We start from the raw sequence: 288,358 nt of genomic DNA on the forward strand, positions 1-288,358 counted from the left end.
CAAAAATAGTCTAATCTTTAATTAAAATCTTTCATGAAAGCAAACCAAATATTTTACAGCCAAAAGTCTTGAGCTGGTCAGTCCGTCTGAAAATATTTCCATTTTCCAAATAGTTGTTTTGCACAAAATCTTACCAGTAGAAAGCTATTTTTCTTCCTTTATTGTTCGTAATGAGCAAACAGAGGACTTTGAGAGCTACATAAAGTTTTATATTCCATCTGGGAAGCTCATCAGCCATCCACAGAAATGAAGTTATTTAAAGTAACAGTAAATAGAGATGTGAACATTTGGAATATGGAAAGCTGAATCCACTGGAAAGGAGTTATTTTTCAAAGTCCTTTTCAGTATGGCTTTTGCCAATAATACATTGAATCTGTTACATATTGGATGAATCAATAAAATTCCTATATGTTTGATCTCCCAAATAATCAGGCAAACAGGAGGAGAAGAAGAGGGCACTTCCAAAAAGGAGGAGGGAGGAAAAGAGATAAGAAATCAATTTTAAAAATTAGTATTTTTTAACGAAGGAAGTGCTAATTTTTTTTAATTCCTTGTGTTTAAACATTTACATTCATCTAGCTCAGAAATGCTTCCTTTCCATAAAATGCTTTACACAGGATTATTTGCAAAATCAAGTATGAAGAGGCATTTCCTTTCGTGAGCTTGACATAGTAAATTAAAGTCTGGAGAACTGTTAAGTTCGCAGATCTGTTAATTGTAATATGCTTGAATATGTGCTTCACGTGGCAATTGTCCGCATAGGCCATAGTTTATTTTGATTTCTCCAAGAAGTTCTGCAGCTGTTGATGGAAACAGTGCTAGATGTGGCTCTTGGAGGATCTGAGGGAAGGCAAAAGAAGAAAAATCAAAACTACAACTGAAGCTGCACTGAGTCTACCTTACTGAATGTCTTATGAGCCCAGTTTCCTGGCCTGATGCAAAACCCCTGTTATGTACCAGGCATGGGTAGAGAGCTTAACTTCTCTTACTCTTGACTGACTCAGGTAGAACTCTGAAGAAATTCTTTGATTTATATTAGAATGAAAATAAAATTAAAAGAAAATGGAGGGGGGGCATGTATATTTCTGTATGCTGTGCAGAATAGATGCAGTCATACCTTTGTTAATTCCTAAACCAATTTTTTTTAACTTTTTTAGTTTGGGAGCTGAACAAATGGTGTGAGTGCAGCTCAGTGCACAGCCAAAAGCTTGAGCAGGTAGTGCTGCTCGAAGGAAAGAGAGAAAGAAGCAGACCAAAGCCTAAGGTTGTCACGCAGGGCAGAACGCTGAAACAGAGCAGCCTGAGATAAGGAGGAGAGGATCTATAATCTGCATTACCGTCTTTTGTTTGACCTTTAGCACTTCTCAAATAAGCTTCTCTTCTTTTTCTTTTTTCTTTTTTTTCCTTTTTTCTTTTTATCCTCACTTTAATTTGGAAAAAGTGGGTCAGGTTTTTAAAGGTTGATTTCATTGGGAATTAAGCATTTGAACACCTCTAAAAATCTGACCCAGAAAGATCGCCTCCAGTGACATTGCAAGCACACCAAAATAGCTGAGCTATCCTGCTGAAGCTTTCGTGAAGAGATGAGTTTGAACTTTGAGAAGGGAATTGCTATTTCTGTATCAAAATGTTATGTAAAATGATATAACCATTTTATGAGACACTATTTGATGAGGATAATTTTATTAGTTTTAAGGTAATTTGACTGAATATATTCATTGAGATAGGATTTAAACATTTTCATTCCACGTTTCAGGTTATCTACAGAAATAAAGGGATGAATGATCATCACTTGGAATAGGGACACTTGTCCTAGAATAAGGGTCCGATCCTGCCAGTTCATCCCAGGTTAAAAACTAAGAACAACTGTCTGAGTCTGATTCTGGCCTTGGTATCAAAAAATAAAAAAACCTGACTGGAACAAGAGAGAGCTACACCTGCGCTTGTCAGTAAGAACTTTCTTCAGAGGAATTAGGCGAGCATGTGGCACAGACACTACTGCATGTAATTTCTAATTTCCTGAGAACCAGTTTACTTTTGACCACCAGCAGGGTTTCTTTGTTTTTCATTATGCATTTTATTAGCACATGGCTAGATCTCTCTATGTAACCATATCCAGATTGCTAATGAAAAAAATACTGTCTGGAATCACATATGTAATCTGGAGACTAGGGGTGTAGTGAAGGTAGAGGCGATGTATCGACCTGCGCATGTATTTATGGACTGAGCTTATTTGTTACCTGTATCGCTGCCATAACTCAACCTGTATTGTGCTACCTCCCTTTCTTTCTCAACTTTCCTTTTTTTTTTTTTTTTTTTTTTGGCAGATGTGTGTGAAAATCTGCCTCTAGGTGGAGTTTCCATAAACTAATGTTTTTGCAGGCTTTATTTAGGCGTTTCATCTTTTTTTGACTCAGTGCCCTGTCCTAACTACTGAAAGTTTAACTGGGTTCTGACTAACTTAGTGGGAATAACACAGATCCTCACGTTCCTTGAAATGTGATTCATGACAATCAAATTTCCCCCATTTTTAATATCTTGCACCAATCGCAAACGGTGGTCGTTCGTGCGCTGTAATATTTTTGATGAGGACTCTCAGATTCTTTGACATGGTTCTACGCAGGAAAAGCTCTTTTATAAGCCAGGCTGGGCTGGGGATAGTAACAGATCTTCTATCACTGCATATACAGCTGCAACAGCACAGTGTGCCACACAGCTACCAAACCAGTATGGTGCAAACATAGGAATATCCTCCTGAAACCAGAATGATGGTGATTCTGATTATCCGAGGCCCTCTGAATTCACTGTCTTACTATGAAAACCAAAGAGGCTGTTTCTGCTGTGAGATACGCCATGTGCTTTCAGAATGCTATCCTGTCATCTTTTTGCTCTCTGTTCTCCTACACGTTTCAGTTGAGGTTATATCCACAAATGCCTCCTTGCAGATCAGACTACACCTCATTTTTACGGTGGTGTGAGGTTGATGCTTGGGGCACAGGAGAGGAGGAGTGGAAGAGGGAAGCAGTTATTCTCTCCATACGTACACACTTCCTCCTTCTCTTCCACCCCTTAGAAGCACAGGGAGCTCATCCTCAAACCATATGGTACCTCGGGCTACGCTGTGCTTCTTGGGGGAATGCCAGCAGTACCCCCTGGGGCCGGGGCCCTTTGCCTCACCTCCTCTCCCCTGCCTACCCCAGCTCGCCGTGGCACTGTTTCCTTCGCAGGCTTCCTTATCGCACTTCTGCCACTGCGTCTCCTTCCTGGTCTGCAACACCTACACTGCATTACAGTGCAGAAAACCCTTCTCGCCCTGAGACAGGCAAAGTGTGTTTCATCTGTCAGCCTCACTCTGTTGCAGAAAAGCCACTGGAGTTAATCCACTATGCAGCCTTTGATAATCTGTCACTGAAAGGTTGGGTGGAGGTACTGGGGGCACTCCAGGAAAGGTTACCTCAAGGACTTTATATCTAGACTTGAATGCACCAAACTATGTTTGAACTGAGCATCAGAAATTGTTGCATTATTGTGATGAGCTGTTTCTAGCTCTCCACTGGCAGTGATGTAATCAAAGTCACTTGACTCAGAATTGGCGGACACACAATGGTTTGTCTGCTTTGGCATTTGTGATCCACTTTGTTAGGAGGACCTGCTTATAATTTAAAATATATGATTTCCTTCAAAGTGGCATAGTTTCGAAAAATACCATGTGATACACTAATAAATTATTCAGCCTTCTGAGCAGGCTACATGAAAAGCACATTTTTCCGTCTGCATCTGGCTAGGCATTTGCAACTGTTTCTCTTGGATCTGGACTGCAGCACACTTATCCATGATTTTGTGACCTCCAGAAAGGATTAATGCAATATGTTGTGCATGGGGCTGCTGGTGAAGGTCACTTGGAAGCATAGGCTAGTGCAACATGTGGCTGCCCACCTGCTCGGTGCTGTTAGCTGCAGAGAGCGTATTATTCTGTGTCTCCAAACTGTAGTGAACTTATGCGCTGCAAACAACAGGCACAGGGCCCAGTTCCCTTCTACCTTATTCCAGCTAAGTGCTGCACTGCTCAGTGCTGTGGGGTGCTGGGGTTATTTCTCACTGGACCAATAATAGAGTCTTCAATAGAGAATAGATTTACAGCTATTGCTATGCAAGTTGTGAAAATGAGAAGCTGGGACTGGACCCTTAAAACCTCTTCCTGTGGAGGAAAAGGAGAACCTGCTGTAACCACTGGCAACAGGAAGGTCATTTATCACCCCTGTCAGTTTATACATGAGGCTGGTACCACTCGCCTGGTAATACAAACTCATCCTTCTCACTTTGATTCACTCTGAAAAAGTCAGTTTGGATGAGACACTGCATCTTTCTGTGGCGGAAAGATGACATCAGCTGTAGGGTGCAGGACCCCAGTCTAAACCCAAGATATTCTTAGAGCAGAGGCACCAGGATGGTGCTAGCCCAAGGGAACTGAAACCTGTTAGCAGCTCAAGGCTCACCTTTTTGCTGGCAATTTTACCTGGGAAGTGGGGCTGTGCAGTTAAGATTTGAGGTAGGAAGAGTTATGATGCACATCTTTCTTTTTAGAGGTTTTTTTAAATTATTTTGTTCATTGTGTACCTCCCTCACTGCATTCACAGGTGTATTTCTTCAGTCAAACAAGAAGTAGCATTTTCTCATGAAATGCATGCTTGAGTAGTTTGCAACCACTTGCAAAAGGTTGAAACCCTCTCTGCACCCTTAAGCATACTGAATTTCATAGGTAGGCATACTCTGTTGTTAGTCACTAGCTAAACAACAGTGATACAGTTGGAAATCAGAGCCATGCAAAAAGTCTGTATTTGTGTGATTTGTAGCTCAGTGTGGCAGAAGTATAACCATGGTCACATTCATCTAAAATCCATCGGATTTTGAATACCATAGGCCTTAATTCTGATAAAAGACTTTTGCATACCACCAAAAGGAGAAATAATAAGTACTGCTTAGAGTCTGGCATCAGTCAGGCTCAAGATTGGTTTTTTTTGCCAAGGTAAACACATCCTTCATATCTGGGGATAGGCTGAATGTCTAATGTGTCTGTACTAGAAGAGAATGAAAATTGGGCATGTTTAGACTAACATCAGAAGTCTGAGTCCTAAATGACAAGAAAAATGTGCATATTTCTGTTAAATCTGACAAATCTAGGAAGTCAGAATTCTCATTACATTTAAGAATAAAGAGAAAAAAAATATTTAGCCAGATTATGCCCTCCTAGTAATTTTAATGTGAGATTTGGTAGAAGAGAGAGTAGTAACACAGGCATGAATGAATATGATGCAATGCACCTTGGCTGGACTACATCAGGTGGAGGTCTGAATGGAGAATGCACTGTCTCGGTACAGGTCTCACCTCTCTCTCCCCACCACACTGGGGGAAATGCAGACAGCATGATCAAGACTATGCAGTCATCTGCCAGCTCAGCACGGGCTGGGGACTAGGTGTCTCTCCTGCAGCCCTCATCTCCCTCCTTCACAGCACTCCCCTGCCAAGTGCCTCCAGCTCCAGGCTCCACGTCCATGGTACAAGAGGCTCTGCCACCCCCTGCTTCCCAAGGGGCACCTCTTTTTCAAGGAAGCTGCATGGAAAGGCATAATTCCTAAGATGCAGCTAGTACTAGTGTCCTCCTCTGTTACAGGGCCTGCCTCTTGATGGATCCATATCCAAGATCTCACGCATGGGGAGAGAGCAACATGAGCTGCCCAGTCGTATGCTCTTCCAGACTCTTCTGCCACTTCCGCTGGGTTGCACCCATCCATGCACAAGACAGTCCGTATAGAGAGAAGGTCTTAGTCCTGCTCACACACCCAAGGGGCATGCATTTGAGGTAGAGGTGACTGAAGCCAGGGGGACTTGGGAGTGAAAGCAACTTATGGGATCAAGACCAAAAAGGGTCTTACCAGTCAGAAACAGTTACTGCCTCTGTAATTTGGAGGGTGGGGAACACGACTTTTATTAATCCGATGTCATCTCCTGAGCAATGAAGCTTGCTTTGTCCATATCGCATAACTCGGCCCATGACTGTGTGTCAGCAGATAGCCAAAGGATGATATTTCACAGCTCCGCAGTAGCTAGGCTGACCTTCTGAAGGCTCTTAACCTTGAGCTAGTAAGTATTGTCCTTCAAGGGGTAAAGCTCTGAACTGCAGCTGTTTACTGTTTACATGAAGGGACTGGCACGTGGACCTTCCCGCCATGCAGTTTTGCCCGTTTGAGCTTCATTCCAAAAGGAAAGAGGGAAGAACCTCAGCTTCTATTACGTTTGCAACTTCCAGAGGGCAGACTGTCCTCAGCTGTCGCCAGCTAGCTCTTTCTTGAGCTTTGCTTATTGTCAGAGGCAATATTAGTTATTTCAGTCATTTTCTTTTCCATTTATTGTTCAACACCAAACATGAAAAATGAACACTGACGTAATGATTGATCATGAAGCTGGGGGTTGGAAGTGAAGGCTAGAATTGTTGAGCTATATATGAAAAGGGGTGGGGGGGGTTGGGATTTTTTTTTCCTGGATGATAATATATTGTTTGTGAATGGGTTATTTATTAGAGCCATGTGTAGCCTAAAAGGTTTGTAAAGATGATTACTAAAGCATATCCATATGTGGAATGTGTGTGCATATTTGTAAACTTGGCAATTTGTCCAGATATTTTTTTAAGGTTTACGGAAAAAAAGTCTCTGAAATTGTGTAGGGTTATTCTCTTCCTTAATGCTAAGCAGTATATTTTCAAAGCTATTGTGCTTTGCATAACTTATGCTTTCGTTCTGACATCAGATGCATATGTACTGTTATACATCTCTAAAATGATGAATAATCTACACGTTTGATGGTCTGGCATCAGTCTTAGCAGAAAATTGCTTTTGTATTCAGCAAATATTGTATTAGATCAGACACGGATTTCTAATGCATCTGTGTTTGAAGGTAACAAAAACAGGGCATGACTGAACTACTGTAGGAGGTCAGAGTGCTTTATCCATAACAATGAAAATGTTCATAGTTTTGTTAAATTTGGGAATCCTGGATGACAGATTTTTCTTGAAGATAGTTTTGGCCAGATCACGCTCTCCTGTGAGTTTTGGAAGTAGAAACAGTGAAGGCTCATACGATAAACAAATACTCTTGTTTCCTGTTCTCAGCTAGCGGGTCTAAATCCAGAGTCGTTTTGCTACTGTATGCAGAGAGATTCGGCAATAGCAGCGGCAGGGTCGAGAACAGGGCTTATCCTGTCGTATCTTCCAAGAGACTATAAATGTTAACGGGAATGGGTTCTGTTGGGGCTGACGGCATTAAATCAGGCTTTTGCAAGAGCTAAGCACTGTACCAAGAGGAACATCCTGCAAGGCACCTCAGAGGCAGGCTGGTGTTCATTAGTCTCGGTTTAGAGGAAACGAGGATAGCGGCAGAGACGGGTGCTCCCTAGCAAGTCAGCACAAACAGAAAAGGAAGTCCCTGAGCTGATGCTGCAGGGGGGAAAAGGGCTTGTAACACAGTGTTGGTGATAATCAACCAGTGGAAAAAAATTCAAGTACTTGTGTATTCAGCTGAATTCAGGTCCAGAGCTTAGTTACTACTCCCCATGCTGTGGAGATGAACAGTTATTTACGATAGTCTCCCCTAACTGCTGTTCAGAGATGTGCAGGTGTACTAGGCTTTTCTCCTCAAGGTGTCCCTGCTAGCCCTACGCTGTCACCCTGTGAATCACCCACCCTGTGTAGTCTGTGTGCTGAGATTTTTCATGAACATTTTCCAGTATGTTCAGAAACATCAAAGTAACAAAAGAAACAGGGAAGAGCTACTTGGCAAAACAGCCTCAGATCCCTGCCATATAATTCAGGGTTTATTTTCAGGAAATAGAGATGTGCTTAAAATTAAGCGTATGGTTAAGTGCCTTGTTTTATCAAGGCATAAATATTCTCAATATTCAGACATAAATGAAGGCAGGGATCATTTTAATTCATTTTGAAGTTGCCAGAATGCCTCACTGGTTTGGACTGGAGTTAAGAAAGGTCAGATAGCCATGTCACAAATGCAGCAAATATATAAAATGCTATTATTTTATGGAACTCCCAGAAAGACAGGTTTACTAGAGAAAAAGAGCTAGTAAACAGACTAATCCGAGACTCAATGAAGAACTTAAAAGGGATTTGGGAAGTCAAACACTAGAAGCTATGATTTGCCTCTAATGTTAAAAATAGCACCTCCTCCTTCTTAGGATCAGGCTTATTTCAAACAATTCTAGCTTATAGGGACTGTTCTATGGAAAACTATTTAATATATTAATTTTCCTTTAGGCAGATACTTCAACTGCAATAATAAACCATACCTAAATTTTATGAACTAACTAATTTTCCATCAAAGCTATGGTTCGTTCCCATATAGAGTTTGTGTTATAGCTCAATATGGAAAAATATTTAGAAACAGGGAAGCATTTATTTCCTAAAATATGCAATAAATGTCATTCAGAAAGGTATACAGTGTCTTGTCAGTGATATCATTATTTACCTTTAGGTAATTGTTATTTTGAAGAGTAATTTAAATATTTAAAATGAGTAACAGCAGTGTGTGGGTAAGTGGAATAATTACAGTATTTCATAGCTGAAAGTTATGAAAACATATAATTAGGTCCTGATTTTCTAGCTTAGTTTTAATGCATCCCTAATTTTGTATCAACAATTTTATGGAGGAGTTTTTCTTTTTCTTTGCAGTAACTGTGGGCATGATTGATGCCAGTTTAAAAGTCTTCAGAGCTGGCTTATTTCATTTTAGACAAAGATCAGCAATGGTTACATAGGGTTTAAACCATTGCTGAGTACTTAAAAATTTCTCTCCAGATGTCTCTATGATTATATTTTCTAGCCAGATGCTTAATTGGGCATCTAAGCAGTATCGATGGCCCTATGATTCTTTGTGTTCACAGAAATGAAAAGTAAATCCTTACTAAATTCATCAAATATACAGGTCTTATTTTAAATCCTTGATATATCCCATTGCTCAGTATCTTGCAATGTGGAAAATTTACCATTCTGTTGTTTCTGTCTTAGGTTATTTTTTCATCCATCATCATTTACTTTCATAACATTTTGCTTTGTTACTGTCTGGGACTTCATTAAATTCTTTAAAAGAGTTTGGGCTCCTTCCCATTAAATTATTTTGGCTGGTCCTTTGTACACTGTGATGTGGACATGCGCAAGAAATATTGGTAGCTACTACACTCTAGTACTTGATCAACTGTTCCTCCTCCAGGGCATCTGTACCTTCTGACTGAACTTTTATTACTGCCCATTAAATTATAGCAATCCTTTTAAATGCTAACAAACGTCTTCGTTCTCCTGGAATTCTCACTATATGTTGGTCTTCTCCCAGCTTCTAGTTAGACAGCTCCCAACCTTTGCCAGTTATCTCAGATAGAGGTCTGGCTTTACTTTGGTTAGATGGAGCACCAAAAATTCTCCAGCCCTGTATCAACCAAACCTCTCCGCCTGCCAGTATCTTCTAGGCCACACGTTAAGCCCCCATTTTTTCTTTTCTCTAGCTGGCCTCATATCCTGGAGAAGTGTAACAAAGAAGGTTACCTTAGAAATGTTTTCACAAATTCTATCATCAGCTGTGCACCTGTATTTACCATTGTTTCCAATATGGACTATAATCACTATACCCATTTTTCCTTTAAATACCACTCTTCCAACACAAATGTATTGTTTATTTTATTTGCTTTGCTGACAGTCAAAGGTTCTTGGCATTTGAAAAAGTAAGTGCTGGCATTCCCAGTTCAGAGATCTTCATGTGCAGGTAAATATTCCCCCGCAGAACTTTAAGGAGAGTTATGTTCCTCACTATCTGAGCTGTTAGGGTTGCAAATATGAATGCAATACAAATACAGGTTTTGAAAGCAAGAAGGAGCAGTTTCTTCCCTTTTTGCTTTCAAATTGAATCTGACCATGTCTGTCCTTTTGCAGGTACTTCTTGTGTAGCAAAGATCACCAGGAATTTTTCAGACAGAAATGATATATCATTTGGTTATAGCTGTCTCTACTAAAAGATGGTATCAGGTAAGAAATAACTTTGGGTAGTGTCATAATCACAGAGTGACTGCATAAGCATCATATTAGGTATATCTCAGAAAACATGACATGGTTGGTAGGTTGCCTTTGGACGTCTGCTACGTTACTGGCAGCCACCTGTCGTCTCTGTGTATCAGTAGGGATTCCCTTTTTACAGAACTGCATCTTCAGCAAGGAGTGACAAGCACCAAAACCAATGAAACCTGTTAAAACATGAGATATGAAGGCAAAGGTCTTCCCAGTGGATTTCTTTGCTCTCTGGAGCTATATTCTGTGCTGCAGGTTTGGACCAAAGTTGTGTGTCCAAGCTCTGCTCTCCTGGACTGTTGAGGACTGAGACCATTGTAGAAGCTAAAAAGATTGGGATATTTGGTTTCTGGAGAAGTTACTGCATTACGATTATTTGCTCTGGCAGGTTTTGTAATGGTCTTTGCAGTCAGTATAGGGCTTGCTTGGGTGAGTGTTAATGGCTGAATTTTAGGGCCACTTGGAAAGCTGGAGATAAGAGGGAGTGAGACAGGGGAAAGGAAGAATCATCCTAAGTCTGTGAGAGATGTATAGTCAACAACAAGCTGAGGAGAAAGGAATGAACAGTTATTTGATAATAACTAAGAAGCAGCATTTGGTTGAAAGCAGAGCAGGGAGGAAGTTTCTAACTGCTCTCCTGAAAGCATTTCCATGAGATCACACCAATGATTTGATAAACGCTATTCTCCATCTTTAGTGGTCCACTGCTTCATAGTTGCCTTCTAAATAACCACTGAGTGTGAACTGGTACTCGGGCTGCAACACACTAAGCTAGACGCCAAGAAAGGGGACACATAATGAGGGATTTGCTTGCTGGAATGGCTTAGTACTCCGACTGCATATATATAGACCAACTGGACTGAGAAACAATTGTTTACAGAATAAATGACTAATAAGCACAAGATATTGCTGATGAACAAAAATAATTTAATTGTGTTTAGTAATTCAGTAACAGTTCCAAAAGTGCTTTTGAAACAGGGTGCAAACAGGTATGGCTTTACCTTGTACCAATGAAGAACAGAAGTATCATCTTCTTTCCATAACAAATAGCATCCTTTTCACAGAATCACAGAATAATTTACATTGCGGGGGACCTCTAGAGGTCACCTAGTCCAATCCACCATTCAGAATAAATCAAAATAGCTCAGGTTACTCAGGGCCTTTTCCAGTTGAGGTTTCCTCGTACTTCTTTCCACACAGTGTTCCATGTCGCACCGTGGCACCAACTGATCTGCTTCTCACATGCCTGTTTTGCTCCTGCATAGCTCCATCCATGGCAGTCAAGTTATTCCTCTTCTACTTTGCTCTGAGAAGAGAATCACCTTGAGTGGTTTGCCATAACAGTGCACAGTCCCTCAGAGAAAACAAGGCTTGATGAAACTCTCACATCTCAGGGAACTTTAACTTGCTTTTCTACAACTTCTTCAGTTGAATGCTTATCCTGAGTAACAGAGTGTTTCATAAGCCCATAGGAGCCAGCTGCTTTGACTGTGATACGCCATAATTAGACCAGTTTCTTGTCTGTGTTGGATGTGGATTAAAGAAAATAAGGGTACAAGATACATTTATTAGGTAGGAGGAAGATGCAAAAGAAAGGAACAGCTTTGGTCTGTGAGTGATCTGCATTTGCCTCCATGCCATCCTTAGCTTAGCTCTGACTTGTACCCATGGTACCTGGCAGCCGGATGTTTCTCAGGAAAAATGATGATCTTTCTAATAGACTGAATCTCTGATGTCAGTGCTCAACACAGAGAAACACCACCAGTGTTTATTGTAACAAGTGGATACAGTGCTGTCAGCCTTCCTGGCAAGCAAAGTATTAATCATCCCTCCAATTTTGTTTCACATATTCTAGTGCTAGTCCAAACATCTCTTCTCCTCGGCTTCCATAGCAATAATTATCAAATCTTAGATAGGGCAAGAGTGTATCAGGCCCAAGCACAGTGCAAATGCTGCAGGGGAGAACTGGAGAACACCTGCATAACAGTTTTATCACTGAACAGGGCTCCTTGTCTAACCTGTTAATGACCCTGCTGGGAATCTCTCATTTTGACACAACAACGAGAGAACTAGTTTCACAAACGAATGTTCAGATGCTGAAAAAAAGCAAGCCCCAACTCATACACTCTGTATGTCACCTTTCCATTTAATGAGGTGTAATTTAGATGCCAGTTCAGTGGAAGTTGGCAGACATACCTTTGCCTCAGCAGGGAAGGGACCCTTGTCAGCATTTGCACACAGCCTGTGGCTGTCTGCAGCACATAGTTTCATTATCCGAGATCTCTTTTTGGTTTCAAAGCTGACCTTTATTCAGGTTTATTCTTGTCTCTTTACTTTTATTCCTCATTCTTCCACTGGCCTGCTGGTTGATATAGGGCAGTTTTTTTCACCTGCATATCTCAGTTTCCACACCTGTACAATAAGGATAATAGAACTTATCTAAGGATGCTGTGTCAAACAATGAACTTAGAAGAGGAAAGAAAAAAGAAAAGACCAGTTCTATTGAATTGCCCTTTAAAAAATCAAAATCTTCTTATAATGCACTTCTCTTCCATTTGAAGTGCATCTTAACAAGTGTTACCTAGAAATCATTATATGTGACTCGTCTCTTATCTACCTTATTTTATTTTTTTGCTTTATTTGAATGCAGAACAATTTGAATAGAATCCAGAGAATGCCAGACATTTGTTTCATCTGTCTCTGATATTGAACAGCCACATCATGGGAGTTGTGCTAGCCAACTATGAGATGTCTGTAATGATGACAGGTCCTGAATCTTTCTGAAAAGCAAGGTTCGCTTGTCTGAAACTAAAATCTCTGGCATCTGGCACCCAAAATTGAGAAACACATTGCATGTCTGCAAAACATATGTTCCAAATGAACAATCTTTAAGTGACCGGGCAAATGCATGGACTAACATAGACATTCTTCACACGTTTCAAATGCATAGACACTTTCTTTTATTTTTAATTTTTTCCTTTACACTCATGTTCATGTGGAAACGTCTCCAAAAGCTATATAATGCTGTGATACACAATGGGGAAATAGCACTGGCAGTGATTGATTACAAAAAATGGAAGATGTATTGTGTAATCATATTCTGGGAGAAGGAGCAGGCAACATGGCTTGGTTTCCATTTCAAATAAATAGACAGTGGAACAATCAAGAAACTGCCAAAGTAAATGAGTTCAGCATGGTTGGAACACCAACACATCGCAGCTTCAGAGAAGGTTTCTGTCACAAGTTACAGCATCAATGGTGAAAGACACAGGTCTTCTGTTTTATTTTTCACTTCCTGAACCACACTCTGCTATTATTCTCACTGACATCTGGAGGAATGCCAGCGAGTTCACTGAAATTAGTCTGCTTTTATATTATTGTAACATAGATCAGATTCCCGCCCACTGTCCTTGAACCCCTGAGATATGCAAAATGTGTGATGGACTCTTTCTCATGGGGATTTATAAACTGATTTAACAGTTCCTGACAGCTTCTTTACCACATTAAGAGCTTTAGGGGGAAAGCATGTGGCCGGGGGGAACCTTTAACTATGAATAAGTGACAGAAACAAAGAAAAATAAGTTACTATCCGTGGAAATTGTAAGACGTCCTAAGGCCATATTGGAACACATTATTTATATTCTTTTAGCTATCATCAGCAGTGCAGAACTTCTCTTCCATGATGTCCAAATTTGCATTAGATCTGGTGATTTCAGATATGTTTAATTAGAGGTTATCATACTCCTTTACTTTGAAATCTGTCACAGGGCTTCTTGTCAAAGGCTTTGATTTTTTATATGCTGAATATAAAGATTACACCATGCGCACCCTCTATTTCAAGACAAAATTCAACAGCAATGCATGTGTGTATGAGCAAAGAGTTACCAACATACTAGGCCATGCACAGCTTCTATCAGAAGCTCTCAAAGTGCATCATGATCTAATATCTGACATGCTTTATATGAAAGCAGGGCGCTCCTTCACTAGCTGAAGGTCATAGATTGTAATAATACTTGGCACTTACAATCTTGAAGATGTTTTACTCCATCTAATTAAATTTTGCAGATTGTAGACTTTTATAGATAGGAAAAGTAAGGTAGAGATTTCCCTAAAGGCAAGGATAGGAGAGGAAAGAAGACATAGGCACAGAATCGTAATTCTAGTTCAGTTCCTGAGCACAAGTCCCTTGCTGAGATTGCTGACCACGCTTCCTAATATTAAGGCAAGAAGGGAAATTTCATCCAAACAAGAAAAAAAATGAGCAATGAGTAATAAGTCTATGGTTCATGGTAAAACATGGCACAGTTTTTTTGTACAGTAAAGCATTTTTTTGGACATATTGGCAGAGAACAAAAATGCAACACCCACAGGTTTTAGAATTTACAGGATTATTACAACCCCAAGGTTATCCCTTATTTCTCTTGCTAATTCATTACTTCTTTCCCAGAGGAAAATCAAGGAGTAAATTCTAGTAAGAATACTCACTCTTTGGTATATGAGAATGTGTTACATTCATCTCATACAGACTTTGCATGTCAGTGCATTTCTTAAGCTAAAAGCCATAACATCAGTGTTTAGCTTACATTAACCAGGGAGGTAGAAGGGAATCCAAATCTGACCACTTCCATTTTTCTATTGAAGGAATTTTTACTCTCTTTCTACTGAATTCTACTAATATATGTATACTCAATAATGAAATATTTAGTGCTTCTGAAACTGCGTGAAAATACCTTCATTGGCCGTTGTGTGAAGTTCATTTCAACTTGGAGACAGCCGTCTGTCATTCTTTGCACTAGACTATGCGATGCAACTCTGAGAGGCGCTCCCAAAGGCCAGCTTCCTTGGGTCTGCCCGTGCTCGTTTGAGATTGGCCATGGTCATGTCCCAGTATTGAGATGCCAGCTGAAGAGACGCATCTCCTTTGCTCAGAAAATTCCCTGACATCTGAAAAATTAAAGAAAAATTGGATTTATTTTCAGGAGCACTTTGGAAGGGTTCTGCCGGTGTAGACAGACTCAGCTCTGCGTGGCTGGGTAGCTCCACTGATGCTCAGCAAGGAGCAATGCCCCAGGATTAGTGCTCTCAGCATTTGGGATACAACCCTACAGTGTATTTTCAGGCAAATCCCATGGAACTTGGCTTAAGAATGTAGGTTAAGGCCTATGTATCTTACTGATCAGTAAAGGGAGAGGCTGTAAATTGCAGAGTACCTGCAGTTGCTTGGCTGTAGCTTGCAGTTTATAAAGTCTCTCTATTGTTATAAAGTTATTATAAGGTCTCTTATTCAGTAAGGCAACATGATTAACTAGAAATACATAAATAATCACATATTTTAGTGTGTCTACTCTGCTTTTAAAATTGAACATATGCACAACTGTTTCAAAGAGTCTCTCCGTTTCTTTGTATACTGGTTTAAAGGAGGTCTTAGCATTTCGTAAAATTATCAACTTTTTAAACTATGCTTTAAACTCTTAAAGCACTGTGCAAGCATTAACTAGGGACATCTGAAAAGTACACAGAGATCAATGTTCAATAAAGTGCATTACATATGGCTTTTCTGCCCTTATTCAGTGGCTATAACTTCAGTTCTTGAGCTAAGGAAGAGGCAGAGCAGTCTGCCACCATCTCTGTGGTATTTTGTGGCTGCCATCTTGACTTCTTATGTCAAACTGGAGACGTCAGCAAGGTCATTCTTAATAAAAGCGACAACTATGGACAAGGTAAGTTGTATCAAAGAATTCATTTTTCAAGAAAGCAGACTGTTCTCACTGCCTCCTGTATTCCTCCTTGTGTTTTGAAACAGAGCAATACACTAGAATAACTTTTCTTGATAGGTTACATTTGCTCTTGATAAATTGAAAACAGTAAAAATGATAGTACAAAAGTGAAGTAGTTCTTTTCCCCAAAGCACTAGCTAGAGAAGATTTCATGTAACAGTGTGGAAGACATTTTCAGAAGATGAATAAACAAGTTCATTTATTTATACTGAAAAATTCCAAAGATTAGGTTTCTGCTTTTTAAAGTCTATGCCCTAAAAGGTATGTGATATATGTGTTCGGTTTGTTCTTTTTACATTTAACCTTTAAGTGCAGAGTGATAGCCATTTAGAAGGCACCTAGGACTTGAGTGCCATGTGTTTTAGCAAAGTTAATGAGCGAGAGATTTTAGATATAAGGACTAGTGTTTAAAACACACTTGTGAAATTGCTGGTTTCTATACACTGTTGGGAATCATCCTGGAATAAGGGAGGGGTAGAGCTGCAATACCACAGGGAAACTTCAGGAGTCTGCTCTCTGAAGCACACATCATGCCCACTTGCCTGATCTTTTTCCCCAGGTGGGGCCTACTCCAGGTGCAGAGAGAGGAACACACCTCTGGTTAGCTGCCGCATTCACCCAAGTCCAGGGATTGCGAAGGTGGCCAGGTCTTAAGGTACATTTGTGGCAAGAGCCAGAAAAGTCTCTTCCTGTCAGCCCAGCTAAGGGCGAAGCGCAGTTCAGCCCTGCCACTGTGATGTCTGGCAGAAGTGAGCCTCGCAGAAATAGGGTTAAGTCAGGGCCTTTCCAGCACTCATCAGGTCTCTGGAACTTTTTTCTTACTGGCTCTGAAGCAGTTGGATTTTGCTTGGCCTATCAGGCTCTTTGCAAGAGGCACCTTTTGGAAAGAGTTGTGTAAAACGTGAGAGTTTCTGGAGATGAGTGCACTGTGTCTGATTTGATCCCTTGCTGAGGTTTGACTGCAGTATTCATGGTGTTTGAGGATGCCTGAAGAAGTGGTCATCTTCTGTGTTATCATGTGGACTGGACTGGACTGGCACAGTTATGAAATTGAGGTGTGATGCAGTGAGGCTGGCTCGGGCCTCTGTGAGCCGCTGCGGACTCAGTGGGAACTGGTGGATCCTGATGCTTCTCAGGATCAGACTTGCATTTCTTTAGGAATAACTATTGCCCACTGAGTGATACAGCCTGCTCAAATTTCAAATGTATTTGCTCATAGTTTTGTTTTTTTTAAACCTGAGGTACAGCGAGAGCCTTGGCCCGGGGCACTTCCTTGCCATCAATAGGAAGTTGGCAAGAACTGGTGGTCTAGGGCACAAATTTGAAATATTAACCTCTGACTCTCATTAGTTCCCAAGAAATGCCTGGTGATCAGTGTTGCTTAATTAATCTGTAATGAACTGACAGGAAGATGTGGACCTCTTTTCTCCTAATTGTGTTTCTTTATAAATATGTCCTTTAAAAACCTCCTTCATGTTATTCTTTAGACTTTTGACCTCCCATTCATCTTTCTTATGCCATACAACAGATGGACTTGACTCTCACATGAATGATGTCAAGTCTTCATCTAGCAGTAGCTCTCGCCAATATTCATCCTAGCTGCTCTGGCTTGTAAATACTATGTTTCATATAGAAATGAGAAAAATGCCTTTATCCTCATGTCTCTGTGAAATACAATATATTTGGAAGATAAGCCTACACCTTCATGTTAAACATAAATCAATTATGTTTATCCTTAACCTAAAAAGCATGAAAATTCTTTCTTTCCTTATTGCAAAATCCAGTAGGATATTCACAGTAATTATGCCACTTTTTATATGAATCATAAGCTCATACTGTAATCATTAGAGCTACAGCTGAGTCGTCATCTACCTTAGAATATTTGAAATGTCCATTTCAATTGCACTGGAGATTTGGGAATTTATTTATTTTTAATAGATGAAGTAAATCCTTTTGTTAACCAGATTTCCCTTTTTTATCCCTCATGTAGCCTTTTGAGTTTACTCATTTTACACCATAGAATTCTGCATGCAGAAAGTGAGAAGGGAACTAGGAGGTTAAGCATGTAAAATATTATCTATGCCCAGTACCTTTGGCCATTGATTTGACAGATAAGCATTCTGCAAGATTGCTCCTTACACCTTTAGCCTATAAATAGATCATGTCAGTAAAGCTCTCCCCACTGTTTGTTATTACTATTACTTGCATCATCCAACATGCTTATGAAATTGAGCCCTCCTCTGTGTTGTGGGATGTACAAACACAGAGTAAAAGACCGTCTCTGCCCCTGACAACCAACCATCCCGACAGACTAGTCTGACAAAAAGTGGGATGAAGGAAGGATTCTTAATCCTGCTATATACATAGACAGTTGGGATACAGAGAAAATAAAGATACTTCACCATCTTCTTGCTCCCAGTTTTGGGGGATTTTTAGTTTTTTGTATTTACAGTGCTGTTCCTATATGAAACATAGAGGTTCCAGGTTACAGGAGAATGGGGAAAATGAGTTAATCCACCATCTGTAGCTTGCACATATTATTCTATTCCCAGCCATGTCTAAAAGCTGGCTAAGTTCATCATGGGCTCTCAACTCTCTTAAACCAAATTACCCCATGTGATACTGAAGTTCTGGTTTTGGCTCACATTGTGACTAGCAGTGCCAGAAAAATAAATCCACTGCATCTTGCCTCACAATTTAGTTGGCAAGATATCAAATAAACACACTTCTTTTTCTGAGAGATCACATTTAATTGTCAATGTCTAGAACTCAAGCACCTGAAATATCCCATTATTCTGTGTGGGTTATGAAATAGGTGTCAGGGACTCATTTCTCCTGTTTGTCTCAGACTCTGTGGAATGTAAGCATGATCTTACGGTCAGGCCCTGCTGCCCTTTCCACATTAAGTACTAAACTGTCAGAATGAGTGGAAACAGGTGTATGCAGAAAAAGAAAGATGGCTATATCTGAAAGAGTTTGATTCTGATTGCTGCAGCCCTGGGTGAAATTAAATCTGGCTGAGAAATGCAACCAACATTTTTCAGGCTCATTTGTTCACCATCCTGAATAGTGACCTATGCGCAGATGAGCAAGCAAGTAAAAGTCACTTCACAGATTTTCCCCTCACGGCAGTACCCACTTATGAAGCAAATCATTTCAGTTGCACATTTATCACTTCTTGAAAAGTTCTCTAGAATATTTTTGGCTTTGTTATCTCCAACTTTACACCTTTCTGTCCTCAGTCTATAGTCTCTCATTTCTGCATTGCTCCCTTAACGCTCAGAAAGCATTTTTCTTAAGAGCAGGAAGCCCATTCTATGCTAGCAAAGGGATCAAGTGGGAACAGCACCTAATTTGTCATGTTCAGTATTGCAGTAAATGCTTAAACGTGCCCTGTGATTAATTTGCCATGTAACGAATGATAACAGTGAATCAAAATAAATATTCCATGCAGTATTCCCGTGAAGTATCAAAGATGCTAAATCTGTCACTGAGAATTCATTTCTTATTTCTTGTTTAGCTTTTTAATAGTATGTATATATGTATGAGCTCAGTCCACTTTTTGGCTGCTTTTCTATCTGCCTTTCTGTGCGGAAATCCACACTTCCAAATAAGTAACAAGTAGGCCCAAAAACTTATATGCACTCTTCCCTTTTCCTTTCACTCCCCTAAAAATATGTAACTGTCAGTCCCAGTCAGTTTGCATTCAGTTGTCGGTGCTGGAAATCAGGCACCTGAGGTGTCCCATCATTTCGCCGTGCTCTGTGAGATAGGCAGGGAGACATCTGCTCTGCTTGGCTCAGGCTCTCTGAATGTAGAGCATGCTCAGATCACATACGCTTCCTTTGGGGCTGAGGCTATTGCTACATCATGCATAAAAGCAGCTATCTATGTCAAAGTGGAAGTATAGCAACTATTTTTACAGGATATATAGAGTTATGAAGCACTGAACTACTACAGAGGGGCTTAAATTGCCAGTTAAGTAGTCTTTTGTCATCATTTTGGAGGGACAAGGGGGACATCTGGTGGGTCTTTGTAAAAATTCAACAAGGCAGTTTTCTACTTGAAGCAGTAAGATGCAAATTCCTGTGGAAGTCGTATATTTTGAATATCCATTAGATTTTGCTTAATTTCTAACCTGGGGTGTTGATTAAGTAAGGCATATCAAACCCACACAGCAGAACATTTTGCTGTAGTGCATGCTTTAAAACCCTAACTACCCTTTTATCAAGTTTGCAAAGAAGTATAGCTAAGCCTGGATGAATGCCCAGTACCCTCTTGTAAAGAGATTTTCACAAAAGGTCTCAAGGACAAGGAGTGAGAGGAAGATGGATCCAGAAGAAGCACTTAATACTTTTTGCTGGTGGATAGAAGATAAATATTAGAAATCTGCAAGCATTGCATGAATACATAAGCAAGAAAGGAGTTGTGACAGCCCTGAGTGGGCATCTTCTGAAGAACTGTAACCCTTTTCATCAAGCTTTGGAAATGTAATGAGGCAGGAGGCAAAGTACAGCAGTACTTAAGCATGACTCTTCAAAATTAAACTGCAGCAGGTCAAAAGAAGACGATGTAAGAACGTGGCACACATAGGGTACAATGCCCAGTATGCTTTGGACTATCATATGAATAATAAGTACTAATTGCATTAATTGATGGGGAGGAGGAAAGCTACAAGTCTTTGTTGTTTTCATCTTCTCTGATCCTCTGCTAGCAATAATCAATGAGCTGCGTTTCGTAGCCTCTCTCTCATGTTGCAAACAGTCTACTTTGGAAAGCATCCTGCAAGGAGGCAGCCCTCCGGTGCCAGAAGTCACAGCATGAGAGCTTCGCTCTCACTGTGGAAGCAGAAATGCTGCGAGACCGCCGCCTCTGCCTGCACGGCTGCACCGGGCTGCGAGGAGAAGATAGCCAGCGTGATGTGAGACGGTGCCACGGCTGCTCTCCCCATCACGACTTCTCGTATTGCAGCTGTGCTTTCTCATGCCCAAAAAATGCCAGCGTGCTTCGACCCTCTCCCTCTCCCACAGTGGGGAGCCGGGAGCCCATGGGTCCCCAGCTGCTGCAGCGCTCCTGGCATCACTGCCGGGAAGGGCCATGGAGGAGATGGGCACGGCAGCAGCAACGCAGAGCCCCCAGCGGCAACGGGGTCCTTCACACCCGCTAGCTGCCTCGTGCCACCTCCATCACAAACCCCAACAGCTCCAGGGAACTGCACAAAAGGGAAGCTCTCACGTTACCCTCGCTCCAGGGAAGCTGATATTAGTTAAGACAAAAGTCCTGGGTGATACTTAAAAGAGGGGAAGAGGTTAATTACTTCACAAGGAGAAGAAAATTCAGTAATTTCTTTCTATTTTTTCATCTCACAAATTCTTGGTGTCCCTTCCCCCTCTTTTTTTTGGCTCAGACCCAGGCCACAAGCATTTATTTTCCAGAGGAAGAAATAAAAACTTGTGAGGAAAATTAGAATCACACCAAAGCGAGTGATGACAACACAGGAGTGTTCACAGCACAACCCAGCAGCAGTCCCGCTGTTGGAGGGCTTCTGAGCGAAGAGGCAAAGGGAGGAGCTGAGGGTTTACAGGGGCTCACAGGAAGGTCCTTGGGAATATGGGTTGTGCCAGGCATCTGAGAATAAATGAGTGGAGCAACCATTTGAAAAGAAGTCTGTGGAAAACAGTTGAACATCAGAAGACAGCCATTAATCCCAGTAATAATGAAAAGAATAACCTTATCATCATAATGTCATGAAAACTGGCTAGCACTGATTCAGAATATAGCAAGCATCCTTTATGCATCTGACAGCAGAGCCAGCTTCATCAAATCAATAGATGTCCAGGTTGACATTACCTGGATGTTTGAAAGGGAATTGCACAAAAGCATAATCTATAAGGTTAAAGATATGAAAAGATTCGTTTTAATCAATTAAGTATAAAAAGGATATTTTCAGGCTAATGCATGGGTTGTTGCTGTTGCCTTTTTTAATTCCCATATTCAGGATACGCCTTTTCATCAGAAGGATTTTCTCTTGTATACTGTGATGACTGAATTAGTGGTGAGAAATGTTATTCAAGTTAGGTTAAGCTGAGAGGAAGAGTCTCTATAGAGAGAAGTAAAAAGATAACTGTAAGGTGTACAAAGGCAAGGTGCATTTTGCCTGCTAAACCTGAAAAGTTTTCCAAAAGATCTGAAGAACACCCAGAGCTCCCACTGCCTTTGCCTGGTTTATGGCTATTCACCAGCTCTGAAAATCAAACCCCACTGTTCTTATGGCACATGCTTGCACATAGATTTTGGTTCAGAAAGGCTGTTAGGCACAGTGCTTACCTTTAACAGTGTGATTGAGTCTTACTGATTTCTTCATTGGCTCTTTTGGGATGCGCGTTTGTACGTTCTCAGATAAGCACCACAGTAGAGAAATCAAAACCAGCAGATACGTTTGACAGTATGTGCCTAAATCGCTAAACCTCTCATTTCCATGAAACTCTGTTTCAAACGAACACTTAAATATCTTTGCAGTTCTGATCCAAAGAATGCACGAGAGATCTGTTGCACGCTGGGAAATGAAGTGAGTGTACTTAATTCTTTTTCCTCTGCTGTAACTCTGTGCCATATTTCACTTCTTTGTCTAAAACATCTTACATTGTGTCCCAGGGCAGCATAATACAATTTTAGCCCATTGCTGTTACAAACTTAAATATTTTTTCATATTTTTCAGTTCTCATTAAAACATTCTGTCTGAGCACATTCCAGATTTATATGCAGTCTTTAAAATGCAGTAAAGGACTATCAATGCAGATAATTTATGCTTGCATTTGCATTTAAGTTATCATTAGCATAAGGTCTTAAATCAGATTATGGTTAGCTTGCTTTTGCAAAACTAAAGCAGAACTTTTTAAGATAAACTGTAGCTTGCCACTATCCAAGAAAATATTTCCATATAAAGTATGTTTATTAAATGTGCTGAACTGTTATATTGTTCCTTAAATTTATTAAAAGACTAAGAAACTGCTTGGCAAGAATACCTGAAATGACAATATATATCATAAATGCCTTTCATACTAAATAAAGTACAGCATGCAAAAAGAACAACTAAAAGAGTTCAGCATGTTCATTTATACTCCGAGTATAACGTAAGCCAAGCTGACCTCATTTTATATGAGGCCATCCTCTACTCAAATACACCACTAAGCTTCATTTTATCTGTTGTATTTTCATTATTTTTGGCCAAATCTGAAATGAGGGCATTCAGGCTTCTGAGCTGTCTGATAGAGAGGAATTTAAAAATGGAACAAGGTTCGGAACCGACTCCTCCAATGGATACATAATTTATTTTATAAGATACGCTTCTAAGCTAGCTCAAATAAGCGAGGCTAATGCTGGTGTCCTTTCTGGAATGTACATTTTAATTGTCTGAACTTTTACTGCAAGCAGAGTATCAATTCACTCTTAAAAAGTGGAAGTTCTCATAGTTTGTTAATTTTGGCAATTGCTGCCTGGTTAGTTTAGTTTTGTAATGCTTAACTAATGCAAGTTAAGCCATTAGGAAAATTATTAGAGCCAACTGCCCTTTTACTGTCAAACAATGAAGAATAAAATTTCTTGCACTGAATTTTCAATTCCCTGTGGTTCCTGTAAGGGGCTTAGATCGGTGATGCAAAGTCATTTGTAAAGGCGGGCTCTCACAGTCAATGGTGGATACTGAAGCAGCTCTGTGAAGCACCATTAATCAACAGTTATTGCACTGATGACTCTTCCAAAAGGTATGAGCTGCTTGATTAAGCTTTCTAGTTAGAGATGTGCCCAAACCAAATCTCTGGATTTGAATGCCCATTAATCAAGGAAAGAAGTTTTGGCATCTGAATCTGAATTTGTTTCTTGCAGTTGAGAGGGGGCAAAGGGAACTGCAGATCCTCTACCACTGAATAGCCAAGTCCTGCGTGGCAGGGAGGCAGGCAAGACTCCTGCCACAGCCTGCCCAGCCCACTGCTCCTAAAGAAACAGCAAATACATTGTCGAAGCCCAATCTTCATAATATGTCAAACCAAAGACCTGAATCCAAACTCCTTTATATTTGAAGTGTCCAAAATCCAGGCTGTGTTCTCATGCTTATCTCTAATATTTCTGCTATGTGGTGGAAACACAAAGCTAAGTGGAGGCCTCTTCATCTACTCTCCTTGCCATCTGCGAGAAGAAGTCAGTGAGTTTGTTCTCATGGGAAGTCTATCGGCTTGGCTGTGCAAGTAGATTTTAAAAAGTCCAATTGCCTGTAATCACAGAATTTAGCATGCTGAGCAAGATATTCGTAACTCAGGCATTGACACAGTATTTTCTTCTATTTCTACACCATATTAGGATGATGTGATTTTATACTTTTCTCTGGGGCACTGAATATTGACTGCTTGCTAGTGAAAAAATACCAGTCTTGATGGAAAAATGATCCGATCTGTAGTGGCCAGTCCTGCCTTTTCCTGGGAGCCGTGTTTGTTTAACAGCTAAGGTGAGTGGCTGCACTACTAGAAAGCTGCAGGCCAGCCTGAGGGCAAGCTAATGCTTGGGCAGCAAGAGGCAAGCGGTGCAAACAGGGTCATTTGGGGGAATTCCTGGGAGTTTCTTTGCAGTCCAAAATGGAAAGGTATGCATGAATGGGGGGGGGGGGGGGGGGGGGAGCGTATATGTTTTTTAAAATACCTTCAAATAATTTCTGTGGACATATAGCCATCTATAATCCTGTCCCTTGTCTGAGCAAAGCAATTTTAATTGTCCCAGACTCATCCATGAAATAAACTGGTGACTGAGACAAAGTTGCACTAGGGAAAAAAATGGTCCCTTGTAGTAACAGTTTACAGAGGTCTTCAGCACAAAAATAATTGGCAAGTATTTGCAATAGAAAGCTTATGCACATACATAAAAGATAATGTTAGTGGTTTGGGTTAAAATGGAAACTGAGTTAATGCCTACCCATTCTCTTCTCAGAAACAGTGCAATAAAGAAGAAATATCTATTCTTAATTGTGGTTTTCATTTGAATCCTGTATAAACAAATCCAAACTCCACTGAACTATACAAATAGAATCCATGCCAGATTAATTTTGCATGGTTTAGAGTTGCTTGTGAACATCATACACAGTTGGACTCTCTGTAGCAGACCAGCTCCCCAGCATAATTCTGTTGAATACAATTTACATGACCTGAAGGTCTTGACCAACATGTGTAGACAGCTGAAGATGTGTAGTACATGGATACATCCATTTCATTGTGAACTCTGCAGGGACGTATTTTAACTGAGTTCCATCTTTCTGGAAGATTAACACTTTTTCTTTGGCTCCAGAGAGGTAAAAGATGCTCTGTGGGAGAAGTTCAGAAAAGGAAGCATTCATTTGAATTGAACACACAGACAGGAAAATACATGACATTTATAGCACAGGAGTTTATTTCTAAGGGATTAGCTGATGAGATTTTAGGAATAAATACAATGTACTTTAGGTTTAGAAAAGGCTTTTCCCTAGATTACCATAAGAACATTATGCCATTGATTTCTGACACTGGATTTGTAAACTTAAAATGTAGTGCTGAATCAGTAAGCATAGCTTTTTTGGAAGTTAAAAATCATCTCATGCAGTAATTGTTTCAGCTACAGCTCCGACACTGGCAGGCACAGAACATGAAAAGAAGGGTGTAGGAAGTATGGTTTTTGTTCATGTAGTATGCATGAGTGGGCTAAATTTATTAATGTAAATGAAATGCTACTGAATTAATGAAGTAACAGTAGAAGAAAATGATTTTTTAGTCTATTGAGTGCTGCTTTTATTTTTGTGATTTGATTTAACTAAAGATACTATTTGCAAGATAACCATAGTGATTGCATCTATAAAAGCTTTTGCTAACTGGGCACCTACACCATATTTTTTACTCCTTGTTGAGGCGATAGAAATATTATAAGCAGGAGAACTCAAAAACAACTTTGAGATAGCCAGTGATCATCATTTGCCAGAAGCTAAAACTGACCCATAAGATTGTGAGAATGCTCACACAACTGTTTATGGAAAACTTCACTGAAACTAGCTTTAGGATTAAAGCTGGAACAAATGTTTGCAAACAAGTCTACGTAGAACATTTTAAGCAATCCTTCTTGGCAGAAACTGTTTATACTTGTTCTTTTTTCAAATTTTCTGTCTTAATGAAAATCCAGTTAGTTGTGTTGGAGTTTCATGTGGATATAGCAGTAACAATTAAGTATTTTTACTAATGCCAACAGCTAGGGAGACAGAGTCATGTGCTGATACTGAAAACTTTCTAGGCTTCTGCTTGGATGGGCCAGTGGAAAGATGATGCCAAAAGTAACACACGTCTCTTCCTGCATAAAAATTCTAAGGCTTTTCTTACTGGCCTGATTTGTCAGACATACCTAAGTTTTGGAAGAATATCTAGGAAAATATGCTGTTTGAAATCTTTGAACTATAATCATTCATTCAAAAAATCCCAAAAGTTTGATGTTTCCTGCTACTGCAAAGCCTTTATTGTCATCAAGTACATCTTCAGTAAACCAGAAACTGATCTTTTTTTCTGACATATTTGTGCTTCTTCCTTTCTTTCTGCTTCCTATTACTTCTCCTTTTCCTTTTGCCATTGGAGAAACATCTTTCTATATATTTATATGTACACATATATTTTTATGAATATATTTCTCTATAAACATATCTATATATTTAACTAACCCTTCAGAAGAAAACAATCACCATGAACCAAAATTCACTTTGATTCCCCTCTACCCTAGCAACTGTCAGGAAGAAGAGAAACTCAAAGCAGAGGGGAAATAACAGGCTCCTAGAAGGTAACCTGAGCAAACTGGGCCATTTTTTCACCCAAGCCCAGCTCAAACAATAAAGACAGAGAAAATCCTGAAATACCTGCCCTGCCTCAGGCCACCACCGGTGTTGAGAATTGTTATGACTTACCATTATATCATTTTGAAATATTTGTATCACAGTAGTGCACAGGCAGTCGCGTCAAGACAGGGCACTACTGTGCAAGGCTCTGATGTACATGTGTGTAACGGCATACCTGCAGCGTAGCAAAGCTCACATCAGTTCAGAGAGCCCTCAGCAGTGTCACTGCTGTAACAGAAATTATTCATCCTCCAAACACCAAATGCCTGTTAAGCTCTGAGAAGCGCAGTAAGACACAGAATCACATTTTGCCTGGAGGTGTTTGGACTCTGGGTATTAATAATTCTTGTAGAGAAAATCCACCTCATTCAGTTCTCACAGGACTCGTTTTCCGCACAGCTTCCAAACTGTCCTGTTTTCATCTAGAGATGTTGCTTCAAAGGGACAATTATTTCATGTTATATGCTGGAAGGTAATTCTACTTAACTAATTCATAAAGAGATAACAATGAACAGTAATGTTAGTGACAAGAACTACAAGGGTGATGCACAGTACTTGGCCTCGGCAGGCTGAGGAGTACATGCAGGGTAGCTGAGGAACTCTGCTCAGCAGCTCAGCCTTGGAGAGGCAAACTGTTTTCCAGGGACACAACACTGGGTCCCATCTCTGGCTTTCTCATCTGCTCCCTGTAAGCACTAGGGCCAGACACAGGCTTGGGGCTTCTCGCGTCTCCCACTCGTCCTGCTGCGAGGGTGAAGTACTTTCTCTCAGTCCATGGATCTGTGATGGTATAAACCCACTCGAAGGGAAAGGGAAATCAGGTTTCTTGTGTCCCTGTAGTTCAATCTCCCCTCTTTAAGATATTATGAGAAAATATTTATTGATATTGTTCTGATATTCAGATGTCTTAGTGACAGAGGCTTTTTACACAGCTATTTGGAAGCTACTCTTATGCAGGCTTTTAAAACTTACCTTCTTCGGAGTACTCCAGGGGTCTAGACAGATTTATTCCCTCCACATATGCTTTCCTTCTCGCTCGCTCTCTGCTCCTCCCCCGGCCCCTGTCCTGTAAAGCGTATTTACTCCTTTGCCCTGAAAGGTATTTACTTTTAACTTACTCAAGAGATGGTCCAGAAACTCCACAGCTACATGAATTAAACATTATCTAGTCTTTAGAGCTGCAAATGTTGCTATGTTACCTTGACTTTAGTAATAAGGGGTTTCTGAAAAGACCTTCCCCCTCCTTTTCAGTGCCTCATTAGGCATTTTTATGTATGAAATATCTCCATGCACTGACATACATTTTATGAATGGCGATAAATAAATTGAACAGGTACACCCCAATCAAGTAAGAAGAATGAGAATGTAGCTGATTCCTGGCTCTTGGATGAGATCAAAGACAACCATAATCAACCATTTTGGAGCAAGAGTCAGTTTGAAACAACCAACCCCTAAATTTTTCTTCCAATATATTTTTAAAAGGCAAGGAAATGCTTTTATTTCCTACCTTATGCTGTCTCAAAATTGTAATTATTGCACCACTTCTTTGGATTTATTTTTTTCATGATTTTTTATGTCTGCATGTATCTAGTTCATAAATTCCCAGACATTTTTCCCACTTTGGATTACATTACCTCCTTTTGGAATGGCAGATCTCAGTACCATGAAAGTAAAAAATAGCCTGTTGCAGAAGAGACTGAAAGATTGATGAAGCACAGGAACTAATAAATTACATGGAGCAAGGATATCCTGCACTTATTTCACATAATTCTTTAAAATTATTATGATGTAATGATTTTTTTTCCATAAAGAGGGCTTTTGGCAAGAACTTGCCCAGTGAACACATCCTAGCAATAAGCCTACACCCACACACTTTTTTTTTCTGACAGGAATTGGATTAAAAAGAACCCTATACCTGGGAGCAGGTCTGCTAGAGGGCAAACACCACTGTCTGATCTACATACTGCTTTTCTGGGTTCATCCTCATTCAGATAAAATGTATGCTAAGAAATCAACCCCTGTCGAGTTGTGCTGTTTAAGTTATTTGACTCTGGTGACTATTTCAGAGCGTTCCTCTAAGTAATTTGGTATCTTTCAAGCACCAAACCTCTGGTTCTAACAAATCCGATAAGAAAAGTAAATGGAGCTGTACTGGAACAAGACTCATGGGAAATCAGGAGTGGATCTCAAAATTTGTTTGTTTTCGGAAAAGGAGTCATCTGTAATAAGAAGTTAAATAAGACAATTAAGTGTCATTAAGAGATACTGATAGGTGCTACAAATGGTAAGAAAACAACAGTAGAAAGTAAGGCTGACTGGGCATCTTATTTTCAGTTGCACTTTGTGTGACTGTGGTTACATAAACAGTCCCTTTGATTTCAGGAGAACTATCTGAATTCTTCTGTTAAGACCGTGTACCGGGGCTTAGTATTGTTTCTGCTTAAAGAAGCTTCAAATACACTGTCACAAATCTCACCTTTGAAGAAACCATGCATTTAAAGGCAGGCACAAAGACCAAAACTGCAGAGTCCAGACAGGAGGTTTACATTGAATTAACGGTGGAAGTGTTTTAGGCCCTTCCAGAAGCACCATCTGTTTCTATGGCTGGTCATTGTTTAGATTATTTATGACCATAATTTTAGATTTATCTGGTTAACCTTTGGATAGCCTTCTAAAATAACTATTGACTCTTTGAGTTTTCAAAGTAATCTATTAAGATGCAAGGGTTTAGTGTTATTATTTTATGGAAAAAACATATAGAGTTTTTATGTAATATATCAGTACCTGCAAAAGCAGGAAAATAGTTGTATTATCACGTGGCAAAGGGAACTGCACCATCACATATTTGTTGTCCACATTATGACCTATGCTAATCGACATTCTTCATGAGAAAACCAGAAAATCATACTGCAGCATATTTTTTGAGAATTCCTTCCTCCTCCAGTTCTTATTGCAATACCTGTCTTCATGTTACAGTTCAACGGAGAGAGAGGAATAGATGGTATGAAGTTCCTCCAAAAATAATAAAAAAGAAGAAGGAAATGGGTCTAGAGGATTCATGACTTACATCAGGCTTAAAATGGATGAAAGAAGATGGAGAAAAAGTCTTTTCCATATTAGGTCTGTATGATCTGATCCTGCACTATTAGAAGTGCTGGGAGTCTTTCCAGTTTCCTTGAGGGAGCAGGTCCAATTCAAAAAAATGGCACTGAAATAAAACTGGGCAGAACTCTGGTTGGTTTTGCAAACATTCATCAAGGATGGTTCCAATTTAGGCTGAAAATAAGTTAGTAAAAATGAGCATCTGTGGGAAAGGTTTTGCAAGACTGAGGCAGTTTTACTTGGAATATAATTATGCCTTTCATGCTTGCTTGGTTGTGCATACCAATATACAGGCTTCAGTATTGAACAGCATGAACTTTCATGGATTTGTTTGTATTTAAAGAGCAGAACTCGAGTCAAATCAGAATATTTATAGAATTTGTTCTTCAAAAAGGGTGACCCCACATTCTCATGTAGCATTTGGCTTCCCTCTCTGTAACAGGCTGAACCAAACACCAAGATAAAAACACCTTGCTGTTTGGCATTGGACTTTGTGGCTTATGTCCAGTCCCAGTTTAAAATTCATTTCACAGTACTCTGAATCCATAAGGCACTCTACAAAATGCACATTGATAAGGATGTTGGCAACCAGCAAAAAAAAAAAAAAACTATAGTAAAATCTATTGCAAATGAGAGTTGTAGTCTTTTCTTAGCAAAGTAAGTATAAATTGAGGAAAATTTTTTAATTTGCCTAATAATGTATTCCCCTCTTCCTCCCACCAGAGAAGATATTTAAAAATGATGAAAATCTAAACAAGTCTTTCTTCATGGTGATCTCCCTGCATTCCCCCATCAGTAAAAAATAAATGCGAAAGGAATACTGCAGTTTAGTGCTATAATAAACAATAGCCACATGTATTTTAGAAGGAATTCTTTACTTGCCTGATAGAATAGAAACAACATTAGCTGAGGATCTCAGAAAAGCATGATTTCAGATCATTTTGGTGGTAGAATTTATTCCTTGTCCTTCAGGCTTTGCAGTGCCTTTCTTAAGGTATATTTACACATACCTAGGCATAAAACAGCCTCTTGTTATATACAATGGTATAAACAAGGAAGATTGAAGTGTATATTTATCTGTTGTCATTTTAATGTAAATTAGTTGGAAAGTTTTCTGTTTCTCTGACACTGATATTTACAGTGCTGTCATAGGCTGTCAAGAGCAGTAACAGGGAATGGTTCAAATACAGAGAAGGATCTATAACTCCATAAAAAAAGAAAAATGGAGCAAAACAGCATACTTGGGGCTTTGCCTGTCGTATTCTTTTTCCATTAGCTAGATTTTTCACTGACTGTGGCCCACATTCAAGCTCTGCTGAGGATCTGCTGGTAAAATAGCACAGAAATCACAGCTGCATATGTAACATCTTATTAGTAATTGCACATTTGAAATTGTTTTGGGCCAGGCAGGCACTGCTGCAGAAAGAGCTGATATTTTCATCTGTGGGAAAAAGAGCCGAAATGCTGCATACGTGGCCTTTTCATTGTTTATCCAAATTCACCTTGGCACAACCTTTTTGGCAGTCCGTAGAGGCAATCAACCACATTATCACATGAGCATGCGGAAGTCAAACACAGCAGAGGAAGTGAACCAGGCTGACTTACACCATTACAGCTGGGAGCTTCCCAAAATTCACTGAATACCATATTCTGCTATTAAAATCTCCTGTCGTCTTGTGTCTTCTTTCCTTTCATGCTTCTAACCCCATAAAATTAATTTGTCATATTAGACCCAAACTGAAGTTCCCATATTCATCTGAAACACTAGCAAGAATGGAAGTGAGAGACTCTGACATTTTATTTATGTTGCAGTTGGCACTTTTTGCTCTCAAACAACCCATTATCATGTGAGTGTGTTTTGCAATGTTGAGGTCTTTTTTTTCATTTTAAGAAGCAAAAGTCAATCAGCTGCGAAGATCATGTTATATCTTTCACTCAGGATGAGGCAGAAGGCTCATAGTGGCACATGTAGACTGTTCTTACATTTAGCATAATTCCATGTTATCGAAAATTCCTGTTAGGTGCTGCAAAATGAACGTAGTAATATCAGTCCTGGACTGGAGAAAAATGTCCAGAAGATAGAGACGATCCCCATTTTAAGAATTTATGATTAACGTTATTACCAGTCTTGGAAAAGATCAATGAAAAGAGGAACTTCAAAAAATGCATTTAACCCTTTGTGGAACTTTGTGAGAAGGATTTTTATTCCATATGTCTGATGTGATAAATAAGCATGAAAAGGTTTTATAGAATTTCTTAGAGAGCTGGTATGTGTTTGAAGCTTGCTATAAAATGAATACAAAACTACCAATTATTTTTACGTGACAATCTTATACTACCACCTAGTGGCTAAAATCTAAACAGGTTGTTGTACTACTTTACTATACTTACATATAGATATAGACATTTAATATTTTTATATATTATAATATTATTTTCATTCATTCATTTCTAGAAATAATATTATGTATATTATATGTCCACACAGTAACAGTGTTGCCAAATATAATGAAGACCAGACAAATTTTGATGTTGAAGGGCACTAAAATTCATGTTGAGCTCTGATAGTGATCTAATGCGGTCTTAATGTGAACAGGATCTTCATTTTAACATGGTTATTGTTTGAGGTAGAATTATTTATAAAATTAGCCATGGAGAAGGACTTCAGCCATCATGTTTGAGATACAAATCAGTTCTCATGGTTAGAAAGAAACATCCTTGGGGTAGAAGGTGTTATAAATGTTCACTGAGGAGTTTCTTGCAGCTTCCTCCAAATCTTTTGTGGTACAAACATTCATAGGGATGGTGGTGAATAGAGTTCATCTCATTCAGCACAGACGATCCAGATCCAGTAAAACCTCAGACATCTACTTCGCACTGATGTAGTTCCTGTATCTTGCTAAGATCACAGAATCAAGGCCATGTGTGTCCTGTGCTTGAACAAGCATAAATCACTCAGGTTCCCCTGAACTGGTGGTTCCCCCATTTTCTCCAAATCCCATGACACAGATTCTAGCAGCAATATACAGTTTAGCAAAAAATCAGGTTCTTGCAGAAGCCTTAGAAGAAAATAGCAGAAGTGTAAACTACTTCTGTAGCTGACAGTGACAACAGCTCCTTGGAGGCAAAGCTTCCTCCTCAGAAAGACGAGTTCCCAGCTTGTCATGCTACAGGACTTCTGTCTCCTGGTGCTTTCACGCTTGCCACATAAGCTGCTCCTGCTGCAACCGTCAGCATTCTTTTTGATCGCAGGAGCAAAGCTAGCAAAGAGTAATAGGTGTGGGGCTGGACTACTTCTAAAAATAAAATTAAAAAATATCTATATAGAGAGGTAGATATAGATGAACAGATTTAAAAATAATTGATTTGTGTCCTCCCTAGAGGCTTCTGTAGCTCAGATCTTGCTGGAGTGGGAAGTAAGAGACTTTGCCAGTGAAAGAAATGCAAGCTAAAATTCTGTTCAACAAGCACTGTTCCAGAAATGAAGAAGAAATTTTAATATGTGAAGTTAGGTATGAAACAGAAAAAAAACAGTACAGTTTTGTCCACCAGATGGCACTTTGTCACTGAGCTTTTATGTTTAAAAGAACATGGAAGACAAAATACACTTATTTTAGATTATCATTGTATCAGGCATAAACTATTATTGAGCAAAGATCTGTCTGGTTCTGGAAATGTACTCTCAACAGTTCTCTTCTGGGGGAATATTTTGGTCTTTTGATCTTGGCCTCAATTACATGAATGCTTCAGGGAAACAATCTAATTGCAGTGGGTAGGACAGACTACTTCTCTTTCATTGATTTGTTAGAAGATCTATATGAGTGATGGTGTGTGATTTACATCTAATGCAACAGAAAAGGGGAATGGAGAAGCAGAGAGTCACCAGGTGGTACAAACTCAGAATTGTGGATGATAAATAAGCCCAATAGGCAATACATTGCATTCTTCAAGAGCTTCCTGCATTTATGGGAAGCTTCCTAGTAGAAAACTCATAAACCTTTATTTTGATGCAGCATTAGTACATGTTAGTACAGCATACACAGTCTCTGATGTTCCTCTTCCACCATACCAGGTGGAAGTTAGGCTACAGACATCAGCATAGTGTAAAGCTGGGGTAAATGAGGGAAAAAAAGGGATTTCTGGTAGGGGCAACATAATTTTAGTTAGGAAACTGTGATTTTAAGAGTCACCTGTGAAAAAACTGTAGTTTAATCTTGTTCAGAAATGTTTTGTTCTGTTCATCTTGCATAATTAGGAGTGAATATATTTAGGTGAATACAGGAATGTAAGGTGTAGTCGACACGCATTATATTGACGGAAGTTGAAACTCTTTTTCCCCATTGGGAGGCATCTCACTCAGCTGGCAGCAGTGGGAGCACCCCAGTGTCCCCAGCCGGTACGTTCCCAGACAGATGTCCTCAGGACTTAGCCCATATCCTTTCAATCCTTCCCTGTCTTGGTAGCGGCTCTCTGACAGTAGTGCCTTTCCCAGAAGACACACTGAGGTCACAGAGCAGATCTGCCAAGGCCTTGGTGCTACGACAGGTCTCTCATGCTGTCTCCGCTGGTGCCTGGGGACTACAGGAATGGTACTCCAAAACTGAGGCTGAAGCTGCATTTTATCATTGTTGCCTTGGAGATTGAAACTAGGACAGTAACTATTTTTTCATTTTTTTAGCTCCCGTAGCTTCTGCTTCTGATATGTCAAAGCACTTGGTCCCTGGACAGGGATGTGATTAACTGCAGAATACCAAACAAATCTCTGAGTCATGGCGAAGAAGAGAAATCTTTCAGGGCTTTATGATTGCATCCCCAAAGAGGAAAGAGAAAAAAAAAGGGCAGGGATAAGAAGGTGCCCTCACTGACAAAGGGTGGGGAGGTGACATAAGAGTATAAGGACAAGGCTAAGACAGAGGCATGCAGAAACATTTTAAATTGATGCAGAAGCAGGCAGTCCTCCTACTATTTTGGGACACCTCCTGATGCTGCTTGGTGCCGCAATCCCAACCCAGTATCTCAGAGGAACACCAGCACTAAGGAGTCATAGACCAGTATCCCTGTTATTCCCTTCCAGGCTCCAGCTCAGAGGAATGAGAGCAGTGAACACTTGGTTCCACCTTCACTCCTGGAGCTACAGAGGTGAGTGACAATGACTGTGTTCGCATCCTACATCCCAGCACAAGGACTACAAGCAGACAGCTTATGCCTACACACACTTTTACAAGACCATAGGCAAGTCAGCACATGTGGGTTGGGAACTCGATACACTAGTAAGTCTCATATCACCTGTACTTTTTGGCCATGATTGATGTTTCACTGCTTTAATCGGTAAAAGGTTTCTTATAATGATATACACTATTTGATCGCTATTCTCAAGGATTCAGTGATGTTTCATAAAATCACACATATACCACAGTCATAACTAAACAATTGCACAAAACAATGAAAACCAGAATAAAAGTTCAGGGCAGCTTTTTAGCATGCGGCCTCATAGTTTTATACTGTGGTTTGCAGAAGTGCCTCTCTATTCCTAAAGTTAATCAAGCTGTAAAATTTCTCAGCTGACGTCAAGAGAAAAAGACAATCAGATCGGAAGGACTGTGAAGTCTAATTGAAAAACTAAGGATCATATAACTTGATAGCAAATTCAGAAAGAAGCAGTGAAGAAATTGATTTGAGCAAGTAATTTGAATTTAAATGGGGGTTAGTTTAATTTCACAGCACTTGCCTTTCAAAATGTAAAGATAAGAAGCTTTATTAGGTAACACTTAGGAACATTTCTGCATGACTATTTCTTAATATTTCTGACATTTTCTTCCTTTAAAAATACTTGCAAAATAAAGTATTTTTTGCTTTAGACGGTGTCAGGATTGGCTGCTTTCTGTCCAGCAGCAACACAAGTTCTTCTCATTCTGTTGCTTGGTCATAACCTCAACAGTTATGACAGTGGTGAAGCTGACTGGGAATTTCTATAGTCAGTGAGGTCAGGGTGAGCTTCCATAGGTGGTATTGCAGGTAATGTAACATTTCTTGAATAATCAGTTGCAATGTGAAGGGCACTGTCATTTCACATCAGACTTGGGTTGCATCTGTAGCTTTTAGTGCCACTTCTCCTATCTAACAATCCCACACGAAACATTTTTTTCAAGCTTCAAAATGTAGTGCTGTTGCCTAACTCTCCTCCAATTCCTATTCCTTCGGCCATGGTCAACCTTAGCAGCCCATTTATTTCTGGCAGCAGGCTTACAGGCCCAATGGGAACCGTGGTCAGAAGGAAAGGCTACAGAGTGCCAAATGCATCCAAGGGCTTCATACAGTTTAAACAAAACCTTGGATTAATACCCAGGTCATGTGTTTGAGAGCTTGCCTTCTCCGTGGGTAGGTATCTTGTTTCCATCTTTTAAAATGACTGCCCGAGTTTGTCTAATTTGAATAGCTCTTTCAGCACCTGTTAGACCAGCAAAGCTGGTCTGAAGGGCTTGTCTCCAAAAGAGAAGTTGGCTGGAATAAGCAATCAGACTATCAGTGTTCCTAGGGTGCCCACAGTGGGTACCCTATTAAAAACAAATAGAGTAGCTTTACTCAAGTACTATTACATTTTGATATGTTTTAGAATTAAAGACCTACATAGTAGTAGTGGTAATTAAAAAAGGAGAGATGAGGACATGGAAAAGAGCATGAAGCTTAGCTTTTAGAAAAGGTTTTTATTAACTTCCATTTTCCAGTGTGTCCCCTTAGAATTATTCATTTTCTTTCATCTTGCTCTCCTCTTTTTTTTTTTTTTTTTAATAAGCAAAACAGACATGTAGTGCTGGAGCAGATATATAATTTTCGATTTCCATAAATTTGTTACATTCTAGTTGGATGTCTCTCCTGAATATGAAGTACAAAAAAATCTGAAAAGGCAACCAATCCTGGGGTATCTAGGGTATTTTACAAGCTAAAAGGATTCTGTTAGTTTTTTTTGTGAACTACACCAGCTCTCCATAATTAGAAGATAAGTTATCTGGGCATGGTAAGTCTTTTCATTGTGTCCAAGTACAACATGTACTGAAGCTGAATCACGATCCCTGAGTGGCTCTTAAAGACTTAATAGCTATTTCTCTAATGTAAGTCTATAATAATCTTTTATACTAGATCTCCAATACTGATGCAGAAGAAAAAGTAAAAAAACTAGTAGGCATTTCAAAACAGAATTCATGCAATAGTCTCAGCATCTTAATAGATGTTACCTAAGCCAATTTGCTCAGGAGATGAGGAGCAGAAAATTTGACAGCTGTGAACAGCTCAATTATTTGGGATTTGTTTGGGAGGTTTTTTTTCCTTCATATTTCTGAATTTCTCCTTTCCCACTTACTATGTTTGTCTTTTGTTGCCCAAAGGAGAAACTGTAGTAGCAATAGTAACTTCTTTGCATTTCTTTAATTAAATTCTGGAAAGAGCCTATGCTTTTTTGCAATTTGCATTTGCAGTCTCCCTTTCCCTCACCCGCACTAAAGCACAGAGCAGTTAATCATACAGTAGGCTTTAGTTTACTCTGAACCCAGGCTGGGGCAGTGTTAATTAAGTCTTGCCATTTAGTTAAAATATAGCCTGTCATCACAACAGGTCTCTGCTGCATTGCATTGTATTGGTTTTTCAGTGCAGTAGAGAATTCGTGATTTTCTTTAGTGTAGTTTAAATTATTAAAGATTTGCTCTTTAGTCATTTCTGCTTGTCCAAGAACCAAGCATTATAATTTGGCTCTTAGGAAGGGTCTGGTTCACTATATGGAAATTCAGATAATTAGGGCTTGGAGAAACAGCAGGAAAAAATCAAAAGTTGATTGTTCATATCACTTTTAACCAGATTCAAAGGTTATTTAGGTGCCCAAAGATATAAACAGATGTTCGCTGGAATTTTCACAAACATCTCAGGACACTTTTAAAAATCCCAGCATGATATTATCTGCCTCCTTAGATGTCTAAACACTCTTTGGCTATGTTCTTGACTCTTGCATTCTCTTTCCAAAGTTAATGTAGTGTTAAGCAAGGCAAATGTTAGGCAGCTATTTTGACGTATATACTAGAAAGAGCCATTGAATTCACAATTGTTACCTTTCATAATAGAAATCTTATTCCAGTAGTCAGTGGCAACGTTTATGCTCTGGGACGCAGGTCACTTTGCAGGCACACCCACCCCTCAGGCTGACAGGATGACTTTTAGGTGCATATTGCTTTACCTTTTTCCTCCCCACACCTGATTGCTCTGGGGAGGAACTGCAGGTGCACAAGCCAGAAGGGGCCCTAGACTGTTCCAGCTACGGCCCCATCTGCGGATTCAGGCAGTCAGTAAACAAGAGACCCTAGTCAGGAAAACGTATGCTACTCTAACCTCCTATCTCACAAGATGACTGTCAGATGTTCAGGGGGATTTATTCATGGATGAGCTGCAGACCCACAACATTATCTAGATGAACAATTTAACAAATAATTTTTAAAAACTAATATATATGAGGAAAACTTGTTCTGCTTGGGGACAACTAGCAAAGAGAGAGGTAACATTCATCAAATAAATTATCCGTTGTGAATTATTCACATAATTTTACTAGAAACTTTAAATTAGTGCAAGGTAAGGATCCTAATTGATTACTCCCTTCCCTGAAGCATTAGAATATGTGAGAGCTTCAAATAGCTAGACTTTTTTAAAAAGAGATCTTTTTTAATTTTAAAAATACATCACTTAGGCCTTTCTGAGTCTTTAACAATTCACTTGGACAAACCTTATCTGATTTGTAGTTATGTTAACTTAGTTACAGAAAATGAAACCGAGGCCATGTAAACTGGAGCCATCACCAAGCACAGCCCTGACTCATCAAGCATAACTTGAGTCTTACACACATGCACACACACACACAGAGCTTTCTCACAGCTGCTACTGGCAGAAAATAAAATACTGTCTTTACTGCAGGCAAAGAAAGGCCCAGTCAGGCTGAAAACAAAACACAAATTGTGTGTTTTTCTAGTCATGCTTCTCCTGATGTCTGCTGTTCTGCCCACTCTGGGATGCTAGGAAGCTGTCTCAATTAAGCACTTTGAGTCAGGCCATTCCTCTTCATTTTTATCCTGTCTACTGAGTTCTATAAATTCATTGCTATGCCTTTGAGAATATCTAGTTTACCTCAATCCCTTTTGCTTACAAGGTTGCTAGGGATTTTCTTCAGTTAACATAATCTTCCCCAGTTTTAGCAGAAGGACCTTTCCTGCTGCCACACCCTGCTGCCTGCCAGCATCCCTTTTGCTCCTTTTGTAGTTCAATTTTATAAACTCAAATTCACTTGAAACCTTAATTCATTGTCTACATTAGATTTAATCTGCCCCTAACCTCCCCGCCCTGTATAGCAGACTGCAGTTCTGGCCTGTCCTTACTTGCACTAGGACAACTCACACTAATGACAACTCAAGGTGCAGCATTGAGGAAGGTTTGGGTCTTTGGTTTAGTCTAACAAATTTTGCATTACAAGCCCGTCTTTGTTAAAATGCTCCTAACCTCAGTGTTCTTGCCCTCAAGCTAGAATGAGAAAAAATGTGTTTGTTTCAAGTAAGCACAAAGAGATTCTTGGTGGAGGGAAGGAAGCAAAATCAAAAGTTGTGGCTGAAGTCATAGCTCCCTGATGTGAAATGTTCATACACAGCACTGATGCTGTATGAAGGAGTTTCCGTCTGCCTTCTGTTTCTCATGCCTCAAGCCTTTCGGTTCTGTTCCCATGACCCAAAGCACCATCCTGGTTTAGTTTCAACAAAACTGTTAATAGGACCATGCTGGGAACAACCAAAAGCCCTTTATAATGCTTGGCCAATATTTTTCCGCCCAGCCAAGTGTCTCCTCCACAGCACAGACCCCTGGGCAGTTTGTTGGAGCAGCTGTGGGAGGGCGATGGGCCACCACAGCTGGAGAGGGAAGGGAGAGGCAGGGAGGGACTTGCAAAACTGGTATGGCACACAAATGGGTTTGTGCTATACAGATGAAGCATCGTATTTGTGTCCTGTCAGACATATTTCAACTTGCAGCTGAACTGGGAGAACAGTTTTATTGCTATGGAACACAGCAAAAAGAATGCAAAAAGGAAAGACTGTGACTGAGGAGAACTGTGGGAAGCACAAGAGCTTTGTGAGTGACAGCAAGCAGCAAATTGGACACCAGCTTCCAGTGTATAAATAAATAAATAAATTAATTAATAAGCTGCTGCATATTTGGGCTTTCTATACATTTTCAAAGCATTTTCTGGCCTGCTTTGAGCTTATTTTGCACTAGAGTAAATGATTATACAAAGCTCATGGCAAGGAAAAGATCAAGCCCCTCTTTTCAAGTCCTAGCAAAGCAGAAAGGTCATAAACTAGGAAAGATCAGAGTGATTTAAGTGAGCAAAATTAAGCTTCTGTTTTGCAAACCTACTAACCTTAATAGCATTATTAGAGATAAATATTGTTCATGCAAGCAACCTGGGTAGAAGATAAGGCTTTCATTTAGGAGCATAAATGAAGCTAAACTTAATAATAGAATGAAACAGAAAGGGGAAACTTCTGATCTGATGCCAAAGGGGGAGCTTTTTGATAATCAGATTTTCTAGACTGTGAAATAATCTCCAAGAGAAATGGCAGAATTCACTTGCGACAGAAGAAAATTAGCCTGGCAAATGCATTAGAAGAGGTACTGCAGAAAACCACCCTCCAATGCCAGGGAATGCTCCAGGTGACCTTTTGTAATATATATTCTCTGTTGCTTTTTTGATTCTGTCTTTCTGAGTCCATATATATTTTTTGCCTTGTCTCTCAAATGAGATTGTATGATATATATCAACTGTTGGAGAATAGGGGTTGCTAATGGGGGCTGATCTTCAACGTCCTTTTATCATTATACATGGAAGAAAAAGGAGCAAAATTGTTTCATTTCGGTTTTATTCAGTATAATCTAATATATTTTCATGTTTTGAATTCCAGTTTCTCCCAGTTCACTTTGTAGCCAGTACTGGAAAAGCCATTTCTTGTATTTCCTAATATGCTTGAAGGATTTAAGGAAATTAGAGAATTTAACAGCTTTACTTCAAAAATCCATGTAAGAGCTACAATGACAATCATAAGCTGCGTGGTCATACTGGACAAATTGTCTGAGAGTTTAGAGAATTTACTTATATTAGCATCTGGAATATAAAGTAGGTAAAACCCATCAGAGAGTTTGAAATGTTTCATTCATTAGTAAATCCATTATACTGTACAAAACTACATTGACCCCTTCCCAGTTATGGCAAAAGTTTCCATTGCCAGAGGTTTAAAGAACCACTGTTTTTTCCAAGCCTTTTAATATTTAGATGAACTCTGGAGTTTGGAAAGATTCAGGATCAAACCATGCAGCCAACAATGTGGGTGGATCTCATATTGAAGTCAGTGAGATTTGTTAGATGCATATAAAGAGAAAAAATAGTCTTTTATTTCTGAAGTCCTTAACCATGTACTTATTAGAGGAAGTTAGCAAAGCAGCAGCTGGTAAGAGGTGGCAGGTAGCAGTTAAGGACACAGCACATCCATTGCTTCTTATCCCAGTCCTTTCTGAGCCCCCTCAGGGGCAAATTTTGTGTTAAAAATAACCCAAATGGCCCAACTTGCTCTGGAGCAGGTGCAGATACATAGTGGTGTGTCTTCGGAATCAGTTAGTGTATGAGGCCCAGTTTTGGGCTGGTTTTAGAAGTTCCTGCTAACTTTATGCTAGGTGAGAGAGAGGACAAACAGTACCTGCTCTGGCATAAGACCTGCCTATACACAAAGCTAAGCTATCAAAAATTTTTGACCTGTTTGAACCAGCAAGGTGTCTTGCTTCTCTGTGTTACATAGCTTTGGCCTTGTCCATCCGGTATAAAGAGCTCTAAAAGTGGTTTTACTGTATCATCAAACCGCAGCCTGCATTGGGGCAGCCTTTGCCTTTGCCTTTGCGTCCCAGGCTGGTACTTGGGATGGGAAAGTTCAGAGGGAGGGAGCAGCTGACATCCCTGAAGAGGCTGGCTCCCTGCCTCAGCCTTGGCAGCAGCCTGAGGAGCAACCAGGGAATGCCAGGGAAGACGGACACGGAAGAAAAGTGCAGGAGCAGAGGGACACATTGCTCCAGATCAGCCTTCCCCCAGGCGACAAGACCAGCATAAGCATTCGTTGTGACTTGCCTACATGGGATCCCTGTGGTAGCATGCTTTCCCTGGGCTGCCTTTGATCTCACTGTTGAAATCCTGCCCTCACTATCAGCTCAGTGCCTGGAATCAGGACGCCTTTGAACCATGATCACTGGGAGCCGGGAGAATAGTCTGGAGAGGTATCGCTGCAGCATCCCCTGCTTGCAAGGAAAGTTGCTAAGTTGTGGGGGTCTCCTTCGATCACGCAGCTCTTCAGCTCGTTCTTGTGATTGAGTCTACGTGAAGCCAGTTAGCCAGAGGAGCTCATCCACGCTCTTGTGAATATGTGGAAAGAATACAGCTATCATCAAGATTTCAGTAAAAAACAGTTGAAACATCAGTCACTCCGAGCAGTTGTGCAGCAGCTCAGCTACATTCACAGAACCAGACTCCAGCGCGCGCAGCACATGAAGCGTAGGAGAGTTTTTATAAGAGTTAGAGATCGTGATGCGATTGTGGCATTGCCCTTGCTGTGAGCGCTTGCTTTGAAGAGGAGCAGGTTTCTTTGAGGTTACCAAAGCTGCACGGGCTGTAACAGTGTCTGCGTCATAACATATCTCAGTGACAGTTTCCACATCTTCGTTCTTGCCCAGACACTGGGGCTATTGCCACCTGAGGCGTGCTTCCCCATGGACACCCCTGTCACAGAGTGCGCCAAGGAGCTGGAGGCCTGGTGCTCCAAGCACGAAATGTGCTGTATTGACAGATCCACATGGAAATGATAGGACTGCCAGACAGGTGGGCAGGAAGGGGAGGAAACTGAGAAGCACCAAGCCAACCAGGACATGCCATAGGACACCTGGGACAACAGTCACTGGTCCCCGAGAGACAGCAGAGATCAGATGCTGTGCTGTAAAGAAAACTGTGGCCTCTGCTTAGACTTCAAAAAAGATTTTTTTCTAATACCCATTTTTGTGATCTGCAAACCAGCAAAGGTTTATGGATTTGAGTGTAAAGAAAAGTTCACTGAATGGGGCACTCGCTGATCAATGCTCTATTTAAGACCTTTTTTCCCGGAGAAAGTTACTAAATGTCAGCGTTACTTACACAGTGTTACTACCACTGACAGTTCCTTTCTTTCCAAATAACCCGAGGGGTAGAGAGAGTCAGGGATGTTTTACAGAGCTTCTGTGGAGCAGTCACATTGTCTGCAGAGATGTATCTCCACAGCCCTCAAAGGTAAAGTCAATATAGTTTTTGTCTTATCATGCTCAGTATTTCACTGTGCCAGCTGTAAGGCAATGGTTGATGGCCCTACTTAAATGGCACTCACTCACACAGCTTGATATTTTTCCACACCTGTCCCCATTCCTGAGAGAGACTACTTGTAAATGGGTCATGTACCAAGCACTCCAGACAAGCAATTAGCTTAGTTGCAAGGGCAAACCACTCTCGGCTGCCTTGCAAAGCAGCAAGGTCCCTCCGCCTGGGGGAGCAGCAAGCGCCAGCTGCTCTGACAGGGACAGGGAGCCCGGAGCGGAGCATCGCCAGGCAGGCAGAGGCAGCGGCCTCTCCGAGCAGGGCCCTGTCCCACCACCTGAGCGTGGCAAGCAGGGCAGCTCTGGCGACGGTCACTAGGTTCAGCCAAGGGTCCTGCCTGCCATGCCAGACCGCGGTGATGAGGCAGGTGCGGTGTCAGGCTGGGAAGTCAAGTCAGCAGGCCAGGAGTCAGGGTGACCCAAGGGCAGGTGCAGACAGGGCCGTGGCGCAGCTGCAAGGTAGCTCGGCTGGGCTCGGCAGGAGAGCTTCAGCATTTGCATTTTTTTGCAAAAATACTTGCTTGCAGCCTGAGGATTTTACTACACCATAACAGGCTGAGTATTTCTTTGTGATGGTTTTAGGTTTGCTATAGCTACTGCTGTTCAGTGCCCAACGGGAATGAAAGGAAAAGCAAAGAGATTTTATTTAAGCACAAAGACTAACCCATCTATTCAGTACACTGAGCTGTTATCCATTTTGCCAAATTAATAGACTAGACTAGAAAGTCACACCTACATTGACAGATAATTTGGTATTACTTTATCCTCTGTGATCAATAAAATGAATTAGAAGAAAATTCACTGTGCAAATTATCTGCCTTGTCACCATTGCAAGTTAGGAAATAAAGCACTTGCTACAAGGCAGCAATTTGCAAAATAACAGTTTGAATGCACAGGCAACTTCTGATTAAGGACCACCAGATGTGGCATATGTCAGCACATACGTCATCCATAAATTCCCAGTTTCCTTTACGTCAGTGCCTGTATTGCTTATTAGGAATTGAAGATGATTGTTTTTTAGTCTTTGTGAAACCACGTCTTCAGCTTCATAGAAGTTTTACAGAGCACAACAGACCATAACGCTGTGAATATTTGTCACATTGGCATCCAAATAATAGTTGCAGGTAGCATCTTTTTACCTTCAGGCCAAGTTTGCACTTGCTGAGATGCAGCAGATGCAGCAGGCCTGGCTCCAGGGGCCGCAGCAGGGCGGGCAGGGAGGACCCCCCCTCAGGGGGGGGTCAGCTGCACCCATACCCAACAGCCAGGCCAGAGGTGGGGCCTTTTCTGAGAAATGTCTGATTTCCACAGAATCTGAGTGTTGTGCAGCTTGTCAGCACCCCCTGTAATTGACATGGAAGCAAAACCGTGCTGGCCTTGCAGGACGAGACAGTAGTACCTGTCACAGCTGATACACAAAGGGGCACCTGGATGAGGCAGGAGGCTACTCGGGGATGCCGCCAGCGGCCCCAACACACCTCGGCAGCGCCATGCACTGCAGTCGAGCTGCGCTTCAGGCCTGATCCTTGTGCCGCTCTACGAGGGGGAGCCGTACCCATACTGTGTGCAGGACTAGCGCTGGCGAGGCGCGAGGCGCCGTCAGGCCGGGCTACACGTAAACTGCTGCAGGTCACCAGGGGACACGTCTGCATCAGTCACATCGCAGACCTCTGCCCCCAGCGCCCTGAATCCTGTCATCTGGTCCTGCTCCTGCATTTTCTCCATCTTTGTATGTTTGCTTTAGTGTGTTTTACAGAAAACAGGGCCAGATTCCAACAGCTTCAGAAGAGCTAAACAAGTGTTTTCTGTTTTCTTGGGAAAAGAGCAGCTAATGCCCCACTCAGTGCCACCGAGGGGCTGCCGGGCAGGCAGTCCACCCAAGAAACGCAGCCGCAGAGAGCAGAAACAAGGAGTGCTGTTAACGCTTTGTTAAACACTCGGCGTTTCGAGCGTGTGCTCGCCGCTAACGAAGGGCTGGCACTCGAGGGGCTTCTTGTCGCCGGCAGCAGCAGGCGGCTCTGCGGCAGACAGCCCCCGCGACACTTGTTGGAGGCCGCAGCCGCAGACCGCAGCCCCCGCCGCGCGCCCCGGCTGCCCCGCAGCTGCCGCCTGCGCCCCAACGGCCGCCTCGCGCCCCAACGGCCGCCTCGCGCGGGCTCCCAACGGCCGCCCAACGGCCGCTCCCCTCGGACCTCGTGACAGCCCCGCCCCGCCCCGCGAGCCGGCAGCGGGAGGAGCCGCCGCCGCCGCCGGGAGCGAGCGGCTCCGCTGGGCGCTGCGGAGGGGAAACGCCATCGCCCCCTCGCCGCCCTCCTCCTCCTTCTCCTCCTCCTCTTCCGCGGGGCTCCCGGCAGCGGCCGCCCCCGCTTCGAGGACCATGGGCTCCGCGGCGGAGCTGCTGCCGCCGCCGCCCGGGGAGCGCGAGCGGGACGCGGGGGCGGCGGCCGCCCGGCACCGGCGGCGCCCGGAGGAGCAGGTCGGTGTCGTGTCGGCGGGACGGGCGCGGGCGCGGGCGGGTCCCCCGCGGCTCCCTCTGGCCGGGCGCGCCCGCGGCGCTGCGCTGCGCTGCGCTGGGCGGCGGCGGGCCGGAACGGCCGCCGGGCTTGGCGCGAGAGCCTTTTTTTGAAAACAAGAATGCAGGTTGTACGGCGCGTAAGCCGTAAAAAGCGGTTCTGTGGAGTCCCTGCAGCCGTGCCCCTGCCTCCCTCGGGGCTTCTTCCCGCTGCGGCCCGGACAGCACGCCGGGGCCGGGGGACCCCCTGCGGCGAGGCGGGCTCCAGCCTGCAGCCGTGGCGCGGGGTGGCGGTTGCCCGCTGCCCGCGGTTTGGGGCTGGGGAGCGGGTTTTGGGGCTTTCTGGTTGGGGGGGTGTTACGTAATGGCCTGTCTCGCAGCTCGGCTTGTGCAGCGTGAACTTGCCGCTCGCGGTCCCTGACCCGCCCCAATGGCAGATACCCGGCGCAGTGGTGACACTGCCGTGTCCTCAGTGTAACCGCTCGGCGGGTGTTGCTTCCTCCGAGAAACTTCGTGAGGAGCGCGTCTGCGCTTGATGCCGTTGTGACAAATGCGTGAGGGTCGGTCCTGCGCTGCCCCCACCTCTGCTGCCGCAGAGACCACCTGGGTGAACACCTCACTGACACTGCCTGGTGGTTCAGGTCTCTAAAGCGAAGCGATAGTCCTGTTCAGTCAAAAACTTAGGCTTTTCTTTTCTTTAGTACTCACGATAATTTACTGTATTGTAATTGAAACAATCAACTCTTTTTTTTTTTTTTTTTTTTTTTTTTTAAGTTGCCCGGTTTGTTCAGGGTATGGATCTTTACTGCGTGGTGGAAGTGGGCTACTCTCTTAGGAAATGAGAGGAGCAGTGTAAATTGCCCTATTGTTAATTGTAAAACGGGTTTCCACACACTGTTTCTGTCAGTGTTTGCTTTGCAAACGCCATTGTCTCTATGTTCAGATAAAGGCAGTGTTCTTAATGCACCTTTATTGACGTTTTGTTAAAAAAAAATCTTTTTCATAGTCAGTACTTAATGTAACAATCCATTATGAATGCCTGAGTGCTTAAGCAAACAGGGGCAGAGAGAGCTGCTGAAGTACATCTCAAACTAACTTTCAGACAGTTTGCTTTATTTGTTAATTATTTCTGTTGAAAACTTATATAAGATTGTCGTGACTGGGCTCAATCGTAACTGAATCTTTTCACAGCTGGAAATAGCTTAATACTTGAAAATATCTCACAGTAGTTACCTGACTTTAAAGATAGTAGATTGATGCCTCTTCTGAAGGAAACTGATCCTAGAGAATTCACTGATTGACCATTTACGTAAGGCAGTGTGGCTTTCACGTCCCTTTCGATGGAAAAATGGAACAGAGCAGGTGAGTGGCGTGTGTATGTGCGTGAACGTGGAACGAGGCAGGACATATTCAGAGAGGCAAAGCAGCTGCGTTCTGTGTTTCCTTCTTTCCCTAATGATAATGAAAACCCTCATGCAAGATAACGTGGAAGAAGAGTTGGAAATACTCCCTAGTTCTGGCTGCTATCTTCCTTCCCTGAAACAAGATGTCAAATATTGCATCAGATAATCTGAGACACTAATGCCCTCAAGCTGGTTGTAAATCCTTGCTGTGGAAGGAGCTCTCCAGAGGTTACCTCTGCTTTGGTCGGAGTGACCAAGTGTGTTAGTGGGGTTTCAGGAGCAACACTGCTAGGGGATGGTCCAGGCTGAAGAACTGCCTAGGGATGTTGCCTAAATACGTTTTAAAATGAGCTTGGGAAAGGTACTGCTTGAGTAGCCACAAGCACACTTGGCTGAGAAACTCTCTTCCAGCTCTTCTCAGGCAAAGGTGGTGATCATGGCCCTTTCTGATGAGTTGGGGTGTAATATTAGGGTAGGTAGGCAGTTTTTCAATAGGCAAAGAGGAAAAAAGGCTGCTGTGTTTTTATTAGAAATATTTTAATATTACTATGGAACATGCTGGTTTCTTTTTCCTGTGTTTTGAGGTGCCCATGTCTGGACAAATAATAGACCAGATCTGGAAATTAGGAATATCAGTTGCCTTAACAAATGGAGTGGGGAGAGAGAACTGAAGCCAGTTGCAGAGTTAATATAGAGGTATCTGATGCAAACTTTGGCAGAAAGTCCAAGATATAGGAATATAGTTGGGGGGGGGGGGGAAGGGGGGGGCTGCTGAGTCATCAGGTCTAGTCCTGTACTGTCCCTTTTTTGCTTTCATAAATGTGTTCAGATTTCCCTTGAAATAATCGGTGCCCTGCCTTCATAGAAAGGCTGCTGCAGAGACTTAGCATTTCAAATTGGAGGAATCAAATTTCCAGACCAGATACTTAACCGGAATTGGTTGTAGCAACCTAATGTTGTTACTGTGTTTGCTGATGGTGTTCAGACTGTTAACAGCTGGTCTTCAGCCTATGTTTCCTATTTCATACTCTGTCCTGAAGTATAAATGTTGGGACTTTACTGTGCTATGTATGATGCAAAAGAAATGGGTCAAATTCTGCTCTGACAATGGTGTAAACCCTTATTATTCTAGGCTGATTGAAGTAAAGAAGTCTGTGTAAGAGCAAATCCCTCTGACTTTTTGAGACCTTTTTAGGTGAAGATCTGAAGCTGATGACCTGGGGGTGATTTTTTTTCCATTTTCTCCCAAATGAACTCAGTTTGTGTAAGATCATATGTAGTGGTATAATGCTAAAATAATACCCTTCCTGACTAGCAGGACCTAAATAATAACATGTACGCCCGTTAATATTTCTTTAAATGAGAGTACTCTCTAGGAAATAAATCTATTTAAGAAATGCTGACCCCTTTGGCTTTAATATTGTATTTAAGTGTATTAAAGTAAGCCCAGCAAGAACCTGCTTAATGAAATTACTGACAGGTACATTTTTAAAAGAATAAAAGGATATGTTACTAAATGTAGTCCATAGCCTGCAGAACTCACTGTCGTAATGGGCTGTGGAATTACTTATTCTGATGGTCAGAGCACTTGAGACGTTCGTAGGGACTTTGAAAGCAAGTTCTGCTGCAGCAAGCAGGGCTTAGTTCCTAAAAGCCCTGGCACTGTGGCTGCTTTCTACCCCTTATTAAATGCTTAGTAACGTCCATAGTGGGAGATCGAGTTTCCTCAGGGATGGCTACACTGTTCTGTCAGTGAACTCTCAGGTTCAAAAAAGTCTTAGTTTGTATCTGTAAAAATGCAGCAGTAACGCCCTGTGCATTTCCGTTTCTGAGGCACCGCAGCCCACCTTTATGTTTGCAGCTCCAAGAGTTGAACTGCAAACAGAAACCTCCTAGGTACTGAGAGGTACCAGCCACCAGGGGCAGGTCACGTGCTGCTTTGCCCGCCAAGAAGTCCCAAGCTGTTGTTCTGCTGCTGGAGTTTGCAGAACATCTGGTGAAATTTGAGGTGCCTGAAGAGAAACCGTCCAGCTGGGCATTCACTGTGAGACTGCTAAGCTGTGGAAAACATAATATAAGTGTACTTTCTCACCCCTAACCCCAAAATTACAGTGCCTAGGATCAGAGTATTACTTTGTTTCTAAATGCTTAAATGGTTGCAAGAGGGGTTTCAGAAAAGCTGTTGTGATTTATTGGTAATACTCTAAGTCAGAGGTTAGAAGGCAATATACGCATGCCTCTTGGTCGCTGGTTCTACATGGTGGACAAAAAACCTTTTAGTGCAGGCAATGCACAAGAATTATGTTCTGTGTTTTTAAAACAGAGTGAATGAGGGTAACTAACATTGCTACACTTTTGTTCTCTGTCAGTATATAACAGTATACAACAGTGTCTGATGCTGCTAAAAGTATCCCAGACCTATTCTGGTCACACCAGACTCTCTAAAATTTTATCTTCAAACGACTTTGCAGGGGAAAGTGTACTTCCACGAAAATAATTTTTCTTATAATTCTGTACTGAAAGTTATTGTCTGTATAGGCTTCAGTGGGTTTCACTCTTACAATCGGGTTGAAACTCTGCCTACCTTGAAGGCGATGGCAAAATTCCAGGTTGCTTCAGTGAAGCCAGGATTTTCACCTCAAGTTCATCAGGATAAGTGCAAGCCAAAGTGCTGTCAGGCAGCTAAGCTAAAATCATGGTTTCCTCCCAGAAAATATCTAAATGGAGATTTAATATGTTGATAGATGCATGTACAAGTAAATAAATGCTCAGGTAATCACCATTTTATTAACCCGAGTTTGTAACTTTTTGGGATTCTTTTTTTGTTACTGTTTTGAACAGTATTTTATCTCTATAGATGCAGTATTTTATCTTCTCATAGATGGATTCAGAAGAGCTATCTAATTTTTTGTATTTTCCATTGAGATGTTTTTAAGAGGTATGGATGTCTTAAGTAAAGGGTTTGAAGTTCTAAACTTCTTGAATACATTTCCAGTATATTGTATTACTGGTATTTCTTCAGTATGGAAAGACTGAACAGAGACAAAATTATCCTCTGATTTCAACAAATTTGTGGTATCCTTCCTGTGAATGTTTTGTTGTTCACAGGGCTGTAGGACTGATGTATACTGTGTTGCCTGGAACTGCGTAATCTCAGTCATGAGACAATAGAGGCCAAGAATGCTTTAAAGTAAACTTTTATGCATGGAGACTTCTGTGCCTAAGGCTAGAAAGCTATTTCAAATTTATTCCACACCGAGATCATCTGAAAGTGGTAGGTTTCTCCTGCTTGCAGTTGCTGAGATTTGTTTCCAGACTGGTAATAGTAATATCTGACTGAGATGGCTTAGTACTAAATTTGTTCTAGATCTACAAATGATTTAAGTCTGTATTGCAGAGGCAGATAGCTATATAATAATACATGACCATAACTTTTTCTAAAAAGCATCACTGGGATTTCCGGGGTTTTAAGAGGAACAATCCCCTTCAGAAATATCTGTAGCAGCTACAATAGAATTGTATAGCATGCTTTGCTTTAATAATATGAAGATCATTTTCTTAAAGGGAAAAGTAATATTCTCAAGACAGACGTGAATAGAAATTTCTCCTTCTTGAGAGAAAAAATAACCATGGTTGGTTTTCAGCGTTTCAGTGGACTAACACCACAGGCTGTATGGTGCACTGTAATTTTTTTGCATGACTGAAAATGCTGCTGGGTCAAGCTGACAACTTTTAGTAGGGGAATTTTGATAAAGCAAAATCCTAAGGAAATGAGGTGTTGCAAGTATACTTTGTCACATTTAAGGAAAAGATTGATCAGAAATGACTCGCCCAAGTCTATGTAAACTTACGGCATGGATGGTATAACCTTACAAGGGCAGTAGTGGAAGTATTTTGCGTAGGTGAAGGAAGAGCACAGAGAGCAGCGTGAGACGGAGGAGAGAGACTGCGGCTCTTCCTGGCCGGCCGGGTTCCTCGAGCTCTGTCTCTCGGACCCTCCCAGGCAGCCTTTCCGTCCGTGGTTCTTTAGCGTTGGACGCAATGTTAGTGGAGGAATTTATTCATCTTCACTCCCTGTGTTTTGATATAGGCTAAGTTTAAGATTCCCATTTCTTTCTATACCAGAACTGAAATACAGGTTATCAACTGAGGACTGTGCTGCTCTCGAAGTTTGATCCACTCTGCGTGTACAGAAGTTCAGTATCTGGAAAAGCCTTTTCATCTCCTTCCTGAGTTTATCCACTAACCCAAAGTTGCTCTTGGCATTTCGAAGTTTGTTGCAGCAACTGTTGATTCTGAACTTTAGTTGTCATAAAAGTTGAATATAGCTAATACATAGCAGTTGCTTTTCTTATGTTGTTGCTAGTTTCTATAGAAATATCTTGTTTCTATTTTGTAAGCGGTGGCTAATTCTTGCTGTGAATATTAACTCAGTCTTCATTTTGCAAGTTTTCATCAAAATTTCCCATTTAACTTTAAGAATGTGACCTTTACTAGTATTTGAAAGTAGTGGTGATATTAACAATTTTATGGTTTTTTATGTCTTTTTTTTCCAGAAAAAGAAGTTAAACCTGATTTTTTTTCACTGTCTTGTTTTTTTTTCCAGAACTGACCTACAATTTTTCCCCATATTCTAGTCTATAAATCATTTAATATTTAAATGTCAGATCAAACAGTCTAGAGAAATGAGCCTAGTTGCTTTTCTGCAGGCAGTTTACATGAAGCTTGTTGTCTTAATATTCTTTTGGCAGAGTATCAAGATCTTTTTACTACTTACAGTTACAAGGTCAAATACTAATCCTTAGTTTCATGCTGGCAAATGATGCAAAGAGATACCACACTCTTCCTGATAGAATAGAAGAGGAAGAAAATGAGAAAAATCCCAGTAAACTTATTTGCTCTTCTTGGGCAAGTTTTGCTTTGGGGGGAGGCTCTTCTTGAGGGGGGCTTTGGGGGGGGGCTGCTTTTTTTAACATAAGAAATGTTCTTAAATATGAGGAAATGGAGTGAAATCCTGGTCGTGCTCCTTGTGGCGATGATTGGTTTTGGCGCCCTGTAATGCGCTGAGACTGTCGTTCATAGAAAGGGAGGCCACCACTAGCCAACTTGCAGTTGGCTGCAAACCTCCGCAGTCTGTCTGTGGCAACACAGCGGTTTGGTTATAGTCAGCCAGATGTGTGAGTGCAGGCAGGGCGGGGTTGTCCACTGCCCCAGATCTCCTGTTGCTGGCTGCGTAACTGTCAAACACGCGTGGTCGTGTGTTTGCTGGTAGGTGTCCCTGCCTTCGGTGCTGAACTCAACAGAGATTAGCCTCTTATTCTGGAGGGGAGGGGACTTGTGGTTGCTTCTGTCAGAGTCTCTGTCACCTGCTTTCTCGCTTCTCATATTTTTGAGTAAGTTTGAGCTTACATATTTTCAGTTTTACTTTGCGTCCTCTAAAAAGACTTTGTGAGGCTGCCTTATTTGAACATTAATGTTCTAGTTTTCAAAAATATTTGAGTATTTTTCAGTAAGTAAATGTGATGCTGATGTCACTTATTAGGGGCTTTTTTTGACATTTAAGTATGTATGCCTTCAACTATCAGATACACCACCTGTTCCCTGGTATAAAAATAACTGTGAGTGGAGTAAAATAGATTGTGAGGACTAAATACTGTAGAGGAAACTTTTACCTAAAAAGAGAAATGTGGGGGGGAGTGCCTATGTGATAACCTAGCATTTCTTGATAACCAATTTTTTAATGACTCATTTAGATATCTTTAAACATATTTATTATTAAACTCAAAAGGGGCTTCTTTTCTATCTAATTTGGAAATAATTCTCCAAAATATGCTTTTTTAACTGTAAATGTGACCAAGTCTGATCTGGGGCATGTCAGAAACAGTTCAGAGAGACTGCTGCTTTCCTGGGTTTGAGATGAACTCTTTTCAGGGGTACTGTTTTCCTACCCCCTTTCCTCTCCTTTTTCCCCCACCAGTCCATTAGCACTCTTTACTAAATGTGAAATTACAAGCTTTTAAGTCAGTACTGCATCAGAGCAGTTTGGCATTTTCCCAGTCTGTCAGACTTCTTTCGCTGCTGTTGTTGGAAGTCACGTTTGTGTAATGCTCTTTCAGACAGTTGATGCAAGAAAAGAGAATCTGATAGGATTGTGCTCCATTTCATTGCTACTGTTGTCAGGTTACGTGTGGAGTGGGAATTTTTTAAGGTGTCTGAGCAACAGAAAGGACTGTCAGATTTCCTCAATTCATTAATCATGAGAAAGGAGGAAGAGGGATGTATTTGATTTGTTCTGAATGATCTCATACCTTCAGAGTAGTTGAATAGGTTTTGTTTTGATTTTTTTTAAAGAAATATCCTCAGTTTTTAGGCAGAACAGATTCCTTATGTTCATCCACTCTCCTCCTACAGAACGTAAGCTATTGAATTTCATCCAATTGCTTCACTCGCATCAGTTACGATTTTTTCCACACAGCAAAGAAAAAAAACCTAAACAAAACAAACCATCTCAAGAGCCGTATGCTAAGTGTGGAAAACTTTGGACCAAGCTGCTGCTTCAGCAGATTGGATGCTTGGAAACCAAAACTGTAATTAAAACTGTTGCTGTGATTACAACTAGTGCTGTAGTGAACTTACAGGATTGAGAAATGTTACAGTCACTGTAGACCCATCCAATTTATGGTCCTCCTGGACAATTCGTCCAGCCCTCGGCTGTCTTTCCGGGTGGCCCCACAGCATTGGGCCCAGCGTGGGAGATGCGCCGTGGGGGGCGGGCGATGAGCGGGGCCGGTGGGAGGGAGGCAGCCGCTGCAGCTGTCAGAGCAGCTCCGTTGCTCCTTTCAGACCACTTTCTGTACCCAGTGGGAGCCCAAATGATTCCAGCAGGGGCAGCAGCCCTGGGGTGCACAGAGATTTGCCTGGGTGCAGATGCTGTGAAGCTTGTCCGAGGTGGTCTGTGCACGGTCAGTTAATCCATCGCTTCCAGCAAGTGTCGGACCTGCGTGTGGTAAGGCAAGTGTGCCGAACCTGGGTGCAGGCTCGATCGCGTGCCGAGGAGCCTGCTGCAGCAGCGCCTTCCTGTGCCCGTAGGAGATGCAGGGCCTCACCAGGCAGTGCTTGTTGGCGATGCTGTAGAAGGATGTCCAGTCTTTACGTAAAGATATCACTGCTAATGTGCTTCAGCACGGTAGAGTTGCCGATAACAGAAAAGAAGAGGAATGCTAAATCTGCGCTTCAACACTCGCTTTGGCTAGCAGCAGGAGAACTGAACTTCCCCAGTGTGCTGGGTAGGTACGTGTCCCATGCTGGCCCCGTTGTGGCCTGCATCCTCTGGGGGCTGTTCAGCGTGGCCTGCAGATTATCAGGGAGAAACAGAGTCCCCTCAGCGCTCGGAGGGAAAAAGGCCTTGGCGTGGATATGCTGTGCTTAGGCGATACAGACAGGTACCAGCTTACATGATTGTGAAAAGTTCAGTGCTATCTATCTCTGCTAGTGAAAAGAGAATGTAAATCGTTTTAAAGATGCTTTGTTGTGCGAGGGATTGTGTTCTCATGGGAACTGATGTTTCTCTGTATGTCTAAAACACTGCTGATGTAAAAGGACAAGCTAGAAAAAGTTACTGCTTTCAGGCTGAGGTGGAATGGCATCTGCTCGTTGCGTGGAAGCCACAAGGTTGTCATGTGCTTTCCTGAAAATAGATAGCAGTGAATTTGAATGAAAGTGATGGAAGTTTGCCATAAGCAAAGGTAGTGGTTGAAATATATATAATTTTCTATGTTATGCTGATGACAAACAACTGTTAACACCGTAGCCAGATGTTCTTTGGATTCAGTAGCTTGAGCTGACTTTACCTTTTCTGTCATTTTACCAGAAAAACAATTAAAAGAGAGACTTTTTTTTTTTTTCAAAAGTACTTTAGGGATGGCAGAGCATAAACTGGATTGAAAGTTATGGAGCACAGGTTCTAGCTACTCCTCTGTGTGCTCTTCAGAGAATTCCCTGGTTTTAGGAAAAAAAATGCATGTTCCTTTTGTGTTATTCTGTCTTCATGAGGCACATGACAGTAATTCTCTAAAGCATCTAAGCACAAGGCCTTTGACTGGGGAAACTTTGGTTACAAAGTTTCTGTAGGAAAGTTTTCTAACATTTGGACCTTCTAAGGATCAGACTCTGTCAATACATAGTGAGAAACATAGATGACAGCTTTACTGATGAAAAACGTCATTTTATAACAGCAAACATTTAAAAGACAACACACAGTGCTTCACAGGAGCCTCCAGGTGTTACGAGAGGCTTGTGAAGAGCATCATTTGTGTGTGCACACTGAACTACATAAAAGATCACAGATATTTTCCCCTTTTGTTCCATATGGTGACTCTATTTTCAACTTTAAATAGTTGTATTGAAGTCAAAAATAGAAACCAAATATTAAAAGGAGGAGAGAATGATTACACTATCAATTTGGAAGCATTTAAGGAATGTAAAATGAAAGGGGAATTGAGGCAATGGAGTTGTATACAGCGGTTGTGCATTTGAAATAATACTGAATAAAAAAACATGCTAGTGTAATTTGCTTTAAGGGGGTAGATGATCCCGCCCGGTATGTCCAAAACAACTAAAATCACCTAGGTCTAAAATTGATTTAAACTACAGTAAAGAATAATTCAACTGGATAACGCTAACTTGCAAAACAAATGCAATCAACCTTTCTAATACATTATGTTCATTTTCATTCGAACAGGAAAGCCCCGTTTTCTCTTCTCCTTCAGGAGTAATCGCGTGTGCGCGCGTGCGTATTCAGTTGAGGGCCTTTCTGCCAGCAGGAGGAGGGAGGGCAGAGGAGCTGGGAGGTCAGCACTGCTGTTCACTTTCCAGGAGATCTGTTGGATGTGCATCCAAGTATATCTCCAGCTGCACTTCTGTTCCTCCGTGCCCCTCTGAATTTCTTCATCACTCCTGCCTCTCAAACCGTGAGGAAAGGCAAACAAGTTACTGAGGATAAAAATGAACCTCTGCTGCATCCCCTGCTGCCTTTGGGCAAATGGGAGCCGGCCGTGCCCACCGCACAGCGCTCGGCAGCTGTGGGGAGACGGGCGACCCGGGGGGAAGGCCTTGAAAGCAGGCGTATGCTATGGCTGTTGCAGATAAAGAAATGCCTTCCACTCCTTCCTTATACAGAAAATGTAAAATAAGTTATGAAACTGAGGCTGGGTTGTTGATTTTTAAAACAAGTAGCAACTTTGAAACAGAAACTTCTTTTAAGTGGGGAAGCTTTGTTTTGTTTCATTGGAGAGAGGGGTCTGGTCGGAAGGCAACCTCAACGGTACTTTTTTTCTTATGCTTTTCTGTTATGGCTGTGTCTCTATAGCTTTAGTACAATTTAGCATGAAAACAGTTGTACGGAAATTAAGAGTCAACTGGAAACTGTGTGTTCACTGAAGACAGCCAATTTCTAAAAATGTGTAAGTCCGTTTGGAAAAAAGGAAATCTGTCGTTCTGTGGATCTGACTTGACAGACACTGGCATATCTGTGTAACTTTATGCTATTTTACTATCTCCCCAAAAATTAAAGAGAGAACTTCTAGCTGCAATGTTAACGTTTATTTAATATCTCTTAGCAATTTGGAGTATTGTAACATTATTGGTGTTTGCCCTAATGGTTCTATTTTCATTCTACCTCTGAAGAAAAGTATTTGTCCAGCATGTGAAATGATTACGCAGTAGTGAAGAAAAATATGCCATCTTTACAGTTGCCAACTTTACAGTTGATCATCTGTTTTCAGTTTCACTTGTTTTTTGCTGAGTTGTCTGAAGCGAGACATACTCGGCCTGAATTAAACGAAGTACCCTTTGAAATCTTGAGAATTTCCATGGCCATTCTAAGTTTTTGTAAGCTCTGTAAAATATTTGGAAAAATAACTGACACTTGTTTTGTCATTAAACACACACTTTTCAGTCTCTTTGTCTAGAAGGCATGTTTTGTGTAATTGCCTTAGGGATTCATGAATCTGACCTTGTTTGAGAAGGGGAGGGTGAGGTAAAGTCGTACTTCAAAGAAGGAAAAGAAACCACTAACGGTGGAATTTACACAGTATCCTGCTTAACAGAATATAGGCAGTTTCTTGCTGCTAGCTTGTCAAAGTAAAATGAGCAGGCTAGGGAAATGCTGAGCCCTACAGCTGGTCCTAAGTGAGCAATATTCAGAACGTGGGCATGAGCCCTACAGCTGGTCCTAAGTGAGCAATATTCAGAACGTGGGCATGAGCACATCTTGTGCTTAATCGGCCTGGTGGAGCGGAGCCCGTGTTCGTATGCCTCTTGCTATCCTTTTTCCTAGTGCCCTATGGTTCCTCCTCTGTGAGGAGCCTTTCAGCAGGCTGCTGAGTGCTATTAATAATCCCGAGGCAAAGAAGTGGGATTTTTTCTGTCCCTCCCCCCCAGTTGCTCTGACACCGCTTCTCTAGAAAGTGCAGCGATTGCGCCTGCATCTGTTGACTGTCTCTCGGAGGTGCTCTGGCTGCAGCCACTTGGTGAACGCTGCACTGTGACCTCCTCCGCGGTCTCATCGGCGTGTGCTCCCTGTGGTCTCCGAGCGTAGGAAGCAAATGAATTTCATTCCTCTTCGCAACATACCCTTTCTGTTTTCCCTAATTGTTGTGATTGATAGGCCGCTTAGGCTAATAGTATGGCGCTTCTCCTCTGTTTGTCTCCCTGCACTTAGAGAACAGAGGAATGAGAGTTCCTGTAATAACGTTTTATTCCCAGTGGCAAACACCTGGCCATTTGGAGTCTGCAGTGGCTCGCAAGAGAGGCTCTGCCTTTCTTGAAGAGGCTAATCCGGAAACATGGAAATTAAAGAGAAATTCATAGCGATTTGAATTATGAGCATAATTAAAGCTAAAATGCTGAATACTGGGGTTTTCATATCTATAAAGGGGGAGAAAAAGACCTATGCATGAGAAGCAAGCTGAGGAGAGAAAAGGAGGGTTGCTCTTAATACACTAAATTAAATGTTGATGTTTTCAAAGTTTAGACTCTCTTCTGTAGAACTGCATAATAATTAGATACGATTATGTAGGCTGCCTGCACTCCTCCCCTTCTGGGATTCACTACTGAATTTTAAAACAAAATGTGTGTAAATAAGCAAATAAGAGAAATACTTTACCCAAGCTAACACAACTGAAGGACAGTAGCTTTTTTTTCTTTCTTTTTTTTTTTTTTTTTTTAATCAGTAGCAGCTGTGGCTCTTTAGCCAGCCTTTATTCATTTCAGCCAGTGCTGCATCACGGCCTACACGTCTGGCTTAGGAAGTGTGCCCTTCCTTCAGCAGTCCTTGCAGGATGCTTTTCATGGAGTGAGAGTTCACTTTTACTGCCGGCTCTCTAATGGAGAACCCGTACTGCTGCTGGATGGAGTTTGTATTTCTTTCAGAGACTGTGCTGCCACAGGAGTAGAAAGACTTTCTCCCTTGAAGATATAATTGAAGATATGCCTTTGCTTTGAATCCATACCTAGGCTAATTGCAAGTAGGGTTTACAGACAATTTGGTGGACCTATTGATCAGTTGACTGGAATATTGAAGAGTAGCTGCCGCTTGTGTTTTCATTGCTACCTGGTGGAAGGACTAGCGAACTTAAAATTGTCACCTTGAAAGTGCACTCACCTTGTCGTACCCAAGCACAAGGCAATGAGGTTTTGTGCAAAGAAGCTCAGGATGCTGAGGAAAGAGAGCTGTAATTTTAAGGTCTAATCTGGTTACAATTTACGTGTCAAAATAGTAACTCCAACCTGTCTTATTTGCAGTGATGTTTGAACATGCGATCTGCACCTAAAGATCTGCTTCTGTCTTGCTCCACACTTGCCCCCCCCCCCTTTTTCTTTTTGGGAGTGCTGGGGAACTCACTTCCCCTCCGCCTTGTTTCTTCGTAGCGCCACTCGGCGCCTGGGTGGCCCTTGCGCTCTTTCCCTTGCGTGGCTTCCGTTGCTTTCTACCCCAAGTCAGGATGGATGTTTGCCCTCTACCCTCGTCTAATTCAATGCCCCTCTTCCAGTGGTGACAGTATCCCTGTGGGTTTCCTGTGTTTTGGTGGAAAATACCTAATAGTTTATGCTTAATTGTGCTTTACAGTTCTTGTGGTTCTGAAGATACTCAGGAAACAATTTATAACAAATCTACTTCAGTCAGATCCTCTCCCTGCAAACACAGACATCCAATTTCATTGTAGTTGCTCTAGGGTATCACTGGCATCCATGCTGGGCTGGCAGGTATGAAACAGGACCTGTGGGAGAGCTTTACCCCTCTACCGGGACATCGGGAGGAGAGACACAATATTGTGTGTATTTAGTATAATTCCAGATATCCCAAGTTTAGACAAGTGAGCCTCAGTCCCTAGTGTCATGTGTAAGTCACCAGGTGCATAACATTTTCAATTGCTAGATTTAATGAATAGCTTCATTGCATGTATATTCTATTTTATGCATTAAAGTAGAAACAGCTGAGACTTCTTCATATGAATCATAATAATAAGAACTGATTGTCCAATGTATTTCCTAATTTTGTCTTCTATTTGCAGATCCAGCATGAACAAAGAAACCACACCGCAGAACCTGTAATTGATGATTATAAAAAGATGGGGACTCTCTTTGGCGAATTAAACAAAAGCCTCATCAGAATAGGCTTCACAAGGATGTATTTTGGAGAACGGATAGTAGAACCTGTAATAATTATGTTCTTCTGGGTTATGCTCTGGTTTCTTGGCTTACAAGCTCTTGGACTAGTTGCAGTTCTGTGCCTTGTCATTATTTATGTGCAGCAGTAACATTTTATAGATGCCTGTTGGAGTCGGTATTACAGTGCTGTCACCGTTTCAGTGGATGTGTATGTTTTACTTAAATGGGTGCTTTGGATGCTTCAAATTGTATCTTGCTGAACTTTCAAGATTTGGGCTGAGGAGGACTAAAATTATGCATTTTAGGCAAAGTCAGCAGGCCTACTACATCTTTGCGGGGGGGGGAAATGTTTGCAATACAACATTGTCCAAAGTAATATGCTGTTTCCTGCCCCCTTGGGGGCTTAGTCCAAGTAACTGTCTTTCTATTTTTTTCCCTCTCTGAATGCTCTCATTTTGTACAGTGAAAATGCTCTGTCAGGTTTAAAGTGGACAGTTGATGGGAGTATCCTTGCTTATTGCTGGGGCTTTTTGTGTGCTGTTTGTTACCTGAATCTGCATAAATTGCTAGTTCATTGCTGAAAAGCTACATCTACAGCAGGGAGGTTTGCTAACAAAACTACAATGACAAAAGCCTCATGAGGTGGATGCAGCTTCCCAACTTGAAAGCATCTTTGGTTAGTGTGTTTGACAGCACGCTTTCCCCCGGGGAACGAACTATGCCAGAAAAATGCTTTTATATTGGTATTAATGACTTCACACAAGGCTTCTGTTGTTGTTTAGGGCTAGGGAGGCATTGCAGCCCCAGCCTGTTGGCCAAATGGTCAGACATAGGTCTGCCTTGTTTGTGAATGCGTGCTGGACTCCTGCTGCTGTTTATTTTTTTTGCTATTCCTCCCCCCTCCTTCTGAAGATAAATATTTGGATAATTCATGGACTTTGTAGATGGATACAGCTGCAGTGTTCGGCATTTGCCATTCTGGACGGTATATTAGAATATTGTCTACTTCCTCTGTGGTCTTCTGTGCAAGCGTGAAGTGTCTCAGCAACTAGGTAGATAACAGCACAGATCTGTTAATGCTCTCCCGACTTACTGCAGTGTGGACCTAAGACTAGGTAGAAGCTTTGCTTATATAAGCAAGTTGGGCCTCTATCCTATTGAAAGACAAGAATGTAGTTGAAATCAAGTAGTTATTTTATTTAGTAGTATTACTTGATTTGTTTCCAAACTAGGCATCAAAAATGTGTATCTATAGATGCATCTTATGGGCAAAATAGGTCAGAGAATAGGATATTCAGGAGGAGGTACAAAATACACTGTGGCTGCTAGAAGCCACTCCAGGGAAGTGCTGTATATTTCAGAATGAGTTGAAAGCATTCAGTTAAAGGAAAACAGTATAATGAGACAGAATCTTTACTGAAGAGGCCAATTTAATATTTGCTGTACATTACCGTTAGTAATACTTCATTACAAATTTGACTTTATCTACTGTAGAATTAAATTATACATTTGTTTAAAGGGATGTAATATGTGAAACTTACAGGAAATTACTTAAGCTTTTGCAGTGATTTTTTTTTTCAATCTTTTTTATACCAGCAGCGCTTAACAGTTCAAGAGTTTTTAGTTGAAAATGCCAAGTCTTTTCCAAAGACCTTTGAAGTCAAGGGAAGCTTTTGTATTGTCCCAGTCCTGCAACTGAATTCTCAAGGCAGATTTTATGCCAACGTGGATCTTGTTGGGTGCTGGGCTCTATTTTGAGGACCTTTGGCCCCAGTCCTTACAATCTTTCTTATCACTGAAATAATTGCTGTTCAGGGCAGTGAACGTGAAGGCCCAGCTCCTCTTAAAGTCCTGATGTGCCTAAATTTAATCTATAGAAGGTTCTTTCAGCTTTTGTCATGAATGGTAGGTGGATGCATAGTTACCTTCTGAGGAGCCAAGTCTCTTGTCCAAATCTTCAGATGCTTTCCGTGACGCTGGCCGTGCATCGGAGACGCGCTGCTGCATCAGCAGGACGGCATGGACTGGAACTGAGGCCCAGGTGTGCCTTTAGGTTGCAACCTGTGTTGACTGGCACCTAGTTAAATAGTTCTGCGGAAACCATGGAAATGCTTGACAACAGGAAGTATTCCTAGACACGAGGTGTTGTTACTCACCTCTGGAAGCGCAAAAGCAAAGATGACATACACACTGAACTTGGGGGAAGGAGATCTGTATTCACAAGTGCCTAAGGGTAAACTGTTTTTGTTTCAAATCCCTTGCAAAATAGAATCTCTGTTACACCTTTGCATAGTCGTATAGCTATAATGGTGATTTTACGTGTGTTCTTCTCCTGTATAAGGACCGTACTGCAAAAGCATTTTGTCATTTGGGGGGAAAAAAACAAAGCAAAACTTCCTTTCTTCCCAGAACCAACTTACAGTTCAGAGGATCTCCTCCAGCTCCTTTTGTCTTGTAGGAAAAAGTGTGTGTGTGATATCCTGCTGCAGTGACACCGTTGTGTAAAGGCACTGTATCGTGAGGAGGCCCATAGTATTGAAGTGGTGATTTTGCTCTGTACACAAGGAATTGGGGAACAATGAACTAAGGGTGTGGCTGACTAATTAGGCAAGGAAGCTATTTATGGGCATGTAGTTTTTTATTATGTGCATAACTAGGATTATTTCACTCATGAACAGTCATTGCAGTTACTCTTTTCATGCTCATGTCTGTAAACACATGAGCTGTGGATCTGGCTTTTGGACTAGGATTGTGTGTAATCAAGTTTTAAGGATTTCTCTTAACAGTAACTCAATCATTTTTAAAAACCTGAAAAAACAGCCCTCTTAATGGAGTTAGCTTGACTGAAAAAGAAAAAAAAATCGCATGGAAGATACCCCTCAAGTTCAGGTATACACCTGTTTTGTTTCATGCATTCCATTGTATATAAGAATTTGCACGGAAGCATCTGTCCTAATTTTCGTGCTATTGCTATACTTACATTTCCCTCTACTTTGCAGGAGAGAAAAGAGGAGTTAAGGGAAAAAGGGGACTGGGATACAATCAAGGAGTTGAAAATGGAATGCAATGAAATGGTGCATATATGTATCAGAAGAAATCTGATTGTAAATGTGCATCACAAATGAGGAGAAATGAGTGAATAGTCCTTGCATTGCTTTCTTCCTTCCATCCAAACGTAGTTTCAAGCCAAAGGAAGCACCAAGCATTCAAAGAATGTCCCTAGCTCAAAATCAGAAGGTTAATTTAAAAAAAAAAAAAAGGGGGGGGGACAATTTGTCTTCTATCTATATAGTGAAAATTGATAATGCTGTTTATATTGGTATATATGATTATTATTCTTGTTAAAACTGAAAGCACCTTTATGCATTTATGTGTAGAACTGTATGAAGGAATTATGTCCTCTAAACCTGCATTAAACAAGAAATGATGCGATTCCTGTCCATCAATGCAACATGTTAAAAGCTTTTTACATAACCTCTGTTTTTTAAAGGATGGATTTTTCAGTACTGTTTCACACTTGTCAAATGCATAGATGTTTGAACTACTGTGTACAGAGAAGAAACTTTACACATAGGAGAATCTTAGCCCCGTTTGCACTGAAAAATCATCACATCGAAATTGTCCATTTAAAAAAAAAACATGTTTCCTAAAAACTCTGTATTAATTGAAAGCACTTTGTTATTCTTTCTAATAAAAACTATTGTCATCAGTGAGAACTGTGAATTCTTTGTGGTGCTTTCTTCAAGGTTATTTGACTCCTTTTAAACTTTCATGGCAGACCCAGATGTAATATGGCAACTTTCAAATATCCACTGAAATCAGCTGATCTTGCTGCTACTGGAGAAATAACAGGAATCAATACCAACACTTGTGTTTGTCCATAAAATGGCTGAATTAACTATATCAGGTCTCTGTGGTTGCATTTGCAGTAAGTTGCACTGAATTTAAAAAGTAGAACAAGCAGATGTTAACAAATACTGGCCCCATTATGGTATAAAGTAGCTTTTTATCATGTAGCGTATCTATTCTGCATCCAGAGCAGCCTTTGGAGGAACCAAATGTGGTCAGGGGTGTGCAAAATGCTTTAAAGTGACAACTGTTATGCCCCAGAAAGCTTTTGGAGCTTTTGGTTGTTTTTTAAACACTCACAGAGCAACATGTGGTCCAAAACACCTCAAAACAAACCCACTTCAAACTGTTCAGTTCCCCCCCACCCCTTCATTTTGAGAGCTCTAACAGATACTTAAATGTTTGTTCTGCTCAGTATACACGTAGTTAAATAGTACAGGTTTTCTAAAAGCAGGCAATAATTCCTCTGCAGGAAAGTTGAGTTTTGGTCCTTCAGACTCCTACTGGTGGTCTTGCACAAAATAAGTAAGACTTGTGTTGTATGTCTGCAAGCTCAAGAACTTCAAGCTTTGAATCTAGCTACAGAATTTGCTGTCTGCCTAAATTCTGCAGCAGTGTCAGAAACTCTTACTTGATTCTTTTTGTCCTGGGCTTTAGTCTAGATTTTGGGCCTCTAGCCTCTCCACTCTGCCAGAACTGATGACTTCATCCCCTTTTTCCTTTCCCTTTTTTTGCTCTGTTCTGCTGCTGTCTCCAGGACTGTTCACTAGAATAGCCTCTCGCTGTGTTCCAGGTGCTGCTGCTGTTTTCTCATTCAGTCTCCTGAAAACATTGTTACCTAGGCACAAAGTTTGTTTTCATTTGGATTTTTTTGTTGTTGTACTTTGTGCCTGCTTAACAGCAGAGAAAAAGAACTTGGAGAGATTTTTAAAAAACGTTGGGGTAATCATTTTTCACTGTGCTTGCGTGTTATTTTAGATGTTGGTTAACAAACTGTGGTTTGCAATCCACAGTGGGTCCAGAGAGTTGCAAAGCTGTAGGGCAAAGGGCTATTGGTAGATTGACACCTGAATTTTGACAGTAGAGGGGTCAAGCAGCCTGCAGTTATGGTTGCCGCATGTTTACATGGGCCAGGTGGACTGCTAACTTCCCCTAACCCCCAGCCACAGTTCAGTTTCTCCAGAGTAATGCCTGCACTTGTGTAGGTTAATTATCAATATTCCTTCCTTACTCGCTCTGAAGAAACGGGGCTTTCATCAACCCTGTTTTATACGAATGAAGTATAAGGGGATGGGAAAGGAGAATTGGACTTACAGTAGTGTTTTTAACTTTGGTGTAGACTAGCACTCTTTCTGAACTTTGGTCTTGAACTATCCAGATTGTGTTCTTGGTATCTTATATGCAGTTTGATGCTGTTTCTTATCAAAAGTCTTTGCATCAGCTCCAGACAATTTTTTTTTCCTCAATAAATGCGGAACTGAAGCATCTGAGATAATATATCCTTTTTCCCACAGAATTTATTTTAACAACTCCCCCCAAAATGGCAATTTGGGTGCAAGAGGGGTGCAATTGGAGAATCTCCTTCTGATGACAGAGCTGCTCTTGGGGCAGCCCCAGATGAACCTTCCCAGAGCGCAGCCAGCTGTCGAAGTGCGGGGGAGAAGTCTCACCAGGCCACAGGCAGCAATGACATAGCAAGAGGTCAGTTGGCATGGGAGGGGAAGGGGCTGCAGTCCAAAGGATTTGGTCAGGTGATATTTGGGACAGAACTGTTCCAGAGCTAAGTGTAGTGTCTGAGTTTTATGTTCATTAATTGTAAATTAATTAAGCCGAATTGTTCTGTGGCTTGCTGTGATGCATCAGCTTGTGTTCAGAGTGAACACTGGTTATAACAAATGCTTCTGGAACCTGTCTGGGTCTCTCTAGACATAATTTACATGTACCGTTTCCTGTAGATTGCATTCTAAAGCCTTACAGGGGAAAAGGGGTTCACCTCTCAGTCCTTATTTGAAGGAGGGTTTAATATATATGAGAAAGGAGCCAAATTAGTCACTGAGAAACTGCTGATGGTTTCCTGGTAGAGGAAAGAGCTGCCTTTGCCATATGGGTGATGAAGGTACAAGAGATGTGGGTTTACATGCTGCCTAGAACAGGTGGAGGAAAACAACCATTTTTCCATCTTAATTCACAATAAATCTCTTACAAACAAATTATCTGTTTTCTAATATAGTGTTCTTCCTCTAGGTGTCTGGAACACACTTCCCAGATACAGTAAGTCCATAGCAAGGAGATGAATTATTAGGTTAAAAAAAAATCCTTTGGGAACTAAAATTCTGTTCTATCAAGTGACAGACATTGAGGAGCCTCTTCTGCACGTGAATGAGATTTGAGCTCTTAAGTGCCCAACATGTTTTTGAAATTTGAGTTTTGGCCTGTAAATTACTTTTTTCAAAAATCTTACCTGGTTATCCACTTAAATCATCTTTTCATTCATGTTTTTAAAAGCTCTTACTATCAGTCCAAAAATTTGGAAAGCCACTCCTCTCCTAATAGAGCAGTTGCTGGTGTGGATGAACGTAGCCTGTACACACCGAGTGCCAGGTCACAGCAAGAGGCTGGCATGCCTTTAATGCTATCTGGCCTGTGTCACAAAGTCTAAAAGCAGTTCTCCAACATTTCCTTTACTGTCGCGTTCTATATTCATGCATCTTGGAAGATGCTTAGCTGGAGCTGACATCAGCCACGTACCTAATTTCCTCAGGCATTTCAGTCTTCTAAGCTCAGGACTTTCTTTCTCTGCTGCTGAACAGATTCTTGCAGTCTCCGCACAGCTGAGCACCACATAACTGTCCTTTCCTTCTTGTTAAAGAGTGGAAACACGCTCCAGTATATTGCGTTCTTGTCCCGATCCTAATAAGATCAGGAAAAGCATGATGATACAGTTTTCCTAAGAGCAAACTTTTATGCCTTTCAACTTATCTCAGTACACATGTTCTGTGAATCTTGCTGTTGCAGAGAGGAAAAATAATGCAACATACTTGAGTCTGTTGCCCATTTTTGATGTTTGGTCAGATAAGAGAACCAAATGCATGCAAACGTTGGAAAAACTTTCTAAATTTTGGTTTCTACTTTCTTTATTCCATCTGTGATTAGAGGGAAAAAGATGAAGGTGTTTGACTACGCTGTATTAGCAACGAAGCTTTCCTTGTCTCTTCTCACTTCACAAATTATTACCCCAAAGTATTCAAAGGGTAAAAACAAATTTCTGTTAACAAATTCAATTTTAACTTTGTCTTCAAAGTCCCCATGTTTTCTTGTTCTAATTCATTAGCCATTGTCTTTGGGTATAGCTTTCTCCTGTAACATTTGTTCTGGGGAGAGCCTGTTTCTTGCTCTGTGTATAATTCAGTGGAGACCAGACTGTTAGACAATTTAGAGTTTTGAACCTGCACTCCAGCATGAGCTTTTGTCACTATCGAGACCTGCCTGCCATGTCAGCTGGGATATGACATTTTCCATCTTGAAATTTTTGGGCTTTACCTGGACTTTACTGGCTGGGGGAGACTTCTGTGTTTATAAGCAAGTAGATTTTACAGTTAAGACCTGAGATTAATCGTATTTATTTGTGCAGTGGTGGCTATCTGAATTTTGTCTGGGAGACTGAGCAATGTTTTGCAAAAAACTCTAACAAATAAGCTTAAAAACATTGTCAAAGGAATTCAGGCCTTCACAGGAAACTGTGTTTTGCCATGAATGCTCTGTTCTTCTTTTGTTACTAAAAAAGTTAATTCAATGCATTTTTAAATCCTCCTCTTAGATTTCCAAACTGATAACACAAATCTCCTTTGATGCCATAGTTCTCCCATCTTTTTCTGAAAGCTTCCTGATTGTCGCCTTTTTTGCCCCTCCTTGAAATCCCTATGAAATGCTGACCATGGAGGGGGGAAAAAAAAGTGTAGCTATTCTTAAACTGAAGATTGAAGATTACTGCTTCCACCATAGTGGTAGTGCAAGCCGTTTTCTCCTTTCTAAGTACTTAAGATCTCTCCTGGGGAAATTCAGAAAGCGTTTAACTCAGAATCAACTCTGCTTCTGTGTCATTATATATTCGGTTTCTTTTTACTTTTTTTTTATTACTACTATTTAAAAGCAGTTTTCTGACAGAGCTTATTTGGTCCTACTGCTGCTTCCTAAATAATGCCACTGAGGCCTGGGGAATTCCCTAAGGGAAGACTCTGTCCCTGCCGCCACATCACGCTGCTTTTAGACAAAGTCCCCAGAGACAAACTCAGATCTTGTTGGAAGGAGCATTTCCATCCACTGGCACAGCTGTTGGTCTATTTCTGACTGTTTTTGTCCTCTTTATTCTCCATTAAGACTCTATTGAGGACCCCCCCACCATAAAATTACAGCTAGGAGTTCAAAGGGGTTTTTCAACCTGTCACAACCTTCCCTGTAAAACCAAGTAGTCAAGAAGTGTGCCAGAATTAAGATGTTTAACTGTCACAGGATCTGCTAAGAAACAAAGGACCAGTGAAGAAATAGTTTTTCAGAATTTCCCATAAACATTCATTTTTAGTAGTGAAATCTTTCATTCTCTCCATTTCAGCACCATTACTGATTTATTTGCTATATGCTTGGTGTTTTTTCAAATTTATATCCAATAAACATAAGAGTCAATTTTTATGTCTGGATAACGTAGAGCTATGACATTTTCCACCTTGAAAATTTTTTTATTCAAATCAGGACTTATTCCAAACCTGTTGTAACTCCTGCTGAAAGCTCTTCAGATCCTGTTGTAGATGGGGGATAGAGGGCAGTGGCATCGTCCTGCCCCAAAAAATGTCCTTGTGTGTTCTTGGTGTGAGCCAGGGCTCCAAGGCTGTGTTTCAAGGCAGCACTTACACAGGGGTGAGTTTGAAGCAAAGTTGCATCCTGGCTTTTCTGCGCTCTGCGAAAAAGCCCACCTGGACTGTTTCCTGCAGGGAGCTGTTTGAACAGTTAATGTGTTTTGTGACAGAAGTCACCTGAGTCTCCAGTGACCTTAAACAGGGGAGTCACACACTGCCTCTCTTCTGTCCCTGTGCTGGTGCCTAGGCAAGGATAATTTTGGCTCTTCACAGGACTGTAAAGCCTTCGCCTAGAGTTCTGACTGATGGTTTAGGAGGAAGCCTTTGCCAAGTGCATAGTTGCATGGATTAAAATAGAACAGACTGAACTTTAACTAAAAACAAAAGTAAGCGTAGGCTTCTGCCTTTCTCCTTTCAGACTTTCTAAAGGAGTGTGCAGAATAGTTTCTCCTTCAGATAAAGAAGTAGCATTTGAACTAACCTTTAAAGGAGAACACAATGAATCCTTAAATAATGCTTCTCATTCCACCTCTCATGAAATCCTGGGGTTTCCAATGTTTTACGTTTGCCTGAAGAGCTGTGACAGTTGAGTAGTTAGGGGCTAGTTCCCGTTTCATAGTGGTGGCTGTGTTTCAGAAGCTGGGACACGATGCCAGTTGAAGGTGTGTGGGTGTCTTTTGTGTGTTTCTGAATCAAAGTTGTTTCATTGCTGAGTTCTGAAAAGCATTTCATCTTGAGGAGGTGTATGCAGTCACAAGAGTCCAGGCCGTTATTACTGTAAAAAGCACTGGAGCACGCCACTGAAAAATTAAATAGTTAATAGTGCCATACATTGTGATTATCATCTTTGTTCATGTATTCCTGCTTCAGTGATCTTATTATCGCAGAAACTTGCAAAACCATTCTAGCATTGCTGTTCACAGATGTACAATATCTATTACTTTCCTGTCTGGACAGTGAGCTGTCACACACACAAGAACTTTTGTAAATCTTGGCTTTAGTGCTTTTAGGAGTCTCTTCTTCCTAATCTGCTAATAGTAATACACAGATAAATGGAGGCTACTGTATTATTTGGAAGGTTGGCACTGTAGTTTGAAATGTCTTCACAGAGGGTTTAAAAAAGCATACTGCGTGCAAGATCTCAGAAAGTTTATGTAGTCTCTGAGTTGCAACATACGTCCTTTGTCACATGCACCTGGGAAGGCGACTTTTCCTTCCTTGGACTGTGCATGGCACTTTCCTGGCTCTCAGTTTAGATCCCAGCCCAGCTCTAAGTATGGGGTTGCACACTTCTTACTTCTCACACTCATGTAAAGCTTTTCTTGAAAAGTGACTTGCAAATGCAAAACAAAACTCTCATGAAGATGTGCATGATTTATTGAATGACTTTCAGGATCACAAGCAGGAATGTTCACCGATGAAAGGCAGTGACATCAGAAAGCCACTGGGTACAACAACAAACGTGTTGTCAGTTTAGAACAAAATCAGGTGTAGATGACTTAAAAGAGGACTGCAAATGTCTATGGAGTTCTGCATGGCCTGAAGAGCTATTCATTGCATAACTAAAGTCAGTTTTTATTTAGTCTGTGTATGTAAGATATGTTATGTACAATTCCTCAAAAGATCACCAGCTCTTCTCATCAGTGCATCAACATATGAAGGTTTGACATGTATAAGCCAAACTACAGATTTTTTCTAGTACCTTGAGAACTCTTTTAGTGCCTCTCTACCTCAGATTAATCAGAGTTTTCTCCAAAAATGAACAAGTTCAGAGCATTTTCGAATACTCTGGGACTTTTAACATACTAAAGTTCGTTCCTGCAGTCTCAGAAAAGCCATCTCTATTCCTCAGAGGGGCTCCTATTTGTTTGTTGTGAGCGCAGAGTAGGAACCAAGCTCTGCAATAGGATTAGCTTGTGCTAAGTGTGGAGAGTGTCATAAAAGGAGTTTAAATTATTTATGTGCCTCATGGCTCACTTTTCACCATGTCTTCAGCAAGCACAGCTTATTTGAGCCTGATGCTAATCAAAATGGGGCTTTGATAATCATATATGTGTCTCCTTTAAGAAATGAAACAAAAATAGCTTAAAACCTTTTCCTGTATTTGGCTTTTCCAGGAAGCCTAGCACATTTGTATCTATTGCTTGCGTTTCCTATCTTGCCTTTTGAACAATGAAATTGTTGAACCTCAGACTTAGCAAGAAGCTGCTGTGCTTTTCTAAAATTGCTTACTTGAGACTTCCCATACATGTGCCTTATGTATGATTTCCATAATAGAAAACTTATCCTTATGCATACAACTTGATAAAATACAATGTGCATTTATTTGCTAGAACCAATGTATTTTCAGTAACTGATTTCTTAGGTAGAAGAAATGTGGCAGATCCAGTCTACCTGTAAATCAGTAAGGTATTTATATAATACGGGAAGAAGATGCTGGTAAGTGAAACGGAGATGAGGGAAACAAAGGAAAACTATCAGACTGGAAGAAGTTTTATAGAACTCTTCAAATTTGGTCTGTATACCTATCTCGTTTATAGTTTCGGCAGTGATAGTGATACAAGAGTTAGGAACGTCATAAAGTTACAGAATCAATAGCAGGGAGTATCAGAAGGTTATGCAAGAATACCATGGAGTTAAGGCCTGGAGTTGGGGGGGGGGGGGGTAGAACACTGGAGGAGGAAATTAAATGTCATTGTATGATGTGCAGGATCATATACTTCTGAGTTCGTAAGAAGGCACTCTGACAACTCATCTGTTCAAAAATGACATAGGAAGAAGGATATCTGGAATTTTAGCTGAATACAGGATAAATAGGAGCCAAGACAAGCTTTCATAAAATATCCTAGGATATACTGGAAGATATATTTTTACAATAGATGATGTCATTGCACTGAATTTTGTTCGTTTTATTTTTTAAGAAAAATAACAGCTTAAACTGGGTCTGATACAGAGGAAAGTTAATGGAAATGAAAATGTTATGGAAGCTGGCTTATTTATCACAGTAAAATGAAGTCAGAGGACAAAGCACATGGGGAAAGAAACACTAGCAAAAGGGTGATGTTGGCTAAAGATTAATTAGGTAAAAACTGACTATTAGTAACTTCAGTCTGGGTATTAGTAAAAGATTTCAGACCTTCATTTGAGTAAGATTCTGAAGAAGCAGGATTACTGACAAGAAGAAATGTACACAGCTTTAGGATAAAGCTTGATTGTTTCCGAAAGGGTTTATATGAGATGGTTGCCTGCAGTAGGGGAAGCCCAGACTTTGACTCTGAAGCAAATTTCTTCCAGTTCTCTGCTACACCTACAACTAAAAACTAGTCTGCATTTATCCTGCGCTCTTCCAGAGAGGGCAGTGCAAGGTGGCAGCATCTAGAGAGGTAGTCCAGGGAGTTTGCCTTTCTGCTCATTTCCCGTATTCTGATAGTCAACACATTGCAGTACTGTATATCATGCAAAGAGATTATCTAACCTCATTCTTGCTGCTGACTTTGGTTGGTTTAACTGAAAGATTCATTCTTAAGATAACACAGTTTTTCATTTGCTTAATACTCATGTCTGTTTCCAAATATCTGATTTCTCCAGCTTGGAGCCAAGGAAAGAAAGAACGGTACTACTTCCTATTGAAAAACCAAACTGATATGATCTGTATTAGCATCACGAAAGTGGAAGGAGAAAAGGCACTGAAAGCATGAGGCTCTTCAAGTCCAGTTATTGCTAAATTGTGCATGCTTGCTTTTTGTTTGCTCAATAAACTGCACACTGTAGCAATGTGCCCCCAGCATACTGGGTTGGGCATTCAATTACTTGTGACCATAAAAGCTGATAATCTCTTGGCCAATGATGCGAATAACACTTCCCTTTTCAGTTTAACAGAAATTGCTTAACAGTTACAGAACTTTCCTCCCCTTTCATGTACAGTTCAGCAACCAATAGATAGATGCCTGGGTAGAAGAAGCCTTTCATGAGAGTAGCGGTATAATGAAGACCTTTTCAGCTCTTGTTTACCCGTTCAAATCTAACCTGAGTCACCAGGAAATCCACAGCTGTTATCACCTCAGGGCTTACTGTAGGCTTCTGCAATTGGACTAAATGACTTAAACACAGTTACTAGTCAGTAAATGTGTAATTCACAAAGTAGCTGTCATCTAAGGAGCCAAAAAACAAAGAATTAGGAAAACATGGCTCCTGAATTCTGGTTTAAAAGGAGAGATAGTCCAAAGACTAGTGCCAAAGGCTTTTTACTTTTAGATATGTGTATCAAATACCTCTGATATTAACTCCTCTTTACCTTTGCTGAGGGAGGAAAGCTTGGCTCTGCTGCCGCTTTAGTAAAGGGGGAAGGAAGACAGGCATCTATAAAATAGATTAAGTAAGGGAATCTCAAAGCTAAGTAGGGTCCCATTCCAAGACCAGCAAGTCTATACTGCTTCAACCTGCAAGTAGACGTTTTCCATCTCAGTGGTATACTTTTCTGAGCACACAGCTCTCTGAAAAACATAAAAAAGCAAGGCAGAACTGTACACCAAGCTTGTTGGCAGGTGTGGTTAAAAACATGTATGTATGCTCACTTTAAAAATATGTACATACCTTTTTTCATGGATAAAGAGATCCACTGAAAAGATGTAATTTAAGAAATTCAGTTCCAAAAAATGTACCAGAAGTATGATACTATGTCAACATAAGCAGTGTCATGCAGGATGATCAGTGATGTCCCATGTGGCACTGAATCCACTACCACAGAGACCTATTCATGATGGCTGGATATGTTATTATTTACTTTCCATTAGTACCTATAAATCTTTACACATTTGATGCTGTAAAACCACGTTATAAAAAGTAGTATCTATTCCTAAAGGCTTGTCGCTAAAGAAATGAAAAAAGACAACGGGTAGAAAAAAGTATTTTTCCTGAGGAGGTTTGGCCTTTGATCACGGAGAGGAGTCTGTGGGAGAGCTGAGAACTGAGCATTGATCTCCAGAGACCCGGTTTAGTACCTCAGCTCAGTGAGCCACGATCCTTTGTAGCATTAGTTTCCCACTCTTGGAAGTCTTCTGGAGGCTCAAACCTCAGGAGCTAATTTCAGAATCTGTGAAGAGTCTGCAGCGAATCTGAACTCAGCCCAGCAATAAGTTATTGGGCTCAGTTCCGATAAGAGGAATAAATGTTCCTGCTGGCATGGCATGAATATCCCAGGACTGTCCTGCTAGAAGACAGCTGCTCAGCTGCTGAATCTGCCGGGCATGTACAGCCTGGACTTTACCTGCTTGGGCAGTTGTGGAAGGACGCTGGGCAGGCTGCAGAAAGGAGCACGCTAGCATCCAACAGACGTCTTAGTCCTGTGCAGTTGGCTGTTTCAGATCTTCCAGTGGGAATACCTAGAAACGAGTTTTAATGCACTAATGGAAAAATCATAGTCTTGTGTGTGGGAGCCTTATTCAAAGATGCAGTTCTTGCTCAATAAACAGCCTTGAATCCCAAGACCTGGTATTAGGTAAAGCTGTACCCCCTCAAAGTATCAGCCAGTGGGATTTGACCCAAATAAATGAAGAAATGGTGCCAGAGGCTGTGATATGGTATGAAGTAAAAGAAATCTGACATAATTAACTGAAGAAACAGGTACTCTTTTCTAACTGATGAAATACAACAGGGGCTCGTTTTCCACAGCTTAGTGCTTTAGTGCTTCACAGAAATGTCATCACAACTGTGGCTGCGGTACTGTGAGTTCTTCTGTATTATCTTTCTCAGGAGAGTCCAGATAGTGTGATGGTATAGATATGGCATAGATAATGGCATAGATAACTTCCCAAGAGCTTGAGGTCCCCATCTAATCTGACTGTATGATCATATAAATATTTAATTAATTTATACCATCTTTGTGAATCTAACCATATCTGCAGTCATCACTGTCTCTAAATAAGTGATACCGAACATACTGAATATACGGCTGGAAGGACTTTTTGTCTTCAAAATGAATCAGAATTGGGAGAATCAAACATGCTCTCCAATTTGCATTACTATGTTTTTTTGACATGAGATACTGAAAGCTTGGTGTTTCTATGTAGGTCACTACATATGTACCGATAACACTTTTTTTTCACTCTGAAAAATACCATGTTGCCAAGGCATTTATAACAGAATATTTATTTTCTTTAGTGTTTCCCACTTACTAACTGCAAAAAGTGTTACTAAGAAGTAATTCTTATGCCACTGGAAAATCTTTAACTCTTTAAAAGTTACTCGTAAAAATCCTAGACATAAAGAACAAGGTATTTGTCCTAAGACAATTTTTATGAGAGATCTTTTTTCCTTGAAATACACTAGACACAGACCCTTTTCCAGGGGGACTTCGTTGCTAGGTGATCTGTCCCCTGATAAATCAGTTCTGGGAAGGAGATGATCTATTGTTTAAAGCTACAGCATTTCAGTGATAGAGCACTTAACTCAGTGACCAGCTAGTGTTTGTGCTTAACCACCAATCTTTATAATTCTGATCCAACATGCAAATGAAGGAGCAAAAGAAAAAGCAGAGCCCCACGACCACATCTGTCTGACACAGGCATACATAAGGCCTTCCCCGACACTGAACATCAAAAAGGATCCCCAGTGGCGCAGGAGAATCACAGAACTACCACATTCAGTGAGTTGTCCAGCTAATCTCCTCGTCTGACAGTGGCTCTCATTAACAGTTTAATAACCCTCTTGGATATTCTCGGGCTGGCAGTAAAACACTATATCCTGCCTTTTTTCCCCTCGTGACTATGTAAGACATGCATAATACATTATCAGATGCACAGATATTAAATATTTGTGCGTGTACTCCCTATAGCCTGTCTGTGGCACTGAAAATAACAATAAATTAATTTCCTTGTCAAAATAAACCAGACTAAAACATGCAAAAAAGCAAGAGGAGGTGCTCTTTGATGATTAGTCGTTCCACTCTGTTTGCCTCACTGATTCATATCAGCGCGTGCCAGTAGTCTCAGATACAAGTCTACTGGATAGTTATGCTGTCCAGTTAAAAAAAAATAAAAGCCATTTTCACTGTCACTGGACAGTGAAAATTCTCAGCTCTTCTGTTGCTATGATATAAATGATGCAAGTCTGGAGTATACTTATATTTAAATATTTGGAGAGCATTACTTTCTCCATTCTAGATCTTGTGTGTTGCTCACTTTCCACAGAAGGGCCCTAAAGGTGGCAGGTGCACAGTGCAAACACGTCAGCAGAAGCTGCATGTTGCCTCCTTTCATAGGACCTACTTTAAGCAATATATTCCGGAGTAAGAAGGGAAGCAGTTCATGCCAGTGACTGCTAGAGAAGTGCTGGGCTGTCACCAAGCTCACCGAAAGCCCTTAAGTAACTATTGTAAGACAAAGGAGAAAACCACAAAAAACGCTGTATCACATCTTTTAAGTGTGTCATGCCTATCCCCAGCTATCTAGTTGTGGGAGAAAGAATCTAAATGTGCCCAGATAGCAAACTTGCAATTTAAAATAATAAGTATATATGTAAGTATACAATTTAAAATATGTACTATATGCACATGCATATATATTTCATTATCTCCAAAATGGTGTTTTAAAATGAACATACCAAAAAGTACGCAAACTATTTGACCTGTCATACTGATCTCTCGTTCATTATTTAAGTGTCTAGGAGCCCCTCTACTGGAGTAGGATCCTATTGCACTGTTCAGACATAACAAAAAGAAAGAACTGAACTCAGATGTAGTTTTTGTTTTGCTTCGTTTGCCCCCTAGCACTGCTTTAAAATATCATGTAGCAGACTACAAAAGTGCTGGTGGCAATAAACAACTAGGTGTTCCAGTCCAGTATAGGCTTCTTTGATCTACCCTCTCTGTGCCTTCAAAGAAGGGCCTATCGTATTATCTAACAAGTGGCATCTCCTGAAAGAACAGAGAGCTTCACATTGGTTGCTTGTTTTGTGGAAGTTGTAACATTGTTTGCGTGGACTTAATTTAGAAAGCGTGGCTGCTGTAAGACTCCCACTGCCAACACTGAGGGGGATGCAGAGTAGTTGCCAGTGTGGTGTTTGACCTGATGACCTGCAAAAGAGTTGTCATCAATAGCATTAGTAAAACAACTATCCTGGGATCACTGTCTCACACTGAAAAGGAAATTGCAGCCTCCATTTTTACACATTCCAGCTCTAATGGCAGGTTCAGAAAGGCATCACTGCTGCTTTAGGTATGCTCAAAGGATGTTGTCATGCTCTAAATTAGGGAGGTGATGAATTATTAGAGACACTACACTTCCCGTTTTTTACCTTGGGGAATTTAACTGAATGAGTAAGTATCCTAGGGCCTAATGCATGAAGCCTAAAAATGATTGTCAAAAATGTAATATGTAGCATTCTTTTACATTCATTTTACATTAACTGCTTCTTCACAGACCATCTGTTATAGGAGTGCCATTCCAGCATCAAACCAGTCACTATGCAGAGCTCTGATTTTACATTCCACAGTAAATTTAAATTGCTGGGCTCCCCATTATGTACTCTGAACCGATAGTTCAGTCTTTTGTACATTCTTGCTCTGCTCTTTGTCTTCCAGATCTCAAATATAATGATAATAAAATAATAATAATTTGCTGTTGTCAGCACAGTTTAAATACTGGGGAATTCTATTCCAAGGCTGCTCTCCACCCTTAAAATTAATTTTCTTAGAAACATTTAATGCCAGTTTCTAACTGCCTGTAAGTGAGAGGTGGAAAAATGGTCCTATTTTAATCAAGACCTATGTCCATGGTCTTTCAAGCTCATACTGTTAGCAAAAGGGCTTCAGTATAATTCCCCACAGATAAAACCAAAGTGCATAACAGTGCCTTGAAAAAAATCAGACTTCACAATTAAGCCACAGTAAAACCAAGTGTTTTGACCGAAGCAGACTCCAGGTAAGTTAGGACAGCTGCTTGTTCCTGCCTCTCCCCGGCTCTCTTGGTTACTGCCCCTTCAATTTTGCTTGTTAAACTGTTCATGTGAATGTTTTTTGTGCTGATTCTGTGAAAGGATCCAGATTAATGAACAGCTGGAGATGATAACAATTTAAACCCAACCTATAGCAGCTAGAAGAGTTAAACTGGCCATCCCCTTGTGATATCCCTGATTGGCTTCCAAGATGATAGGGTTATTTTTGAATGTCTTGAGGAAATTCTAGAGATCTCAGAACTGATGGGCTCACCTTTTATATCCTTAAAAAAAAAAAAGGTAAAAAAATACTTGTGAGAAGGTTTATGATCTGCAAGAGTAAACATAGCCTGTGCTGGGGGTGCAGATGTGCAAGAGGAATTTGAAATGGGTATTTTTAAAAACAGGCCCAAACTCTGCTAAAGCTGCTCCCTAAAAATTGACAGACCTACTTCGGTTTTGTACTCAAACTGCTGGTTGAATGTGACCTCTCCCTTTTTATGTCTTTCTTCCTGGTCCCTAAAACTTCCTCTGTTCTTCATTTGCTTTCTAGAACAGTTGCCAAGGTATCAGGAAGACAGGAATAGCCACAACATAAATTGCAAGCTGATGGCGTAAGAGATGCCTGCCTCCTTTCTAACAAAGCCCGCTTATGAGAATGCCCAAGACGTGTCGGAATTGTACTTTGGCTATAATGAGTAAAAAGGCCTTATAAGACATTCTCTCCCGAGATTCTTTAAAACTGTGGTTTCTTAAAGCCATTAAGACGTAGAAAGAACAAATGACTAAGGAATCTTATCTTGGCAAGAAAATACGCAGTGGGCAGAGTGCCAAGATTAAAAAAATCAGTATGAATTCATTTAATGAATGTTCTGTATCTGAGTTGTGAGAAAAAGAGATAAAAGCAACATGAAGAAAAGTGTAGTTACAGACTAGCAATGTCTGTGCAAAGGACTGTGAAGCTGTGTAACTCCTACCCCCTTAGTCAGTGGGAAAATGTCAAACCCCCCTGTCATCATGCAGTGGCTCAGCTGCCCTCCTTTTCTGTTTTTCCAAGCAATTCTTAGACATCTCTTGCCTCAATCTGGAGAGCCTCAGCACACATTCTGAGGAAAGGTAATGGAGCTGTTCCGTGTTACTACTCTGCAGGGAGGGAAAGGACTGCTGGCATTGCTCCTCACTAGCAAATTTCTGCAAGACTGCCATCGTTTTGCATAAAAAAGTTATTCTAAGGATGTGTGGTGAAAGTCCTTGCTTTCCATTCTTATTATAGAACTGTGTATTATCTCCAAAGTCATTGGAATAACTGACGGACCTAGAATTCTACAAATTCTGCAAAGCTTTGACATTTTAATTTCAGGATCCGTGTTTGGACAAGGTGATTTTTCACTTGCTCTGTCTTTATATGAATAATATTTTGTTAAAATCTACAATCATCCCTTCTCAAAATTAAGGTAAAAACAAGATATTACAGTGTACATTACAAAGTTTATATGTTGCTTTTGAACCTTTTTTTAAGTTACCGTCTCTTTTTTGATGATAACTGATTTTTTTTTCCCAGTTGTTTGAATCTTTCCTCAGCCTCGTCTTGTTAGAACTTATCTCCACTGTGGCTTTCATACCACAGAAGAGTGACATTATTTTGATGAACTGGCTGTTCTTTTTGTTGCTGCTCTGTCAGGTGGATGGATGGACAGGTAACAGTCATGGGCTTTCTACAGCTCTTTTGGTTCAAATTAGTTAGTAACTGAGATTTGGCTATTATTACTGATTTCCTTAATATTTTTCTTTTTAGTAGGAGGTTCTAAAACCAATGGACCTTGTGTTTGTTTCATTATAATCCTGATGTCCCTGTCAAATTCTACACAGTCCAATATCAGTGTCATAGCTATGCAGTTGGCAGAGTATAAATGATATGGTACAAGACATAAGGTTGAGTTGTACTGTAAACCGTGGCCTATATTTCACAGTCTAGGGTAGTGTAGAAGAAAAGGTCTCCAATTGCTCTGAAGAAATTTAGGAATGCTTTTCAGGCTTGACTACTGCAACATTTCTCTTTTGAGAGGAGCTGTATATACCTCACCAAAACGTTAATTCCATGGAAAAGAGCATCATGAAGCATCATATATTCTAATAATCCTTTCTGAAGCCTATATCATATTTCTCTTGAGTCATGTTGATGTGCGTCATCTTCTGTAATTCAATTCTGATTGTTTTTATTTCTCCTTCACATTCATTCTCACTCCCTATATGCTGTCACTGTAACACACCCTTCAAGGCTGACCTTGTATTTCCAAGGAAAAAAAATCAGAGATTACTTGGCATTATTTTATTATATTCCTCCTACCTTCTACTGCTCATCATTATTGTAGCAATTGCCTTCTCTGGGTCCCGGCATCTGTTCAGCACTGCTAACAGACCCCTAACTTGGCAACCAATTAACTTTTTCATTGCTGAGATACCACTTTTGGCTTTGTTAAATGAAAGGTGCTAACCACAACCTCAGACACACAGTAGACCTCAAAAAGTCATTTTGTCAGTGCAGACAGTTTTTCAGTTTCAATTTTTTCTTTTTAAATCCCAGCAAATAATTCTGCTTCCTCTGCTTGACCTACCCCCAAAAGCTTCATCTGTAGCTGTAAATCCACATGGAGATCTTCCATGCAGTTGTTGCCCCTTCTAAAAGGATGCTCCTTAGTTGGTAGCATCTGCAAAGTACCTTCTGATGAGATACGTCTTTCCTCATGAAGAGTCACAGCCATTCCATAGTCACACAGGCCACGTTTGTTTGTTGTGACTGTACACTAAATATCCTTTGCTTGTTACGGAGAAGATAGGTACAATCACGGGCAATGTTGCAGGAAGAACAGCTCTCTCTTTTCTTTGTGCCTTCAGCTGTAACAATAAGACAAAAGCAGCTTATAAAAGAGATGACACAATGGCACTTGAGTGGCCTACCTAGAGAACGAGGGAGAAGCAGGAGAGGGATCGTTGGCTTTGTTCTCTGGGATTCCAGCTGAGAATGAGCAACTACAGGATTTTCAAGAACACAGTACTCTGGCACCAATCTTCTCAATTTATGGACTATTAATGAGATGACATAGGGTGTAGCACTACTTCTCTGTGTCCCGAGTATATGGATATGCCTGTCTTGTCCAGCTGACTCACCAAGATCCTCTCCTGTCCAAGCTGAGGCTGGTGCTTGTGGACTGGTCTCATAGATGAGATTGGTGGTGACTTAGCCTTTCTCACTTGTGGGCAGTGTCCAGTGTCAGCGGTATCTTCATTTATCCATGATTCCAGCCTTCTTGCTGCTGTTTGAGCATTCACAGCAGTAATACAATGTGTTGTTGGTTTGGTTTTTTTTTTTACTGTCAGCACCTAACTAGAAAATGGCAACAATTTATTTTGATTATAGTGGGGTTTTTTTCAGTGATCTTTATGTGTGTGTGGATCTTCACTGTTAATTTATGATGATGTGTTTCTGTGTGGTGCTAAAGCACAGAGACTGAAGGTGCTGAAGAATGAGTGAGATATCTCGCTAAATCACATAGTACCAGTGCTCCAGATATATTTGACAGCCTGTTGGTATCTGAATGACATTTACTGGGTTCAGTCTTGATACTTCGAGAGAAACCTTTTCCTCTTTTATAATGTGAGACTTGTGGCCAATAGGAGTCTTGAGTTGGATTCCTCTCCTCCAAAGAGTGATTATTGCTGACTGATTTTCATATTGGCCTTTGGAACCCTTGCATCTTTTTCTTCCTTTAAATACAGATTACTGTGAACTCTTCTGATCTTCCACAATGAAAGTAAGGGACATCCAACAGGTTAATGAGAAAGGGGAGTTTTAAAGTCACCAGCCTGAAGAGCTTTTTCTGAGAGTTAAATCAGTAGTCTTATGGTGATAAAAACATGTATCTAAATCCATATATATTAACTGGATAGGTTTCATTTTCTAAATATCTACAGTGTAAGTTAGACATTTTCAGTACTTTGAGCAGTTAGATTGATGTGATTTCTGTCAATGTGGATTTTGGATCCTTTGGATTTGGGGCAATTGCATTTCTTTTATATATCACTTACCCTGTCATACTAAATAAAGTGTGCATGTGTTGTGCACCCTCCACATCTTGTTTGTCTTAGTGTAGTTCTCATAACTGTTCCTCTAGAGAATGTCAACACAGTGACAGTTCTGATCTTGCTTTTCAACTTTGTTTGCCAAAAATTTTCAGACATCATAGCATCTGACAGAATCATCCATCATAATTTTTACAATTAATCCTCAGCAAGGCAAGGATAGCCCCCCTGTCCATTAGATCTTACTTTTTAGATTAGCCACACTAGTCATTTAATATCTTTGGCAATGAAGTATCCAATGACTTAGAGGAGTTAGGGGTGAAATAGTTTGGTGTCCTGAATGATCTTTCCAAGCTTGGAATTACAAAGCTTTTTCTTTTTTTTAATACGGAATTTTTGTTAACATGCAGTCATATGCTGAGATCCACGATTCTACAATATATCATACTTCATCACAAAAAACAGAGGAGAAAAAAATCACACCTGTGGTGCGTGGTGGTGGTGATAATTGATCATGAGGTGTTACTGCCTTCTGTCCAAGGCAGGGGCGTATCACTTTGCAGTGAGCTGACTTTTTTCATTTTGTTTTTACAGATGACAAAACCTAATCAACATTTGCTTCTCCTCCTAGAAAGGTATCACTTTTGTTTTATGAAGGGCTTTTCTACTGTTAGTTTACATCTGCACAAGACAATGCAATCATGTCTCCCTCACCTTGTCCAAAGCTATGTTTTTCAATTTATCCTAAATCTGGAAGGAAATAAATACCTTAGTGACATGCTTACAAAGTGTTTAATGAGAAGATCCTTCAAAATTTTTAAGTTTGCCAGGATTTTTGTTTTCTTTTTTTGCACCCTCCTGGCAATTTTAACATTTGAAAGAGTCAGTTTTCAGGAAGTTCTTCCAAGTTTCTTGAAAAACAACATCTGGCAGAAAAAGCCAGACCTACGTTAACTGCACTTCTGAGGGATGAATTGTAGAGTTAACTCAATGCTTTATCTGCTTGCATTGGTCAGCCAAGAGACAAGTCAGCCAACAAGTCTGCAGTGGCCCACGTGCCAACAAGCTGCCAAGAGCGGTGCGGCCCAGTAAATAGCTCATGGCTTAAACAGGAGCAAGAGTGAGTCCTGAGATAAGGCATGATGATTTTATAATGTGTGCATGCCCCACCAACGCACACGGAAGAAGGATCTGGAGTTACTGCAGTGCATAGGTAGCGTTACAAACACAAAGGGAACCCGGCTCCATTAGACCAAGCGCTCCTAACAGCTTTATTTGTTCCCAAGGTCTCTACTGTTTTACGGGAGCTTTCGTGACCAGCTCCGCGGCCGAGCAAACAGTACCTGCGCGAGCAACGGGAAGCCGGGCGGAGAGCCAGCGCCGGGCGAGGGAAGCCCCTTCTCCCTCGGTCGTGCCGCTGCAGCGAAAAAAAAATTGCTCCTTCTTCCGCAGGGGGAGCAGCCGGCCAAGCCCGGGACGGCCCGTCCGCCTTCCCCCTCGCCTCCTCCCCCCGCCCGGCCTGGGCTTGGCCACCGCCTCCTCAGCGCCTGGGAAGGGGCGGGCCGGGGCGGTGCCAGTGCCGGGCATGCGGCATTGCGCCTGGCGGGGGCCTCGGCGTCTCCCAGGCAGCGGCCGCTCCTCCACTGCTCTTCTTTTTCTGTTCTCTTCTCCCCCCGCCCCCGCCTCACTTCTAACGGCTCTTCTTGGCCGTTGATGCTGCGGCCGTTGGGCGGCTCGCGCGGCGCCGGGGCCGTTCGAATCCGAGCTGCGGGCGCGCGCGTGGCGCCAACGGCCGCCGCGCGGGGCGGGCGGGAAGGAGGGAGGAGCTGCGCCCCCCCTCGCCGCCGCCGCCCAGGATGCGATGGGGAACTGCTGGTCGCAGGGGTGCTGCGGGCTCTTCCTGCGGAGGGAAGCGGGACGGCTGCAGCGAGGCGGCGGGTGAGCAGAGAGCGCGGCTCCCCCCTTTCCCCTCCCCGGGGCGGGGAGGCGCTGGGCCCGCCCGGCTCCGCCCTCGGCCGCGGGAGGCCGGTAGCGGCGGGGCCGCGCGGGCGTCGCTGCCGCCGGAGCGGGGAGAGCGGGCTCGGCCCGGGGGACGGGGAGGCGCGGCGGGGGGGGAGCGGGCCGCTGCCCCGCGGCGGCGCGGCTCGGCTGCGGGTAGGGGAGAGGGAGGAGGTGTGTGTGCGCGTCTGCGCCGGCCGGCCGAGCTGATGAAACACCATTAAATGGTTGCTCTGCTCTGCGCGCTCATCGGGTCGTAATGCACTTGAGCTCTTTCACTGCGAGGATTCTGACTCATTAGCCCCATCCCAGGGTCTTTTCTCAAAAGAAAAGGCTTGCGAAGATTTTCAGACCAGTTACGGAGATCTGTGCGGGGTGCTGTGTTTGTAAAAAGATGGAAAAACGCCACGTTTTCGGGTCTTGTGTGTGAGTCAGAGGCTGAGACACAGTTGCGATAAAGGGTGACTGCCTTACAAAAGAGCAGGAATAGTTGAGATAACCTTTCTGTCGTGTTTCTCGTAAATGCACATAACCTGCCTTTTTCGATTTGCAACAGTGGGTTGCAGTCATGAAAAAGCAGCATATGAGCAGAGAAAAGGATGCATTCCCTATTCTAGGACTTGGTTTTCTTCTGTGCGCTTACCAGTGTTTGATACATAGGCATAGGCCGTGGGCGTGAAAACATCTGAAATGGCTGAAGAGCTGTCATTTAAGTATCCGTTTCTCGTACTATGACACGAGGAAAAACAGATAATTTTTGAAAGATATTTGCTTTACCATGTGTTTTTTTGCTGAGTTTTATCTTAACATTCTACAGGCTAATACCCTTTTTTAACATTCAAGGGTAATGATAGTAAGACTTCTGCAAAGTGTACTTCTTACCCTTTCAACTTTAAGTTTAGCTTTAGGTTTGGGGGAGCTATTTAGGGGAGGGTATTTTTTTTTTCTAATTTTTATTGACCTATGAGCCATTAATAGGAGGCAGAGAGCAAAAAGGTACAAGGTTGTCTTGCTTGTAACAGCAATTTCTAGATATGCTCTTATCTCTTATCTTTCCTTCAGCTTTAAAGTGACTATTACCTATTTTTTTTCTTCCATTTTCTTTTTCCTTCTATGTTTGCAGTACTTTGTTGCCTTTTTGTTTGCTTATCAGTGTTTACAGTGTCATCTGTTCTAGTATTTGTTTTTAGTTCATGTTTGATTCCTGAAGTATCATTCGGCAGCTTTCTGCCATGCTTTACCTTCTCATATTTTCAGCAAGCTGCTACAGAAGTCTGAGGGCTTACTTGCCCGAGTTTATTATGTATTTCAGTGCCTTTCATGTAACTATTGATTTACTGCTTGCTTAATTCATAGAGTGGCAAATATGAATGCCAATACACAGAGTTATGAAAAATGCCATTCTCTTAAAGGGTGGGGAATTCAGTAAGTCTGTTCCAGATTCAGGAACAAATTTTTAGGAGCATAACCTCAAAGCAGCAGTTTGTGCTTGCCATTATAGCTTAGCTACTCACATGTGCATACAGTCCTCCTGTTAGTCCGACATCAAACTGTCTTTATCAGTGAAACAGATCCTATTGTCTACTGTTGTGATCTTAAAAAATATTATATAAATTTGTCCAGGTGTTTGATTGCGTAGCCTGTAGTGGAAGGCTTTAAGAAGTCTTGAAATGATAGTACAGGAAATAGGCGTAGTCCTTGCAATTGGGAAAGTCTATTTGGATTCCCTTTTGAACCTTGAACCTGGAATATCATATGCAGGGATCAGATTATGAGAAAAAGATTGTCCGTGCTACCTCTTAGAGCTAGCCGGTATATGTCTCAATTGATCTTTTCCGGGTAAGCCGGTAATTTACAGTATTGGACTGTTGAGCAATGTAGGTATTTTCCATAACTGTGTGATGGGAGGTGATAGGGAATTGAGTTAAAAACAAAACTGTAAGACATGTCTTACAAATTCCATTAGTTTGAAAGTTACATTGTTACAACATTCTGCAAATCTGACTACTTCTGGAACAGCATAATGTAGCTCATCAAATTATTTGTGCTTATTTTAGTCAAACTCAGATCCCCCCCCCGAACCTACTACTTCATCATTCTTAGAGGTGCCAAGATTAAACTGTAAGAAATAAACTCTAGATTCAATAACTAAGTATACAATTTATAAAAAGTGTTTCAAAATCCTCTAGGATTCTAAACTCTGCTTGTAATTGTTTTTAAAAATTTAGAGATTTATGTGCGAATTGTTATAATGGTTATAAGGCTCATGCTGTGCATGAGTAAAGAGAAATGAATCACCAAAACCTTCAGTATAGTGAAAGTTCACCTTTCTGTAAAAATACAAACTTTTATTTTAACTTTTTTTTTTTTTAAGGAGTGTCCTTATTCCTCAGCTGAAATAGATCAAGAGTTTTGCTTGGAGTACTACAAGCTGCAGCCATAATTAGAAAGTAGGTCATATCTGGTTTGTCACTACTTTCAATCGTAAGAATTTCTCTTTACCCCTGAAGGAGTAAAAAAATATAATTTGTCTCCAGCTTTTTTTTTCCTATTGTGTAAAAACCAAAAACCAAAACCTGTTTTGTCACTGATGTGGAAAAAGTAATTAGTTTTTACTCATGCTCTTGTTTAAATAGATTAAATCTGTTAAAGATTTTTAGTGACATGGAGATGATTTTTTTTAAAGGTTAGTAACATGACTAGGCATAAAAAGAAATAACGTGCATATATATATATGTATGTATATATGGATTCTGAGTGGTGAAGAGTCAGTCTCCTTAATAACTTCAGAACTTTGAAAATTGTTTTGACAGTCTCTGTAATTTGTGTATGAGCTGAACTGTTTTTTCTCTAGTACGTATCAAACCTGTGCGCTTCTCAAGTCTGTTTTAGAAAGTAATGAAACAGTACAGTTTAAATGAGAATAATAAAAGCAGTAAACATTTTAATGTGTTATTACTTTATTTCAGTTGAAGTTGGTACATATGACAAGATGGGGATGGAATTGATGTGTTTTCCATTTCTGTCCTTCATGACTTAAATCTTCCATGGCTGCCATGGGATTTCAGGGCTCCAGCTATTACACAGAATTAGGTCTTGTATTATCAAGTCCCTGTTCAGGAAGTAGCAGAAAATGTAGGAGGTCTTCCTTTAAGTGTCACCACTGATACGATATTTGTAATTACATTCAGTAAGCTTACACTGTACTGTCTAACTTTTCCATAGGTTTACTGTTCAGTTCTTATAAGAAATCTGACTGCAGCTTACCTAGCTGTTTGAAGTTGAGCGTATTTTGATTAGCCCCCAGTGCTGTAAACTAGAACTGTGCTTTCAGTAAAAGCATACCTAAAGTTTCTTTCTTTCTTTGAAACAAAATTGTTCGAGGACTAATAAATTAGATTCTTAATGGTACTGGCTCCTGCACACGGAAATGTTATACAGGGATACAGTGAATGTATTTTAAGTAGCTGTGCCATATCTCCCAATTACACGGAAGATACAGTGCATGAATTGAACCAGACTTTCATCTCTGGTTTCATAGCCGAAGATCAATTAGAAGCAGTTCTTCTGTGCTGCCAACTATGCATTACAAGGTAAAGTGGTGTGTACAAGGAAAGGTTGATGAGCAGTCTGCAGTGAAGTGGGCTGCACAACAGGTTGCCAGGGGAGACATACCCCGACTGACTTCCAGGGAAAAATATGGAGATGAAATACGATGTGATTAAAATGATTGAGGCTTTGGCTGGCATGTTGCTTTTAGTACAGTAGAAGTAGGTGCTGATTGCAAATACAGAACAATCCACTTGTACATGCATAGAAATGCTTGAGGCCCTGCACTTCTTCCTGGTATGAGTGAGCACCTGCAACTGGAAACTCTCTGGTTTTAAAAAGCTGTATGAAGTGGACGTTTTTCTGAACCACCAGTATACATTTGATTGTACTTTGGGATGAGAGCCAAACTTCTTTCACTAGGTTAAATACTTTCAGATAACTTAATACTGTACTGGCATTGATTTTTATAGAGAACAACCTTAAGATAATTACAGAATCAAGGAGAAGACTGATTCCCAATACAAAATTACAGTCTATGAATAACTGTCTGCTCAGAAAGTGTTGTCTTGCCCTCTTTGTAGATACTTTCCTTTGAGGTGCTTAGTTGTTTTTTAATAATCAGTAATGTTTCTAGGTGTATGGGGGAAATAGAAGGTCAACTTTCTAGCTACGTCAAGCTGTCAAAATAGACTGTATTGTAATTTGACATTGATGTTGCACAAGATGCTACACTAGTAAAGAGTTGAATGTCATGATGAGCAATAGGATTTTCAGAAGTTATCTGGAGTACTCTCTTTTGAGAAAATTGTGTTTAAGGTGCCACAGAACCAATTCCAAATGCCAGATGGCCACAGAGGTAAAAAGTCCAGCAGCCTGATAAGTGATCTCCCTCATCTGAAGTGCTTGTCTCTTCTCCAGTTCTGTACCACATGTTTATAAGCTATTGCCTGTTTGTGCTCTGGCAGCAATGCAGAGCACAGGTTAACAAGTACTGTGTTTAGAACTGAAAATTATATGTTTCTTTTATTATTAATTTTAAATAGTTTTTGAAATATGTTAAGTATCAGGCTTGTTTTCCTTCTACTGTGAATTTGAAATGAAGAATATCATTCTGTAGTGTAACTGTAGACTTATTTTCCCAGATCAAAGTATTTTAGAACATGTTCAACGGGAGAACACTTCACTATAGAGGTGAGTGCTCACATTTGTAGCAGCCCTAAATGGGGAAAAAAGGCTGATTTCTAACAATACCTTTAATACTTTTTGCAGTTCATGTATAATGAAATACTCCAAGTTATTCCAGACTGAATTGATGCTTCACTGGATGCCAAGATATTGGTTCCTATCCTATCTTCAGAATATTAATACATCATCTCCCTTTAATCTGTAATTTGTGAAGACATAAAGTATCTGTTGTCATCTGATCATCAGCACCAAAGCATTCTAAAGTCTGTCTATTGCATCTTTCATCACTGCTGTGCTCGAGTGTGGGGTTTTTATTTTTTCTCTTTTTTTTCTGCCAGTTTAAGTGTAGGATATTTAGTTCTTGATTGCACGAATCTGATCTACAAAAAGCCACTCAGCTGAGGTTTCTTTATAGTTATCCACTTTGCTTGGTACAGGTGTCCTTTCTTGGCCACTGAACATCACCCATTTTGTCAAGGTTGCTGTGAGGTTAATTCGTATAATCTGAGGTACTCAGAATAACCTGGTTTACTTTCTCTGAATATTTCTTACGGTCTAAAAGTCCTAGACCTTTCAGATGCACCTCATTACTGAGGAGAGCAGTAATAATTGTAATTACTGCTTTGGTTTTCAAGAAAAGGGACAGAGGTATAAGGCTGCTTGAAATCCGTGGTGGTGGGTTTTTTTGTTGTTTGTTTTTTTTTTAAGCACACATCTTTCAGTGTGAGCGAATGTTGCTACAACAGCAATATGATAGAGAGAAGAAGGTTCTGCCTTCCCCCCAAGTTCTTATTCATACCCCGTGTACAGCAATTAGTTGGTACAGAGGTCAGTAAGGAGTCTTGGAATAGGTACTACCCTCCATGCTTGATGTATTGACAGCATGTACAATTATTATACTGGAAATAGTATGGAGGATTTCCATTTGCTTTGCTTCATTTTTATATGATAGTTCAATCTCTGCTGTAAGAGCTTGTGTAGCTTAGAATGCTTTTCAAGTATTTTTGACTGGTTTGGGCTCTGCATACTTGGCTTCTTTTCATAAAGCATTACATTGCCTTTATTGACCTTCAGTTTCTTATGTGAAAAGCTGTTTTTTTAGAATTCTGGATAGAAAGTAACCCTGTGTTTTCTGTAAATTAATAATACATCTTCAAATACTTTTTGATAACCACCACAGTTGCTATGTGAGGTAAAGGTTATTTGCATTGTGCCCATCAAATTATGTATGTTTTTAAATTAAATTGGTGCTTTGGATTATGTAAGAGTCGTAGCCTTCCTGCCACTACTTGTATTAGAATACATCAGATAAGGGCTTATAAGCTAATGAGACTTCACTGTTTATCAGGGCCCTCGCATGAGTTGTAGTGAAATATGTGAGGGTTTTTAATTTTGACTCTTGCCTTTTCAAGGAATGTAATGTTTAAGATGAGAAATCCTGGTGAGAGTAGGTCCTATTCCAAAAGTAATACTTGCTTAGAAAGTAGAGGCTTTCATAAATAGTATTGCGGTCCCAATATTATCATTGGAATAGTGTTTTTACAAAATAGGTTAAACATGTAATCATATTTATACTAGGTGTTTCGTGATGTGTTATACTGGATTGTAAAGATTGTTTACTTCTTTTTCTCTGCAGTTTGAGAACCTAGTGGAAAGTGATGAGGTAGGTACTAGGATCATAATGTGAAACCTGCTAGTACAACACATTCACTTAAAAATGATTTCAGGATCTTCCTCCCACTTCATAGTATGTTGACCTGCTTAGTCTTACATTGCTAGGGGGATTTACTTTTGAGTTTTGCTTGCCCTAGGAATAAATAATTTAACACTTTGGGAGAGATGAAGACCTGAGAGAAGAGAATCCAGTGTAGGGCAGCCTCGGGATATAGTCCTTTGGGGAAGAGAGCACTATGGACATTAAGAAGACAAAAACCAAAGATAAACAGAAAAAGAGGGACCTGAAGGAGAATTTGCTCCTTGTATAACTTGTATAAGATTCATCAAATGCTCTGTTATCTGAGCCAACACGAACATGAGTTGTCTTGCTAAAGAAAGTGTTGGGAGCGCTCTGTCCTGAAGATTGTGGGTAAACTGTCTGAAGCAGTGTTTAGAAAAAAAGAAAAGTAGGCCTTCACTGTTAATTTAATACACTGCTAATTTTTCCCATTAGCTTGATAACAGGAAAAAAGTGTTTTCAGTATCCTGCTCTGTATTTAAAAACATGAAGACTAATAGTTTGGTTCCTCAAGTAGAGCAACAGAATGCTTATTTTCATTTGGAAGCCCTTTTTTATTTGTTTTACTTACACAGTCAGCCAATTCAGCTGGTTACATAACAAGATCCTTTGAAATTCCAAAAAAAGCAATGTGTAAGGGAAGATTTTTCCCTCCAATTGTAAAACTAGTATATAGGGGAAATGGTAATTTCTTTTTTTTTTTCCCCCCCGTCTTAAAATTGATTAATGGGATTTTCAAAAACTTAATTTTTTTTTTTTTTTTTTTTAAACAGGGGGAAAGCCCAGGAAGCAGTCACAGGTAAGACTTTGAGATTCAGGACCTCTCCTCTCTGCTCTCCCATTGTGTTTGTTAAATTCCTGAGATTTCCTATCAAAACCCTTTCTGTCTTTTTAGTTATCAGATACGTGGAAAAAATATATGTCGTACTAACCTTAATGTTTAACTTTGTCAAAACATCTTAAATGTTAATGCATCTTGCGAAAACGATACATGACAGTCAAAATAGAATGCTTTAAAGAGAATCTTTATTCTTGTTCCCAGGGTCAGCATTTAAAGTTACAGAGATGTTAGAACTGCAGATTCAGTGGACTTTTTGTGAACATATTGATATTTCTGTAAGCAGCAGTTACTTAAAGGTCTGCTTGATAGGTAATGTGTGTTAGCGCTGAAGTGTGTGCTTTGGTTGCCTAATTCTAGACATCTTGTATTACTTCAGCTTGATAGTTCCTAAAATGTTGATCTCCAGCCAAGACTCCTGGAAAAGCTGTTGGATATAGCAGACCTTGCAATTACTGTAACACTTCTGCAGTCTTGTTTGTTAAGTATATGCGAAGTAGAGAACAGATGAAAGAGGAACAATTACACTTGGGTGATCAGAACAAATAAGAAAATAGTGAGATTTACATAACGATGACAGTTTAACTATTCTATTCCAGTAGTCCTTTTAACAAAAGATGTTTTGGGAACATGCTTTCTATAAAGATACAGAAAATGCTCTACAGAGAGGGAAGGAGAGAGAGTGAATTGTCTGGAGTAGACTGGAACTTCGACTCTCTGGGCTTAGGAGGGGTAAGACAGAAGCACAACTTGTTGAATTTAGATTAAAGGATCAGTCAAGAAAGGCTATATGAATATACTTGTTACTTTTGCAAGTTGGAGTTGTCATGAATAAATAATAGTTGCAGTCTTTTTGCGCTCCTCCCACGCTTTTAGGCCTCTGACTGAGGAAGAAATTGCTGACTTGAAAGACAGACATTATGACTCCATTGCTGAAAAGCAGAGAGCTGTTGATATGAAACTTCAGTCAGAGGTAAATGATGACTATGTGCGGTTTATGATGACTAGTGCGGTGCGGGGTAGTTTTTTTCTTTATCTTTTAAAGTATTCAATCTTAACCATGAATGCAGTGAGCTCTTATTCACATGAACAAAATGATTTGTTTGTGATCATCTCTTGGGTTTTTTTTAGTCTACAAGATACCCAAAGAGATTGATTGCTGTGAAGTTAAGTTTACATCAGAGATTATTTCTTTTCATCCATCTCTCAGATGACAAATTGAATAAATAGACTAGTTATTTGTTCATAATGATTAAACCATAATTCTTTTCATATAAAAGGCGAAACAGGCAGGATGCTTAATTTAGCTTTTCCTGTGGTTAGTTTGTTTAGAGCTTTTCTTAAGCAAAGAACCTAATTTGTCATTTTGCTTCAGTGTTGCAGCAATTAGTGGACTATGATGGGGAATACAATGTAGAAAGTAAGAATGATTTTTTGAATGAAGTACTAGTGAAATATGTTTCTGAAAAGTTTTAAGCCTTTCACTGTGCAGTTCATAATATAATGCAACCATGCATTTACAGCAATTCACTATTTTCCTAGTAATAATGTTTATTTAATAGGGTAATGTTTAGCTATCTACATTTCATGGGATTTTTGGTGGGGGGGGAAGCTATCAAATTCTGTTAATGAAAAAAATGTTTTAACTATAGTCAATTTTATTTTATTTTTATTTTCTAGTAGCTCTTCTTTTAATTTATTGGAGTTATGGTTTTATTCATAGGAAGATTAGATAGGTTCTACTTTTGTTAACCCTTACTATTTTGTTCATACACAGTTAGCCTTACAAGAGGAGAAGTTAAGAATAGAAGAGGAGGCTTTATATGCTGCACAACGTGAAGCAGCCAGGGCAGCAAAGCAGAAAAAGCTCTTGGAGGTGAGGGGAAAAAGACCCCAATATATATCAGAGCTTCTGTTCTGTTCTCGTGTATACACACTTTCCTAATGTCCTTTACATCTGAGGAAATGTAATGAGGAAATTGCTTTGGCTTGTAAATTCCAGTGGAGAAAGAAAGAGAAAGAAAAATGATTTGAAAGTACAACTGACTGGGACAACTGAAAATGAACAAAATTTTTTGAAACAACTTATGACACTGAGTACAGATCTTGAAGGAAAGATTAAAAAAAAAAATTAGCTTAACAGACATATGTTATATAGAAGTTAACTGCTCTTCATATAAAGTGATTTCTGACTGTCTTCTAATGAAAAAAATTGAAATTAAGTACACATTATGATGTTCTTACATTTATAAAATACACTTCATATATTTATATGCACTTAATTTTTCCCATTTTGTATGACTTGTGTTAACATGAAGAGAAAGTGTTTCTGAATCATCTGTATTCACTGTTGACCCTGCTTTGCGCCAGAGGTTGCACTAGATGACCTCTTAAGGTCCCTTCCAACCTGAATTGTTCTGTAATTCTGTGATTTTATTCATAATAGCCAAAGTTCAATAATAAGTACTTAACAGTAGCGGTGTGTTGTTTGGGGGGGGGGGGTGTTTTGCTTTTTGGTTTTTTTGAATACCTCTGTGTCTACTTTTAGATGTCTGGTGTCTATGCCTGTGGAGCTTGGTCAAGCAAAACAAAAGCCAAGTTATGTTTTCCTGCTTATTCAAAAAACATGTGCTGTTCTTTCTCCTGGGAGTATTTATGACTGAATTTTTTTCATGTTGAAGATTAAAGAATTACCTGTTTTAACCCCTGGTTATCAGTGCATTCAATATATTCACTATACTAATAAGACAGAAAAATACGTAGTCTTGCACAGATTTGAGGTTGCCAGAAATGTGCAAATTAAGAAAAAAACATTTTCAGAATTGTCACTGTCTGTTTATATATAATGTGTATGGCTGCATTTGTAGCATGTTCAAGGAAACAGTCTATGGGACATGTGGTATGTGTACGATTAAAAGTAATTTTTTTCTCAGTTCAGATTTACACTCATTGAAAGAAAAAGTTTCTGGAATCTGCAATAGCTATAGGGAAGATCCTAGCATCCTAGTATATTGTCTGTATTGAAAAGTGAATTAATTGAAAACTGTTATTTGCAGACCAATGTCATTACTCAGTTTTCATCTAATAATTATATTGCTAAGTGTAGCTCATGTCTTATTTCACATTTCTATCTTCTTGCCATTTGAGGTGGAGGGGTTAATTCTTTCTCTCTTTCTTTTTCTTTTTTTTTTTTTTTTTGCTTGCTTCTGTTTTTTTAACATATTTTTCCTCTATTTAAAGTCAGCAAAAAGAATTAATTTTACGCTTAAGACTTCAAGTGTTCTTTGTGGAAGTCCTGTGGAAGAAGTGCTGTTTTCCCTGTCTTCCCTGTTCTTAATATGCCTGCCTTTTAGTCAGGACCTAATACAGGCTATATTATAGAGATCTGAATTTCCTCCCCTTGTAGGACTAGTACCATTTATCTCCTTTACAAATAATCTCCCTCAAACATCCATAAGGATTATAAGGATTTATAAGGAAGCATTTTTGTATAAATATGCTAGATAAATGAGAAGCCTTTTAAAATACATAACTCATATCTTTGCTGTTTGTGGGCAGAAGTCTATTAAATGAAAACAGCTTTTTCATTGGAAAGATGGCATCTTCTTAAAAAAATATGGCTTGCTTATGTCGCCCAAATAATTGTCAGGGATTGTAACAGCAGAGAATATTAATACAGGTGTATCCTGGAACTTATAGTGCTGGATATTTGTATGTGACCTAACAAAATGTGTAGATAACTTAAATCTGGTATTATGTAGGTATGTGAATTTAAAAAGGAAACTGCTGCACACATCAGAAACTTATTTTTCTTGGCTTGCTTAACTATATGTTGGTGTCAGTTTTTGGGCTCGTTCTCCCTACTTATTTAACTCTTCTCACCTATAACTACTATTAGGTGATACTTCTACTTTTTCTACAACTTCTTATCTCCTCACCAGATTCAATCTGCTTATTCATACATAAAGTATGTTTAAATACTTAAGATGGAAATTGTGCCAAGAAGTGAATCCCAAGAAATCATCATCTTGGGATTAAAAATAGTTGATCAAATGCATTTTTTTCACAAGACTACCCAACTAAGAGCACTTCTTAGATAAGGTTTGAAATTGATATTGAAAATTCTGGTTTATTTATCCCTTTTTTCTCTTTCAGGGACAGATCTGTTAATGCCGAGAGTAGATTTTCAGAAAACATGGTAGCTAGATATGTCAGATTTGCTTATAAAACTAGCTTGTTCATTTTTTTTATGTTAATCTTTGCCATAATCGGAGTGAACAATTACTGTATCATAATGTTTTTCATCACATGGTCAATGTGCCCAGTTTTTATATTCTTATTTTTTCAAGGCAAGGAAAAGAAACTTAAGTCAACTTCAAACCCCAGAACTTCAAGAAGTAGAACCACCCTACTTCTGTGACATCTGTTGTTCCTCTTATGACTGCAGAATGCTTACATTGGCTTGTCTTGCATTTTTCACTTTGTTCCTGCCTAGTTTTGTCCCAGCAAGGCAATAAAGCTTTTATTAATGTAAATGAAGCACTTTGTGCTGATGCAGGCAACCAGAATATTCCTTTGTGCAGTGGTAGAGGGACCTGTAAGAAAACTTTCTTTTTAAATGGTAGACTTGGTAACTTGTTTTTTGTACGTAGAACAGAACAAATCCAACAAAACCCAGGTATTAACTGTGGTGAAAATACTTGCAAGTTAAGAGAATACAGTGCAGAAGAGGACAGATGCAGTCATGAATAAAGTGGTGCTCACATGTTTCTAGACAAATTGATGATTCTTGATCACTGTGCACAAAATAGGTTAAAATATTGTGCACTCTATTCACCGCACCTTCTTTTAAATGAAGATTATGATGCAGTTTCTAAGTTCTAAGATTGAGAGCAGTGCTACTTGTATATAATGGTCACTTCAGTCTCATTAAATTTGATCTTTATTTGAGTGAAAGTCAGTCTTCCCGTAAGCTATACTTTGACTGCTTCACGTTGAGAAAGAATAGTGCACCTTCTGATGATATCGCAGTTAAGAGAATGCTCAGGGCATTGAATATATTTCTGAGTGATTGTCTTCAGCAGTTTTCAACAGTTTATTTCTTTTGGTAGCAACATAGACTGCAAAGGATAACACAGAGAGCGCATGCTGTTAATAATGGAGAATATCAAAGGTAAGATACAAAATGTTAATAATGATAATCAAGAACCAAAACTGTCTTTGCTTCTGTTCCTCATCTGCCCACCAAAAACAAAAATCCATGCGCTTTTTTTTTTTTGACCCTTACAAATGCAGCATTCCTAAGTCAAATTTGTTTTTGTTCTGCTTACAGTTTTCTCCTTCACGCCAAGTAGTTACTTAGGCATACTCGTTGCTATTAATCTGCAAACATTGAGGGTAGATTGCGTTCATTCTGGTGTTCACGGGAGTTATTAGAATGGTGCATGCAAAATCGATGCTACAGCCAGCTACCATGTATATAAAATCTACTTTTATATTAGAAATTTATGTGTGGGGGGGTATGTATACGTGTATGTGTGTGTATACACACACACACGTAAAATCTTGGGCAATATAAATGTAATTTTATTATTCAGAACCATTTTTGAAATGCCCGATAAAAATACATGCTAATCAAATGGAGAATGGAATAGTTTATATAGTCTCCTTGTTTCTTTATGATATTCTTAGAATTCTTTTTATTCCCACTTACTTTATACAGTGTTAATAAAAATGTAAAGAAATTTACTATGAAACCTATTTTAGAGGAAACTATCAGCTATTTTTGAATGGAAGAGAGGGAAGAGAAAAGAAGGGGACAGAAAGGATATTCAGTGAGAGATGGGATGTGCAGTAAGAAAAGAAACTGTGAAAACTATATTGAATGAGTGGGAACTAGTGGAATTTTAGAAACCAAAGGACCAGAGTAACAGGATTTGATTCATTAGGTAACGAAAGGAATTGGAAATAAAAGCCGTATTACGTGTAGTGACAAAAAATGAGAGGGGGAAGAGTTGCTTTGTGACGGAAGTTAAGATAATTAATTTTTAATTGAAGTTACTAGTAAAAATTGAGCAGAGATTCAGATTGGGAGAGGGTTGATAAGTAGGAAAGGAAAGGAATTTTGTGGATCATTTTGTAAAGATTGTAGTTAAAGCTGTATGTACTTCGTAGCGTAGAAGGGGCTATGAACAGTTTCTTTAAAACTGTGTGAACAGCAGGACACCTGGATAAGATTTTTAATAGCGTCCTTAGAGATTTATAAAGCTAAAAGCAATAAATTTAAGTGCATTGTTTTTACAGTTCTGTCACAGAGGAAGATTTTGATTCCTTCTTGAGAAATACAAAATTCCAGTATGAAGCTTTTCGAAGTAGTAGTAAGTCTTTCTTTTTTATGTATGTTTTTAAATGCAAAGTGATGTTGAGGAGCACAGCATGTTTTTTTTTTTTTTTCCCCAAAGATAAACATCATCATTATGTACCTATTTCTGTGTTTAAAAAAAAAAAAAAAGTAATAATAATAATAAAATCAGGGAGGAGCTCATTTTCCGCTTGAATTCCTGATGCCTCATGGGCACAAAAAGCACAGCATATATAACTTGTCACAGCCATTCCAGTTCTCAAAGGCACATTCTGTAAGCAAACAAGTCTTTTGCATGGATTTCATCTTACTAAGGCTTTCCAGCCATCTGCATAGAGACAATAACACGCAGTGAATTCTTCTTGTAAAACCTAGGTGTTTTTAAAGATGCAAATATGTATGCATATAATTATTTTTTAACCATTTTTTAGCAAAATATACTAATGGTTAATTCTTTTTTCTAAGAAAGAGTAAAAGAGGATTTAGCTGTCTGTACTTAAACATTCCAATAGTACTATTGTTCCTATAGCAATTTATAGGAAAACAATTTTGTAAATTATCTGTAAGCTTGATGAGAGTACCTGATAGTCACAAGAAGTTGAGGACTGATGGTGGTTCTTGGGAAACACTGCCTGTAGTTTGTGTTTCTTGTTGCAAGTCTCTGTACAAGTCCAGCTTACTAAATTCCTCTGTAGTTCTGATTAGACTCAGTATTGCCAAGTGTCCTGTAATCTCTTAATGAAGTTGTATGCCATTAAAAAGCTGCTGTGTACTCTTTGAAGTTACAAATTTTTTTCAGATATTCTTGAGGTTTAAAGTCACAAAGCACAATAAACCTTTAAAAGTTTAGTTTTGCATGTTGAATCTCAAATCAAGTATGTTTGCGATTTGAAAATATATTTTTGATACAGGACTTTCATCTGACGCTACAGTACTGACACCAAACACAGAGAGCAGTTGTGACTTAATGACCAAAACAAAATCAACAAGTGGAAATGATGACAGCACTTCATTAGATTTAGAGTGGGAAGATGAAGAAGGTATTTATTCTCTCATTCAATTTCATTCTGAACCTACAGATCAAAAATGCTGACAGTTGTAAGTGTAGTGGTTGTACACTTGTCCTTTCTATAAGGGAAGGTGGCTTAAAGCTTTCTTCTGATGGCATTTCTTTCAAGTGTGTACTGATTAAATAGTTGTAAATGATTTTTAGTTAGAAAATTGCTTGTTTTGATAAATGTGGTCATCTGTCTAATCAATGAATTCATTTATTTGGACCCTTCAGTAAATCTGTTTTCATGCACATTGTGGCACCACGGCTTGTAGTAAACCCACAACAAAACTAATGGTAAAGAAGTGCTGCCCCCTTATGAGCCAGTAGCAACAGGAACAGCTTGTTCTTTGTTTTGCTATGTAAAGTCAAGAGTCTTTGAAAAGTTTCGGGAAGCACTGATTCTTTTAAACACTAATTATTTTTATTGTAACTTCCGCTGGAAACTTTTTCTAAAAAGTCTGCCTTCCAGGTGAGTACCCTAACAATCCCAACTGCTGCTGCTGTTTGTTAAAGGTGTTTTCTGTGCTCTTTGCAGATTTACTAAAAGCTCGTCTGTGTTTCAAAGTGCATCCAAAATTTTGAGACCCTGATGACTTCAAGGCTGCCAAAAATAAACGAAGATTTTTTTTTAACCCATACGTAAAAGAAATTATTTCTGCTTAATAGAATGTGTTTTTTCACAGCCCATGTATATTTAAAAAATCTAGCACTGTCAAGAAGATTAAAATGCTAGTTTGGAAAACCCAGTTTTGAAATACAGACTTTCCCCAGATTTTCCTAGAAATACCCGTCATATTTTTTAGGTAGTGTGTGCAAGAGCTGTTAGCATTGTAGAGGAACTGAAGCTTGAGCAATACCATATATATTGAAGTATACTGGATTTTACTTTGGGAGGAACTAGCACCAGTGCAGAAACAGCATTCTGGGAGCTCTTTCTCTTACCCCATACTTAAGAAATGGGCAGTCCGCATTCTTTGCTTTTTACAGATTGAGTTGTCCTCCCACTCCTAAGTGTTAGCTTAATGCAGTATCTTTCTATGTTACTACAGAAAAGTAGATGAAAATGAGATTCAGTCTTTACCAGCCATACCTGCATGCAAGATTTTCGTGTTCGTTTGATGGGTGAGGATTTTGTTGAGCATGGGCCTGTATTACCCTTGCCAATGGGGGACTCAGTTCTGTGTATAGAGTAATAATCAGTGAAGTTTGCTATTCATTGTTTTCTGCTTGATCGTATGACTTCCATGTTGATCAGGTAATGGCCTACTCATAAGCTTACATCAGGTTTTGAATAGTAAGTGATGAGAAGTGCCCAAAATGGCCTAAACACAGAAAACAAAACTGCTGCAGAGTTCTGTTTCTGATTCCTACTACCCCATGCCGTACAAGGGGGAAATAAATATTTAAGAGTTCATGTCATGTGACAGCAGCACATCACTTCTCCCTAGTAACTTCAAAGCTTGACCAGAAAGTATGGTAAGAGGACCCCTGCAAGACTTCTTATGCTTGAGAATATATATAGTCTTGTAGTTGTTTTCATGGCTGCAAAGGAATCAGTATGGTCATTTGAAGAAGTACTAGTCCTTATTGCAAAGGACTTTGAGTAGCCTTTAACACTTCCTTGGTAGATCTGGCCCAACCATCTCCCTGAATGGGTTGACTGCTTCTTAGGGTTAAGAGGTTTAGTTATTGCGTTGATTACTGTCAGAAAGCTACTGTAGAGACTGGACAACTCTAAAAAAGTAAGTGTGGGTATGTTTGGGCTTAGTGATCTGGGGTATTGATTATGGTCTAGTTTTACATTTTACTGTTAGTATGTTGTCTGGGCATTGAACGCAATGTAGTGGAAACCCAGGTTTTTTAAAAGGGTATTAGCCTTTTAACAGCTAAAAATAGGATAAGGACAGCTACAAAATATAATGTTGCTTGAACTGAAAAGTTGCCAAATTAGGAGGTTATTAACAAGAAATGCCTAGATCTGAACAAGGCATGATTATGTGCTATTGATGGTAGTGTATAATATACTACTAATGGTAGTACTGAAAGGGTCCTGTGGATTGGAGCTGCTTGAGCACAGCAGATGCACAGTTCTTGACCTGCAGTGTTATCTTTCTATAAATTATACTATATGAACTATAAAAGCCATGTGGATAAAATAGAAACAGTAACTGTTCTGACTTAAATACAGAGTTTTTGGTACAGTAATTCTGTTTTCCTTCTTTGGTGTCACAAAAAGAGAGCATACAAGGACTTTGTAGTACTAATGCTGTACTGACATATTTGGCAGTGAGGCTTATACGGTATCAGTAAGAGAGATGGACAACAGCTTCACTGAGCTATCAGTGCCAAAGGAATAATCAAGTTGAAAAGTAGCTGTATTTTAAAACACCCATGAAACATTAGCATAAAATCCATCACTTTAGAGTCTGGGGAAGGGAAATACTTGCCTCTTGGATATTTTTTTCCCAAGTTTTCCACCAAAAGTTACTTATGTAAGTGTTTCACTTGCAATATGTAAGTCCAGTTATAATTAATTAGTTAGCTAGTCAGTCTAAACTTAAAAGGGGAATTTACTTAGGAAGGTACGAGGAGAATTAAGAAAAATAATTAAGAAAAAAAGCATGCTCAGTCCTCCCCTTTTTCTGTCCAGCAGTAGAGATGGTGTTTGATACACCACAAGAAAGTCCCGCAACATACACAGTATCCCTAATGTCTTTGTACAGTTTTCTGATCAGTGTTTTGCATGAATTTAAACATACCTTTTCATAGAAATAGAAGATCTTTTCTATACAAATGCACCCAGTGTCTAAATTTTAGCTGCTGGTTAAAATATTTTACTTGATGAAGTTTAAGCTACTTCTCTGTAAGTTAGAGGAGTATTACAGGATTCCCCAGATTCTAGCTTTTATAGAAGTGGCACAATGCTGAAAATCTTCTAATATTTGCATGCCCTAGTGGAGGCCAGCAGGTTGAATACACAGAAGAAATAAATACTGAAACTGAATTGTTTCACAGTGTTCCGTGTCTCCCTCAGAGGTCTGTAAAATAACATCAATCGCTATTACATTTCTTTGGGCCAAATATGACTGCGAACTACTGACTTACTTTTTCTAGTATTATTCAAATTAAGCTGATAAGAATGAAATTACCAGAATCTGGATCTCTAAAGGATTGTTGTTGTTTCTTCTAATGTTCTAACTCAAATGCAAAGACACTTCCCTCAATTGTTTTTTCTCACAAGCATGTCTTAAATTGTAGGCATGAACAGAATGATTCCAATGAGAGAACGCTCTAGAACAGAAGAAGATATACTCCGGGCAGCACTAAAATTTAGCAGCAAGAAGACTGGAAGTAATCCAGCCTCAGCCTCTGATGACTCTAATGGTTTGGAGTGGGAGAATGACTTCGTTAGTGCTGAAATGGATGATAATGGCAATTCAGAGTATGCTGGATTTGTAAATCCTGTCTTAGATTTGTCTGCATCAGATGTAAGGATATCTGACTCTGATCAACAAGACAGATAGTGAAACTTTGTGGCTTCTGTTTATGACCAAATGCTTAAAAGTGAAAGACAAAAACATTGCTCTTTTATAAGAAAAAGAAGGGAACAATGTCATAAATTAATCAGCAAGGAATGTGAATGACTTGCTATCTGAATTAATTCAGAATTAAGTGCAATTTTATCATCTACCTTCTAAATTTTTGTGAAAACTAGGATGAATCTATTGTGTATATTTCTGGATATCTGGTTTAATATTATCCGCACTAATTAAAACTTTGCAGCTTGACATGTCTGTATTTTAACTAAGCTTTTTTTTTTTTCTGGATCATATTTCTACTGATTTGTTTTTAAAATTCATCATTGGCCTAATGTTTATCTCAGAAATAGTCTTATATAATTTATCTAATACTGGAATATGGAAAAAATTTTATTTGTCTTTTTTTTTGGCAGTATGTGCTATATGATTTGTTCTTTAGCTATTTAGGGGGCAAAATCGGCAATTTATTATGTGTGAAATTTGTTTTGCAATTGGCTATTTTCCCTCTCTAACTTACATTCTTCCTGACCTATGTTTTCCTCTTTACATTTTTTTTAAATACTAAGCACAATTAACCTGTATAAACATAGTGTAAATCATCAGGTTAGGTAGGATACTGTCTTGTATAATATGCCAGACATAGTGAGAGTGTGCTAGATAGAAAACAACTATACAAATTCTTTATGCTTAAAACTGGAAAATTTCAGCATTATTTAATGGAGAACTAGGAAGACCAAAGTTTTGATTCTCCCCTGCCTCCCCCAAACCCTGAAACAGATCTAAAGATGTTATTACACAGCAGTTAAAATTCTTAAGTTGTGGAAGACTTGTAATTCAGGTTGATAGGAACAGTTATTGAAAAGCAGCGTTCTCTGAGCAAACTGGAAAGGAGAACAGTTGCTCTGCTACTAGGTTGGAAAGAACAAGAATCTAAAAACTGGATTCCTGTATCTGCATAAAACAAAGGAAGAATGACTTTTCTTTTTCAGGTTACAAAACAGTGTATTTAAGTGCTTTAGCTTTCCTGTGCCTCTTAATTGGATCGTTAATTTTCCTAATATGGGCTGAAATTTAACAGGTGTTTAGTTACTGCAAATCTTGTGTAATTTATTGTGTGATCTTCCCTTTATTTTTAATATAAGTTTAAAAATTTTTTTTTAATGCTAACTGAAGAGAAGTGCAAAACAATTGTAAATCTTAAGCTTTCCCCAAAGTTTCAGTAAAGTCATTCTATTCTGCTGCTATTTTGTGTTGCTCTCTTGCTTCTCCCTAAATAAAGGGTTTGGGGTGCGACTTCTCCATTGTCGAATAAAAGCAACACAGTTAAGTAGTAAAAGCTGCATTGTCAAAGGAATTGAACATGCTGGTAACAGTTGTGTAACTGTTTTAGATTATCTGATCCCATATAATGTCAGGGTCACTATAATGTGGTCCTCTTCATGTTATTTTAGCTTAAATAAAAATACTGGATATTTGGATTAAGTATGTACATATATTGACATTAACAAACAAATCTTTTGCTGATAACATTCCATTTCTTAATTTAAACTGTAGCTATGTCACTGGAAATATTAAATGTAACTGTCTACATTTGCAGTGCCTGTAATATGCTTTAAAAAATTTGTACACATCAAATGTATATTTTTGGTTTGGCATTAGCTACTCCTGTTTAACTTTTCCTAACATGTATTCGTATGATAACCTATTGAAAGTAAGGCAACTTTCTCAACATGTAAATAAACACTTTTTTACTTGCTGAAACTGTAACTTACTCTGCGGTGGTCACTGCTTTTCCTTACCAGTGAACATGAGGTTAACTTGTCCTGACCATGCTTGAGGGAAGTAAAGCTGACCATCTTGCTTTGAAAAATGAGCAAGCGTTTGGCAAAAAGGAAGCTTTAACTTCAACTGAAGGTTTCTACTGTAATGTCTGTGTTCTGTGCCCGTGGTTAATAGCATTCTATTTCTCAGTTCAGTGAATCACATTAATGAGTGATTTAAGAAATTATGGTCAATATTTGCTAAAATAACAGTTTAAGAAATTGAAGGATGACATAAACTGCTTATGTGAAATCATGCAGCAGTACTGTAAATTATATATATCTGTACAGACTTAAAATGCTATAATTAAAGTAATTATGAAAAAAAAATCTTTAAATCAGGATGTGTATTATACTCATCTTCCATTTCCATCACTTTTTTAAATCTAAAGACAATTGATAATCAATAGAAGCACTTCAGCTGTTTTAGAGTTCCCCTTTCATTTGAGTAAGGTTATAATTTTATAGCTTTAATTTACCTTTTGCAAAAGTAAATTCCACTTAGCTTGGAAAAACTAGATGCAGTCTTTCTGTTTTGTCAGCAGGGACAGTATTTTGAGGGGGGGGTCTGACTAGAACAGTATTATAGCTTGCAATTACTATTAGGAGGATGACTAAGTGTCAGCAGTGTTCTTAAATTTGGCAATGTTCTCTCTGTTGCTGTTTTGGGACTCTCATTTCATATACAGTGAAAGATGCATATGAAGACGAATTATTAAAATGTAATCGAAAATTACCTGTGCATGAGAATTGCTAAGAAAACTTTTAATAAATGATTAGCTGTATCTTTACGGAACTCCATAGCATCCATTCTTGAGAGGTGTTGCTTTGGAAAGGAAGCTCTAACAAGCTGCAGTAATAGCGGACTTGGGGAACTTGGGAGTAGGGAGCCCTGCTATTACCAAAAACAAGAAGCTGTACCCTCGTAATGCAAAGGACAGAAAAACCTGCTCATGTAAGCTTCCCTGTCCTCTGACTGCATTAGCTAGTGTACCATTTTAATTGACGTAGCTGATTGTGCCTGTGTGTAGGAGATACGGTGTCTTTTATAGGAAATTATTATTTTACTTGCATGGAAAGAGTTTTATTGAGTTGTTCATGTACTGCTTATACAAACAAAGCTTTTATGCTAGAATTTTTTCTCTGCTAAGAAGCTTTGAGCAAAAGTTCGTCATCATTGAAGTTGTGCAATTGTCGAATAGAAAATCGTTTGACACAACTATTTGGGCAGTCTGTTCAGAGTTATTTGACCTAAGTGTAAAATTGGTGTTTCAGTGTTGTGTTTTAGTATTATAATTGTAAATACTAGGACAGCTGAGCCAAGTGAAAAATTATAAAGTGTTACCTATCCCATTGCATGTAGTATTTCTTACAATTAAGTGTGCAGTATATGAGTAATGGCAGTCTCCAGGAAAAGATCAAGGAGGCAGAGTAGAGAATTCACACTGATCATCTGGAAGATATAAAATGAGTACCTTCAGGATCTAAGCTAAATTCTGGAAAGCAGAAGGTTTCAGTTGTATTGCATTTCTGAGCTGCTTCAACTGGCAACCCTATATAGCTTCCTATTAACTTTACTGGCTTTGGCATCCTATTCCCAGGTGCCTAATTCTCCTATATTTCCTGTGTGCCTAAATTTGGAACAATACTAAAAATAATAACCACCTAAAAATAATACAGTTCAGTATCAGACTGCCTTCTTTGGATTAAAATCTTTGTAGACGTGATCTCCCCCTGCTTACTTTTTTTGTGGGGATAAGACCTGTTTCTATGAACAACTGAGTAAATTTCAAAACTTACACTTCATGTTATGGCAATTAAGTTCCCTCCTTGGAATCACCTTAAGCAAACTGTAGGTAAATTTTAATTGTAATCAGAGATGGCTGAGATGTTTTAGCCAAAGGTGGTTTTTCCATGAATTGATACATGTCAACAGTAAATTTGATTCAAGTCAATAGGATGAAATGAGTATGTGGTCAGTCTAAAGCAAAGTCAGGGCTTTCTGTTCAGAGTAGAGGGATTGTGTAATGGGCATTAAAATTGTTTTTAAAAAATGCTGAAAGAATCATTGTAAATTAAGGGATCAGGCCTAGGAGAGTATTTGCTGAGGAATGACATCAAATTATCCATCTACTTTTCTTAAATAAAAACATACATTTTCCTTCTCATTCTTTTACTTTGCACCATCTTTTACAATGAAATAGCCCCTGAATACATGGTAATGAAAGTGTCATAGATGATCAGAATGTACTTGGCTCATGACAACAAATTCTACTGACTTTTAGAAATCATGATAGTTCATGTTGTGAAAGTGAATCTTAGGTAAATACTTTTCTTCATCCATTATTGCAAAAATGAATGGTCAGATATTTTCTTAGTATGTCTCTGCTGGATATGTATCATGTTCAAAACTTCATTTTCAAAATGTTTCTTTTTAATACACAACTTTGTGTTCTGCTAATTATTTATTATTTGTTTATCTTAATGTATTAATATTAGGATCTCTGTAGAAATTATTCTTAATTTATCAAAGTGCAGCTAGTTGGTTTTTTGCCTGCATTTTTCATCTGGTATGTTACCGTGGCCTGTTCTCGCAGTATGGTTCATGCAAAATGCTCTGATGTGATTTGCAATGATTTTCATAAACTTAGTTACTGAGTTAGGCACATGATTAAAGCATGTGTAATAAACCTAGACTTGAAAGTGAAGGTTGCATCTGCTCTCAGGTTATGCACAATCATTCAAAGTAACCCAGACTTTTCTTAAACTGAGCAGCTGATTCTCCTCCACTGAAAGTTTATTTTTATCTGAAATGGTTTGCCTACATTTAATGATAACAAGGTTTGAAAGTTCATAGAAACAGCATGTAAATATTCTGCTCTATAATGCAGACAATGGAAATTGTGATAGAAAAGTACGTCATGATGAAAAAAATATTTTCATTCTGTTCTGTCAAAATCCATTCTCATCATGGCTGCCTGGTTTTGGTTTTGATTTTTTTTTGACATAAATGATTTTGTTCTAGATATGAAATTACATTGAAGAACAGCTCTAAGCAACAATATCTTTAAGGTCTTGAAATTACTTGAAAAGTGCCAGCTTAGTAAACTAAGAACATGTCACTGATACTTTCTTGTTAGCAGACAATCATTAACAACTAATAACTGTTAGAGGTATTTATCAGGTGCATGTCCCCCTTCCAGAATTTTTTGACTGACATCTGTTACAGAACTGATGACTACAATTTCTCAACTGTGATTGTTTTATATTTGTTTTACAGAAAATGATAGCATTCTTAAGGCTTTGGGAGGAATCATAATAAAGTAAGCCTTTTTATTATTTTTCTGTGATCATCAGTGCTGTGAGAGACTCTGCTGGGTTTCTGAGCATAGCTCAAGGCATCTGTGTGAATAGGCTAAAACAAGCAAGAAAGAAGTATGACCTTTATGGTTACCATTTTTTTTTTTTTTTTTTTTAGCATGAGTGTCTCTTCATCTTTTGCAGTTATGTAAGTACTAGACTTAAGGCTGTTTTTAATGATGATACAAATTCAGAATAACTCTGGTGAAGGCACCTTAAGACATATGCAAGAGGACCTTAAAGCCAGCTGTATAAATTTTCACGATTTCCATTAAATGCCTAGTCTAAACCCTTTGAAATCTGTGGGAACATTTCCAGTGAGCTGTTAGTCAGGCTCATAGGGCTTTCAGCAGTGGCAAAGTGAGGAAGGCAGTGTAACTTACTGTGAGACAACCAAGCTATAGGAAGGTAAGTGCTATAAAATTGGTACGAGTTATGCATCTGATGCTCTCCTTTAGTTAGATGATCCCTGACTTCCAGTTAAAAGCTGTAAACAGACAGTGGAACCCTTAAGAGCAGCTCAGCTTTGTCCTGTGTGTCAAAATGACTCCTGGACGAACTGCCTCAAAATTTCAACACCAGCAGTGCCAGTCTCTCATTTATCTAGAATTTTATAAGGTGCAACTTTCTCCAGGCATGTATCTCAACCTGTATGTGTATGGCTGTGCACTCATGGCCATCAGCTGCTCTCAGTGAAATGGTAGCCAAATGCTTGGAACAGCACAAAGATGGCTGTAAGCTAACACATCTGTGTAATGTTGTGCCCTCACTACATTTTCATATGCAGAAGTGACTGGACTTTCTCCTTACACTGCGCTATTTCTTAACATATTGCCATGTTCTTCAGTGACTTCTTCAGCGAGGACATCTAGGAAGTGAGCTTTAAAATGAAATACTTGATACCGATACTGTTTTCCTCTCTGAGTCAAACTAATACATCTGCTGTTTGAGTCAACATAGTGATAGGATTCTCCTAGGAGAGGAATCATTTTTTGTATGTATTTTACGGTTGGTTCTTACCCAACTAAATATAGTTTTGGAAATGATTAGGATTTGGAAAGCATTGGGGGGGGTTTCTGTTGTTGGTTTTTTTCTATTCCCAAGATGAGTATTTTCTCCCGCTTCCTGGAGATGTGTCTATTCAATGTTCCACCCTGGTTCTGTGGATGTCCAGAGTCCCTCTAGACAGCGTGAATGCAGAATGTACGCGTTGCAGCACTGTCAACTCTGCAGAACAGACAGAAGAAGATTTTCTTAGGTGAGTAAGTATTGTTTGTAGACGCTTCTGCTTATATAATGTGCTTGAAAACTTGAGATGGATGTTGTCATTTTTTCTGCAGATAATAGCACAGAATATGGAAGCAATTAATATGCCTAGTGGCATAGACTAATGCCCTATGTGACAGAGCCAGTGAATAGAAATTGCATACTACTACTACTTAGTGGTAGTTTTAGCAATCTGTTTTTGAAATCCAAAGCAGTACAAAACAGGAACTTGATGTCATTGCTAATAACTTAAGAGCGCTAATAGGAACAGCCCCATTTATTGGAAATGCAAAACAAACACTCCCTCCTCTCTCAGATGCCATGCATTTTATGAGAGGCTGATTGCAGACAGAAGCTTATATATGTATGAGCTTGTGTGAGACTCTGCTTTCATCTTGCTTTCTTTTTCTAGACAGCTTGTATTTGCAGTTATTTGCATCTCTGTCTAATTAAAGAGCAGGAAGACTCAGTTCAAAAGCATTTAAAAGCCAAGCAGCCAACAACGACTGAAAATCTGCAACCCAAAACACACATAACTGGTGACATAGCAAATCTTGCTCAGGTTTGTTAGGTTAAGCTGAGGGGTTGGGTGTGTGGTAGAGGTGGTGTTGAGATCACAAATGAATTGAATGGCACATTTAAGATGAAGACTTTAAAAGCTAAGTAAGCAACATCACTACCAGAGGCTGGCTCAAAGAGTAGAAAATATGGGAAACAAGGCATTTTGGGCATTTTTGGCAAGGGTGAGACCAACGGACTAATGAAATCCTACGTAAGCCTATGTTTGGGTCTCACTGTCTCTCCAGTGACTTGCTCTCTCTTCTAGTTGTTTGCCTTAATCTCAGGTTATGCTGTTTAATTCTCCCTTCAGTTATACTTCTGGCTTTCTTGCACCTGTAATAATTATTGTTGAAATGCATTCCTAATGTTTAGGAGGATAAAAGGAATACCTAAAATGTAAACCCTATCCCAGGATTCCCCTGACAGGTAGGTTTTGGATCATTAGAGATAATGTGGTTGAGGTAAACTTTTGTCACCTCTTCAATGCTGTACAATTGTGTAGATGGAAGTAGTTAGTGTATGGGGCAGGAGAGTAATATACTGCATGTTTAGGATAATTAAGTTATTGAGCAGATATAATGCTTGACGATAACAGGGGTAACTCTTATGTATGTTCTTATTCTTTCCTGTGTGTCTTTGAAACAACTTAAAATAACTTGACAAAACGGAGAGAAGCTCCAATTAAATGTTAAGCCCTTAACAAAGACATGCTTAACTGAAACAATTTTTGAGTAGTGCTGGATATTTAACCGAAAATGTTAACTGAAAACAAAATTGTAAGTGGGGTGGGGAAGGAGAAGACTTGCTGAAAGTGTTTCAGTCAACTCTCATCTTGGAGCAGTGGCCACTTTTAGGAAGTCCAGAATATTACCAGTAAAAATAATTTCTTCTCTGAATTGTCCTAAGAGCTATCTTACATAAGTGCTTTCAGATTATATTTGTAGAGGAAGACAAATTCTTACTGAGTAACCAAACGCTTTTACTGCAAAGTTTAGCTGGATATTCACATAACACGATCACTGACATTGTATGGTTATTTACATTAACAAGAAAAGCAGTTAAATTGCAAAAATATTTATTTTTTAATCCATTGTAAAAATGGAAGAGAAACTTCTGCAAAGTTAATAATAATAATAAAAAAAGATAAGTAAGTAAAAAGGATGATGCTGACAAAGTGTTTCTAAGCTGTAAAACCTGGGAAGTTATGATCTAGACTTGAAAATACTGATCAGAACTTAATGTCAAAAACAGCACAAAATACAACAAACGCAACAAGAGACTACATCCCTACTCAGCTACCCAGTGTTGGGGCTAAAACGCTGTTCTGCGCACTCTGTATGAGCGCTGTTGAATATATTTCTGGAGCATGTGGCCTGGTTCTTGAATTGAATCTGCTTCTGTGGACTTTCGTGGCCACATAAACTGGGGTCTCCCCCATGCTGATGTGACCTACAGTGGTGATGAGACAGCACACATGCCCGAGAAAGGACAGGGGCAGGAGCCTGTTTTTGTTGAAGCAACTAAGTTCTGGTGCACCCACCCTGAGAGCAAAGGCTAAGAGGACTGACATAACAGGAATAAGGACTACATGATTTCAGATCCTGAAGTTGTGCAGGTTTCGTATGTTCAAAATCTGATCCAGCCTCCTTTTCCCACCTAGTATGACTCATTTTCATCAATCTCTGTCGGGCTTTTGTCTTGGGAAAGAAACAAAGAAGGGAAAACGCCAGTCTCAGGTACAGGTTGCAGCGATGGCAGGCATCTTTCTTGTAAGAGTGGCATTTGAGCCAAGTGTAAGTAAGTCTCAAAATAATCCATAGACTCCCCTTCTTGCATCTCTGTTAAGATCTGGTAGTCCCCAAAACAAATGATGCACTTCCATGGCAGGTCAATTTTGTTCAAGTAACCCAGTTCTGTGTGGTCCACAATCAGCTTCGTTTTCTTGCTCATGTTCTTTATCTCAAAACAAAAGTCTGAGCTGTTAAGTTTTCTGTAAAACTGCAAAGAAAACTGAATCCGAGAAACACGAGAATCCATTAAGTTATAACGGCAGATGTTAGAATCACGGCCGAACTTAGCCATTTCATCTGCCCTGACCTGCTCTCGCTTACAGAAATTCAGGCAACGAAACATCATCTTGTCTTCTTGGCAAGGATGGTAAAAAGTCATGTGGAGACATGTTACTGTTTCTTCAGTTTCAGCTTCTTCACAAGAGGTCATGATGAAATGAGTCCTCGGGACTACAAGAAAGAACAGAGCATGGAATCAATGTGGTACCAGAAAAAAGTGGTACTACTTCAGACCGGCATTAAAATACGTTACATGCTACTGTTTAGTGCCTGTGTATTTATAAAGAAATGACAGCAAACAATGAAACTACTGGAAGAAAGACATGGAAGTAGAACATACCCAGTCCATGACTATCATCATTTCCCATCACTTTGCCAAAGACTCCACAGTGGTGACCACTGCTAAATGACAGATCACTCTGTGCTGAACTCTTGCCAGCTATATAAAATGAGGTTGACAGCCATCTCCTATCTATTGTGATGGTTTTCTACTCTGAAAAAATACATGACTGTAAATTGCTACCATCTAGTTCTTTGTAAGGATCTCACAAGTACATTTATCTTAGGAAGAAATATGTCACTTAGCAGGAATGAAATACAGTAAGACTTGTTCTATACACCTATAATAGAGCATTAAGTAGTAGTATTTGTGATGATGTGTGCACTGTTTTGCAGCATATTCCTTTGACTAGAAGGTATCAGACAAGTAGCTTTTCCAAGTGCAGTCTGACTGTACGCAGTAATATTTCAAAATTGTAAAAAGCAACATGTTGGATCTTTGGTCACATTTTAGCTCTTGTATAATACAAAATATAATGTTTAGAAATGACTGATGTGACTGTAAAATGAACACAAAAGCTGGAATTTCAGAGGGACCTAAAGCAGGAATTGCCACCAATTCTAATTATTTCACTTTTGGCTCACTGCCTATCTGAAAATCCCAGTCCCAGCAATGTAGTGCAGAAGTACCACAGAACTAACAAATAAGTTTTGTTGTTGTTTTCTTTTGAAAAGCTGCTCAAATGCAGCACGGAGGTACTTGCTTATGAACTCAGTCCTATTCCAAAGTCTGAGTTACTGCAGTGCATCCCAATAAAATACGAGAGACACATTAGAAAACATTGCAGTCTGGTGCTCTATACATGAATGCCAAATATTTAAAAGTGATAGTTCCTGGTCTGAAACTTAGTCTAAAAAAAGAAAAGACAGGGTAATTACAGTAGGAACCCAAGAATGAGTTGTCAGTTACTCACCAGAGAAACATCTCATTAAACTGTATTATTAACAAGTAGCCATTTAAATGGAGTCATACAGTGCAGCTGTTAGCAATGTGTTTCCTTTTAGATCTCAGTGAGTTCCTAACATGTCACACTGATTCTGAACTTTCTCACCAGGTCTGTTCAGTGAATCATTATGAGAAGCAATTTACAATTCAGTCTGTTCTGTTTTATGGTGAATCTTCACTGTTGTAAGTAACTTGTAACTTCTTGCTTTTAAAAGCTAACTCATAACAGTGTTTGTAGACTGCAGGCACAGTGAATGGTGTATCAGGGCACCTCTTTCTAGGAGAAACCTAGAATTCTCTTCCTTCTAGACTTGTAACACAGTAACAGCAGCATTTCGGACATGCAAGTTTGGCTAAAGTTTAGCCTACTTCCTTAAGTAGCCTACAACAGGGCTTCTACCAAGCTTAGATGATTAGAGAAATATCAAATTTCAGGTACATCTCGCTTTAAACCAAACCAGAAAATATCATCTATGCTTTTGACAAAAGCATGAACAAACACCCTCCTGGCAGGTTATTGAGGAATAACCATCATCTACAAGACAAGCTGCAGTGGCACAAGTCTTCATTACTCATTCTACTAGTATTCCTCAACTGCAGTTAGTTGGAAGAACCTTGGTGAGCTAGAGATTGACCCTTTAGCCTGACCTTCTCTGTGTTTAGTTCTCCACTTTCCTGTTTTGCTCCAGTGATAGGAAGTGAGATGTGTTACGTGAGGTCAACCGTGTTCAAAGGGGAAAACCAACTCATTTCGCTTAGTTCACAAAAAAGTCTGCAGAGAGAGTTTTCAGTCTCAAGACTTGGGCTGACTTTGATACAGATTTAAAAACATGTTCTGCTCCCATTAGTTTCTTTATCTATTTCTGAAGCGCATCATGGCTGGGCAAAAAACAGACAGGAATATAAAGATACATATTCTGAGGAATTTGCAGAGTACACAGCTGTATATAACATCAATGCAAAATACTGTCTTCCTTCAGTTTTTTCTAAATTTTACAAATGGTGACATGTAGTAATCACAGAAGGGGTAGGAACATTTCCAAAAGTGGTACATCAGGAAATGTTCAGTGGTAAATGCTGCCTTTCTGAGAGGCAAAGTGTCACAGACCGCTTCAGAAATACAGCAGCACTCATTGAACTGGGATCTCAGCAGCTCCTACACCACTGTTCTACTCAAGATCTACTCGTATGCCATCTCAGAGGCACCCCGAGCTCAGCTGAATCTTGTACTGAAAGTTTGTTGAAGTAGAACTGAACAGACTTTCACCTAAATCCTGAAGGAGTTTCCATTTGCCAGATTGTACTGGAGAACAAAAGGATTGTACTGGACAGGAGAAAGACTTCAAGAATTCCACCTGGAGAAGGAAGCTTTCCTCGCATTAAAATCAACACTCCTCCTGCAGCTGTAATGCAGCCCGCTGTCCTCATGTTGCCTGTATCTTCATTTGAGTCAAATGATCATGACCTCACCTCTTTCTCTTCTCTCAACATCCTCTCTTTCAGTGTACAAAAGAGAGAAGTTTGTTTTAGTGAGCGGACTTCAACATTAGTCTTATCAGCTGGATTTGTTGGGTAACTCCTGTAGACTTTATTAACTGAATGTTCTTGAAATACTCTCTAGAGATGGAGTTATATTATTTTTCTTCATGCTCTTTATGGTGCTTTTCCCTACGAAGACCTAAGTTCTTCAAAGCATCAGTGTTCAGAATGGGATTACTATTGTCCCCATTTTTTAGATACAGAAGAATGACACAGAGAAATAAGCACGAGGATACCTAACTTGAGACCCTTAGGGCTTCAACTTGTTTGAGTGTTTAACAAACAATTTATTCAAGAGTTTTAACTTTCTGCACACGAGTTATAATTCAGACTGCTCTGCCAGTTTGTTTCCACAAATTAGCACATAGGGTTTCAACCTGAATACCAAGAAAAAGAATAACATCTGTTTTGTGGCCACTTTTCATTTTAAGTGACTGTGAAGGTTGGTGGAGGGGAGGTGCAGAACATGATTTTCAAGGACATTACGTAATTGCTTTAAAGCACACAGCTATGCCTTTTGTCCTCCTGACATCCGACGCTGCGGTCACTAGAGTTATCTTCCACTGCCTCTAAGAGATTATGTAGGAGGCCAGCAGACAACAGCCTCTTTTACAGCCTCGATTCATCCCCAGGCAGGTTTGTCCTGCGCAGTGACTCAGGTGTCTAATGGAGGCAGCAAGGCATGCACACCTAAATGAACACTGTACCTAAATAAACACTGTACACTACACAGCTGTAAATGGAAAACTAGTGTTTCCTAGGCAAACTACTTCTGACATATCCTAACTTTGTAGTGCTTGCTTTCTGCAAACTTAATTTTGTTTGAAAAATAATCTTCGTTGTAGTTACACCATTTTTGCAAGAGCGTGTGGTCAAACTGTCATGCGTTCCCCGTCCCCGGTGTGCGCTAACCAGACCCCCCGAACACGACTCTATGCCGCTCTGAGGTATTTCAGCTGCAAAACTCGGGCGGTTTCTCATGGTGCCGATTACAAGTATTTGAAGGATGGAAACTTCCAGAAGAGTTCAGATGCCAACGCCATTACCCGAATCAGCAGTTCCTGGAAAGTCCCAGCCGACCTCAAAGCCTCCTCCCCTGCCTCGACTGGAAAAGCAGCCGCGGGGGTCACAGGAGCGGGGGGCCAACGCCTGCGGGTCCCTTCAGGTGCTCCGGCAGGCAGCGGGGACCGCGGGCCGTCCCTCCCCGGCGGCGGAGCGCGCAGGATCGCTGAGCGCCGGAGCCGCAGTCGCGACAAGCCACAGCCCGCAACGAGACGCGCAGTCGCGACAAGCCCGCGCGCGCCCCCGGGGCGGCGCGGCTGAGCGCGGAGGAGGGCGGAGGGCCCTTCCCGGCCGCCTCACCGCCTCGGCCTGCGCCCACGGTAACCGGCCCCGTCCCGGAGTGGCGGCGGCGGCGGCGGGCTCCAACCGCCCTGCGCTGCCCTGCCCCGCCCCGCCCGGGCTCTCACCTGCCCGCCGGGGGTGCGGGGTCCGGCGCGGCGCCTCCGGCCGCCTTCCGTCGTGCCTGGAGGGTGGGCGCCCGGCGCCCTGCGTGCTCCCTGCACTCTCCGCCGGGCCGGGCCGAGCTGTCAGCGCCGGGCACCGCCGCTGCGAAATGGGTCGTCAAAGCCCGGCGGGCGGGGGCGGCGCGGCAGGGGCGGGCGGAGGGGAGGGGAGAAGCGGGGGGCGGCGCGGCCAACGGCCGCTAACGGCCCCCAACGGCCGCGCGCAGCACAGGCCGCGTAGGAGGGCGGCGAGCTCAGCTAGGGGCGCTGGGGTCTCGCCCTGAGATGAGAGGGTGAGCTAGGTGATTCCTCGAGGTCCTTTTCGAAGCCTCTTGTTTATTTATCTTCGCCGTTGTTGTTTTTGTGGTTGCAAGCTGAAGCAAGCAGGCTGTGGGGTGTTAGTGAATGCAGAGCCGTGTGCCCGTGTTGGCGTCGCGTGGCGCCTAAGGTGTCCCGGGAAGCGGTGTGTGCCCTCGGCGGGGTCTCCTCAGTGCCTCTCCACTTCCCAGCCCGTGTATGCCTTGCGCTGTGTTTCTCACATAGGCTTCTTAACGCTGCAGGGGGTCTTCTGCCCAGTTTCACATTTGGGGGAAAAAAACTCTGTTCGCCAGGAACTAGGGAATTCTTATGTGACTTCTCTGAAAATACACAGTTGTTTTTCTATTACGGTGTATAAGTAGGAAAAATAGTCTCAGCACTATCTGGGATTTTATATAGGTGTGTAAAAAATCTTGCGTTTGTGAGCATTTTACTATGTGAGAAGTCGCACCGATGTCTCAAAGTGTGTGAGCCCGAGTGTGCAGCTTCAGATCCCAGGAAAATTAAAATAATTTCTGTTGCAGCCTCCCAAAACGTTAACCCTTTGAAAGGCAACAAGCACTAGTAAGCAGAAGAAGTAGAATGTTTTAAATATAGCACTTATTTGATAATGTTTTATAATCAAGAATAAAATAGTTACTTTGTTCTGCTTGAAGCTACAGCGGTTCAGTTTCATTGAACTGCCTTTGGTAAAAAATCTCATCTTTTCTTGGCTGTTTATCTAAGCTGAGCTGAAAACTGGCAATCCTAGGGCGCCTTTGCCTAATAGGCAATGTGTCTAATACGAAAAACGTACAATTCTCTCTCATTCAGCTGCTTAATTTTTCTTAATAACTAAGATCATTCCCATGCACATGCAAGAGGCAGAGTGTAGAATACACTTCTTGATCTCAACCTGAATCTTGGACTATTCTGTGCCCCCCATGTATATTCGTGTAGTGTTGGCACTGAAGAAGGTGTTGTGTCTTACTAAGTATGGGAAGTTTGATTGCTTTGGCACAGGTTATAAAGTGTTTGTGTCAGTTAATATAAACTTAATTTACAAGTTCCTTTTATTCAGTCAATAAACAGGGAAATTAGTTCTAGTTTGCTGATTTCTTTTGTCAATTGTTTTCATACAATATAGTCTGGGTGCAGATAAAAGCTCTCTGTTGCATATGTCTTTCTTCCTTTACATCTGAAAAACGAGGTTAAATTTTGTTTTGAAAGAAATCATTTTGAGAAGCAGATAATGAAAGCGGATTCTTTAAAGTTACTCACTTACCAGAAAGCCTTTTTTGCAGCAGCCAGGGCTGGCATGTATGTTCACACAGAAATGCTTTGCTTTTGGAAAACCCAGGCTTGTGCAATCGTTCCGTTGATTGCATACGCCGATTGCTGTAATTCCTCCTTGCCTTTCATGCGCGGAAGTAGAGCCTCTTTACAAGAATTCTGTGCTGTGAGAGAGCCACATCTGTTTTGATCGAATTATTTCGATACCAGTAACTATTGAGCTATGTGAGTACTCGTTTCTTTTTTTTTCTAGGATTACGTAACCTCATATTAATTACATATTTCTTGCTAGCTTTTGAATTAAATACAGCTCTGCATGACTTCAAATGGGAGGTCACAGGAATTGGATGTAATGGTCCTTTTTTCTGTGAGTTTTACGTTGGATGTAAAGCCACCAGCTTCAGGAAAATGACTCCAAGTTTCCCGTTGTACGAGAAAAGACTCGGGCTCTTTGCATTCATGCTTTTGGGTGTAGTCTTAAGCATTTCCTGCAGTAATAGTTACTTGGTTTACTAGAGTTCGTTCCTGTGGGGTTTTTTTATTGTAATTTTTCTTGTGTGCGTGGGTGGGGGGGGATTTCTTTAGACAAAAAGGGAAACTGCAAATAGATGCCCAAAGCTTGTAGGGCTGGGCGGCGTTGTGTTGTGCACAAGACACTGGGACTCGAGCCAGGTGAGCTGATGTCAACATTTACCTGGTTACTGGGGTGGCTCTTGCTGCTGTCCTGTTTCGTGTTGTCTGTGGAGGCTGTGGGGTGTCACAGGCAGAAACTGGCTCCTCCCTCCTGCTTTTTACAAAGCCTGTTTGGTTTTACCCACTTTACTTACCGGGAAGAAAAGGCACTTTCCTTCCTGGGAGATATACTAGCACCTCTCTCTACTCTAGCTTCCCTGGAGTTATGAAATTGATAATCGAGGTAAAATCAAGCCAAATCTGAAATCTCAGTTGCTTTGGGAATAGAAACCCGTGCAAGCCAGATTGCACAGCCAGTGACACAGCTTTCCCTTGGATTACAAAGGGTGTTGGGTGGGTGAATGAATACTGATGGAGCAGAGCCGTGCCTTCCATTCCAGCCGTCTTCTGACTGGCTCTGTTTTTAAGACACCTGTGTTCATTGCCTTGCCAATTGTAAGAGAGGAGGAAGTCCTAAAAAAAAGTAATGCCCATTACTTTAAATGGGTGTTTCCTCTGATACCAGTGTGCTGCGGTGCTTATTATGTCCAGTGTGGCTTCTCTGTGTAGATATTAGTGGCATATTAGAGATGCTAGCTGTTTGGGCTGATGAAATATTTATAGCAGGTGGTTCTGGTAAGCTCAGAGGTGGGAGTAGGGGTGGTTTTGTTGTGATGTTGTGCTTTAACAGCTTTGGTCTGATTTCTTAAGGCTTTGGATAACTCCAGATCTCAAATATATAAATCTGGAAAATTCTGCGAACTCCTAAACTGCTTTCAGTCATGATCAGCTTTGAAAACCTGAGAGTCACTGAAGGCAGACGTTTCTTTCTCTTTTCAGAAAGTTCATCATAAGTCATAAGAGTATTGAAATCAATAAGAAATAATAAGAAAGTGTATTCTGGGTTAGTGAGCGTAGGGACAGGGGTTTTTTTGTTTTTGTTTTATTTATTTATTTATTTATTTTTGTGACCCAGCTAATTCTTTTTGGCTCACTGAGCACAAAACTTCTCTCCCCTTGCCCCCTGAGTCACCCCATAGTCATTCTTTATCTGTTGTGGAAGAACATAAAGTTCAAGTGACTTTTGATTCTTTTTGGAGATTGAGTTTGTCGTCCCCGTTGCTTCGCCTAGACCATGCGGAAGGCTTGCTTCTGAGGCACGTGGGCTTTTTTAAGAGTTTCTCTTGTTATTAAGTTGAACTGCTTCCTCTTGATTTCAGTGATGTTCGTAGGACAAAGCTCTGTCAGTGAGTACCACAGAAAAGTCTACAGGCTTTAAATATTAAAGGTGACCGATGATGCATGCAGTAGAATGTTATTATTTGACAAATTTGCTTTTGATAAAAAACATGCCCATTTTATGGTGATTGAGAGGTACATTTGTTTTAACACGTCTATAAAACATTTGGTAGTTACTTGGCTGGCATTTCGTGCTGTGGCATTGATGGTCAACTGTTCCAGCCTACTCCTTGTGTGATACAGCTTCCCATGTAAAGATGGACAACTAAAGGAGGAGCAGCAGGTGTGGCTGAGTTTCCTGTATTTGCTAAGGAGAGTTAGTGGATTGCTAAGTTGTCTTTTTCAGGAGTGGCCAGTGACTTTACTGAACTGAAGTCAATAACAAAATAGATGAAACTTTAAACAAAACACCTCTATAATGGTTTTCTGCCTGTTCTGGCACATCAAGCTGTTGGCAAGGCTTTTAATGATCCACCTGGTTTATTTTAAGTCAGGAATTCTGTCATAGGTAATGTTTTTAAAGTATGTAGGAAACGTGTTCTTTTGTAGTTCTGTTCCTCTTGCTGTGTAAAGCCATTCTGCAGACCCGTGTTTGAAGACAAGGTGTGAGGCTAGTTAGTAGGTAGCCTGGACAAGTTTGACACTTTCTGCTTTTCTCTGCTATTTAAATGAGTATTATGAAAGAGTCTGTGTCCTGTTAGATCAACAGCAAGTCTGCCCTGATTTCAGTGATGTTGAGATCTCTCTGTGGTTCTTCCCTTCATTCCCAACGCCAGACTTTTACAGGCAGTTATGAAAACAGCAGATGTAGTCCACAGGTTTGCTAGCTGTGTGATAGAACGGTTTTGGGTGTAAAGGGGAACTGTGCTTGTAAAAGCTGTAGGTAAAATTAGTGTTTTTCTGATAACCCTTTTCCAGTTACTGGGCTTCTCGCTCCCTAGTACAGTGGCTTTGTTAATGGTGTCATCATGTGAACGCTGAAGTAGGAGCTGTGATCTAGTTGTGACCTCCTATGTCAAACTTTGCGTTAGAGAATACCCATGATGGATTTGAATGCATTGGGTTTTCTTGTTTTAAAAGCAAGTCTGTAGAGATGCTGCTATTTTGCAAGGTTGAACTCTGACCACAAGGGGACATGAGCAAAGCATTCATGTGTTGAATGGTATATGTGTTAAATGTCTGAAGTGCAGCTTATGTAGTGGGTTAAGTGGAAAACCTGTGAAAAATGTGCTAGCTGAGTGAGTTACCCCCCCAGCCCTCTCCTTATTTCCCTTGTTTGTTCAGCCCCTCTGGCACATCTCCAGATAGACTTGCAGTTTGTTCACTCGCTCTCCCCAGCATTATACGCCTTGCCTTTACCGCATTGCAGTGGGCACGTGTCACGCAGGCCCAGGCGTGCTCTGCAGCAGGATGCACACTGAATTGTACCTGGGTTGTCCCAGGGCCCCCGCCAGGCTCTTTGGGCAGCACTGAGGTGGCTCAAAATGGTCCTTCATGCTTCAGGGATGCGCAGAGCCGCAGAGGAGGAGCAGCAGTAGTGGTTACTGGGAGCTGATCGGTGCTTTAGAGCTGTAAAGGCCGGGGCCGGTGGATGTGTTTACTTGCATGTAGACTGTGCTAGAGATTAATGCTCACTGCCTAAGCCTGTGAATATCATGTGTGTTGGACTCAGATACCGACGTTCCCCCCATTCTGCTTCTCTCCCTCTCAGGCTATCCCACGTCCCGTTTCTTGGTCCAGTTGATGGTGCAGGAAGGCCGTCAGAGCAGAAGGCCGTACAGCTTTCCCGTTTCCAGCCCTGCAGTTCCCCACTGCCCTGCGCAGGGACCTGGGGGTGCAGTAGCCGGTAGGTGGCAGTGTCTGATCAGACACAGGGAGCCGCGGGCCCTGCGCCGCGCGGGGCGGCTCCGGGGCTCCGGGGGCAACCTGCAGCCGCGGCGCCGGGCGGAGCGGGGCCCGAGCGGCCCGTGTGCCCGCAGGCAGGGCGGCCGCCAGCGCCGGCGGCGGGGCCGGGGAGGGCTGGCTCTGCTGCCCGCTCGCCCCTGCGTGCCCCCGGTGTCCCTGGGTAGCCACAGGCACTGCAGCGCTCTGAACAGACCCTCTGCCTGAGAGGGGGAGGAGTCTGATTTTTTTTGTTGTTTTGGGTTTTTTTAAGTGAGAGTTATCATTTTGATATTGCAAGAGCTCTTTGTGGTACTTTAAATAAATGGTAATAACACCAGAGGTAGCTTCCAGGAGTGCATTTGGGAAAGGCGTAAAAGATGAAGCAAGAATCAGTAGCTAGGTTCTGCAGTTAGTTGTTACCACCTTACAGCAGCCAAGTGCCTCGTGTTTAAACAGAAAAGAAATATGCCTGGCTAGTCAAATAAAGATGGTATTTAGCAACCTGTAGTGTGTCTGTACAGAACCGCTGTAGGCACGCATACTCCAAATATAAAGCAAGACAGTCAGCTGTATCTCAGTGTGAGAGGGAGGAGATATGCACAAGGAGTTGCATTCACTGAAATTTTGGATCCTGCTTCCAAAAATAGCTCCACACCATGAAGCAGTTAGGAGGTATTCCAAAGGAAAAAGGGAGTGCAATTCCCTCTGTGTTTTATTTACTACTGCAGTCCTTCTCCTTTACTCAGGAAGAAGAATGCATCTGTTCTCAATCTCATCTGACCTGAATCAACTCCTGATGATGCCCCTTCTCTTGACTAATGGGGAGAACTATATCTTACAAGGTGGACTCTGTCTACGCCACTCCTAGTACTTTCTTGGTTTTTTTCTGTGTCGACATTACGGTCTGACTCTGGTTTTCCACCTGAACCTGTCTTGTTTTTTCCCTCTGTCTTCACCCCTGTGTTTCTGTGCTATCTCAGTTTCTCTTCTGTCTTCCTGCCCCTCTTGTTGGTGTGCTTCCCTCTCACTGTGCTCCGGATTGTTCTTCCTACCCCCCTCGGTCATTCTCTCCACCCTGTGTTTGTTTTGTCACTGGGGCCTGTAGAATGACTTGCAGGACAGTGAAACCACACTGTCATGGGGTGTCAAGGGATAAGGTAAACACCAGCAAGAGGCTGTGAGGTGGAACAGACTGATCCCTTTCGGCCTGCTGGCATCGCACAGCAAGAACCTCGGACTGGCCCAACAGTGAATCTTGAGCATCTCCTCCCTTATTCTGTCTAAGGGATGGCAGCCCTCCCTGTACATAACTGGTGGGGAGCCAGGGCAAGAAAGAAAAAAGGACAGCAGAGACAGTATGGAAGGAGGTGGAGACACTCCTTGTGACTTGGAGCCCCCTTCTACTGGTGGCTGTGACTTTGGAGGAAGGCTCATGCAGTACAGCACTCTGCGGGAGACAAGCTGTGTGTGATCCCAGCTTGCATAAGCAGTAGGGACAAGAAGCGGAAAAAGAAGAGTAAGGGAGGTCCGGTGCCATAGAACAGGTACTCAGTAATTGCTCCTTGCTTAAAATTATATGCAGATCTTCTTTAAACTCTGATCCATAAGAAAATTTGTCAACTCTTCCCTGTTGTTTTTTTCTGAAGTTGGAATGAAGACTGAAGTCTAAGCATTTTGGAGCAGAGCATGCTTCTCAGAGAAGAGCGTCGTAATGATTTTCAGTGCAGCTGAAAATGAGAAATCATTCATGCAATTTAAAGAAACACACTAGGGATGAGTATTCTCTACACAGTTGTTAACTGCAACTGTGCTTATTCCTCACAGCTGTAGAATAAAGGAACTCCCTCTGTTTTTTAAAAACAGAAAGCAGGGATTGATTTGGTGGTTAGCCCTACTGGAGTTGTCTTTGGTTGCCAATAACTGGGAGCCCAGCTTTCAGTCATTTGATGGTCTTCTCTCTTCAGCTGTATATGGACATGATTTACCAGTGGAAGATTTGATTCTCTAGTTTTAGGGAGAAGTATATGCCAGCTAGAAGTGTTGAGACTTGCATTTGTTATTTTGTGAGACTTCTCACAAATTAGAAGGAGAAAATACCTGGCATACACATTAGGTTTTTCCTTCTGTTCTGCTTAAATTCCAGTGAGTTTAAAAGCTAGTGCTTTGGGAATATCTGAGACATTCCATTTATGACTTTGGTAAATTAAATTCTTTTGTTTTCCAGTTAGTCTAGTTCATGTAAAGCAAGCTGTAAATTGGTTACACAGAATAAGGAAGACCTCTCTCTAGCTCCCCATTCATGAAGGGGACCTGATATCAGGAGACCTGATTGCATTCTTTGCAAGAACTGGAATGCTAGTGCAGGTTTCCTACTAAGATTATGCTTCAGGAAAGTAGCTTCTCCCCAGGTGACATGCCTTGTGTTGTCAGTTTGGTCCGGGGCTCTTCACTCTTTCCTCTTCTAAAGAACTGAGCTGTGGAAGCTGTCCAAAACTGCACTTCCTCAAGGTGACCTGATATCAGCCACCAAATAGTCAAAGGCTCAGTAATCGAAGTCATCACAATACCTAGAGTGGCTAGTGGCAAGTATTTTAAATACTGTATTGGGAGTTGATAAGAGTCTATGGTGAAATGTATTTGCTGCATTTAAAATTTGTTTTTTCTTGCTCTGAAGTAAATCCTTTGGAGTGTAAAAATTGTGACAACTGACCTAAAATCTACAGAAATGGTTTGGCTGAAAGCAAAAACTTCATGACTTCAGCGCACTTTGAAACAGCCTCCTAAATATCATTTAGATACTCTTTTACATGTACCACCTGGGGAGTGATACGGTTTTGTCTTCCAGCTATATAGTGGCAGTTTTCAATATTGTAGGCTATTCAACATCTAGGATGAAGTGCTTTTTTAAAAACAAGCAACTTAAACACTGCCTTCACAGGGGATGAGACTTTACCATAAGGACTGAGTCTGCTCACTCTCTCTGGTTCTACACTGTTTAAGTGGAGATAATTTCCTGTGTAAAAATGCAGACTGAACAGAACCAACCTTTACAGCTCCCTTCAAAAGCAGCGATTGAACAAAGAAGGCTATTTTCAAGAGTTAAAGATATGCCCTAAAATGAAGAAACTGTCCTTTGCTGATATATAGCAAGAATGATATATATCAGTGACTGGAGTGTTGTTTTTCTTTCCCCCTTGAATTTGTATAGATGTTAAGGTGTTAAGGATTCCACATTCTGTACTGTGTGACAATAAATACTATATTCCATTATTTCATACTTTAAGGGGTTAAATGGTACCTGTGTGTGAGAGGTGCACTCTGCCTTGAAGGTAGATAACCCAGTTTTTCTTTAAAGATATATATATATATATGATCCTGTCCAGAATAGCTTTACCTGTGATGTCTATTATGTTGCAGAGCTGACTGGCACAATACGACACTGTCAATTTTCCTCCGGTGTGTGCTTTAAATTCTGGTGAATTTAAAGTTTCTTGTGACTCATCGTGGTACTACTCTTACTTTCTAGCTGGCATCCTAAACTGAATGACCAAAAAATAGACCCGAACCGAAGACTGCTGAAATAAATGTGAGCCTTTCCACAAAAAGGGCTTTAAGGTGGAAGAGAAGGGAGGGAATCATGTTTTGACAAATATTATTACTTTGGCATCCCCTGTTTCTTTGCCACTTGGGATTATAGTGTCTGTCATCCTTTAAGACTGAGCCATTGTAACCTGCTGTATTTCAGAAGCCTTGAAGAAGTTGGACTGTAAGACAGAGCTTTCACCCAAGGAAGCTGATGCCTGGTTCATCTTTACCTTGTGTCATTCCAGTAACCCTCCCTTCGAGCAGCTGCTCTCTGATGATGTTTAGCAGTGAGGTGTTTGTACTACATTAGGTGCGTATGCTTTAGTTTGAAATCCTCACTGAGAGGTAGTGAGGGTGGCCTTGTATTTCTTCCTTCCTTTGTAGCCCCCTTATTTGGGGGCAGGGAGGTTCTAGCCCTTAAAATTCTTGGTGATGAAAACAGCAGGATTTCACAACACAGGGAGCATTGGTTTATGGGTTTGTGTATAGTCTCACAAGGGAACACTGTTCAATAGGCTTCAAAGTGATTCAGCCATGGCATAACCGTGGCTGTGGCCACATGTAATATAGCCTGTAGCTCTTTAAAGAGGATTAGCCTTAGATCAGGGACAGCATTCATTGCTGGATTTCATGTAAAGTAGAATATGCTAATGAAATGGAAATGTCTACAGCAAACATTGCATAATATTGCATACCCTCAAAATTGAGCTTTGTGTCTTGATATCTCTGCTGGAAGTTAAACTTTTATATTCTGTTTGCTACTTGGAGAAAAAATGAAGTTTGTAATATCACCACAATTTCTCTTTAGCAAAGCTAAAAAGATAACAAAAATTTGAAGGTAACTTTTCAAACGCTATCAAATGCTTTAATAATGTCACAACTTTCCAGCAGAGAAAAAATCCACGATTATCTTAAAATATATTCATTTGACTCTTCTGAAACCAGCATAGGCTTGGTTCGATTCTTTGTTCTTTCCCTTTCTGTCCTTCCATTGATTTAAAGGGCAGGTTTGGGCTTACAGGACTTTCAGGATCAGTCCTGCAGAGAGACAATATTTCTGACATGCGTTTCTGAGCCATTTCATCCTTTTAAAGCATCTTCTGTCTGTACATCAGCCTCAGTTGGCAGGATTTAGCTCTCCTTTTCCAGTTTTATGCCAGTCTTTTGAATTCTTGAGAACTGTGTGTGTGTGTGTGCGTGTGTGTGTGCGTGTATATGCATGCATATACATGTATATCCCTAAAACTTCAAGGGGATCAGCGATTTAAACTAACTTGAGAAGCTGTGAAGGATTTTATTTGCAGAAGGTCATAAACACCTCTCAGAAAATCATGTTAACGTGAGCACTGGGAAGTCACTGGGCTCTTCTGAACGCCTTGGGTATGGTGTTACGTGTAAAGGAACCCGTTCTTATCGCATTAGCATGTGGTATGTAATTAATAAAGATGATTCCAGGTGTAATGTTTAATGCCACTTATTTCACAGGAAATTTGCTATCCTAATGTGAAACCGATTCAGGGCCTGGACTTGAAACCTTTGCACATGGAAACATTTAGACCTACCACAAGTGATCTTCTCCCACAAGTAAGCAGGCATTCATGTGGGGCTCTGCCGTATCAGCCCAATGGTGTGCATGTGTGGCTGGGGTTTTGATGCCTGTGCAGCACATGCAGACAAATACTTGGTATAAAATATAGTGGACATAGTATACGCCAGTGGGTCATTTTGCTTTTTCATACTTACAAGTGAAGACTTTAAGTGCCTCATCCCAGTGTGCTGGGAAATATAAGTCTGGGAAGAAGATCCTTCTGGCTCCATTTCCCAAACGTGAGCTTTCATTACTTAGTAGTTTCTCACTCTGCACAGCCCCACAACTTAGGATTTTGTTGTTTGGGGATTTTTTTTTTGTTGGTGGGTTGTTTTTTATTTTGCAGTTTTGAAGGGTTTTTCTCTGTAGACATGGAGGGGTGGTGATACATATTCATGAAAGATAAGTCTTTCCAGCCCCTATTAGCATTGACAAAGACTTAGCTGTTTCACACAGCAAGCTGACTGGAATTGTGTGGGGCCTGCCTGACCAGATTAGAGCAAACAGCAAGCTTATTCCTCCAGTCCTTAGGCCTCGCCTTCCTAACAATTTCCCCAATTGTCATTTTGACAAGGCTGTCATTAGGTGATGGCTTCTTTTGGCCATTTTCAGATAAAGGTAATTTCCCTAACTTCCATTTTATTTGACAACAAGTAGTTTGGGAGAGAAAGGAAGTGCTTCAGTAGTTTATGGATTAAGGGTTTGTCACTTCAAAGGCATCTTTGATCTAAAAATATGTGCTGTACCAAATTCATTATGTCTTCCTTTTTTTTTTTTTTTAAAACTTCTTAATTTATTGATCTGCCCCTCAATTATTCCCTTTTCTACATCCCCTAGTGGTGCATGAGGTAGCAGTGATGAGGGGAAAGAGCCCAAATTGCCACTCTGAGAAGTCATTACTAGGGGAAAACAACAGGTGCTTTTGTTCAGCACCGAGGGCTGGCTCCATCACAGATCTGGTTTTAGCCAGAGATCCTGCCTGCTCTTATCCTGGGAGGGATATTTAGTTGGGTGTAGAGATGGGTTAAAAATTTGAGGAAGACAGAAAAATATCTAGGAACATACATTTCATGAGGACTGGCTTTTTAATGTATTTTATATTTGTCTGGTCACTCCTCTTAAGATTGAATGGCCTAAAAGCATGGATCTCATACAGGGAACACTGAGCAAAATGGAGCTTGTATAGTTCAGTGATCGATTTGACTCCCAAATGGTTTGTTCAATGAGCTCCATGAGGTGGCCAGTAGCCCTGTGTTTTTGTTATAAAGTTTTCTGTGGATGATCACCCCCTCACCTCCCACACCCATCCTTAAAACATTGCTGGTGTTACAGAATTTTGTGCAAGGAACATTCTCCAATTAAGGTTAGCTTCGAAATAAAGCTTCAGAGTTCCTTTTTTAAAAATGAAAATAATGAATGTTTTGTTTCTGTGCTGCACTAAAATATCCCAACCATCGTTCTAACAAACAAAAACATAAAAGCACTTTTCCTGTTCTGCTTACAACTTAGATGCTCTTCCACAAAGCACTAATCTCAGCTTTGGACTGGGTAGCGAAGGGCACTGTTGAATGTAGTATTTGCCTGGACTTTATCCAGCAGAGGAGGAGTGTTCTTAAGCGCAGAGCTGTACTGGCAGAATTTACATTTGGATACTTAGCTCACTCTCCTACAAGGAAAGCAGGATGTGGTGTTAGTCTGAATACGGATCTAGAGCTAGGCTTCTGCAGTGTTTGGGCTAGCCAGGTTAGGCACTGTGTTTCACTTCGGACCCTTCTCTGCTTTTTAACACTGGGCAAAACTTTGTTGTTCATTACATCAGTGTGAATCTATCATGGTAGTGATGTTACTCTAGCCTTGCGCAGGCTTAACTCTGATTGGAATTTGTTCTGTATTAATATTAATATCAGTTACATCTAATTACTTCAGCTTTTTCTGTAATGCTACCTCTGTAGTCTACCCAGCCAGATAACCATCTTGCTGCTGGAGGCTGTTTCTGATCCCATTTCTAAACAGAAGCACTTCTGCTTCAGCTCTGGCTGGGGTAGCTGTGCAGAGGCTGGCTTTTTTTCTTTTTTTTCTTTTCCTTTTGCCTGCTAATTGGCTGAGACCACCAGAATTTGGAGGACACAGATGTCACTGATAGTTTGCCTAGGGAGCACATTCATGCCCATCTGTTGCAGTCTAGAAGGCTGTTCATATATCCACAAGGCCTTCATTTAATTCTTGTCAGAAAGTAATGTAAATCCAGTTTACCTCAGAGGTCACAGCCAAGATTTATGCCAGTGAGCCCCCTGCAATTTACACACACTGTAGTTGTATAGGATGAAAAGAAAGCCTTTCATGTTGGTGCATATTAACAAGAAAGCTTGCCTTAGGAGAGGCTTTTTGATTGAGGTTCTTCCTTATTTTAATACAGCCAATGCCAGTTGGTGTATCCAGCTTTACCAAGAGAAAACATCTAATCTTTAAGCCAGAGAAGTAAAATAAATAAATAAAGCCCCTAGCAAATCTTTTTTTTTCCTTAACCATCTTGTCTCTTCCGTGTGGCAAAGCCTCCATGTACTAGAAAGAAAGATAAATGCTGCAGTAAAACACAAGCGTGTGTGTTGAAATAGGAAACTGAATTTACTTTCTGTGAAGGATGCTACTAACTCATCAGCTGAACTGTGGTACTTGCTTGTGGTACTAAATAATTCTAGATAGTGTTCTGCTTTTTCCTTTTTTATTTTTTTTCTCCCCCCACCCCACAGCTGACAAATCTGCCAGTAAAGTTGTGCCTCTTTTTTTAACACAGGTAATGGGAAAGTTTCCAAAGGGCTCGTGCTCACATCTGTGGGAGAGGGAGCAACTGAGGATGCCATATGACTTGGTACCTGCTGAAGGAAAAATATCGGCCTGAATGTCCAATTGCTCTGTTAGTGACAATCTTTTACATTTTCTTCAGCTTCCTACAGAAAGCAAGGTGAACCAAAATATCATGCATACTTCTGGAGTGGAGGTGAGACCATAATTCAGTCAGCTCCAAGGGGGTCTGCAGCAAAAACAGATCAGCACTGCCTTTCTGTTACAATTTCACCACTGTCCCTCTTATTTAATCAAGACACTATACCAGCTTAAAAATCTTGCTCAAAAGTTTATCTAGCTTCATTGACCCCAGGGAAGCTACGTGCAGTTGTGCCACGTTACTCCAGGAGCTGCTATGTACAGTCTTCTTGTTGAGCAGTTCAGTACTTGGTTAGAATAAGGAAACTGATTTTTACAGACAAGCACGGGCAAGTGTTGCTGTCTCAGCGCCTACTGAAAATGCTATACTGGCATGTGGCGTTGGCATGGCTAAAGTGTATGGGAAGGGAAGAATCATTCAGCCTGTTGAATTAAACCAGTGGGAAAAGGTAGAAATGCAAATGGTACAGACACTTGAGTTGAAAAATAGCTGTTAAAAATAAGTTAAGTACTTTGATATTAAAATTGCTTGTAAAAATAGATGAAGAAACACGTCAGGCAAAGATGAATCAGGGTGTGCAGGGAGAACACAAAGGGGTTTCCGAGGTGGGCGCCTCTGCTTCCTTAGGCCCAGTGTAGTTTGAGGGTGCTCTTTTCATTTAGTTCTACTTTAGGGAATCCTCTTCTTAAAGTTAACTCTTCCTCACACAAGCATAAAAAAACTCTGGCCCAAACCTCCTTGCTGCAGATGAGCAGCAAGTCTCTTCCTTCTCCTCGTATTGTCTGGCTGGTGGATTTTGCTTAAGCAAGTGCTTTCAAATGTGATAGGCATGAAGATCAGCATCATTTAAACTGGATCATAATGACCAGAGTGATTTGGGGTTAGGAGGGAGGAGAGCAAGGCGTAGTTGGCATCAAAATTAAAACAGGGCTCAAATTCTAACTTCCAGTGTAGCACTTAAAATAATTAAAATGTTTATTTGAAAGTCAAAACAGCCTCAGTCATAAATAACTATCCATTCCTCAATTGATTGTGCCGAGTCCCAACTGGGAGCACTGGGAATAAGGTTTATTTGCTCCCTGTTGGGATTAATCCATAAATGTAGTCTCCGCATGGAACTCATCAGGTCTTGGCTTCCTCTTCATTAGTCTCCCCGGAATTGAAGGGTAGCCTGAATAAGAGGAAAATTAGGATAATATATTTTCAGAGAGAAAAGGTCTGGCAATCTCTAATTTGCATTTCAGGACCATAATGCTGTGGAACGTTTCTCAAATGATGGTGTCTGAGAAGCAAATGCTTGTTATGCTTGCTGTTTTTGAAGTTTGAATGTGTCAATTAAATATCTCTCTCTCTCTCTCTCTCTCTTTTTTTTTTTTTTAAAGCTTCCAAAGCTAATCATAGTCTTAAACTAACTAGATTGACTTCCAGGCTTCCTTCTATCTACAGTGTAACTTAGAATTCCTTTCTCTTGACAGATCTTTTGGTCTTCTAGCCCAAGGGCTCTGAAATGTCACAGTATGGCCTATTTCTTATTAAAGAGATCATCTCACTATAGCCCACCCAATTACTTCCTCCCTCCCTCTGTTCTCAATCCCACCTCTGATTAGACATCATCTATAGAAATACACTTTCCCTCCCCCTGGGCCTTTTAAAATTTTTTTTCATGATATTTGATGCAAGAATGTTTTTTAATCCAGGCTCCAACCAGAAATGGCACAGGCTTTTTTTTTTTTCATCATTCGTGTTTTGAAGTGTCTAACAATTCTGTCAGTCTTTTAAGGTCACTCTTTGCCCATGGTTGTAGTCAAGGGGCTTTCCTGTCCCCAGAAAATGCTTAAATCCTCAATCTGATGTAAAATTGTTTTCTTAAGTCAGTCTTGATCTGTGTTTTGAAAGTAGTAGCTGAATTATTTGCTGGTGTGTCCTTAGAAAGCGTTTTTGTCTATACAGTCTTGCAGCATATCAAGCAATTTTTAGACCTCTTTTAGTTTTTTTTCACTTCAAAACTCAAATCACCTTTAAATACCTTTTGTTAAGATTTAATAGTACTTTAAGAATGCTGATTAAAAACCACTGGAAGAGTCACAAATGCTTCCAGAAGTTTGTGCAAGTACTGCCCTTTGGCTTTAGTCTTAGGTACTGCATTTGCCCCAAGTTGTAAGCTGTGTGCTTGGTTATTTGCATGTCCTAGCTGTCATTCAATACTACAGCTGTTACAAAACACACAGTTAAAGTGGCATCTGTAAAAAGGATGCTGCTATAGTTTAAAGCTCTTTGGTACATTTTAAATTGATTTTATGATGCAAATCATTGCCCTTAGTGATGGGTCGCAAAAGGGCATCTTCACTCTAAGTACTAATGTACCGTTTATTGCACTGATGTATGTGGTTCCATCGCTTTGTTGTCACTGCTGTTGTAAATCACTATTACTCTAAGTGTTCTCACTGTTTATTTAGCTTTTCGGAAAAATATACTTTAAGAAAAATTTCTCACTTGCTGAAATTCATACATCCTCATCATCAGTCTGGCAGCCTCCCAGTGAGGTAGATCCTTACAATCCTGGGAAGCCGAGTGGTGTACTTCTACACTAGTTTAGGCTTCCCCACAAAGCCGCATCAGTTCCTCGTGAGGCTCACACTCTTTGTGGCTCACAGAGCCACGGGGCTCTCCTCCTTACGGTAGAGACCAACATGATGTGCCGGGCTGCAGCCTTGCAGCCCTCCCTCCTGTCCACAAGCTGTGTTTTAGAGTAGTTCTGGGCTCTGGCAGCAGCATGCACAGAGAAGTTGGGGCATGTGTGTAAGCTCCCTTTTGACTCACTTGATACTATGCAATTTTTTGTAAAGGCAGGTGTCCCAGCACTTGTTTGCTTTAGTGCATCTTTATAGAAAATTTTGTTTAGGAACATGTGTCTAGTAGGGGTGGGAGAGTGACAGCTGAACACAGGTTTTCTTCAACACACTTCTGTGTGCTTGTGTAACAGTCTCCTCCTCTCTGTCCCACATTTTGTAATGGGGCTGATGTACATGTCCATGTACATGTCTGTTCTAGAGAGGGCTTCCTAGAAAACAAGATTTTTGAGAAATCAGTTACACAAAGGAATGGAGTCAGGGCCAGATGGCAGGGATGCTTCATCCCAATCTGAGAGGTACTCATGGGAAAGCCACACACCCATCCACACAGGGCTGTTTAATCAGATAAATCAATTAGCAGATGTCAGTGCAGTTAACAGAGCAAGCAACACTAGCGTGGGTGTGTTACTGTGATTACAGCAGAGAAGACTACTTTTCTTGGTGGAAACCCAGCAACTGGATCAGCTTTTCTAGAGCTGGCAGGGTAGGGAGGAGAGGACTCTGGTTGTCCCAAGGATGTGCTTTTTTTGGTGTTGTCACCAGGCTCAGATGTCTGTCTTTGCTGTCCCGGAGGAAGAGGGGAGCTTTGTGAACTAGGATGTGGACTAGGGACATCATGCTGTGATCAGATTCCATGAGTTCGGCTGCTTTTTTTTTTTTTTTTTTTTAATGATTTTTGGTGGTGACAGATAGTTCAACCCTAGGAGCATTTGCTTATTTTTGCGAGCTGTCCCTGGAAAAAGTGGTTTCTAACTCGTAGTGCAAAACGCTTCTTATTCGCTGGTCAACATCAGCATCCTGCCTGAGGACCTCTTATCTGTCGTATCTCTGCGTTGTACTGACCCAAACGAGGCGCTGTTGCTCAGGCTACATTCCCCGACGTCCCGCTCCCCCTGTGGAAGAGGGTAGGGATCGGGGGCCCTGGCGGCCCTAACTGCCCTGACCAGCCTCTCTGGGACCCCCACCCATGCCCCTTGGCCAGGGGCCCTGTTTCAGCTCAGCCTGGGTCCTTCAGTCCTGGCTTGAGCTACAGCACAGGGGTACCTGTCTCCTGGATGGACTTTGGACCCACGCTGCAGCCATGTCTCCAGCCTCGTCTCCAGACCCATCTTCTGATGGGAGCCCCTGGGTGGACCCTGGTCCTGGTCCGTGACCTCACTGTGCAGGGAGCTGTTGCAGCACCCCGTTACCAGTGCCCGGCTCTGCCTGCCCCGCTCAGACCCTGTGGGGCTGTGCTCTGCGTTGGGGTCACCCTCAGCTCCCAGCTTGACCCCCTCATCCCTCATGGGGGAGCCTGAATTGTGTATTTTATTCAGTTGTTTTTCCTGATGGGTTCATCATTTTAACAGCTTTCAGAGCACAAGTTTCACTGGATCACAGTCACAAATACAGTGATAAGACCAATGCTGTTCCTCAGAGTGCGTTCATAGAGTAGGCACCTCACAGAAGTGAGCAAGTTTGACTTCACAGCACCTGAGGTCTCCAGCTGTCTGTTCAGAGGCTCAGCAGACGGGCCCGATCTCAAGTGGGATCTCTGTTCCTCTTTGTTTATGTGATACTGGAAGGGAGAAATGAGAAAAAGTATGTGACTTGACAACATCAGGATGTCAACAGTAGACCTAGGAACTGAACCTAGCTCCTCTGTATCTGTCTGATGCTGTACCCTCAAGACTCCTGAATTCTTCCAAGTGGGTGCTTTGTGCTCTCTGAAACACTAAGACTACAGTCTGCTTTCACAGTTCGTTGAATAGCATGTCAGGACCTTTTTGTGTTGTGCTCCAGAGTGGAGCTGCCGTAGAATGAAGCCCTGCAGCTGTATGTGTGGCATGGCAAGAATCGACACCAGCAAAGCGCTACGTGATCGCAAAGCCAGACTGCAGAGCCTAGGAAATGTTGAAATTAAACATATTGGCAGTCTTAGCTTTGTCTGAGTTTTTACTGCAGCTCTGCACCTAGCTGATCTCTTCTTGCTTGTGCATCCTGCTCTCCAGTTGCTCTTACACTGCCTGTACCCCTGCCCTCAGTCTCCCTTTTATGGCTTTTCTCTGTTTCTTCTTTCTCTGACGTTCATCTGAAGAGTCAGGAGGGTTTTTTTCTCCCTTGTGTGGGTCCCTAGTTCTTTTTGCCGAGGCAGTTGCAGTACACAGTACCACTGACTGACTCCTGCCTCCAGGCTCTTTGCTGATCAATCCCATCGTTTGCCCTGCTCCACCTGCCCTTCCCTGGCAGGCTCTCTGTTCCTCTCTCCTTTCGCATGAGTGCATCTCTTTTGCCCTCTGCTTTTCGGTCTGGCAGCTTGCTCTTGCTTGGTGCCATTGAGAGCACAGGCTATCTGCCGCCAAATCCACGATCCAGAGAGCTGCAGCAAAAGAGAAAAAAATGTCCAGAAAGATAGCTGCTAAAAAAGTTTTTTCTAGTCAGCAGAGCAAACAGTGTTTGTATGTGTATTTGCCTGCCCTTCCCTTCCTTCTTCAGAGGCTTATAATTGGGCCAATTTTAGACATGTTTTCATAGGTTGCATTGCTTCAAAACATGGGAGTAGTGCTTTTCTAAGGGAAAAGGTCACCAAATTTGTTTTGCTATGGAAAAAAACCCAAGTATTTCCTCCATGCTTCATTTTTGGAAGCTGCTGAATTGTTTTAGCAGATACTGAGAGAGATACTGGAGATGGAAATTTTTTTTTTCTGAACTGCCATTGACAACATCGTAAGCACCTGAAGGTCTTAACAGTGGAAGAGTTATGGCAAGCCTAGTAAAGGTGTGTGCATAGGGAGAGCTTGGCCTCTGCTACCAGCAGTCCAAGCAGATGCTGGTGGACCTCTGCTTCTAGGGACATCCTCCAAAAAGTACTGTAGTAACTGGGAGGGGTTTGCAGCTGGTTCCCTGCACGTCGTGTACAAGCTGCCCCATGGCAACTGCAGCATATCCGGACCCTGCGCATGGGTGCTACCAGCTGATCCTTGAGGGTGCTTCTGGCCCCTGCTCTGAAACCTGCTCAGCAGCACACAACGCAGTGCCAGCACCAGGAGCGCTTCCTGCAGATGAAGGCGCAAGGTGGGAAGGCATGGAGACATGGGAGGCAGAGGTATGGAATCGGCATGGGTGGTGGAAAGGAGGGGTTAACAAGAGTTGAGGCCTTGGTTTGGGGAGACAGAACGCATGACAGAAAAAGCAAGAAGGCAGCAGGGTTGAAGATCACATTTGGAAAGTCTACTGCGAGAGAAGCAGCAGCTAGTCTCATTAGAGGAGGCCTGGCTTTGTCAAAGGTGAGCCTTGTGCGTGTGATAGGCAGACAAAAGCCCCTGTCCTTTCTGTCTGTCACAGAGCTGGTGAAGCTGTAATAAACTCCAGTGTTCGTCCTGGGGGCCTGTGACTTTGTACTAGGTTGGCTCCTGACTCTTGCAGCATCTGCAGCAAAAAGACTCTTAATTCAGGCAGACTTCTTGAAAAATAGACTGAAGGCTATTTCTGCTTGGCTGCATCAAACAGGCATTGGTAGTACTTTGTGTTGTGTGGCAGGACTGGGGACAGCACAAGCAGAGGTAAGAGGAGAGAGTGACATGTTCCCGTGCCCCTGGGTAAGAGGCAGTGTCCCCGTTTCCTCCAGAGCCTGGTAAGCTTACGCAGCATCCTCAGCAAGCGCTGAGCACGTACAGGTCTGCAACTCAGTCCATGCTGAAAGTACTTGACAGCACAAGCCTCTGAAATGCAAAGGGGTCCAGAACATCCCAGCTAGTCACTTCACTGCTTGTGGTTTCACAGCTCTATTGAAAAGCAAGTCCTTTCTCTTTGGCACCTCGGAGACGTGTGCCTTGCACAATTTGTCACAGAGACCCCGCAGTAATTTCACACACTCCTCTAATACAGTCCTCCGAGGCTGTCATGTATTTTCATGTATTTCCTCTATTATTTCTCCCTGCTTGAATCTTTCAGATAATTGATGATACTTTAGTTAATCATTTTCCCCCTCCTTTGTTCAGCAGGTACCTCAGCCTTGAAGGGATCCTTTTCATTTCGAATCTGTGTCTTCTCCTAAGTAATTGATCACTCTGCACCCGGGGACACCCAATTCACAGCGGAGCAGGATCAGGCTTCATGAATAATCAAAATGTTGTGGCCACGCTGCTGCAGGAGTGCAAGCAAGCTCTGGACGCGCTCCTGTCGGCAAAGTCTGACGCATGTGAGGAAGATGAGCGAGAATACCAGCGGTGCGAAGGTGAGGTCCCGAGGAGAGGCACCAGGAGCGAGCCAGCAGGTTGCTCTGTGCCTCAGCGCTGCCGTGACCGGTCCTCAGCCCTGCCCTATTTTTCTTCTCCTGGCAGATAAGTGTCAAGAGATGACTGGATTTGTAGGCCATGAATGGGATGTGGGCTACAGGCAGGCGGGGAAAGAAGCCCACTTTGTTGCAGTGAATTGCTGTCAGTTCTAATTTTAGGCTTCAGTAAACATGAGGCTGTAAGGAACAGTTTAGTTTGGGAAGAACAATGCCCGAAAGTTTGCTGATGCACGTAAATTTCAGTTATTAAAAAAAAAAAAAAAAGATGCAACTTCTGAATAAGGGCACATATTTCCTCTCCTTTCATAGGAACTGGGGGGAGGGCGTTTTCTGTTTGTCAGCTTCTCCTGATATATTAAAGAGCTCATTGCCTGAATCTTTATCTTGTAAAATGCGCGTGACCTCTGTAAGTGGTGTCCAGAGAAAAAACTTGCAAAATCCCTCCTGAAAGGAAAATCCATGCCAGCTAATGGCTGGAATAAATATCCAGGAAAGGATGCAGTATTTACTGAGGGCTTTAATAAAAGAATTCTTCATTTGTTTTAATGCTAGCATTAAATGCAAGAAACTAGTATTTATTTGGTATTGATTTTGTTGAGAGTGGTTTTTAAAATTTTTTATTACTACTTAATTCAAGTGGAATTCCAGTTCACATTAATTGTGAAAGGGTGTAAAACACGTAGTTCAGTTTTGTCTAGAATCAGATTTTCAGAGGGCTACACAGCTGAATCGTCACAGGTTTTTTACTAATAAAATAAAAGGCATGTTTGAATTGCTGAACTTGTTTGAACTACACTTTTTCTATACAAACTGGGGAAGTTATGAATGCTGTTCTGCAACACAGAAAAATAAAAAAAAAACTTAAGTAGGTATAGGAGATATAGTAAGGGATGCTGATGGAATTTCTGAGGAAAAAAAGCATTAGAAAAAAATCTGCAAATACTCAGTTCTACATGCTGGTTTTGTGTGGTACTATACATTTGCAGAACTGTCTGTTTTCCAGTTTAGTGTTAGTAATGTTTGGGTTTGCTTTGCTTGAATGACTTGGCCATAACGTTAATTTGATTTTTGAAATCCTTTGTCTTGGAGAGGAGAGCTGTTTAGGATATGGTTTTGCGAGCATCCTTGTTCTTGCTGGGAGGTCAGCTGTGGCTTTCTGAAGCACCCAAGTCTGGTTTTGAGTGCATTTGTGATAGAGGGTGGCATATAGGTTTTTGTTATGGATACTGGAAGATTTTTCTCTTCTTTTTTTGTTTTCAACAAAAGGTACTTTTTCTCATCACAAATTCTTTCAAGCTTTATTATCACCCTTTAGAATCGGCTCTTGAACTCCTAATCAGGTAGCACTTTTTCCCTTCATCCTCCTTTTTCCTTTTCTCCTATTAAATACCACAAAGTATGAGAAATAATCAGTTTAGTTCCAGATAAGGTAAATCAGTGCCCTTATAATCACTGAATTAGACATGGTCCTTCAGGTAAACTGCTTCAGGAAATGGCTGATCAGAGTGTGAAGCGGGGTGCAGGCTTTTCTGAGGAACCGTTCCCATGAGCTGGCTGAAAGCAGGAAGAAAATTACTTTGCAGCAGGGCAGTGACAGTGATATTAATACCTGCTCGCAGTTCCCGCGTGCGAGCGTGCGCAGGGAGGACGGAGCCTTGCAGGTTGGCTGCTGCCGGCTTTGTCAGCCGCTTGCCGCTGGCAGGTGGTTTTTAAGCAGCAGTAACAAGCGGCTTGCGCTCTAACGGCTTCGTCGGGCCCACATGTGCCTCCCGCAGAATGGCATTATTACAGGGTCACTTCTGGCAGCAGTTTGAGCCAAGGGGACTCTCTGAACACAAACGCGGAGGGGGTTTCTCCTCCTCCCCTCCCCCAGACATTGTCTTTGTTAGCTTGGCTTTCTTCAGACCAAGCACAGGAAAAACTGAAAGCCAAATACATATAAATAGGGGTGAGAGGGGAGAGGAGGAGCGAATCCTCATCTTGCTTTATTTTAGGAGACAGAGTGGGTATTAGATTGGCTTGCCTTTTTTTTTTTTTTTTTTTTTAAACAAATCTTTCAAGCTAACCCCTGCGTGGGTTCATCTCCTTTTCAACCCATATTAATTAGTGAATTTACATTGCTTGCACAGATAACGGCTATCATATATAAACTCTTGTGCTGGGAGTTGGATTTTAGCTGAAAACCATCGTAGCTACCTCACTGACTGTTCTGTGGGGTCTAGTGGATGTCCTTGCATTACAACATCATATTATCGTAATTAACACACTAATTGCATTTATTTCCACGTGGTGACAACTAGACACCACAGCAAAGTTTGAAGCTGCAGCTTGCTAGGTTCATACAAGGTCCTGTCCCAAAGGCAACTGATGGCTTCCAGCTCACTAAATCCTTCCAAAAATGTTACTGTAGATTCCTTTTCTAAGCAGCTCAGCAATGATGACTGCTAAGGATGACTCTTTAAAAATAAAAGTTCAGTATTAAAGAATTTGGCCATATTCTTTGTTCTTTAGTGCATCAGGTAAGATTATGGTTTAATTAAGGATAACACAGAAAACAGTAACAGGAGGATAGCAGTAATATATTTATGCACTAGAGAGAATATCAGCGTTCACATTCTCCCATGGATCTTTGTTTTATTGACACTTTTTCCTATTTTAGTTTTATTGAAGTAAACACGAGTTTTATTGGGAAAGACAGAAGAAGGAGGCAGAAAAGGAGACAGGAAGGCTTTCTGTGTAAACGTCCCATTTCTGTTTCTCTGGATTCCCCCATACACATCAGTGCTATGGGATCCTGTGAGGAGACGTTATAGAGGTGCTTGCTGTGATTGCCTTCAAGCATCCCTCATCTTCCATTGCGGAAGATTTAGGGAAACTCAGTCTTCAGGTATTAACATCCCTGTGACCACCCTACCTAGGGTTTTTTACCGTTGTTTTGTGTTCCCTGTGATCAGGTGAGCATCCCTGCTCCTGTGCTGATTTTTGCAGGGCTGCCACACTGCAGGAATCACTGGGATTGCTAGGCTGGGAACTCACGTCGCAGCCTCCTGGCCCCCCCAGCTCCTCCACTTGGGCACCTTCCCAGACAGTTGCTCTCTGCGCAGCAAGGAGGACTGAGCCTCTCTGGACACAACTTCAGAAAGCTGGGAAACATGGTTATGGGTGAAACTGTAGTGAAGTATAAAGGGAAGTATGTCCAGAACTGCAGCAACAAGTGAGAAAACTTTCCAACTTAGGTTGGAAAATGTGATACAATTTTTTATGGCAGCTTTTTGAAAATCTGGTGCTAGATGACAGACTTCCCACTTTTTCCTAGGAAAAAACACTGTAGTACGAGCACAAAATAAAATTTTATGTAGCATATTTTCTACAGTTGTCTATAAAAGATTCATTTAGAAATACATAGTAATGCATTTATTGCATTACCTCATTAAAGCAACGATGGTCTCTGAGCAGGGGTTTTCTAGGGATTAATGGCCAGAAGGGGCTAGATCTGCAGCTGATGATCACCATTAACCCCATCTGGGCAATAATCCTTGTTAATCCATTTTTATTGGCCAGAGAGTCTGTTTGGCCTAGTGGTTAGCACAGCACACTGAGGCTGCAGCTTCACTGCTATTTTAAAGAAAATGAAATCCGAGCTAGTGCTGAAAGAAGGGGACAAATTCAGGCCCAGATCTCCAGCTGTGTGTTCCTACTAGCAATTGCATCCTTAGTTGGATCTGCTTGGAGATCCAGCTGAAGCTAATCATTTTGTTTTGTAAGTTAGTTTCCAGCTGGACTCGGTTGCTGCTGGAGCTGAGTGATGGTTAGTGCTGGCGGAAGCAAAGAGCCAGCCCTGGGGAGGGAGCAGGGCTGGGGGTTTGGCAGCGGCCACGGAGCAGCCTAAGCTAAATGCAAAATTGTGCTTTTGCTTGGTGAGCCCCAGCACCTCTCTGGAGGATTGAACACCAGGCACCCCATGTGAAGTGCCTGGGAGCTGGGAGCACTTCACTTAGCAAAACCTACCATTTGACTTCTGTGCTTTGCTTTCCCAGCTGGGAGGTAAGCCATGCTTTATGTAGTGTTTTGAAACCCTCAGGTGAAGGCACAAGGACTGGGGTTATCAGAAGCACAGCTCTGTGCTGGCTGGCTGTCGGGCACCCCGGTAGTAGGAGCGTGCTGGGGCCAAGGCTACCCTGTCCTTGTGGCTTCTTTTTTACTTCTGTTATAAACTGTGAGCAAAACGCAGAAACTCAGGCCACATCCTCAGCTAGTGCAAATTACAGTTACCTTGGCCTCTAAGAAGATGTATTGCACAGTGACAGAGCTGGTGCGTGGATCTCTCATACGGGCAATGTAAGCTTCAACTGATGCCTGCGGTGCGTATGTAGAAAATGCAGTGTCGATACCGGTTCCCAGACACGTGGCCTAAGCAACTCTTCCTGCTGTAGAAGTAAGCTTTCTTGTGCTTCAAAGGTGGTGCTATCATCTACAGTTACTTCTTTGAGAGCACGTTGAATAACTCAGACCAACAACATTTTTGATTAAATTATCAGTCAAATAATTATTCTCCAGAACATACTGTCATTATATCCCTTTAGGTCTTTGTCTAATTGCTGTATACAGTCCAGGTTCGTCTCCCAATTTGGATGTGGCTTTTAAACCTTGTAACAGGCCTTCATTATTGGCACGAGCAAAATATTAAATACAGCCCTTAACAAAGGGGATGGGGCTTCTGCGCTGCTGCTTCATTTGCTCTGCCAGGAAACCTCTCCTCACGCAGGGGAAAATATTTCCTCGTGTCTGTCTGAGAGCAGCTCTTCACGCATAGCCGGCCACCGGGCTATGTTACTTCCTGCTAAAAACCTTTTTAATGGCTGATGGCTCTGATTTACCTGGAGGGCAGAGCAGACTGGGGTAGCTGGAGCCAGGCAACCTTTCCTTCCCTCGTGGTAGTTCCTGCAGCAAGAGCTGACAGCTCCTGGCTATTGTGAAAAGGCCTGGGCCGGGGGGAGGTATGCTTTTTGCAGGGTAGGTGCTGTACCATGACACTTGGGGCTGAATCCCCTGCAAGGCCTTTACCTGCACTTTGACCTTTCCAGCTTTGCTTCCCGACGAGCTGAGGACCCTCCTCGAGGAGGCAAAGGCAATGAAGTGGCCCTTTGTGCCGGAGAAGTGGCAATACAAGCAAGACGTTGGCCCAGAAGACAAAACAAACCTGCAAGATGTGATCAGCGCGAGGCTCCCTGATTTGCTGGTATGGAGTTCAACGCACCTGTTTGTAAAACATGCCGCTGCGGTGCTTGAGTAAGCCCTGGTGGGTGATACTGGGATTCCAGAGACTTTTTTTTCCCGCACTGTAGCAGTGACATGCTGGTTGGCAAGCTGAGGTGAGCGCGTCTCTGCTGGGAAGGGGCTGCTCCTAGGGGCCAAAGGGCCAAAGCAAGAGATGGGGCTTTCATTTGGTGCTCAGGCGAGAGAGGGGGACCCAGAAGCTACAAATCATTTCGGACTTTTTTGTTAAAGTTGTTACAAGGCGATCTGTGTGAATCGCTCTTTGTGAGGCAGCTAATCTCCGCCTCGCTTTGGCGTGTTCAAAGAGAATAGAAGGAGGCAAAAAAAAGATACTAATGAAAAGTGCATGCATACATTGTTAGCAATGCTAATACTTAGCCTGTCACACACAAAGCAATCCTCAAATCAAAAAAAACTATAGTGCCAGACTGCTGCCCTGAGAAGAGAAAGCCGTGAAAAATTACTCTGGGGCAGGGGGAAAAGGCGACAGAGCCTTAGGAGAGCTCATGGACAGGCTCTGCCTTGTCCAGAAGTGATCAGAGGGGTGTGCAGGGATCTTCCACGCACTAAGCACCTTACAGGAGCAGAGCTTTGCTCGCTGAAACGTGCAGCGATGACTTTTTTTATGCTGTTTCTACTCACTTTGTGCTCTGGCGACGGTAGGTTGGGCACTCGCTCTGTCAGTTCATCTAGGTCCACAGTGCAGCTCTGTTTTCAGTAACAGAGATGAATGTTTCTCTCTTCCCTGGAAATCTGGTGTTGAAATAAAACTAAAACGAGAAATGTTTACATAACGTTTTAGAAGACAAGGTTTTAGAAGATAGGATTTTTGAACAGAAATATGTGCATTTTTTAATTCAGGACTGCTAGGAGGAAGTGAGGATTACTTGTCTTGGTGGGATTTGTGTAATTAGACACCTGCTTTCTCAAGAAGATGACTTGACAGGATCCCTTTGGGGACCTAACCTGGCCGAAGGCAGGAAAGCCAAGAATTGCCTTATGCAGCTTCTCATGTGGGTAAAGGATGCTTGTCTGAGTGAGGAGCTGCAGGATCCAGATTGTGCTCGGGCATCCCATCATGAAAGTTGAGGAGTTTAAGATTAGAAAGCAGGAAGAAATGTTGGATTGCTTTTTGTCTTTCTAATTTTCTCAGATGTCAGACATGACTCGTAGCAGGTAGAGGACTCCTTTTTCAGTGGGAAATGTGATACCTAGCCTAATGAGTGTCTCTTTAGCAGGACGGACATAAACTAAAGATGAGGTGTTTAATTTTCTTATACTTACTGTGGTGCGTATCCCAAGCCAACACAGTCATGTTCCTCATGGGAAGGGGCAATCCGGCCTGAAAAGCTGGGGACCCGGGCAGGAGCTGGCCTCACAGAAATCAGGCTGCAAAACTGCTGTTAAATACAAGGGGGGACAGGAGATTTTGCCTGTTTCAGTGAGAACGCTGCCCAAATAAGGCCAGCAAGTTTTTTTTATTTGAGGACACTGATTATTTCTAACACAACAGCAATGAGAAGTCCAAAAAAAGGCCAACAACTAGGTTGTGATTGCTGCGAAGCAGATATTTCAGCCCGAGCATCCCCTCGCCAGCATCGTACGTTGCTGGAATTCTGAATTCGGTGGCTGGGGGGCTGGGGGGGGGGTTCTTCTTGGGTATTTATTTTCTTTTTCTCTTTGGTGTGTGTGGCCTTAGACAGAAATTTATGGCGGTGGTTGACCTCCTTTACAATCCTCGCACAGCGCTCTAACTTTGGAGCGTTTGTCTGCTCTCTCCCAGGATAAACACCTGCAGTAAACTCCCTGAGAGACCTGGATAGATGGGAGATTAATGTGGCTGTAATAGTGGAGCAGTGTTTTCAGCATTATGCCCTCTCCCCAGGTAGATGGATCTTTTCTGAGATGATACCAATTATTTATTGCTGAAACATCTGTTGATAACTGCAGCTGCCCTTGTTAAACAAAGCATATCATGGGGTCATAGACTATAGGGACCTAAAATCCTACCGCATGCTAGTTTTAGACTATTCACCAACACCCCCTGACGTCCATTGGTTACCGTTGTCTTCAATGTTCCATCATGCGGGTGAAAATACTTTGTAAACATTGTGCTGCCTTTCCCCATGTGCTTTGAAGTATTATTTCATCTTCATTGGTAATTTATATTCTAGTGCTATTGTACCATGGGAAAAAAGGGAAAACCTTTTTTTGTTTTCCATTTAAGTGTAGATAGACTGACATTTTGACCTGTATTATTAGTATTAGTCAGGAAAAGGGATTTTTTTCCCCTTCATCCATCCCCCCCCCCCCTTTTTTTAATAAAATTTCAAGGCAGAGCAAAGGCTGCTTCAGTGCTTTGAATAAAAAGCTGGGGGGGGAAATGAGGCTGAAGAGAAGTGATTACAGTGTGATGAGGAAAGATAAAAGTCTGAACAACTTTTTTCTTCTTCTTTTTTGTTTTGGCATGAGGGACAGAGGCATAATTTAATTCCCTAAAGGAAAAATAAGTCTTTGTCAACTTATTGTTCAGAAAAACCTTTAAAATTTTTCATCTGTTTATTTTAATTTGCCATGCTTAGAATAAGCTCATAAACCGTAATTCATTACATTTTAAAAGTGCTTTGAGATCCATGAATGAAAGGCACTTCATTACCATAACACACTGGCGCTGTTATGAGGGGCCAGATCTGGCTCCCAGTGCTCGTGATGAGGATGTTTTACTCGGTGAGTAGGCTGAAAAGCTCCATGAGACCAGCACAGGGAGTAAGCGGATTAGGCTTTGGCTTCAAGGGTTTGCCTTAGTGTCGCACTTTAGAAAGTGGGATACCCGTTGCTGGCGGCTGCATGCTAGTTTGACGCATCAGGAAGGCAAAGCCACCTGCACCTGCATCCTTTTAAAGTGCTCTTCTTGGCCTTTGCTGTGGGATTGTTACTTCTGCATGCTGGCTAAAGTAGGGGGAAGGCATGGCAAAAACAGACTGGGGAGGGGGGAGAAGTGCAGGGAGGGGACAGGCGAGCCAGAGCTGCTTCTGCTCTCTCGCTGCAGCCCAAGTTCAGCGGGAGTCACACTGCCACACAGAGTAGAGCTCAGTGCAGGGTTTGGCGAGATAAGCACATTTTTTTTTCTTCCTGGTCTCTCCAATATATAAATTGCCAAACCTCCCTAGGGATTTGAAGGCAGCAGATTTGTGGTAACACTTAGCAGAAACTGGCACTTCTGGTTTTACAAGATCTTTGCATCTTACAGAAGACTTTTCCTTTTATTTTCTTTTCTTTTTTCCCCCCCTGCTGCTGATTCACCAGCCAAAAAAAGACCAACCCAGTTCAACAAGCTCAGCATTTTAAGAGAACCTCACTGTTAGCTGCTATCAGCTAGCAAGCTAGGCCCCTTTGGGCAGCCCCCTTCTCAGCCACATCTCCCATTTGGTGGGAATTTGCACTGAGGTCCAAAGGGCGATAACCGGTATCTGTTACCAAAGCAAGAACTTGAAAACACTAGGGTTTTTTGTTTTATTAACAAGTCAAAGCAAAATCAGAATTGTCAAAGGACCTTGCTGACAAATGTAAAGGTAGAGGGATTACTTTTTCTCTCTTAAAACACACGTGTTCTGCGAGGTTAGGACTGGAGCTGCACTTCCAAAACAGAGGCTTCTAGTGGTTCCCCTCCCTGCAGATGTCCGGTATCGGAAGCGATAGCAGTATCCTTCTGCTCCGTAACCAGCCAACAGAGGGCAACATGCCCATGTACGCACAGGCTTGATCCGGCAAACCCTGTGGTGGGGTTTCACCGAAAGACTCCTGTGTGCACACGAGTAGTTCTCTTGTGGGATTATCCATGCAGCATTAATTTTTGTGCAAGATCAGAGCCCACGCTCACCCACCCTAATGACGGAGGACTTCACTTTGTTGTTAGCTGTCAGTAGCTACTGTGGCTGGCGCAGGTATTCAGCCATAGGGCAGGCTGTGCTGGGACAGGAACAGTGCAAACACAAAAGCAAAGTCCAGCCTTCAGTGATTTCATCATCTAAGGCCTTGCCCTTGCAAAGACACTGAGGAAAACAATTTGCAGTTCATGTTTAAGTGGGCTAGTTAAATGACCTGAAGTCTGTGGGCGACACTGGCCCCCGGATTGAAGATGTCTCCATGCAGGGGGACGCAGGGAGCCCTCACTTCGCCGTGGCGGAGGGGCTGCTGGGTGGGCACTCGCCCGTGCCTCCGAGGCTCCCCAAGAGCGGATCTCGTTGAGGTGCCCCTGCAGCCACCACTGGAGCCGTGCAGGCTCGCCCCCTGCTCCCTGCCTTAGACGGGGGCGGGGGGGACGTGGATATTCTGGCCCTGTTTGTGCAGAATCTCATTGAAGTTAATGGGAACATTGAAGAGAATAGAAAATAGGCCCAAGCAAGGGCTGCAGGGACGTTGGCTAATTACGTACTGATGGATTATCATTAGGGAAACCATTCTGAGGGAAGTACCCTAACTAGCGTTGGGTGTGTGTGTGGCACTTGAAAGCCAGGAGCCTTTGAAAAAGAAATAAAGAAGGGGCTGGGGATTTAGTTTTCTCTGCCTTGTACCTGTTGGTGTGGTAACAGGAGAATTAAAGCCCTAAATCTTAGTCCTGGGATCTTAGTTTTTCAGGCTGACCTTTTGCTACCTGCCTCGTAAGAGCTCTTCTTGGGTGATCCCGGTGAAATGAAGAGTGACATAACTGAGAACTGTAGCTGTGGGCCGAATTCAGCACAATTCGTGGCCTCACAGCCTCCCTTATGTTGGGCTGATCCCTGACACTTCAGGGCTTTTAAAATGAGAAATATCAGAGATGAGGTTCTGTAAGTGCAGGAGAGCAGCAGCTACCTCCTTTGTGAGTCACGATGGGCAGTGCTTTGGACACTGCCCAGGTGAAGCTGCAAGTTATTTGTCCTACTGGATCCGAGGGCAGCTTTACCGCTTGGGCGCAGGGTGACTACCCTGATGTTGCTAGCACACAATGCTGAAAAGCCTATATTGGGTACCTAGAGAAATGTTGGTTCACCTTGTTCATAGCTAGGATTTCCTTTTCTCAGATGTTGCTTATTGGAGTCTTTCCTCCGTAGAAGATAATTGTATTACTGAGATTGCTATGCTGTATTTTTTCTTGCAAATTAAATTACTTCTCTAACGGATTTATATTTTGAGGACACAGTTTTAAGAAGGAAAGACTCTTGGATCTTTAACTCTGATTATAATGGGCTTCATCCTGCCCCATCAGGGAGAGTTGTCACTGGCATTTAGCTATTTTTAAGTATTAAAATATCTCCTTTAACATACTGTTTTAACATACCACAGAGAATTACCACAATAGTTTAGACATAATCTTCATCTGGAGCACAGCAGGGCAAGTCTTAGGGCCAAAAACTGCTTGTTGCACCCATCCTGGGTAACAAGTAAAAGTGAGGGACTCCTTGGGATGACAGTCCCCCAGATCCCTGCTGCCTTGGCAAATATACAAGGCCCACAGGAACTGCTCGAGCAGTTTCCTCAGCGCTTTAAACTATTCTGCTTCTGTCCTTCCCCAAAATGCTGCTGTTCAGCAGCCTGGGCTGCCTGCTGCTTTCCTCTCTCCTGATACTGCTCAAGTTCATCATGCAGATGGCTTCCACTTGCACCCACAGGTAGCTGTGCCCCCATCGCTACCTCTACCTGCAAGCAGCATTAAGATCTACATGAAAACAGCAGCATGGTCAGGGATGGTACCTTCCTTCTCTTGCATTTACAGGGTGTGGGAGGCTCTCTCCATCCTTCCAAGCCTTGGCCCGCGTCACGGGAGCTGGTCCTACCAGCTGTACTCTGCAGACAATAATCTGCTGCAGCGATGCTCCTCGCAAAGAGGAAAGGGAGGATCATTGAATTAGAGAGGGCAAGCTTAGAACAGCAGATGGAACATATCGATAGTAATGAAACTAAATCATTGGAAAGTTGAATCGGAAAAAAGGAAGGGTCATTGATAAAAGCTGAGATTATTACTGCTGTAGCGCTTTCTCACTTGGTGAAGGAAAACTTGGTTGGTTGTAAAAACTGACCTATTCTGTGGTGTTTTGAGCTGCTAATAAGGGACCTAATGTTGCTTTCATTGAATAAACACCCAACCCTCCACTGCTTTGAGAATGAATAATTTGAGCTAATTAACAGCTTCAGAAGCTCAAGCCATTAAATTGTGTCCTCTCCTGATCTGAGCAGAGAGGTGAGTGTCCAGAATCCACTTATTCCTGAGACCACAACTGTTTACTATGGGACTTGACTGCCTCGCATTTCAAGCTTATCCATCTGCGTGTTGTGGACATGCTTTCTTCTGCCCATCACAGAGATGGTAGGAGGCTTAATTCATTGTTATTTGTAGAGTGTGCACTGATTGCCAGCTGAAAGGCAGAGATTGATAGAGAAGTCCCGTGCAGTGACAGCAGATTTGGTCTCTTGGAAATGCAGGCTTTGCTAACAGTGCATGGGGTAAAAGGGTGAGACTTCAGCTAAATCCATTGGTGTTTTGACTGTGCATTTAATCTGACAGGGGACGAATGTAGGAAAAAGTGAGCAATTTGTTAGGGTTCACGTATTTCAGTGATGTGCTAACTAGGGAGAGATCCTGAGAGAGAGAACTAAGGCACCTGGAAATACGTGCTATTGAAACTCCTGCCCTGTGCCCAGAATTAGAATTTCTTTGTCAACAGCTCGTGGGTTTTTTTTTTTTTTTTTAATTTTTAAACTTCAGCCACAGTTACAAATGAAATAAGGGCTAAAATGGTGTAAGATGAGTGAATATAAGCAAACACAGGAATCCAGACTATTTGCAAAGCTGTGGACATACTCTGAGAACTAATTGATTCTTGCCCCTGCTTTCTAACCTTACTGCTTGCAGAGGCGTTTTTCCAAAGGAGACCCTCCCCAGTCTGCACACTGCGTGTGAGGTTTGCCTATGGGATCCTCGCTTTATAAAGAGGGCAGAGAGAGTGGATTAAATCAATACTTCATATATTTGTGCTTGTAATTCCTCTTACATCAGCTGCCACATAAAGATTTCCCCTATTTTCTTCCCCTCCTCCTCGGCCTCATTTACTATGCACCAATAATTTCCCTTTGACGCTTTCTTGCCAGTTCTAGTGCCAGATGGCTCCGGTTCGAGCTTCTCCCCTCTCTTGGGAACGGCCCCCATTGTCAATGCAAAGGAGGCATCATGGCTTTGAACCCAAAGCTGGGACCCAAACTTCAGGCGCGATGTGAGGAGGAGCTAAAACGCTAATGCAGGAAACCATGCAAACAGCACACCCTCCCACTCATCGCCATTAAGGAAAAACCCTTCACTAAAGGCTGTTTTGCATTTTCCCCAATGGTTCATGTATAGAAATCTCGTGCAAATTTAATTCTGTCACCACCTGATTCCACTTCCCAGCCGTGAGGTTCCCTTTGTGTCATAAACTCAATTAGACATATGCATTTCACATCATGGACACAGATGTTAAAACAAAGTGTGCACGTACCTCTCTCTCTCTTTCTCTCTCTTTCTGTGTAGATGCGTACACACAAGCTTTAAAATGATAAAGAAAGTGAGTAAATCTGTTTACTGTGCTAGCCCGCTATGAAAAACAAAGTGCCCATATGTGGCGAGCAGAGCTGAATTTCTGATTGTGTTCAGCTAGGCTGTTACATCTTTGAAGTCAATAGAGTTTCCCTGGGTCTGCACTGGGTGACAGAGAGCCGTATTAGGGCCTCTCTCGCATTTGATTTCAAAGTGGCGAGGGGAGTGTCTTTGTGCGTGTTTTGTGTATGTGCCCAGCACGACAGTGCATTATCTGTAGGTGCTAAGGAATTTTACAGTCACACGATTTGGCAGTGAATGAAAGAAGTGGGTATTAATTTCTCGGTGTACTGCTTGGAACACGGGAGCATAATTGCAAAGACTGACATCAAACCATGTTTCTGTGTGCCACACAGCATGCAGCCCTGCCTTTTAAAAAAAAAATAGCGGAGTTTCTCTCCCTGGCTTGACTTTTCTACATTTTGTGTCCATTTGGTTTTGGAGAGGGACACAAGAGGTTTCAGCATTGAGCAGAGAGTTAAATTATGCAGCTGCAAGACTGCCAAGCCCTTCAGAATAGGATGCTTCGTTTAGATTTTCCACAATGCTATTGAAGTGCTTATTTTCCTCCTGAAGAGACACAAACAGATGCAAACTTCTGTAAACACTTTAGAAATGAATTCAGTGAGTTTGGCCTCTCAGCAGTGCTCAATAGCTGACAGAAAAATGTCTAATTAGTGCAAGTGGAAATAATAGGGCCACTTGGATTCCTTCCATCCTCCTCCAAGTCTACTTTTCCTAGGAACTCAAAGGCCCTTTTGTTTGGTAGGTCACCCTCTCTCAGGCTTTTGTGCTCCAATCTATTAAAGGAAGAAGGGGAGGAAAAAAAATAGATTAGGCGATGCTCTGTGCTTAAATATATGGCCTGTTCATGAGCATTTCGAACGGATAGTTTGCAGTGTCAGTTTACAGGTGCTTGGAGAGTGGGATTCCTCCATTGTTGACGGGCACAAGCAGAGCTGTGCGCACAGAGCTCCGGGAATCCTTTCAAGTGCCATCCTCTTAGAAAACTCAACTTGGGCTCAGGAAAAAAGGAAATTTGTACAAATTGGCCTCGCTGAAGTGCAAACAAGCTAGCAAATACTTGCTGCAGATCAGTACTGCAATCCGGCATTCATGTCGTATATTGTAGGCTCTTCTCCAAACCATCTGAAATAAGCTTTCTCCTGCACCTCAAAGGGCTCCGTGCTTTTGAAGCAAGTGGGTGTTGTTTGATCAGGCTGCTAAGATCCCTCCCCTAGATTGGATGCTGCTAAATGCTGCTAAAAATCAAGATGAATCAGGTTGTCAGTGAGGGGGCTCCGGACTAAAAGCAAAAAGAATAGAAATTAGGCTGGGGAGGAGTCCAAAGAATGGGCCCAAGTAACTTTAACAGTGTCCAAAGTAGTTAGCAGAAATTAGGTGTCTATCTGGCTTGGTGCTTTTAGGCCTCTGATGCTTCACAGGGAAGGCAAGTGAAAGAAACATGCTGCAGACAAAAATGGGAGATAGCTGCCAAACTCGATGTTTTAGCATGGACTTGTACAAAGTTTTCTCGCCAGTCTCTTGCTCTGTGGTGGTGCAGTGGGGCCTGCTTCTCCCTCCCATGTGTTTCTTTAAATCTGTCATTACTAGAGTTACTGACGTCAATAAGATAAGAAACACATCTTTTTCATGAAGAGACTTCATATGTTTCAAGGTGTTTTTCTGTTTTTTCTCTTGTGATTTACATACCCCAAAGCGCTACTTTAATATTGCCATCTCCAAGGTGTTAGAGCGACGCTGGGCCGCAGAAGGCCAGGCTCCCTGTAGACCACGTGAGGCTGTGGAAAGGCAGGTGACCAACAAGACGTGTCAGAGTAGGGCTGCGCCTGGCACCTGCAAGGCTCCCTAGCTAGAGATTTGTCTGTCGTTACAGCTGATTGCTGTGTTTCCAGAGCTGTGTGGTTCTCACCTCCACACCCTGGTTTTCTTCATACTTTGCAGCAATTGTGTGACAAAGAATCTATTTAAGAGGCAGGAGTTTAGAGACATCATTTCATATTCTTTGTTCATCCTGTCTTCTGTGCTATAGAGACATTTTGACACAGGATACAAAGGGGAGGACTCTGGTCACTGTTGTTAGTCATTCATCACGCCAAGCTGAAAACGGCTGCATCGGAGAGATGTTTCAGTGAAATGATGATTCGATTCTGCCCCCGCTGCCCAAACCTCTGAAAAGCGAATCTCCTAGCTGTTAGCGTGTGGAGCGCTGCCTTGCTCCACGAGCAGGAGGACTGCCCCAGCTCACCACGGAAAGGGCAGCGTTTTGGTGCCCCATCCTAACAGATGTGTGCAGGGATTCCCGGATACGCGCAGAGGCCGTGTGCCTCCACGCGGCTGCCCCGCCGGCTTCCCCTTCCCTTTGGCAGCATGCTGCCTCAGCGGCGCTGGCTGATGCCTCGTGTCACTCTGAAGGCTCAGCCACAGTGGGAGTACCGAGAGAGTTAATGCAGATTTAGAAATCATTAAAGATGACCTGCAAAGGAAAAACATTGGACTCCTGCCCTGTTTGTTCCTTTGTGGTGTACAAAGGAGCGTTTGATCCTCCAGTCTTAATGCTGCATTAATGCTGGTTGTTTATATTTAGGGCCTGGTCCCACAGGGAGCGGCAGGTCCCCTGGGAGTCCCTCATTTCCTAGGGGACTTCTAAGGAAAAAGAGGAAAAGAAAAGCTGAAACTAAAACGTAGTACTTCCACTGAAGTTAGTGGGAGCACCAGCTAATGATCAATAATGATAAATCAGACTAGGTAGACATTTACATGTTCATGCATATTCAGAGAAGTCTCATTTTCAGAAATGGTTTGAAAATGTGCTTTCTGAGCTGTCTGTGCCTCAGCATGCTTTATGTGCCACATGGAACGAATGCTCATTCCCCATCTCTATATGGATAGCTTGAGCTGCATCTAGGAAAATTGCTGTAGTGACCATTTCCAGTCTTTCCAGATTCTTATCCCCTTTGAACTAATTGTTGTTACTGCTAATAGTCTGTTGGGCATAATTTAAATTTGTTAACAAAGCAAATTATATGGTTCCAGATACTGCACAACAAATAGACCGAAAAAAAAAAAAAACCCAGGAGTGAAGGCTACAGTACTAACAAAATACCCAGCTGGAACCTTCCTATCTTAAAAACGAAAATATGACTGAAATTAGTCATAATTACAGATAATAATAAATCCTATCTGATCACTGTCCCCAAGGCTTTCTCCTATACATATGTGCCTAGGAATATAAAAACTATAATCTGAGCGTGGAGCGTTGAGACAGCCTTTTGGCTGCTGGTGGGTATTTGCATGTTATAATGATCAGTACTTCACTTGCTATAAAACCGTAGAGTTGCCTTACAGCAAATATTTTTAACTGGTATGTAGGCAGCACTGTTAGGCAGAGATTTCTTAAACCTGAATATTTTCCGTAAACAGCTAACTGAGCCTTTACTACTTGAGTTTCTTCAAGGCTGACTCATGATTTGGCGTTCTTTTCAGGTTTATTTGAAAGCCTCCATCATGGTCAAGGACTGTGTAACAGCAGCTGCTATTGTGTTTCTGATTGACCGCTTCCTATATTGGATTGATGCCTCAAGCAAACTTCTTCAGATTGCCAAAGGTCTGCACAAGTTGCAGCCGGCGACGCCGCTGGGCCCTCAGGTGGTCATCCGCCAGGCTCGCCTCTCTGTGAACGCAGGTAACGAAGCTCCCTCCCGTGCACTCGTCCCTCCGTTTTCTCAGCTCAGTCCCAATTAGGAGCTACTTGACTTTCAAGAAGATACTTTGTCCCTTTCTGGGGATGACATGCTCACGGTCCTGGTGCCATCTTTTCAAACGCACAGCCCACTCCCAGCCCCCTCGAGCCCTCCCAGCTCCTCTCACTAGCACAAAGGGGCTGGTATAAAGGGTTTCAGAGCCAAAAGCGGTAGAGAAAATTGTGAAAGGGTGTGGAAAATACTAATTGGAGCTTTTGTTCCTTAACAAATCTTCCCTGCTGGTTTCAAACAGGGGTATCTGAATTGCTGTACTTCTGACCAAGGGCCTTTAAAAAGTAAATTAGAATCCTGGCATATTCTCTGTACTGTCCCAGCTGCTTTTTTTTTTCTTCAGTAGACCCACTTGACTATGCAAACAATGCAGCTTACAAGTTGATAAAATTCGATTGAAAAAAAAAATGTCCATCATTCCTACAACATGGACAGCACCCGAAAGAATTTAGTGCATCTTCTCCCTGTGCCTTTGGAAAGAAGAAAACAAAAGCAAACAAGCTTGGTTTGAAAAACACAGTTTAGGAATATTTTATTTGCATAAATTAGTGAGAACTGAAAGTTCCCTCTATAGCCATTTTTATTTGTGACTGTGGACTTGTAATGTGCCCATTACCATGGTATTAAGGTACTGGCACATCCAATTTATGGGCTAGTTCAGCCAACACTTACCGTTGTCCACTGACTGGAGCAGCCTTGTTGAATGTGGTTGGACAATCATGACAAAAAGCAGGGTTCAGCATGAATAAAACTGATCAGATTAGTCCTTAGGCATCTCCTGCAGCCCATCAAGCCTGCCATGGATGATTCGGGCCACTGAAACATGCAACAAAAACACTTGACTCACTTGTGCTGTATGACAAGCAGCTGAAATGCAGAATGCCCATCTTTTGTTGCATCTTATTTACGCTGGTTTTTTTGGGTATGAATTCTGTGCTTAGGGTGTTTCTTAAAAGCCGGGTAGCAAGGGATGGGGAGGCAGCATAGCCCCTAGCTGTGCTTTCCGTGGTGGGACCTCAAGTTAGCTGACAGAGCTTCCCCTAATAGCAGGCTCCCCAAGGAGACCAAAATGGTTTTACATTTAGAAAAGCCAAGTTTTCTTGGGACAGAAACAGGCAGCTCTGCTGCCAAAGGAAGTGAGTTGGACTACTTTCTTCTGCAACAGAGAAAAGCAAGGGATTCCCAACCTAAGGGGAGAGCCTAAGCCCAGTGCCTGCCCCAAGCTTGTTGCCACCTCCCATGCTCTGAATCCAACAGCAACCCAATGAATGCGAATGAGCAGAGTGAGAAGCAAGTGTCTCAAGTCAAGTGCCAACAGCATCGGGCTTGTAGTAGCAGCTGGATTTACTCCAGAACCAGTGCACAGCCTTTACCTCTCTCATAGAAGAGAAGTGTCCCCTTATATTCACTTTACTGAAGCCTCGCTGTAAAATATGAACAACATGCACAGAAATTTGACAGAGATATGAGAGCCTGACTTGAGAAAACCTTTCTCCCTTTTTAAGGTTAAGCACTCCTCCAGGAATATAGTGTGTTAAGCAAAAAGAAAAATGCGCATAGTTTTATCTTACTGTGCAGCCACATATTACAGAATATAGCGTATGAACAGATACAGCTATCGACAGTAGCAAATCTATGTGCAATTGATTGCAGGATGTAATAGGTTAAAAAGCACAGCTTCTTTGTGGGATTTTCTAAAGCAAGTGTCTAACTAGAAACAGCTATCTCCTCAGCTGTTTTTAATGCAATATTTTTTGTATATTCAAAATAGCTTATATCAAATAGATTCCTGACCATGAGTTAAAATCTAGCAGTACATATTTGAATAGAAAGTTTAGAGTAAACATGAACACAATGACAGTGATGGGAAGATGAATAAAATTTGCAGGAGGCTTTCACAGATGAGTGTTTTTGTTCAATTCATGCTGCATAATGCATTTTTACATTCATTTTCTATCTTTGCTTTTTTTATGAGGTAAACTTTTAAAAGCTGAATATATCTTAAGCAGCCTTATTAATGACAATGGAGCAACAGGTATGTATTTCTTCTTTTCCAATTTCATAACCTTTATTTTGGTGGGATTTTTTTTATACCGATTGTAACAGTCGCACAAATTTCAAACATAGACAGTCAGACCTCAGTAGTGACCCATTACATCATGCTTCTCTTTTCATCAGCTTTCTTTGCTAAAATGTGGAAAGTGAGACTTTCTGTTTTAAAACTTTCACAATTCATCCTTGTGTATCTTCACTTGGGTGGAAACATATTTTGCATTCTGCCTTAAGAATTTTAAAATATAACCCAATTTCAAGAAGTTGACTGCTCTTGAAAACAAAGACCAAAACAGAAACCCAGAACCCAAACATTGTTAGTGTAATGCATATCCTCCAAAATCACACTGACTTTATAAATTAAATGGATACTTTATTCTAAGCCCGTACACAGACTGCAATATAATTATTCAGTATCCTTTAGAGTTAAGAAAAAAGAGTGAGTCCTGGAGCTTACAGCACTTTCTTCTAGTGCTGGATAGACATGCAAAACTGTACAAGGAGGAACACTCCTGACTGCTTGACAGTATTTTTAGAAATTAGATATTTTGCTTCACTAATCCACCTTCATTTTCCTTCACCAATTCACTAATCATGTCAGACAGCCAAAATAATTATTTAATTATGATTCTTGAGACAATATAAATTTTAGGTTTTTATATCTCTTATGTGTCTTGTTAGCCTTCAGGAATCATTTAGCCAATACATTCAGGTTTCTCTACAGCTGTGAAAATTAGGAAATTTAGCAAAACTATTCTGGTTTGTGTTAGTTTGTTTTTAATTTGAAAGTGAGATTCTCTTACATTTATGTAAGAGGGGTTTAAACAAAATGCCAGATATCAATGTTAAAGTAATACTGGCTGTGAGAAACACTGCATTTCAATTCTTGTGGGAATATGCTGGTTTTTTAAGGTTATTTGCATAATATTCAGTGATAACACTTGTTTATTTAACATTGAACATGCATTGTTGAACAGGTACTTCGTGTTGAGAACTGCAGTGAAATGTTCAGATTATTTAGGAAAGATTAATGGCTTGATTTCATACTACATTGAGAAGTTCAAGTACAGGTTTGACACCATATGACTTGATGTGTATAACTAATCATACCGTGTTAAAATGAAAACTGCTGGTTTTAATATATATAATACACTGATATCTGAAAAGAAAACACAGTTTAGCAATGGTTAAAAATTACTGTATTGTGCTCTCCTGTATATACTGATGATAACAGAGATATTCCCATATTAATTTTTTTGATTGATTTTTAATATATCTCTGAATAATGTTTATATAAAATGACTTTTTGTTATCTTACAGAAGAGTGGCACCTTTTATTTTTGTGTTGTTCTTATGTTCTGTATATCTATGATTCAAGTTACTTGCTTCTATAACTGTCTTGTTGTCTTCCTTAATGTACTGTCACTTTTGTCATCTGTCTGCTTCTAAGGCCTGTCTCAAGCCAGTTGAATTCAATGAAAAAATTCCTGGTGATTTACTGGGGTTTAGGTAACCCTCGGAGGTCTAACATGGCAGCAACACTTTTTGTACTCTACTAAATTTTTCAATGCTTTTCAGGTACATGGCGATATGCTAAGGAAAGTGATAGGACTCTTGTTCAGTCAGTCTGTTTGCAAATCAGAGGGCAGATTCTGCAAAAGCTGGGTAAGGCTCTTTTCTACAAACATCTATTCAAGGTTTTTGCTGTTTTTCTTTCTTTGCAGTCAACACTGAAAATGTTGAAATATGCATGTCATATGTCAAAGTTTTAGCTTATGTAAAACTTCTGCCTGATGTCCATAACACAGCTACAGAAGATGAGTTGTACGCATCTGTTTGAGGAAACAAGGACCTAGCACCATTTACCAAGAAACCACATTTTAGAAATGGGGGGTTTTTTTGTTTTTGTTTTTTACCAATCAGACCAGAAGTCAAGGAACATTTTCAAATGTTATGCCATATTTTCCTGTGCTATTCCATATTTGCTAATGCTTTTTCCAAATTTGCTATTCCCAAAGGCAAGCAGTAGCTTGTCATAGATACACTGCAATGGTTTCCTCTGTCAATACAAGAAATTCCCTAACTTTGAGCATTATGGACTTCTATATTCCAGGCTTGGTACTTGAGATCTGCAGCCTTAATTTTATGCTGTTCTTTTGGTGTGACCTTTCATTTTCAGTGACTGTTGAGCTGATGTCTTTTATGAACATAAAATGTGTGTTTACAGACAGCCAAAAGCTAAAGTAAACTAATAAATGTTCACTCTCACTAAAGCAAGAAGTTCCATGGTATGGTTTTATACTGTTCTGAGGGATCCTAACTCAAGGAGGTATAGAGTAAACTCAGCCTACTGAAAGCCACCTGTAGCAGTTATCTGCTTAGTGACTATTTTTCTGCTTTATTTCAGGGATGTGGTATGAGGCAGCAGAGTTGATCTGGGCTTCAGTTGTTGGTTATTTCAAGCTTCCTCAACCAGATAAAAAGGTAGGATGTCCTTTGCATTCTGGGTATCCTTGCCAATCTGAAAATCACTCCAGATTACCTTTTGTTTGCCTCAGTCATATCTTTTAGAAATAATGTTTCAACTGTTACGCCTCTCAGACAAGGTTAACAGTCAGGACAAATACTCCAGCTGAGGTCTGTATCATACACTGTTTCTGCATGCATACAGAGACTTATGGGAACCTTTCTTCCAGCAGAGGAGCAAAAGCAATAGTTTTCATTAAGCAGAATGTTCCAAAGTGAACAGTCACCTGGGATGTCACAGGTCTCTCTGACAAGAACAAACTAATCCCAGAATGCAGCCATGGTTATTTTTCAGGACTAAGGCTAATTTTTTTCTGGTAGCCACACGTCTGACTGTTGGAGTGTCCACGAGCTGCGCTATGCTTTCCTGGGTGGGTGGTGGATATTCCCTAGCACTGTAGTATATGAACACCTCACAACATCTAATGTGTCTTTCTTAAGCACCTTTGTGAGGCAGGGTCACACTAATTTTCTCAGTGCAGATGAAGCAACAGTCATGCAGTGTGTCTCTAACTAAATGGGAATGTGAACCTATGTCTGCCAAGCTCCCAGGTGATGCTTTAAGGAGTTTTGTAAGTGTACACTGGTATAGGATGTACCACAAACACAGATCTTGTCACCTCTTGCGCTACGTTAAAGCTTGACCTCCATCTCGGAATATTTCTGTGGGAGCAAAGATGTGAAGTGAATTTTATAGAAAGCATACGGATACTTCCTAGCTTTCTTAACTATTCAGCAGGGCAAGCCCTTAGCTATCATGTATAAATCAATGTTCTAGAAAGAGAGAATTTGCAAGTTCATGGATCTACATATTCATGTCTTATTTTTAATTGGTTCTTTAAAATCAATTACAATTACAGATTAACAAAAGAAAGTTATAAACCAAAGATTTAAACTGTTAACACTGGGAACTCTTGACTTTTGTCAAACTCTGTTTATTTGTTTTGAAATAGAGTAATAAGCTAGGAAAGTGTTTTGTCAGCACAAGTGGCTTGCTTTCCTAGGCTACACGTGATCAGCATTATTACTTCTATCATCTGTCTAGATGTCTTCACATTGGACTTTTTAGAAAGATTGGGATGTGCTAGTGAGTTTTTAAACACTGTTTTTGGCTTTCAATAGTCTTTTCTGCAAAACAATATAAACAAATGTGAGTCTTTTTTCAGAGGTGATTAGCCAAGGCTTAATGCAACTTTCGGTAATCCCACAAGACTGCACTTTATCACAAACGACACCTTGGAAAAACAGCTGAGGGAAATGCAATGCTGTTCGAGTTTCTGTTCAAACTAGAGGTATCGTTAATCCAGATAGCTGCCATTCATGAAGCCTCACATGTTTCACCAGGCTGTGTTTTCTGCACGCTAAATTAATAAAAGCCAACCAAGATGACCTTTCTGAATTTCTCAGCAGTGCTTCTCTTCATTGGCTCATTTTTTTTATTTCTAATGTGTCCTACGTAGCATCTAACGTATTATGAGCACTAAAAATCAAAATACAGGGGAAAAGCCCTACCTTATTCTTCCATTTCTTTTTCAGGGAATTGCTACTTCCTTGGGTATTTTGGCAGATATCTTTGCTTCTATGAATGAGAAAGATTATGTCCGTTTTAAAACCAGTGCTGAGATTGACCTGGTAAGATTTGCTATTTGTCTGCAGATTCTTCAGCTAAATTATCTGTAGTTGTTCCAAATTTATGCACACTTAGTCTGTTCTCCAGCTCTTCTGTTGTGCTGAGGGGCTGAAGAAAGCTCCATTGCTCCAGTGGGAAAAGTTCATTAGCACTTTGCTTCAAAGTAAAGAAACATTAAGAATATTTATAGGGAGTGTATGTGTGTGTAGGCTTGCATTCATATAAAATGTGATATAAATATATGTATTATTTAACAGAAAAAATATAGCATGTTTATAGAGCCAAAATGTGACACATGTATAGTGCAGCTGAGTAAAAAGATTCCTGCAGAACAGAAAATCTCAACAGACCTGGCTGATGATGTGTAAGATTTGACATCTCAAAAGTTTTGAAGGCCTCAGAGAGCTTAGGGAACCTACAGATCCCACTGGACTCAGGTGACCAAATGCCAGGCTGTCTCCCTCCAGTCTAACAGGGTTGCTTACCAGGTAGAGTCTTTTCTTTGAAAAGAGAGCCTTTAAGCTGAGGTTTCCTCTCTTGCTTTTTTCATTTTACCAGCGCCTTCTGGGAGAGTTCAGTCATCGCTTATTATCAGCTGCAGAGGCCTGCAAGCTAGCAGCAGCCTACAGCCAATATACCCCACTGTTTGTGCTCACAGCAGTGGTAAGTATGATCTCTCCTCATTCTCAAAGCGTCAGTTGTATAAGGGAAGAGTCCAGGTTATTAAATTTGGATCTAGATCCAGTTTTCAAACATTGCATTGTTCAGGACGTTCATATCTGTGTTGTGGATATGATGCTACACATTATACTAAACTCCAGCTGAACAGGGAAAGATGGGCAGAAAGCAGTAGAGTGAGGACCAGCTTTTAAGCTCACCAAGGAGTGCTGCTTCTACTATAACTCCAAATACATTTAAAAGGAAAACAAGTAAGATTATTTCCGGCTGGAAATAGAGCAGCAGGCAGCCCAAGCCACCATTTGCCTCAAACTGTATAAAGGAAAGAAATAGAATTTTTCCTCTTTTTATTTATTTGCAAGACGTCCAGGTTTATCATTTCTTGATCTTAAGTGTTTCCTCCCCCTCAGAACATCCGTGGAACATGTTTGCTGTCCTACAGTCACTCCGAGGACTGTCCGCCAGAGCGGAGAAGGTTCTACTTGTCTGAAGCAAAGGAATCCTTTGAGATTGGCCTCCTCACCAAGAATGAAAGCAGTCCTGTCACCAGCAAGCAGGAGCTCCATAGTTTTATTAAAGCTGCTTTCTGCCTCACGACAGTGCATCGATGGCTCTATGGGGAGAGCGAGAAGCTCCGTGAGGTCAGTCAGCTATGTAAAGAAGCCATGGGAAAACTGCATGCTTACAGCACTTCATTTACTGAAGGCGAAGACAAAGGAGTGCTTGCCAAAGAGATCATGTCTCTGATCACATCTGTTAAGAAGGGCTTGCAAGTGGAAAGCTTCCCTAATTCTGATGCCAGGTCTTACGTTCCAGATAGTTACAAAGGTGCAGTGGAAAAACCTATTCTTCAAGGGGAGGCAAACTTTGAGAAAATCCTTGCAGCGCATTCACAGCATCATCTGTCAGTGTGTGAAGTGTTTGAAAATACTTGCAGGATTCATAAAACCACACCAGGAGAAGCCAGAATGGGAGCTTGTATCACAACGTTAAAAACAGAAACAAAAAACATAGATACTGTGTGTATCACTGAAGAAACTGTGTGTAAGGGGAAAGACACCGCCAAAAGAGGTACTGCATCAGAAGCCAGAAGTAGCTCAGAGAGACTCAATGGCCAAACAAGAAATAAACACGTTGTTTCTGATGCGACAAAAAGCTCCTTTGAGGAGACTGAACCATTTGAAAGAGTGGTGAATGGTGAAAACAGTGTATTCAGCAGATGGGAAAACAGGAGTCAAACTACTCCTTCAGAGAGCTCTTGGTGCAAGCTGTCAAAATCAAGTTACTCCTCCAGCTGGGAGGAAGTAAACTGCAGTGGCAGCGAAGAGCCCCCCAGGGAAGGGCAGCAGCAGCGAAAGGGCTCAGCCGGGGAGCAGTGTTGCACGACAGAATCTGAGGAAAACGCTCCAGCCGGTGGCTCGCGCTCATCGTGTCCCGGAGCTCGGCACCCTTCTCCTCGAGAGCCTCCGCAGAGCTGTTTGGGGTCTGCTCAGCCTTCCGTGGAGGCAGAGGCGCCCCTGGGTGGGAGGCTGGTGGAGAAGTCCTCTGTTCGCGGGGAGCAGCTGTCGGCGGGGCGGCACGCTGGGAAGAGCGCTTCAGGCAGGACCGCGAGGGAGGCGGGCGGTACGGGCTTGGCGAGTAAGGCGGGTCCTTCCCTCCCCAGGCCTTGCCCTGGCCCTGCCGGGCCGGGGAGGGAGGCGGCCTCTTCCTCCTCCTCCTCCTCCTCCTCCTCCTCCTGGGAGGGGCTGGAGCCGCGGGGCGGGCCCGGCTGCAGCACCGCGGACAGCGGCCGCGGGGGGGGCGCCGCGGGCCGGGGGGGCGCCCGGGCCGGCGCCGGGGCGGAGACCGCGGGCAGCACGGAGGAGGCGCCAGGCGAGGCGCGGCGCCACGCAAGTGGGGTCGCTTCTGCGACGGCCGCCGGCGTCAAGCCAGGCGCCCGCGGCTCCTCCGTGCCAGACTGGCTGAGGAGATCTGCGGCAGCGGTGGGAAGCGGGTCGCTCAAAATGCCCGAAGTTGACCCCCAAGCAGAGACCGTAAATGACACTGACTTCGATTTCATAAATACCGGTAGCTTAACATACCGTTACGCTACGGAAACCGTTCCAAAGCATCAGCCCGCTCCCAGCATGCAAACGACTTCACCCTCAGTGGGACAGATGTCCGTAACTGACCACTTTGACTGTGCTACTACTGAGGAAGATGAAGAGAAGTCTCAGAATATGGTGGACAGGACGCAAGGGTCCGGCTCACCTCTGAGTCCGTGGCACAAACCAGCCCAGATGTCCCGGAGTTCCCCTGAGAGTGTACATCCATTTCTGAACCCAAGGGGAAGCGGTTTCGTCTTCGTGCCTGGGAGAATCAAGGAAGAAGTCCCCGATGCTCGGTTTCTGAAGGATGATGATTACTCAAGGCTTCTGTCGGGGGTAGGGCACAGCTGGCTTGTCCAGAGACTGTTGCCTACAGGAATTTTTAAGGCTAAACAGCTTCAGAAAGCATACTGTAAGTTTTTGCGCAGCAACGGGCATTTCCACATAGCAGAGCAGTCTTGACTCAGGCTTTTTAATGTAATGTTTTAATTATCATTTATTAGGACTCTTTAAATTACTTGTTGTTGTTTTATTGTTTTTACACAAATACTTTAGCAATAATAGAAGAACATTCCCTCAAACCATTTTCTCCTACTCCTTACCCATTTATGTATCAGTCACAGCTTCCCTTGATCGATCTCCCTGCCCACTCGGGCCCTCCTGCAGCATCCCTTCCCACAAAGCGTAACTCAGGCTGCTCACTTCCCTGTGCCAGTCCATCAGGCCCTTCTCTGCCTTTTCATCTGAGTCTCTAGTTTTGCCAGCCATACAGAGCCCATGTCTCACCACTGTAAGTTACATATCTGAGATAATGGTTATTAAACTAATCATGAATAACAGCTTATTTGCCATATACAGGCATATGATCAATAATATACAGATGTATGATCTACATACTAAGAAATACACAAGTCGCTATAGGATGCCTCAGTGGGTTCATTAAGTATAACCCCCCACCACCACCACCCTTGGGACTTCATCCTATCCTGCATGTTTCAGCCCTTTTAGGTTTGGGGGGTTTCTTTTGTCCTTGATTGTACAATGTCCAATTCTGCACAATATCTCAGTATCTCTTAGTATATGTTTTATAGCCCAGTATTTTGCTTTCAGAGGAGCCTGGATATCTTAGCTCCTAGGCACTCGTGTTTCATCCCTCAGCACAGGTGCAGAACAGTCCTTGAAAGACCTTGTGCGTTCTACCTGTGGGATTTTCTTGTTGCAGCTGCACTCCTTTTGAAATACTCAAAGAAATCAGGCCTCTGGACAGGCCAGGAAACAGCTGTATTTATCGGGGACTACCTGAACGTGGCAAAGGAAGGCAAGCAGAGAAGTGCATTTTGGATCCACTTCCTGCATCAAGAGGAAAGCCTGGGAAGGTATTGTTCAAACCAGTTTCTGAAACAAAATGTTTATCCATCCTAATTCTATATAAATATGAATGAAAACTGTCTGGTAAAATTTGACAGGTACCTGTGATTCAGTTAGTCCAGTGCCTTGTTACATAGTAGCCTTTATCAAGTGCTCTCAGAAGACTGTAAAAGTTTGTACTAAGAAAACTACAGAAATCACTGTCACCTTGGGAGAAGATTTTTCCTTTACTTTGGCTTGCACTTGGTTAGATTTTGACTGATATTCTGAAGCAAGAATGTTTTATGGCTTTTCCAAGCCTCTTGGATGTTTTGTCAATCCTTACTATGCTAGTTCTTCCCATCACCCCATTTACCTCTCTCCTTTTGTTTTTTGGGAAGAACAAGCTACTTCATTATTTTCTTCCGACAGCCATGTTAGTGTCCGTTTTCTCATTACATCTCTTAGGCCTGACTTCACTTTCATCCATGCTGGGATAATTGTATGGGACCTTAAGTGACACCTCTGTTTATCTGACTTCTGGCTTTGCATTAGAGAATTCTTGTTTCTGATATTCCCACACATTCAAACAAGGCATCCTTAATTTAAAATAAACTTGTTCTTTAAGAGAGTGTTGCCCAAATTAACAGTAATTAACCTAATGGAGATTTCAGAGTAGGCTTTTCATAAAACAAGTCCCTCTAATCCTACTCCTGGGTAGGAGATTTAGCGATTAGTAGTATTCAGCAGGGCACAAGCACAGGGTATCTCACAGTTGGAACAAACTTCTTGCTTGCCTTCATCTTCCTGTGCAGACACCAGCATTTGCTCTGGTCATAGTCCCACAGTGGCAGCTCCACACCGGCTCCAGTCTGAAAGTAGGCAATCTCGGTTAACCTGGTGCTGGGCCTGAGTTAGGAAGGGAATCGTGAGGAGCACGTCACCCTAGCTAGCAGAGCGCGCTACGATCCCAAGTGTCTGGCTTCCCCACTAGGATTGCTTGGCTGGCAACAAGCTCGTTCGTAACACAACGAAGGAGCAACACTACCTATGTGAAGAACAGGCACTTCAAGTGTGTTTCTTTAATTTTTAGCAGTGGGTTTATGAAATGGATGCATTTGCTCTCAAGCAGGTTGAAGACCATCCATTTGCTTCATATAGGCCCCTGCACCAGGGAAGCCTTGCTTGTTGCTTATCACAGATTTTGGATTGTTGTTGAAAGTAGCTTATGAATTAGTATGGATTAAGAACGGTATTTTAAGTACTTCTGAATCAGGTCTCCCTTCAGAGTCAGGAAGAGTTGTCTTCTTTAAACATTCCCAGTGTTATGAAACCCCATCCTAGCATTCGGTTAACCTTTACAGCATTTTATGCCTGTAAGAGGTATAAAAGAAAAAAACACAAATTTAATCACTGACACTTTAAATGGCACTGCCAACAGCTGGCTTTGCGTATGAACAGCCAAGCTCTGCCTTGTAGTGATGTTTCTGCATCACAAGCAGGGCTTTGCAATTGCAGTCTGATGCAAATCTGGCTACGCCAAACATTTGTCTGTTTGTTTAGGTACGTTGGGAAAGAATATAAGGAAGAAAAAGGGCTGCTTCATCATTTCAGTGACGTGGAACGACAAATGACTGCCCAGTACTACGTGACGGAATTCAACAAAAGGCTGTATGAGCAAAAGGTCCCCACGCAAATCTTTTACATCCCTTCTGCAGTACTTCTGGTAAGAACTCTCTTCTGAACGATACAAAGGAATTGATGTAAAGAGGGCTGTAAATCGATTTTGGTTTAAAATACAAATACTGAGGCCACCTCTAGCTGGCACATTATAAATCATGTGGTCTTACTGGGTAAATGCATTAGCTCATTTCAAGATATAAGACATCTACATGCAGAGCTGTGTCTTCTCCAGATAAAACAGACATGGGTAGACAGGGTGCACTTCCCAGCATGGAAAAGTTGGATCTGATACTCATACGCACCTTACTTAAATATTCATTATGTACTTCTTAGGGTTATATTCTACACTTTTTTGTTGTTTTGTTTTTCAAATACAGAGAGCCAAGTAGTTTCTCTCCCCCTACATGGTAGAGAGCAGAATTCTTTCTTTCAATATTAGTATGTACACTGTAGCATGATGTGCATATTACTATATCTGCTGGGCAGTCTGGCACTAGATCTGACTTATGCCACTGGCTAATAAGGCCTAATGAGAGCCTGGCATCAGTTCTCAAGTCTTTCCACATAGAAACTAATTAAAAAAACCACTGATTATTTGCACAGCTAAGATGGAACAGGTCCAAGTTTGCCCAAGGGTAATCTTTTCAGCTTTCTAGCTTGGTCTCTAGACATAGTCCCTTGAAACATGTTTCCCATTTTCTGAACAAACTGGACATTTGTAGAATTTGTTGCTAACAGAGTCTGGCCTGCCACGCTGATTTCACACTGTATCTCATACTGCTATTGCTCTAGTTAAATGTGAGCTCCTCTTCTAAACATGTGTTCTTGAGTCAGCAGTGGAATATGTACATTTTTTCCATCCATTTTTGATGGAAAGAAAGTTCTAGGAGGAAAAAGCAAAAATTCAGTTAGTCAAGATTTAGCATCCTTGTTTTCCCATCTCTGCTTGGATGACTAACATTAAAACTCTCCTTTCAGATACTAGAAGACAGAACTATAAAAGGCTGTGTGAGCGTGGAGCCTTACATCCTTGGAGAGTTTGTGAAGCTGTCTAATAACACAAAGGTAGTAAAGAACGAGTACAAAGCCACACAGTATGGGCTGGCCTATGGCCATTTCTGCTATGAGTTCTCCAATGGGACAGATGTTGTTGTTGATCTGCAAGGTTTGTATTACAGAGAGTTTCATATATTGCATAGCCTCTCCCATTCCAGAATATGCTATACAAAGGGCATATCCTCTCTAAGTGACACAAAGTGAAGGAGGTGCGTGCAGATATGCTCTTGGCTTGTGCAGTGCTCTTGCTCTCCACTGTATTACAGGAATAGCACATAAACCATGTTCTCCCTACTATGTCACAGCTTCATGCCATGGAGTAATCTGCACCCATTTAGAACAAGCCACTCTACAAAGATGCTTCCTGTGTAACCATCTAAAGGAGACCCATTAAAAGAGACAGCAGTTTTTGTCACCCTCACGCTTTCCTAGAATTGGCAGGCTTGAGCAAAGTCCCGTATTCAGCTAGTGGAGAACTGAGCTCTCTTTGGTTAACAGCCAAGGATACAACCATTCAAACTCAGCCTTTATCACATGGTTTCATTGTGATACTCATACACACCTTACTTAAATATTCATTATGTACTTTTTAGGGTTTTATTCTGCTCTTGCAGACATAGGTGTAAACTGGGAGTCACTGCACTGGCATTAGCAGAGCAGGGGGTGTGTGCCAAATGGAGAGAACCGAGTACAATAACACAAAGACTGCTGTTTGATACCAGGATGTTTCCTTTCTTCTACAGGTTGGGTGACAGGTAATGGGAAAGGCCTCATTTACCTCACAGACCCCCAGATTCATTCTCTCAATTGCAAAGATGTTTCACACTCCAACTTCGGGCAGAGAGGAATTTATTACTTCTTCAATAATCAACATGTGGAGTGCAATGAAATCTGTCGTCGCCTTTCTTTAACAAGGCCCTCAATAGACCCACCAGTGTAGACTCGTGCAAGACAGTCTAACAGAAAATGACCCATAAGACGGACAATATTTTATACTGCACACAACAGAGCCACTGAGGCAATACCCATGTGAGTCCAGACAGTCATTGCCTGAACAAGTTTGGAAAAGGTCTGGTCTTTGCATCCAGGCTCATAATACCATGTTACCGTCTTGTGTGCCATCTCAAATGTGTGTTGTTATAGCCATATATAAGAATTAACAGAAGAGCCTAAGAGGAGTAAGACTGCAGCCTCCAAAATTCAGAGCTTAGCAAGGGGTGCACTGCAGGACTGTATATGCTGCTGATCCATCTGCAGATTCAATAAGGGCAGTAGGCATCAGCTGCTCTTTGGAAATGGAATATGAAATAGAATGAGACAGAAGCAGAGAGTTGCATTTCAACCATTTTGGTTTAACTGTACTTGTAAAATTCTCAGCAAGTGCTGAGTAAGTGCTTCAGGGAACAAAAGATAGTATACTGGTTTACTAAAAAAATAATAAAATGTTTCTTTCAGAGGTGTGTGTGTTTATAGGTACATATGTGAACACACAATGTCTAAACAGAAGGAACTATGGTATTAACTGTAACAGCCAAGAAAACTGCTGCCCTTAGAGGAAAAAATACTCTCCTTGAAGCAAGAGATGTTTTACAAGGATGATCAAGGACCGCTGGGTTTAATAAACCCTCAGAAGACTTTCCTGTGAGTAGACTAGTTCTTATTTAGGGACAGCACATCTCTTCTGCCCTTAATGAAACTAGGAGCACCATAGATTGGGTGACTAGTTCTACAACTCTGATTCCCACAAATAATCTGATTGCAAATGCATGTAGCCACTTGTGCAACGGAGCGGTTCGTGGAAGAGGCCAGCATCTAGTGAACACAAGTGCTGTTACAGAGTTAGAGCCTCAGTGCCCCTTTAATTCCAACCGAATGGGCAAAGTATCTGCCTCTGGTCTAAGCCAGAGGGATTTAGTTCAAGCTTTCATAATACAGCTTCACAGAGCTAGCAGGTGCAAGGCGTTCATGAACACAAGGAGACTCTGCTCAGCCACATCACTGACAAGGCTGGGAAAGGGCAGACAGACAGAGACTTGCAATTTGCTGCCGATAGCAAGGAAGACACACTGAGCTGTGCCTCAGCACTGGTTGCTGTCCTCGTCAGTCTTGTCACTGACAGGAGCCACGCTGTCACTTTTGTCAACCTCAGTACCTGACAATTCCCTTCATGCAGGGCTGAGAAGGCCCACATGTGGTGGCCGAAGCAGCCTGAAGGAGCACAGGAACCACAGCGAGCCCTATACACGTATTTGGTGGGGCCTTAGCCCTAGAACAGAGCCTCTGCTGAAAGAAGCTTCATTTCCGAGATGCCATATAGCAGTTTGCAAGCTAATGCGCTAATGGGAATTTAGAGGCACCAGTCTAACTATCCTGCATGCATGTAATAGTCTGTATGCTTCCTCAGCCAGCACTGCGCTTTACGTGCTGCAGAAAGACTCCCAGTAACCTTAAGAGCCTCCAGCTCAAAATCCAGTTATCGTCACCAGCAGATCTGCCGTAGTTTATTGCTTACAGACCTAGTTTGGTACAACTGGCTTGCCAGATTACAGTTAATACAGCCAACGCTAGTGCACAGGGTATTTGATGTATGAGCTAAGCATTCATAAGTGCAGCTTAGACTAAGAACTATTCAGAACAGGTACTAGAGTTTTAAGGGGTTGCTTGTGAATTAAACACAAAAAAAATGCCCTATAACATTTAGATGATGTGTTTACACACTGTGCCTGTGAACAACCTGCACCAAGAGCCCTTATCCTCTCACCCCACCCCACTCATATGGCTAAAGACTTAATTTTACCCACACAATGAGGGTTTTCTTCTTGTCGCTTCTGCCTGTGCTGGGAACATACTTTACTATCACACGTACAAACAGCTGCAGCTTAGAATATGTCCTTTAACTCAAACATTTGAGCTGTATTTTGGTTATTGTTCATGGTTATAAAGTGTACTCAGAGAGCCCCTGATTTTTAACACCAGCACTCTTTGAACGGCCTGTGGTATGCATGCTGGCCACATGCTTCAATAGCGCTTGCCCGGGTTAGAGGCAGCTGCAGCTTTTTACTTTTTATGAAACAATCTTTTGTGGTTTTTCTGTTGTGTTTTTTTTTTTAAACCGAAGCTTGTAATTCATTCATGTGACCTCCTTGGACTCTTGTGAGCCACCACCTGGAGAACTGGAGAGTGTGAGCTGCAGAGCTATGCCGGTCGCTTCCCATAGAGCCACTGAGGGCGCATTCAAATGCCATCGAACGTCAGCGCTGCCTGCATGGGATGGCCCTTGCCGCCCCCACGTTTTTCCTGAGCACGGTCCTACTGATGAGCGCGATGCTGAAGACAGGGCTCGAACCACATGGGCGGTACTGCATCCTAAGAAGAGGCCTACCAGATACGGCAAATTTCAATAGCAGTAACCAGCTATCTGTCTCTGAGAGGCCCAAATAGTGGAGTTACACCATCACAGTGAATTTCAGAAGCAGGTACAGGAAAGCGGTTCCCATCCATTTCTACAAATTCTAGCTAAACAGCTGAAATCTTAACTTTTTCCTGCACAAGTTGCTTAGCTGAAAAGAGTCAAAGCAGAGCGCGTGGTCAGATAATGCTATACACGTACTGTTACGGTGCCTTCTCGTTCCTTGTGACCCTTTCTTCAGCTGAGAAAGCATCCAGAAGAAATAGCGGGGATGGGAGTTCCTCCCACAAATGCTGCGCCCCGTCAAGGCAGAGCTGAGCCGGCTGCAGCTGCTGGTTGAGAGATGGGGAAACTAAAAGTTATCGGAAATATTACCCGAACTCAGCCTATGATGAAAGAACCATTTTTCAAACCAAACATGCTGGCTAATGCATTTTAGTCCTGTAAAATTCAACTGTCCAGTTTAAGTCTACTGTGGGCAGAAATTTAATGAGCTAACTGCTCAGGACTGATGGGCTTCCCCCTTCACTTCCAGTGGGTGATTAACATCATGCGCTGACGGGAAGGCATTTGCTTCAGCTTTTGTCATGAACACATTACAGGTACGACACCCAAAACACACGTGCGCGTGCACACGTGCACACACACACACACACACACTCTCTCTCTCTCTCTCTCCCCCCCCATCCCCCCTCAAAGACCACTGGCGACAGGAAGGACCAGCATTTGAAGCAGACAAGAAGGAAAGGAAGGGGATTCACCTGTGCTAGTGATTTCAAAGAAAGAAGGGCAAAGAGGGGGACTGCCAGGGCTTTTCCTTTCTTTATACAGAATAAGGTGCAACATAGTTTTCAAAAGCCTTCCTTACTTGGAGAGAAAGGAGGAGGTATGTAAAAATTCTGATTAAAACCAGAGGGCCTATCTTTGCATGTACAGGTTGCATCTAAGTTCATATTGCAGATGGCAAGTGATCTTACAGTCTTTCAGCCCATCTTTCTTGGTGCTAGTCTCCTAACCAGGACGTGGAAAAGCTGCTTCTGCGAAATTTCAAGAAATGGTTTTACGTACTCCCTATGAGTGCCACCTGCGACTGGAATAACTTTCAGGAGTGGAGCTAACATTTGCTGCTGCACAGGAATCTGTCTCTCAAGACAAAAAAAAAAGAAAAAAAAAAGACATTTTAGTCTTCAAAGACCTTGCCAACACATCCAGAATTTGTGTTTGCACATGTGCTATGACGTTCTTCCTCTGCAAAAGGGTGTGTAGCTTTCCTGCTAAAGCTGAAGCTGAAAGCTCCCTTCCTTTAGAATTCCCCCTTTTCCTCGAGAGCCGAAACGTGCCCCGACCTTCCGTTGCCCCACGCCACAAAGCCTGCGATCGGCCCTCTCGGGAGATTTTCGTGGCGAGAAAGGGAACACCGCACTGAACTGAACTGCCACAAAAAGATGGGTCCCCAACACAGCGCTAGCCTTAACCAAACCATCAGCTTTTGTGTCTGCAACCAGCAGAGATTTTTAGGCTTTTGTTACCACTTTTTAGCTGTGCTATTGTTTTCTAGCTGATGTTTGTGCTGAGTTGTTTGGAGAGATGCCCTATCAAGACACCAAACAATTAGCACTAGGTGTAAAGAGTGAGCAGCAAGAGAGAAAAAAAATTAAATCTCTTTATTATGGTGCATAAACCTTCAGTGCTGGGCAGCTGCGCAGGAAGAAAAATGCATTCAAAAATATAATGCTAGTGTGAATAATCCTTTCCAGAATGCTGCTCGCAGGCTGCTCCAGCTTTGTCAGGTGAACTTGAACTGGGCCCTCAGCTTTGCTGCCGTTCCCATTGCACGCTGCCTATCACCCCGGGGCATTCACCATCTTGACTGTTGTTAAAAGGGAGCAAACAATCCATCATTGAGCTGCGGAGTCACTTGCTCATAGAAAAGTAAAATCGGCATGTGACGGTACACTCGGCCCCACTGTTTCGCAGATTAAAGTGATACATGAAAACTCACGTGTTACTGGGAAGATTAAGCCCGTTATCTTGTTCTGCAGCCAATAAAGGCCTGCCTTGTCTGCTGCGGGGAAGCGCCGGACTTAACCAAGTGACAGAAATTGGGCGTACGTCGGCTAGCGCGCCTGGAAATACAGCTAGAGACTCTGAAGAGGAAACAAAGGTAGTGAGCAAGATTTCAGGAATCAATAGGCAACAGAGGTGCCGCGTTAAAGCCGCTCCGCAGAGCTCTACAGAGCCAACTAAAGGCAAAACGAAACCTCCCTAACAATGTCTAGGGAACAAAGTGCCCTAGTACCCTGCGGGCACCGCCAGCGCTGCAGGGGCTGCTTCATCCCGCATTGCCTTTCAGGTACCCCCTAAAATGGAAGCTTTGCGTTTTGCCATTTATGTTTCTCATAATTAAAGAAAAAAAAAAGAAAAAAAAATCTATATTTAGCTATGCTTTTGAATAAATCTACATAGGGGAAATTTTAATATTTTTGAATTCTTCCTAATATTGCAGTATTAGCATTTGGCAACTGATTTCCTTTGTTGCTTTAGATAATGAGTTGTACCGTCACAGCTAAGTTTTTAGCTTTCATACTTTTTTGAATAAGCAATTTGAAAATGTTCATATCAAGTATGAGCTTGTCCAGGCCCCAGTTAAAGTCGACATCATAACATTTAACCTTGTAGCTTCTACTAGTATTAATCTTTACAGACTCGGACTCAGATGCAGAAGGGTCGATACTTCACGAATGCTGGCTCTCACCCAGCCCGCTGCCTGCATCCCATCCTTTAACACCGGTTTGAAGTCCTGCATGAATTGGTCCGTAACTTTGTCGCCTGAATTGCTGCTACACAAGCATCAGCGCAGCCGCTCCCTTCCCTCCCGAGACAGCCGGGGTTCCCGGCGTGAGCTGGAGCTAGCGTCCGCAGCCATGCCTTCGCAAGCTGCCACTTTTTTGCCTGGCAGTGCCCGGAGTTTTTGGCCCGCGCACGTGCACCACGCTCATGCTGGCGCCGAGGACATTAGCCGCACGGCTCCCCGCCCTTGCCTAAGGGGCCGCAGCCGCCTCGCCGGCCGTGCTGCTGCTGCTGCCCCCGCTCCGGGGGAGCTGGCAAGGCCCCGGGCCCCCGCGCCGCCCCACGCGGGCTTCCTCGCGCCGGGATTTCTGCCCGTGGGGAGATCACCTGGCTTGGACAACAGCGGAGCGTTTAATTTGGGAGCTGGAAGCCCCAGCTCAGCGCTGCTGACCAAAAAGAAACAACTCTCCCCTCTGCTCTCGTGACGTGGCCGCAGAGGAAAGGCCGCTGGCCAGCCGAGGCTTGGGGGAGGCCTGCGTTGGAGAAAGGCCGCCTTTTATGCTAAGTTACTTGCTGCAAACAGAGGTTTTGAGGGGGCTGGTTGGCTACAGCACACGCCAAAGCTCCACGTAAGAGCTCAGGACGACCATCAAGACACAGCGGCCCCACGGGCTCTGCAAAACGAGAGAAACTTGTGCCCGTACAGTGACATATTCACCGTGGGGACGCGAAGGCTGAGGCAGTATTCCCCCTCTAGCCAGAGCATCTGCCCCCAGGGCTGCAGCAGGGCCGCGCTCGCGAAGCAGCGCCGAGGCACCCGCGGGGCACCCGAGGCCGGCCGCTGCGCGTGGCCCCGGCCCGCTCCCACCCGCCAGGGCGCCGTCCCGCCACGGGGGCACCCCCGAAAGCAGGCGCTCGGGAGCCGGCGGCTCGGCAGCAGCGCTGCCCGGCCCCGGCGGCCGCGCGGGACGTGGGGTGCCGTGCCCTCGGCGCGGGCCGTCACGTTAATGGAGGTTGATTTGCAAACGGCGTCGCCCCCCCGCCCCGTTGCCTGACTCCCGCTTCCCCGCTCAATGGCACAGATGCTGCTTTGTGCTGCCCCCGGCCAGGCAGCTATTAGCAGCAAATCCAGCGAGGGAAATTAATGAAGGCGACTCCTAATAAAAGAGAGCTCAGGACTGCCATACCAACTTGCTCCGAGCAGTAATTAACTTTTTTTAAAACTCACGAAGGTAAATATGCCATCAGCTCTGGTCCGGCCGCTCTTCTTCTTAATAAAAGCCGGGGGGAGGGGAGGAGGGGGAAGGCGCCCGCCCGAGCGGCCGCGGCGCGACGGCTGCTCCCCGCCGGCACGGCAGCCCCCGGCGCGGCGGCCCCACGCACCCGCTGCCCGCGCGGGAGGGCCCTTCGCGAAGGCCCAGCCCTGCGGGAGCTGCCGGCACAATCCGTCTCCCCGGCGAGGCACTGCGGCTCGCGGGTGCCTGCACCTCTGCAGGCCGGTGCCCGCCTCCCTGCCAGCACGGCGCTGCGCGTGCAGACCGCTGCTTTCCAACCGTATAAACCAACGTTGCTCCTCTGCTCAGCCACGCGCTCAACCACGAATACCTGGCCGCAGGGCCGAGCCCAGCGCCTTGGCGCCCGGTGCTGCTGGTCTGGCAGCTAACGCTCCTGTTTCTGCGCAAAGTTGCTTCCCCTGTGTATAGAACGAGACGAGGTAAAGCAGTTGGTTTCTACCGTTGAGCAGCCTGCGTGTGCTGCTGAGGGCAGCTGCTTGCCGCGGAGCCAGGCTGCCCCAGACAAGCCCGCTACGCCGGCCTGCAAAGCACGGGCTTAGCTGCGCTTACCCGCCAGCCTTGCTGCTGGCTCCGGTTTAGGCCTTCACGCTGAGTTTATCTGATTACTTCAGCCGGGAGCAGACGGCCTGCCGACACCCCCGCGAGCCGGCGGTTCCCGAAGAGGCAGAGAGCCGGGGGCAGCAACCACCCCGGGTCCGGGCAAGGAGCCCCCGCCCCCCACCCCCCCCGGCCTCCCCCCAGCAGCCAAAGGCAAAGCTGCCCTTGTCTGTAGCGGAAAGCACAGCTCCGGGGGAGCAGGGAAGGCAGCGGGCAGGCCCTGGCTGGACCGCAGGCTGCCAGCAACACGCCTGGCCCCAGAAACACGTGGGCCCGTCGACTTAACCATGCTCATGGGAAGCGTCGTCGTGTCAGCTCTTCCCCTGGATTTGTATTGCAAAGTTACAGACGGGCAGAGCCAGTCAGCGGGTACCATCAGAGTGCCTGGAGGATACCGCACGGACACCTCTGTGTGTGTGTGTATATGTACACATATATATATATATATATATACACGCACACACGCACGCGCGTGGCCTGACCTCCTGGCGCAACCGCGGCGCGGGGCCGCAGCCCGGGCAGCGCGTGTCCCGGCGGGGCGCCAGGGCCTCGAGGCGCCCACACGCCCGAGCGCGGCGGCGAGGGGGCTCGCGGCCCGGGGCAGCTTCGGGGGCCGCAGCTCCGTGCCGCTGGCCACATCAAAGCGGTGATTATGCAAATGTGCCCACTTTTTTTTTTTTCCAGGAATTATTTATCACACAATAACCCCCCTGCCAGGGGGGGAAACAATAGCTCGGGCCAGATAGCCCTGCTCGCCCGAGGCGGTGGGGAGGGGGAGCGAACCCCCGCGCGTTTTATTGGCCTAACCTAATTTCACTAATTCTCTTTTCACACGTTTTTTTTCTCTTTCTTTCTTTCTGTCTTTTTCTCCCCCCCCCTTTGGGGACGTTGCTCTAAGGGCCGGGTTTCACGCTCCCAGGATCTGGGGGCACCGGGCAGATTAATGCGCTGCACATTTTATTTAATTAATACATTCAGGCGCCTCCGCTGGGTTTTAATGATTTCCAGGTGTTTGTCGCCGGCAGGGACCGCGGGCTCCCCGGTGCAGCGAGCAGCGCCTGCAGGGCCTCGATGTGCCGCGCCGTGCCGTGCCACGCCGCTCCCCGGCGGCACCTCGGGTGCGAAGGAATAAAATGAGGGGCCAGGACCTCGCCGCACCATTCCTGGAGGTTATTGCTTGGGTTTTTTTTCTTCTTTTTTGGCCAGAAAGGCAGCCGGGGGAGTGCCGCGTCAGTGCCACGGCGCGTTTGCAGGGAGGGATGCGCTGAGCGAGAGCCACGCACTTTCCTGAGTTTGCACTCTCAAATCCGCGCAACTCGGTTAGAGAAAATGCTTAAAATACTTGTTAGCTGTGATGAATCCCATCATTAAAGTGTGCTTGCTGTGCTACGCCTTCTGTACCGAGGGGCAAAAGGAAGCAGTCAGCACATTTCTGCTGAATTCGAGTAAAGTACAGCGCTTCGTGCGAGAGCTGCGGCCGGACCCGCTCGCTGCGGTACAGGAGAAGCGGAGCCACGAAACGGAGCCACCCCCGGAGAGACGGGGGCTGATTTCGGTGCACACGTGACGCCGCTCCCAGTTTTTGGGAAACCTTCCCGAAGTTCTGAGGATTTACTTTGGTGGAAAAAGAGAGCACTTCTGGCTCCATTTCTCTCCCAGCACCCGAAGACTGTGCCCCCTGGCCCCCGCCTCGGGGGCTAAGCTGGCGTCCCCAAGAGGAGCTCAGCTTTGCTTTCCTTCTGTGCAACAAGCTTGATTCTTACTTTTTAAAGAAGAAAAATGAAATTTGGGAAATGCAAACGTGTATCAGGCTCCTGGAAAGCGGCCGAGGCCCCTGGGCACCGCGAGCGCGCACGCCTGGCTGGTTTCCACTCCGTGGCAATTTGGCGCGGCGGCGCGTTTGTCTGCATTTTATCTGCATGAGCAGGTAGGCACGCGAGCGGCCCGCTACCGCCGGCGCTGCGAGGCCGCCGGCTCCGGCTTCGGCTCCGGCTCCGGCTCGGCCCTGCCTCGGCGGGGACGGGGACGGGGACGGGGACGGGACGAGGACACTTGCTGGCCCCCGGCACCTCGCTGGTGGGAGCTGGGCGAGTGCGGACAGATGGCTCGCAGACCGGGCGAAGCAGCGCACAAACAGGGCTAGGAAAATTAGATATTTTATTTATATTTTATGAGGCGAACGATGCCTTTGCTCTTCCGCTGTAAATACATACTAGAATAGACTCTGTAAATTATACAAAAAAATACATATTTTTCCATGAAATCTTTCTTTATAATAAATAAACGCGAACACGTGTGTGGCTGATCGCTGTAATGTCCCGTGTCTGTGTAGGTTTTCAGTCTGTTGATTTATTTTTAATCTGCTGAAAGAAGGGGGGAGTTCCTCGTCCCCTCAGAGGTCGAAATAAATAATGCATGAGGCGGTCCTCCCGCCCGCCCGCCCGGCCCAGGCCCCGCTTCCCCCTCGCGGTTTTTTTTCCTTTTTTCCCTCCTTTTGACAGCGAGTTCAGCCTGCATTTCCACGCTTGCATTCAGCCCTGACAAAGCCTACAAATTATACGGCGACTTCTAACCTGGCGCCCTAGCGAACCGAGTCCTTCCGAGAGGACAAAGTAAGATAAGACAAGACAGGAGCGAGCAGAGCACAGCGGCCCGGCCCCAAGCCCGGCCCGGCCCGGCCCCCCGCGGGGCTCCCGGCGCGGCCGGCGGCGCCCGTCGGGGCGGCGGCGCTAGAGGCAGCGGCGCGGCGGCGGGGCGCGGCGGCCGCCCCAGCCCTCGGGCTCCGAGGCGGAGCCGGCGGGGCTGCCGGGCGATAAAGTGCAGGCGTAGGGCGAGGCGGAGGGCGCGGGGCTGGCGGCGCCGCCGCTCCAGGAGGAGGCGGGCGAGGGGCTGCCGTCGGCGCCGAGGCGGGCGGCGCCGGCCAGGCGCAGCGTCTCGGTGAGCGCCCAGATGTAGTTGTGGGCGAAGCGCAGCGTCTCGATCTTGGTGAGCCGCGCGTCCTCGGGGAAGGTGGGCAGCACGTCGCGCAGCGCGTCCAGCGCCGCGTTGAGGTGGTGCATGCGGTTGCGCTCCCGGTTGTTGGCCTTCAGCCGCCGGCTCCGCCGCAGCCGCTGCGCCGCCTCCGCCGTGCGCGCCGCCCGCGGGCCGCCGCCGCCGCCCCGGCCGCGGCCGCGGCCCCGCCGCAGCGACAGCGACAGCGCCAGCGCCGCCTCGCCCGCGGGCGCCGCCTCCTCCGCCTCCGCCTCCGCCTCCGCCTCCTCCTCCTCGTCCTCCTCCTCCTCCTCGCCGGCGCTGGACGGCAGCGAGGGCGAGCGGGCGGGCGAGGCGCGGCGCCGCCGCGGCAGCAGCAGCTCCTCGTCGCCCGCCGGCGCCGGACTCTCGGCCGCCCCCCGCATGCTGCGGCGCGGCGGGGCCGTCGGGGCGGGGCGGGGCGCGGCGGCTGGCACGCGCCCCGGCGGCGGCGGCGGAGCGGCCCGGGGCCCGGCGGCGGCGTGTCTGGCACACGACCCGCCTTAACGCCCCTTATATACCCGCCGGGGGCCGCCCCCCCCCCGGGCCCCGCCGCCGCCGCCGCCGCCGCCGCCCCCCCCGTCGGGCCGCGCCGCGCCGCCATTGGCGCCCCGCGCCCGGCCGGAGCGTGCCGCTCATTTAGCGCTGAATGGGGGGTCGGCGGCCAATCAGGGCGCCCCGCGCGCCACGCGCGCCGCCGCCGGCTCCCATTGAGCGCCCCATTGAGGAGCAGCGCCCCGTTGAGCAGCGCCGCCCCCCTCCCCCCGCCCCGCGCGGAGCCCGGGGCAGCGCAGCCTCGCGGGGGGGGGGGGGGGGGGGGGAGGGGAGGCAAAGGGGAAAGGGAGTGACAAGTTCTTCTTCTTTTTGCTTTTTTTTTGTAGGTCGCCGCTGTCGCAGCACCTGCTGCGGGGGGACGCGGCGACGGCGCCGCGGGGAAACCCACCGCCCGCGCCCCGAGGGGGGCACGTGTGCGGGGAGCAGGCGCGGGGGACCGGGGCTCCGGCCCCACGGAGGCACCTAAGCAGAGCGGCTCGAGCGCGTCCGTCCGTCCGTCCGTCCGGGTGACCACGCCGCCAGCACGGAGCGGCGACGCTGCAGGAGCCGGGCCCCGCGGGCGCCTCTTCTGTATGAGCCCAGGCGCTAAAACGCAGTGGGCCCGCGGATGCTTTGTGAGCCCTTGCCTTTTTCCCTCCTTTTCCATCATTTCCGCAAGAACAAGCCTGACGCCTGAGAGGTACCTGCCTGACAGCTGTGTGTTCTCCTTCGTGAACCGTCTCCGTTTGGCGCACGGCAGCAGCCCCCACTCAGCCTCGTAAGACGTAACTCCGGGACACAGTACACGCTCTAGAAGACTCGAAAAAAAAAGGAAGAAAAGAAAAAAAAGAAACTTGCCAATCCACCGAAGAAGCCTCCACCCCCACCTCCTTTCCAGACCACCCTCTCGGGCAAAAAGCCCCAGTGAATAGACAGGCCCTGCAACATGCCCCCGGGGTCAACAGACTTGCTCTTTCTGACAGACCAACAGGGGAAAAGAATGACGTTAAGGACATATGAAATGAAAACTGCAGCGCGCTACCCTCCACACGCAAAAAGTCAGCGTTGGGGCAATTGCGGGGAGTCGGGCTTTAATACAGGATTTCTACTGATACAGTTTTGTGCACAGCTTGTGGAAAAAAGCCCAGAAAAGATAAACCAGAGCTAAAAATCTCAGCAACGGTCTCGTCAGACACACCACGTATCCACCCAGTCACATCCCCTTGCTTTCGCTGCTCGCGAGCGCGTGGCCCCGCTGCTGCTCACGGCGAGGGCAAGTGTGGCTGGGCTGCTTGGTAAAGCGGTGCTTCAAGTGTTTCCTGTGCTTGAGTGTTAATTTTAAAAGTCAATCTCTGTATCCTCTGCGTTATGCGCAGTTTTGCACCCCAGCTAAGAGCTGCATCCCCCTGTAACGTCGGCAACCAGCAGTTCATTACGATTTAGCCGATCTATTAGAAAACATCTGCGACTCCGAGGGATTTTCACACTTTTTTCCCCCTTTCAAGAGGAGGGAAACCCGCACGCTGCCCTGGCAGCACGGGGCAGTGCGACATGGCGGGGAGCTCCCTGTGACGGCTTCTGGTTCGCCATCGTCTGCCTTAAGCCGCGGGGCTTGGCGGGAGGCGCTTGTGTGGTCCCGGCTGCCGCGCGGGGCGAGGGCCGAGCCGCTCAGCCGGGGGCCGCAGCGGTGCCGCCGCCGTCCGCGGCGTGAACTGCGTCCCCGCGGGGTCGAGCTGTTGCGCTGCAGCCCCTTTGCCCGGCGCGATCCTGCTTTGCGGGGACAAAAGCCCGAAGCAGGCGACGACGAAGAGGCGGGAGCGCAGTGGTTCCAGCCTATCGCACAGCCCCGCAGGAGAGGCCGCGGAGCCGGCGCGGGCGCGGGGAGCCCCTCGGAGGGGCTTTGTTTGCCCTGAGCAGCTCGAACCCTGAGGCGACCCGGCAGCCCTCAGAGCTTAGGGCCCGTGTCACCGAGAGACCTTCGGAGCCGCGCGGCGACCTCGCAAGTCGCGAGGCCAAGGCGCAGGGGACGGGGCGCTGCGAGGGGCGCGTGGCCGCCGCGCCGTGGGGCAGGGCGAGCGCCAGCCCTGCTCCGGGCCCTGCCCGCCCCGGGGCTGCCGCGGGGTCGGCGGGGAGGGTCCCCGGGCGCCGCCGCCCCGCGCCGCTGCCGGCCCCCGGCGGAGCAGCCCCGCGCGGGGCCGATTGTTGCCGGCGGATTTGCATGGCAGGTGCAGGCCCGCGGAGCCGTTTCGCGACCGGAGCCCCCCAGCCCCAAAGGGGGTTTGCCCCCCCCTTGTGGAAAAAGGCCGCCGGCCCCTTGCGTTCCCATGAAGAGGGGAAGACGCTTGAGGATCGCGTGAACACGCTTCAGTTTTCTTATTCTTTTCTATAGCTGTGGGGAAAAGAACAGCCGATTGTGTGAAAACCCCGGTGCCTGCAAAAAGGGACATTGGCCGTCCAGGCGAAGGTGCGCGAGGGAGAGCACTAATCGCTGAACCAGGAGACAAATACGATTACCAGCTCCGAGCCTTGAGTCAGAAAGTCTCATAGACTTTAAGATGTTAATCCCCAACATAATCCTTCCTTTGGCGTGTAGGAATAGTGCAGCCACAAGAGTTGTTTTGTTATTTATATTGGCGTTTAATAAAACTCAGCCAGCGGTGAATGGGCTGCCCACTCTCCAATGGTAATTAATTCCCTATTTCAGTGACCCAATTGTGCTGGGATAGAGCAGTGGGACAGTCCCACTGCCCCAACCCGCCTTTGTGCGGCTACACAGCTCTCGTGCTTCAACAGCTATGGAAACTCGTTCTTTTGATGTCATTCAATGAGTTTTCCTTGGGCATCTTCTAAACTTCAAGGACCCTTTTCTTTCTCGAACGCATGAAAAGCAGGACTAGCTTGACCACCTCTGTAGAATTTAATGATTTGGTGAAAGGGCCTTTTGGGGGGTTTGTGTAAGGAAAGAGAGAAAGAAAATTTGGCAGGCTGCTATCAAACAGGGGCTATCCAAACTTGAGCGCACCAAACTCATTCAGCTCCTAATTTATACACGTCTTAAAAGCCACTCTTCCTCACGGCAGAATACTTCTGTGCTTCTCCCATCCAAGGCATTATTTTTATGAGGGATTTGCTAGAAAGCACATACCCCCCCCTTTTACATGCTTGCCACAAATCCAAACCAAGCTTCGGATGGGTGCGGGCACTGCTAAAGAGCAAAACAAATCATGTTAAAGAAGATGCTTTCATCCTCCGGAGGGCGAAAACAACTAAGGTCTCTGGAATCACTTGCATTATTGGTAAAAGTGTGTCCAGGGCTTTATATTTTGGCTCTTACGCGGAGCAGTAGCGGTGAAGTGGCTGCAGGAGGAGTGTGTGAAAGGAACATGTGAAGAACATGCAGCAACCCTGCAAAGCCGCCCCAGCCCCGGCAGCCTCTTCTATGTCTTTATACACACTTCCAAAAAAAAAAAAAAAAAAAAAAAAGAAAAAAAAAAACCCTTCGCAAGTCACAAACAATTCAGAATTCAACTAAGAAAACACAGAGTGAACCATATGGCCAGGGTGGCTCGAGTTGGCTGCATTTTCCCCCAGACAAAGAAGGGATTGAGAGTTGAAGGAAAGGAGAAAAAAACCCAACTTTCCGGCTGATGAAGCTGTTGTCTGGAGGCAATGATCCCAAATCTCAAGGCTTTATTCCAGGCTCCGACTGAGACGTGATATGTCATATGATTAGCATCTTTCATATTTACAAGAGTAGTATAGGCTGCCAGTCTTTAGAGAAAGGCGAGAGAAAGAAGGGGCATATGCTGAAATGGATTTAGCATTTGAAAGAGAGAAAAGAGATCGGATAAATACACTTAAACGAGGATTTAGTTTTACTCCCGTCGAGTCCTAATGGATTGTTGATTGAGATTTTAGGGAGCTGCAGCAGAGGTGTCAGCAGTAATTTAAAGGCGCTATTCAGGCCTCTACTGTTGCTTCTTTCTCCCCACTTCACTTCCACACGCCCGTGACGGCCAGCTGAGCCCCGGCGCCTGCAGCCCCGCGCCCCGCGCCCCTGCGCGCCGCCCCGCGCCCCGCGCCCCGCGGCCGCGGCCGGCGGCGCCACCTGGCGGGCGGCGGCGGGGCTGAGAGGCCGGAGGCCGGGGAGAGGGGCGCGGGGCGCGGCAGAGCCGCCCGAGTCCGGGAAGAAGGAGGGGACGCAGGGGCCTCGGCTGCCCGCACAGCGGGAGCGGCGGGACTCGCTGGTTGTATGCGCGCTTCTGCACCGCGCAAGTTACAGAATCGTTCTGAAGAACGGACAGGTCTCGCTTTGGTCTTAAGCCCAGCAGCCGAATGACTGAAACCAAGGTGGCAGTCAGACTCAGAGGTCCTCTAACTCGGGACAGAAAGAGAGGAGGAAGCTTCTGAAGGAAACAAAATCCCAAAGGATACTTCAGCGTTCACTGACTTACACCCTGCGGCTGATCCAATACAATACGGGTATAAAGCAGAGAGGTCTGTTTCTCTGAGGCATTAGCTGCCGGATATGCTGCTCCTTAAAATGCACGCACAGCCCCTAGCAAGACTGGGTAACAGCCTGAGAAAGCCGTCCAAAACTGACAGCTAAAAATACAGTTTCAGAGAGATACTTCGCAACATGGCTTGCTTCTTGTTGCTGCTTCTGGAAAGGTTACCGAGATGTTTTAGTTTTATTACACTTCTTTTAGCCATTGTACATTATGAAATTAATTCAAAGCTGACACACTCCCTTGTCTTCTGCCTATGGGTAAAGATTTTTGTGGCAGGTGGTTGCACTTGCTGTCCAGCAAGAATCGCTACTGCCCAGCAACAAGGACACGGGGTTGCACCCCACTGCAAAAGGGCAAATGCCACACTGGGAAGGGGAAATGCTGCAATACTGGGGCCTTTCTGGCCAACAGCAGCACAGTGCGAGCTTATGACTGGAAGAAGACATCTGCGTGGCACAGGCATAGACTAGATTTTTTTTTCAAGGCAGTGAACCCATAGGAAGCAACCATCAGCTTGGATCAAGACTGCAACCCATCTAAACTCCAGCATCCTCTCTCTTGGACAGAGCCATCAAAACAGCAGAAACAATTAAGGAACTATACAAGAGGATATATAATTTGTCCCTTAGGAAGGCAGCCCCCTGCCCCCTCATAGCCAGGTAGTGTTAGTTGTCCACAGCCTGTCCCACCCCACACCCACCTGCTCAGCTAGCAAGAATTTAATTCACTTCTTTGGGGTAAAATAAACTTTCCCCCTTTCCTCCTTATGTCATCCTGGGCTAACCAGGTCCACAGTCAGCTTACTGAACTACAGTATGCTTATAGCACGTTTCCCACCATTCTGATTTATTTCCAGAGACAACGACACAACAAGCTAGTCACTAGGCAGTTTGTTTCCAAGCTGCAGAAAGAAAGAAACCAGATTACTTGTAATAATTTGATGATAGTTTCAGTGCTGTTAAGATGCCGGTTCTACAGCAGGCCCTCCAGCGTTCCTTGGAGTCTTCTCGGGAAGAAATTTAACAACACTGCAGCATCTAGAAATTTTATGAGGTCCATGCTCAGCACACTTTCTCCCACAGTTTATATGTTAATCACTGAAGCTCCCTGTACAGGCTTTGAGACAGCCTACTGATTAAATTTTGGCCATGGTGAAGATACTGAACTTTGTTCCTTGTCAGAGAAAGTTTCTGACACAACAGTATTCTCTTTCCAAAACAAAATACTTGATCTTTTTAGTAGCCTCCAGACACCTCTAAGGGACCTTGTCCAAAACCTGTAAGAAGTCTAGATGCAGGTCAATCTCTTCTCATTTGCCTCTCTTGACAGTCAAAGATTTAATAGACCAAGGACATATAATTTTCTTCCAAAACAAAAAAAAAAGAAAAAAGAAACCTCCTTTTTTTTTTTTTTATTAGTCCCTTTTTAATCATGCTTCTAGATGTAAGGTTCTCTGATGTGTAAATACAGAATATCACAAAATTGTTTTAAGATACGCTGTTAGGTCTATATCTAACCTGAAGTATAATGAAACATGAATAATACGATCAGGTATAATAACTTAACTATAAAAGGATTCAGTTATCAAGCAGATGCAATAACTTTATTCTTTGTCTGTAGCCATATAAACAGAGGGTTAACACAGGAGTATCAGCACACTGAAGTATAAACAAAATTAATTATCCCACATGAAACAAATCTTACATTTGCTTGAAGAGCCCTAGTGATCTTTATAGACACACATTTTGTATTTTTTAATAAATAAAAATATGCACACATTTTAATTTTCCTTTTTCTTATCCTTTTCTTCATTATTTTTCTCCGAATAACACTTAAGAATGTTGTTTAGCTGCTGCTCACACTGGCTTACATGTTGTAATCCATTTTCCCAACCTAAAAGCAGCAATAAACAGGACAATTACATCTCATTTTACAGTATTCATCATGTACTTAGTATGTGGTGACGAGAACACCTATTTCCCAAAACCCAACAAAAGGTTATTTTTCTACTTTGAAAATTGTTCTTCACAGAGTTCAGCCATTAACAAGATGCTTCCTTTGATGTCAACCAAGTAGGTAAGTAAAATAATTACTCTTCCAGCACCCATCTCTTTGGCATCTTCTCTAGTGACTCTAAGACAAGAGATAGTGAATCTCAGCAACAGAGGCCAGGAACACCCTTTGCAGCATCTGCTAATGGAAAGCTCTACTCCTCTAAAATGGGATGTGCCCCTCTGCAAGGGTGCCTCCACGGGCACTGAGAAGTCGGATTCAGTCAGATTTTATTAAACCTATTCAGATGATCTGGATACTATTGCTTCGCCCATTCAAAGAAACCTTCCAAGGAAAGAATCTGAGATAAGAGGTAAATAATGCTTCAAGATCTGAACTGTCTCATTTCAAGGGGGATAATTCAAGTACCAATGAAGGGAGGAAATGCAACCTATTTTTCCAAAGTGTGCATGCTGTGGGAAGCAAAGATATATAGGACAAAGGGACTGTTCAGGCATTTTAAACACCTTCTAACGGAGTTGTAAGGGGTAACCACGAGGCTTTTTGTTTGGTTTTGTTTTTAAATAGGATTAACTTTCAAGTTTATGAAAAACAGAATTACAATAAACTTCAGGAAATACGTGGAAACTATGTGAGAAACTGATTTTCAAAAACCTGTATTTCCTTCTGTGGTCTGATGAAACAAATAGGTTCACAAGAGAGTCACTTGCAAACAAAGCAATGAGGAATTACTTGATAGAGCTTACTGATCTCCACTAGCATTTTTTTTTAAAGCAGATCAAAATTTATCTTCCAAAGATAACATGAGCCCTTATTCACAGAAAGGCCTCATGATTTTTGTTTCCTTTATTTAAATACTAGCTATTCAGATATTCTGCTATATAGAAGAATTTGTTTATAACTTGTTTCTGCTTGGGTCTACTAGGTAAAAGCGAACTGGAAAAGAGCTAGGAATGCAGTGATATTATGGGTTCCACATCTCCTTCCTATGGTGCTTTTTGTCTAGCTATCTGATGGCATCAATGAGGACTCGCATTACTGGATAACAAATAAACGTCAAGTGTGAACACAGTTTATAGATAAAATGGCAACCATTGCATGCTTGTAATGTACCTAATGGCAAGAAAAAAAATGATAAGCTACATGATTTTGAAAATAAAGAAAAAGAATATATTACCTTTGCAGTGATGAATTACTCTTCCCCACAGTCTGTTCTTACTTAAGCAGGCCAGATTTCCAACAATCAGCAAATGCCTCTTTGCTCTTGTCAGTGCAACATTCATTCGCTTTTCTGAATCTATGAATCCAACCTGTCTTGTTCTTACACACGACAAAACAATGATCTCCTTCTCAGCTCCTTGGAATGCATCTACAGTGGACACTTGGACAGCTTTAATTTCAAGAGCTTCAGAGTGTACACCACTAAGCAAATTCTGAATCTGCAGACAAATAAATACGGATCTTGATATGAGTCATGTATTCACAGAGTCAATCCCTTGTCTTGAGCAAAAGCAATCAACAAGTCTGAGTTTATATGAGATGCAGATTAAGAAAACAGAGAATGTAATGACAAGAAAACCTCAACTAACTGCTCTAAAAAAATCTGCAATGAAACCATATTTGACAAAACACTGGTGGCATTTGGTTTGGCAAAACCAGTGCTTTTGCTTAGTAATCACAGCAGCCCATGTCAGCGTTGGACAACCAGGTTAGGTAACCTGCAACCCTGCTAGATAGATAACATCAGTGTTATTGAATATAACAATTCTGTTCCTGTCATAAATACCAATTTGCAACAGCTCCTAATTCATTTGCGAATATTATGAACTGGTTAACTTACCAGTTTTCTGAGTGTGCGTTTGAGAGGGAAAGAAAAAGAAAAAGAAAAGACCCCCAAAATTATGAGGCAAGTTTGAATTAAAACGTTTTCTCTAACTTTTTAGAGAAATAACTATACAGATTTTTTTTTTTAAATGAGACAACAAATGCAATTTCTGCTTCACCTTTTCAGCACTTTTTTTTTCACTTCTACCTCAGTTTTTCTAGTTCAGATGAAACCTACGTTTATTCTAAAAGAATACGTTTAAGAAAAGTATTTTACTGAGGATAGATTATACAAACCTTACACATCTGTGATTTATAAAGAGTAATCACACCAATTGCAGATCCTTCTACTCCACTTGCAATCAGACACTGGATAAGCTTGACTGTAAAATGAGCTTCTGCCATATTATAAAAGCTGTTGTCTCTTTCAATCTGGAAATCGGGAAGAAGTTCTAATTTAGCTCTGATAACCAGCAGTTAAAATACATTTTGTTGCACAGTGACAATGCAAATGGAAATAGAATGGCAAAAAATGACAATATATTGACTTTTTATACAAGAAATGTTTAAAAGCTTACTTGCTCCATCCCACTAACACTATAAAAACATAGTGTTGGAAGCCAATCCAGTAAAGGACTTCTGTCTTCCTCTGAAACACCATTTATCAGAATTCCTTCATAAAACAGCTCATTGGCTATAGCACTGATAGCAGGGTGACATCGGTACTGTGTCCGAAGCAGTATTGCTTTATGCCCCTAAAGAATTAAGAGGCACAAAATGTGAATGGACCAGAGAATTAAATTTTTCACAATGTAAATTAGATGAAACAAGTAATAAGTGGAAGTAATTCCTGCAGTAAGTTGACTTTACTTTCATACGTACAGCTCAACAAAAGTTAAAGCAAATATTTTAGTTCCCGATTCTTCTACCTGGATTGGAAACTGTACATAAATATCAGAAGGTGGAATCTGTAATTGTACTTTAATTCATTCTTCTTTTACTTTGTATTTGTTACATTTTCCAGTTTGTGTGCTGTTAAAATAACATTCACGCAGAATTGCACCAAAATGGAATCTGCTTCATAAAACCAAACAAAAAAACAGGCTGAAACACTGACCCTTCTGACATCTAAATCAGGACTTTTACTGACTTCAGTGGCCCTGGAACAACACCTTCCATCCTGTTAAAGATGTGGCAGTAGTACATACCATTAAGGAAAGCCGATCAAACAGAGTCTGCTCCAATCCCTTTTCATGAACACTATCAGACCCTTGAATAGTTGGTGGTAATTGCTTAGGATCTCCAACAAGGACCAGCTTTTCACATTGAAACCTAAACAAGAAAATTAAAAAAAAATCCAAAAAGGATGATACACTGGTTATAACAGTTACAAAAGTGTGTGCTTTCTTTATATATCATAGATCACTCCATGGATCATTCTCTTTCCATAGTTAAAATAACATGATAACTCAAGGATGGCATCTAAGAGCAGGCTTCAATTTGTAATTATTCTTTTTGCTTTCTAAGGTAAGAGCTTGGAGCTCATGTTCTTTACAAGATGTCTAAGTCTGGCAATTATTTAAAGTTGTGTCACTGCTAGCTAGAAGTTATATCTCTGCTGAATCACAAAAGGATGGCTGTACCTGGCAATAGGAAGGAGAGAAGCAGGTTCAGTCATCTGACTGCACTCATCCAGCACCACCACAGGAAATTTAAGGGTATTCATACAAGAGAATGGGCAGGCAGCACAGGTCACTCCAACCACTTTTACCTTTGTTATTGGTGAGGGGGAGAGGAGTAGAGAAAATGTTAAGATTATGTAATAGTTTATCTGTATGCAGTACATAACTATAGCTTCAGCAGTAGAATACACCTACTTTTTAATTTTTTTAAGCAGTTCTACTGCATGCTATGCCATGCTCACAGAGCCTCAAAAATTAAATTCTAACTTTCAGTAAGAAGTATTGTGTATGCACAGAGATGGATCAAAGGTTGGCATTTGCTATGTTGGCATGCTTCTGTGTTAGAAGAATTCACAGATTCATGGATTTAAGACTGGAGCAAGTCTGATACAGCAAGAGTTACAACTATACAACCCTGCAAAACCTTTTGAGCCCCAGTGACAAAGGTGGCAGCGATGACTGCTAGGAATAAGCACAAAGAAGAAGTCATACGCACATAAGACACTAAGCTATAACCGTGGAATCAAACTTGCCCCAGTCCTAGCATTCATTTTATTTTTCAAAACTGTAGGAATTTGGTAGCCTTGGGTGTGAGAGTGGATCCTCAGTTTCCCTTTGCCAGGCCTTGTGGATACAGCATACTGAATACTCACTTTCCCATCCAACTACTTTGACGGTACCTGTTGCAATATAGCTTTGTTGGTCCCTAGTTTATGTTGCTCAATACTCTTCCTCACATAGATTCTTTCAACTGGAGTTAAATCTTCCTTCATGAGAGCAAGCAGTTCTTTCAATTGTTCATTTTCATTTCCTGAGCCAGCATGTAAACTTCAAAAACAATTTTTATAACAGGCATTACAATTACGGAAGATTACAGTGCTTTCAGAGTTCAGTGAACATCCAATATAGTAAAATAATCATACATAGTACACAACAGTACTTCACAACAATGTACTAACCCATACCAAATCCAGCTGAGATAGACTAGTACAACACCTGTTTTAAAACAGACCTTTATCGCACTAGCTCAGACTCACCGCCTCAACCACACACATAAGCATGGTAAATGACTTCTCCAAGCTATACAGTTGATTTCAGAGCTAGAACTGATGGGAAATACTTCATTCACCATTTTACACCTTTTATATGCTATTGTCACCAAGTAATGAAAATCTAATCTTTATTGAGCTTGACCTATACCTCATTCTCTTAAATTGTGCAAAAAGTACAATCTAGATCACAAACCCCATAACACTGTAGATTTATATAGCAAAGTTAACTTGGGTAAGAAGTATAGAATTAATGACTTGTTACCATTAATTCACTGAACATTAAATTTATGATTACTTCCTTCTAGTTCTCATCACTACAAATGACATATATCTATTTTAAGCCTGTCTTTTCTGCTTTTCCTCCTTGCATACATTCCCAAATCTCGAACTGGCCATTATTTTGATCTCTTCTACTGCATTCCTTTTAAAAGCAATAGCTCCATTCGGCAACAAATCAAATTCCCAAAACAAGATAAAACTCTCCACTGTTGAAAAAAATACTAAGATAGGCTTATCACATTTTGAATGGCTTCAGAATAGTCATTTCACAGCACTACATAACTATGATCTACCTTATAACCTCTGCAGATCCTTCAAAGATTAAGATTCTTACCTATAGGGAAGAATTGGTTTGGCAATTTTCCTAATACTTCCCACTCGGATAAAACTCTCAAATCCAAGATCAAGTAGACTTCAAAGAAAAAGAGATTATACTTATTACAAAAATATAAAAAGCAATTTTGAAACATTTAAAAATGGTTCTAAAGACACTAACAAACACACCAAAACACTGAAGAACACCAGCTTCTACAATTCACGATGTGAAGCAACTTAGAACACAATTAAAGTAAATCAAAATCAAAACAAATTATCTCATCATGATTTGTCTCAAAAGTGTTTTATACCTTTATAATTCTTTTCTCGTAAATGATCTTCCATTTGTACTTTCCCTTCCTCCCTTTACCCTTTCAAATTATGAGCTTTATTCCACGTTAACCTCTAATGACTTCTTTTTCTTCCCCTGTATTTGCTGAAGCTCCCTAAACCTTTCTCCTACTGCTACTTCCTAAAGCTTCTTGTGCACCTTCTGTGACTGGTAGTTTCTAACAGTAAATGTGATGAAAGTTGGGTTCAGTATTAGCCTTACACAAATTAATGCAGCCAGCCTTACACAGTCTTTTAGCATAGGTGTGCTATACAAAGGATCAAGGGTAAGATTAAAGTCCTTGCGTGATACTTCATAGGGGGAGAATGCAGTCTTTCTAAAGCTTTATGCCAGCAATATGAACACAATTATCCTTACCATAAAAGTGCATTCTCAACATTGGAACAATAGTCTGTAAAATTTTAGTTCACTGTAACCTACCCAAGCAGTATCCTGTCAACGGCAACATTAGTGGAGGAAGCAATCAGAAGTTTCCATGGAACTGGCCTTTGGCCATCCTTTGCTTCACTGCTTTCAAAGAGCTGTACTAGGAACAAGATTACAACAGACAGCAAATAGCTCTTTCCAGCTCCAAAAACACCTGGTATTTTAGAACAAAGCAAAAGTTAGGAATGAAAAATGTCTATGAGGTACAGTTCTGATTAACTGTTATAACACTAATTTATCTTCTGAAATATTATGCTGTGATTCCTTGCATATTGTATATTTTAAACGTGCTTGCTGCAGCAGCTCTAGGTTTCCACGGGCAACCAGTTGGCTTACACTTTGTATTTATTTACTGCCTGCAATGTCTAAAAAACTAGAGAAGAGGGTAAATAAGACATTCTTCCTAAATTTTCTGGTGGAACACATGTAGTATTTGTTAAGGAATCTCACCAAGACATTAACGTAATACAAACACAAACATCTACACGCGCATCCTCATACCGTGTCCTCAGGGACAAAATAAGGCATTTTAGAGATGATGATGGTTTTGGAATGTCTAATAATTATAAATAGGTTAATATGCCTGACAGCCTAACAAAACCTCAGGCAATTTAAATCCAGTGCTATTTGTACTAATACATTATTGTCAATGTATTTATTTTGACTGGCTCTAAAATTAGTGTTTATGGTAGCTGCTTCTCCATATAGATTTCAAAATCTCTTTGAACTAAGATATTTATTAGCCTTTTTGAACACATTGAAGAGTCTGGTAAAACTGAAAAAGGATAGAAGGAAATATAAAACAACATGGACAAATGCATAATAAGCAAGATATGACAATTTAGCAGAAACAGTACATCTCAAGAAAAATTAATATGAAAAAATAGGCAGAAGATGCAAAATAACTCTGTTTTGTGTACATGTCTGCTAGGAAAGATTTCTGCACTCAGGTAAAATTCCTACAAAAGTTAGCATGCAATTCAAAAATCTAAAGGTCTGTGCTGATAGAATGGATGCAATGATTATAGTATCAAGGTCATTACCAGAGGGGCCTCATGCAAGAAATGGATTTTCAGGAAATATGTGAACTACGTGAGGACAGCAGTGTTACAAAACAGTTGAAAAGGATATTACAAACAAAGGCAGTTTATTCAAGAGCATCTTTTTGGCTGAGTTTAAAATAAATCAATGTTTATCTAGTTGTAAGAATACCTCAGTCTGCCTGGAATTGTAATTATTAATTAGCACAAAGGAAACAAGTCTACTGGATCATCACTGAGAGAATTTAGGGATACGTCACTAGCACTGGCATTACATGTCAATTAGCATTTTTTTCATAGAAAAAATAGCTGTAAATCTAACGATTATTTGTCGTATACCATGTATGATTGTGATAGGGAAGATCTGCTGTTCTTCCACTGGTTTGACATTTTCATGCGAAGTCATCATCCCAGCTATCTGGATCAATGACGTAGCTTGATCTGGGTTCAATGAGAACGTTTGGATCATCTTCCTGGCTAGTGCCATTGTTATTTCAGGGCTGACAAGTCCATACATCATTGTGCATTTCAGGTTTGACGCTGGGGGAATAAATCTTCTTTTGTTGACTTTCTTAGTAGCCTTTTCAGAATCAAAATTCCTAAGAAAAACACAACAATCATAAAAAGAATGAATTCAGACCATTTGGTATGAAATGTATAATATTGCAAATGTACAACTTATATCTCATGGTTGGTTCTGACATTCTTACCTACCTGACATAGAAGTATTGAGGTTTTACAGTTAAGAGCTGGTGGAATTAGAAATTGCTGCCCCCCTAAGCCCTCAAATATAGCAGAACTTTATATTTTTGCCCCCTTATAACTTCCGTGGTTGAAAGGTGGATCAACCAAAATGGACTTTGGAGTTTTATCACTCTTGCTGTGAAGTTATGTTTTCAATCTGACTTATTCCAAGGCTGCGAGTTGGATAGAATTAAGAGTGGTAGAATCTCATAGCCAGAGGTAGCAGGAGTTTATATAATTACTTATTTTATCCAGTGAACCACAAGCAGTCTTGGAAATATCCTTATATCTCTCCGAATCTCCAAGGAAATATTTCCTTTTTTCCCCTCATTCTTATTTTAATTTCAACAGATTCTAAAATTTGTGAAAGTTGACAGGAAAAACAGTGTTAGTGAATTCCCATGAAGTATACACATTAACTTAGTACTGTCTCTGAACTGTATTATCAATCTCATGGCCATAAAGTTGCCCAGCATTAATTTCTAGGCTATAAAACGTGGGCTGCAGGTTAATTTTAGGAAAGATAATCCTTTAGATTTAAGCAGGGGATATATTTACAATTCTATGGAAGTGAAAATTACATTGTTACAGTTCACTCCTTACACTGTCTCTCCGATTTTCATTTTTCTCATCCACTTTTTAATAAGGCAAACTCGATGGAATTTTTGTTGTTCTTTCTCTACCTATTCATGTATTGCACGTCCACAGTATCACTGAAACAGTAACTTACATCTTTAGTAGATACGGTATTAGTGGTAGCGTAAGTGGATTGAAGTACTCCTCCATATTTCTTAAAGACGTAAGCTCACCACTAGCATTACAAACTAGCAAGGCATGAACAAGCACTGAAAAGGTCACAGAAAAATAAAATTAGGAAAATATGAAATTAGCCAAAAGTTCTTATCAGCTACAAAATACCAAGAGAATAATTAGCCGCCCTAACAGAAACCAAAATTACTATGTTGGACTGATTATTATAGAGCAAAGCGATCTCTAAGTGCTTCTTTTCAAGGTGTGTCATCTTGAGGTATTTGCAGTTCCAGCATTAGGATCCTTCTGGGATGCAAGTTTAGATAAAAATCTTTAATTGTTTAAAAATACTTGTAGAGAAGTATTTATAAGGCTTTGGCATTTAGTAGGTGAGCTTCATAAGTAACCCATCTGTACCACAGTAGCTCAAATTGAATTGTCTATCAATATTTCCATTACAATACAGGATGATTTCTGATCTGCTGAACAGCTGTGTTCTTACAACGCTCCACCCCCAAAACCCACAAACACATCTACATTGGGCCAGACTGAAAGTCCATCTAGCCTAGTGTCCTGTTTCCAAAATATCCTAAAGTGGATGCCTACAGAAGAGTAAAAGAACCAAGCATATATTTAACCATATTTTTCTGAATTCTTTGCCAGTATCCTAAGGTTCTGGGGCTCAGGGATTTCCTAAACAAGAAGAAAGAGGAAGAAGAAAGAGGAGGGTTTCTAATATGTTTAGCAACCCTCATACATCGATTTTAATGTTGTTTATAACGGGTAGGCATTATATATTATTTAAAGTTTTATTTTCATACTACTTAGTCTTTTAGTTTTGTAAAGCTCATAGAAGTATGAAATAATATCCGTATTTATGATCAGGAAGTTTCTGGTCTTAATCTTCTTCCTAAGAAAAAATAAACTTGAAATCCTGTAATCCAGCAAAGTTAAGACAGAAAAGCTAAACTCTCCCAGACCCTGACCGCTCTGATACCCCAGTCTTGCAATTTATACTCAGGAAAAAAACAAAACCAAACCTCCAATTGAATTTGAAGCCCTTAATTTTGATAGGAAGTATGGCTACACGGAACTCGTGTACCATAGTATTTTTTTCTGTATTCTTCAATCTCCTGAATGCAATTCAGAACAGGAGTTTAATGTAGGTGCTGTGTTTTTTGCTTTGCAGACACACTCTCCCTAATGAGTACACATAAAGCTTAAAAAGACTAGTTTGTTAACTTCAAATACCCGATTTACCTCCTTAGGGTTAAGTGGTATGAATACAGCTTCTTGTGATTAAGTGCACAATTTTCACATTGCATTAGAAAAAAAAAAAAAGGCTAGTAGATGTGTATTTTTACTAGCTCCAGTTTCTTATTCCTTACTTTATAGCTTTAATTGCATAAGTACTGCATTTAAATTACACTTTTGAACATACTTACAAGGAAAAAATACTGTGAATAAAATGATGTGCTAGATTTTAGAAATTCCCATCTCATCCTTCACCACTAGCCACATTTTTCCCCACAATGGTGGTTTTACTTAATGCTAAATTATTTGGTGTACAACTTACTATTTGTTTGCCAGTTTGAGGGACAATAGCCTTTCAGGGGTAGTAATTCTACTTCGTTGTTAGATGACGGTCCAAAGAAAGCACTACTTGCAATGAAAGTATCAAGGGGATCAAAGTTTAGAGTCTTCGAAACAACCCAAATATCATCTGTCAAAATAATACATAATTCTCATAAGCTTCTTCTACTGAAGGCTTTTAAGAAAAAAAAAAATCAAGCCAAACAAAATAGCCCAACATTTACTACGTTATAAATTAAACCATCACTAAAATGAAAGTACGTGGGATCAAAGTATGTGGGATAAATATGTTCAGTTCAGTTGTATGAGATATGCAGAGATATGCAATGACTATTCAAACACCAATTTTCATATAAAGTTTTCCCTACAGGTTATCTATCTGAATACTGGCCTGTCCTGAAACTTCACTGCTCAGACTTAATCTAGTCTGAGCCTAAGGACAAAATATTCATATTTTTCTGAAGATGTATTTAAATATTTACCAGAAAAGATGAATTAATGAGTTACTCTGTTGCCTTTCTAGAATCGGAATTAAATTACCAGAGCTGTCAAGAGTTCAAAAAGGAGGTTGAGATTTCTTTTTCTGTTACAATTTAAAACTGTAAAAGGTACAGCATGAATCTGGACATGAACAATCCTTGTGATACTCAGATTTGCTTACCTTTACTGTAGACAGAAGAATGCTCCTTTCTGCTCAGTTTGAGGTATAATTTGCTTTTGGAATCACCATCGAATTTGGCACGTGTATTCATAAATTTCTTTAACTTATTAAACTGTTTTGTTTGAATTTCAAAGGCTTTCCTGTTAAATTATAATTTTAAGAAAAACTGTTTAATCGATAGCACATTTTGGAATCATCACAAAAAATAAGAAAGCTCCAGAGATGAGACCAAATTATACAGCACAGATTATAGTGTTTGTGCATCTTCTTAAATTAGCAGGGTTTAAAAATATTTATCTCTACTAGCAAGTACTTCTCTGATAGTCAGCCAAATTTAAATTGTTTCTCCTATATTTAAGCAATGTAGAAGGAGAGCCTTAGACAGAATCTCTAATATTAACATCAGAATACGTATGTTGTGTCCAGCCAGGTTTTCCTGTTTCCATGAATATTAATGACCAAAGATCTTTACTACATGTCTACTTTGAGAAGTATCACTACGAGAATATATCAGACTCTGTCCTAAACTCTCCTACAAAAGATTAAAAGAATAGTAATTCAAATAGGACAGTCATAAGGGATTCCACTGAGCAATTGATCAAGTTGCTAGCAAGCAGTTTTGATTCTTGATGAAAAGAATACCGACCTGAAATGCTACTGCTGTTAATACTTCTCCTTCAATAATTTGGCTTTTACATTTCTACACAGAACTGCAGCCCTTTTAAATATAGTTACTGAATGTCTGTTAAATTCTACTGAAATACAGAGTTACTGGTATATCTATAAATCCCACACTTCACATAGCACTAGTGAAAGGTGTATAGTTTTCGGAATACCTCACCAAAAGCTGGCATCCCTCATAGAAAGAAATCTTCTGACTTCTGAGGTACGCCCCAATACTTTTTACATCATGAAGCACTATACCGGGTCTGGATTTTATCTGTCCTGGATTCACCTCTTCTATCCACTTGAAAAATGAACACTGCTCAGCTTTTGGGGCATCACAGGTATAGAACAAACGACCCTAACAGGAAAAGAAAACAACAAGACAAGATAGACCGTTAGCACTTTAAAACAAACAGAAAAAATATATAAAGCAATTGACCAGTACTAGCTGCTATATAATATAATCAGATAAAACTCCTGTGTTTTCAGCACATTCAACTGAAAAACCAAGCGTGTTCCCAGAATTCTCAGGTTCTGGAGCCACTCTGTAATCATCATTTACAGAAATCCCATACAACCTAGAAAATCGTAAATTCAAGTCTTTCTCTCTACATATATAAAACTGTTACCGTATGGAGAGAACTATTAGCTCATCAATTCGGGACACTGGCAGATATTAAAGCTGATCTCCATAACATATCACCTTAACCTGTAATTGTAAATCACATATAGAATCCTTCTTTAATTGTTCACAGAATATAATCTATATGCCAAACAGACAAACATCCCAAACTGTAAACAAACAAGGAATAAACAGCACCTTGTTCTGACCTTCTTTTTTAACGACAACAAGCTTAGCAGGAAGCATGTGATCACACAGTGGAACACGGCTTTCTTTGCTCCCACTTTGCCCATCTTTCAATGAAGTGTAAAATGATATATCCACTTTTGAAAGAGCCTTGTGTAATCTTTGTGACAGCTCAAATAGAATTATGTTTAAATGCTCTTGACAGAAAAAGGAGAATAAAAGAGCAATTAGTATAGCCTTAAAATGGTTACAGGAGTACACAACATTAAAACAAGTACATTTTCACTTGAAACTTTCAATCCCAAATCTAAACCAAAATATTTAATTTGAGTCCTAAAAGAGAGCATTTATCTTACGAGCCTGCAAAACTCACATTTTGCACATGCAATTGATTTGTTATAACTGCCTTACTTTCATACAAATCACATTTAAGTATATGGCTCCAAAAGATCCAAACACTAAATAACTGTACTTACAAAAAAGCATAGATAGTAAGGCTGATAACATAAAGACTGATAAACAAGCTTGTGGTTACACAGTTGAACAGAAGTGAACTGGTCTTTTGGTTTGTTTTTGCAACTTTGGGTACAGACTGAACATATCTGAGTAAATACATTTCCAAACCAAATGCAAATAGTTGTTCCAATAGTTGATGCTGATATCATCTCTCTACCCAACCAGCCTTGAGAAGCTTCAGAAATGTGTATTTTTAATTACGTCCTATTCACAAATGACAGCATTCTCCAGAGCATCATGTTAGACATACCTGTTAAAGCAGCTGTAAAAATCTGTTTGTAATGAACATGAGACTGAAAAACAGTCGGTATGGCAATCTTCCTTTTAGGAACATTAGCATATTTTACCTTATCCACATTAGGAAAGGACAACTCAGAAACTGTTAAGTCCTAAAAAGCAGAAAAATAAACCATTTAAAACTTGCAAAACCCTGACTGTACAATTCCTTAGTGGAATGACAAACATGAATGAAATGAATTTTGATAACTGGCAACTGGACAGGAATGCCAAAACTCATTTTCCCCTCCACCCCCAAACATTGTGCTCAGATCTGCAGATACAGCTAGCAGATACAGGACCTCATTCTGCAACCAGAAGTTTCAAGATGAAGACTGTCAAAGAAGAATCGGTTCCACAAAAGCAAAATATAAATCCCCTTCACCACGAATGTTTACAAACTTGGTTAACTGCAGGTACAGTTAACCAACTGCCGACTGCCAAAAGCAGTAAAATTAAGTACAACTAGAGCTATGGTACAGTGATCTTGGATTATTATTTATGATGGTCAAAGTTAAATTTGCCCCTGGACATAGAGCCTGCATTTTGAAGACCATAGGTAATACTTTCAAAGGCTTTAGAGTAAATTAGGTAATTCAGATACATGTTTTAGCCCTTCACACAAAGAAGAAACACATAAATCCCATTTTTAGCACCATTTCTGCACTGAAATACAACTCTTCAGACAAAACTACAGCAAAGGTACTACAGACTAGAGAAGGAAGAAACAGACTAGCACTTTGGGGAAACTGAGCCTACCGCCAGCCTCCCCTTTAGCTAGTCCCCAAAAAGCTTCCCTCACTCTCCTGCACTGCAGTGGATCACGGGCATAATAGTGATGACTTTCCTAAAAAGCTTTTTAAGGTCCAGTATATGTGGATACAGTATACATGTGCACACATACATAAGTATACACACACACACACACACATTATATACCAGTATATATGAAATACAGTAGTTATTTCAACACCTCCAGTTCATGTACGAGTATTTTACTGGACAAACATACTTTTAAAGAACTAGAAAACGGTGTACAGTACTTTTGTATCAAAAAAAGAAAAAAAATTACCTATTTTCATCAACTCTCAAGCATAGCCATGTGACAGCTTCTAAAATGTGACTTTTGGTTTCTTTCCAACACACTCCATTTGTTTCAGATCATCTACTATTCACAAACAGCTGTGTTAATTTTGGGTCCTTATTCAATGCCATAGCTTACTTCTCCATGATTAAAAGTGATGACATTTTAAATATTTAAAAATTATTTACTACACTGTGAAGCAAGATGTGGGTGTTTGTGAAAACAACACTGATTTCACAATTAAGAAAACCACTTCTTAAAAATATGCTCTTACCAATTATAATGACAAATCAGCCCAGCATCTTCATGCCATCAACATTCAGATTACAAATCTAAATCTGTCACTGCGTGTGCCAAGGAATTACCTCTATAAAGGATTAGTCACAGCACTGAAAAGTACATTAGTAGCTGCTGTTCTATCACTGAGACTCTTTTGTGTTACTAAATATACAGAAACACTTCATCCAATCATAGTGATAATATCTCACAGGAAATCAGATAAATGCAGTTACTTTGTCCGGAAAAAATGTGCTTTTGTCATAACTATATCTGCTTGAACAGTTACACACCTGGACTTCTCCTGTTACAGTGTGGCAGCTCAGATGGCTTAACACCTTTTGTGTTGCTTCAGCTAAAGGAGCCTGACTTAAGTGCAGAGAAAGTAACTTCCTCTCTGAAATTAAATCTCTGTTCTTGCTATTTGCACAACGTTTACCAACCATGCTCTTTGCCATCCGCAGACAGACAGAGCCAGGAGGGTTTTTATTCATAGCACTGCTCTGGCTCTCTCCTGTGTCACCCAGTGGCATTCCAAGGATGTTCTCAGCCCAGATGTCTTCAGTCACTTCCACATCATCGCTGTTTTGAGATATCAAGTCACACTGAGCACTGTTTTGGTATTTTAGCCACTTGCTTTGTCTATATTGTGAAGTCACATTAGGAGACATTGGTTGTATAGACTCCCTTTGTCCGTCTTCCGTATGCTCTTCAAACACAGAGGTTTCATAATTCCTGTCCTCGGGGCCAAAAGCACTGATAGGAAACACTGCTGACTTGTTGCGTAAATTGACTACTGAAGAGCCAACAGATTGCTGAACCGCATCACAGTCAGTCAGATAAACTTCTGCGTCAGGAATCTTCCCAGTGGCAGGAACAGTGACAAGTGGAGCTCGTGTTTTAACAGTGGGTTTGAATCTTGAGAGGTTGCATTGTTCTGGATAGCTGGATTCCTCCCATGCTGTAGGACAAATACATCTTATAAGCGACACTTAGCACTTACAGATGGCACATTAACCTCAGATGCACAAAAATAAAGCTGAAGAATTCAAAGTTCTTCCTTTTACACCCTGTCTTCTAATTGGCAAGCTCTTTGTATCATGCCATATAAAATGAGTAATTTGAACTATGACTCTTCTATTATTTAAATCCCTATATTCAGGGCACATTTTTATAGGCACACCACTTTTATAAATTCAGTGTTTGGCTGAAAATATGTAAAAGTTACTCCATTCTGGAGGTTATTAAAAAAATTTATGATATTTTTGGCTGTCACTACAGCTGCCAACTGAAAAATAAACCAACAACTTAAGATTTGTTTCCTTCTCCCAAAAATCACACACAAAATTGTGTAGAATTAATATTAACCAATATGGATAACAGGCTTCTAGCTTTACAAGCATCCTTTTAGTTAAACTAATATCCATAAGAAATGACAGACAATGATAGATGCCAATTTAATCACTGGAAGTGGGTCAGAAGGCAGCAGAATATGGAAGAAAATTAAAAGCAAGTAAATAAATGGAAAATGCTAGCATGAATTAGAAGCTTAGCTTACAGCCTGCTTTTTCCAAACTAAAAGCTAATTCTTCATAAATGGAATCAGTCTACTAAAGTTTCTTTCAGGAGAAAATAGTATTTCAGGTGGAGGGAAAACGGACCCCAGGCTAATTTAACTGATCTGGCTAAAGACTATTAAAAATTTCACTTTAAAAAAGTGACAAACATATATATGAACAAGGTGAAACAAATACAAATAGAAGTCTGTAGTTACCCAGACATATACAGAATCAGTCTATTTCAGGGGCCAGGGTAACTGGCTTTTTACAGTGGGACTTGTGCTCCAAAGAACCTCAGAGATTTTCTAGCAAAAATATTGTGAAGTGCAATTATAAACTACAATTTCTTACTGAAGAAGCATTCTGAAGGTTCTGTGCCAATTGGTATGATCCTGTCTATCAGAGGCTCTTGGATGTCTTCAATAGTTTCCTCATTTCTTGAAGGTGGACAAATCGGAGAGTCTGGATTAAGTGAGGAAGCTGGTGGTACTGATGAAATCATCTAGAGATGAAGAATTAACATGTCAAGTGAAGGACAGGGGGGAGAAAAAACAACCAACCCTGATTATAGCTCTTTTGTCACTGTTCTCTCTCTCATTATTCTAATTGAAATGTCTCTCAGTTGAGATTAGAAGGTACTAAACATGACATAAAATTGCTATCATGAAGACATGGAGGGGGACAAAAAAAAAAAAAAAAAAAACCTACAACAAAGTCAATTCACACCTTGGAAGGTTCCCATGAAGTCCACTGCGTTTGCACCAAATCAGAATGTGAAAGTGAGCCTGACATTATCCGTTTCGGAATTTCAGAATATATACCCAGTGCCAATGCTAGGAAAAATACGAGAAGGACAGCAGTCATGCTGAAAAATTGTTCTGAGACCAATCACTGCCATTCTACTTTTACTCTCACTTACGAGTTTCATCCATTATTGACTCTTTAATAATGTTAGACTTCTTTTGAAAATTCCCTTCTGCAGTAAAATTGGTATCATCTTCATGAAAATTTCTTGCATGTGGAGACTTTACAAAAACAGCATGAACGAAAACTTGTTAGAAATTGAACTTTTTTTAATCCTCTCTCTATATATTATTTTTGGATGAAGATCTTATTTCTAAATATAAATCTTCAGTATCTCTAGCACATTCTGGAAATAAAAAACATACATAATACTGATTTTCCTCCCATTTTTCAATACTGAAATGGATACTGCATTAGAAAAATAGTTTAAGCTATGTTGCACCTCATGTTTCATTCTCACTCAAGATGAATATTGTACTATTAACCCCAAGAAACAATAATTATAAAAGCCCTTTGCTACTTTTTTCTATAAGGAATTTCTTTGTTTAATACCACGTACTGCATATTTTTCAAAGTGAACCTGATCAGAGAGAAAAACAAACAAACAAAAAAAACAGGTTATGTCTTGCAAACACATACTCCTATGAAAAAGATGAGCAAAAATAATTATGCCTAATTGCAAAGTTTTAACCATAAAGTACTACCTTTGGTTCCTAATGATTTAGATATGATTACAGTGTTCCAACTGTGAATTCTCTTTTATCTTACATTTACAGGATACTGTCTTGCATTAAGGTTAGTAAGAATAACTTTGAAAAAAATTTTTACCTGTCTGCAGTCAGAAAGGATATAATCGCTTGAAAACAGGGGTGACAAAAATCTCTCAGCTGCAGACTCCATAGTATCTGGGTACTGGTGCCATCCTAGCTGCGAGCAGGGAGCTCTCAACATTATCTCACTAGCTGCTGACCCTTTTACTCTGTGCCCTTGAAACTCAACAGGCTACACAATATATTAGAATTATCGTTAACTGAAAACAAGAACTGTTCAGGAACTATCTGGAGTCAATAAAAGTATTTTGCATGCATATAACAAAGATCACCTGTTTAAAGCTGTAGTAGAGGGAAAAAAAATCTGTGCTTTTGAAGCCATCTTTCTCTTGCACCTCAGCAACTTAGCCACAAGAAAGTTTTGGAAAATCTCTATATCAACAGAAATCTCGTTGTCTGATGTAGTATTTCTTAGCCTTATCTTCACATTGTAAAAGCTGGGTTTGAAACTCTCAATGGAAAACAACCCATAGACAAATGAACTAAAAAGTGATCCATCTGAGAAGCCTATTACGAGATTGGTTAAGTATTTATTAGGACTTTTTGCAACATATTGAAAACAGTGAACTATTTAATTGAATTTTAAGAGACTGTATTTATTATACATTGATTCCACAGAAATTGTACCTTTGGCTGGCAGTCAAAAGTCCTACAGTCTCCTTGGCCTGGTGCTGCTGGCAGAATAGATGGTTTGGGTTTCTGTAATATGTTGTCCACACAGAGGGGCTGCATATAAAAGTACCAAAAACTAATTAATCTAACAGTTTAATAACCATTTAAGACAAGAATTTAAACTAATAAAACTTAGCACTTTTCCAAAGACCAAATGTATTGATATAGCAGAGAGCATTTTAAACTATATTCTTTTTATTTGGAAGCCAAAAAAAAAAAAAATCAATGATAGGTTAACGAACTATGTTTGCTGCTCAGATCAGCTGGAAAAAACAGAAGAATTCATTCTAAAATCTTCCTTTCACTTTGGAAGGGGGAGTCAAAAGAGAAAGACTAGTAACAGCATAGGATAAAAATCAATGTGAAGCATCAAGCACAAAGCAAAATTTTCCAAATAGATTGCTAGCATATCTCAACCTAAATGCTAAAGTTCTTAGGAAAGCGATGCATCCAAAAAGATGGTGAAAGAAAGAAAAACTAAATAGTAAAAGAAGATAGGATAGGAAAGGAAGTGCCAGATTTTATAATTTTATGATAAAAACTTAACTAGATATTACAATTAACATTAAGTTTCTTGCCATACTTTCAGTCTTATCAACATTTACTGACGATAGGGTCTGCAAGAAGACATCCTTTGTTTACTATCAGCTTATTAGTTGATATGGTTAAACAATTTCCATCTCAGTCACTATTGTTTCGTAAATCAGGAACTGAGTAAGCCCTGTGGAAAACAAGTTTATTTTGTAGAGATAGATATGTGTAGTCAAAAACTGGTTACCGTAAGGCCAGAAGAATCCAAGTATGAACAAGAAGATAGCTCTCTACTTCCTGAGTAAGACATTTCTGTTAATTGTTTTATAGCTACAAGAAATGGAAAAGTGTTATAAGTTGTAGTTCCAGTATTCATTTTATAAGAAAAAATCTGAATATTTATTTAGCTTGCAGGCCCTACCCATGTGAATAATTGCACAAGTGAAATTAACTGAATAAAGCAAACAGAGAAGCAGATTTTGAGCCCCCACTGGTACTTCAAACACTAAAAATTGCATAAGGTAATTTTCATAACATATCACTCCAAAAGTATGATTTCTGGATACAAATCATTCAGCAGGAGAGATAAGAGTACACAAGTCAAACATGTGAAAAGCCATACATAATATTCAATTTAAAATAGAAGCTGACCTAACCTTTGTCTCTTACAAGGGGTTCAAATATCTCTTTAGAAGTCTCTGCTTCATATAATAAGCTACTATTTTCCTGTATCTTTTGTAAGCTTTCTAATGCTGTGCTATGTTCAGTCAAAGCTCTTAAAAGAGCGATATTGTTTACCAAATCAGGAAGTTCTGATGAATTTTCAACAAATGCTGTGCATTTCACGCAATCCATTCCTATTCTTTCACCTTCGCAGGCTTCATGAAGGGAATTTATGCTCTCTATATTTTCAAACTCAGTTTCACCTATTTCTGTTTCCTCTGAAGATGAATGGCCTTTTCCTAAAAGATAGATAGCACTTCTGGAAATTATAGTATCTTCCTTATATGAAATGTCAAATACATTTTGCTGATCCTCTACAATATATTCGAATGAGCCACAAGAAGTATCAGATTTTTGCAAAAAAGCTGGGAAAGGACTACCTGGTTTAATGCCATCATTACTAGTACCCTGGAAATGTTCTAAATCTATGTACTGGGATTTTGTACATCCAAGCGGTAACACTTCCTCTGCAGTTCTTTTGTCCATTGCAGAAATCATTCTGCTGCTAGAAATACATGAATTACTTTCAGTTTTCTCAAATATATTGGTTTCAGCATGACCTTCATTAATATTTGTGCCACTAGGCAAAAGATCAGAGTCCTTGCTTTTTATCAACCCCTCATTAATGGTATTTGCTGCACAGTCATCAAGATCCTTCTTACAGGTGCTAGCTTCAATATTTAATCGACTTTCACTAGTCTCTTTTATTTTGTTTCTATCATCCAAAAGTTCCATTTCAATTCTGGTGGGGCTTACAGAGTCTTCGGCAGTTCTCCAAATGTTGCCAACATTGTTGTCACAAAGCAGCAATGGTATACCTCCTGTAGAGCGATTTCTATCATTCTCTCCATCAAATATTAAACCTTTGACTTCTTTTTTGCTGCGTGACATTACTTCACAGGAAGAATGAAGTCTCAACTCAACAGTTTGTGCTGCATCTTTTCCCTTTAAGCAAGCTGGACCTTGTGAAAGCATGTCTCCTTCAACAAGCTCTTTCACATCTCTTTCACACAGGTCTTTATTGTCTGTGTCATTAAAATCAAAAGCCTCCAATAAATTGAAGTTAATCTCCATCACCTGTTCATCTGGACCACTGTCTCTGCCATGTGTACCTAATTCCTCTTTTACAACTTCAAGTCCAGTCAATACTACATCTGCAGAGAGCTCCAAGTCACTAGACACTGTTTCTGAATTTCGTCTTGGCTGGAGTTCATTTTGTGACTTTACAGATGAATCCTCTATAAGACCATTGGCCACTGAATGCTCTCTGCATGTGGAGGGATTTGTCTCAGGGGCGATGGACTCAGCTGGACTTGCTGAAAAAGAAATATCACTTAAGGATGACACAAATTCACTGCTGTTCATTTTACTTATGCTGGATTCAGATAGGATGCAACTATTTGGTTGGTCATTGGCAGCGCATCTGTTAATTGATAACGGTTTAGGTACCCCTTCACTTCTAGAGAATGAGGGTTCTCGATATCTTTCACAAACCAGAGTGCATTGCCCTTTGCTGTCTGTTAAATTCATACAGGCACACATTTTTTCAGGATGCAAAGTCTTTGTACTGCAGGGATCTTGTAAATCTTGACTTAAGTTATTTGCCTTTCTGTCGTGCCTTTGTCCTGCAACTTCTTTATCACAAGGTTGTTCAGCAGAACTTAGCAGCATTTCAGCATTCCATTCCCTTTTATCACTTCCAGTTTCCTTTGTAAAATGTTGGTGCTGAATATTTTGAGTAAGTCCTTTGTCAGGGTTGCCTGAAAAGCCAGGTAGGGTTATGCTCTTTCGGTCATGGAAACTATCTACGTTTTCTGATGTCTGAAACCTCGAATGACATCCTGTGATGTCAGAAGTTGCTTGCTCTCTGCATAGCTGTGCTGGTTTAGACTTCAAAAGAGCTATTATCTGTGCCGTGCTCCTGATGTTCTGTGACACTGCCACATGACTGCTTGTTTTGGTGTGCTCTGTAATTAGAGGATGTTCTGGCTTCACAACAGACTGATCAGAGTTCCTCTTCTCTGTCTCTTTACATATATCAAGAAATGGAGCGGAAACCAGTGAGGTGAAAGACTCATGTTCTTTATCATTGTTTGTATATACATCTTCATGGAAGTTGGTAGACAAATTTGTGTCTGCATCCTTCTTGCAAATCGTAGAAAATAAGGGAGAGGTGATATAAAACTTAGATGGAAAAGAACCCTGACACTGCTTAGATAAAGGCAATATTGTTGCTTTTTCTTCATCTTCCTTTGTTGGTATTTTCTTTTCAACTTGGCGTGGCCCTTGGAAACCCTAAGAGAGAAGTTTAAAATTAATTGTACTGAGAAATCAACTTTACATTTTGTAATCTAAAAGATAAAAACAGGACATGCTTCATAAACTATACTCTGGCCAAATATCACAATGATTCTACACATGTACAGAAATAATCTCAAACGCTTGTGACTTTCACTATACCCTTGGCAGCAGAAATCCTGCTAAACCCAACAAAGATTTAGTAAACTCTGACCATATGTTACTCTAACCAGTAACATATTCTGATTTCCAGTTCCAAAAAAAGCAGGGAGACATTATCTGTATATTCACCGTTCATTAAAAAAATGTGCCCTTGGTGTTTTAAAATGCATGTTAGTGTCAGACAACTTGGGAAACAAAGACATACTGTAAACTTCCTTTTCAACCCAACAGGCAGGTGCCTTAGAGGCAGACCACCAGGCTTTATGACATTTCTATTCACTGCTGTAGTTTCTGCCTTCCTTGGCTGATCTTCAGAAGATTTTTCATTCAGCTTTACTGCTTCAACAGTGATCAAATAACGTTCACTTTCTAAATTATCTCCAGCGTTCACCTAGGAAAGACAAAGCAGCAGTGTATACATAATAGTGCTATGTAAGAAACAAAAACAGTTCCTTATAAATGTTGTGATACTTGCACATAGAAGAGTCAAAATCTTAACATTTTTCACCCAATATAACACTACTCCCCATACAAATTGCCAGACCAAATATAATAGAAAACATTAGCATCTCAAGTTTCAAGTCATGTTCACTTAATGTATTACTGTAATACACTGCTTTTACCCAAAATCAACACATTTCCATAAATTTTCTACATTGCTTCTGGAAAACAGTTAGTTTTAATCAATAAATGGAAGCAGCTTTAGCATTTCATTATTTGTATTACAGCAGATTTTCATAAGATATAAGAAACTGTCGGCCATATCACCAGAGGGAAAAAGTGGTACTACCTCAATTACCAAAAGAACAAGTTTGAAATGCTTCCTGAAGCACAAACCAACAATCATAAGCATACAAATAAAAAACTCCAAAACAAAATATACCTGAGATTTTATAAATATGCTCTCCAAACATTGTGCTTTATCATCAAACAAGATTGCCTGCAATAAAAAAAAAAAAATTTTAAATACTGAGTTTTATTTCACAGATCTACTACAATAGCACTGATAGTCAAACAGCAGCAGATGATATCAAACTGTATTAAATTTAAGTTGTTCACCTTATTTCCTCCAGTTCTAATCCTCAGAATTCCATCTTGCCACGTTTTTGATTTTTTCATTTTTTGGTGAGTGTACAATACCTGATTCGAAAGAGTAAATATTGAAATAATGATAAGTAAGAAAACATTTAAACAATACAGCAGCTACACTGATATTTAATTGATTTTGTTTACTCAATTGCATACAGTATTAAAAAAGACTTACAGTAAATTCTTGAGAAGTCATCGCTTCAGCAAAACAGTCATTCAACAGCTTATTCTGCAAATATTCATATCTTTATACAGCCTGAGAGACAGGAAATTTTTCAGAATTCAGCATGGTTGTAAGAGAAATGTATTCAAGAAAATAGATGTCAGTTCACGTATTTTTTCTCAAAGGAAGAAAGCTAGATGGAAAAAAGTCAAAAAACTCCACATACACCCTGGATCCCCACCTCAAGGTATACCTGATGTGGGAATATTAGCCCCCCCACACCTCAGGGCATACCTGATGTAGGAATTTTAAAGGCACATGTTGAAAATAATTTAACACAAAGCCTGCTGGAAAAAAAGGTGTTTTTATAGATGCCAACATCTATTTTAAATTCATTTGAATGAATGCCTGGCAACTCTGAAAACGCTATTGGTCATATTGCACTTTGAAATTACAAATTATCATAACTGTGTTCACTTGCAGCAAGAAAATACCATGCAAATTATTAACGGACTAATTTTGTCAAGAGTTTATTGACTTGACTTGGTCACGCATGCTTAACTCATATTAAAGATAACTGATTTTCGAAATCGGTTGCCCGTGAAGTCAAGCCTCTTTACATATTTAAAGCTGGTTCAAAATTATTTTTAAAGTAGCTTCTGATGATGAAAACAGGAAAAAAAAACATTATAAAAGCAACTCTTCTTCAGAAGCTGTGACTTACTGTACATTTTGCTAATGTTTGATCAGTTCTGTGATTTACATTAGTGTTTAAAGAGCAGCACTTAAGACCTTATCCAGTTTAATCAATTAATGTCATTGCAATGAAAATTGACCACAGGACACAGCATAAGATTTCCAGTTATTCTCACACGGCAACTTCGTGAGAAATACTTGATATAAAGTAGCTACACAAACACACACTCATGCTTCTTCTCCTGACACTGCTTTCTACAGCCGTCACATTCTTGGCAGCGCCCGGATCAGCACGTACAACGCTGTGGAGGGTGACACATGTAGAAGCAAGCACGAGAGACGTTTAGCAAGGTATAAAACCGAGGGGGAAAGCAGACACTCTTCAGGGATACAGAACAGCTCCTCCAGTTATTCACAGCAGTTGCAGCAATGTGAATACTTCCTATGATTTAATACCGGCCGTTAGCGACCGCCGCCGCCGCAACGGCCGAGCCGCTCCCTCAGGCGCGCGGCCGCGGCACCACGTCGCACCACGTCACGCCACGTCACGTCACCCCCAGGGGCTTCGCGCGGAGCTCGGCAGCCCCCCCGCCCCCGCCTACCCACCTGTCCCGGGCGCGCGCGGGGCCACCAGCTCACTCCCTCCGCGCGTTCGAAAGTTTCCCGCCGCCGCCAGCATGACGTCACTAGAGGCCGACAGCCAGGGAGAAAGGCCCCCTCCCCCGCCGGCGAGGAGCGAATCACGCGCCCCGAGCGAGGCGCGGCCGCCTCCGCCCCCCCCCCCCCGCCGCACTGCGCATGCGGGCGCGGCGCCCTGGGGCTTTTCTCAGCGAGGGGGCCGCGCGTCGCGCGGGGACTGACGGCCCGCGAGGGCTGAGGGAGGGGGCAGGGCTGCGGCGAAAGGTGGGCGCGGACGGCACGGCCTCGGTGTCCCCGTGGTCCCCGTGCGACGTCGCCTCCCGAGCCCCTACCGGCGGGCGCGGCGGCAGGTCAGTGGCGCGGGGCGGCGGCTGCCATCCGCGGGGGCCGCTCTCGCCGCGGTGGCGCAGGCAGGGGGCGCTGCCGCCTTTGGGTGCCCCGCCGGCGTCGTGCGCATGCGCCGGGCTCTCGTCGTGCGGCGGCCGTTAGGGGGCGGCTCGTGCCGGGCGGGCCGTTGGGTGCCTGCGGCGGTGGGCGCGCGGCGGCCGGGCGGGGGCGCCATCTTGTCATGTCAGAGCGGGCTCGGCCCCTGTGCGCCTCCCTCCGGTCGCGCCACGCCTGGGCTGTCCGCTGCCTTCTCACTGTTTCGCACACACGGACGTAGTAGGTCTGCGAGCAATCCGGGTAACAGCGCTGAAACCAGCGGTGGTCAATACCTGAATAGTTGGCAAGTGTATGGTGCTTGGCTTCCTCGGGAAGTGTCACTTTGCCAGTTGCTGCCGTGACAAAGATTGCATCGGGGCTAGGAAAACTTGTTTTATGTCGTGTCTCTCCCCTTCGAAGGAGAGAGAAGGTGGAGTTCCCATGCAGTTGTGCAGTGCCTCTGAGCTGGTCCCTTTGCAGCTGCTAAAAGGGCAGCAGAATGTCTTTGTTTTTGTAACCCCTCTATCCTGTTCCTGAGTGCTCATTCCTGCAGCTTCCCGTGATTGTCTGTGCTGCTCGTTAAGCCCCTTAGTGAGTTGACCTAACCCACTTACCCAGCAGAGAAGTAAGACTACAAACTAGTGACTTACTTTTCGGGTCAGAGACTTGAACTGCTTCATGAGAGGATGATATAGACTCTGAGGGAGAACTGTGTAGTTAAGACAGGAGCCAGGCTGCCCTTTTAGTGTCAGTGAATTGTTGGTTCGTATAGCTAAATCAGTCTAATTGCACTCCTTAATTATGCAACTGAAGCTAAGTTTATTCCACTTATGACCCAGAATGGCCTTTGCTAGTCATTGGAATGAAGGGTGGGAAAACGAGACTCTTGAAAAGGAGTTATGACAGTAGATTAATTCTGTGGTTCTCCACTTGCTTCAGTTGTGAAAAGGGATGATGAAACTGGTTTTGTTTACAGAGTTATTTGAGATCCACTGATAAAATGTCTTACTAGAGGTGTTTGTTTTCTTGTTATTGAAGTTCTCTTGTGCTGTGGGCCTGCATTTTATTCAAAACCTCCCTTTCAGGCTCTAGTGATGACAGAGAAAATGATGACCACAGCAGGACTAGCGCAATAAGGTCTGCCCATGTCTGGGACGGCCATAACAGCCATCACTGTCCTGTGGAAGCTGAGTTTTTCTGTTTGCGAGCACACCGGTCCTAGAATCTATACCCAGCATTTTATGACATCTTTCAAATGCCTTAAATGTCAGTTTTAAATTATCTGTTAGTTTCAAGGTTCAAACTGGAAAAAAAGCAGAAGGTTCTCTGTTGTTAGGTCATGTAGCAGATTGCGCTGGTCTTCATGTGATAACTTTTGTCCTTTCGTAGGATGTTTTCTGTATAATGAAGTTATAAGGCAGGGTATGCATTTAAACTGCTGCAGCTCTTCCTGTGTATGTTAGAATAAGAATACCCAACATGGATTACAAAATATTTTTTTTTAAGTACTGTAAGTTATACTGGATATCTGCTTTTACTTTGGAGTATGTGTCCAAAAGAGGAAACACTGACTATATGGAAAAACTTTCATAGTGTAAAAAGTATTTTGGATGATTCTTCCCCCTCTCATTTCTTGATGCTTAAAATCCCAAAAGCAAGCAAGCATGCATATTAATGCTTAAAATAAGGGAACTGGATATTTTTAAATTGGAACTGTATTTCTTGCAGACTCTGGATGACAGTTACGTTCAATTATGCTTTTCTAGGTGTTCTTGTAACAGTAGAAGTTAGGTTTGGAACTTGTTTCTGTACAAATTAGCACCAATTTGATTGCTGTTTGTCTTGAATGAAGTGTTTGGGCAAACTGCTAGATATTTGTGTGGACTTGCATTATTTTTATTTACATCACCTTTGTTTTTCTGGATTTCCCCCTTCTTCAACTACCCTGCCTACCTACTTAATTGTCCCTTCTTTTCCTGCTTTCAGTCTTGCATGTAGAGAATATGTGATTTTATTTCATTTGAGGAAAACTAAGAGAGGGTAGTTGTTCCATTTTAATAGGCTGAAATCTTGACTCTGCTTGTGCTGTCTTCTGTTTTTTTTATTTTTTAACAAAACGGTGCTTGCAGTTACAAGGCTGCCAAATTAGCAAAAATGCAGGCATGTGTTATGCCTTTGGTTTGCAGCTTTCATTGCTGAATTGAGATTTGCAGCAGTAATTGCAAAGAAAAGGAATACCAACAAAAAGTCGAAAACTCATACATTTGTTTATTTGTAAAAAATGTCTTATATTATGAATTAAACTCAATGATCTCTCAGGTATGAGTACTTCACTACTAAATGTAAAATTGTACACAAATTGTAAAGTAGATTCATAGCTGATATTTGCTCTGAGGCTTTGTTTCTAAGCTCCTCCAAAATCATATTCTTAGAGATTCATTCGTGAAGCAGTAGCGGAAAGGGAGTACCATAAAAAGAGCAGAATGTAGCCCACAGCTGTTTGTTTTTCCTTTAGGCTTGAATAAGAACTTGTCTTCTGGGAAAGAAGTCCCAAGGCTGAGTGACTCAAAATGCATGAAACACTTTAGATGCATCCTTAAACTATAGCTTTATTATGCATAATCTACAGTCAGTGTGGTTATTTAATACACTGTTCAGCCAATAAAAGTATCCTATAATATGCTTTACCTTAATGAATGCAACTACCTATAGCCTGCTGCTAAGTAGTATATTGTTCTACTGATTAATATAAATTAATATCTTGCTGAAGGACTTGAATGTAGCTTGGACTTCTGCTTAAGTGGGGAGTTTTACCTGGTTTATCTTTTCAAGGTAGTCGTTGACCTTTCACCGTCTTGAGTGGTCAGCTCACAGCAGGGAGAGAAACTGATACCTGTCTAAAGAAGCCTGATTTGCACAGTAGTTTGAAGACAATTTCCATTTTTATGTCATCCTGTTATAGAGATGGACTTCCTCTCTGATGGCTGTACTTGCCATTTCCTTGTATATTACATTACAGTACTAACCACTGGCAGTGAGCTGAGAAGTCTTTCATATGGTGATTGTTACATTAATTACTTCAATTTTTGTGTTAATTTAATTTCCAAAAAGTTGTCTGCTTTTGCCAGGCTGTACTTCTGGTTTGCATGGTAAAATAAAGTACTTTGGCAATTTTCAAGGACGGCTGACTTGCTACAGTGAATCGAAATGTCAACAACAGAAAAAAAGAATTGATGCATTAAGAAGTTCTAGTATTTTTCAAGGCAAACCTGTGAATTCAAGTCACTTCTCTCTAGTTAGTACCTACTTTCTAGGGGCCTGATTCTGAAGTTCTTAACAGGACTTGGTTTCCCAATAAAATCAGTGACCTTTAGTGGACAGCCCTAAATAAAGAAAGGAAAAATGTCTATTGAAATATAGTGCATACTGATTGCCACACAGACTTGCAAGAAGGATGGTAAGGAATGACCTCCAGAATGCAATACTCTGCATTGAACTTTTTAATGGACCAATAAATGTAGTAAGAATGTGTTGGATCATATTCAAAGGCAAGATTGGAAATTTTTAAATTTCTGCTCTTTGACAGGAACTTGGCATTGGCAGTGATAGTGGTTTTCATTTTTGACATAAAGGTAATTTTTTAGAACAAACCTCATTAAACTTACTGTGAATACCAAATGCCTGCTTAAATATATCTTGACATTGTCTTTATTTATAAGGCTTAATAGATGTTTCTCATTTGGCAGTAATATCAAATTTTTCCAGCTGCTGTATGTACATCAGTGTAACCCCTTTGCAACCACTGAACTTACAATATATGCCTGCTGAGGCATTGTCCTTTGGCCAGCCTGTTCAAAAGTCTCCTGTATAGCCTGACTTCTGTTTTGTTTTGTTTTGTTTTCCTCTCACTTTGTCTTCTGCATAAAAGGGTAGTTTCTGAAGTGTAGTTTTATGCTGTTTCTACGCTCTCCACTAGGAGATTTTAGGAATAGAGAAGCTCAACTTATGTCTTTTTTCACATCTGAGGAAATGTTTTTATTAGGAGGAACATTGTCTGCTTTTTGGATAGATTTTTTGTAAGCTCTCTCTAACAAGTGTTTTGCTCTTCTTGTGTCAGGGAATTTATGTCCTATTAAAAGATACTTTGTCCTGCACAAGTGCTTTAAACAATTCACTTAAATATATTTTTTGGTAGCGCTGCTTGTCTGATGACTCATGAAAGCAGTTGGAACTTTGAATCCCATGATTGTTACTGAAATTCAAAAGCTGCAGTTAGAAATCTAATGGAGAGGGCAGGCTTTGTTCATAAGGAATTCTGGATTAACGCAATAGTATCAATTTTAAATTAAAACCTCACTTGTCTGCAGTGAATCTCTGTGGCTAAATGGCTGTACTGGGAGCCATGAGACTGAGTTCCAGCTTAGTCTTCACCACCCAGTTGCCGCGTGACCTATTGTTCCTTATCTTCTCTGTGCTTTGTATTTCCCTACAGTACAGATAACAAATGGCTAATACTGCGGGTCTCACAGGGGACGTGTGAAGTTACATTCATTAATGTATGATAAAACTTTTGAAAATTACGGTATGGAAGGGATAGAAATGCAAACCAATATTTACTCCTTGCAGTAAAAATATTTTGATCTTCACAAAGGTTATGTTTAATTTTGAGTTGACAGAATGACAGGAATGGAGACCGAAGCTACAAGAGAAAAAGCTGTGGAAGAGGAAAGCACTGAACAGAAGAAAGAAAGAGAGAAAAAGAAGAGGTCAAGGGTTAAACAGGTGCTGGCAGATATAGCGAAACAAGTGGATTTCTGGTTTGGAGATGTTAATCTCCACAAAGATAGATTTCTCCGAGAACAAATAGAAAAGTCTAGAGATGGATGTAAGTTGGTTTTCAGTATGTTTCTGTAAACAGATACGTGTTTTTAACTTTGTTCTTTGGAATATTGCTCATGACATTATAAACTATTTTTAGGCACATATGTACTCCTGGGGAAGAGAATAGGTTCATGCTGGAAACCAGTGTTGGGATTAGCAGGTCAGAAGTCAGAACTTAGTACCAAATGTTTGAGAAATTATATTCATCCTTCCTATGTTCCTTTCCTTTACTACCAGCTGCGGAAGTAAGTTAGTCATCTTTAGGTACCTGTTGGGGGGTGATTTTTAACTTCATATAGTTTCTGTAACAAGCAAGCAAACGAGGATCGTATTTTCTCCTTATGCACAGTACTCAGTTTGTGGATAGCCGTATACCGAAATCAAAATGTCACTTGGACTTGCGGTCTGACACTCCTTTCTTTTTTCTGTGCAAGTTTGATATTAGTGTGGTAGTGCATTTTCATGTAGGGCTATTACTGGTCTCTTTTCTAAAGATTTTTTTTGCATGGTTGATTTGACCTCAGAGTAGGAAAATGAACTTTGTTCTGAAACGATTTGCCAGTTTTGAAGAAGAAATTAGTTTGCACATTAGTTGCAGTGACTAGTGTGCTTTTTCTTTAATAAAAAAAAAAAAAAAAAGAAAGAAAATGTGTGGTAAATACAGTGTCTATCAGTATAATTGTTGAACAGTGTTATACCAGATGGACTTAGACCTGCAGTATGTCTGTAAAATGGGGTGGTTATTCTCCATCAACTCCAACAAAATTGCAGGTTCCATAAGTGTTAGATATGGACTTAAGAACAAAAGTAATTTGAACTGTAAATCATGAATCCACTTGTGCTGTGTGAAAAGTCTGGTCTCCTAAGTACTTGGTATATCCTGAAATGTATTAAACTTGAAGCCGGTTTAAAAAAGGGCCTTCAGAGGGCCAAACTTTATTCTAAATTTTCTGGAGGTCTTTAAGTTTGGATGTCTTAAATTTGATTTAAAAAAAAAAATCCTTAAGACTAATATTGCATAATTTTCCATCAAGGTTTTAGCAGCATGACTCATCTCATCTGAAGTGTAAGCAGAAGCTCTTTTGTGTCCAGAATGTTGGGTTAAACACTTAATTGAGTGCTTGAAGGAGAGGCATGTTTTCAATGCAAATTGTTTTTGTATTGTAAAACTACATCAGAAAGAAGTTTTTCTTCCCTTTCAAAGACAATAGTTATCAGTGGGGAGGTGAAAGAATAGAACAGAATTCCTTTGATAAAGGCTAGCACAAAAAGAAAGTAAATGTAAGAGTACTTGAAACTTTAATTATGTTGGCAGAAAATCACTTTTCTCCAAAACGTTGACAGCATGCAGTACGGTTACAGGCTATAGTTATGACTTGCACATTATTTTACAAAAATACTAGATGAGTCTTAACTGTCAGTTTAGAACGCAACTGATGCTTCCTAGATTGTGTTAGTTTCATTGCTTGCACCTTTTTTTAATCCCTAGATGTTGACATTTCACTTCTTGTTTCTTTCAACAAAATGAAAAAATTGACTACTGATGGAAAATTGATAGCTCGAGCAGTTAAAAGTTCATCTGTTGTAGAAGTGAGTATTTAATGTTTCACGCTTTTGAATTTGCTGAAACTGGAGTAACAATAACGGTGGTATTGAAGTAGATAATAATCTTACAGAAAATGCATGTTTGATGTGTTTGTTACTTTTAGTTGGATTTAGAAGGAACTAGAATCAGAAGACGTCAACCACTGGGTGAGCAACCAAAGGATGTGGACAGTCGTACAGTCTATGTGGTAAGGTTGCATCTGTTACATATGTCATTAATCTGGTGGGTGCTCTATCTTTGTTATTACTAAGGTCTATAGAAACTCTTTTAAACTTACTTTCTTACTATAAATGCTTTTAGATTGCAAACCCTGCTGGGCATTGTCTCTTAGGCTATAAAGATCTAATGTTATTTATTATTACTAACAATATAACAGCGACATAAAGCAGACACATAGTATTACCAAAACTAGAAGGTGAATTTTCTTTAAGAACATTGCAGGTTTAGTACAAGAAATGCTTGCATGAGCTGCAAATGCTAATAGAATTTTTTTTTTTTTTATTGCAAAAGAAAACCACTGTGTGAGAGAGAAAAATGCATTATAAATGCATTAAACTTGTAATGCTTAGAACATTAATTGAAGGTTAATGTACAGATTTAATGCAGAAAATATTTTTATATGGGAAAAGTATCTGTGCATCAGTAGCAGCAAAGGACTGGGTGAAGGGCTGGCTACTGGTGCTTGTGCAGTGTGAGGAGAAGGCCGGGTGAGCCCTGTGGGGATGGCCACGGAAGGGAAGGGATTTGTTCGGTACCCTGATTCCTTGTACCAGCTTAAATAATTTTAAATGCTGAGCAAAGAACGATTTCACACACTAGTGAGAAAAAGTGCATTTATTTATGTATTTACTGTGCTCACTGGGCTTTTCTGGTTAGTGTCCTTAGAGAAGTAACACTGGTACTGTTTTATTTACACTGGTATTGTTTTATTTACAAATTACCATAATGTAGTCAAAGCTTTAGAGTAGTAGTATTAGTTCTATCTGAGAATAGAAACTTGCTGAGTTTGCAAGATAGTCTGTAAAGTATTCCTGATTGTCTGTTTACGAAGGCTGTTACAAGTGCTACTGATTTTGTAACGCTAACATTCTTTTAAGGGGGGAATGTACCAAAATGAGCTAGTCCTGTGTTTAGGGGCTTTTTGTTTTCAAAAATCTTCCTACTGCTATCACAGTATTCTGTGAATTTTTTGATACTAAACTTTAATGAAAATAGCTTGTGCTGTCAGAAAAACACTGTGCATCTCAATATGATATTGCAGATGTGTCAAAATGGAACAACTGTTACTGCATCATTTTGAGCCACTTTGGTGGTAGTACAGAAAAAGATCTGATGGTCAAACTGCCATTTATTTAAAATCCTGTATGTTTTTTAATAGAATTGAAGCCAGAGTGGAATTCCATTTGTCTGTAAAGAAAGCTTTTCATGACTAGCTTCAATTTAGGTATATACCTGAAGCTATCAGCAACTGAATTTTCCAGAAACCAGTAATTTCTAGTGTGCACCAAACTTCCAGTGATGGAAGATATGTTATAATCATGTCCCAAAGTGCCAGCCCATCCAGATAAGGAGAAACTGGATTATTCTGATCATTATCTGGTATTTCCCTCACATGATTGTATAGACTGCTCAGAAATCTTCAAATATTGTGTGTATATCACTTTTCTGAAAAGATATTCCAAATGTAATGAACTACATAACTTGTATATAGCTTAACTACATAGCTACCTGTTTTTATTATTTTTTCAAATTGTGCAAATCCAAAATAGGTAACTTATGTTATAGAAGTTACTGAATTCATGGAGATTATTTGGAGACTGTGTACAAATCGGATACCTTTTGTTACTACCAAAAGGGCGTGTTTTTTAAGACCAATGTGCATAGTATCTGTCCTTTATAGTGCAGTTATAGAAGCCTTAAGCCATGTTAAATGTTTCCCTTTGGTATTTCCCTGGGGGAGTTTGGGGGGGGCGGGGGGGGAAGCAGTTGTAGTCAAAGTTTTCTTAGTAAGTTTTGCTTCATTCTGGAGTAGGGGAAAGAAAGATTTCCATGTTTGATCAGTACAGAGATTACAGTTAAAACCTCCAATGGGAAGGAATGTCTCCAACATAAAAGCAGTAGTATATTTTCTGAATTCATGTAGGAAGTCAAAGCTTCATTTCTGAAATGAGAATTGAGCCTTAAAGATGTGTTTCTTTAAGGAGTATAACATTGTTACCCTACATGTGTGTGTATAAGAAACTTACCCTGATCTAAGTGAATTGTTGAAAATTTTCAGAAGAAATAGGGTAAAGTAATGAGTTCAGACACTTACCTAAGCTGCTGGATAAAAATTTTCACTTGTGCCCCAGCTGTTCAGCTAGCCCGTAAGTGCTAATCACTAAGCTTTAAAATGTGTTGGCTACTAGAATTAATTCATCGGTTCATTTGAGTAATGCTGCTTTACTGACCTACAGGAACTCTTCTTTCTGTGATACCTATGTTATGAACAATCAAATCTGCTGTGAGTAGTTTGAGACAATGCAGAGTTATGTTTGCTTGAAGGTCTTAAATTTACAAAGATATTTCACCTTGCAAAGTTACAGCTGCAGGTGAAGTTTTGGTATCTGTCACAGGAAGAAGATAGAAATATCTATATCAAATATGTAATGTGTTTGTCTTATATTTACGTGTCTGGTTAGAGATTCATTTTCAGATCATCGTTTACAAATTGCTACTACCAGGAATACTATGACTTCTCACCAACAATGGTTACTGAAATAAAAACAAAAAGGTTTCTCAAAGTTGTCGCCACGAATGTGAAAATCTCGTTTTTCTGGGAGGACTTTATATTTAGAAGATATGGTAACCAGTCTGATATAAGTATAATCTTTGTAAGAATATGTATATAATATTGATAAAATAAGTTGTTTTATTTTTTTAGGAGCTGCTTCCCAAAAATGTTAATCACAGTTGGATTGAGCGGGTGTTTGGCAAGTGTGGTAACGTAGTTTACGTCAGTATTCCCCGGTATAAATCTAGTGGAGATCCAAAAGGATTTGCTTTTGTTGAATTTGAAACTAAAGAGCAAGCAGATAAAGCTATTGAGGTGAGTAATGGTACCTCTGTTAACATTCCTCATATTTCTTGATCTAATATGGATAGTATAGTCTTCACAAGTTCAGTGGAAGAGTAGCTTAGTGAATTTTAGATACAGAAATTCCTGAAAATATCATAATTTAAGAACTAATGTATTACATAGTTGTTAGCAGGAGTTATGTCTCTGTTTCCTACCCCAAGACCTTCCATTAATTCCACTATTCATAAAAAGGCTAATCCTGTTAAACAAGCTGGAGTTTTAATTGAAACATGGTGGGTATGTTGGGGACTAATTTTGTTGGATACTGTCAGCATCTTTTGATTACAGAAATAGAGATTTCCATCTGAAAGGAAAATAGCCTATTAAATTTAATTGGAAGAGTATAGTCATAACAAGTTCTCTGCCTTCTAGTACGTTGTTTAAAAAGTTTAAAAACGTGCAGTTCAATATAGCAGTAATAGAAGCAAAATGTTGAATAAGCATGAAGACATAAGTCTGGTAGGACTGAAAAAATAATTTATACCTTTGGATTCATAGGGAACTGCATCTTTCTTGAATGACTGTAACACTACTGTTTTTAACTTGGGTGGGGATTTAAAAAAAGCAATAATTTCAAGTAGGCATTTGTTGATTTTAATTTCTTTTATCTTAAGTTTTTGAATAATCCACCAGAAGAAGCACCACGGAAACCTGGGATTTTCCCCAAAACAGTAAAGAATAAGCCTGTGCCTGCATTGAATACAAGTAACAGCAGTGTCGTAGGTAAGTGTTAATAAATTATTTGAGTCAAGAAACACTGTTTTGTGCTTCAGCTTCTGAAGAGAAAATTTGAGCTGCTATGTTACTGCAGCATAATCTCATGTTTCTTGAAAACCCTGTAAAAATAAGAATGCCTGCTACTGTTTTTTTTGGTTGGCCAATGTGGGTGTAAAAAATGGAATTGTAAAATCAAATGAATTGTAAAAGTGAAATATGGTAAGTTTCTGCCTTTTTGTTCTCCTACTTGGTAAGGAAGTTAAATTCTTTTTCTTCCTTTACCAGCTTCCACCATTAGTCATTGTTATGCCAGCAGAACAGCTTTCAGATTGTACAATTAATCATTATTTAAGCACTTAACATTAGCAAAAGACAAATGTGACCGATCGTTTTAAAATATTTAGTATTGAAAAGAAAGATGCAAACATAAAAGCAAATTTATGTCTAAATGTTAGTGCTGTTCACATGAGGATATGATCATCTGACGTGTTTCAGACCAAGCCTTCCAATATTTACTCTCCAATTAACATTTCAGCCTGATCCACATGAAAATGGTAGTTTTGGCATTTTTCTCTTTGGAACTTCGACTGTTTGAACAGTCTATGGGGGAATGAACTATTCACAGTGTATTTATGGTTCCAGCTTTCATGATTTACAATAATTACTGACAGAAACCTGGAGGATATTGCAGAGAAAAGAACCTTGAATTCAGCTGAGCACTTTTCCAGTAAATAGTATCTACTATTCCAATAAAAGTATCTGCTGAAGTTTGTCATGTTGTAACTTTGATCACTGAAGCATTTTTCCTCTTGTTTCTGATGAGATAGTACTCTTTGTTTCCTAGCCTTCAGACATCTTCCCTTTTTTTAAGCATGATGTTGAAACATTTGTTATGTTCCTCATTATCACTGGTTCTTTGTTAATATATCTTTGATTCATGACAGTAAGTACTAGGGCTTATTCAAAATGAAAGAAAAGCATGCTTTTCCCACTCAAGATCCTCTGCTCCATAATGCATCCTGTGTATGACAATTTTGAAGCAGGCGAACAATTTTGGGAATGAAATGTGTGGGTTTTCTTCTTTTCGTTTTGGGGTTTTTTTTCAGATTGATAAAAGTTAAGACAACATCATGTAATTCAGTAGAAATACAGTTAGTATAAAAATAGTGTGATAGATCCATTGGGCTTATGAAAGCACCTACTGAATGTATTCATCTAAATGTTGAGTATCCCCTTGTATTGTTCTCAGAATACAAGTCAGCGGTCTTTATTTGCTTGGTTTTGTGTTGGCTGGCCTGGAAGGAAGAAGGTATCTCTTCTCGAAGGATGGTGTAACAAAATATGTACATACTGTGAAGAAACAATGAGGAAGTCTAGATCCTTTCTTTTTAATTTGAGAGTAAGCATTCCAGGAAACCTGTAGTCAAGCTTCACATGTGACCCAGGGGTCTTTTTGACTTTGAGAGACAATCTTACCTATGTTTTCTCTCATCTGCCTAAAATGCTTAGGAAGAATTTCAGGACAATGTTTTGGATCTCAGACGTGATAGACAGGCATTTTATTTAATATCCCAAATTATAATGATGTGTGATAGTAATATTGTTTAGTTAGATCGGTTAATCTAATCTAGTCTTTAACAGTTGGCAGAGTTTTAAGTATTGTATTTCTAATGCAGAGGAGAAGAAAAAGAAGAAAAAGAAGAAATCCAAAATGAAGAAAGAGGGCAATGTACAACAGGCAGCTGTAGAAACAAAGGAATCAAACATAAACACTGTGGCAGAACAAGTACCGAAGTCAAAAAGACATAGGACTTCATCCGAGTGTTCAGAAATGGAGGCAACTGAGGCCCACAGGCAGCCCTCTAAGAGAGAGAAAAGAAAATGGGACAGAACAGAAAGCTCTGAGGTGCCTGTGGAAAACAGGCCAGGGAAGAGAAAAAGAAGCAGCTCTGGAGATGGTGAGGCGTCAAATGCAAAAGTCAAGAAAACTGTTCAGAAGGAAGAAGTTCATTCTGTTAAAGAGGAAACAACAGAAGCTCAGAAAGATATCAATGGTAAAACATGTTGCACATCTTTATAGTATTGTATCTTTATTTGGAGGAATAAAACTGAGGACAGATCTTTCTGCTACAAATGGTGAATGGTAGGCTTAGGAATGGGGAAAAAGCATGGATAAGGAGAAAAGCTCGAGTCAGAAAAATGCTGTTCTCTTTGCAAATTGCAAAGTTAATAGGATTTTTGAAATGCTAGTAGGTAACAAGCAAATGAGGAAAGGAGAATTGTTAAGCGTATGGCTGGAAAGCAGCAAGAAACTTAATGACTGTAATCTGTGTAATATAAGTGCATTAGTGAACTGACTTTAGGAGGCTAAGAGGTTTACTGGTTTGGATTAAAGATTGAGTAAGCCTTTCAACTGCTAGTGACAGATTCAAACACTGAATGTCCGTCTTTGAAACAGTGAAGACTAACTGCTAAAAAGTTGTTCTGCTTGGGTCAGTAGGTGAAAAATGGATGATAATAGCGGAGGGATAACATAGTCAGTTTAGGAATATACGGAGTCCTGCAGTTAAATTTAAACCTAGTAATGAGTCATTCCAAGGAGATAAGCGAGATGGAGAATAGGAAAGAACTTTCAACACTCAAGTAGATGAATCTCATCAGAAATAAAAATTGTTTACAAAGAAGTTAATATCAATGGAACTTCAGTGAAGTAAAGTATGGATTAAACAGCCAATGCAAATGGTGACAGTATAAGAATCTAGATAAGTAAGATTAAAATACAAAAGAAAAAGCTGGTGATCCTGGTTTCTTACATGAGATAAGACAAAAAGCAATAGGTGGGATTAAAAGCCATATTGCAATCACATGTGGAGTTGACAAGGATCTGTGATTAGAGGCTAGATTCGGGTAGCTGAGAAAGTGGATTAGAAATAAGTAGTAGGTTCTAATTCTGTGAAGGAGTTTTTTATTCAGATTTGAGTCAAAGAATCAATGCTTTCCTAAATAAATTTTTGGAGGAAAAATGGGGGAGATGTAGTCAGGATCGCAGTTGGTCACTGTTGTAGTTTTCCAGTGGTTTTACTATAAAGATGAAAGAACTAAGAGTTAAATAAGTAGAACTATGCTATTTTATGAACTGTCTACTAAAGCTGTAATTTTATTTCTAAGTATCTATTAAAGTTAGGACTCAATTTTTCTTTTGAACTTTTTCATTTAGAAGTTGCTTCAGAGGATGCCAAAGAGGCTGATAAGAAAGACACATCCCTTTCAAAATCTAAAAGGAAGCATAAGAAAAAACACAAAGAAAGGCACAAAATGGGTGAAGAAGTCATTCCACTCAGAGTACTCTCAAAGTATGTTACAAAACTAACTAGCTTAGCTTGGTAACTAGTTTACACGGTATTTTTAGTAGTACAATAGTATTTTCTACAATTCTTTGCAGTTTATTCACTGTCTGATGGATGGAAAGGTGTTTTTTTAAACTAATTTTTAATTGCTACAAAGCCCTTTACTTAAGATTATAAAATATTTAACTCATCTTCTGTTCTAACTAATATTTGCATTTCGAAGTTTCTGATTAGCAGGTAATTTTACTTGTAATAGTACTGCCTTTAAGTGCTGATTTGGAGGAATTTTTTTGCCTGTGTGGTGGGTTGCTGTTACAGCATTAACATTAGTTAATGTTAATTATGTTATGTACATGTTACAACATGTGCATGTGTCAGCAGAAAAGCATCTTAAAGGACTGCTAAGAAACTCTTATTTCTATAATGAAAGCCACAGAAAAACTGATGGTTCCAGTGAGGTGTACTGTTTCCCTGCTTTCACTAGTGCTTGCTCACCTGCATGCTGCTGTTGTGTTTATTCTGTACCCTTCTTCACCACAATCTGTTTTTTTTAAGCCAGGAAACAGCCTTGCAACTACTGCAGCTGGCAGAGACCAAGGCTAACAAGCTCAGTTGGTTCCATGTAACTTTCCATTCATTGTGTCTTTACTGCACCACTTCCAGTCCTGGATTAGGCACAGGCTGGACTCCTTGTGTAATTTTTTCACTTTTCACACGTTGGGAATATCATATGCAGTTCATTACTAGGCGGTTGATGATCAAGACAGATTTGTCATCATACGAGCATTGGTATGTATTAGGGAATTGCCATCCCAACTATACCCAAGAATTTCAGGTTGTTAAATACTTCAATATGTATTGATGGCATTTTGACCAAAGTAATCTTTGCAATTTGTTAGGTAACTACTGGACTCTAAGTCTCAGCATTGCTTTGTTATTTTCCTGGAGTATGTATTTTTATTTTAAAGTTTAGTGTATAGTTACAGGAAGCATTTCCAATAGCCACAAGTTTTGCATACTTTATTGAATTTTACTGCTTAACAAGCTTACATTATGAACAATGATTTAATGTTTCCAACCATCGGAATTTTATTTCAGTACTTCAAATATTTGTCTTTGTTTTGTCTTACAGTCCATCACCATTGCTAAAGTGCAATTCCAATTTTTATACAACAGAGTTGCATATTAGCAACAGTATTAGCCTGTAGTTAAAGTACAAATAAGTGTTAAGGAACTTTGCAAAAAAGATCGTTAAACTGAGGCATGTTTTTAAAGCTCGTAAATATGTTATCAAACCTTCTGGATTTGTTTTACATAGAATGTGTTTCTTATAACGTTTTAGAAAACTGTTTGCACCCTGTATGACTGTCCCCTGTAATGAATGCAATATTCAGTTCTACCCCTATAATGCAGTTACTCCACAAATCACCCTGTAATTGTTTACACGTGGTTTCTCGTGGGGAAGAAAAAAAGTGTAGAAATGTTTAAGTTGTGCCATTCCAGAAATTCTCTGTAATTGAACCTCTAACTGTTGATCTTTTAGGATTCACCACAACTAAAACATGGAAGCACTTACTTTTTCAAGCATCCAGCAAGTACCTCCATGTTAAAGTAGAGGGGGTCCTTTGCTGTAATGAGACCATCTTGTACTGTGACGAGTTATTTTATTTGATCTTGTGCTTCATATTGAACAGGGATACCATGTACAGTTACTTAAATAGGGTAGAAAATAAAGTAGTCTTTACGTTGTGGGACAAAAATATTAACTATCCCCCTGCACAGAAATTTGTATTTTACCCAGGAAAGAGTTGCATTGCTGTACAGTAAGGGCATTTTTTTGTTGGTGGTGTCCCTGATTCCAGTCCTTTTAGTTCTCTTTAGTTCCTACATCCAGTTAAGCTTCCTAGGAAGAGAAGAGTATTTTCAGTGTTGAGAATATAGGATTCACCATCACTAAAACATGGAAGCACTTACTTTTCAGGAACAAAACAAGTACATCCACATTTAAGTTGCGGGGATCCTTGTAAGTGGAGACTACTCTTTTCCCCTCCTGCTCTGAAATTGTTACTATAAAAAAATACTGGGTTTTAAAAGGAAGATATACAGAGTTTTCTGATAATACAGTAATAAAACATGCAAACACTGAGGCTTTGAGCTGTTGTTAATTTCTAGAAACACAAGAGACTAGGATCCACCACCACTGAAACATGGAAGCACTTACTTTTTTTAGGCAGCAGGTACCTCCATGTTAAAGCAAAGGGGGTCCTTTAAAATTGTTCCGTGTTGAAAATACTACTTAGAATTACTTAGAAATATTTGGAACATTCAACGCTATGCTTTTAATTCTGTTTCAGCCACAGTATGCTTTTATTTGCTTACTGAAATTTTCTTAAAGGAGGCCTTTCAGTTTTAGTCAAATCTTGTAGTAGTGTAGTGTAGAAGAAAGGTGGTTTCTCAGCGTGGATGGTATTTCAGGATTGAGAACAGGATTCACCTCTACTAAAACATGGAAGCACTTACTTTTTTTAAGTCACAGAAAGCACCTCCATGTTAAAGTAAAAGGGGTCCACAGAAACTGGTAGTTAGTAATGACTCTTTGTCCTCTTCAACCAGGATACTGAGACTACTGCATCAGATACAGGAGGAAAAAAAAAAAGTATTAGTTAACCTTAGCATATAGCATAAGCATATAGCAAAGGGGGGAAAAAAGTTCAAAAGAGCATTGTAAATACTTGCCTGGCTCATTCCCCATGGTCTTCTCTTCCTTCTCTTCCTTTCAGTCAAGTTAGCAAGGAGTACCTCCTTGAGCTTGTATTTATACCATACCTTCCTATGGAATGGTGTTGCCTTTTTATCTTGAAGAATCGTTACGTGGGTCTTTTGTTATTTTAATGTCTTTGCTCTGTTGAGAATGTATGATCCTGGGTGAGTCTGGATGCTTTTTTGAAGTATACAGTTGTCAATGTTAACAGCTAAAACCATTACCACAAGATATCCTCCTCTTTAAAAATCCTCTATCAGCTTGTTTGATAGCGCAGATTAGGGTAACAATGAGTCGTTCTCACAGTGGCACTGTAGGCATTGTGTTTCTGTGGAGCAAAGCTCTAGCTGTTTGCAGAAACATCTCCATGTTAAATGTATGTAAATATATAAATTGCTTCCATGTGGTGTTATTTTTTAACTTAAGTGCATTTGAATAGTAAGGAATGTTCTTATCTCAGTAGGTTTTTGGTGAGTTTAACCAGTTGTTGATTTTCAATCAATGATTTTTCCAGAAAAGAAGTGACTGATTCTTAATATAGTAACACACAGGAGAGGGTTCACTGATTTTTTTTTTTCCAGAAAAGAAATGACTGATTCTTAATATGGTAACACACAGGAGAGGTTTCACTTGACTAATTCAGTGAATTCAGAGTTCACTGTGAATCAGCTCTGAATGTAGTGTGTGTGCTCTGTGTAGTTCCAGTGGAAAACACTGAATCCTAGTTTACCAAACCATTTTAAGTGTGTTTTGAAGATGTGTAACAAATCTGGGAGTTACTTTGTTTGAATGATGGGTTGATCTTGTTATCTTTTAATATTCCAAGTAAGTTATAAAGCAAAATTATACAAAAGGGAAAGAGACTTAAGGTTCAAGATAAGCTAAAAGCAAGGAGATCTCTAATAGTAAGAAGGGTCTCCAAAGTACACCCCAAGTTCAGCTTAAGCTATTTGTAAGGTGTTTTGTCTTAAGCTTATGAACTTCGTTTTTGTTTACTACTGACCTTCTGTTCCTTTGTATCTATAGGAGTGAGTGGATGGATTTGAAGCAAGAATATTTGGCCCTTCAGAAAGCCAGTATGGCCTCCTTAAAGAAAACAATGTCTCAAATCAAACCTGAGCCTACCAGAGAAACGGAAACAGATGCTTGTGCACAGAAAAAGCCTCAGTCTAAAAATGGGAAATGTAATGCTGGTTGTAATGTTTCCTCTTTTGTTTTCATGGTGATTTTAATATGCAAACATAGTTAAGGTGCTTTAAGACCTTGGTTGTCCAGAAGAATTGGAATAGTTTTAGATTCTATAATGCTGGTGCTTTCTCTGAATGCCAAATATTATGAAAAACAAGCTCCCCTCATTCAGGTTTTGGACCAAATAATGTGGAGTAAAGAATAAATCAGTGATTTAAGAATATTCCAGTAGCACTTTTTAAACCTCAAGATCATTTTAGGTAATTTTAATCATAAACACCTTGGGAAATAAGAATCTGCTTCTTGATGATGTAACCTGGGCCTGATTTACTTTGGCTTAACTATTCTTCTACAGAGGTTTTCAAAGCTATTGCTCTAAGTAAGGAGTTTATAAAATGGCTTGTAATCAGGTTAACCAAGTCTTGGTTAAATTGATGCTTTGTGTGTGTGTAACACTCTAACACTCTAATTTAGGGTTCAACTATTACTGAAGTCAATTGAATATAAAATATTTTTGTTGGGAGGCACTCTGAGCTCTTTGTTCTCTGTGTACATCACACTGCTTATTGGTTTTTGTAGTATCTTTTAGTTTGCCAAACTGTTACAGGTACAATTTCCTTATGTTTCTTTCCCTGCTCTTCAAATTAACCAGCCACCAGTGAAGACCCTGCCCCTTCTGCCAAGGCTAACACAATGGGGCCCCAGTTTGTGAGTGGAGTAATTGTGAAGATCATTAGCACTGAGCCCCTGCCGGGCAGGAAGCAGATCAAGGTAATGTCTTTGTAACCTCAGGGTAGTTGTTAGCCTTTCCACTTACAGTTCCCCCAAAATGAATATGGAATACCGTGTAAACAATTACTAAATTTTTGTCTGGCCTGTAGCTGTGTACAGATTCTTCCATAGTACCTGTTAATATAAGATTTTACAGAGGCAGAATCAGGTAATGTTTTAAAGGAAAAAGTAGCTGTTAGAAATTGCTTCAAGCAGTGTCAAGTTTACAATGAAAATGACAAAAGCAATGCCCTAAAGGGTGAGCAGTTCTCACCTCCAGCCCCTGTTGCTCTGTCCTTGCATTTTCAGCATGAAAAACGTGGCTAATTTTACATTGTTAAAGGTAAATGACTGTTGACATCATTCTTACATTATGAAGAGTTAAAGTGGGTGCAGCATTCTTTATTCATTATTGTGTATTCTTTACTATCCAGGAATTTTTAATAGTAACCTGGTGTTTTGACCATTAACAGGCATGTGGGGGCAAGAAAATGCTCTTTGTATGGGAAAGTAACCATCCTTTTCAATAAGAAATTCACAATCGCAAAAACTTCATTGAGAATGGTGGCATTAGAACTTGTGCAGTAATTCATTCATTGATTTTTTTTTTTCTCCTATGGCAAATGCTCCATTTTCTCAATAAAAAATAAGGACAAAAGTTTTAGGAGAATTTGAATTTTAGGAGAATCTGAATTTTCTCTTATGTCATATATGAAAGTTCTATACATTAAGTAGTATATTTTCTTGTAAAGATAACATTTTTAAGCTGTGTCCTTTTGAAATGGAAATGTTGAAACAGTTTTCCAAAGGAAATAACAGCATTTTTTTCCAGTCCATGAATGTGACAAGGGACAATTTTTCCTGAAATTGTGTTTTCGAATGTGTAACAATTGGAAATTTGAACAGCTTTAACTCTTATTGCATTAAATATTTAGACTATTTAAGACATTGAGAGAATAATTTAAACTTAAGTTCTGAGATGACTTATCAAACTACTTATGTTTACAACTCTGGGTAGTCCATTTGAAGTCACTGTGGCTGCTCTCAAGTGTGTGAAGTTTACCATGTGCATAAATCTAAGCAAGATGAGAGGCACATATCTCTCACTGAAAACAAACTGTTGATATGGTTTCAACTTAATCAGTCTTATCTATTTAGGTATTTGCAGGCAGTTGTCTGAGCATTGGAGAGACTGGGAGAATGTGACCCTCATATTAGTTGTCACTGTAATAAGTGAGGGCCAACTTAGAGTGGCTGCACTATACGTTTTATTGTGTTAGGTTTGTGTTACAAAGCAATATATTGTATTCAGGGGGAAAGTTTACTCTTCCCAGAATAGCTGAAAACAAACTTAGCCTGATGTTTCCACGGACATAAATTTTTATTCTTTTGGTTTAGTTGTAAGAAAGTCTTTCAGGGAAAGTTAATACTTTATGAAAGTAAAGGGAGGCAACATATTGCTATTACATCTTTGATTACAAGAATAAGCAGGATAGGCAAAGTATTTCACAGAAATGTTAACCAAAAAGATAAGGCAAGCTTTTAATGTTAAATACAATTGGAGAATACAACTGTAGCTGGAAGAGGTGACAAACTTTAGGATGTACCAGCTCTTTCTCAGGTCTGAAAGCAGCAAACTGTGCTCAGTGTCTATTGGATTTTCTTTTCCAACCACACTAGCTGGTCCAATGAAAGGTGGAACTCTTCCCCTAAACATTGCTTTGCCTGTGTTCCTGGACTGTCATAGCTACAGCAACACTACCACGAAGCAATGCCTTTAGTGGCCCCTTAATAAAATTATGGAAGTGATCTCTCTCTCTGGTTATGTGCGGCAAGCCTGAATTACTTAGCACACACTGGAAGGATATTTGCCAAATAGTTTTAATGTTTTGACATTTAAAATTTGTACTTCAATATTTCCATATTCTGCTATTAAATATGGTGTCTCTCAGAGATAATCACACTTGTCAATACAAAGAAATGGCTTGGGTCTCTTCTGTGCGAGTCGTATATGGGATGTTAGATTTTAGTGGAAAGTAGGTTTTTTGGCACTCAAACGATCTCAGTAGTCTTGGCATTTACTCCCCACCACCACCACCATCCCCTGTTTTTAAGGTTGTGCCTGGTAGTGGAGGGTTAAAAGCAGTGTGTAATTCTTGAATAAAAGCATCTTGCATCTTGAGCTGCCTGCTGTGAACAAAATTGACTAGGAATGTGTGATCTTAGTTAATTTCCCTAACAGCAGGTATTACAACTAAAGTACTTCATCTGAAAGAGCATGTGTGACTCTTCTTCAGCTGCCGGTGAAAATTTTTAGGCAGAGGTCATTTCATAAAGAAATGAAGGGCTGGTTTACTGTACTGATTTCTTAATTTATCTGTTGTGGTTGAGCTTCCATTTATATTTCATGGTCCTATGTTTATGTATGTTCTTCTAAGAAATAAATATTTTTATTGGACTGACATATCAATGTTCTATTAAAAAGGGGGGGGAGAAAAGTCTCTGCAAATACAACACTGAATTCAATGGAAGATTACTTATGGCTCATTAGTAAAATTATTCTTCTGCAAAAATATCTGCAAGAATTAGCCGCTCTAAATTCCTCTTGGATGACAAGATGAGAGATTAATTAGATGTACTGAAAGTTAGGGCTCATAACTCAGAATTCAGTAATATCTTTGTGAAAAACAATACGTGAATTCAAAACTACTTGACAAGAGATTTGTTCATTAAATGAAAAAGTTCACTGTTACTTCGTTCCACTTAATGACCTTTTTGAAAATACCAGTGATCCTCTGCAAACTTGTATTCATTTTTTTTTCAAGTCTGGTTTATGGTCTGTGTTCTCTCGCATGCTTTGATAGGATGCTTTGGCAGTGATGGCTGATGTTGCTTATGTTGACATGCTGGAGGGAGATACGGAATGTCATGTCCGTTTTAATACTCCTGAAGATGCGCAGACTGTTATGAAATCATACAAAGAAATACAGATTAAAAACAACTGGAAATTTGAAGTCCTCACTGGTAAGATTTTTTTAAAAATTTATTTTTAATGATAGGTCAAGAGAAGACTTCGAAGTATTATGAGAAGGATGGTTATTGCATGGTAGCTTTATGGAAGGTATTGATATATTTTCATAGTTTATGTGTATGACTGCTTTTATAACTTTATTCCTATGAGTTTTCTCTATTTTCAACTGTAATTAAATTGTTAAAACACTAAATATTTTAAGCCACTGTTCAGACCAAAATAATGACTTTATTTGCCTTGGTGAACTTAATTCTGTTCTTTTAAGATTGTTTGTTTTTCATTTATTGTAATAGTTACACTCCTTTTACTGCCAATGAACAACAGTACTTAATACACTTTTCAACTTTCAGTATAACATTCTGATGATTCTAAAGAATTGGAAATGAAGATTTTTCTTGTGAATAGTAATTTGTTATATGTGACATAATGGGACAAGAATCTCACAGCATGGGTATGGTTTTAGTGGTATTAGCGCTTACATTCTAGTTTATCTTCTTTCAAGATGTTGAATAGCTTGTTCCCATGTAATGCTTCACACACACACCCTTTTTTTTCCCCCTTTCATCTGCATTGGTATACCTGGAGCTTTATCCGTATTTATTTATATATGGAATTGCTCTGCTGTTCTAAGTTCATATCTTGCCTTGGATTGGAATAGTTTTACATGTGTAAAGAAGCCCTTTATGGAGCGGAGGGGTAGAAGAAGAAGAGTCTCTCAACAAACTTACTGTATCTAAATTTGTAAATGTAGACTGAACAAACAAAAACCGAAGAGAGCAAAAAACAGACTAAAAAACAGTGCTAATAATTCTCTCATATATGCATTTAAATACTTTACCACAAACCTGCAGTAGATCCTCACACAGGGCCCAGATAGAATATTTTGTTCCATGTATATGTTGATGTAAACCCACATAAATCACAATTAAGGACTGCAGAAAGAAGAGCTATAATGGAAGCATTCACCTTCATGATAAAAACAAGCAAAGTTAGTTAAAGATTGGGACTCACTGAATGCAGCTAATGTCATTTTGAGATAAAAAAATTTGTCTCCAAAGTGTTCTGTGTTCCAGAGATCCAGAAACAACTTGAAGAAATACAACTCTTTAGAGCTGTGCACTCTGTGTGTATTTGTCTCTATTTTTGCTTCCTTATGTAAGAGTATAGTAGTAGACTGGGAGTAGGTAAGTACTAGATTGTAGTATTCTTCCATTCATGGTTGTAGGATTCCCCTCCCTCCCCCGCCCCCCCCAAGACAATCACTTCATTGAAATGAAAATGGAAAGGCTTCTGAGGAATGTAGAAGTCACAATAAGGATTTCAGCTTGTCTTGGTAGGGTAAGATGAACAGAGAATAACAATAGGGAAAGAGTCTTTAATGTTCTGTACTGAAGAGAGAAGCTTTACAAGCAATATTTTACTTTATAGAACTTGACTTTGACTAAGCATCTTCAGCTTTTCATCTGACAAAATAGTAGACATCTTTAGTAATGTTTAGATGTTAGTGTGACTGAACTTATAAATCATGTAGTTAAAATGTATTTAAAATTGTTCTCAAAATTATTAATTCTGTAGCTCTTGCAGGCACAAAGATCACTTGGAAACTTGCTCACAACTAAAGACTTCCTATGAGACCATGCACCATTACATTACAAAATTCACTATCGTGATAGTTATGGTGAAAGCCAGAGAAAACAATGGGAAACTGCTTCTTATTGCAAAACAGCCACTGAAGAAAACTGCAAAATTAATTCCACTCATATCCCCCTCATGTTCAATTATTCCTGTGCTGCCCACAAAGTCCCCAGAGTTTACTTCTAACAGTGGTTTTAATGAAACAAAATCTGCATTTTTTTAGAGTAACTTATTTCACTTTATAGTCGGTTCAATTGTTTAAAATTAGTCAAAGGTTGAGTATGTTAGTGAAGCAAACGGCCTCTGAGTGCTGTGATGAAACTTGTTTCAACTAAAACTGAGGTCCTTCTACTGCTTCTATATATACAGTGCTGTTTCATACTTCCTTGTATCTTTTTGTTAAGCTTGTAAAACTAGTTGCTTGGGGATACTTAGTTAGCCCTCCTGACAATATGTTCCTAAGGCTGTTAAAGTGACATGATTCAGGTCTTGCCCAGTTTGCATAGAATGAAAATCTTACTGTCAGCTTGAAGTTTCTTCGGACAGAGGATTTTATTTTTGTTCACTCCTGTGTGTGTTGGCCAGATGTTGCAGTGCTGTATGACTATAAAATTTAAGACTAATAGGAAAGAATTGACTATAGTGTACATTTGTGCTCAATGATCTGATTTTGAAACTGGCTTTACTGAGATGAGCAGAGAAGATTTTTGGAAGAATGGAGTTGTTTTGCTGTCCTAATAAAAGGTTGTTCATGTATTTTGACAAAAAAATCCTTTTCTTACTAGAACTGAAATTTCAGGCTTTCCTAGCAAATGTTTTAATGTGTATGTTCCTGAGCTGAAATAGATTCCTAATCATCAGAGATGAAATACTGCATCTACTTATATTGGATTGTTTTGTTCATGTACTGTCATGTTAACTTGTGTACCAAGGTGATCATGAACAACGGTACTGGCAGAAAATTCTGGTGGACAGACAAGCTAAACTTAACCAGCCTCGAGAAAAGAAGCGGGGCACTGAGAAGGTAAGTTGCAAGTCAGTTTTTCTTTCCTCCCTGTATAGCCATGATTGAAAACATAACTATGTTTCTATGTAGGTCTGCACTTTCTGAAACGTTGATGTTTGGCTCCATATTTAATCCAGATCACATTCTAGGGACTTTGCAGCAGGCATGAGGAATCCTGGTATCCTTTAGGTTCTTAAGTTAGTCTGACCCTTTACCTGGTGGAGAGGGGCTGAAGACACATTTTGTTGCTAGGTTTACTTTACGCATCACAGGTTCAGAGGTTTGAGTTGGCTTTAACCTAAATCTTTATACTGTCACTTGCAAAACTTGGAAATCACCTGGCCTTAATAAGTTTCTAATGACTTTGGAGACTTTTAACACTTCCTGTTAAGATTCCTAGATGCTCCAGTAATGCACACAGATAATAACAAAAAGTTTCCTAGTTTTTCCATACATAATTGAAATACTACATTTATTTAGAGAAACAGCAGTTATGCAGGTCTAAACCTTGTCTTGTACAAGGCATACTTTTGTATGTATTACCCTGTTTGTCTGAATTTTCTTTTGAAGATTGCATAGACACATGAATCTAGTCCTTCTAAACAAATGCATACCTAAAGAGTTTCCCAAAATGACTGATTCACTTTTCTAAAAGCATAAAAAAATGGTATTATTCTTTAGTAAAAGCAGGAGACTCTAAAGCTCTATGAATGTGAAATCCATATAGTGTTTTACTGATTGTTGCCATTTTAAAAAAATTTGCTTTAATTATTTCAAGCAAAAGGTATTTTGCCAGTGACACCTTTGTCTTCATTTAGGACTGTAGATGCCTTGCTCTGAAGTTTCTAGGTCTTCATCTTCTGAAGACAGATTGGTATTTGTTGACCAAATTGGTGCAAAGTGGTCGGTAATGTACCTCACCTAGGTTTGCAAATACAAACTGCCTTAGTTCTGCCTAACAAAAACAGCAGCAAAGATGCAAACTCCTACTCCTCCCCCTTACCCATCATCACCTTACAACACTGGGAGGTGTTAACTTCAAAGCTTTGTGAATACTATTTAAATGCTAACACTGTTAAGCAAAACATCAGGAGAAGAATGCTTAGCTGTAGTGAAGAATTCTTAACCCTTTTGCTACTTTTGGACAGTCTATATTCTAAATCAAGAGAATTATTTAGAATTTAGCTGTTAAGAGAAAGATATTAAGAAAAGCACAGTATTTCTTTACTCTGCTTATTAATAATAATGTTAATCTTTTATGTTGAAAATATTTCCAAGCTATTCGCAAGCTGACTTCTTTGAAGGTCACAATAAAAGCAAGGAAAATTTGTAATATAATTCATAATTAAATGTGCACAATTGAAATGCCATTAATATATCTTTCACCATAAATATCTGCAGTTAAGGATTTTTAAATCAATTCATTATGTGAGGTACAAGATCTGTCTTTGAAGAAGAGCACTTATCTATTAACTGTTTTATGCTATATTAAAGACAATCTTATGAAGATACTTCATTTCAATTACTGTGTAAATGTAGGTTTTAAGTTACATTTGTATAAGCCATGTTGCTGCAGTGATGTCAGTGTAAATATAGTAATAACAAGCGTTCATATTGTTGTATGAACTGTATCACGTTATGAACCACACAGCAAAACAAAGCACACTTGTGTAAAATTAAAGTTGAGAGCATCTCTCAGTTCTAGAGATTGCTTCTTTTCCAAGTGTTCTAAAATGTATGGGATTACTCAGTTTTCCTGGAATATGGTGGATGTTTTGGCATGCCAGGATAAGGGCTAATGAACACTTCAGCAAGTGGTTCCTGAGAGAATGCTTTAAAAAAAAAAAAGTGGAGATTTTACTTTTTCTTGCATAGTTTTGATGATACACAAATGTCTAAAAAAGCCTAAATAAAATAACCCAAGCTTTACAGTAAGTGGTGAATGATGCATAGCTGTCATTTGGATGTATATATACTACATTTTTATATGTAGTGTGTGTGTATTTTTATATATATATTTATATGTATATCTATATATATTTATAGATACGTGTATATATATATTGCCTTTCCCCCAGGCCTTGTTTCTTGCCACTTCTGTGCTCTCTACATCTCTTCTCAAATCCATGTCCTCTATCCTTTTCTGGAACTGCATGACTGAAAAAGTTGAGGAAGTGATATAGATTAGAAGTCTTTTTTCCAGGGTGGCTTCTTTTTAGGGCAGTGCTACTTATGCAGGCCTAAAGCATTAATCAGACTGCAGCCTTAAGGTCTTTTAAAATCTGTAGATTGCTTGAAGCTGTCCATTCACAAAGCAAGCTTGAGGGCTTGAAAGTTTTCAGCTCCTGTGCTTGTCTTCTAGAGGATGTGCTGCTGAAGGTCGTTTGCACCCTGTGCACTCCTTTACATAGAAAGGTGGAGTTCTGTGAAGGTGGGAGTGATGGTGAAGTGAAAGGCATTTGAGGAGGAAGTGAGAACTGGGTGTTTGTGAAAGGAGGAATAACTGGTTAAAAAAAAAAAAAAGGCGGGGGGGGGAAGAGGGATGGTGGGAATGCCCAGGAGCAGCCCACATTGTTCTTTCCTGATTGTATTAGGGGGGAGAGGAGGAAGAGAGGTACCACTCCAGAGCACATGTAAGACCCTTTCCCTGTCATTCCACCCAAGTTGATATCCAGGGAAGGGTTATGTAGCTGCTTGGTGACAAGAATAAGTGGTGTGCTAAGAAATAGGTGCTGATGCTGGATTGATGAGCTGAAAATGGGAACGCTTGAGGCATATTGCATATTCTCAAGCAGAGGTGCTGAAGTGGAAACACCCACTAAGATGAATTAGGTAGTTCCCATCATAGTGCTTTTGTTTCAACATTTGTGCTTCTCTTTGTGATACATTGAATGAATGAGCCACTGTACTCCTTTTCCTTTTAAAACTTCACTCTTAATCCGTTCTTCAGACACCAGGGAGTGAAATTAACTTTTGGTTACATTTTTAGATCAGTTTTACTTACTGGAGAATGGTTGAGGGGAAAAAAGTTGTTTACCAGAACTTGAGTTCTAATGCTGTTGAGGATACATGGATTGCCATCTACTTCAGTCCGAGCCATCGCAGAAAAAAATGGCGCCAGTGTAAATGTAGTGCTGTAATAATTTTGCAGCAAACAATGGAACCACATGACATCAGTGTAGAGTGTAATTCCTGGTGACTAATCAGTGCAGCAGCACACCATGCACTTTAATGCTGTGTACAAGATGCAGTGTCTACAGAACATAACTACAAGCACAGTCATATGGATAAGTGGTAAATAATTAGATTTATGTGATATTTTTCAAATTTGACAAAATCTTTGCTGAACTGCCTACTGAGCAAGTTCCTGTTTCTCTCAGCACTAGCTAATACACTTTAGCAGTCTACATCAGATAAGTTAATGTGCATTTATGATGGTGCATTATAGATGTGTCTAGGTTCACAAGTCTCATCTTTCTGTTTATCCATGCTAGAAAGTCTTTTAGCTGCTTGTTGCTTACATTTTGTTTTAATATATTGTTCATCTTTGCCATGTAGTAATTAATCATGATCTCTTACTATTAAGCAATTATAATAGAGCATCACAGAGTAACAAAGCTTTGCTTTTTGATATTTATATGACTTGCCTGCACTAGTAAGGTTAAATCAGTGAATGTTCTAGTATGGATGCTTTAAAAACAAGCATGTTTTTAAAGTCAGGATCAGTGTCATTCTCAGCCTGAAAACACAGTAATGAGAAGCTGAAAACTAGCGGGTGAGTCATGTTCAACAGAGCTTTTCTGATTCCTCTGGACTGGGAGCAGCTGACTTTCTCATTTGCCAAGAAATGGCAGTGTTTTGAAAACAAAGGTTTTTCTTTCTAGTGCCTTTGTATTTTTAGTCTTTGCAAGGAAGCAAGACGGCTATTTGACCTGCAGATGAGTGTGATATGATCTCAGTAGCAACTCCCTCATTTCTTTAAGGTAAAAATGTATTTTTAGAGGATCCCAGATGGCCCAGTATCTCTAGAGTACCAAAGTCTGGATATAGTTATTTAGATTTGGCCTACAGTAGGAAGCTGTGGGGGTGGGAAAGAGTCTCCCATCCCAGGGAAAAAGTATGTTAAGACAGTCCTCTGAACTGATGCGAATCACCACTTGTCGGGGTAGTGGTGTGTGGAGGATGTCTCAGCTGGTCATCTTCTGCAAAGCGAGTGAGAAGAGCTGTTTTGGCAGAAGGGAGAAGGAGGAATATACTGCCACAAGTGAAAGGCTTTCCAGCCAAAGAAGCACATTGCAAGCACCTGTAATATTACTGAACTGAGACAAGCAGTTTCAGTAACACCACAGTTCACCTATGGCTTCAAATTTGTCTGGAAGTATGTGGTCTCGGGCCCCTAGTAGTTTCAGCAATATCCCTAAAATGCCACTGAAAACAAGCAAGTCACTGATAGGGCAGAGATTTGAGTTCCAGATTCCTAGCACCCATATCCCTCTGACTCATACAGTTATTTCTTGAGATAATTCTCAGCAGGGTTGTGATACTTATTGCTTTGTTTTCCCAGCTTGAAGGATGGCCCCTGTCTGGATTTCAGTGTTTATTTTCTTTGCCAGCTGATTTTAGAAAATGACACAACCTTCTTGAGGCTTGATTTTTTTACGGTTCAACCTTGTTTTTGTTACGTCAATAAGAGTCTGAATCCAATAAAAGGATGGGGTTTTTGAAACTGGTGTATGAGACTGGGGATTTTTGAACTTTTAATTTTGTTCCATTCAGCCATTTTAGGAGACAAAAGGGATGGAATAAAAAGTTGCACTGTATAGAAATTGGAGAGATGCAGTACTATTTTTAATGTTTCTGAGGTACTACTGAAATTTTTTTTTAGTTGTATATACAGATTTGTTCAAAGGCTGGCTTTCTCTTATGAGGTTTGGTAAATCATTGACAAAGTCATGGTTGTGAGATGAACTCATAATAATAAACTTTTTTCTAATATTTGCTTTAATTTTTTTCTGTTCACAGCTGATTGCCAAAGCAGAAAGAATGAGACTTGCAAAGACTCAACAGGCAAGTAAACATATTCGCTTCTCTGAAGATAACTAACCAAGACTGACTACACTCTTGAAAGCAATTTAGGGGGAAAAAAACCAATACTGGCTACAGCAACTAAACTGTTTTCCAGAAGATATCAAAAACTGGTCCGTTTGCCTCATAATTCTGCAGACTGCAAGTATGAATCCCATTTTTTTAATAGGCTGAATGTTTACTGCTTCTGAGCCGTTAGGTAAAGCTTTCTGGGGGAAAAATGTATTAAGAGATCTTGCTTTAGTTTCATTTCTGAATTTTTGTATGTTGACATTTTATACACTAGGTTATAAAATAAAATGCTTGAGAAATTTTCGGTTGTGCCTCTCTAATTCTTCAGTCTAACAGTTCTATGACACTATAAAACTGATTAATGCTAAATAAACCTCTCTCTAGGCCTCTGTTTATTCCATCAGACTATAGAAAAATACAGTAGAATGACTGTAGAATCTTCTGTGTTTTTAAAGTGGCTAGGGTGATCTGAGTATCTTTGCATCATTGAAGTCTAGAAGAAAATTCTGCTTATGTGAAGTGCACACAAAACTGAACTTGGTCACTTTTTTCATAAGTGTCTGTGACAAGTCTTAACTATTTTTGAGGATGGCAAGTAAGAACTTTTGGTACATCTGATAATTCTAGCTCTAGAGAATTCTCATTCATAGATAAGTTTTATGCAGTTCACAAGTTAAGATAGTAATCTAATGCACTTTAAATTACTTCATTGTAGACTGATAATATAAAAATACATACAATAGACATAAAAAACTGAAGGTTTTGGAATGATATAAAAGGATAAACTTCCAAATGGCTAAGTCTTTGCCTTTGTAGTTCTCTCTGCCTTAATGTAAAGAGAAATTCACATGTTTATTTGTGAATTTTTTTTTCAGTGAGTTTGGTTGCAAATAGAGCAGTAACACACTGGTTTATAGAAGTGTGAAGTTTCCTTATAAATAGAAGGGTGAGCCAGTTATTTTGAAGCTAGAAGTACATTCCTAAAATACCACCACAGTCTCTTGAAAGGAACTGTCAGTGACATGAGTTTCTGTGCCTATAGATTTTGCTGGTAATGTAGGTTAACATTATTTTAAATTCTTTGCTGTCAAACTACTGGAGCAGGGTAGATATTTTTTAACAATATGAATTAACAAAACAAAGTTTGATATTGGTATATTTCTGCTATCTAAGAAAAAAATTCTGCATTTCTGCTGAATTCTTGAAAGCATTGTGGCTGTAATACCTCAGCTAGTTTTGCAAGGAGAATAAGAGGCAAATGAGAGAAAACCAAGAAAAATATTTCTAAAGAGATTATACCAAAGCACAGTAACTATAACCAAACTATCCAAGACAAGAATAACACAGTGCAGAGAAACAGAACAGTGAGAGCAGAGTAACATTTATGGAGCACCATTTATGTGCTAGTTCTTGTGATGTCTCCTAATGCAGCAGAAATAGGAACTATTTATATGTACAGGTCTGTAGGTTCAGGCACCACTGGCATAAATCTCCATCCTTTACTCCCACAAGATGCAGATTACTACTGGTCGGCTGGTGGCTCAAATGCTATATCTCTTTCCTCAGGCAGTATGTAAGTGAATGGAGAGGATTACCACAGATCAGTGGAGAAGGTATGACAGTGATCAAACTGGAGATAGCAGAAATACAGTGTGTGTGTGTGTGTGTGTGTGTGTGTGTGTGTGTGTGTGTGTGTGTGTGTCTAAAAGATAAGAGACAAACTTTCAGAGGGGGGGAAAAAAAAAAAGGAACTTGGTAACTGTCCCTGGAAATTGCATAAGGACAATTCATCCCAGGGAATTCTGGGGAAAAGCAGAGGAGAAGGCTAGGAACTAAGATATGCAATAGGATCTCATGTGTGGCCTTCACCAGTAATCAGGTATCTTGTCCAACTGCAGTTTTTTGAATCTTCCAGTGCTCTCTTATACTAAGCGGGTAAAATATTTGATGGCGTAATAGAGCTGAAATATCTAGCTATGAAAAGAACCAAAGTGATCAATAAAATGTTTTGTACCCATACTGCCTGAAAGATAGGGGGGTTTTTTGTTTCTGTGATTGGAGGAAAGAAAAATTACAGTACTACTATGAATGAAATATATGCATTTGTTGTAAGTGAAATGTCTTTTGGACTTTTCTGCTGAAATTTATTTAAGCCTAAAATTCATCTGTTACAAATGATTCAGATCATAAATGATTCAAACTTATGTTTTGTGGGGAGTGAAGCAAAGTAGCTTAAATGTTAAGTTTTGCTGCTTTATTAATAATTCCTAACTTGAACACATAGCAAGATAAATCATCTTTCTGTTCCTTTCCATATTTATATAGGTTAAGTACTTACCATTAAGTAGGAGTTTTTTCTTTCTCCTCTCTCAAACTAGTGGAGAAACCAGCTTCAGTTTACCCATAAAGCAAAATCCATCCATATTGAAGTTGGTGGGATAAAATGTACTTGTTATCTCTTTGGGAAGAGAGAGTGAAGGATTGTGTCTAGTCAGACTCTTTCTGAAGACGTTAATAGAATTTTTGCCACTCATTTCGGAGTCCATGTACATGAATTATTGACTTGCATTTCTGCAAATGAAGCTTGTATTCTTAAGTATGTCAGAATGGTTTACATATTTTTTTCTTTAAATATACTTAACAGTTAATATCTGCTGCTATCATTCTTTATCAACATGTACTATGAAGTCCATCTGTTGAGTTTTACCATCCCAGGAGAGTTGCAGCCCTAAGGTATTTTGGTTTTGACCTTGGACATTGCAATGGAGTGCACCTTTAGCTCATTCTGGAACATCTCTCTGCAGGTTTTTTTTTCTTTTTGTGCTTATAATTAAGTGTTCTGTTCTGATGTGTTTTTCCCAGGTTCATCTACTTCTAGAAACTTCCAAGATTGTATTGTATTTTTAGGCAAAAATGCAGGCTTTTCTTTTCACAAGAAACACCACATTTTGATCTTTAAACTAAATAAATAAAATCAGTATGATCTTTGACTGCAGGACTGCACCTCTGATCTAACTGAGGCCTTCAAAGCCAGCAGAACATTAATAATTTAGGCCTTCACTTCCGAGTGAGTGCTCTGGGTTTAAAAAAAAAAAAGTCATCTTTGAAGATTTTTAGATCCTGTGGTGATGACTTGGAAGATTTCTCTCTCTAGAGATCATTTACTGTGCTCTGATCCACCAATCTGATCATGGGTGCTCTATACAGAAACGCTTCTTTTTTCCCTATCCTACTCCTATAATGTTTCTTTGGTTTCTTGGCTGGTGTAACATTTCCAAGTTTAGAAACTGGACCTGTGAGTATGGTGGCCTTTTAGCAAGGACTGTGTATTATGGCTAATTTAGTGGTGCCAGCTGGCTGACTGAGACTGGGGGGACTCTGTTATGCTGGGCTTTGTGGAGAGAAAGAGGTTGGAAGTAACAGAGACAAGAGGAGGAGGAGGAGGATGGGGATGGGGATGGGGATGCGCATGCACAGCATCAGTGGGATGGCAACAAGCAGCAGAGGCAGAGGTGAAAGAGGATCAGCTACCCAGCAGAGGCAGAGTAGAAAGATGAGGGGATCAGAGCAGGTGAGAAGGTGCAGGAATGACCAAGTGACAGATGGCTGAAAATCCAGGTTGAAGACATTGGAAGAGAGAGCTCTGTTGCAAATAATTGTTACCTGTAGGAGAGGGTCTCAAAAATTCACAAGTATTATCAATATCTGGCCTGGATTTAATCTGTTTTTGCAGATTTTGCAATTGCCGTTTTGACTTCACAGTAGAACTAGCAGCCAAAGTCAGAAAGCCCTGTTAACTATGTATGTTTCCTACCAAGATAATTATTGATAGATGGTAAGAAAATCCAGTATTTGGATTCACAGGCCTTGATGGGAGTGTTGGTTTAGATTGCTGTTGTAACCTTAAAATATTGTAATCTATTCTCATCTTGAACTCATAATGAAGCCATTGTTTTCCAGAAGGAATGCCACCTTTGTTCCACTTCAGCCTTTTTGAGAGAGGCCCTCCTGTGCCATATGTGACGTTCAGGAATGCCTTTGACCCATCATCCTTGCAGATGCAGGGGGTTTGTTACTGTGTGCACTAATCCACCCTGCAAGCAAGCAGACCACAGCTCATGCCTTCACAGCAAGTAGCTCCCCCTCATCCTTTCAAGCATAACGAGGGCCTTTCCCAGTGTCCGTTTGAGTCATTTCTACTGAGCAGATGGAGAACCTTGATTGTACAGAAAAAGAGCAGCACAAGAAGGACCTCCTTGTTCTCTGAGCCCCAGAGCTGCTATGCAGCTCTAAGGGACGTTTGCACTACTTGTGTCTTCATATATGTGTCCATCCATTGCATAATGGCCTGCCTTGCACAAGCACAGCTTGTGCAATACACAGGCTGGAAGGAATAACATAGCTTTAGTAAACCACCCACACTCAAAAGAAGCAGCCTGATGTCCCACAGTTACTGGACCTGCTGTTTTCAGTAGCCAGTGGTTCACCATCAGAGCAGGTATCCCAGTGTCTGGATCAGGCTTGTATCCTGTGTCCTTTCTGTTTGTCCTTGTAGAGCAGAAGAAGTTCTTTACCTTCAGTTTTTCACTTAATGTTAATTTTGAAGCTTCTATTACTGTCATCTGGAGCAAGCAAGAAGTCTGAAAATTCTGCCTACTCTGTAGTGAATTTGCACTGAAGAATTGATTCCTGCAGGAGGTTCCCTCTTGAGGAATTGTGAGATTCTGAAATGTACTTGTCCAGGGCATGAGTATTTGCAGTAAAAGGACTTTCTAAATCTGCACCCTCTATTTGCATGCTGTATTCCCAAAGACTATGTCCTTCTCTGTATCTCTACCTAATTCTTTCATTTTTTACAGTCTGAATGAGTCTGTTTTAAGATTGCCTAACAGTGGTGTTCTATGCAATTTTTTTTTTCCCTGAGATGCGCTGTGTGTCCTAGTTTAAATCAGACTTTAAGCTAGTCCTTGAAAGCTGGTAGGTAAGTCAATTATCTTTTTCTAGAGAGGCTCTAAATCAAATTTAAAAAAATTACCCTCTGATGGATGTCAAAGGCACTTGCCTGCCTAAGCCCTCCTAGAACTTGGGTCAATGTTGTAATTGTTTACTTATGGTACAATAGTGTCTAATGATCTCAGAGAGAATTAAATCATGAGAATAATACTGCATAATGTTGTAAAAAATAATTAGATAAGGTATGCTTGGGTGACTTTGAAATGTGACTGAGTGTGGAGGTAATATGGTTATCTTACCTACAAATTATCAAGTTCCTGTAGATGGTATTAAAAGTAATTCTGTACCAAAACTGGAATATTCTACCTAACACTAAATATGAGATTCATGACAATTGTGACCCTATAATGGAGGAATGCAGCTTTTTTTTTAACCTGTAGCGTTCTGGGTGTGAACTAGGTATACACTTACTAATGGTACTAAATCATTATATTCCTAATGCATTTTTTTTCTTCTGTAACACTTCAGAAGTTTGGTCTTGCAAGTATTCAAGAATGTTTATCTTAAATGCCAGTACATGGCTGCCATGTTTTGTTTTTTACTACTTAAATATGCTAGAAGGTGCTTTGTCAGTGTGTTAGAGAAATGGCAGGGAGAACATACTTGATTAATTTTACAAAGGAAAAATACTGTATTGATAACTGCTTTTTATTGTGTTCTGATTATCAGTCTGTTTCTTGGCAGTAAAACTGTCTTAGAAGTTTGTCCTGTCTCCCACCAGGGGCCACTCACGCTGTTCCTGTCATGCAGTTCATGACCCTGTGGGTTGTGCTGATACAAGTGTCCGTGGGCATCCACTGTGAAGTGAGTCACTCCAGTGGTTTGAATTAAGAGGAAAATCCCCTCTATAAGGAGAAGCCAGAATGTGCAGCTGGGCAAGTAATGGTGGGAAATTTTAAGCTGACTTCATTGCTGAAGAAAATCTAAAGTGTAAACACACACAGTGTCTGACTGATACACCCCTAATTGGTATACATTACCCATCATTAACTAGAAGTGCTGGAAATAAGCATGTGCTACAAATGTAGTTCTTCAGTTTGGCAGAAAATAGCAGTAAGTAACCACGTCCCACTGCACAATAGAAATTATTGCTGCTCAGATACCAGTTGAATGTGCAATCAAACTAATAATACAGATTTTCTAATTGAAACCTAATCCTCAAAGGGTCGCTGTCTAATGGAGCTGTAAGTGGAAGAAAATTGCAAAGTTGTGGACTCGTGAACTTCCCGTCAAAGCGCATCTTTGCTGTTGCAAGGGTACGTGGCTCCTTTGCACTAGAGGGTGAGCTGTTGCCAAGGTGCCAGGCACTGCTTTGGGGACCTTGGTAAGCCACAGGTTTCTGCCAGTTTACAAGCAGAACCAAGCCAACTTCTCTATTCATGCCATGTCTGTTTGCTGGAATCAGTGTTGATGGCATATTAGTATGCATATCTATTATCCAAGTCATGCAAACCACTACAAAAACAAGAGAAAATGAAGGTAGAAGAATATTGGAGAGCATTGCTTGCTGTTGCCAAGGTAACCAGTTTTAAGCTAGATATACACACGTTCATCACAGCTACACTTTTACTGCCTTATGGCATTTTGAGAGTGGAACAAAACAAACACATGTTGGTGAAAAGAAGTGGGAGAAAGGTAAAGGGAAGGGACAAAACAACCCCAGTACTTGAAAGCAAAAGACAGCTGTGTAGGCCATAGTGCTGCATTTGTGAAGCGGAGTTTCTGTGCATGATGTGTGTCCCAGCACTCTAGCTACTCTTCAGTGGTAGATGGCTGCCAGTAATACAATGTGATTTTGAAATGTATAATTACAGTGTTCAATGATAACAATTTGTGCAAAAGAAGAGACCTGGAATAAAGTTAGGACTCTGAGTCTGATAAAAGCATTCCAGTATGGTGTGATATTACTTATGATTGTTTAATTTGATCTGTTTCTCTCTAACCTTTTACAGGGCTGGGGCAGAAGTCAGTATTTCAGGGGGAGGGGATTGCGGCTGCATGAAATTTTGAATTTTTATTCTATTCTTTTGGTAGCTTTTTAGTACAGCTTGTTCTGATGATGGACACTTTCCACTAACTCTTGAATTTGAGATCAAACAGACTCAAGTATCTTGGTAAGTTTCAGATGCCTTGGTGTAAGTGGGTAGATACTCAGGATTTTCTGCAATTTGGGATCTGTCAGTGGTGTCACAGCTGAACACTCACAAGGAGGTACTCAAATTCAATCATCTCTTTGCAAGTGCTGGTCATGCTATGTGTAAACAGATCTTGTGTGAGTTGCCCGCAGCCTCAGATTGTCAATCTTTACTCCCTTGCCCCATGGTTAACTGGTCCCATGGCCCACGAAATGCAGGTGGTGCCAGAAGCTTTTGGGGCCCCCTCACTCTGACAGCTTGAGGAGCAGCCCCGGGGTTCAGGGATGCTCAGGGCAGCAGCAGCAGCCCTGAAGCGGTGTTGGCACAGCCCCCCCCTTTCCCTGCACTAGTGCCTGGGCCTCTCCCGGGGACCCCATGAGTGGCTCTGGCCAGTAGAGGGCAAAACTGCTACATGCTGCCCTCACTCCAGAGGCAAAACGTAACGCTTAGGTCAGCTTTGCATTAAGCACATTTTGCTATGTATTACATCCCAGCTGATGATTGCGTAGGGGAACCTACCTGATAACTTTACTTGGGGGGGAAAATTCCCCTCTGTGAAAGTCTGCCACCTTGCCAGGTAGCTTAGAGATTCTGTGGCATGCCGGAGTGCCCCAGAAGTTGGCTACAAGTGCTGACTCTCATCTGCTTTTCCAGTAAATCCAAGAGAGGTTTTCATTAAGTGGAGAAAGGGAAAATACTTTTCAGTAGATTAGCCAAAACTTGCATCTGGGTTTAATACCCAGCTGCCCCAGATAGCAAAGCTATCAGCAGAGAAATGTGGGTAATTCAGCAGACTACCAAAAACAAGCTGGGAATGATCATGTTTAGAAAGAAGCAAGTCCACTGTTCCATGGGAGAAAAAAAATCTCCGTTAATTCATGCAGGTGGAAACATATATTGTGGTATGTAGTATGGAAGTTATATGCTTGCTTGCTTGTTGCCAAAACTGAAAAGGCATGATTAGTATGAAAGTATGTAGTTGTCTTGACTCCTTGCCTCTGTGGAGGGAGTAACTTCTAATTCCCCCATCCCTTAGATAATACATAGGACTGACATGGTTGAATACCTTTTTGCCTTTGTGCTTTATACAATTCTCTCTCTTATTTTGTTTTTCCACCGCAGCTCATATTTGTTTTGCTTCCCTTTTCCTTTCCTGCTACACACCGAAACACAGTTTTGTTAAGAAAAGTGGCTTTCTCACGCGTTGCATTCTTGCCTTTTTTTTTTGTTTTGTGTAGTATTGGTTTGGTCAGTATTTTGGGGCTACATCCACTACTTCAGATCTTGCTTATCATATCAGTGTTAAATAACCACAACTGGGCATCTTGCAAGGTTCATCTTTAAGCAAGATTTTGCTGCTGTTGGAACAAAAGGACTAAGCAGTGCACACAGGAGAAACTGTGCTCCGTGTTGCCATATGGGCCTCACCGTGCTGACTATAGCGCTCATGTTGCCACAGCTTGTTACTAAAACTTTCTTGGAAGGTGCTAACTGGGGGGGGGGGGGGGGGTATTTTGCTTTGTTTTCCCCACACACATTCCTCACAAAAAATCTACTTCTGAGGTTATGCCAAAGTGAACATTTTATGAAATACTGCATATAGTAGGTGTTTGTTCTCAGAATAGCTTAGCAAGTACCTCAGTAGGTAACTTCTTGCAATGTTTAGCTTAGACTTTTCCCACATGCACAAATTAAACGTATACTTGACCTGTTGGCTGAGTTTAGTCAGCCAAATACAGTTTAAAAAACTGGTTGATACACTGGCTGTGTTCATCTAGTCCAAACTTCACCCTAATCAAAAAAGGCCTTATTCTTGGTAATAAAAACTGAAAGTCCTGAATTTCCTCCCTTTGTGGCAAGTAATATATATTAGTTATTCTTATATAAAAATAAATTCAATTTTATTGCAGGTGCGAATTTTCTCTCACAGTTAATAAGCTAAAGTTTGTCTTCACTGTGTTTTTTACGCAGCATAGCCTCAAGAAAACGTGGCATTTTTTCCAGTGTCTTTACACATGGATGTGGGCGGACATGAGTTCAGCCATGCTAGTGTGTGTCTTCATTCATGGGCCTTTCACTGCTGTAAAAACAACTTCAATTAAGATGAATGAGTGCTCCATCCTTTCTCTTATTTTCCCTGTCAGTGCAGAGTGTTGATAGGAGACCCATGTTTGGTAGTGCTCCGAAAGCAAAGTTGGGTCACTATTAATGAAAAGACAGAAGCCAGTTTTGTCTGACTTCTTTTGTACTACTTTTTTCTTTGTTAATCTCCATGTTGGTGGCTGTAGTATCTTATTGCTTCTAGTTTCTTGCATTGTGGCAGATACAGAAGCGTCCATCCATTTATTTGGTTAAAGTTTCAGGAGTAACTAATCTCTTTCATATGATGCTGCTTTGATATTATAAATCACTCCCTTTTTTATTCTGACTTTTATTATGACTGAACACTGGAAAAAATCAAAGCTGAATTTTGAATTCACTGAAATTCATTAACTTGCACTGAAATATCCACTGGAAAGCTTATTATCTACCCTCCCCCACAATTTATCTGCAAATTATTTTCCCCTATCTTCTCTCAGCAATAATTCTGACATGTTTTCTGTTTTGTTTTGGATTCATCTCCCATGTCAGATGCAAAAACACGCATTAACTCCAGATCTAGGACAATGGGGAAAATACAAAGTAACCAAATCTCATGCATTTTCCACTTGATTGCAGTTTATTTTGATTTTGCAGCATGAGATGATTGTGGTGAAGCGGAAAGTAGGTTTACTCGATGTTTTGCGCTTCTCCTAAGGGCTGGTCTTGGAGAATGTGTAACTCCTTTCCTTCTAACATTTCTGATGGCACCTCCTTACAACAAGAGTGTCTGAAATCCTGCTGTTCTGTAGCAGACCCATCACAGTCATTTCACGTTGATGGAAAAAATCTAGAGCAATACAATTTGAATCAGACATAAAATGTTTAAAGTTATTTAGGGGTCCAAAGATGCAGCTATGTAGTCTAATTTGGTTTAGATGCAACTATATCTAGATCTAACTACAGTGGCAGAATGGGTTGTCTGCAGCTTCCAGCAAGGAGAAATGCACAGTCACTTCTGCAGTCTTGAAGCATGAGCGTGTCTCAATCCCCTGCTTTGAATGCTCTGATTATGACTGGGAATTTTTTTGTTGTTGTTAGCTAATGCTGAATGCAGTCACTTAATACATTCAGATGATAACTTGGCCTTCAGAAGTGAGGCAGCAGTCCACCTGGAGAAGTGGAGGAATTCATGTAGAAGCTGGCGGTAGGCTATGGGAACGTAACACTTTCTGCAATGTTAGACCAGTCTGCTGTTCTTCAGGACAGAAATAACTGTACAGTGAACTAGTGCCAAGCAACGGGGACATGAGGCAGACATCCTGCTACACTTTGAGAAAGACAGCTTGCCCAGAAAAATTTTCTTCCTCACTAGCAACACAAAGGCCACCTGGTGACAGAGAACATGTCACACTACATGGATGTACTTTAATGATCTCATGTCGGCTGTTCTGCTATTGGGAACCATCCCCTTTTCCAAAATAGTGATTGCTATTTCATCAACTATTTTGCATGTTTGTAAAAGGCACTAAAAGACTTGGAAAGAGATGCACAGATATCATGCTAGCTGCTGCCAAACAGAACAGAGTTGGATAGGCAGTGAAGCAAGTCGCATCAAAAATGAAGATGATAAGCAGAGAGTTTGCAATGGAAAGTCAGAGTGCATGATTTTAAACACTTTCTAAAGGTAATGGCTTTTCCTATCTCAATGCTACTGCAAGAGGTAAAAAAGCAAACACTCATGCTTACATTGTGTGCGGGTATAGATCCAAGTACTGCACTGCCTCTGTTTTCTGTTGTGAAATTTTCTGAAGGGTGCTTGTGGATCTGATCAATGGAAAACAAAATCAGTGTGCTGCTAGCTGCAGACAAAAAAAAAAAAAGCAATGAAATCATTGTTCAATGTTCATTGAATTGGATGGTAATAATCATGTCATCTGAAGGCATATATATTATTCCTATGTTTAAAAAAAAAACCACAGATTGAGCATAAGTTTGTTTCTTTGTCATATGTAAAGATTGTCTTGTAGGTTTGTTTAAAAATTAGCAAGGGTTTAGAAAGAGACAGAAGACTAGAGACACATTCATGCTGCCACAGTCAGAAAAATGGATGGAAATCCCCCAGTTGCATCAACTTATGTGCACTATACTCATCACAGTACCTTCTCTTTGGGCCCTGGGGAGGGAAAAAGGCAAGTTAGAAGGCAGTCGCGGAAAGGACAAAGTCAATGCCAGAACTGCCTCTGGGGAAGCTCCTCGTTCTCAGGAACGAATGCCAGTAGACAAGAGGTCTCACGTGTCTCCTCAGAGTAAATGGATACTGGATACCTGTTAGAGCCTGGGTGAGAGTTAGAAGAAACTCACAGATTTTTATTCTTTCTTCTCATTGACATGTAGCAGAAGTTTTTGTTCTCCTGGAGTGCTAACATAAGACCAGAGGCTGTTGGAAAGAAATGCAGAGTACTGAAATTTGTGTGTGTGTATTTAGCTATCGATATGTATGTTTGCTATGTAAAGGGGCCTAAAAGTGGGAATGAATGGTATTTGTACAAGGTGTAGAAAGGACATGAGGACATAAATGACAATCAGGCTGATGGTCTTTGTGGAGCCGGCCCAATAAAGTAACAAAACGCCTGGCTGCTCCTCCTAAATATATGGGGAGCCCAATTCAAGTGAAGGTTTTAAAGTAAAGCATGTGCTTGCATATCCTGTATTTGGAGGCTCTGTGCACACACCACAGCTAAAGCATTCTAGTGCCCCGGGGTGCCTGGAGCTCTCTTCTCATCCCAAGGTGGGAATTGTCAATCATTTCTGGTGGTTTCTGGCTTTTGAATATACAGGGCAGGATATTCTTTCTCCTAAATACATGTTGACCTGCCTGATGCAGCCTTCTGATTCCTCAAGGTAAAAATTTTTGTCTTGTTAAATCGGACCAAAAAGAAAACCCTGTCAAACTTACTATTCATCTGTTCCTAGTGCTTTGTTTCTTATATGTGCTAGCGAGAAACTTGCTTTCTAAATCTGTGGTTCTGATGGACCAACCTGAAGCCCTGGCTTCATTGCATAAACTGGCAGTTTGAGAAGCCAGCTAAATACGGGATTATTTATGCTTGTTTTATAATGTACAACACCTTATTTTTTAAATTGCTGACTTGCTTTGGGATTTTCATCCCCAATGTCATGCTGTCTGGAGCCCATGAGCACTGTGCAGGTGCGTACCCACCTTGCCTTCCTTGGGAAAGTAGCATTTAGGAACCAAACTTGTCAGTGCTACAAGAGGCAGGGTGAGAGAAGTAAACCTGCACACTTGGTGCAGATTGCAATATCAAAGCAATTGCCAGGCCACTGCTAGAATGTCTCAACCTGGGTTCAAACAGTTAATTTTAAAAGTAGCTTTTTCACATGTCTCAGCACTGTCTAGTTTCAGCCATGATAGGAATTACAAGTGACAAGATGCTGCAGGGAAGCTGTTCTAATGGTGTTTGGGTCATGCCTGAAAGCTAGATGGACCAGAAACATCTTGAGAGAGGCTGGTTTATTAGATCCTTGGACTATTCAGCCGACACCAGAACGGTTTGGCAGACCATCTAAGCCTCCAAAGGGGGGAAAAAAAACCTTGAAAGCTTTCAGGCGTTCACTTATCTCTACTTACCAAAACCTCTGCTGAGCTGGACATTGTAGGGAAGGGAGAGCTGGTCAAACAGGCTCTGCCATTCCCCCAGCAGAGGCTGCATGATTGCTTCCTCTGTTGACAAGATCCCCTTGGAGAACAGGAGAGAAAAACTGGAATCAAGGAGGAGGCTGGGCCATGCTTCCCAGCCTTGGCGGTGTCCCCAGACTCACGCTACAGCCACTCGCCATGCGAACAGCGAATGAGTGCCGCAGAGGAGCGCCTGCGGACCAGGGCAGCGACCAGCTGCGCTACCATGCAGCCAGGAAGGGCGAACAGCAGGGATGCAAGAAGGAAAAATCACATGCAGAGGATTGTAGCACCAATAAAAAAGCCCAGGAGCTGACATCTAGCAAACGTGTTGCTGATGCCACTGTGCCTCCTGGTTGTTTCCTGTCTTTTTGTATATCTATAGGGAAGCGCTGGAGGTGCCGCGTGGCATGGAGGGGCAGGACTGACCTGTCACGGGTGGCTGCACATGCTGTGGCTGGTCACACGGGAGCTCAGGAATATTCCTGGCTGCAGAAAGCTCGTTTATTTGTGTAACTGCACTATCTCTTGGAAACACCCCATGTCTGCTGTGGAATAAGTGAAGAGTGTTTTTGCCAGAAAGTAAAGAAATTGTTTTTTCAATAGCATTCCTTTGCTGTGGACGCTTAGAGGATAGCTTGCAGGGACCTCTCAGACTGAAGGGAGATGTCAAATGTGCTAATAGGGCCACATATTAACAGGCACTTCCAAAATAATAAGACTATTAGAGAATCATATGCAAGATAAGCAAACTAAAAAGCACATATAACAAATCTAGCATGAAAATACTCGTGCTGTCAAAGTTTTAGGGTTTTGGACTGATTTTAAATGTAGTGATTTAAAAGGCCTTTTTTGCGGAGGATAACTCTCTCTGACTATGTTGAAGCTAATCACAAGAAGCTGATAGTCACAATGTGTAGGTGCAGCTTTTTAAGCGCATCTTCAGCATAATATCAAAATCAGAATGAGGATGCTTACATTTGGAGAGGACAAGACAAAAGGCTGCTGGAACTCTAAAGATGTGTGTCTTTCAACAGCAAAATATAAAGTCCAGAGTTATATGACACTAATCTATTCAGTATCACAGGCAGCTTGATGCCCTTAGGGTCCATGTAATGAGGTTCTGCCACTGTCCCATCTGTTTTGTATTCATCTGTCACTGACACTCGGAGCCACTGAAGAGGAAGAAGGACTGCCAATTTCATACTGTGGGTTTATGATATCTAGACAAGCAGTATTGGAATTGCTGGTAGTGGTTTCCTCATACTTCTCAGGTATGTGGTAAACACTGAATTATCAAAATGTCATGTGGGGAAAAACCCACAAGATCTATAAATACCACATAATCACCCACTTGCAAATAAATACGACTGACATTCTTCAGTAATTCTGTACCTAGGACAGCTAAAGCTACAGCATTAATGGTGATACCACATTTCACTGGTTCCTAACAAAAGGTGACACGGCATATCACACTTCACGTGTTGGCTGCCAGCTGGTACAGCCTGAATCCTGCTGCAGCCTGTACTACAACCACAGGACAAAAAAGATATAAGTACAGGCCATTAGGTGGAATAAGTTGATTAGCTCCATGCAGTTGTCTTAAAACAAATTAGATCAAGATTTGGCTAACATTGGATGTGAAAAGGGAGAGCCAGGAAGAACAGCCATATCCAGTCTAGCAGCACCAATAATCAATGCACAGGTAAAAGCATAAAAAATGAAAGCATACACTGTTACTTCCCTGAAATACCTCCAAGCCTCCAGAGAGCAAATTATTTCTCTTAACTCCTACTTTCTTACCCTTCTAACAAGCTATTTTTCAGTCCTATGTGACACCTACTGAAGAATAAGTGTTCTCACCTTTCTCTATGTTTCCATGTTTCCCTATTACTGCATCATCAACTCTGGGATAGAAAACGCAATCCTGCGCAAAACCAGTATCTGCTTGTTCTGATTCCTGGTTTGTTTTTATCAGAGGCAAGGAGCAAAATCCTGACCCCACAGAAGCCCTCGGGTGTTTCACCGTTCCCTGCAGCGTGGCAGGGGCTGCAGCTCTGGGGAGCTCAGCAAGGCAAAGGTAAGGACTTGGGGCATGTTTCGCAGGCTGTCGCACAACTTGCGTTTTAGGCACTTTTGTTCTTGCACGGTTTCCATGGAGCCATCTCTTTGTCCGCAAAGCTGTCTGCGGCAGCACCCGTCCGTCATGTGCCGTCCAGTGTGGCTTTCCAGTGCAGCGCATCACGCTGCGCCGCAGTGCTGCAGAGCAGCCTGCCAGGCATCGGCTGCTCCCGGTACCCTGTGGGCTGTCTCACAGGCACGACGTTTGCAGAAAGGATGAATTAGCATTGCTTTGCTGAAGAAAAGGGAGCAATATAGATTATGCTGCCTGAGGATCTAGTTCAGCCTTTAGCTTCTCATGTTTGGCAAATGAAGGGAAGGAGAGGAGGGCTCTTATCCAGAAAGACTGTCATTTGCAAGGTAGCGTTGTGAGGGAAGAGAGAGAAAACGTAACAAAAAGTGGTGGCCATGCTGCAAGACAGTGCAAATTCAGTCTTCACCCCACGCTAGTGTGAAAGAAGAATATCCTTATTTCTAACACAGTATCACTCTCCTTGCATAAGGACTGGCAAGAATGACATGGAGCTTATTTATCCCTTACACAGTTGCTAATGCTCTGCTCGCTGTTCTGCTGTCGGAGCACTGATGCTGTGAACTGCCTTCGGCTGGTGCTGGGGAAGGCCAGGTTGGCTCCTCATGGCAGGTGTGAAGCCAGTACCCCGTGCTTTGCCTGCTGTACCAGGGGTTCAGCACCTGCCCTTGTGAAACCCTTGGTTTGGAGGGACAGCAGCGGGTCAGAGGGGATGTGCAGAATGAGGAAAAGGAGGAGTAGCAGCATGTTATCGTGCTGTCTGCGATTAGGTAAATGCAAGGGTATTGTAGTGGTAAAGGGTGATAACTGTCTGATACTAGAAGTGTTTCAGGAAGTAAACTGCTGATGTGACTCTTGCAGGCTGCTCATCCAAAATGAATTGAAGTGTAAAATCATTGCTCAAGTTAAAAAAAAAAGCAGGCAAAATGGCAAGGCTGTATTAATTGGGAGATTTTAACTCCCAGGCACAGTGGAGAGTACAATAAATGGTGGAAATAAGACTGGAGATCTTTTAGACTGTGTACAGGAGTGTAGTTTAATCCGAGACATGCAGATACTAATAGGATATGGGACAATCTTCGCAAAAAAGTATAGAGAGAATATAACTAAGGGCATAAGGGCAGGTTAGAAATAGAGATGTCTTAGTCACAAGACTCATTACTTGGACTGGAAAAGAGGTTTTCTTCATTAGAGTGAGGCTTGTACTGTGCATTGAGGTAGAACAGGCTGCTCCCCAAGGTTGGCCATGCAAATTAATGCTTTGTAAATCTTGGCAGAGATTTTCAAAGATGCTTGGAAGAATTATAATGCCCAATTAAGTAGGCATTGGTCATCCAAACCCCTCAGGCAGTCCTGAAAATCACAACCACTCTACATTGCATCTACTTTGAGTTAGATTTTTCCTCTCTGCTCCGATCCACTCTCCACTTCCAGCACCATCCAGAGCTCCCGCTGCCGCAGATGTCATGGCAGAGCGTACATCCAATAATAGCGCTTTCAAAGACAGTATTCAGGCAGCCACAAGTGGAGGCAGGAGAAAAGATTGTCCATCCCTGCTGAGGCAATTTAGCACAGAATCTGTGGGAGTTGTTACACATCAGCCAACTACTATTTTTCTGCCAGGAAACTCCCAGTCACTTTTGGCCCATATATGTACCTCTGATATGGAAATACAAATCCAGATCAACAGCTAAAAGGTGGGCTATGCTCTAGTGATGTTAGTGAAAGTGTTATCTATTTTAAATAGCTTCTTATTGGCTGATAATAAAAATCTTACTTGGCATGCAGTCCAACATGCCATGCCCCTGATCTGTTTGGTTACAGCTTTTGGACTACATGTCGGGTCTCTGTGATTTGTATGGCTGATGCAGGTGATCAGATGCATTCCCTTTAAGCAGGAGGATTCTTTGCAAAATGTAATAAGGAAACAAAACAGCATTTCCTGCACTAGCCTCGGTGTTATGTGAAGGAAAGTGCACACACGTCCTGTGGAGCAGGACACCTGGAGGATAAGGAGATAATGCAGAGAGGAAAGGCTCCAGCACACGCGATCTTCTGCTGAGGGAAGATCCCCATGGAACTCTAACTGACATAAATGAATGTTATCCAGTTATGTTCTTCTAAATTATTCCAAAGCTGAGCAGCTCTGAGTCACTACCCGCATCAAGGTCAGCCCTCTTCTTCAAGCAGAGCCCAGGCTGACTGCGAAATCATGCCCAAAGCATTGTTTCAGCCAAGGCTGTTGCAGTAAGAAAGACTGCAGAGGCTGAGGCTGAGAAAACTGGATCATTATTTGTACCGTATTTGTATTGTTTCACCCTATCGGCCAGGGCTTTCTACTGGTCACCAGCAGGACGTGGCTGGTTTCCTCCTCCCCTTCTCACTGCTAAAGGCGCTAACTGCTGTCCAGGACTCTCTTTTTTAGCCTCCGACAGAGGCACTGAGGTTTGTCACAACCGTAGCAACAAAATTAGGACTGGGCACACTGGGGCTCTAGTGAGCTGTCCCCACGCTCACAGTTGAACCCCTCCAGTTTACGCAGAGGTTTAGGGTTAAGAGAGCGTTTCCACAATGCAGTGGTCCGTACTGGTAAAGACAGATGGGAGTTTCTCTGCATCAGGTTCACCTCCTCGGGCCACCTGGGAGTTTTACTGAATGAGCAGAGCCCTTCACCCCTCCGGCTCTGGGAGGGGGCTGTCACTCTTTGCTGCTGGGGGATCCTTCTGGTTACGACCTTTGGCAGAGGGGTCTCCTGCTGCCTCTTCTGGATAAATGTGTTCATGTGTGTTCCCAGGACTGCTTTCTTCGGTTGCACCCGTTCATGCTGTGTTTGACAGCATCCATCTGCCTGTTTCTTTCTTTCACCAGCAACCAAGAGCAAGCCAGGGTTGGTGCCAGCAGCAGCCTGGAGGGGCCGGAGGTGCTGCCGCAACATGACGTCTCCTGCATCTCATGACAGGCCCAATGTCCTCTACTCTCCCCAGCAAACCTGGTCCAGGGACGGCCTGTCCCGTGCAAGGAGGTGAGGGAAGCCCCCCATCTGAAAAATGTTTGGGAGAAGGGAAAGGGGGGGGAAGTTATTTCGGAAGTAAATGGTAAAATAGACTAGCAACAAAGCAAGAGGAACTGAAAACTAGCCACAAATGTGGAGTTATCTATCACAGGAATGATATCACAATCTTCCTTAAAGCCTCTGCTCTGATGAAAGCTGCAAATTTTGGTCAGCATTTGGGAACAGCACCTCTTCCTCTTTCCCTTGAATTGTATTTGTCCTGGGTTTTATGCTCCTCTAAGGCAGAAATTCCTTTTGTACATGTTTGTAAAATGTAATATATACTTGCAGGGTTCCCTAAATAAGTTTTCCCAGTCCAACAACCAGTATCTCAGGTGCCTTTCTCTTGTCTAGTAAAAGACATGCCATGCGTCATGGAAAGCTGCAGTCCTCCTTTCACATCTGTATCAGCAGTTTCCAGTCTATGTTCAACTTGCAGTTCTGAAATACAAAGACTATTTCAGTCTTTTGTTATTAGGTACAAAGCACTGCTTAAGTAAAGATTACTACACAAAGCCACAGCCTATATGATAGGTAAAAACTAAGTATAAGTGAAATAAATGTAATAAATTTACTGATTATGGGAGAAGTATTTCCAAATATGTCACAACCCACATTTAATAAGTGCTGGCTCTCCAAGCTAGCTGAAAGACATAAAATTATTTGTAGTTCCGAATGGGTTTTGCCCTGCGTAGCTGTCCATGTGGTACTTCTGCAGCTAGGAAGATGCTGTAATAACTTGAAAGACGTTTCAATGTGATTTCAGGCAGAAATAGGCAAATAATATTGAGTAAAATAAAAGTAAGGGCAAAAGAACCCCCAGAAGTTTGAGGTCTGATGATTTTTCAGATCTGGAGACCTGTGAAGACCTTAACAAGCCACCCAACTGGTCCCACCCGGCCCTGCATTGGAGGGGGGATTAAATAACTGTGCTAAATCCTGGCACAAACAAGACTAAGTAGCTTTAAAATTAATTAGCTACTAGAAGTGATTTTAGCATGTTACCTAACACAATAAAAATCATGGTGATCTTGGAGACTGTGCCACCAAAGAGCAGTTTTTGGCTGGTCACAATAAAAAGCAGGAGAGGCAGTAAGATTTGCCAAGCTGGAGAACGTTCTCCGGGTGAGGGCAGGGCTGGAGCCCAAGCAAGAGCAGAGCACTGCCTCTGGTTTGTGGTTTGCCTGCACTTTGCCTTAAAGAATAAGGCTATTCTGGGAAAGAGAGTTGGGTGCAGCAGTGAATTTCTTGTCAATTGAATACGGGGATAACTTCTTTATATGCAAGTGGGTGGATGACTAGACTCATGTAATGGTGTTTTGGTGAGGAGCTGTTGTGTGGCACCACAGTTAAATAGAAGGGAGCTAGAGTTTCTCTGGCTGAGCACCAGAGGCATAACAAGCTCCAGTGCCTAAAAGCTGAGGTCTGGAGATAAGTGAGTATAATTAGCCATCGGAACAACTTGCCCAGAGACAAAACGGATTCGTTTTAACGCAGTGATTTTAAATCGTCTTTCTAACATGTATATTGTAGCTCCACCAGCTGTTCGGGGTTTGCTGAGGGAAATTGTATTCCCAGGAATTCCTGTCTTCTGATTACAGACCCCAGTGGTCTGAAAACATCTGAATGTGGGCAGCCGGGAATAAGTCTCTGCCCGTTATGTCCCCCATAGATAAGGGCCAAAAGGCGTTCAGCAATCTGACAACCCATGTGTGCTTCTGTGCAGTCAGACGGTGGCTGCTGACGATAATCACACCTGAAAAGATCAGCATCTTTCGAGACCCTAAAGCACAATTTTATTCACATATTTTAAAACCTGGGGCCAACCGGAAGATGTAACAAGGCCTCCTGTAACAGAATTAAAAGCCTTTGGAAACGAAGGTGTGTGAGGGGAGAGGTAGGGAGCGTGCGGGTGTGGGGGGGGTGTGGAGGGATGTGCATGGAGTGTGCGTGTGTGTGCGCATGAGGTGTGCACGGAGTGTGCGTGTGCAGGGCCGAGGGTGGGTTAGGGGCGTGCGTGTGCTGGGGAGGTACGAGCGGTGTGCGTGGGAGGGCTGTGCGAGCGGGGGCATGTATGGGGGCACGGCGTGAGTGGGGGCGAGGGATGTGCGTGCCAAGGGGGGTGTCTGAGGGGTGGGGGGGTGCGCGAGGGGGGTGTATGGTGTCGGGGGGTGTGAGGGGACGCGCGGCGTGAGGGCGGCATGGCGGGTGTGCGTGCGGGGGGGTGTGTCGGTGTGCGGGGGTGTGGGGCTAGGCGGGCCCTCGGCCGGCGGCGCCTCCCGCCCGGCACCGCGGTGCCGGCGCTGCCCGGGAGCGCAGCGGGAGCGCGGCGCCTCCCCGCCGCCCGCACTCGCTCGCTCGCTCTCGCTCTCGGCCTCCCGCTCGCCCTGCGGCACCGGGCGCGGCTCCGCGCCGCCGTCCCGCAGAGGTGACCCGGCGGGGCCGGGCCGCGGCATGGTGGCGGCGGCGGGGCGCGGCCGGCGGCGGGGCTGAGCGGCGGCGAGGGGAAGGGGAAGGCGGAGGAGCGGCGGCGGGGCGAGAAGATGGCCGCGCCCGCGCCCCCCGCGCCGCCCGCGCCGGGAGGCGGCCCCTCGCCCCCCGCCGGCCCGCCGCGCCTTCGCCAGGTGGGTGCCGCGCGGCCACGCGCGCGTCCGCGGCAGGTGCGGCGCGGGGGAGGGGGCGGCGCGGGGGCCCGGCCCCGCGCGTGGGCTGGCGGCGCGGTGCAGAGCGCGGGTGAGCGCTGCGGCGGCGCCCGGCTGCGGGGCGGGCGGTCGGTGCGCTGCGCCTGCTCCGCGCTGTGCTCGTTCGCTGAAGATCGTTCGTGTTCCAGCTAGGTGTGCTCGTGCAGTCGCGCCCACAGCGGGAACCGCCCGCCCGCCTCCCCCTTGAAATGGTCGTGGGTAGCGGGGTGCGCTGCAAAATGCGCGGTGGCGCATCGCTGCTGTAGCGGGGCGCGCCGAGGCGCTCGGATAAAACCTTAACTGGTGTAATGCAGCGATTTCCAAGCTGCCCTTCCCGCTCGTGTGTTATGCAGCGCTTCTCCGCTTGTCTCTCCCCGGGAGCTCTAAGTTGCAGTGGCTGGCGCATTAATTTACATTTTCAGTCGTGAACTTGGTTGCTACAGTTATTTGTCATTCCCTACCTGGCTTGGTCCCCATCCGCACCCATGGAATAGAGAGGCTGCCAAGTCGTGAGCTGCTGGCAGTCTAGTGATTCTATTCCATACGTGCTTTGTACGTCCTTGAAAATAGGATAGGTGGAAATGGAGGTATAGTGCTGACATGTTCAATTTGCTTTTTCGCGTTGAAGCTTTAATGTTATCGTGGTAAGATTAATAAATAAAAAGCTGTTGCAAAAGAGGATTCCTGATGAGTAACCAGATTAGCATACTATGGATGTGTATTCAAATATACATCCAAATGTAAATTCCATCCTGCTCTTCCCCCCTCCCCCATCTTTCACTGACAAACTGGCTGTATAGCTAACGAGGAAATCTCAAGGGTTTGGAGTTCAGAGAGCCATTTGAAAGTTTGGATGGTTATCTAAACTTGTCAACTCAGTTATATATCGAAAGGTTTGGCTGGAAAACTTAAGCTAAAAGGCCTTTGTGCAAGTTTTCAAGATGCATTTGCTTCCGACCCCAGCTGGAAATACCACAAGAAGTGCCTCAGCCCCTCTCACCCCAAGTATTTTGGCACTTCTTGCTCCATTCTCAGCTGGAAACTGGAAAAAGAAAGTGTCCAGATTTTAGTAGCCAAGTTTGATTTTAGGAAGGGGGAAAATGAACAGGAGTCTCTCGAGTTTATTGACAATCTTAGTACTAAGTTCAATCAACAGTACAAACAGAAAAGATGAATAGCATTGGGCAGGGGAAAATGAAGTTCCAGGTGGAAGAGTCACGGAAAGGCCTGGCCCCGAAGACTCCAGACATCATCTTCATGAAATCTGGCTTCTGTTTGCATAATTTAGTCAGCATGTTTAATGGACCCAGATATGCGATCCTGTTCCATGTAGTGACGGCGACCCTCTAGGACAGCTCACTGTCTGTGGTAATCCTGCTTGTTTCAAAGCTTCAGCTCACTCCTTAGCTTGGCAGTCAGCATCTGCACCAGCAGCAGCGCTGGAAACACCGGGTTTCCCGTTTTCCCGCCGGGCGGTCCGCAGGGCGCTTGGAGCGGCTCCTTGCTGGAGGAAGGCTGTACCCGTTCCTAAGCAGACCGTAGGTAGTTTCCCGTGTCGCAGCTCCTCTCCAGATGATGTCCATGGGATATGTGGGCAGGGGCAAGCAAGGTGGGATTGGCACAGCCCTGCTCACCAGTGGCTCCCGAGGCACAGAGCCGCTTCTTGGGGCTTTCAGCAACCAAGAGTAACAACAAGAAACTTCAAACTTCTATGTGATTATTTCTGCTTTCCAAGCTGGGGCTTTCTAGCATTCTCAATTGACTTCTGATGACATTCCTCATTCTACTTGAGAATGAAATAACAATGTAATATCCTGAATATGTAGAAATCACTAATGGGGGAAAAAAAAAAAAGACTGCTACAACTGTTTTATTGTCTTACTAGGCATTTTGTCCACTCTGTATTTAGAATTGTTTTTAATTGCATTTAGAAAGAAATCACTCAGGAGACATGTTTCTGAACTTTGGCTATGGCAGAGTCTAGTATTTTTATTTGATTTTTTTGCTATTCTTCATTAAAATAGCATGCATACAGTTTGTTGGCTGACCTTCACAAGAATTTAAAAATACATGAATTAATAATCAGAGCCATTCAAAATCAAGTTAAAAAAACCAACAATGACAAAGTCGATCGATTTTTCTATAAATCACTAGCAGCTTCCCACACTACAAAGTGTCTCTTGCATCCTTAGGAGAGGAGAATGGGAGACTACAAAACAACAGGGAAGTGAATACATCTGCTTCAAACTGTCATTCTGACTGTATTGTTATCACAGTGCACTTACCACAATAGCCCTGGATGAAACCTGAAATCAATAACATGCTGAATTCCCACTACTTTGGGGCCTATCAAGAGTCCTGGAAACTGGTCCTGTCTTTCAACTTGATATATAAAGACCACGGAAGAAGCTGTTTGAATTGAAGTTTTATTTGCGGAGTTTTTACTCTCTCTTTCAGTTGATTTAAGAGATCTTTGAATGTGTCCTTTAGATTCAAGGTATATTTTGGGATGCTGGCAGAACTGAGGCCGTTATTTGCATCTGTTAGCTATGAATCTGATTTAGCAAGAACTGTATTTAACCTTACACTCCTAAGCTGTACCACTTAATTTATGCTTAAAGTACACCTTGCTGAGCCAAGTATTGCAGCCAAGTACTGCAGTCAGCTACTGGTGAAATTTATTACCTAAAGCCTAAGAACCTACCCCCAAAAAAGTGAAGCTTCTGTAGACTGCACCATTAGAGACCGTAGTGTTTGGAAAGGGATGGATATTGTTTCTCTCGTTAGTAGTCACATGAGTTATTTCTAGCAGGTTCCTTCCAGTTGTCAAGGCTTTATTTCTCTTGTTACGAGAAAACTTAAGCACTTATTCTCACATAAAAAATACAAACATATTAATAAACATGACATTTACAAACCAAGTGTTACTGTCTTGTGTCAGAACATTTGATCTGTAGAAGAAACAAAACAACAAAAAGAGTATCAAAGGGAAACAGCAAGATATTGGGATGATGTCCTGATAGGGATTCATGATTAAATTAACCCTTTTGTGGCTTTCCCATTGCACTTTTGGCAGACAGGTCCCTTCTTCCAGATGCTGTGGAAGCTATTCCCATGTGTGGACTCCGTATGTGCAGCAGGGTTAACAACACTGGATTGTCCTCCACAGCCACCACAAGCATATATACAACGTGCATTGCCATTTTCAATTAACCTCCACACTGTAAAATCAACCCAGCTTCAAAGAAACAGTTTCTGGTTATTGTATTAGTATCTGACTGCTGGATTAAAAGTTGTCCAGACAAAGAAAGAAAGGACTAAAGGTACGAAAGGATGGAGATCATGCTAGGATTCAGTTATGGTTCTCTGAAGAACCCAAGGATTCAGGACGAATCATCCCTGATTTGGAGTTAGGATTCTGTGTCAGCGTGTGTCTGAGAGTAAAACAACCCTCTTTTACTAACTTTTCTAGGAAATATTTATAATCCTTTGAAATTGCAAACTGCCTAGCTCATTAGCAGAAAATATGTACAATAATAATTATAATATTTACAGGGAAATTTAAAATTAAGGTAGTTAAGTGCTTTGGATTTGAGCTGAGTGTATGTATGGTTAAAGAGAAACAGGTCAGCAATAATAAAAAGTGTGAAGACTGTTTTTATGATTTAGTGAAGAATCTAAAGAACAGCTTTACCACAAGAGGTGGAATACCCTCTTACTAATGCTGTAGGTTCTTTGAAGAACCAAATTATATCTAGTGACTTGGCTGCTTTCTAAAATGGGAAGAGAAAATTAAACTGAGGCAGAGGCATCCGGATATATTATACTGTGCAAATACTTCAGCATATAGATAGCACAGAAACGACATCACATCAGCAATAGAAAGAGAGTCAATGGTAAGGCTAGGCAGGAAATAGTTTTTCAGTTTTGTGAAGGTATTACATGCTCCAGAGGCCGGTCTGCTGCTCCACATCCAGATGAACCTTTCCACATTTTTAATGAGATAAAGATGCATAAGCTTATGTTGCCCATCTTGCCTGGCTGTGAAACACTGAGCTGTAAGTGTCTTTTCAGCCTTATTTGGAACAAGAGACTGAAATGGAGATTCCCACATTACTAACCCTCAGACTGCTCTGGGGTCCTTATTGAAAAAACAGTTCTCCTCTTTTAAGTGTTTCACTTTATGGATCTGCCGTGGCACATGCATACTGCCATACTGCTGTGCCTCTGAGGGTGAATGAATAAATCAGTGATTGTAATCCATTGTCTGATATCAAAGAAAGGGTATAGAAGTGTCTTTTATCATGATTTAATTGATGTTGGTCAAAGTTGCTTGTCATCAAGCAACATACAGCTGTCACGTGGTAATTTTCCTGATGCCATGCCATTATTGATCCCCTGAAAACCCTTTATGCCTTATTATTCTGTTGTGGTAAAAGAACTCTCTGTAAAATTACGCCTAGAACCAAAAGTCCTCTTTCTTCCTGTACCAGCTGTCTTGTTTTTGAAGATGGTTGGATGTATTTGTCCAAAGGACATTATCATTCTGGGATGCCACACTCAATGGATTGGAGGTGAGACTCAAAACTGGAGAGAGAGACCCCACTGCTGTGCTTAGCAGGAGAGTGCTGGCGTGGATGCGGGAGGATGCAGAACAGAGCTGTTGTCCTTCTGTTTCCCTAGGGATCTTTCCATAGTGGAATTGTCCTATTCTTGCGAATCAGTGAGGGCAAGACTTTAGTGTGAATATTTAAGAGAGTGGAATATGAGGTCCTTGAATTTTATCCAGTACCTCCTGGTTGGAACTAGCAGGACCAAAGTCATCAAAAGCAGTTGAGATCACTGGAAATGAGAACTGTATCTGGCTTTGCATGTTGGGCCAAACATAACTCTCGGATACAACAGCAAATCATCTCTATGCTCAAATTATACTGCTTTGCAGTCTGTCACATCCCATAAACTCTAGGAGACGGGGTCTAGTCAGTATTAAGGTATCCACCTAAGGGCTGACAAAAATCTATTATCTGGAACAGTTTGAGATGGTGTGTGGGACTGCCATAATGAGTTTTGTTCTTTTTGTTTTCTTTTCTCAAGGAGTTTCTCCTTGCAACTCTACTGGATTCTATCTCCTATCTTTTATTATGTTTGTCATGTACAGGAGAAGAAAATTCACCCTTCTAAAAACTTGTATATCACTGCACTATTAGAGGTGACCTTCTGATGACTATTCATACTGCTGGTTATTCAGAAATGTACTACTTGGAGTGCTTTGGCGCTGCCTGTTCCAGCCCAGTGATCTCTATCGTGCTCCCCAGGCTTTTGTGACTCCAGGCTGTTCTTTGTCCCCTACTAACAGTTGGTGGGATTTGAGGATGTCTAAAACCTCTAAAACCACAGAAGGGTCTGTGGGTGGTTTGGGCAGATGCCCCTCTTAGCTCACCCTTGCCATAGCTTTGCTTAGGACACTACTTTGTTTGCCTTCACTTTTTTGTCAGCAGGGATTCTAGTTCCATAATTTCAAAAACTGGCTTGCTTTCTATTTCAAGGATTCTTTGAACTATAATTTGATTCAAGCTTATCTTTAATTTTGCCCTCTACTACTATTGAAAATTAGAAATGATTTGTTCAAAACTTGAAAACCAGAATAGTGAAATACACACTTAAGCATCACAGCACTGAGTAAAGAGAACATCTACCAAAATGAACATTTTGACTGCAGTGAACCATATGTGTTGTATTGAAAGAAAAAGTATGCTAGAAAATGTCTTCTCACCAATTTGAAATGATGAAACATGCATAATGAACCTGTTGCATAATAGATGTAGACTAATGTAGGGAAAAGTAATTACACTTAGTGCCTAAATGACTACATGTATCTAGATTACATACAAAATTACTATGCTGCAGTGTTATTTAGGTCACAAAGTCAAGTACTGAGAAGTTACAAGCTAACAGAATTAAGCGCTACACAATGTTAATTCTGTCCCCTTTTGTATCTGTCCTTTACCCTGAAACAGGCTCTGGAAAAAAAGTCTTAGGTGATCATATAATTAGAAACTGAATCACAATATAGGATAACATGCTTTAAGATAACAATCATACTTTTGCCATGCTGCCAGTTTTGTTTAGGCCCAGAGTCAAGACAGGAGAAATGGTAATTTTTGAAAGTTTGCTCCCAACCAAATCCAGTGAAGAGAATATGCTAGCACAGATTAAAGGTACAGCTTCAGCTCCAGGTTTTTACCTCTGCAAAGCTGTCCCATCACCTGAAGGCTGGGGCTCAGCATGTGGTTGGACTGCATGAAGAGTAATGCCTGGAGGAGGAGTACAAGAGAGGAGAAAACTTTTGCAATGCTTTCATTACGTGGCACTGAGTTTGGGAATCACAAATGACTGTGCTCAGAAAGAGCCGTGTTGTAATGGACTGCACACAGAGCACATACAGGGAGGGTGGATGGGAAGTATGGCCAAACTAATTCCTGGTGCTGTCTGAAGCTAACATTTGGCATAAATAAAGCCTGAGGGGGCATATCCATGCCCTAAACAATTCAGAGTCTTGAGGCAGACTACAGAGTTACTAGAGCCGTTAAAAAAGGAGCAGAAATTCTTCATAATAAAAATCTGGTATATGCAAAAATTACAGTGAATATTAAATTACATTTTCATGATGTAAAATAACTGGAAAGTAGAACTTATTAGATAAAATGACTTTGGGCTGATTAAATTTAGTCAGAGAAGTGCTTTGAAATTCTGAAAATTAATAGATCCTTTAGAGCACGTAGAAGATTCTAAATTGAGGGAACTACACTGACTTGTCCTGATTTATGCAGAAAGCGCCTGCACAGATTTATCACTGTCATGAAAACCAGTTTAGGCTGAACTAGAATTTTTAGCCTGCTGTGGAGGGGAAGCATTAGTGTTTGGAAACCCATTTATGTTCCAATCCAGTCTTCGCTTGGTTTATAGAAAAGAGCATGGACAGGTAGAAATAAATACATAAACAGAGTCTCAGGGCACCGTCTGTCACAAAAAACAGAGGCTGAGAGGATTTTCAGGCATCCCTGCAGATTTTTTTGCAGAGCCCCTAGGGCTTGGGTCTGCATGGTTTGGAGAGATGCTAGCTAGAGAGGGAGCTGTTGGGTAAATATGTTTTTCTTCCCCCCCACTCTTGTTCTCATCAGTCTCTTATTATGTCTTGTTTGGCTTGGCCTGGTGTCTCACCCCTCACAGCTGCTTCAAAACTGTGGGGATTGCTGCTAAGGCAAAGCTGCATTATGGCCTCCCCCAAGCCTATTTAAATGCCATGGTAATTGTGCCCTGCTGCTACTAATTGCCAGCCAGGCCCACCAGGATGAGGCTGTGCAGCTGGTCATCTTGGGCTGCAGGCAGAAGGTGCCAGGAGCAGCCTGTGTGTGGAGGCTTTGAGGAAAAAGTGGCTCAAAATGTTGCCTTAGTGGAGCTGTGGCCTTTTGGTGCTCATGGGGAGGCTGCTTCAGGCTGGCTACTGGTGACTGCTCGCAGAGGTAGCGGTTTATTCCTTCCTTTTGCTGTGAGTGCTTAAAAAAGAAGGAGTTGGGCTAAGGATTTGAATTTGATAGTGGTTTCTGTGCCAGCACCATTATATCTCTTGCATCTGTTTCTGATGTGCTGTGGTTGCTATGAAGTTTCTCTGCAGAGGCTTGCTCCTTCCTCGGGGAGGTTCCCTTGCGTGCGAGGCTTGTGTGTGAAGGTGTCACTGCGGTTTTGGCTGTTTGGATTAGGGGGGTTTTGAGGGTGTGTGTGTGTGTGTAGGGGGGCAGTAGGGGTGCAGCTTCCCTCCCTGCCCTGTGGGTCTGGAACCTTCTGCCCACCTGCCCTGCCCCCCCCCCCCCCCCATATGGATCTGGAACCTTCTGCCCACCTGCCCTGCCCCCCCCCCCAATATGGATCTGGAACCTTCTGCCCACCTGCCCTGCCCCCCCCCCCAATATGGATCTGGAACCTTCTGCCCACCTGCCCTGCCCCCCCCCAATATGGATCTGGAACCTTCTGCCCACCTGCCCTGCCCCCCCCCAATATGGATCTGGAACCTTCTGCCCACCTGCCCTGCCCCCCCCCCCCCAATATGGATCTGGAACCTTCTGCCCACCTGCCCTGCCCCCCCCAATATGGATCTGGAACCTTCTGCCCACCTGCCCTGCCCCCCCCCCCAATATGGATCTGGAACCTTCTGCCCACCTGCCCTGCCCCCCCCCAATATGGATCTGGAACCTTCTGCCCACCTGCCCTGCCCTGCCCCCCCCCCAATATGGATCTGGAACCTTCTGCCCACCTGCCCCTTCCCCCCCCCCCCCCCCGTGGGTCTGGAACCTTCTGCCCACCTGCCCTGCCCCTCCCCCCCAGGGTCTGGAACCTTCTGCCCACCTGCTGCCTCCCCCTCCCCTGTGGGTCTGGAACCTTCTGCCCCCCCGCCATTTTGCGCTGCTGCTTGGCCTGCATCGAGGCCTCAGCTGCTCCCTCCGCGATGGGAGCGGAAACCAATAGTTCAGCGAAAGCAACCCCTGCCTGGTGTGTGTGTGTTCGGTAGGGTTTTCTTCCAAACTCCAAATTAGCTGTCAGGTATTTAAAAAAAAATAGTCCTTTGCAGTGTTTGTAAGGTGAACGCCTTGTGAACTTCTCTGTGCTAAATAATGGTCACTGTGTGCGTATTTTGGAAATGCGACTTGTTGCTCTTAATGTCTGTGACTTTGTCGCCTCCCATGGCTATATCTTTGTAAGGTAATAGTGGTGCTTGCTGTGGAAGACCAAAAACATCATGGTGAATGTGCTGCACCTGTATGTAAATTCTTACTGTAAAATATTTATAATGAGGTGTTCATTTATACAAGACTTCAAACTTTATATTAAAGCGTCTTCTTGTGCAACATTGCAACCTAAAACTGTTTTGGGTAGTCTCAAAAGCTTTGCCTGTTTCTGGTTATCCTTAAGGTGGTATATTTTGGATGAATTTGGGGTGCACGGGGGCTGTCTGGCTTTGAGCTGCTGGAGAGCCACTCTTGGTAGTGACTTGAGGTGAGCTGTGTGTTACTCCCTCGCCTGAGAGTTCGGCTGCTTGTGGCTCTCTGGAAGCTTTTGCTGCCAGAAACTAGAAGAGTGCCCCATGAATGAGTGGAGGTACTGTATGGTTATCACGCTATGCTGTGATGTATCACTGCATGTGGTACTGCTGTACAGTGTCATAAATGAAGGGGCTGGTAACATGGTAGCAGAAATAATTCTGGCATCTGAGTTTACCCTAAGGCATCAGTCTCAAGGTATATCCACTGAGAATATGCCGCCCCCCCCTTTTTGTTATAATCCATTGTTGACACAAAGATTTTTAGACCAGTATAAGCAGGTGTCTGAAAAAAATCTTAGGCACTTCTGTCAGAAAGCATTAGTATTGAAAGCTGTATTTTATTCACTGAAAGTGTCAGGAATAATGTATAGAAAATGTGTAAAAGGTGCAGTGCTACAGTTTTTCAGAATGGAGAATGCAGTATGAGGTGAAATTTCTATTTCAGTTTAAGAAAAATTATTTATGCTTTCTTTTCTGATCCTCATTTTAAAGGTTTTACTACCAAAGCAAATAGTATATTATGAACAAGTAATGTGGAGTGCTTAAATTTCTGATGTTCTGATAATTCATTTAAAATGCAATCTAGGCTAGTGGTTAGTAAATCCTCAATGGACAGACAGCAGCAATAGTATGACAGCTTTGCTAATGAGATTACAGCAGCAATGTCCGAATCACACTTTACTCTTCCCTTGCCTCAAAACACAGTATTACAGCTCTGAGATCTGAAGTGTTCACTTTGGAGAATACTGATTAAAAATGTGCTTTCTGTAAGTCATCTAATACCACCACAGGATAATATTTGTATCTATTTTTTCCCCTCAATCTGTGACAAACTGCTGTTACCAATTATGTGCAACGGCTCAGCATTTTTGCATGTAGTCAAATTAAGGTTATAGTCAAGTTGTACATCACAGCTGAGATTCCCAACATGAATAAAAAGGGACCATGTCAAGCTGTGGGGTTGCGCAGTATTTAAAGCACCATTTTCATTGTCCCTGCTTTTAGAGCTTATCCTCCCTCCCTTCCCGCCCCCCAACTGTCTGGCTTTAAAGTATTTTGGTTTATCTGCAGAACTTGATTGCTCTTATAGAGTACTCTGAGTACAATATATAATGGGGTAGTTACTTGTGACTTCCTATATTAAAGGCACCTTTGTTTATGCAACAAAGATTCATTCATTGAAAATCCCTGCAAAACATTTTGGAAAAGTGTTTGCTGTATTAACTCTTTCTATTCGGTTTTACTGGTGCTTGTAGAACGACAGCTATGGCAAATGAAGCTCTTGACCTCCCACATTCAAGGGTTCTCTTCTAGTGATATTTTGATAATTGATAACCTGTGGAAATTAGCCTTGGCTATGTGCTTGTTTTGGCTTGAAGCTCGTGTTTGTTGACAACTAGTAACAGGCTTTATAAAATGTATTCATTTCTTAATAACTAATGTAATTGCTCAGATTAAGATAATTTGGGAGTTTTAAGACCATGCATCTGAGGTAAGAGTATGGCCAGAGGCATCACTGTCGTCTTGCAGAGCTGACACAGCTCCTGCTGTGGAAGTGGCTGGTTCCTGTGCCATGAACTGCTAGTGTGAAGGTCCCAGCTGGTAAAGGCATAACTGTGATGCTGTACTTCATTGTCCCTGATGCATTTGCTTCTCTAGGTATCTATTTAGTTCTGCTGAAATCCTTGCCTCAGATGTTACTTTCACTATAGTTAATTTTAAATGCATTGAAGCTCATGAATGACATGAGAAATGGTATTTTCAGAACAGGCTAAGTTGTGGAGAGGCATTTGGTCTCTCTGGTGATTGTTTTTTTTGCAAGGCTAGCTAAACATGAACGTGTGCAAGAGTATTTTAATGCAACTGTTTTAAGTGATAGGACTTCCTGTAGTGTATGTGGGGCACAGATTCACATAAAGGAATGGTGTGTGACCTGAAGTCCTTGCAGTCTAGTGAAAGGTATGAGAGAGCTTATTGTAAGCTGTGTGTGCAATTATAGAACTCATCTCTTGGGAAGTTACCAGGCATCTCATAGATGGGAATGCACTTCAAGCATTGGGTTTGGCTGGACTCAGGCTGAGGAAACAGTGCTGTAAGTGTCTTTTCTTTCCACTTATGTTGGGTCAGATAGTGAAGTGCTGTTTTGTGAATTAACCTCTGAAAGGGTCTTAATTCTGAAAATCTTCTACTGTGATCTTAATTCATCTTCTCCTGCAATCTTGCTAAATGTTGCAGGTTTTTTTCCACTTAAAATATGGAAATTCTAGAATGCTTACCTAAATACCTTCTTACCTTAAGAAAATATCAGGCTGACAGTAACTTCCATTTTACAAATCCTGTGCACCCAAAACCTTCTGTTACAAAAAAAAAAAAAAAAAAAAAAAAAAACCCAAAACCCCCCAAAAAACAACAAAAAAAAACCCTAGAAAATCACCTCCCACCCCCCCCCCCCGTCTCAAAGAGGAAAAAATCAGCTTTGATGAAATTAACTTTGAACTAAGTTTGTTTGTAGGTTCTGTTTTCTTTCTTCCTTTTTTTGGTATATGATGGAAACTAGTGTGCAGAATAACTGACTGATCATGTGACCAGAACTCTTCTGAAGTACCCTTTGTATGCTCTCTGGTGTGTTACAGCTACATGAATCCTCTGAGACTTTTGTTTTTTACTTTTTCTAAAACCTAGCTTTCTCTCTTACTCCTGATGTAGAATGCTTGCCAACACTTGGTCATCTGTGACCCTCAGCAGCTGCTGCTGCTCTCAGGAATGCATGTTTTGTTCCAGTAGCGGTGGATGACTGAGACTGTGATTTCCTATTTGTGTACCATGTGTGTATACGTGGGTGGTGCAAAAGTTGGCAAAAAAAGGGGGGCAGTACTCTGTCATGAGTAGAAATCTCTTGTGACTCTGCAAGAGCTTTCTGGGAACTTGAACTTGCTCTGGCCGGATGCTAATGTCCTGGCCTCAGTTCAAGATGATACTCTAGTTCTTGCCAAGCACAGCAGCTGGTCAGTGCACAGAAGCAGAAGCCTGTTGGTTTGCCTGGGATAGCATACGGAGGTGTCACGTGCCATATGTGTGACTCTTGGAACTCTGTAAACTTTTGGATTTTTTTGGATCCAGATCATGTCTCTCATAACTTGATCTTGGATTTCATACAAATAGCTGCTTATATCTGAACCTGTGCTTTAGTGAGACCATTTATGAGAATTATTTCTGTAGCATTTCCAGTATAAATCTGATTGCTCTACCTTGAATTATTGCTGGGCTCATTGTTGTGTTCTGGTATGCATTCTCTAGTCTGCCTTCTGGCAGCCTGGTGTTTCACCAGGTGGATGTTTCCAGCAATTTTGGGACTCTAATATGAACTACATCAGAGTATACTTGAGAAACAAACCAGGGCTGATATCATTCCTCCTGGTCTATTTTTGTAACTTTGTCCCTCATCACAGGACTTGAAGCACACAAGGTTTTCCAGGTAATAGTAATAGATGGAAAGATGCAACTGCAGCCCCATTTTTATCTCCTAAGTGAATATGTGCCAGCAGAATCTTCTGCAGGCTTCAAGGAAAGCAAGAATGGGCTGTTCCTGAGGATTGTAATGTATTGGAAGTAACGGGTAATAGACTCTTCCCGCTCTCCCTGCAGGTCAAAACCTTGCATCAGCAAAGTGTAGTTCCAAGGCCAAAAGTTTCAAAATAGTCTGCAACTGAGCTGCCAAAACAAACTGTCTTATGTGTTTGATTTTTTTTTTCTTCGTAAAAAGCTGTAGGAATCCAGCAAGATCTTTAGAACAAGAGCCCAAATTTCTGCTATTTGAGCTCACATTTCTTCACTCACTTGACAGTAATAGTAAGCTGATATGTTTGGGAGCTTAACATTAAAGGGGAAACTTAATGCTTGGTGAACTTTTGCTAAATATTCATCATCACATTGGATCAGTTGCTGAATCATTAGGCTTGTTTTGTATTTCCTTGAGCAAGGATGTATTTTGTTTTGTGTTTTTGATTACAGGAAATATAGTAATAAAGTGGTTAAAATTTAATTTGCAACTTGGAAATTCAGACTCTTGAAATTTAGAGACATAAAATTAAATATTCCTGAGAGCAGCTGATAACTTATTCATGAGTGTAGAAGGCTTTTGCATTACTGCCCAGAAGTAGGGATGGTTTTTCTTTTTTAAAAAAAAAAAACAAAAACAAAAACCCCAGCAATCTTTATCTCTAGCCATTCTTTTATACTAATTACAAAGTTCTAAAGATGCAATTGGAGAAAATTATTCATAGAAAAGGGCAAGAATGGTAGAGATTGTTAAGCTTCTGTGACACTAAAATGCAAAAGCCATATAGTTTTAATAATGACAGTTGAGTAAGAGCAGATAATGAGCAAGAAGAGTTGAATATAAGCATTATAAAGTAAAAGTATCTCTGCAAAACTGCTTTTGGTTCCAGTGGCTGCTGGTTCCCCTTCAGTTTGTTCACCTCTAAGAAGAAATTCTATATTTAGTAAAGTAAATGTGCATGAAATCTATATGCAAGTATTTAATCTGACAAGTTTTTGTGTTTTTAAGACTTGGTAAGTCAATGTGCAGGCACCACAGAAGATTGATTGTTACTCTTCTTGTAATATGAAGTTCCTTATTCAACATATGCTAATGGGTGATAACCTCTCATCACCCACGCTAATACTGTTCCTAGCAACTGATCTATTTGCTCTGGGTCTTGGCACCTCTGTGTGAGCCATGCTATTGCCATGCCCTTGAGGCTCTCCATCTCTGTGACCTTAGTCTTGGCGTGCTCCTAAGGACTTTGTAAGAACACTTGATTTGGAAGGCTGGGGAATCCTTGCGGAGGTCTGGCTCTTCCTGTGCGCTTCTGTGAACATCTTTGGATGCTGTGGGTGGATCTGTGTATGGCAGCACACCCATCCAGCAAGGCCTGAGTGTTGTGCAGAGCTGTGTTACCCCCATGTATTGCTCAGGTCTCGATGGCTCAGGTGCTTAAAGCCCCTTTGACTGGGGCTTGGTTTTGCAGCATTTGAGTTGTCTTTTTGGGTGACAGCCAGATGGAGGGATTGATATAAGAGCATGTGAAGTCACTGTTAAGATGTTGCATTTTTGGCTGCACTTGATGAAACTGAGGTCTGCTTTGTCTGTGGTGGTATTTTAAGAAATGCCAGATTGTCTTTCAGATAGTATAGAAGTGAGGCACAAACCTTTCCTTCTACAGGTGGAATAAAAAAGCACTGGTTAGATGTAATGTGACCTACCATAGCCTTCACTGCAACTAAACGTAGTTTGTTATTCTTTGCACCTGTCAGTCTAAGTGCTTGTTACTGTGTCCATTTTTAAGTGGGGGTGCATATAAACCTTGACCTTTACCTGGAGTCAACCTCCATGTATGTGAAAGGCAGAGTTGGCTTGCGTTTTTAATTTTTAAGGTTTGCTGAGGTAAAATTATTGTAGCCTCTCTGAGGAACTGTCCTTTGAGGCAGTTGGAAATTGGAGGTAATTGACCTCTTCCTTCTATTGTTCCACTGAGCTTTGGATAGTGCCTGTTGGAGCTTTTGACACTGAACTTTGCTGATGCATCGCCAATATGCAGCAGTAACACAGCATGTACATCTCTTCCCTGTAACTTTTTCTTGAAAGCTTGGGTGTTTTGCATCTGAAATTTTCCAGGCTTTCGTAGACTTGGTGAATAGCTCCATCTCAGTCATAAAACTTTGCTGAGCAACAGCATTATTTATTATTACGGAGATTAATAATAGAATGGCCTGCTGACTCTTATGCTAATTTTGAACTATCAGTTCTAAATGTTAGGATTGGCATGTACTGTAAAAAAAACAAACAAACAAAACAAAACAAAAACCTCGAAGCCAAATCCTTAAGGTTGCTACAATGCTATTGCTGTGGCAAATAAACCAAAAACATGTAGTAGTTGGCTATCCAGCACTGCTGCTCTTTAGAAAGGAATTGAGTTTGTCCCCTTAGTCTCAGCTACATCTTAAAATCCCTTATTAGTTTGTGCCGCTTATGCAAGAGTCATAAAATGAATATTGTTAAGAGCACTGTTATGATGTTGGTCCATAACTATGTCAGATGAGCAACTGCTTGTGCATCTCTGCAGGTGGAATCTGGCTTTGTGTATGACAATGGCAAAAATAGCATTGGCTTTGGTGGACTGGTAATATCTTATTCTGACATCTTTTCTTTCTGCACTTGCCACTTCTATAGCTGTGTGGTCAGTGTAAACTGAAAGAACAATTTTAATTTAAAGGCAGCAGATTTCAGGTCTGGTTAAAGAACATGTTAGTGTTGTGTCCTTCCCCCCCTTATATGTGGAATACACTGTCAAGGTTTGGCTGGAGTAAGAGGTGTGAGCTTACATTGCAAAACAGATCTTGATGTAAATGGAATAAATGTAAGAAGTGTGGAGTGTCTCACTGCTGCAGACTACATAGTGTCTTTGCTAACAATTCCCAAGATAAACTATTTTATATACACAAATGTTCTGAAGCTGGCTATTTTAAAACAATGATTCAGCTATAAATTATACAACTGTATTATAAAAAAGGATGCATCAGTCTTGTTCAGAAGATCATAATTCTTCTTGCTGAAAGATACATGAAGGCTTTCCTGAGATGTCTATTCTTCTGCTTTGTTAGTTCATATTTTTAAAGATCCAGTATGAAGCATATGCATCAAAGACTTCCATATTTAATGAAGAAATTGCAATGAACCCTCTAGACTTAATTTCTAGTGAAGAAACTATAGTGGGACAGCAATGACACTTATTTGGAAGAAAACAACAGAAAATGTTGGCTCAGAGTACATTCTAAAGAAAATGGGGTTTTTGTGTTACAGAAAGTTGAAAGAATGGGAACAGGAAAAGTAAATTATTGTGAAATCAAAGATGACAAATTTCTTAGAGTAAATCTGTTTCTTTGAATCTTTGCTCCAAACTCTTAAATTTTCTTTTAATATTAAATGTAGTTGTGATAAGATAATCCTAGACTAAATACAATTATAAAGATGGATGTGTTTTTAAAAGCAAGCTTTCAGATATTAATGGGAAAATAATTTTTTTCCTTTAGAGATGACACTAAAATGTGTGGGTTTTTTGGTTGTTGTTTGTAGGAAGATGGAATTATGTATGGCAGAACACTTACTGTGGTAACATATAGTCAGATTATGATGGGTGAGCCACTGGCTTTTTTTCTTCCCCCCTCCCCTCTTTTTGTTGACTTCAGATCCAGCAGCAGCCAAGGAATAACCATAGAAGATGTTTCTATAGTATTTTTAATTATGTTAATTACTATGCACTTCACTCAAAGGTGCCAATTTTATGTATAATTAAAATAATCACTTATGCAATTTAAATGTCAAATTTAGAGTAAAAATATACATATAGAAGTCTGTATGCGTTTAGAGAAATCCTTCTCTTCTAACATGCAAGTGCTGAAAAACAATTTGCATAGCTTTTTTTGTCACTTCTATGTATCTAATGTACATGAAATCTTGCCCAGATTTAGCTGGGGATAAAATGTAGACCTTGATTGTAATCAAATGTCTCCTTTGAGGATTATGCTTTGCCAGAGGCAAAAGTATTCTTGCATCTTATATTATTTGTATTAAAACACTCATTAGTCTAAAGACTGTTTCCCTTTCACCATGTGGCTATATAAAACTGCAGTGAAAACTTTACATTGGTGACTTCAACAGCTGGAAAGAATGGAATCTTCTCTCCTCTTTTCTGTGCCTAAATGAAATGCCCTGGAGCACCATGTGGCCAGGTCTCCGAGGCTGTGGGTGGATGGGAGAGGCACAGTTGGGGCAGCTATGGTATTATTTCTGACAAATGTATGGGAATGTTCCTGAGGCAGGAGGGAGGGGGTTAATGACAAAAGACATGGTTTTAACGTGCTTATGCCAATCAAGATAGTGCTTTCTGTTAAAGAAGTCAGTGGAGAAAGTCCACAGACTTGTCTTGTTCCTACTGTACCTGAATAAATGGGAGTTCAGTCCATGAGGTCAGAAGGGTTGGATAGAAGCAAATTGGAGTACTGTGAAAATTTGCTGTACGCAAATCTAATGTGTGACCTCTATGGGTGCCTAAAAGCACTTCTGGAGCTAATTGTGACTTACGTCACCTAGGCGTTTCTGACCATTTTACCAAACATCCGGAAAGTTGGTAGTTGTGCCCCATTTTAGGATTTTTTAAAAGTTAGTGGAAAAACCTCTACAGAGAAACTGGCTGACTGGATTCTTGGCTGTCTGAGGTGAAGAAACTGAAATGCACATGTTTTGAGGACATAGATTTGTTGTCTGTCATGGGGTACCACTGCATATTGTTTGTTCCTCCTAGACACTTACTAGTGAACCTTATCTGCCTTATTAATGTTTATTCTTACCTTTCATATAGTGCCAAATTCCAAGCTAGCAGTGGAGAGGAGTGTGGCTAGAGTCTGGCTTGTCCACTCTGTTTTTCTTACTTGATATATTAGCTCCCTAAAGAAGCCTGTCTTTCCCTGTCTTCTGTCACTGTTTTTCTGGGGGAAGGGATCATATATGACTTGCTTTGAAATAGTGAACTGTACAGACAGAATATTTACTTCATTGACTGTTGTATGAAACTCCTATCTTTGAAATTCATGTTTCACTTGCTGGAAAACATTGTATGTTTTTCTGTAGCTTTTCTGTATGCTTTGGAAACTTGGCTTCTAGGAGGAACTTACCAGTTACATATGAAGAATAATGTGCATATACCACAAGCTGGAACAATGTTCCTGCAATACCTATTTTACAATAAAATATTACTCATGTTTTGAAAGATTAAAAGCTTCAGTACTCACAGAATTGCTCAGTTTAGAAGTGACACCTTAGGAAGTCACCTCTGGTCCAACCTCCTGCTGAAGCAGGATTGAGCTATGAGCTCACACCAGGTTGCTCAAGGCTTTACCTGGTTGGATCTTGAAAATCTCCAAGGATGGAGATGATTACAGCCTCTCTGGGCAACCTTTTCCAGCTCTTATTTTATTGAAGGCAAGGTTGTGATTGCTTTCGTTATTATGGGTGGTATTCACTTCTCCAGGTAGTTCCACTGAACTCAAGTTATTAACAGAACCAGATGTTGAGATGCCTGCCTTACTTTTTTTTCAGAAAGAATTTACAGTCATACCTGGTAAGTAAACTTCTGCCTGGAATTTGAGTTCATCTTTGCAGTAAGTTAACTTTCTATATGGTGATATATCAGACATTAAAGTTCATTTCCTAACTTCAAATTTAATCAGAAGTACAGATACCAAACAGCTCAAACAACTTTAAAATAAATATATATAATATATATATTTTCTAGTGTTGGAATAGATAAGACATTCTAGAATTTTTGAGAAAACCAAATCAGCTCTATGGATTTCAGACTGTGCTAATAACTATATGAAGTATTGCCTGTATAGCTGAACCAAAGCTTTTGGGAAATACCCAATACTCAAGAAAAACAAGCTTGGACTGAATAGAAATATTACTGTTGTAATAATAAACACAATTCTAATTAATATTCTCAATGTACCATTTCACTGGAATTAAACTTTGTTCCTTGTGTCATTTCCTATATTCTCTAGATTGCTTCCTTATGCTCTGTGTTTTTTTAATCTTACTTGGTTATTGCTCATGTGTCCCCCCTCCCACCCCCCAATTTTTTCTCTTTTGGTGCCAGCGGTGGGTTAGCTTGTCTCTAATGGGGAAGATATGCACAGCACTACTGGGGAAGGATGATGCTCAAGAGGACAGGGCAAGACAGAACTGTGTACATATTTGTAAAACCTCTTCTGCTTTCTCCTGTCTCTCAAACAACTCCAGATCAGAAGGTCGGTGTGGAATTCCAGTGGCAGCTTTTTTGCTATGAGGAGGAACTAAGCTATTTCTACAAGAAGTTCCTTTAGGCTGTTGTGTACTCCAGCTGGTCCTTTTCTCATAATTTTGCATGTACTTTAACTGCCTTTTTTTTTTTAATAACTAAACTGTTTCTGAGTGAATACTTAGAATAGAATGAAAAATAATACTACTTTTAAACATGTTCTTCTCTTTACAACAATTGTGTGTGTGGAGGGAACAATGGCAAACTTCAACTTGTATGGAAATGTGTGTTGGCAACCGATATATTAAAAAGTGATAAGTAACACTGCAAACATTATTTGAAATCAAAAATCAACTTCCAGGCTAACTTATGAACTTCCCCTCTCAATAATAAATGAATATGTAACAGACAGTGTAGTCTCCAATATAAAAATGTGGATTTTCATTTCCCTTTGGTTGGGATATAAAGATATAAATCTATTACAGATGTGTATATGGAGTTGCTCTTTAGCTGAGTTAAAGCAATACAGATCAGACTTTCACTGCTGAATATTCTCATGAGTGAGGGGGGACCCTCACTTAAAACATTTTGAGTAAAAGGGTGGCTAGCTTACCATTCTAGTCTCATTGGTTTGTTGCTTGTTAGTTACTTCCTTTGCTTTAGCAGAGCAGGAGGGAAGAATTGTGTGAGAAGGGAAATGAGTCCTAAGTGCTGTTTTGGTTTCTAAGTGTAATCTGACAGAGGAGTGAGTCAATCTGAATGAAATCTGACATGTATTATGAGGGACTGCAGGAGAGGGAAATGCTCTCTAAATTTGAAACAATTGCTGGTTTGTTAGTTTGCAGTGGGAGTAAGAGGTTGGTTACTGAGTTAAGTCTTGAGAACTGTGTTCAGCTAAGGCTAACGAGACTGAATTTTTAGGGTGGGCATGGGCTGTTCATTTGTTTTTTTGAAATGACCTAAAGAGAGGCACTGGAAGTCCTTAGTATTTGAATTCTTAAGCAGTGAAAAAATGTGGGAAATTCCTTTTTGAGTGCTTTAAGAATAGAGAATTTGATTTATAGCCATTATACTGCAAGGCAAAGATTTTTAGGAGCATAGACACTTAGACTGCCTCTTGCAAGTCACAGGTGAGGTTAACTTTGGTCTTGGAAAGGTGAATGTCAGGCTTTTTTTCTCTGTTGTGGGCAATATACACAGAATATAACAGATATAATCTTTCTTTAAAGGGCAGAGCAGCATCTATTTAAAAGCCTAATTGCAGTCTGTTTCCATTTTTGAGATGAGGTGTCATCAGTCATGATTCCTTGCCTGATGGAAATTCATAACTTGCCTGCTATTAAAAAAAAAAAAAAAAAAAAAAAGCATTCAGTAATGCTCTGTTTTACCTGACAACCAGTTTGCTCAAGTGGCATCAAACTGCTGCTCCAAAAAACAGCAAGCTAGGTGTCAAAGCACAGTCTGAAAAGTGGAGAAGAGCAGCAGGTGAGTCATCTGCTACTCAAAATGCAAGCTCTGCATAGTTTTGTTGTGGTTGATTTCATTTAAAAAATAGTGATGAAAGACCAGTTAATACGAACTTAGTGCTCTGAATACAGGAAAAACTGATTAAAAAAGTGTTTGGTGTTACCAAAATCTGGTATTTAACTGTGTTGCCAAACAAAAAAAATATAAAAACTGGTTACTGGTGTACGTGATTTGACAAGACAAATACTTCAGTTCTGATTCCAAATTTACATTACTCGGATTGCTTGTGAGGACTGTGAACATTGTAATAGATATGGAAAACAGTTGTGTGTTTACCCAGATGTATGCACTTTAGAAGAACAGTTGTAGAACTCAACTAGCCAAGTATTTGAACAGTGTGCATGTTTAAGAAGGCACTCCTCTAAATTAAGTTTTGGATATCTTGTACACAAATATATTTCATAGATTTTATGTTCTGTGCTTTCCTCAGATCTTTTACTGCCCTTGCAAAAGAAGGTCTGTTGTTAGATAAGCAGCTCTGTTGCATGAAGAACCCTCTAGGCACATGTGCAAGATTAGTTTGTCCATGTAGCTGGGCAGTCTCTGAAGAGATGACTCAGTAGGAAAAAACATGTTCAGCTACTGATCTGCAGAATTATTACATTTGGCCATAAGTGCTTTTTAATTTGATTTGTTTTGTGTTTCCTATGCCTTTTCATATATAGGATATTCCTATGGGAAGAAGAGGCTTCATTTACTCTAGTTTTGCCAGAGCCAGCAAAGTTTTAACCTATTAAACCTATATGAGAAGGCCACTTGGAAAATGAGATCTTGAAGTTGGTGGTGTATTCTTTATTGTTGGTGGAGTGGCTTTTTTGGTTTATTTGTTGGGTGTTTTTAATCTTATGAGATGAAGTTTTGGTTTCATATTTTTCTCTGCAGAACTTTGTCAGGTAGACTTCTATTTTCTCGCACTGAGGAGAAAAAAATGCTACAGCTAAGATAATGTAACTTGCTTTTTAAAACTTTTGCACCTTGGCTGTATTCTTTTCTGAGTGCCAGTTTGCATCTTTCTCAGCCCTAGAAGGTGCTCTGGTTTGTTTGCACATATGCTTATGCTGGAAACATGGTTAACTTTCATGTGCCACTTCTGAGATGGAAGTGAGATTTTAAAAAACAGATTTTGTTTTTAATCCTGCTATTGTATTAATATCTAGATCACTGAGGTGCAGGAGACATTTTAAACAAGTAATCTAATTATAATTAAAATGAGGGAAAAACTGGAAATACGCAGCTTCCAAAAGGTCAATGGTACCATTTTCCGATGGATCGCATTGCTGAAATACTGCTTATTTTAAAGCTTTTGTAGATTTGCTACATATAACCATGCAATTTGCTCTATTACTTTATGATTACAAAACTTAAGTATTCAACCACTCATACAAAGAAAATTAGATAGTGATTGAGAACTTCGGGTGAGAAGTCTCAAGCAATATTATTTTGCATGACTGAGCTCCCCCATATAGGAAGAAACAAAGCTCATTCAGCCAACAACTTGTTAAAAAACATCTGATTCTGTTGGCATATTCTGATTTCTGATATGATAGACTGGTTTTCTCTACTTTTATTTATTGCACACTTTAGGATAATGTTGTTAGTTGTTCATGTAAATGTGTTCAGAGGAGAAGCTTTAACTGAAGATACTTCCACTAATAATTTTCTTTTCTTGGAAGTGCTTGTGTGGCTGTTCCTTATAGACCAGCTTTGAATTGCTTATCAGGTAAATCAAAATAACGCCTGAAAAATGCACTTTAACTGTGTGGGTTATGCATACATGCATGCTCTTTCAATCAGAAAACAGAGAATCTCATCAAAGCACTTTCATCTTGAAATATTCAATATTGTGAAAGATTGAACATAATGTTTCTGGAGGAGAATTATGATCAAGTAATAAGGATTGCTGAGAGTTCATCAACAAGAGATGAGAGAGAATGGAGCGTATCTGTAACTTTTGACCTTAGTCTAATGGGAATGGGTATGGAAACAAGAGCCTTGAGGCCCACTTACTGTGGGAGACAGTTCAGTTGGAATTTTCTCTTTATTAGAGACCTGAGAATTCACTGCAGTGTTTTCCCCTCTCCCTCCCCCCACATGTATTCTCTTAAGACTTAAGAGATGAACTAGCACTACAACTTCATTATATTTCAAATAATTCAGGCAGCTTCTGGCCAGTTCTGGTGGTTGCAGGACTGCTTGTTTTTCCTCATGTTCCTTTTAATGCTGCAGCAGTTCAGATTGCGTTGGAGCATAGCCTTATGAGACATACCAGGTCAAGATACCATCGTGATTCAAATGGCCATCTCTGTCAAAATGATGTGTTCATTTCAAGTGATATTAAAACAAAACTGAATCCCAGGAGAATCAGTACAGGAAACCAAAATTAGAATATCTGGGATTTAGTAGATGTCAGCATGCTTATATTTTGCAGAAAATCTATTCTTACTTGCCAAGCAGTGCCTCTTAGAATGCTGGAATCATGGTGAGATATGACTCTCTCGGATGCTTTTAGCAGGCACAACTATTGTATATCCAAACTTTCTCACTATCCTCTCTTATTTTCTGGTACTGCCGTAAGGAAGACTGAGACTTCAATGTAGAAAGTATCTGATTCCCATTGAACTCCAAAATAGGAGACTTCTGATGGGACAGCCTGTTAGTTTGATCACAGGCATCATGAAGGAAATTGAACACTTGAAGTGTTCTGTGAACAGTATAAAACTTGTGACAAATACCAACAATATAAGTGCAAAACCTGCAGAATAATTTTAAAAAGTAACTAGTAAATACATGTCTAAAATTCAGAAAAAGGTTTTCTGATTTTTCCGCATAGCCATGTGTACTGAAAGGTTACTTACAAGCATTAATGAAAGCAATACTTCTTATAGAGAAGCCAGGCATAAATGCATTTAATATAACTTAAAACAGTATCAAAAGGCAAAAGATCATCACTTCTCTACGAGGAAGTTGGGGAAATCCCATTTAATTCCCATAAAAATGAGAAGCCGCATGGGGGGAGGGGGAGAGAGAGAGATTAGTAAAAATCTAAAAGTGGTAGGGAAAGGGAAGGAAGCAGAGGTGCAAGACAGTGAAAGACACTGAAGAAAGCAGAACATTCAACTTCATCCAAAAATTTTACAAATATCAAGCACAAACACCTTGTACGTGAAGGCATAGTCGTTTAAAATACAGAGTTCTCTTCTATAAACTAACTATGCAGAAATGATACTTTCTTAGTCAACAAGTAAAGTTTGGTAAGGAAATGAGTCAGAGTAGCTGACTTCATTCACAAAAGTATCTTTTCATTGGTGGAGATCCAATGAAATTCTATTCTTGGGGATCTTGCAAAGTGTTGAGATCTGTGAATAAGTTGCAGAATGAAAATATTTTTTGACAAAATGGTCTTTGTATCTTGTATACCCTGACTATAGCTTGCCTGCCCTTTTTTGTCTTACTGGTGGTGGTAATAGGTTGGTATATGAGAAGAAATGGAGCATGGACTATTTTGGCTGAGACTACAGGGTTAGCATCTTTGCAACACATCTGATTCCCAGTGTGGTTTTGGCATTAAATGGCACAGTAAATAAGAACTCCACAATGCTGTTTTTCCTCAATTACTATTTCAGAGTAGAACTATTTAGGATTTGACGTTTTCCTTCAACCTTTAAAATTTGTGTTCTCAAAATACTGGAGCATGAACCTCGCAAATTCATGGCGGGGGGGGGGGAGGAGGAGGAGGAGGAAACCCTGTAGGTGTGTATTTAGGGAGAAATGTGGATCTTAGGGTCATCCTAATATATGTCCAAACTACAAATGGAGGTCATATAGGAGGAGAAAGTCAGAAGTAGAATTGTGATGAAGTTACGAATTTCTAGTCCTCATTTGTTTCCTTAATATAAATAGCATGTGTTTTCAATCTTTGCTATTGCTTAATACAGCTTTTCTGGCTGGGAATACAAAATACATTAAGTAAAATAAATCAGATGTGTGAAATGTTTGCTGATACAGAAAGCATTTCCCTGGGGACATGCAAAGTTAGCTCTGTTTGACTACTTGGCCTTCATCCCAGGCTCCTGCAGTGTCCTGCAGTAAGCTTTGAACATGGCCATCACTTCAGCCACAGTGGTTTACCTTGAAGTGTTTGTGTGAATTGATGGCAACCTTCACTCTTACTAGAGTACTTGGTGTGCCTTTAAGAGTCACTTGAGTGAGTTTGCTCCTACAGTGCACTATGCATTCTTGCTCCTTTATTTCAGTCCCTTCAACAATTGCAACCCAGCAGTGTGTTCAGTGGAAAGGGGAAGGCTTGAGATTTATTGTGTAGTCTGAGTTTCTGTTTTCATAGAACAGGAGCTTTCTTTTAATAGTATTCAGCAAGTTCCCTTTCTCACAGGAACTGTGCCAGAAGATGGCATTGCTGTACACAGAGCACTCATCTCCATTGCAACAAGTCATTAAGAGGAATGGAAAAACTGCAGTTTGAAAGTCCATTAGACTGAGTCAGGCTGACAGGAAATGAATTTACCTTCATATCATACATCAAGGACAGTTCCTTTAAAGAGTTCAAAATATATACTATGCTGAGGAGTGTGGCATCTTTTTTCTTGTTGTTTAATGAAAAGTTTGTATTTAAAAATATAATTCAGTATGTAGGCTGAGTGGATGTCTCAACACTGAGAACTCTTTTCAGGTAGAAATAGAAGATGACATAAAATCTTCCCCTGCTCACAACACCTTGTGCCAGAACCTTACTCTTTGGCTTCAGAATTGCTCATTTTCCTCAAAACACTTTGTCCCAAATGTCCATTAGGTGTAATGAAAAAGGTATTGAGTAAATCATGACTGTTTTGGTAAGATGTATCTACAAGCAAATAGTACTTGTTGCACTTCAAAGTCTTCTACAGTGAGGTTTATTCTGAAGGATATTAAGCAGCCCTTGGGGTAAGTGAAATGCTGGGGAAAAGCTGCTCTAAACTCAACTCACAGAAAAGCATTTTTCCAACTTTACAGCAAGTTTTATTTTCCCACTGTACCTCTGATTTCTGAAGTGTGTAGGGTAACTTGATGTGATAGCAATTAGACTGTAGTTGTTACTGGAAAAGCTGGGATCTAAGTTTTGCTGGGTATCCTAGAATAGCAGATCCAGTCCAGTCTCCCTGGATCTGTGTTTTTGTAAGATTACAATGTAGTCATCTTTGGGTGTGTTGGCAAAAGCTATCTGCTGTGGTTCTAGCTTCTCTGGGAATTGTTGGATTTGTTTGAAAGCAGCTTGTTGCAGCCATGAACTTCAGAAGATCTTTAGGTTGGCTTCTGCGGGTGGCTGAACTGTATGAACCAACTCCTTCAATTATGCCTCAAACACTAAACAGATGCACAGAAATTTAATTAAAAGGGCATAATGCTGGAAATTAACAAATACCAGAGAGCTCGCTTTTGACTACACTGTAAATGAAGCTAAATACCTTTATCAGTAAGTCTTTGAGGAGGAGGAAAGGCAAGGCAAATAACAGTGAACTACAACAATACAGAGAGTATATAACAATTTTTTAATGTTACCCTTTCAGTGAGAAAAGTGAGTGCCTCTCTCCCATCCATTAAAGTTGACCATGTAACATTTCCTGATTCTTCTCCCTCCAGAACTACCAGAAAGAGGCAGTGAAGGACATAGGCAGCATTATTTCCTCCCCTTTCCCTCCCCGTCTCCATCACCTGATGAAGGGTGCTCTGTGGGATTTGGTTTGGGTGAGCAATGGGTAGATAAGGTATAGACAGGCTTGGCACTGGGAAATAAGTAACAGTTTTCTAAGGTGGGCCAGGTCCAAAAAGGCAGCTAGATCTCATCTTGCTCTTTCTGCAGGTGGAGATCCCCCTGGGAAGACTATGGATCTACTATTTACAAAAACCTTCTGATCGATGCCTTTAGCAGCATTTCCTTTTGAGAGATCCCCAAGCTGATTGGTGTTATCTTCATGAAATAGTCATAAAAAATGAATTAAAAAAAAACTTTTGAAATATCAAACTCTGATGTACAGTGATTCAAAGCTGCTATGTAGACATAGGCTAATGTACCTTTTGCAAGTTCATCCTAGTCTCTGTGGCTTGCTCTACCAGGAAGTGAGAATTGTCATTAATCTAGTGGTTTCAGAGATATTACATGAAGGGCTCTCTCTGGAGTTGGCCTTTGTTAGCTCACTTCTGCAGGTGTTACTTCTGGAGAAAAATATTTTATTTTAATAGTTTATTATTATGCATAAGAAAACTCTCATTATTTGGTGAAATCCTCAAAGTATTCTCCAGCAGGAGAACACTGCACTGCATTCTGCTTGTTGTTGACAGGTTTTAGCCACTACTTTTCCCCTTATTATGATATAAGGAAGACTTTAAGTCTGTGGTGAAAAGGCATTCCAAAGTCAGTGAATATGAAACTCTTCTTTGGATAGTAACCAGATTTACACCACCCCCATTTGCTAGTGAGCAGAGTTGCAGGTTATCAGCCTCAAAAACAGTCTCTGAGCTCTATGGCCTGGTCAGATCTGCTCGTGATAATGGAACTGTGACTGAGGGAGACGAGCCTGTTCAGATGTCATGAAACAGTGTGGAAGAACAGTTCTAATAATCAGAAAGTGTAATGCCTTGCTTCCTTTTTGCAGGAGAGAAAGTCTCCTACTCAAGCTGTTTTGATACCATAATACGGTCCATTGGGAAGTGTTAAAACACTGCTGTTTTTCCCTATCCTTTCCAGAGTCACAAAATTTATGTATTAAAAAATAAAAAATATATGGCTGTGCTGGGCCTACTCCAATGTTCCTTTTATACTTGGGATTTGTTCCTCTTGAACTCGAGGATTTGGATATGAAAGGGACGCAGCATTATGCTGAACTCTTTATGTACTCAGAGCTAAAAGCATTATTGATTTCATTTGCTATGAATGAAATGATTTAGCTGTATCTGGAAAATGAAGGAAGGAGGGATAGGGAAAACAAATTAATGTCTGATGCAATACATTTCAATGCAATAATTTCTTAGCTTTCTTCATTCCTAACTCCCTTCATACCATATTTGAAATATGTTTTGAATCCTACAGGATCCTGCCTCATCAGGCTGCACCAAGAGCACTGCCAGTTGCTTTGCTCTCAGAACAGTTGTAAGTCACTTCGTCAGTGATGTGGAAACAACAAGATTTAATTAAAAATACAGGAAGAGATCTGTTGTTTTTTTTAAAAAGTGATTTATGAGTTCCAGCATAAATATCTACATTTACTGTTTCAATGAGTAACATTTAGCACTGTTAAAGCTTTCTCAGAATCACAGTTCCAGATACCATTCACTAGATGCTGAAAAACAGAGCTAATGCATAAAGCATTACGAATTGTTTCCTTTTATTTTTGCATTTCTTCATATTTCCTGTTCTCCTTAACCCTTGCTCCAATCCTTTGATTTTTTTTAATAACATACACAGCCTATTTTCTGTTAATTTTTGACATGTGGGTTAATACTTAAAGTATCAGGTCTTATGTGACTAAACAATTCAAGCTTCACAATCCATGTGTCCGGACTACAAGATTTTATGTACTTAACACAGAGCTTTTTTGCATTGTTATGAAACTATACAGCTGGGGAAAATACCTAGTACCCTTCACTGTTAGATTATGTTGTTATAGTGAGGTGACACTATAGTTGTTATAGCACTTGGCTTTGTGTTATGCTGAAATGATTAGGTATTAGAAGAAGGAGAGGTGCTATTCATAATCTTTAAACCATATCATAAAGAATATTTTTTTGAAAATAAATCCTGGCATTGCTGGCCTAGAGTTCTTTCTTTTTAGGAGTGACTGTTACTTCACTGATCTGCTTTCCTCTCCTTTGTAGTAATAGTCTGTTGCCTTCTACTATATTGAAAAAGGAGACTTGCATCGGGGCTTGTAATATGGAGGATCAGATAGTGTGGCAAATTTACCTGAAAATCTTGTCGGTTACTGTATACACAGTGATACGAATGTGACCCTGTGTGAACCTGGTAGAAAAAACAACCATTTACTTGCATTAGATGTGGCTGGGTCTCAAAGGAGAGTTTTGATGCAAATCTTTGTGACCAAATTAGTTTCTGCCTTCTGGTATTAAACTTGTTCATTGAACTTCACCTTAAAGTTAATTTTGGGGGGAAATATGTAATCTATAGCAAGGCGTGAAGGCGGGAAATCCACTTTTTAACGAGCCATTAATATCAAAAAGGACTTTTATCAGTACGATTCCCCCGGCGGCGGGGGGAGCCCGCGCTCTCCTCCCCCAGTGCAGAGCGAGCCGCGCTCGGCCAAGGCTGGTAGGGGCCCGGCAGGCGCGGGGAGCGCTAGGCTGCGGCGCCCAAGAAAACTGTTGTCCGAAAAGCGGATTCGTTGCCCGGTGTGCAATGAGCCAATAATTACACACTCAGGAGAGACATTTATTTATTTATTTCAGAGTTGCGCAAGCCTGGGTGCTTGGTGGTCTCCCACAAATCAAGCACACCCCCCCAACTTTTCAGGTAGCATTTATACAATCAAATTTGCCATATTTGTGACTTCCTTCCTCTTATTGCCATATTTGTGACTTCCTTCCTCTTTCACACTGATTGGTTAATGATTTCTTCACATTTCCCTGGGTCCCACCCCTACTTCTCAAGGTCCTGATCAATTAATTAACACTGCCCCAGCTGGGTCAGTAGGTGTTATCTTCCAAGGCCCTGAGGAAGAAGACATAATCCAGACCCCTTAATCATCACTGTTTTAACAGTGAGAGGAAGCTTTTTACTTCCCAAGGTCCTGGCGTCCAAACAGGCCTTATTTCTCAGCCTTGGCATCCTCCCTTCTGGAGAGTGGGGCACAGGAATGCAGACTGCTTGTAACTCCCTTATCTTTCCAGCCTGCACCAGCTCTGAGGCCTTTTCTTAACGAACTAGGAGCACGGCCTAAGGCTTCAGCAAATTTAGCTACTTATGCTAAGCAAGTGTGCGGCTACTCATGCTAAGCAAATTCTATCTAAGATAGAAATTATCCAAATCTACCTACTTCAAACATTCTTTCTGAGCTTCTCATGGTTGTCTTGTAACAATTCCCCCCTTTGAGACTTATATGATCATTTTCATATTAGTCTCACTCTTTTAAAATCTTTCCCATATTAGTTTCATATAACAC

The 288,358-nt window shown here is 41.3% G+C and overlaps 6 protein-coding genes and 2 long non-coding RNA genes across 29 annotated transcripts; 4 read left to right on the top strand and 4 right to left on the bottom strand.

Moving 5' to 3' along the window:
• Positions 1–69,977: 69,977 nt before the first annotated feature.
• LOC135328171 (uncharacterized) lies at positions 69,978–83,136 on the bottom strand. Its single transcript, XR_010388926.1, has 2 exons — positions 82,978–83,136; positions 69,978–80,449 (listed from the first exon to the last, which is right to left on the bottom strand). It is a non-coding gene; the product is annotated as an uncharacterized LOC135328171 (long non-coding RNA).
• Positions 83,137–83,440: 304 nt separating this feature from the next.
• On the top strand, positions 83,441–103,663 carry AP1AR (adaptor related protein complex 1 associated regulatory protein). The gene is made up of 10 exons (XM_026101715.2): positions 83,441–83,572; positions 88,327–88,375; positions 90,006–90,032; positions 90,878–90,903; positions 91,819–91,915; positions 92,720–92,818; positions 96,054–96,115; positions 97,246–97,319; positions 98,215–98,343; positions 101,616–103,663. The coding sequence occupies exons 1-10, from the start codon at positions 83,496–83,498 to the stop codon at positions 101,879–101,881; spliced, it is 906 nt and encodes a 301-aa protein (XP_025957500.1). The 5' UTR covers positions 83,441–83,495; the 3' UTR covers positions 101,882–103,663.
• A 6,298-nt stretch (positions 103,664–109,961) lies between these two features.
• On the bottom strand, positions 109,962–115,447 carry TIFA (TRAF interacting protein with forkhead associated domain). Of its 2 annotated transcripts, none has more exons than XM_026101712.2 (2): positions 115,266–115,447; positions 109,962–111,143 (listed from the first exon to the last, which is right to left on the bottom strand). In XM_026101712.2, exon 2 carries the CDS (start codon positions 111,121–111,123, stop codon positions 110,560–110,562), a length of 564 nt encoding a protein of 187 aa, XP_025957497.2. In that variant the 5' UTR covers positions 111,124–111,143; positions 115,266–115,447; the 3' UTR covers positions 109,962–110,559. The 2 variants fall into 2 exon arrangements, with proteins under 2 accessions (XP_025957497.2, XP_025957496.2); XM_026101711.2 differs by lacking the exon at positions 115,266–115,447 and adding an exon at positions 114,843–114,991.
• Positions 115,448–116,924: 1,477 nt separating this feature from the next.
• On the top strand, positions 116,925–167,106 carry ALPK1 (alpha kinase 1). Of its 16 annotated transcripts, none has more exons than XM_064510611.1 (20): positions 116,925–117,116; positions 120,514–120,648; positions 121,433–121,528; positions 124,213–124,272; positions 124,432–124,581; positions 125,757–125,855; positions 128,654–128,857; positions 135,636–135,871; positions 141,016–141,170; positions 152,325–152,523; positions 154,569–154,628; positions 156,224–156,310; positions 157,053–157,129; positions 158,708–158,803; positions 159,360–159,464; positions 159,890–161,978; positions 162,789–162,942; positions 164,477–164,639; positions 165,575–165,661; positions 166,396–166,530. In XM_064510611.1, the coding sequence occupies exons 8-20, from the start codon at positions 135,751–135,753 to the stop codon at positions 166,402–166,404; spliced, it is 3,402 nt and encodes a 1,133-aa protein (XP_064366681.1). In that variant the 5' UTR covers positions 116,925–117,116; positions 120,514–120,648; positions 121,433–121,528; positions 124,213–124,272; positions 124,432–124,581; positions 125,757–125,855; positions 128,654–128,857; positions 135,636–135,750; the 3' UTR covers positions 166,405–166,530. The 16 variants fall into 16 exon arrangements, with proteins under 16 accessions (XP_064366681.1, XP_064366667.1, XP_064366669.1 ...); XM_064510597.1 differs by having other exon boundaries at positions 116,933–117,116; positions 165,575–165,761; positions 166,396–167,106; XM_064510599.1 differs by having other exon boundaries at positions 116,933–117,116; positions 135,639–135,871; positions 165,575–165,761; positions 166,396–167,106.
• Positions 167,107–175,607: 8,501 nt separating this feature from the next.
• Positions 175,608–178,601, top strand: LOC135328174 (uncharacterized). Its single transcript, XR_010388928.1, has 2 exons — positions 175,608–175,670; positions 177,634–178,601. It is a non-coding gene; the product is annotated as an uncharacterized LOC135328174 (long non-coding RNA).
• NEUROG2 (neurogenin 2) lies at positions 176,446–177,138 on the bottom strand. Its single transcript, XM_064511766.1, has one exon. It carries the CDS (start codon positions 177,136–177,138, stop codon positions 176,473–176,475), a length of 666 nt encoding a protein of 221 aa, XP_064367836.1. The 3' UTR covers positions 176,446–176,472.
• A 4,591-nt stretch (positions 178,602–183,192) lies between the features above and the next one.
• Positions 183,193–208,431, bottom strand: ZGRF1 (zinc finger GRF-type containing 1). Of its 5 annotated transcripts, XM_064510613.1 has the most exons (29): positions 208,288–208,431; positions 206,998–207,078; positions 206,793–206,873; positions 206,617–206,673; positions 205,939–206,124; positions 203,654–205,568; positions 203,207–203,512; positions 202,798–202,880; positions 201,975–202,073; positions 200,633–200,738; positions 200,440–200,546; positions 200,065–200,215; positions 198,448–199,115; positions 196,769–196,907; positions 196,015–196,199; positions 195,365–195,552; positions 194,529–194,668; positions 193,851–193,997; positions 192,255–192,369; positions 191,120–191,379; positions 189,735–189,894; positions 188,982–189,059; positions 187,997–188,144; positions 187,278–187,405; positions 186,843–186,966; positions 186,213–186,389; positions 185,932–186,066; positions 184,988–185,249; positions 183,193–183,690 (listed from the first exon to the last, which is right to left on the bottom strand). In XM_064510613.1, exons 2-29 carry the CDS (start codon positions 207,016–207,018, stop codon positions 183,578–183,580), a joined length of 6,279 nt encoding a protein of 2,092 aa, XP_064366683.1. In that variant the 5' UTR covers positions 207,019–207,078; positions 208,288–208,431; the 3' UTR covers positions 183,193–183,577. The 5 variants fall into 5 exon arrangements, with proteins under 5 accessions (XP_064366683.1, XP_025957524.2, XP_025957522.2 ...); XM_026101739.2 differs by lacking the exon at positions 203,207–203,512; XM_026101737.2 differs by having other exon boundaries at positions 198,598–199,115; positions 203,207–205,568.
• Positions 208,432–208,451: 20 nt separating this feature from the next.
• On the top strand, positions 208,452–238,203 carry LARP7 (La ribonucleoprotein 7, transcriptional regulator). 2 transcript variants are annotated; one of them, XM_026101724.2, is made up of 13 exons: positions 208,452–208,670; positions 213,420–213,628; positions 215,114–215,214; positions 215,334–215,417; positions 218,154–218,318; positions 218,963–219,071; positions 220,742–221,119; positions 222,283–222,418; positions 226,200–226,357; positions 227,014–227,132; positions 229,997–230,156; positions 232,731–232,822; positions 237,827–238,203. In XM_026101724.2, exons 1-13 carry the CDS (start codon positions 208,480–208,482, stop codon positions 237,905–237,907), a joined length of 1,983 nt encoding a protein of 660 aa, XP_025957509.2. In that variant the 5' UTR covers positions 208,452–208,479; the 3' UTR covers positions 237,908–238,203. The 2 variants fall into 2 exon arrangements, with proteins under 2 accessions (XP_025957509.2, XP_025957510.2); XM_026101725.2 differs by having other exon boundaries at positions 208,533–208,670; positions 213,413–213,628.
• The last annotated feature ends 50,155 nt before the right edge of the window (positions 238,204–288,358 follow it).

This window comes from Dromaius novaehollandiae, chromosome 4, assembly GCF_036370855.1.
Source record: "Dromaius novaehollandiae isolate bDroNov1 chromosome 4, bDroNov1.hap1, whole genome shotgun sequence".
NCBI classification, from domain to species: Eukaryota; Metazoa; Chordata; class Aves; order Casuariiformes; family Dromaiidae; genus Dromaius; species Dromaius novaehollandiae.

What these genes read in the sequence shown, in the direction of transcription:
- AP1AR (XM_026101715.2), top strand. Translation starts at nt 83,496, where the DNA reads ATGGGGAACTGCTGGTCGCAGGGGTGCTGCGGGCTCTTCCTGCGGAGG. An exon ending in GAGAACACTTCACTATAGAG is followed by an intron (nt 88,376 to 90,005) that starts GTGAGTGCTCAC and finishes TTTTCTCTGCAG; the next exon opens with TTTGAGAACCTAGTGGAAAG. An exon ending in TGAAGCTTTTCGAAGTAGTA is followed by an intron (nt 97,320 to 98,214) that starts GTAAGTCTTTCT and finishes TTTTTGATACAG; the next exon opens with GACTTTCATCTGACGCTACA.
- TIFA (XM_026101712.2), bottom strand. Translation starts at nt 111,123, where the DNA reads ATGACCTCTTGTGAAGAAGCTGAAACTGAAGAAACAGTAACATGTCTC.
- ALPK1 (XM_064510597.1), top strand. Translation starts at nt 135,751, where the DNA reads ATGAATAATCAAAATGTTGTGGCCACGCTGCTGCAGGAGTGCAAGCAA. An exon ending in GCAGATTCTGCAAAAGCTGG is followed by an intron (nt 156,311 to 157,052) that starts GTAAGGCTCTTT and finishes GCTTTATTTCAG; the next exon opens with GGATGTGGTATGAGGCAGCA. An exon ending in CCAGTGCTGAGATTGACCTG is followed by an intron (nt 158,804 to 159,359) that starts GTAAGATTTGCT and finishes TCATTTTACCAG; the next exon opens with CGCCTTCTGGGAGAGTTCAG.
- NEUROG2 (XM_064511766.1), bottom strand. Translation starts at nt 177,138, where the DNA reads ATGCGGGGGGCGGCCGAGAGTCCGGCGCCGGCGGGCGACGAGGAGCTG.
- ZGRF1 (XM_026101735.2), bottom strand. Translation starts at nt 207,018, where the DNA reads ATGACTTCTCAAGAATTTACT. An exon ending in CTTCATGGGAACCTTCCAAG is followed by an intron (nt 200,216 to 200,439) that starts GTGTGAATTGAC and finishes CTTCATCTCTAG; the next exon opens with ATGATTTCATCAGTACCACC. An exon ending in ACAAAGCTATATTGCAACAG is followed by an intron (nt 187,406 to 187,996) that starts GTACCGTCAAAG and finishes CCAATAACAAAG; the next exon opens with GTAAAAGTGGTTGGAGTGAC.
- LARP7 (XM_026101724.2), top strand. Translation starts at nt 208,480, where the DNA reads ATGCGGGCGCGGCGCCCTGGGGCTTTTCTCAGCGAGGGGGCCGCGCGT. An exon ending in CCACTCAGAGTACTCTCAAA is followed by an intron (nt 222,419 to 226,199) that starts GTATGTTACAAA and finishes TTGTATCTATAG; the next exon opens with GAGTGAGTGGATGGATTTGA. An exon ending in TCAGTCTAAAAATGGGAAAT is followed by an intron (nt 226,358 to 227,013) that starts GTAATGCTGGTT and finishes CAAATTAACCAG; the next exon opens with CCACCAGTGAAGACCCTGCC.